This window comes from Callospermophilus lateralis, chromosome 10 (genome assembly GCF_048772815.1).
Source record: "Callospermophilus lateralis isolate mCalLat2 chromosome 10, mCalLat2.hap1, whole genome shotgun sequence".
Classification (NCBI taxonomy): domain Eukaryota; kingdom Metazoa; phylum Chordata; class Mammalia; order Rodentia; family Sciuridae; genus Callospermophilus; species Callospermophilus lateralis.
This window is the reverse complement of record NC_135314.1, coordinates 75,581,346-75,822,648: the sequence shown is the minus strand read 5'-3', so window position 1 is coordinate 75,822,648 and position 241,303 is coordinate 75,581,346. Positions and strand designations below refer to the sequence as shown.

General features: G+C 34.7%; 5 protein-coding genes across 8 annotated transcripts; 2 read left to right on the top strand and 3 right to left on the bottom strand.

The window, feature by feature from the left end:
• Positions 1-4,464: 4,464 nt before the first annotated feature.
• Senp7 (SUMO specific peptidase 7) lies at positions 4,465-143,367 on the bottom strand. 4 transcript variants are annotated; one of them, XM_076868115.2, is made up of 24 exons: positions 143,236-143,367; positions 135,291-135,343; positions 129,121-129,219; positions 109,908-110,005; positions 89,628-89,825; positions 79,791-79,985; positions 49,361-49,479; positions 45,494-45,675; positions 43,872-44,211; positions 42,546-42,703; positions 32,539-32,685; positions 27,576-27,609; positions 24,281-24,460; positions 22,765-23,024; positions 20,554-20,687; positions 19,192-19,308; positions 16,219-16,341; positions 13,047-13,139; positions 12,121-12,245; positions 10,967-11,019; positions 10,208-10,251; positions 10,028-10,096; positions 9,211-9,361; positions 4,465-6,296 (listed from the first exon to the last, which is right to left on the bottom strand). In XM_076868115.2, the coding sequence occupies exons 1-24, from the start codon at positions 143,273-143,275 to the stop codon at positions 6,159-6,161; spliced, it is 3,150 nt and encodes a 1,049-aa protein (XP_076724230.1). In that variant the 5' UTR covers positions 143,276-143,367; the 3' UTR covers positions 4,465-6,158. The 4 variants fall into 4 exon arrangements, with proteins under 4 accessions (XP_076724230.1, XP_076724232.1, XP_076724231.1 ...); XM_076868117.2 differs by lacking the exon at positions 89,628-89,825; XM_076868116.2 differs by lacking the exon at positions 129,121-129,219.
• A 13,070-nt stretch (positions 143,368-156,437) lies between these two features.
• Trmt10c (tRNA methyltransferase 10C, mitochondrial RNase P subunit) lies at positions 156,438-160,702 on the top strand. Its single transcript, XM_076868805.1, has 2 exons — positions 156,438-156,601; positions 159,210-160,702. Exon 2 carries the CDS (start codon positions 159,222-159,224, stop codon positions 160,482-160,484), a length of 1,263 nt encoding a protein of 420 aa, XP_076724920.1. The 5' UTR covers positions 156,438-156,601; positions 159,210-159,221; the 3' UTR covers positions 160,485-160,702.
• Positions 160,703-165,248: 4,546 nt separating this feature from the next.
• Pcnp (PEST proteolytic signal containing nuclear protein) lies at positions 165,249-185,711 on the top strand. The gene is made up of 5 exons (XM_076868804.1): positions 165,249-165,381; positions 172,083-172,297; positions 174,016-174,090; positions 183,365-183,420; positions 185,487-185,711. The coding sequence occupies exons 1-5, from the start codon at positions 165,255-165,257 to the stop codon at positions 185,611-185,613; spliced, it is 600 nt and encodes a 199-aa protein (XP_076724919.1). The 5' UTR covers positions 165,249-165,254; the 3' UTR covers positions 185,614-185,711.
• A 9,301-nt stretch (positions 185,712-195,012) lies between these two features.
• Positions 195,013-221,005, bottom strand: Zbtb11 (zinc finger and BTB domain containing 11). Its single transcript, XM_076868796.2, has 11 exons — positions 220,473-221,005; positions 212,356-212,591; positions 211,262-211,493; positions 206,445-207,289; positions 206,014-206,190; positions 202,863-203,108; positions 200,580-200,724; positions 199,837-199,954; positions 198,104-198,262; positions 197,818-197,993; positions 195,013-197,119 (listed from the first exon to the last, which is right to left on the bottom strand). Exons 1-11 carry the CDS (start codon positions 220,780-220,782, stop codon positions 196,602-196,604), a joined length of 3,162 nt encoding a protein of 1,053 aa, XP_076724911.1. The 5' UTR covers positions 220,783-221,005; the 3' UTR covers positions 195,013-196,601.
• Positions 221,006-224,045: 3,040 nt separating this feature from the next.
• Rpl24 (ribosomal protein L24) lies at positions 224,046-228,992 on the bottom strand. The gene is made up of 6 exons (XM_076868797.1): positions 228,884-228,992; positions 228,694-228,769; positions 228,038-228,148; positions 225,989-226,125; positions 225,006-225,069; positions 224,046-224,446 (listed from the first exon to the last, which is right to left on the bottom strand). Exons 1-6 carry the CDS (start codon positions 228,886-228,888, stop codon positions 224,366-224,368), a joined length of 474 nt encoding a protein of 157 aa, XP_076724912.1. The 5' UTR covers positions 228,889-228,992; the 3' UTR covers positions 224,046-224,365.
• Between the last annotated feature and the right edge of the window lie 12,311 nt (positions 228,993-241,303).

Here is a 241,303-nt window from a genome sequence, read left to right as displayed (position 1 = left end):
AGGTAGCTAAGCTCTTTACTAACACTCTCCTTGCTTTTAACAAGTGGTTCATTTACAAACAATTCATGTATAATTCACTGACTTTTCCAACTTTTCTGAATCCACCAGTCAAATTTGATAGATCCATACATTCTGAGTTCTCCTAGGATTTAGGATGTGTAAGCATAAAAATGCCCAGACTATCTATACCTACCTGCTTCAATAATATACATAACTATATAAAAAACAATCATTAGTTTTTGTCAGAAAGCTATTATCTTGTAAATTTGCCTTTTTAATATAAAATCTGGAAATCATTCACTGTAACCACAGTCTTCTTCCTTATGCATAAGATGGAATAGTAACAGTAAAGCAAACTACTGGTAGAGCTGCTGTGATGGATTAAACTAATTAACTAATTTAATCCTCACAACATTGCTTAGAATAGTGCCCAACACACAGTAATCACTTAACATAAATGAGAGCTGTGAAGATATCTTTGTTTAATTTGCTATTGAATGTGAGGCCCAGGGTTTTTATCTACATGAAGAACTCTTAACCAAGAAAGGATATCCTCTACTAGGAAGGAATCAGATAAAATGTATTAGAACAGTTGTTTTTATCATATAAATCTAGTAGAAGTCAATTAAGTTTGTTGAAATTCCTGTGGAAGCTAAGATTTAATATCAAATAACAATTTACATTTTACTTTATGTATCTCTGGGAGTTCTCTGGGGAAAAACATGTTTGTAATGATATAGAGAACATTTCTCTTAAAAATCTTTTACTAGCTAAGTCATCTTCAATGTTATTTTATGCATTAGGAAAATAGACTAGTTAATATTTCAGTATTTCAAGCATGTTTTTTCAAGATAGTCTCAAACCATATTTTCTTCTTTTATAAAGTTTAAAAAATATAAATAACCATTGAACACATGTGCATCATTGACCCTATAAAATATCAGTAAATTTATAAGAAATTTATTTGCCAAACTGTGTGAGGAGGAATAAAAAGCTGAAAATTACATTAACTCAGCACAATTTTAAAGTCTTAAGGAATATTTTATGTTGACAATTCAGAACAAGAGAAACATTCAGATAACAAGTATTATTAATGGGAAATTATTATTTTTGATGGCCTACTCCAAAAAGCTAAAAAAAAAAAATCTTGAGAATCACAACAATTTGGAAACATTTCTGTGCTTATGTTCAGAAAACCTGGGCTCAAACCCTGGATTTACCACTTAATATTTGATTTTGTCAATCACCTAAGATATTTGAGCTGGTTTTTCCACCCAAAAAATTAGGTATGATGATCTTTGCCTGTGTCATGGGGTTGCTGGTTAAGAATTAAGAAATATGAAAATTCTTTGGGAACTAATGCATGGTATATTCATTGTATTACAAGTGTTCATAAAGTCTAAAGATTTCAAGCTTTGCAGTTCTCCTTTGTTTAAGCTCCAGGACAGAAAAGAAAAAAAAATTTTCCCCTAAATTATATTCCAAGTAGAGAATTTTAGAACTTAAAAAGATCTGTTATATTATCTGCTACAAAACATAATTTATAGTTTCAAAACCTATACCTTTTAAAAAAATAAAAGTATTAAAAATTCTGTAGCCTGTTCATTTGTTTCTAAATAAATTCATCATTTTATAAATTCCATTTAACTTAACATTTGCTGTAATTATAACTTTTAATCATAGCATTCTTAGAATAACTGTATCTATGAGACAGAGTAGTAGGTGGTGACTGCCATAAATTTACACATGAGATTGCCAAAAGTTAAGATTAACTCCAATTGGGAAAAGTAGAGGGAATTTATCAGAAAAGATAATGTTTAAGCTGGGGCTTGAATAGACTAGTTGGTATTTCAGTGAGAAGATATGGTTGTGGTTAGTATTAAGAATTGAGTTAGGAAAGAAATTCTTGGTCATGATCAATAGGTGGAAAAGTGTACTGTTAATACAAAAAAATTAAGATACTTGCTGCAGCAGGATAGGAACATATGGCAAACAGATTGAGAATGAAGCTAACTGTGGTAGCTTAAAAGCTTTACCAAGAATTTTGGATTTTCACCTAAAGATGAAACAGATTTTCTCTCCAGTATTTAAATGCTCAGAAAAAAAAATATTTATTGCATTTACATTTAAGGAAATTCTTTATAGGAAATATTTCAAAATCTCATATGAAAGTCTTTAAATCTTGTTATGCATCAAGAAATGTCCCAAGCACACACCTATAATTCCAATGAAGCAGGAAAATTGCCAAGTTCAGAGTCAGACTCAGCAACTTTTGCTGGCCCTGTCTCAAAGTAAAAATGGGGCTGGGAATGTGGCTCAGTGGTTAAGTGCCTCTGGGTTCAATCTCAGTACCAAAGGGTGAGGGAGTCCCCAAATCACCAACATACTGGAAACTGAGCACCAGAGAGGAGTTCCAAATTGCTTCATCCATACCTAATTCCAAATCTGTTGAGGATCATTTATTGAGTGCTTACTTAATTTTCTAAATAAAGAAAATCAAAATGTTTCCAGTCTTTAAGGAGGTTATAGAACACAAAGACTAACGTGTATAAATAGTGTAATAAAAGAGATGTAATACATATACAAATTACTATGAGGATGCAGGAGAGAATGAATTATTCTGCTTGAACAGATGTGGGAGTGGTGACATTAGAAGGTTTTTTGTTTTTGTTTTTTTTGATACTGGGATTAAACTCGGGGGCACTCAGCCACTGAGTCATATCCCCAGCCCTATTTTGTATTTTATTTAGAGACAGGGTTTCACTGAGTTGCTTAGCACCTCGTTGTTGCTAAGGCTGGCTTTGAACTCACAATCCTCCTGTCTCAGCCTCCCTAGCCTCTAGGATTACAGGCTCCACCATGCCCAGCTATAGTGAGTTTTTGAAGGAAACAAAAACAAACAAAAAAAAAGTTCACAAGAAGTAGTGAAAGGGTGTACTAGGAAAAGGAAATAGCATATGCAAGGCCTGCAGGCATAAATACAATGTCACAATACCAATTCCAGAGGACCATCTATGGTTTGGGCTTTAAAATTCACAGTCATGGAACAACAGTCCATAATCCCACTTCATTTTCATTTTGTAGAAGAACACAAAACACTGTCTTTATAGAAGTATTGACTGATTTCTCCAATCCCCAGAAGGGTTGTACTCAGTTTTAACAGAAGAGACCACCCAGACCACAGCAGCAGAAGCCTAATACACATAGAACCATGTCTTAACAGCCCATGGGAAAACCTCTCAAACTTCCTCAAGAATAAACTCAATGGACTGGGGCTGTAGCTCAGTGGCAGAGCACCTGCCTAGCACATGTGAGGCACTGGGTTCGATCCTTAGCTCCACATAAGTAAAATAAAGGCATTCTATCCATCTACAACTACAAAAAGAATTTCTTAAAAAAGAATAAGTTATAGAGAGAAGTACTTAGAGCATGAATAAATAATTCTGCATAACTAAAAGTAGAAGACAATGGAAAGATCAGGATAGAATACAGGCTGGAACAAAATAGGATGGGCTCTATATGATGAGCATAGAACTTTTTTTTCTTGACATAAGAAGAAAAAAAGCTAATTTTAAGAGGTATTAAGCTTTTACAAAGTCCTATTCCAGTGATTAGATATGACTTTAAAAAAGGCCTTTTTGTTTAATCCCAATCTTTGTAAATTAATAGTATAATATTTACAAATGATTTCTCTGGTCACTAACAACCCTTTTCACTACTTCTTTATCTCCCCTCATTCACATTCACCCACACACACGAATCCATATATATACACACACACTATAAACTGAACAACTCCTCCCCAATCCCCACCAAGTTCCCAAAGACACTCCATTGTTCTTACCAGAGAATATTTAAATTATTTGTATGTCCATAAATTACTCAGGAATAAGAGCATTTCTTTTTCAAAGAATTTAAAAAGTTTATTTTTTGTGCTTAGCAAAATGTTGGCTAATAGTAGTTACAGGTTGAATATCCCTATTTGAAATGTCTGGGAGCAGAAGTACTTTGAATTTTGGATTTTGGAACATTTGTAGACCCTTGATATATCTTGGGGATGAGACACAAGTCTAAACATAAAATTTATTTTTATTTCATACACATATATGCTGAGGTAATTTCACACAATATTTTTAGTGTACCTGTGTTTTGACTGTGAACCATCCATCACATGAGGTCACGTGTGGAATTTTCCATTTGTAGCATTACATTGGTACTTGAAAAACTTTAGATTCTGGAACAACTGGATTTTAAATTTTTGGAACATTTTTCCTATCTGATTAGGGATGCTCAACCTGTACTAAAAAATTTCCCTGAACTGACATTCAAATTAAGTATATACTTATTAATGTTGGGAGAAAAATTAATGTAAGCAGCAGTTACATGGTATGCTCAGGACATCATGCATTTAGAAATTTATTTATAACAATGGCTTGTGCTTCTTTAGAAAAAATTACAACTCAATTTAATTAATTGGAAATGTTTAATATAAAATACTGATATCCTCAAAGCATTATTTGCACATGAATTTAGGAAAATTAATTTTAATTTCCAAAACATAATAAAGGACAGTGGTATATTTTAAAAACATACAAACAAAAAGTTAAGAAATCACAAGATGTCTTGTATACTTGCGTCCCCAAAATTAGATGTACAAAACAATTAATAGTCACCTAAAAAAGTCTCTCCCCCACAACACACACATAAATTGGGAATGGAATATGCAATTATAACCATCTTTATATGCAATCTCCAAAAGACATATATCTTTAACAATATAAAGATGGTGACAAGATAACAAAAGCTAAGGACACTGAAAAATAACTGACAACTTCAATTCACATGATTTTGAAATATTTGGATTTTTTAACTTTATCTTAAATTGTTTTTGTTTAATTGATTTACAGTTACAATGTAAGTCCAAGAGATGCTTAAAACAAGATTAAAATAATATTCTTTAAAAAAGTATTCTTATCTGAGAAAATACAATACGATCATGTCTCTTTCAAAATATTCCTGATAACATTAGAAGGTTCTAAGGTGTTTAATCATATATAATACCACCATCATCACATGAATTCAATAGAACTGTTACCTGAATATTTAATAAACTATTAAGCGCCATAGGTTTAAGATCCATATCGGATCACAGGGCTCTAAAAACTACAATTTAAAAATATAAAAGCAATGAGAGCAATCTGGCTTTGCAGATGAATACTGGGTAAACTAAGCTATAAAATTATATTTTTGGTTCTAAATAATAAATAGAACTTTGAGGGTATTTTTGTTAAAGATATGAAGACACCGATTTTATCTTCTATACTTACAGAAATTGTGTATATACAGTCTGTGATAATGTGTAAGTGGATATTTATATAGCTACACCTCAAATAAACTAAGTTTGGATACATATATGATTTTTTAAAACTCAGTTAATTTTTTGTTCCCAATTTTACCCCAAACAAATGAACTAAATCCTCAAATTCCCCACATGAGACATCAAAAGTAATGGGAAAAAAAAATAGAGCAGAGCAATTGTGTTTAGCAGTTGACAACAATAAGCTGCACTTTGAAAGAGGAGTTTTCATCATCTTCCTAACATGAATTTTTTTTTTTACATTATACAGAAGGGATGCCGTAAATGGCATTTTCTGAAGCCTTGATACTAAATTCTTTAAAAAAAAAATACACAGTATTCATACTGCATGCTTGAGCTGCAAAGAACAGAAATACAATACAATATGACTTGTCAACAAATTTGACAAGCACTGGGGCTGGCACCAGGGAGGACCTGACTCCCATCAACACCCAGTCATGTGGAAGTACAGATCACATAGTTTTATTATTTACAAAAACATTCCCACATTACATATGCTATTGTATAATCCAAGCATATTTATCAGAAAAATATCAAATACTTATGAAATTTTAATTTCTATCTAATAAGTTTTATGTATATCACCCTCATTCCCACTCCATCTATGAGAGTCCAGCAAGTCTAATAATATATCTTCTATATTTTAAATAATAATGTTTGTTCAATGACTTATAAAACTACTGAAAGTTATTTTCTTCTCTGTGAGCTGGCTAACACAAATGCTGGTAAGCGGCTTTCCAGTAATCTTAGAGAACATATGTGTCATGTTTGTACAGATTAACTAGCTACTGCTGCCCTTGCGCTGCTGCAAATGAAGTTTCAAAATGAGCTCTCGAATATCTTCCCGTTTGGTCTTTATTACATGACGAGGAAACCATTTCTCCAAATGAATTGGAAGTTCAAAGTTAACAATAGGATCCTAATGAGAAAAAGAAAGAAAGCAATCACTTTAGCAGCATAATTTTAAATGTGTCTTAATTTCATTTTTATAGGAAATGAAAAATTGCTAACTTTTTAAAATAACACTTTATTGAGGTATAATTCACATGTTATACAATTCACCTGAAAATATAATTTATTTATTTATTTTTGAGTTGCAGAGGAACATGTACCTTTATTTATTTTTATGTGGTCCTGAGGATTGAACCCAGTGCCTCACATATGCTAGGCAAGTGCTCTACCACTAAGCCACAACCCCAACCCTACAACTGGTTTTTGTTTATTCAGGGTCGTATAACTTTCACCACAATCAAATTTAAAACATTTTCATTAAATTCCTAACTTTTGATCACTGAAATTAAATACAATCTATTCTGCTACAATGAGTGTTTAAGTGAAGTATAACAAGCAGAACTGCTAAACAGATTGAGCATAACTCAGAAATCAACCTGGTTGCACAGCACAAAGATGCATAACTGTAATTCTAGCTACGTGGGAGGCTGAGGCATGAGGATCACAAGTTCGAGGCCAGCCTGAGCAACTTAGTGAGACCCTGTCTTAAAATTAAAAATAAATAAATAAAAAGAGTTGCAGATGTAGCTCAGTGGTAGAGTACCTCTAGGTTCAATCCCCATTACCATGGCGGGAAAAAAGGAATGATTTGAACACAATTTTTTCTCAGCATGTTAATATTTTTAAACTATGAAAACAAATAGAACTGGGAGTGGTGGTGTACACCTGTAATCCCAGCAACTCAAAAGACTAAGACAAGAGTATCACAAGTTCAAAGCCAGCTTGAGTAACTCAGTGAGACCCTGTTTCAAAGTAAAAAGTAAATGAGCTGGGGATGTTCAGCTCAGTGGTAGAATACTTGGGTTCAATTTTCAGTATCACCAAAAAGAAAAAGAAAAAAATTGATAAAGTCTTAGTGAAAAATAATCTCAGATAAAAAATAGAGAATTCTACAAAAAGGCCCTCTTTTATTCTAAGAAATAACTGATTCAATTGCTTAAGAACCACTACATTTTCCATTATGTTAAACTTAAGTGAGAAATTACAAACTGCAACTGCAAAGGTATTCTTCTGTGCTTGAATTTTTCAAAAATTGCTAAATAAGGCGACCCTTAGATTATTTTTACTAATTTGATATTACTAGAAGCCAGATGTTAGGACTTCCATCTCAAAGAAAGAATTAATAGCTCCAGGATATAAGGCTGAAATGATGGACTGATTTCTTCCGGCAAATGCTAGAAGCAAATGCTAGTGGAGATTTATTGTCTAGTACTTTTATTAGAATTAATTTTATTTTTGTTAGGGTATAGTTACAAAGATTCTATGGACTGAAGCTATATAAAGTATAGCTATATAAAGTATTATATGGACTGAAGCTATATAAAGTATAGTATCAGAATGTATTAGTAATAAGGCACAGGAGTACTCTAAACAAAGTCAAATCTATTTATAAAGAGTATTAAGAGAACCAGAATTATTACCAGTTGAGGTTCCAGTGTGGAATTAAAAAGGGGGGTATTATGGTTTAGATATTAGGTGTTCCCCTAAAGCTCACATGTGAAACAATGCAAGGCTTAAAGGAGAAATGATTGGGTTAGGAGAGCCTTAACCCAACCAGGGAATCCTCTGATGGATTCACTTGAGTGCTAACTAAAGGCAGGCAGGGTGTGGCTGGAGGATTGGGTCTTTAGCAGCATGCCTTTGAGGTACATATTTTGTATCTAGCAAGTGGTGTCTGTCTGTCTCTCTCTCTCTCTCTCTCTCCCTCCGTCCTGATCATCATATGTGCCACTCTCTTCATGATATTCTGCCTCACCTTGAGCACTGAGGAATGGAGTTGACTATCTAAGGACTGAGACCTCTGAAACTGTGAGCCCTCAAATAAACTTTTCCTTGTCTAAAAATTGTTCATGTCAGGTTTTTTTGTCACAGCGGTGGAAAAGCTGACTGAATAGGGGTAAATAACCGATAGACATTACTATTCTCCATAACATGTAATATCTTTTACTATATGTTATTCTTCCTCTCCAATATTAAAAACATCAAAAAGTTCTAACTGCATACTATAACCCTTATGCTTTGAAAGCACCTTTAAGCATTCTCTAAGCAGACTCCTGGTCAAAAATGCCTTGCTCCTTTACCCATCTTCATAAATGATATTGCTAATGGCTGAACCAATGAGCTGATCATTCAAAAAGCAAAGAATGATTCTTTGCCACTAAAAATCTTTACTATTGTTACAGTTGTATAGAATCTCTGTGAACTAGAAAATAACAGTCATATTTGTCATTATATTTCCACAGCTATGAATAAACAGGTCTTTCACTTTGGGAAATTCTCTTTAAATATCATATCAGCACTGTTCTTTCTTTCATTCTCTCCAATTCTCCAAGACTCCAAATACATGTAAACTACAAATTTTAACTGTTTTCACCCTTGCCTCTTACACTGTTTTCTTTACATTCTTTTCTCTCCCCAAGCTTTCACTGGATACTTTCTATAGTCCTTTCTTTAAATACACTAATCCTAACTTCTGCAGTATCTAGTCTGTTACTAAAACCACTAAATAAATTCTTAATTTCAGATATACTATTCCACATTTTCAGCTCTAGAATGTCCATGTGATTTTTTAAATTTCATTTTTTCATTAATTTTGCTCATATTTGGCTTATTTTTTCTAACATAGTAATTAAATCATTTTAAAGTTCTTGTCTGCTATCTCTAGTATATGGGTCATTTGTGGTTCTATTTTTTTTTTCCTTCTTCTTCTTTTTTTTTTTTTTTTGACTACTTATAACATTTTCTTGTTCTTTGCTTACCCAGAAATTTGTGGTTATATGCTAATAACTGTGAATAAAAATCTTCTTTAAATCTTCACATACCTTGAAGAAGCTTTCCACATATTGTAGTAAATACACTCCACAATCACTGCTATTATCCTGTTTAGGAACTTTAGGGCATAGGTCAACCATGCTTGTTTTGCTGAATTCACGATGAGTTTTTCGTTTAACTTCCCATTCTACCTCTAAATACCTGAAATGATCAGTAAGTAAAGTGATTTTAGTAGGAATTGATCCATACGAATATTTTTATGAAGAAAAGCATCTGCTGCCAGATATGTTGTATCAAACTAATTTCCAAAGGCTGAACTTTAACAACGCAAACCATATTTAGTGAGCCTTCACAAGTGCCACTTTAAAGAAAATAACATGATTTTCAGACTAAAAGCTAGTTTTTATTGAACAATTCAACTTCCCAACTCAAATACAAAAAGACGTATTTATATTATAAAGTAAAGTAACAAATAACTAGTTTCATTCACATTCCTGAATTTTCCAGGTCTTACAGTAAATCACAAAAATATTACACACACATATACACACACACTGATGTTAATTTGTGAGTTACCCTCACCCCCAGGTAATATTTTGAGAATCAATAATATTTGCAATGCTCTTTATAAAATTATAAAATTTGTTCTATTATGAATACAAATTCTGAGTTACCTTTCAGGTAGTCTTCAGAAATATTAACACATAAAACAAGATTTTATTGATTTGATTAGATTTGCAGGCTTTGTTTAAATGCATATTAAAATATAACTCCTCATAAGAGTGTTTTCAGTAATTTTTAAGGTAGTTTCAAAATTACTGAGGCTTTTCAGGGAACAAATTGAATGGTAACATTGTTATTACTTACTCTCGTAAATTCTGAACGGTGTTTTGTATAGAAGCAGCTTTCAAGGAGTCTAGTATGAGAATACATGGCCTAGTTAAAGCAAAGGAAGAATTAAGATGGAAATACTTTTATAAGAACTATACCTAAATACATTTACAAAACTGTATTATTATTATCATTATTATTATAGCACATACTTACCTTTTACACATTTTCTTTGGTACTGACATACTCATTTCGGTACTCTGAAATAACATGAATTTTTATGACTTTACAATTAAAACCAGTTTGAATACATTAATATTCAGTTACTCCTCAAAATGTGTCAAACAACTTGGAAATTAAAATTTCATATATGAGTTCTTTTCATCATCTGAAGTAACTAATTTCATTTTCCAAAAATGCAGTGATTTATTTTCCTATACTGGTAAGAATAATACTTTTGGAGGTTTAATTTGGTCTAAAAAACAATCTGGAACTTGAATTCTATTAACTTTTCATTATAAATAGGAAAATTTGCCTTTACATACATTCTGTAACCCAATTTATGATGAAAGCAGAGATACTTTTTTTCCCTCTGAAACAAAAGAAGCAGAGTATAAATCTGCATTAAGGAAGAAGAAATGGGGAATTGTGTTTTTTGTTGATGTCTGGTTTTGGTTATATATCTGAGAAACAAGAGGTCAAATTTAAATAAATTTCTTTAATGGGGGCACTCTCGGTATCTTTATTTTTCTAATTATGAAAATTATGATGGACAGCTAAAGCAAGCTAAACAGATAGAAGAAGAATGACAACTTCTCTTGTTCTCGTTCCCCAAGATTGTCAAAGAATCTTAAAGCAGCACAATTTAACTATGAGCCACTAATACCAATTCCTGTCCATTTAGTTATATCCTATTTTATAGTCAACATTATATTCACGAGTTTTCCTTCCTTCACTTATGTACAGTACACTTACTTGAGAATCCTCGGCACTCAAGGAGAGTGTTGAAGTAGCATGTAAGTCATTTTCTAATAAGAGATAATGAGGCAATTTTGAGTCTTCATTGTATGTCTGGTACAGATAATTTAGATAAGCTTAAACTGTAATTTATATGCAAAGAAGTAAATGAAAAATATCTGGGATCTGTTTTTTTTTCATGGTTAATGTTATAAATAAAATTCAGTCAATGAAAATAATTGATGATGGTTTTAGGCAATACATAAACCCCAGGGCCAAACCTGAAATACCAGTTAGTCAAGCCAATTTCCTATAAAAAGACAGTCTTCAAAGACAGCTCATTAATCAAAACGTCTCCTGTTTTAATGTAATAGGTAGTTAATTGCTGAGTAACAGTTCTTCTAGGACCAAAGAGTTTTGCATAAATATACTTTTGAAGCTCAAAAGGATCAGAGAAAATTTAAAATAATCAGTTGTTTTATCAGGTTTTCTTCCTCCCCACAATATATGAATATAATTAATGGTAGAATGGCTATTGTCAGTTATGCTTATAATTTAGGCTATAGTTATAAATCACATAATTTTGACTTTTTTCTCAAAGAAAGTAGATTTGTTTACTTAATGAAGATTATAGGTTATAATAAGAAAAATCATGGAAGAATTATAAGAAATCCTGTATTACTCTCTGAAATACTAGTCTATTAAAAAGTATTAAATTATATTAATAAATGAGAGATTTCAAGCTATGCCAGAAGATTTGTCATGAATTCTTGGTCATATTAGAAAAGTTTTTCTTTAAAAATGCTACAGTAAAACTTGGCATCGACAAATATAACTTAAGAATTACATTTCTTCTACGGGCTGGGATTGTGGCTCAGCAGTAGAGTGCTCGCCTACCATGTGTGAGGCCCTGGGTTCGATCCTCAGCACCACATAAAAATAAATAAATAAAATAAAGAAATTGTGTCCATCTACAACAAAAAAATATTTTTAAAAAAGAATTATATTTTGTCTATATAGAGGACTGGATATCTGGCATAAAATTTTCAAATTTTTTAACTCTTCCTTCTAGTAATTTAATAATAAATAGACTACTTTTAACTTCATCTTGCTCCCTGTAACCATTTTACTATTGTCATCATTAAAAATACCATCTACATTAATGTTGTCACCTATTGTTTTGTTGTCAGGTTGAGATTGATGAGTCTGGGATTGCTGGGGTACAGTTTGTGGAAAATCTTCATACACAGCTTCTTCTAACCATGGAAAACAAATGACTGCAAGATACCAGTGAGACCTGTTGAAAAAGAACTACAATCTTAATAACATGAAAAACTCTAAGCAGTATAGAAGAATATATTCTCAAATTACATTCTGAGAAAGTGGGTATGACAAACTTCACATTAATTTTGAAGCTATCCATTGTAATATCTGATGTAATGTAGAACACACATTCCAAAACTAATTAAATAATCAAAGTTATCAAAGCCACAATTAAAACTACTTAGGGCAAAAATCTAAAAAATTCAAACTTTGTTTGCTTTCATAGAGTCAATGTTTTCTTTTGAGGATTTGCTTTAATGAACAGACTCAGATTTACTTGTTTTGAATCAGTAAAAAAGACAACAAACTCTTTTTTTTTTTTTAAGGTGTAGATGGACGCAATACAATGCCTTTATTTTTATGTGATGCTGAGGATCGAACCCGGGTCCCGCTTGTGCTAGGCAAGCGCTCTACCACTGAGCCACAATCCCAGCCCCAAGTTTGTTGTCTTAATAATTTGAGATTCACCTTGTATCTTTTGATTTTTATTTAGAAGATCTTTCCTTGAATCAAAAAATGTAAAGTCTCGATCATTACAGTCTTGTAGCCATTTTCCTTTTATTTTTCTCCCCCATATTTACAATATACATATTATCAAACCAAAATTCAGAGTAAGAAATTCATTGTTTTGGCTATATTCAGAACAAAAAGTTAAAAATAATACCTGGGATTTATGTACTCATGTTTTTTTTACTGATTATTAGTCTCAAAAATACCACAAATATTTTTTTCTGAACAATCTCTAATTTGTTTCTTAATAATCAGAAATACTCACGACTCATTCACAGGTACAAAGATGTAATCTTTATTAAAAATATTTATGTGACGAGTCCATGTTCTTACTCTCTTATGTCTTCTTTGAGCCATTCTGGGAATATAAAACATGGATAATTTGATTTGTTAAAAAAAATAAATAAAATTTAAGATGAAGACTTCAAGTGCCATTTTTATATGCTGAAAATGCTAACTTTATTTAAGCATTTTCTTCCAAATGTATAATTTAACACACTAGAAATAAATTCTCTTGTATTAACTCCTGGTTGTTCTTAAATTTGATCACTATGAACGATGGTTAAATGTGCCAAATAAAGACAAAAATTTATTAAATGCTTTGTAGGTTCCAAAGTGGCTTAGCACTTAAGAATATCTAAGCCTATTTATTCTTCTTGGCGCCATCTGAGTATGTTGCAAATTATTTACCCTTAAAAAAAAAACTGTCCAAATGTTTTGTTTTTTTTAATTTCTTTTTAGTTGTAGGTGGACACAATATCTTTGTTTTATTTATTTTATGTAGTGCAAGGATTGAACCCAGAGCCTCATGCAAGCTCAACCACTAAGCTATAACCTCAGCCCCTGTTCAAATGTTGTATCTGTGATGAAGGAGGTGTTAAAACTTAATGGAGGAGAAAATGAGACCTCTTTTCTTAGATATTAAAACATGAAACTTTTCTCCCTTTATTTCAGAAATAATAGGACAAGGCTAAGTGTATCTACCACTCATCCATCTTTCTTTTATTTCTTCAACAAATATTTACTAGGTTTCTAAGAACAAATAATGAAAATAATCTATAACTGCACTAAAATAATTTATAATGAAAGAAGAAAAAACTAGACAAGTAACTAAAATATAAGCAGTATAAGGGTAGAAAGAAATTCTAATAAAATAGCTACCTCCAAAAGGGTTAGTGTGCACACACAATAGTTTTTTTTTTTTTTTTTCCCTCCTCCTTTTTTTTTTTTTTTCCACACTTAAACCAAGTTTGGATGTCACAAAAAGGTTTTAGGATTATAAAAGCATTTAACATGGGCATAAAGAAGGTGACATGTGACTTCTGACTCTGTGCATTGGAATTCTTTTTATGCAGGGAAAAAAAGAAACTCTTATATAACAAGTAATACAGTAAACAGAAATTTTTGCAACATATTCAGATAAACAGTAGTTAGATAATTCTAACTAAATAGTTAGATAATTCTAACTAAAACAGCTGGCATAAATATTTGGAGTATATAGAATCCAGAATGAGCTAAAAAAAGATGCAATAGGAATTAGCTACCATGTGAGAGATTAACTACTATACATGAAGTAATCAGTAATCATATGTCTACTGAATTTTCTTATTTAAGAATGACTCCATCATAAAATTATAAAAATTACTTTCAGCTAGCATTTGAACTATTAACTTGTTTTTCATTTGAGAATCTTCAAAACAAGCACCTAATTTTATTTGTTTCCTTATATTACTGTTGGTAAGCTTCCTGTTGATGCTAATCTTATTTAAGAATATATTAGACATAAAGCAAGGCAAGGAAAATAGGAGAGAATATAAGGGCCACAACATGATATCTTTTTCTCAGTTCTTAACTATGTAGAAAATAATCAATTAAATATCTAAGAGTTCTCTTTGTATTTAGTAATAGGCATTGTTATCTTCTTGTATTTTGAGTCCCTAGTATATTTCAAACACTTAGATATTTAACTGAGTATTTTCTATACAGTTAAGAATTGAAAAAAGAGATCAGGGATAGGGTGGAAATAAGAGAGACAATGTCCTTGACCTCACAGAGACCTTAGGTTGAGAAACAGAAAACAAATAAGTGAGCAACTAACATGATTATAGAGATCATATTGTGAAACAAAAAAGCACCAGGAGAAGAAATTTTAGGCAGTAAATGGAAAAGAACTGAACATATTTTAAAACTGAAACAGGTAGGGTGAACTGAAATATGGTAAATGAGAGAAGGGATAGGTTGTGAAATGAGTTTAAGGAGATGGAAAGAAGCCAAATCTCATAGGATCTCATATACCATGATAATGAGTATATTTACCATTTACTCTGCAGTTTCTTAAGATTAGTAGTTTGAGCCTTTTGTAGTAGATTTATTATTGGCCATTAAAGTTTGTTTCTCTTGCTGATTTGCAATTGTCTTATCTTACACACACACACACATGCACACACACCTGATTTATAGGGATTCTTTTTGTGAATATTAATGATTGCTTTGAGATGTGTGTGCTTATGTGTGTACACACATTCATACACACTCGTATCGGACCAAGCATTAGTTGGGGATGAAAATTTGTACAGAAATTTAACCAAACTGCAAACAAATATGGCATTTACTATCATATTCCATCAGTTTAATTAAATAGTTGCAGGTCAGCAAGGATATAATGAGGAAAACAAAAATAATCATTATCTTTTAATTATGTAATATAGGGAACTGGCTACAGAAGTAAAAGAAAGTAAAAAGCAAAAAAGAAAAAGTGGGGGCAGTGTTGGGGGAGCAGTGAGGCAACAAAATATAAGCATTTTTAGAAACTGCTAAGCCCAGAGGGTTCAGGGCAAAGGGAAGCAGCAGTCTCACCAGAAACTGGAGATCTAGCAGATCTGTCCAGTAAGAGTCTAATAAAGCCCAAAATCACAGCCCAAGGCAAATAGGATAGAGAGAAAACAGCCTGACTTCTTTATTCCTGGCCCTCTAATTTCTAGAACCCCTATAAAACATGCAATTAGAAATGTAGCCTGCAGAGTTAGCCCCCCTGTCATAGGAAGCAGAATAATATAAGGCTAAAAAGTGATTCTTAAGCAAACAGACCTAGGACTTGGACAAGAGGTAATATTGCCCACTCTAAGAAATACAATAAAGAAACCGCTTCACCAAGATTATCAAAATAGTGTGTGTGTGTGTGTGTGTGTGTGTGTGTGTGTGTATAAATCTACTCAGTTTCATTTTATTTATTTATTTTAATTAGGTGTGTAGGGCAGCAGAATTCATTTGCTTCATTGTACATAACTGCAGCATAATTTTTCATTTCTCTGTACACAATGTAGCATCGCATCATATTTGCAGTCATACATGTACCCAGGGTAAAAATGTCTATCACATTCTACCATCTTTCCTATCCCCATACCCCTTCCCCTCCCCTCCTCAGAGGATTGACTTACGAAAGATCAGGATTATCTTCTGTTAAATTATTTTCCTTTCTTGTCAAGCATTTATAGAAAAAGCTACTAAAAATGTGACTTCGTTCAACAAGTTCATCTGATGCCTTCTCCAATATAAGATACCTGTAAAATAGCCATCCACAAAATTATTTTTAGATTTTACCTTGTTTTTTCCAACTATCTTCTATGTTCTAGAAATCACAATAAATTATATCCAATTAAATTCAAAGTATAAAAAAGACTCAAAGTGAATTTCTAAGAATCATTGATGATTTGAGCTTTCCATTTGTTCTTTAGTTATCAAGACCATTTGACACTGAAATTGCCCAATTTATTCATTCATTTAATTAACAAATATCTATCCAATTCTTAACACGGATCAAACACCACATTTAAAAGAGACACATGAAAAGGGGATATAAAAGTACCTGTCCCCAGAAAACTCAACAGTTCAAAGAAGATAGAAAAAATTATTAGTCAAATAATCATATGAACAAATAAGACTGAAACTATGACACTTCTAAATAAATCTAGAAAACTTTAACAACTAAAATGTGACTACTATCTGAATTCTTAGTCTAATTCTATCCTAAAACAATTCTTCAATATAATTTTATAATTCAATCTCTTAAGTGACTAAACTCTTCATAATTAGGAAATTCTGCAATTTCTAACAATTTATGCAGGTTGAGTAGCCAGAGTTAGCTACAATACTACAAAGGAAAAACTGTGTAGACAGGAAACTCCAAATAGTTAGAGTGACCACTTGATGTGTGTGAGAAAAATACCCAAGCATGGGAAATAACTACCCAAAATGATCAGAAGAAATGATACTCAGAATTCACGCAGACCAAGAATGGTGCCCATTCCTACTAGTCAGTCAGGAAAACCTCATAATTCATGAGACAATGGATGGAGTATTCATGAGTGGTGGGAATTAATTTGTTGGTCTCATTTATCAAATCTTAAAAACAAGACACATGAAAGCTATTTTCAATTAATTTAACTGCATCCCAGAACAAAGTTCAACCATATTTACAGGAATTCAAAAATTTCTAGCATTCAAAAAAAAATTACCAGACATGGAAAGAGGCCAAAAAAACTAAAACAAACAAAAACTATGACTCATCATAAAGAGAAAAATTAAGTGACTCTAATAGAGAATTAATACAGCTGAAAAGGACATTAAAATAGTCATTAAAACTGTATTCCAAGCTGGGTGTGGTGGCACACACCTGTAATCCCAGAGGCTTGGGAGGCTGAGACAGGAGAATTGCGAGTTCAGAGCCAGCCTCAGCAATTGTGGGGCCCCTAAGCAACTAAGACCTTGTCTCTAAATAAACTACAAAATATGGTTGGGATGTGACAGTGGTCGAGTGCTCTTGAGTTCAATCCCTGGTACAGGGGGAAAAAAAAAAAAACCCTGTATTCCAGGGCTAGGGTTATGGCTCAGTGGCAGAGTGCTTGCCTCTCACATGTGAGGCACTGGGTTCGATCTTTAGCAACACAATAAATAAATAAACAAAGTATTGTGTCTACATATAACTAAAAATTTTTTTTTAAATTTTATCCCATATGTTCAAAAAGTGTCATGGATGGTATAAAAAAAGACCCAAAGTGAATTTCTAATAGATTAAATCTATGTTTGTAAATATTAATAATAATGGGAGATTTTGAGCTTTTATGGCTGGAGTAAAAACATTTAATAAGATGACAAAAATTTTGGTTTGTAAGGGATTTGTGAAATAATTCGGCATTCTCTCAACTTGGGATACAGTACAAAATGAAAGCTAGAAATAAATTTTCTTTGTATGAAAGTTTTATTTTTTTTTTTAAACAGCAAAGAGGTGTTTATTGCGAGCTAGCTCGGTCCTCCACGCACACAACAACTGGTGACGCCCAGGGTTTGCAGCAGTTTTATACATTCTTTGGAGGAGGCAGGAATCCCCATATACATCATAGCATCTCTTAGCAAATCATCACACACGGTGGGAAAATCAAATAACAACTCTAAAACATGATTAGCACATTCACTGGCGGGAACAAGTTGGGTAGGGGTGATTGGTTAGTACAAAAGGGGGATTCATTTGAACTGATTGATTTAAGCCAAGAGGGGTGTTCCTGCTGAACTACAAGGTTTCCCAAGTTATCAACCACCATAAACTACTGGGAGGGTCATCTGGCATCCCAGGTATTTCCCTGTCTCATGCTGATTGGTGGCTGCTAGGGGGTTACTATGGGTCTCCACCTAGCCTGACTGAGTCAGGGACACCTGGCGCAGCAGATCTCTCCTTTATTTGTAGATAAACCACTTAGGGTGAGAATGTGCCTAGGAGTGCTCTGTGGGTCTTTCCAAGGACAAAGGTCATGTCCCTTCCTTGGACAGGCTTTGCTCTGAGATAGAGGCTGGCTTTTCAATCCCACCGTTTTTTTGGGCTCTCTCAATTGTCCAGGCTGGCCTTAAATTTAAGATCCTCCTGCCTCAGGCTCCCAGGTTGCTGGGATTATTTTTTTTTTTTTTAATGAAAGTTTTAAAAGCTTTCATATATATTCCTTCACCTTTTCTTAGGCAACAAGTTGAAAAACTGGAAGTGATATGGACTTTTTAATAAATGACAGTTAACTTTCATGATGCTTAAAGATACAATAAACAACTGAATAAAATTGTTTCTTTTCAGTCTCCAAAATGCTTCATAATTATGTAAATATTTAACATATAATACAGTGCTCAAAGAAGTATATATCACAAATCAGCATAAAACTAAAATTAAAAAAGGTATTAGCTCCTCTTAAGGATATAGTATCTATGGAAATAAAGAAATAAAACTGAGTTAGTAATCCAAAAATTTCCCAAATATGAAATCTTGGCAGGTTATTTTTAACTGGAGTTAAAATAACTTAGATAAAGACATTTATAATACGTACCATGGTAAAACCTATTTAAAAAATAAGATTATTTATTATTTTACTTACTTAAGGTAAAAATCAATGATTACATCATTAAGAAATTCTCCTTCTTCTAAACATTCTAGGTCTTCATTAGTTACTCCTAATCCTCCCTTAGTAGGTGGTGGAGGATATACAATCAATCTCAAAAAAAAAAAAAAAGAAAAAAAAAGAAAGAACATTAAAATATATTGGTATTAAAAATTCTAGTACCTAAGAGATTTCCTACATGAAACAAAACTGGGTAATAGGATCAACAGACTAACATCTCAATACCAGTTTCAACAATTGTCTAATCAATAGGTTTTATCTATCAGTTTCAATACCAAGGATGTTTCTCTTCTGCATAGTTTATAATTTTTAACAACTAATGTAATAAAACAAATTTTCCTATAATCTACTTTCTAATCTTAAATTTTAATCCCCAAGAACAATTCCTTTCCATTCAGAAAACCAGCATTCAAAAATTGTGCTCTCCTCCTGGTGACTAGCAGTTATGCAATAAAGAAATAAGAAGGAAGCTTGGAAGCTTTCAAATTTCTTATAAGAACATAAAGGAAACAAATAATTACATCACAACCAGAAAGTGGCAGAGAACAGATGGCAGCTAAGAGGCATCCTTCTGGGACTCTTCCCTAAAGACCAGTTTTGAATCCCAGGCTATATAATCTTGGAATAATAAGGGGAATACTTGAATACAATACTAATAAAGGTATAACATGTATCAGAAAACTTCAAAAGCTAATTAATGTACTCTTGGTACCATGACACCTAGATTCAATAAGAAAGTTGAAAAATTTGAATGCTAATTTGATAATTTGTCTTTTTGGCTACTTTCCTATTCTGTGCTCTCTCAATAGTTTTCAAAAAATAACCAGAGAAAATGAATCACATGAAGATATGAAAATAATCTCAAATGCACACTCTTTTGATTTACTACCATGAGGTGTGTAAAAACTGAAATATGAACAAAGAAGCAGCTTCTAAAAGAGACTTTGTAATAAATTCCAAAGTACCTAAACTGAGATACATTTTAGTAAGCAACTTCACCTTTCCTATATATTCAGATATGGAATACACATAATCTTCAAAACCATATATTGCTACTCAAATATTTTCAATAAACACTTTAATCTTACCAAATAAGACATTTGGACAGTCATTTCTATCTTACTGACATTAAACTAAATGAAATGGCCCCTACTATAGTCTTAATAGGTTTAAGGTTCTCATAAATTTCAAAAATAACATTTTTATTGCTAATTACCAGCATAAAAGTAAAACTCAAAATACTTCAAAAGGTAATCAATCTACTTAAAAGCAGCAGTGCAAATGAAAATTACTAATATGCCCACCTATTACAAACAGAGAATATGTCATGGTACATACTTCTGCACAGGTCCGGTATGCCTGACTTCCCGCCATTCTTCATCTGGATTTGATGTAATAGAAAGTGAGTAGCAACCACTGCTTTGCTTCTGCAGAAAGGTGTATGTAGGCTTAGCTGCATCTGTATTTGAGGGCTGAAAGAAAATGACAAGGCAAAGTTTCCTTATCAATACATAAATAAAAACACAATAACTTCGAAAAGAACAAAGGTAAAACCTAAATTTGTAACTGAAACTATGACTAAATCCACATCAATGAACTATATACTAAAATTTCTTTTAAAGATATAACCAAACCAAAAAAAAAATACTTGTGATCAAAAGATAGTATATATTTTAAACTTAAGTGTTTAAGATATGGGGCTCTAAAATTAAAGAAGAATTTTACGACTGAAGCTCAAGATAATCCAAACATATGATAAATAACAGAAAAAGATTTAAAAATTTTTTTAAATTTTTTTTTAGTTGTAGATGAACACAATACCTTTATCTTTTTATGTGGTGCTGAAGATCAAACCCAGAGCCTCACACATGCTAGGCAAGAACTATACCACTAAACCACAACCCCCGCCCCCCAAGATTTAAAAGAGGTTGAGTTTATAATATATCATAAATTGATATCCATAATTGGAAAACACAAATTTGATTACATAATATAAGAAGCAAAATTTTCTAACATTATCTAGAAGGATGGCAAAGTCTTAAGCATCTTCTTAAATTAATGTGGCTTTCTAAAGGCCTTCTGAATAAAAGATGAGCCTCAGACCATATCCATGTATGTGTTTGGTGGGCATGTGCACATCTGTGTATGTATAGCTACTTAACAAAAATTTTTCTTTCTATAAGTATTTTGCAGATATATAAGATACATGTAAATAATCAACATCCTATAAAAATAAAAATAGCATTTTTAATTTCCTATTATTTCAAGTTCATTTTAGACTTACAGACCTTTCCAAAAAAATAAATAAATAAAATACAGATGCAGCTAAGGTTCACCTAAAATCTTTTTTTTTTTAAATATTTTTTTCAGTTGTAGATGGACATAATACTTTTATATATTTGTTTATGCTTGTTTGTATGTGGTGCTGAGGATTAAAACCAGTGCCTCACACATGTGAAGCAAGCACTCTGCCACTAACCACAATCCCAGCCCAGATTCACCTAACCTTAATATCCCATACAACCACAGTATAATTATCAAAAGCAAGAAATTGGGGCTGGGGCTGTGGCTTAGCAGTAGAGCGATCACCTAGCACAGGTGAGGCCCTGGGTTCAATCCCCAGCACCACATAAAAATAAATAAATAAAGATATTGTGTCCTACTACAACTGGAAAATAAATATTTTTTAAAAAATCAAGAAATTATCACTGATAAAATACTATTAACTAGATTACCAGATTTTACTCTGACTTCACTAGTTTTTCCCTTAATATCATTTTTCTATTTAGGATCCTACGATTCCTTAGTCTTTTCTTGTCTTTCATGATCTTAATACTTCAGAAGAGTACTGATCAGTTATTTTATGATTGGGTTTGTATGGTTTATTTTCATGATTTAGATTAGGGTGAGGCATTGCTGAAAAGAGCAACACAGAAGAAGTTATGTACTCTTCTTAGTGTATTATATCAGGGGGTACATTATATCAATATCTTATTGATGGTGATGTTAATTTTGCTCACTTGGTTAAGGTGAGGTCTGCCAGGTTTCTGCACTGCAAATTTACTAGGTTTCTTTTTGTAATTACTAAATATTCTAGGCAAGAGACTTTTATATTCACATATCCTATTTCTCCTTAAATTTTCACCCATCAAATTTAGCATCCATCAATAGACCTTGCCTGCAACAATCAAAAATATAGTGTTTTAGTGGTGGTTTTACATTTTCCTTTTCCATTTATTAACTAGATACTTTTCTAAGAAAAAAGCACCCTTACACACCATTTATTATTTAATTTTTATTCATTCATCAACTGTTATCTATTTATATCAGTATATATTTAAACATATTTATATTACTCTTTGGTGATAAACCCACGCTGTCATTATTGATTCTGTGAAACAAACTTTCCAACTTTAGTATTAGAGTACTTTCAGATTGATTCCTGTGCCCTTTTGACAAAATATTGTGTTTTGAAATCAGCCTAATATTGGTGAAAGAATTTTTACCTCTTTACTTACCCACTGTCAATCATATTAATTGTATGCTAACCTGAGATACTGATTTCATCTTCATTTCTTCAGTAGTGGCAGGGAAAGAACAAGTTGAAGCACAATAATAATGAATAAAAGAACTTTCTTTTGAAGACAGGTTCTGAAACAGCGGAAATGCCTGAACCCAAGACAATGGATAAGAAAGTTCTAATTCTCCATGGGTAGTACTTATTTCCATCATAATATCTTTCAATTTCAATTCTTCTCTTTGTGAAATGGGATTGTTTAGCTCAAGGAAAATGAATTCATTAGATTTTGCTACAAAAAAAAAAGAAATCAATTTTTACCACAAGTATTATTTTTCAAGGGAATTATAATTAAGATAATTTAATTATGAAAAATAGAAAGTTTGATATAAAACCCAACAAAGTATTTTGTATGTTAATGATAAATGATGCAAATTAAAACCTGAAAATACACCATCAGTAATCTAGAACCAAAATTCACAATTTTTGAACTCCTGTTCTACCACATTAGAATGGAAATTCTGCAATGGTATTGACTGTTGTATCTTCAGTGCCTACCATTTACTAAGTGCTAGTAAACATTTATCAATGAATGATAATTAAATAATTACTCATTTTTCTCTAGTCTTCCATAGATCAAATTTAACAACTAACAAAGTATTATAATTAAACACTTCCTTTATTTTCTTTCCTCAATCATTTTAACAATGGTCTCCAAATCACTGCCTTCCTCCACAATGATTATAAATGGCTCTTTACATTTATCCCAACTTCTTGCTATTTAGTTATTAATTTTCCCAGTGGAAGTAATTAGAACAGGGAAATAACAGGTTTTAAAGGTATAAAATTAAGCTCACTATTTGACATCTTTAATGTGCAACAAAGTAGGGGAAGGAAAGTAAAGAGATAAAAAGATATAAGAAAAAGACTAACTTGAGGTACCTAATTTTAAACCAAACTCTATTAGGAGTTAGAAACTAAGCAAAGTTGAGAAATATCTCAAGATGCACATTATGTAGATATGTGTTATTGATACCTACAGAAAACCATTCAATCCAACCTTAGAGGCATGGCATATAAGCAAGCTGAATTTTATTTTTCAGAAACTAAAGAAAATACCAAAAAGTAAAGGAATCTATATTTTGTTTAGTCTTGCCACTAATTAACTGTCATAATTTATTATGAAACAGTAGCAAGAAACTCACAGAAAAGGTAGCCAAGGGAAACAACTAGAAGATATTTCTTTTATATTTTTTTAGAGCATAGTAACTTTTTAGTTTCAAGGTATATACCATTAAGATTATTTGAGGTATTCTTTTTATTTTAGAATGTAATTTCACTAAGTTGAATAAAATTACCATGAAAAATCATGGTAATAGGTAAAATAATTTATCTTATATAACATTAAGGGAAAAGATTATTTTTAATTCAATAAGATTAATTTCAGTTCAATGAAATAATTGGTTTATTAAATTATTTAAAAGAAAATTACTTTATTTATAGGACTTTTCAGGTTATCCTGAAATTTTAAAGTTATTTTATACTCACATTGTTGGCTAAATACAGAGTGTTCTAATTGGGCCTGAATCTCTTGAAGGTAATTTGAAGAGACCCAGAGGAAAAGGATAGCATGACTCCTTTTACTGTGATCATCACCCTTATTCTTCCATAATCCAAACCTCTTTAAATGCGTGGTATCCACTAACAACGAAACCTCATTCAGGGACACTGAAACAAAGAAAAGACAAAAACCTAAAAGTCAACCTATTAGGAATACAGGATTTATGCACTATGTGACACTTCCTAATACATTATATTTTTTTGAAAGAACTACATGCCAAGTTTTTCAGAAACATAGTTCCAGTACACTGCATTAAACTTCGCTGAAATACCTGAAGCAGTATTAGTAGAGTAAAAATATCACATTAAAAATTAGGAAGAGCTAAAGAATTACTAAATGATAATTAAATACAGAGGTTACTCTCACACAATATGATTTCAATTATATCCAAAAAAGAAAAATTTGAGGCTAAATTTCTGCAGCATAAAAATTTTATGTAATGAGAGTTCTCACTATGAATTCTAATATCTTTAGATAAAAAAGTCTACTGCAGAAAACTAAGTATAGCATAACTTAAAAAATTCTCAGTTTCTACCTTTCTTATCTTGGTCAATACTATAATCAAAGACCAATTTCTGCCCATATTTCTTTTCCTAAAATATCTGCATTTCACCATATAGACAAGCTAGATTATCAGGAGGTTTTGAATGGTCGAATATATTTCTTTTAAAGTTCTTCCAGGTTTTACTTCTCAAAACTTCTAAGTAATAACTCTAAATTATTAGGTTTTCTTTCTCTTTTTTTTAATATTTATTTTTTAGTATTTGGCGGACACAACATCTTTGTATGTGGTGCTGAGGATCGAACTGGGCCGCATGCATGCCAGGCGAGCACGCTACCACTTGAGCCACATCTCCAGCCCCCAGGTTTTCTTTCTCTTAACTAAAAAAAAACTCCTCTGGAATTTCTTTTTGTAACTCAAATAACCATAGAAAACTGGTTTAAAGAAGTCCTGAAAGTCATCTAGTCCAACTTTAAGAAAGCAAGCAGCTAAACCAGGAAAACAACTATCATTTAAATATAAAATTAAGATGAGTGCCTATTTGAAATAGTATTCCCTATTAGGACTCCCCTCTGTCTTATTTTATGACACCTTGCTACTCAGAGAGTGGTCTTCAGCCTATGACACTGCCATTACCTGGAAGTTTGTTAGAAATATTGGATATTAGATCCCACTCCAGATCTCAGTTTAATAGCTTTGCATCAGGTGATTAATTATGAACATTAAAGTGTAAAAATAATTTTATAAGAATCATTCAAATACTTGATTAACCAGTCATCTTTATGTTCCTAAGTCCACCATTCAATTCTTCATATCATAACTCCCCATTATGAAAATAAAGTACTAGCAATGACAAACATTTGATTAAAAGAGGGGAGAGAACCCTCAAAACACTGCTCTTCATTTCTTCCTCGCATAGTCCACAACGCTATACCCACTTTTCCATTCCTTCTAAGTAACAGAATCCTAACTTTATTAAGGGAAGCAAGATACTCACCTTTGAATAACCTAATTCCTAGTTTTCTTTACAAATACGTGTATGACCATAAAATTAAGTCAGCTAGTAAAATGTAAGCAGAAGGGTGGCGTATTCTTCCAAGTAGGATCCTTAGGAGGGAAACAGTATGTGTTCTTATTATCATTTTCCCCTTTCACCTGACTTCTGCCTGAAACACTAACATGATGGTGGAGTATGAGCAGTAATACTGGCCATAAAACAAACATGGGAATGAAAGTCATGCATCAAGGATGAGAATAGAAAAATAAGACTCTAGGCCACTGAGCACCATGGAAACACAAGACCAGTGCAGCCTACCTCTAGATTTTTTCGTGTCAAGGAAAATTAAACTACTTTCTCTAAGCCACTGTTACTTACAGCCAAATAGAATTAATAGCAAATATAAATATGGATAAATTTTTCCCTCAAATCATGAAAAAAAAGGAAACATTTAGATGCCTAGATTCCCATCAAAAAGACTGTTTTATATGCAAGTCTTGTTTAAAAAAAATTGGATATGGGAAAATAGCCACAGGCAGCATTTTAGAAAAAAGACTAATATTTTCCTCTTCCATTATAAAGTTGAAAGACTTATTGTCATTGAAAGAAGTATTTTTCCACAATTTGTAAATAAAATTGTACTTTAAACACCATATGGAACTCTATTATGTGTAACTATAATACACTAATAAAACCATTTTTAAAACATTATGGGACAGAAAAATATACAATAACAATATTTGAAACAAAGTGTAAATATGAACTATGAAAATCTAAAATATCGCTTTTTGATACTTGTATCATAAAACTTGGGAAGTAGCTCTCTTCACTACCTGGGTCTTTATAGATTGTAGCACTACTACTTTTTCTAAAAGTTACATGTCTTTATTTCTTCTGAACAGTAAATACTATATTATTCCTAATAATTTATTAGTATTTCTTAATAAGGATTATAAATGTATTATTTTGTGCCTTATATATTACTACTTAAGTGATAATATAATTATTAGATTCATTATCACAACATAAGTTTTAGATTCTGAACATGGGGTATCTGAAGAATTCAACTAAGGTTATTTTGATCACATCTTCAGTCTCAAACAGAAGCTTCTTCTTTAGTTCATATCTGAAGTGCTACTTGTGTGTGGATTTTTCTTCCTTGTTCTTATCATTCTTTCTCTAAAGAAAGAATTGTTTATTCTTGTCATTATCTATTCTAAAAGATTTTCAATTGGGGAGTGAATGAGAAAACAGTTTGAATCTCTTTAAGTTGCAGGTACATTTTTCCACCCTACTCTGCTTTACTCACACAATAAATGGTATAAAAATCTCTTAGCATCTACGCAAAAACAATACATGTCTATGTGCTTCCTTCCCTGTAGTTCCTATTTTCATTCATTTTTGTGAATGCCAAAAATAGTCTTGCTATTTTCCAAAATTTTATTTCCGCTAATACTAAGAAGTCACCATAAATACTTTAATATTGTTTTGATTTATAGTCATTAAAACAATAATCACTATTTTCAGTGTGTAAAACATTTTAATTCTCTTGTGGAGCTGCTAAAAAATGTTAAAGTATAACATTATTAAACTACCTTAGTTTTATTTACATTCTATACTGAAAAAATCATGAAAAACTGTTTGAAAAAGGATTTCAGAATTTTTGCTAACCAAAATTTTATGCTCAAAATTACAGTGAAAAGGAAAGAGAATGATAGCTTACCTTGAAATGGGATTTTAATATACTTTGTTGTGAACTAAAGAAAAATAAAAGCAAAAAATGAGTTACTACCCAAAATGTGTTAAGTTTAAAAAAATTTTAATACCACAATTACACATTCAAAGTTTACATGAAAAGTGCTCAAGCCCATCTATCAGTAAACCAAGAAAATGCTTTACTCTAGAGATTTAGTTTTAGGGATGTTTAAGAACCTTGTGCAAATAATTCAATTCTCAATATGCTCATTTATAAAAACTGTCAAGACTTTAATAAATATATGTTTCGAAGATGTCCTCTAAAAATTTAAGGAAGATATAAGACAAAGTCCAGAATAAACTACCAAGAGACCATACAAGGTAGCTGATTCAAAAGCTGATGATGATTCTCTTAGGGATGAAATTATAGCAATCAAACTCATAAGAGACATGTGAACAAACCAAAGTACCAATGTACTATATTATTTGTAATGAGACATTAACATGTACCACCTGCAATGAACATTTTGTTTTGTAGAACAAAAGACTGCTTTTAGCACATGAAAACAACTGGAAAAAAACAGTTGTTTAGTATCGAATGGCTACAAAAATCTAATAAATCCAACTTGTGATGCACTTGTCAATATGACAACATAAATTAAGTACAAAAGACAGAACCTTACTCTCTCCCTTGGATAGTCTTTAGGTGAGCACTGCCAATTCTTTTGTCCCTAACATTTTCACCTTTCGGTTACACATTACAAATTCCCTTCTGACTGAAGTTCTTGTTCTTTCTGCTCCTTCTTTCCCAAGAAACTTATTTTTTCTAGGTATCTTTTATATATATCTGATTATCCTAAATGTTGCTTTTATAAGCTAATACTATATTATCCCTTAATAATTTAAAACCATTTCCTAATAAGGATTATCAGTGTATTATTTTGTGCATTATATATTCCTACTACTTAAATGATAATATAATTATTAGATTCATTATCACAACATAAGTTTTAGATTCTGAACATGAGGTATCTGAAGAATCCAACTAAGGTTATTTTGATCACATCTTCAATCTCAAACAGAAGCTTCCTTCTTTAGTTCATATCTGAAGTACTACTTGTATGTAGATTTTTCTTCCTTGTTATTATCATTCTTTCTCCAAAGAAAGAATTTTTTTATTATTTTCTTGTCATTATCTATTTAAAAGATTTTCAGTTGGAGAGTGAATGAGAAAACAGTTTGAATCTCTTTAAGTTGCAGGTACATTTTTCCACTCTACTCTGCTTTACTCACACAAGAAATGGTATAAAAATCTCTTAGCATTTGTACAAAAACAATACATGTTTATGTGCTTCCTTCCCTGTAGTTCCTATTTTCATTCAAATTCCTATTTTCTCAAGGCCAAATCTTACAAATGTACCATCTAAAACAAAAGATATTTGTGTTTTGAAGTTTGGTTTTTCCATTAATACCAAAGGAATGTGCCTGTTTACTTATTCTTTGGTTAAGTTTCTCTTTTGATCAATACGTATATAAAACTGTTGATCATATCAGGGTTAGTCTGTAAGCACAAGACAGAAAGCCAAGATGATCTTGGTATTTGAATTTTATATAAGTTAGCAAACAACGTTCATTGAAACCACAGGTTTGACTCCATTTATTTTTTCAATTTAAAAATTATTTCATATGCATTTTCACAAATATAAAAGACATCTAATATAGGGTAAGTCAGCCATTGAAGCAAAATAATGCAACAGGACATACTAGTTTAAAGCTGAGTTTGGAGTTCAAATCCTGTCTGTATTGTCTCCATCATTAACATAAATAATAACTAGGTAAACAGGCAACACATTGAAATTCTCTCAGCTTTAGCATGACTCTTAAGCCAGGGGAGTCTCTATCATTAGACTCTAGCATCTGATTAACAATGAGTTATCTAATTTAATACAAACAAATACATCTTATTATTCTCTTACTTTCACATAATTGCTACATATATTTACCCTTTGCAAATCATTCTGGTATGTCTCACTGGGTCTTTAATCTCATAAAATATTCCTAGTAAAAGTAACTAACTAGTTCTACAAATTGAATATAAGAGTTGCTTGCTTTTCAGTTTATATACCTATTATTACAAAATACTGCATCTGTATGATCCTTACTACACTTTCTCTCTCCCCCTCTTTCCACGTCATCAAGAACCCTTGTCCTATCAAGCCAGTCTACTTGGCAAGTATCTGACAATGATCTATATCTCTGAATGACAACTATGGCTAATGTTATTTCTCCCAGAGATAAAACCCCATTTATAGTAAAATAATTAATCCCCAGTTAAGAAAGTGAGAAAAATGTTTTTGTGACATTAAGGTAAATCCAGTTTTCTGAAGTTACTAAACTGGTTTAAACTCTAAAGATGAGCCTAAGAGTTATTTCATAATTTCTTATGACATCTAGAACCAGTCTCTGAACATAATTTATACCTAATAAACATTTTCCTATCATAAAAAAAATATAAGATTTAAAGAAATAAAAGGTTTCCAATTATTGCAACATTTTTTACACTTAAAAAAAACCTAACTCAAATGCCCAACTAGAGGAAAATGGCTTTAATGTGTATAATTTTCCACCATTGATATTTTTCTAATTCAGCTAAAGTATAAGTCTCATGAGACTGAAAACACTATCTCCAGTATCTATAGCAAAGTCTAACATACAACAGGTACTCAGTCAATGTTTAGAGACTAAATGAATTTAATTTCTAAATACTCACCAAAAATACAAAATAAGTTCTTTAATTCTGTTAGAGAGAATCATGAACTGTGTCTGAAAGAATATATGTAAAATGTCTTTTGAAAAACCTAAAATTTTTAAGACTTTTACTCTTTGCTCTTTTTGGTTATTCAATATACTTTTTAATTTTTAAAACTGCCTTCACTTTCTACATTATAACTGAACTTTTGCAGAATTCCTTTTAGTCATTGTTCATACACATGTATTTACTTTGATTTACTAAGCTACTTTCCTATAATCACACACTCAAATTTTAATTTTAAGAAATGTTCCAACAAATATAAGACAAATTTTTAAGACCTACATTATTTGCAGTCCCCTATATATAATAAAACATTGGAACAACAGAAATGACCAACAAATTGGAAGAAATTAAACTAATTTAATAAAATTGTGGTAAGTTGCAAAGAAGCATGTATAATGCAGTATCCTTTTATTTTAATGTATCTATGGATATGGAATGATATACACTAAAAAACTGGCAGTTGTCTCTGGATAAGCACGATGATAAATTATTTTTATACTGTTCGTTAACTCATTTGTAGTTTTTTTTAAATTTAATTTTGGTTTTTGCTCATAAAAAATTCCATCTGTGTAATTTCATAATTAATACACTAATTAATGAAAATTTCATTAATGAATACACTGGATTTTTCTCCCTTGGATAAACAATTATTGTCATATATTTAGGTTATCTAGTTTGTTTCCCATTACAAAGAGCTCTACAGAAATAACTGTTAAAATCTGAATTTATAATTAAAAAAAGCAAAGCAGGGGAGAAAATCCTGAAAAATGAACAAAATTCTTTTTTAAAAAAATTATAACATCTCCTCAGGCATACCAAAATCATTAATATTTGTAAAACAGTGGCCAGGGAATATTAATTTTAAATCAAATATTTCTTAAGCTTTCAAAAGATGTACAAATGAGATGCTACAATAGTACATAGCAAAAAGAAAAATTAATCAGCTGAGAAGAGAGGATCAGGGAGTTTCCTGGAAGAGGTAGTATTTCAGATAAGCCTTAAAAGATGATTAGGATTTTAACAGGCACAAATAGTAAGAAAATAAATCTGACTGAAATCTAGTCTGTTATTCATATATAGTCTGTGAAAAGAAATGTCTTTTTAGTGAGAAAACAGATTATAATCAATTCCTGGACATCCTTAAATAACAAGATTAGGAATCTGGAGAAATCTTTTTATAACAGTTTAAACCAAAAAAAAAAAAAAAAAAAAAAAAAAATTAGATTTCTTCTTTCTGCTCCAAACTATAACCTGAAAAAATTTTACTTTACTTACAAATAACTTTTAGAGCCCAAAGAATATCAACTATTATACGTGATTTTTTTTCATACATTATTTTCATTAGAATAGCTGTAACTGAAAGAAAAACCCAAATAAACTCTCCATGTTTAATTGCTTTTAATAGGCTTTAAAAATCAATAATTTTGGAGGTCACACAGCTGCATGATGTCTCCCACTTGCTCAGCTACAGAAGACACCTCTGACTAAAGCCATTTAACAGGTTAAAATGCCTTTTGCCATCTCCTAGTTTTGCCAAAATTACCTATTCCTGGGAAAATAACTAAGACACAAATCATAAAACTTACTAATGAGTAACTTTTCTCTAGAATTCACAAAACCAAGAACATATGAGGGTCTCTAGATAACACCAGAGTATAAACCAAGAGTTTACTAATCTTGTCCTTTAATTAGAGTGAAATAATATCTAATGAATTATAGGGACTGACCTAGGAAATGATAGTTGATTGTTATCTTAAGGATATTCTGGTAGAAAAGAAAAAAAAATCAATCCTGATAATGAAGGACGGCTCAGCACATAATCTTCCTACTAATTGGCCCCTTGGCTCCTCCTGCCCCCACCATAAAGATCTTTGTGCCCCTAAAAATTGCCTAAGATGGTCTTTGTGAGTGAGAGCCTCCCATCTTTGGTTTGCTGACTTTCCAAATAAATCTTTTTCTTCGCCCCAACAATTCTCCTTTGAATCAGTGGCAAGTAAAAAAAGAGAATTTTAGGAGAGGAAATTAAAAAAACATTTCAAAGTCTGATGACTTTCAACATATCCCAAGTGCCCCATATAAAATTAATCTCAATTCTGTTTTTATTTGTACAAACATACAAATCTGAAAATGCCTTGTCCAAAATCCAAAAAGAAAAAAATAAAGAAAAAATACTTACTGTAATACAACCTTTAGAAGTTCCTTTTATTTTACCAATATACACAGAAGTAAATATAAAATCCAGTTTTAGATCTGTCTCATTATTAGGAATAACACAGGAAATGTTTTCCATGACTGGATTATATGGGCATAATTCAGATGATTCCTAATGAATAATAAATAATGAAATGCATACAATATAAGTATTATATAAATGCTAAAAATAATCAAAGTCAATTTTTAAAAATTACTACTAATGAATTTGTGAAGAATTTTACATTGTTTTTTTAAAATATGTTTTAATTGAAGGTGGACACAATACCTTTATTTTTACTTATTTATTTTTATGTAGTGTGGAGGATCTAACCCAGTACCTCAACCATGCTAGGCGAGTGCTGTACCACTGAGCCACAACATCAGCCCCTTACATTGTTCTTATAATGTGAAGAAATAGTTACACATTTTTTTTTTCTGAAGAGGTATATGGTTTGCCTTGAGAAAATTAAAGTCAAATCCAAAATTAATTCCATAGGCCTAACCACCAGAAATATATTCTTATCTGCATCAAAGCCACGGCTTCCTATTCTGAATTCCCTGACTGGCTTTATACATTTTTAACTCAACAGATAAATTTAGATTCATGTAGTACTTTAATTTAAATGAGTTTTAATTTAATGTCTTTTAAACTCTACAACCATCTTACAGGTAGATTTTCTTTTCCCATTTCTTAAAGTTAGTAAATGTTTGGATTGGTTAGGTAACTTGCCTAAGGTTATAAGTAAGTCAGTGACAATCAAGTTTCTGTCTCTAGGACAAGTACCAAAGCACACAAAATTGCTTCCATTAACCACACTTTTGTGAGAAGGGACCGGGGAACACTGGAGATTGAACACAGAGTGCTCTACCACTGAGCTACACATACAACCCTTTTCATTGTATTTTGAAGCAGGGTTTGGCGAAAATGCCCAAGTTGGGCTTGAACTTCTAATCTTCTGCCTCAGCCTCCAAGTCCATGAGATTACAGATGTGTACCATTGCACCCAGTTGCTATTACTCTTTCAATGAGCAATGAAAGAAGTAAGCACTCAAGAACCATCTGTTACATCAAATCTATTATAATTTATTATAGATTCTGTTTAAACACAGCCAACCAGAAATGGCTCATAGTTACCAAAAGCCTCAAAACTCATATCACCTACTCTTAAGTAACTGCTTTTAAATGATACACAATCAGATTATGTCAAAATGAACGACATTATTACATATAACTATAATGAACCAATAAATATAAAAATAATAATATACAACTAGATAAAATCAGTAACTATGCCCCACAATCTCTTCTGAATTTTACAACTTTCAGATGACTTTTCAACTCCACATATATCCAGCCTCTGCAACATCATAAATGACCTAATAAATTATTACCGTAGCAATTATTATGTATATGTACTCACTCCCCTTATAACAAATGTGATTAATCCTCATCTACAACATACATAGTATTCATTAACCCAATTCACAATGCTTTGTCATTTTCTTCTTTTATTGCTATGTTTTATTCCCTAAATAAAAAGGAGAATCAGATCAACCGCAAATGACTTCAATCAGGCAGAACAATAACTATGACTTTATTTTAGTGATAAAATGAAAAGCTAGCCAGGCACAGTGGTGCATGCCTGTAACATCAACAGCTTCGAAGGCTGAATCAGGCAGATCAAAAATTCAAAGCCAGCCTCAGCAAAAGTGAAGCTTTAAGCAACTTATTAAGGCCCTGTCTGTAAATAAAATACGAAACAGCTGGAATGTGGCTCAGTGGTTGAGTGTCCCCGAGTTCAAACCCCACCACCACCACCAAACAATCGCAAAAAAGGGTGGGGAGCGGGAGAGAGAAGCTGATTAAAAAATAATTTAATGTGGCTTGTGCTTTGTAAAGAGTGTCTCCAAAAATAACCAGAAACAAGGCAGGGCACAGAGATATGGCAATTGCCTTATATCTACTGATTGGTCCCTACAGAATTTACTGCTTGGTTATAACCATGAATTCTGTAAATTCTGTGAGAGGTTTTTTTTTTTTTTTTTGTAATATGATCATTTCATACTGTATTGATAATTTATATACTGCCAATGCAACCATAATTTATCTACAAGTTTAAACTCACTAGTAATGACATTTTGCAGTGGGAGGGGGGCAGTTACCAGGGATTGAACCTAGGGGCACTTAAGCACTGAATCACGTCCCCAGGTCTTTTTTTTTTTTTTGGAGACAGGGTCTCACTAAGTTGCTAAGGCTGGATTTTGAACTTGCGATCCTCCCCACCTTGTCTGGAGCTGCCAGGCAGGAGCTGAGCGGCCCCTAACTTTGAGTGATGGAAATGTGGAGACTGGCTTCCCTGACCAGGAAGCAGGTGGATCCCCATCTCCACTCAGCAGGGGAGCAAAGCTTTGGGAGTGGCCCTTACCCAATAGGAGTGGGCTGGCCTATTGGGTAGTAATAGTGGGCTGTAACATTACCCTTTTTGCCTTATAAGGATGGAATTTTCTTTCAAACAATCTCTCCTAATAAAATCAGGGTTCCAGGAGCACTCCCTCTCTTTCTTGCCTGCCTTGTCCCCTTTGTGGGAGATGGGTCAGAGGAGCCTGCACAGAACCCAAAGAAAAAGGTATTTTCTCTGTCTTTGTGTGATTATTTCATGCCAGCCCAGTTCACCTAGAGTGACCCTGACTGATTTATCTGTGTGTCATAACAAATGGCGCCCAAACAGGGACTCCAGCATGAATTTTAGAAATTTAGTGGGTTTGGATCTTTCCAGAAGCTAAGCGTGCTAAGGATTTCAGAATATTGTGGGTTGAATTGTCAAAAGTAAGGGAATTAGAAGAAAAATGTGTGATGTTAAACTCATATAACATCTGGGAATTTTTGGCTTTAGAAAGAGAAAAAAATATTTTTTGCAATTCTAGGGACCCTAATTAGATATAGAAAATAAAAAATTAGAAAATTGGAGGTCCCACTGAGATTAGTAAGGTGATTGATGAACTATGGTGATTGATGAACTATGTCATTAAGTTCAGTCCTCTCCCATTTGGATTCTTTTTTGTGGAATTTTTGTATTTTGAAATACTAGGTAAAGATTTGGGGGTTTATATGCTAGGAATTAATGTCTGGAGAATGAGAGGAAAAGAGAAAGTTTTTGTGGTGGAACTTGGTACGGGGTATTTTCTACTTCTGGAGAGGCTAATTTTGTTTTTCTGCTGTTTTTTAAAGGTGCTCAAACAATTTATATTGAGGGATCAGACGTAGCTGTAATTCAGCTGCTGCTATGGGACAGATACAAGGCTTTGACAGCTGTTCTCTATGGGACTCTATAACTAGACGCACTGCTAACAATATTCTGCCCTTTAAAAAACCTAATTTGACAAAATGCAGGCTGCTTCAGAGGCAAATGCAGCATCTGCTTCTGAAGCCCGATGGGGAGTTTGAGGATTTTTCTTTTTCTTTTCTTTTCTTTTCTTTTTTTTTTTTTTTTTTTTTTTAATGACTGCATGTTTCAGAAGGGAGCTGCGGGAGACATGAACAGCAATCCACAGAGGAAAGGGCAAATGGCTGAATGCCCATACTAAGCGCGAGGCAGCTGCAGCTCCGGAGCAGGGAGTGACAGGACGTGTGTGTGGCCATCTAAACGCAGACCCACCCATCAGCACCAGCGTAAACCTTTTAAAGCACCCACGGAACGCTTGCGCTAAGAGGGGTACAGAAGCATGACATCTCCACGCCCGCTGCTCCAAAAGTGCTGGCCATAACTGGCATAGACACAGGCCAAGCCGGCCGTCGCTCCCGCCCACAGGGACAGAAGCACAGTATGGCTGCCGAGCCTCCATGCCCGGAGCTCAAGGAACGGGAAGCAACAAAGCCCTGAATGGCGGCCTGCTGCGACGCAAGCAGGACCGCCGCCCACCTTTGGATCCGGGATTCTGACGGGACATCCTCAGGAGCTCCCGCCCGGGGCAGCCGCTGGACAGCGGATGGCGCTGTGGCTCGCTGCAACTGCCCGGAGCCCGGCTTCCCGCTTCGCCTCGCGCCAGCTGGCCCGTCAGCCAAGGGAACATAGGGCCACCCTGCCGACCTCCACGACCCCGGGGGACTAGTGAAATGCCCACGCTTTTTTTTTTTTTTTTTTTAAATCATGATAACCACTTACAAAGCGCAGGCTGGACCGCCAAGACACCGGCACAAGTCGCTGGGCGTAAGACCCGCCCCAGCGTGACGAGATGGGGGTGGGGGAGGATGACCGAACACCAAACAGCCTGGCACCAAGGATTTTCGCCTGGGAGCCTAGGGCAAGTGCTAGCGTACCTTCTCCCCCAAGCGGCCCACCCCGGCGGGGAGAACATGGGATCAAAACGCCAAACCAGCCCGAGCTGCGAATGGCAGCGGCAGCGGTAGCGGCTAGTCGCAACAGCCATGCCTGCTAGCTCCACGCTGTTACAACCGCTGGCGAAAACACAAAGCCGCAAACGCATCACTGGGCACAACAAGGGTTCAACCAGAACTGCTAGTAATCGGACATGCGAAATGCACACGACCTCAAGAAAATTTTGGGTTACACGTTGGGTCCATGCTTTAGCACGAAGAAATCCTTCAGCCTAGTGGCTGCCCGACAAAATGGCAGAAAAGTCCCGCCTCCCGCGTTTCCACAGGCTTTCCTTTGGTCCCTCCCACCGTCAATCAAGCAGCTCTGCCTCCCATTACTAATATACTTCTTTCTCTCTCAGGCTTTTGACAACCAGAATTACAAGACCTGCGACCAGCTGTTAAAAAAATTCCTTCATGATTTTAATATATTCCCACTAATGAAAGATATTTATTTTTCAGGTAAAATTTGATTTGGCAAACTCCTCCATTAAGTAACCTGATTTTTTTTCTCTATAGCTTTATTATTAAAAAAAATTGCAATAATGTCACAGGAATAAGAGAGATTTTGCATACCCTTTTTCATAACTTAACCTTCTTTTTAGGAACCATATTTGGATGGATTTGACCACTGTGAAAACAAGCTGGCACCAAAAATGTTTACACAGTGTTTTCATGATGGCCAAGAAATCCTTCTTCCTTTCATTTCTAACTATGTAATTACAATAAATAAAATATACATAAGGATCTTATTTTAGCTACATCATGTGACGTTACATAAAAGTGCACTCCTAGTTGAAAATAAGTGATATTTTAAGAACCACATGGTTTCATAAAATTTACATAATTATAAGCTATTTGTACATTTATTATATAAATTTATATATTTATTTTTAATGCATATTTTTCCAGTTATTTAAATAATCTTACTCTTTAATTCATAACATAATTAAAATATACGTGTCTATTTGCTTCTAATTGTTTTCCCTCAACAGGAAGCATTTAATTTGTACTTTTACTTATGCATTTTTCTAATGCTCTGCCTTTTATAGTTAAAAATATTTAAGATAAATGTAATTTGCTGTAAAATACTTACTTCAAGAGATACTACATTGTAAAGTTTAAAATATAACCATCAAATGATTTCTAATTCCTAAATCATTATTTAGGTTTTTGTAAAGAGACATATAATTCTATGAAGCAAAGATGTCCAGAAAAATTCTCACTAAAAAATAACAATTATTTAAATTCTAAGACTTACAGGAATTATTCCAAATATAACCATGGAAGAATTCTAGAAGGAGGGGCTGGGGATGTGGCTCAGTGGCAGAGTCCTTGCCTTGCACATGTGAGGCACTGGGACTGGGTTCGAGTCTCAGCACCACATAAAAACAAATAAATAAAATAAAGGTTAAAAAAAAAAAAGAATTCTAGAAAGATAAAAGGATGCTTCTCCAGAGAAAAAGCACACATTGAAGAGTCATAAGAGGAAGAAAGAAATCATCTTTGGGTAAAAAAAAAAAAAAAAAAAATCTTTATATATTCTAAGATTTTAATGAAAAAAGGATTTTCCTGAATAGGGAAATCTTTGTATAATTGTCTAGATAGACAGTGATATAGAAAGTTGAGACAGTTTGAAAACAGATATATATATATGGCTGGATTGACTATATGGACTGATCAATTCTAGGACATTTCAGGCTATTCCCCTGATACTAATATACTGACATAAGCTAAGATTTTTGTCCATATTCTGACATAACAGAGCTTATTAAACATTAAGCTTATATTTAGTAATTTTGCTGTTTAAACAAGGATTAAATTTTTAGTAAATAAATTCACATCCTTGATTAAACAATGTCTTCGAATACTACCTAGAGTTCTAATTTTGAAACTTCTCCTAAAAAATTAAAATCAGTAATTATGATTATTACTTCAAATTCTTACATATTAATTCTGTTTTATTAGATACTTATGGGATTTAAGAGAGCATTTTATGCTTATTAAACACATATTTTCTATTCTGGAAAGATGTCTATATTTCTCATGCCCTTAGTAAAGGCTACAGCTCCTAAATTAAAAACTCTGCCTCTCGATTCTTTCCAAATTAAGATGTATCATTTAAATTAATCTAGAGCTAATTTCAAGGTACAAATTTTTATATACAGTTTATTATATTCTTCATTTTTGGTAATTCTGTTAAAATCAAAATCAAGTCATACATTTAGTAAAGGCAAAGTTTCTATTTAACATGGTCCCTTTCCAATTCATTAATGTTGAACTTAACATAATAGATGACCTTTGTCAAGTTTTATGACCAGCTAGAGATAATAAATCCCTTCTCATTATTCAAATACTTGCACTATTGTCAATAAATTAAAACCAATGATATTATGACTTATGCCTGCATTTTATTCAATTTTAATAAATAAAAAAGGCAGCAAACAGGACCCCATATGCACACACTAGATCTTACAAAATATTTCAAAAATTTTTCTTAATTGTGATACTGAGAATGTTACTGCTGCTGAACATAATTTAGTAAGAAATCAAATTTCAAAAGATAGAGTTTAAACTGGTCACTGTAGAATGGCTGAAAAATCTGACACAGGAAGGTAAATTTCCAGCTGCAGAGTTTGCAGCAATGCAGGCTTTTCAAGCTTGACAAATAAGTAAAACTTATGAAGACTTCTATGGACCCATTTCTTAGGTACACTTTTAATGTGCTTTGCAATGTGGACTGGAAATCCACTCATGTAACTGCATTAATTATATTGACTATAATGGTCAGCTATCTAAATTGATCCTATGATACATGCTGGCTGTCTAAGAATAACTTTTGAGAAAAAGACAGCATATGAGAAACCTAAATCAGCCAAACATGCTGGTCCTTTGAAAGTAAGACTATATTTATATATCTGGAAAACTGTCAAAATAGAAAGATTGTTAAAATAGAATTTCCCTATACAGGCTAGTTATTTACAGACTGATCTCCTAGAATTGACAAAAATAATTACATGAGGATGCCATAACTCCTAGAAGCTTTAACCCTCAGAGAGATGGTGCCCAAAAGGATGTGTGATGCTAACGTTTGCCTCCAGAATTCTGCATTACTGACAGGCCTAAAGTGTGAGGATTAAAAGAGAAAGGATGATAAATATCCTGTAACCTGTAAAAAAAAAAATGCAACTTGCTTAATTGTATCACTAGTTATAACAGAGGAAAAGGACACTGATTCTTCATCAACGTTCCATTGTCCTATTGTCAGCTAGCATTTCGGAACTATGGCATTCTGAAATTAACATTCAGGCTTTGAAACAGCTGCACGCCAATCAATTAGACCTCATGAGCCTTAAAGTGATTACTTAAAACGTTACTCATTGTTTCTATAATTACAGCCTTTGTGGCTATGTCTCAAAACTTACAACATATGAATTTTCTTAATAATTTGACTGCAATTACTTCCAAGATCTCCAATAGTCAGATGAATACTGATGTAAGGATTGGAATGAAGTTGAACACTCTAGAAGCCACTGTAATGAATAATACAAATGAGCTCTATGCTCTATGGTTTGAGGAAAGACTTAAATGCCATGTCTGTGTTACTATGGCCAAACACAATGTTTCCCAATAAAATTGAGAAAGGATTAAAAATCTTCTGATGAGTATTTGGCAGAGTAATAATAATAACCTGGATCTTTCAGAGATAATTAAATGACTTTAATCCTAAAAATATGTTAAAACATTCTATATGGTATGTTATTGAAATGATATGTTTTCTAATTCTTTTTGTGTCTCAACAGTAGGTCATGATGACCTTGGACCAAGAATCCAGTGACTGAAAGACAGAATTCCTTAATTGCCTTTATATACTAAGAAAGGGGAAATATGTCAAGAGCTGCCACACAGGAGCTGAGTGCCCCCTAGCTTTGAGTGATGGAAATGTGGAGACTGGCTTCCCTAACCAGGAAGCAGGTGGATCCCCATCTTCACTCAGCAGGGAAGCAAAGCTTTGGGATATGGATGGAATGTTCTTTCAAACAGTCTCCCCCAATAAAACCAGGGTTTGAGGCACGCTCCTCTCTTTCTTTCTTGCCTGCCTTGCCCCTTTGTGGGTCAGAGGAGCTGTCACAGAACCCAAAGGAAAAGGTATTTTCTCCTTGTGTGATTATTTCATGCCAGCCCAGTTCACCTGTTGTGACCCTGCCTGATTTATCTGTGTGTCGAGACACTCTCTTAGCCTCCAAAGCCACTGGGATTACAGGCATGCACCACCAGTAATGACACTTTTAATCATAAATATACCTAAGCCATTAAGTAGGCTATTGACCCAATTTGGCAAGAATTTTAGGGAAAACCCAGACCACACCCAGATATCTGTGTAGAGTTTCAACTGCAAAAGAAATACCTATGAAACAATAACCTAACTGCCAAACTGTTTTTATATATCTGACCAAACTTTGTCACACTGCAAATTAATAGCCTCTAAAATTATCCAAAAACAAGCCACTAGGGTATGGTGGCCCAGGCCTGTAATCCTAGGGACTCTGGAGGCTAAGGCAGGAAGAATGCAAATTCAAGGGGAGCCTTACCAACTTAGTGAGACCATGTCGCAAATTAAAAATGAAATAACTCTGCACTGGTGGTCACTGATAATCATTTCTTTAAAATAGGATAATCAGAGGCTAATAATGACATGAAAGAGGACTAAAAATAAATGAAGAAGGACCTACCTACATACTCTCTTCAAAGGATTATATAAAAAAATTGATTGCCATTAAACTAATACATTTCATTTTATTAATTTCTATAAGAAGGAAAAGATGTCAACTTTAATAGGTTTCTGAATCTGTTATAAATGTTTCATGTTATTTAATAATGTGATCATATGAGGTAGGTACTATTATCCTTGTTTAAAATGTAAGGAAACTCAGGCTTAAAGAAGTTAAGTGATTTGGGCTGGGCACGGAGGCACATGCCTTTAATCCCAGTGGTTCGAGAGGCTGAGGGAGGAAGATTGTGAGTTCAAAGCCAGCCTAAGCAAAAGCAAGGTACTAACCAACTCAGTGAGACCCTGTCTCAAAATAAAATAAAAAATAGGGCTGGAGATATGGTTCAATGCTGAGTTTAATCCCCGGGACCTCCCAAAAAAGAAGTTAAATGATTTGCCCAGATGGCAGAGCCAGGATTTGAACACACACCTGTATATCTGCACCAAGGCATATCATTCCTTTATCTCATATTGCCTTAATAGTATGTGAGGAAAAGGATTTTCTAGTAGCTACAGTACTCCAAAACCAAATGAATATTATACACTATTCTAAAAAATGTTTTGATAAAAATTATGCATATGAGAATTTTTAAAAAGTACTTAAGTCAAAGAATATTTAGACAAAATATATATAAATGATTAGAAAAGTGACATATTCCTTTCATTTCAAAAAACCAAATATTTCACTCAAACTAATACAAAAGTTTTCTCAAAATACAAACTAATAAAATTTACAATTTGTATTACATTATTCTGCTTATTAAAAGAAATAATGATTATCCAACTGATTATCCAACAAGTATATTTTTCATTATTAATCTAAGAGAAGGCAGAAATAAATTACCTGTCCAGATTCACAGGAAACTAGTGGTAGTTCTGACAATGGTGATTCAGAAGTACTCTCTTTTTCATTAGTAATCTCATAGTCTTTCTTAGATTGTAATTTAAGAATTCCTGAACTTTGATGGTCAATGGGTCCTTCTTCATCACTGGAAACAACAACTAAAAAGGAAACATGTATTTTGAATATGTCACAATAATCACCTATCAAATAAAATACTTTCTAATTAGTGCAATATCTTGAAAAATCTCATTAAATTTAATCATCTAAATTTATTCAATTTAGAAGTAGACTAATATTCATTATCATATTTGACCTAGTTCTATATAATATCTCCATATCTGTACTGTTATTCAGTTATTGATCTGCAACCTTACCTTCTATAGGATAAGCAACTTTAAAAATGTTTAAATTGATAAGGAAAACTGCTCTAGTTTGGGTATTAAGTGTTCCTTAAGGGTTTGTGTTAAAGATTTGGAACTCAAAGTGGCATTCTTGGGAGGTGAGGGTATCTCTGAGATGCAGGGCCTAATGGGAGGTCCTTAGGTCACTGGGATGTGGCCCTAAAGAGGATCTGGGGCCCCATCTGTCCAGTCATTCCCTTTGTTCCGCATCTCATAATATGAGTGTTTTGCTCCACTATGTGTTCCCTGTCACCAGAGGTTCATGCAATCTTGTACTGGAATCTACAAAACTGTGAGTCAAAATAAACATTTTCTCTTAGTAAGTTAGTTATTTCAGGTATTTTGTTACAGTGATGGAAAGCTAATAATACAAGACCTTAGGAACAACTTCTAGTTCTAATGGCACAATGTAGTGTGCCATTACACTAAATTGCACTTGAAGCCCAACTATATTCATTGCTTCTGGAAGTAATAAATACATAGCTAAGGGATGATTTGAGAGAATATTTACTGTATATTCTTTAGAACCTCATGAATTTTTTGGAGCATGTGAATACATCAACAATTCCAACGTTAATTAAATAAAAATTAATGATAATAGTTAAATAGCACTTAAACTTGGCTGCATTAACCAAATGATAATAATTAATGGTCCTTAGAGAATCTTTTTTAAAAGTACTGAATTGAATCACAGTGATTAGTTTAAAAAAGATACTCTGTTTCCAAGTGCTCCATTCACTTGCCTAAATTGATATTTTAAGATTTATAAAGGAAACCTCCAAATCCCAGGACATTTTTATAACGTTGATACATTTTGCAGTCATGTCATAACAGTTTATTGCCTTAGCAAAATCTGTTTGAGAAGAAAACACTCCTGAGTAAATCAAAGAAAATTAAGTGCCTTTACAATTCTCCTGTCACTTACTTGGCTCAGCCGAGATCAACGATTGGTTCCCTTCACTGTGTCCAGTTAGAAGAGGCTTTTCTACTGTATTCAACTCATTCTTATCCTTTTCAATCACAGAAGAAATCTCCACTGTATTACTGGAAATAGAGCTCTCAAAATTTTCAGTGGTTGAATAGTCAGTGGCACTTTTGGAAGAAGCACTCATATCCAACTCCTGACTACCACATGAGGACAGTTCAGTAAAATCACTTTCTACAGGTTCAAGTGTAATGTCTTCAAGCAGTGTTGAGGTCTGATGATAGTCTTTACCTGACTTTTCAAACTCTTTAGAGATTGCTGAGTCATTTTCTTGTCCTTTCTGAACATAAATGTATAGAAAAATTAACATTTTTATAATTTGGCTTCTTTAAAACCCTTTTTTAAACCTTAAATTCCTGAAGAATAACATAAAAATATCACATCATTTTTATAACTACATGAATAGAAAAATACACAATTATACTACATTATACTTGGCAGTGTCTCCTAGGTACAAAGATATAGGGTTTGGTCTGTCCAATCTGATGCCTAAACAATTTTTTGAAGGGTGAGAGGGGATGCCCATCTTTACAAATGGTTCAGATGGTCTCCCATGATCTACATCAACTTTACAACGAGAGGATTTCTTTTCAAAAGTAATAAGGCCACATATAACTAACTGCTTTGGTAATAAAAACAGAAAATTAACAGGATAACAACATTAAAAATTATGAAAACCAATGCCTTCAACCTCTCCATGACTATATAAATCTAAATCATGTTCATATTTATAACTAAAGGCACTACAAAGTCCTTAAATGGTTTGTGAATCAAAGGAATCAAAAAGCTGTCTTATTGTATAAGAAGTCTTCGAAAATAGGAACATTATGTATTAGATATGGCAATTACTTATAATAAATTCCCTAAACACTAAATAAATATGAGCTTCAACAATCTGGTAAGTAAAATGCTACTGAAAAATAAATCTAATAGCAGTTTTACAGAGCAAGGGACTGGACAGTATGATTAGTATCTGGTTAAAAAAAACAAGTATGAAGGATTTATTTATATAAGTCTTATAACTACATGAATATACACCAAACTACAAGTGCACCAAATTACTTAGGAGAGAATGGTATCAGAGAAAAAGGAACTTTAGTTTTTTTTATTATTTTCTAATATGTGGAATTTTCTCCAATAATTGTACTACTGAGAAAAGTTACATAATAAAATATTTTTAAATAAATAAAGATAGGCCAGGTGTGGTGGTGTACTACTGAAATCCCAGCTGCTTGAGAGGCTAAGGCAGGAGGATCACAGTTCAGAGTAGCTGAACAACTTTGTGGAACCCTGTTCTCAAAAATAAAAAGCACTGGAGTTGTAGAGCTCAGTGATAGAGCACTTGCCTAGTATGCATGGGGCTCGGTTCAATACACAATACGGCAAAAAACAAACAAACAAATAAATAAAATAATAATAATAATAAATAAATAAAACAAAGCTAGAAAAGAACCAAAAAAGAATTAAAGAAAGCTGATGAAAGAAGAAAGTTGGGAGAACATTATTTGACTATAGTCAACTCATTTTTATCACTGCACAAAATTATAAATACTTCTACTTACTCTTTTTTCTGTTGGCTTATCCAAAGAAGTAGAATTATGAGATTCAGATAAATTATATTTGAGTCGTCTTCTTGCCTTCCTGGAGATCAGAGTGGGTTCCATTTTTGAATCAGAATATGTAACATCCTTGCTTCTACTCTCATCTTCAAGATAGTCACAACCTCTACTTCCACTGTTAAGACCTTAAAAAAAAATAGAAAAGGCATATATATGGCCAAAACATTTTTAAAAATCCCTTTTAGAAGAGTTCAAAAAAATATCATGAAAACTGGGCTCAGTGGCAGAGGACTTGCCTCACATGTGTGAAGCGCTGGGTTCGATCCTCAGTACCATATGGAAATAAATAAATAAATAAATGAGGTATTGTGTACATCTACAACTAAAAAACTATTTTTTTTAAAAAAAACTGCTATACTACTTCCAAACCTCATGAAAACAGAGATCCACTGTTAAATCACCATGTTGACATTGGATGAATAAAAAAGCATATCTTTTTATTAACCTATTTACACAAAGTAAATGTATATTATTATGTAATGGATATGATATGAGATGAGGAAAATATGGAGAGGGAATATCCTTTGGGGGAGCAATCAAATTGAAGCAATGAAAACATGTTTTTCCATTTTCTGTGAATGCATTTGGTGGTAACATGACAAAAAAAAATAAAATTTAGAAAATTCATGTCTTAAAAATATTTTGATAATTCACTGTGGCTTTATAAATTAGTTGTCTTTTTAAAGCATCATTCTGAAACCCACGCCAATAATCACTAAAAATGCTTAGTATTTCAGTTATCAAATAGACGTACTAAACAAAAATACTTTCTAAAAATTTCCTCCTAAATAACTGAAAGCTATCCTGAGTTATTTTGTTTTCTAATCTACATGAGTACCAACTCAAAGTTTACACACAGCAAGTCAAAAGCAGTCTATGTTAATTCATAATTTACATCTATCTAATACTAACTACTCTTTTACATTCATTCAACATGACACACCTTCTCTTTATTCTTGTTCTTATTCTATGTTCACCAACTCTTAATAACTAATATCCATGATAATATATCTATATCATTCTATAAAAGGAATACACTGGGACAGAATTGAGGACAAAAACTCTAAAAAGACAAATGCCATTCAATTTCCAAAGAAAATACTCTATTCCCTCTCCCAGGGAAACAAACTTTCTCCAACTCATCAACACAATACTTTAAAAAGCATATTCAATTTTTTTGCAATATTTTAAATTATAAAAATAGTCTAATATCTAAAAAGTTATATTGTTTTATAACATAAATATAAATACTATTATAAAAGACCAGTGAAAGAAAAGGAGCTTAAGAAAACTTTTATAGTTTCCTTTAAACAATTTACTATTTTCACTTCAGTTAAGCTTTTCTCAGGGAAAACAGGAATAATTATTGCATAGAGCTACACATTATAAAAAAAGATTCTGTAATATAAAATATACAATTTAATGTGAATATTCTTAGAATATAAAATTAAATAGATGACAAAAATATTTTAAACAAAAGAAAATTATCCAGGCACAGTAGTGCACGCTTATAATCCCTGAAACTCGGGCAGTTGAGATAGAAGGATCAAAAGTTTGAGCCCAGCCTCAGAAATTTAGCAAGGTCCTAAGCAATTTACTAAGATCTTTTTTTTTTTTTTTTTAAGAGAGAATGAGAGAGGGAGAGAGAGAGAGAGAATTTTAATATTTATTTTTTAGTTATCGGCGGACACAACATCTTTGTTTGTATGTGGTGCTGAGGATCGAACCCGGGCTGCACGCATGCCAGGCGAGCGCACTACTGCTTGAGCCACATCCCCAGCCCCTTAGTAAGATCTTATCTTAAAATTTTATAAAAAAAATTTTAAGAAGTACTGGAGATGTAGGTCAGTGGTAAGTACCCCTGGGGTCAATCCCAGTATAAAAGAGAAGAAAGAGGTAGAGAGGGAGGGAGAGAAAAAGAATAGTAAATATTTCCAGTGTATGATTATGGTAAAAGTAAATTCCAAAGACAAACCATGTGCTACAAAAAAAAAAAAAAAAATGGAACACCTGGGATTTAATTCAGAATTTCCATTATTTTATGGTTTTCATTAAAAAAATAAGTATTAGTTATCCATAGGAGAGCAAACATCCTGAGTTTAAATAAAGATTCAATGGCTGATTTCCTTAAGAACACTTCACCTACCATTTTACCTTTAAGGATTCAAAACACTATAAAGTGCTTCTTTTACTGTGAACTTTTCCCTAATGCAATTATAAAATTCTCCTGTGACACTGAGATAATTACAGCCAGTCCCTCATAGTCTTGGGTTCCACATCTATGCATTTAATCAACAATTGATGGTGTACTGTGTGATTAGGCCTCCAATGTTTACATCTGTACTGAATATGTACAGACTTCTTTTTTCTTGTCATTATTCACTAAGCAATACAATGCAACAACTATTTACACAGCACTTACACTATGTTATCTATTACAAGTAATCTCGAGATTAAAGTATATAGGAGGATATGCATAGTTTATATGAAAATACTACATCATTTCATATATAGGACTTGAGCCTACACAGATACTGGTATCTGCAGAAGGAAGGAGGGAGGAAGAATGTATTGGAACCAATCCTCTATGGATATAGATGGACAACTATACCTAAGGAAACAAATAGGAACACTTGCTATTCAAATATTCCTACCCTCTGCAGTAGATGTAGAGGCTAAAAATTATCTTGAGAGTATCTATTTCTAGGAAAAGCATAGTTCATATGAAAATAAACACCTTTCAGTGTCCTGATACTACTTAATGACTGAGTTTCTTTCTCCAAAGATTGCCCTCATAAGAGTTTAGTTGGCTTCTTGTATAACATAAAATTTATTACTCTAGTTTCCTTTTGACTTTTTTCCCTTCGGTGAAAAAGGTTACTAAAAAATAATTTAAATAGCTGTATTTCAAATGAATCGCATAAGTATTTCATAGTGATTAAAGGAACTTTTTCTTGTGTAAATAACTTACAAATCCCTCAGAAAATAAAATAACCTGAACTTGTTTTAAGCTATGAATAATCCAAGAGACCTCTGAAGGTGTTCAATAATCCAAGAGACCTTTGGAAGTATTTTACAAATGGCTAATACAGCAAGTTGTTTTTATACAAATTTTGGTAAAATATTTTTAAATCTTCAAAAAGGAGATAAAAGGAGAAAAAGTCATCAAATCATTAATCCTATTTGTGAGGAGGCCTACAAAGAATTTTCAGAAGTCTGGGGTATATTTACCTTCAAATTTGCTAACGGTGGATTTTTTGGCATCCTTCTAGAGTTGAAAGAAATTCTAATGAATAAAGAATGTATTTCACAGCAGAATAGACAGTGAGAAGCTAATAATAAAAATTCAGTTAGCAATAATATCAACATCCATGAAAACACTTACAATAGCTAAATTAACATTATAAATTTATAGCTACATCTTTTTTTAATATTTTAAAGTTGTTGATGGACCTTTATTTTATTTATTTGTATGTGGTGCTGAGAATCGAACCCAGTGCCTCATGCATGACAGGCAAGCACGCTACCACTGAGCCACAACCTCAGCCTCTATAGCTACATCTTTAGCCTCCATAAAAAACAAAAAGAAACAATACTCAAATTTAATTTGGAGATTGGACAAACAAATCAAGAAATATGTACTAAAGTACATAAATAGTAGACTTTGCAATTTTCTTTGTGTTTCTAAATAACCTACCTTTGCATTTGTATCCTTCCCATGTAAGATGAAATATTTATTTATAACTTAAAATTTCTATAAATGCAGTATGCAAAAATTCAAATTCCAACAGTTTTCTAAGGTTCACAAACCTTTAGGCTGAGTGTCAGACACTATAAGAGAAAGGCCATCATCATCTCTTTGCTTTTCTTTAGTGTTTACAGCCTGCTTTGCAGAAATGTTATCCACTGTCTTACTTGATTGTGAATCCCTGCAAAACAGAATTGTATTATATGCAATTCTAATAAATTCCAAATGAATTTAGAATCCAATTGGCATATATTCAAAGTAAAAATCCAACAGGTTACATATACCTTCTACATGGAAGACTAAATAACCTGGGCAAAGATAAAATAATCAACTCCGATTTGAGAAGTTCTCATCCCTGTTGTACCTCTAAATTCCACATGTCTTTGGGAAAAACGGATATATATATTATAGGATTATGTACATGTAAAATGAGCAAAGGAATAACGTTATATAAATATTAAATAAGTCAAAGTGGTTTAAGAAGGAGAATTCTAGAACACAAATTTCCTGATAATCAAACCTATGTATAATAGAAAAAATTACAAGCCAAAGCTAATTATTAATAAATTTCAAGCATGGTTCACGTATCAAAAGGTAAATACAAATAAAGTTAAGAATATAGTAACAAATTTATCCTATAGGAAATAGTTTAAAATCTAAGGTGTTGTTTAATATTTCAATATAGGCTAAGTGCAAAATGAGTTTGGGCATGATGAACATAATATTATTACTAATAAAATTTGTCAATACAAAATATACTACCATATGTAATACACACACATGAAATCAAATTTAAAATCTGGACAAAAAGGATTCAAACTATTTGGATCACAGATAACTATGAAGAGAAAATAAGAGCCTCAGGAAATACAATATAAAGGAGGTCTTAACTTTCTAAACTATTTCTTTTAAAAATAAAGACAAATTTGATGTAAATAAGGAAAATACTATTTAAATATGAATAATACATAATATGATATTTTTCTTGGTACTTACATATTTAAAATAACGTAATTTTTTAAATGTAAGGTATTCACAACTAAGATAACTGTAAGAAGTGATAAAAAGGGACTTTAAAGACAAGTAACACATATGCTTCTTTATTTTGAGAGTAATGATTGGGACTATGAAAAATTGGTTGTAAGTTTAAAATCAACAGTATTCAACAGATACTATACTACATTGGTAGTGCAGTATCATGGTAAAAGGAACAGTTATTACTGTTATTACATTGCTTATCCTTTTCATATTTACTTTGGTATAATTTTCTTTACTTTTACTATGCAAATTAAATGCCAAATATTCAAAAACATAAGGCTCAGCCACTTTCACCTACAAAAAAATTTCAACTAAGTCAAATCATTTCAGCCCTCAATCCCCAAGAATCAATCTTGAAGGACAAGAATCTAAACAGACTACCACAAACTTTAGTTTATTGAAGAAGAAGAAGAAAGCCTCAAGAAAGGTCAATTCACACCACTCTCTCAGCAAAATGACCACCACAGGCACTATAAATAAAGGTAGATTGTGATCTAACTAATGAAAAGATTAAATGCTCAGATACTCATGTTTCTCCTGAGCTAAGAAACAAAAAGTGTAATAATCCTTGTTTTCTAGCAAAACACACATTGGAAAAAAATTTAAATTTTAACTGTAAACTATACTAAGAAGTGTATTGTTATGGAAGAAAGATGTTATATAGTAGGAGATTTTCTTGATCAAATACAAACATTAAATGGTCACAGGAAAACACAATAAAAATAAATAATCAATTATTTTCAAAAGATAATATTGTTTAATTCAAAAAGCACATACAATGAGGCCAAAATAACTATACTATCTCAACAAAAATATCAACAAGTTGGGAAAACAGTAGAATGAATTGGACATAACTTTCCTATGTTCTTTTTTTTTTTTAAGTTTTCTCTCTCTCTTTTTTTTTTGTTGTTGTTGATGGACCTTTATTTTATTTATATGTGATGTTGAGAATCAAACCCAGTACCTCACACGTGTTAGGCAAGCGCTCTAATACTGAGCTACAGCCCCAGCCTCAACTTTTCATATGTTCTCATACGAATACATGACCAGTGTAACTCCACATCATGTACAACTACAAAATTGGGAAGTCATTCTCCATGTAGGTACGATATGTCAAAATACAGTCTACTGTCATGTATAACTAAAAGAACAAATAAAAAAGAAATATCAACAAGTTGTTTTGTAGAATTTGACAATCCCATTCTGAAATGTACATGGTGTAAATCATATACATTCAAAGACAGTTCTTGGTATACATTTTTAGATAGCAATTTTGAAACATTCCATCCTGTTGTGACAAAAGAAAGTGAATGAGAAATACTACAAATATGCACATTACTCAAGTTAACAAATAGATAATGAAGGATATGGACAATAGGCTCCAGGGAACTTCCCTTACTATTTTCTTGCCTGTCCTCCTACCATCAAAACTCCCATTACCTGGCCCTGCTTAACCCTATAAAATCCAAAGCCTTGTTGCAGCCGCCACCACTTTCCCCTCAAAAATGTGCCCCTCCATTGTTTAATAAAGCATCACTGGTCCATTGAGGTCAGCTTCCATTTTCCTTTTCTTTTTGTATTCTCTTTCATGTGCTTTTATTTGGTACCAAAACCCAGGATGGGGAGTTCAGGGCTCTTTACCATTCCCTGTCCTAAAGAACCTTTACCATTTCTTCATATTTCCCTTCTATTTCTCTTGCTCTCTTTTTAATCAAAGAAATGAGGCCCTTCACGCTCTCCATTTCCACTATAAGCTCAATGGTGGCTGGTACGCAACCCGAAATTGACCCCAGTCCTGGGCTAGATTTTTGCTGCCTTACTGCCACATGGATGGAGCAAGGACCTATATCAGGTCCTTTATTGTTATGAGAGATATCCTCCTTCAAACTCTATTCACTCCAATTCCTTCCTTATGTATTAAGACCTCTGGATCAGAAGCAACACTGGCCTTCTCATTCTTCAGAGAGATAAGATCCTTTCCACTCTCTCACAGTACATCTTGAGTTACTGCTGCTTGTGGTAAAGACTTCACAATAACACTCATAGGTATTTTACTATCTTTGTTCTACACCTGTCAGCTATATATCTTAAGTTCCTTGAGAATGGTCATTAGTCACATAGGCCAAGAATTCAAACCCACTGATGTTGTAATGGTTAAGAAATTATTTCAAATTTCCTGTAAAAGCCTCATGTAACTTCAGTTGGGGGCCCAGAATTTCAGAGCACAAGATCATCTGAATTCCCAAGCATAAATAAACCTGAATTCTAAGTGGTGCTTGGTCTCTTGCTGAGCATGATTTCAACAACAATACAATGGATTTCATTAAAATTAAAAACTTCTGTGCATCAAAGGATACTATCAGGAGAGTAAAAAGACAAACCACAGAAAATATCTGAATATCATATTATATCACAAGGGATTAATATCAAGAATACACAGTGTAAAGAACTCTTACAACTCACTCTCCCCAAAAATACCCAATTTAAAAATTAGCAAATTACTTATAATAGACATTTCTCCAAAGATACAAAAATGAACAACAGCATGAAAAGATATACATCACTAATCAATAAGGAAATGCAAACCACATCAACAGTGATATACTATTTCACACAGATTAGAATGGTTACTTTTTTAAAAACACAGAAATTAACAAATGTTGGCAAAAATGTGGAAAAACTGGAACCCTTATACACTCTTGATGGGAATATAAACAGCACAGTCATTACGAAAGTTTGATGGTTTCCAAAAAAGCTAGTCCCAAAATTATATTACAAAACTAAACATATAATTACCAGGTCATTCAAGCAATTCTATTCCTAGATAAATGCCTAAAGGAATTCAAAGCAGGGACATGAACAGATTCTAGTACTCCACTTTTCATTGAAGCGCTACTCATCATAGTCAAAAGGTGAAAACAGCTCAAGTGTTCATTAACATATTAACAGAAAAACCAAATGTAGTATATACATACAGTGTAATACTATTGGGTTTTAAGAAGGAATTAACTTCTTATAAAATATTTATAACATGAATGAACTCTGAAGAGATTATGCTAAAAACTCAGACACAAAAGGACAAGTATTATCTGATTTCCTTTATAGGAGGTAACTGAAATAGACACATTCATAGAGACAGAAAATAGATTAGAAGTTACTAGGGGCTTAGGAAAGAAAATGGGGAGTTATTTTTTTAATGGTAAGAGAGTTTCTATATTTAACATATGTTGTGAAGGTTGCCCAACTATGCAGACACTGAGGAGAACCGTGCTATGAAAAAATAAACCACTGACTAAAAGATAAATATTGTTATTCCACTTATATGAAGTACTTAGAATAGTCAAATTCATAGAAAAAGAAAGTAAAATGAGGGCTACCAAGGACAGAAGGGAGAAGTTTGGAATTATTTGTTTAATGGGTAGAAAGTTTCAGGCTGGAAAGATTAAAAAAAAAAAAAGTTCTACAAAAGAATGGTATTCGTAGCTGTACAAAAATGTACATACACACACATTGTGTGTGTATACAGTCAGTCTCAGTCAGTGTCTCTCTCTCTCTCTCTCTCTCTCTCTCTCTCTCTCTCTCTCTCTGTTATGGTTTGGGTTTGGTATATCCTCCAAAAGCTCAAGTGTTGAAGGCAATGCAATAATGTCCAGAGGAGATACAACTAGATCATGAAATCTCTGACCTCATCAAGGGATTCATCCATTTGAAGGATTAATAGTTTGAATTACTGAGAGGTGGTAACTGTAGGTAGGTAGGGCATTGTCAGAGGAAGTAGGTCACAGGAGATATGGCCTTGGTGACTATATCTATCCCTAGCCCCTTCTTCTGTCTCTCTCTGGTTCCTGGCTGCAATGAGCTGAGCAGATTTCCTCTGCTGTGCTCTTCTGCCTTGATGTTTCTTCCTTGGAACCAGCCAACCACAAATTGAATCTTGGAAACCAGGAGTCAAAGTAAACCTTTTCTTCTCTAAATTGTTCTTGTCAGATATTTTAGTCAAGTGACAAAAAGCTGAATAACACACATACTATACTGGTGGACATCTTAATCCATTTTGGTTTGCTGTCACAAAATACCTGGAGCTAGACATATTACAAAGAAAACAAGTTGATTTAGTTCACAATTTTGTAGGATGAAAGCCCAAGATCAGGTGGCTCCATATATTAGGCCCTTGGGGAAAGCCCCCACTGACTGTCTTATAACAGGAGAGAGAAGCAGAAAGGAAAAAAGCTACATGTATAAGAGGTCATGTGAGACAGGAAGCCAGAAATGGATGCAGGGGCCAAGTTTGTGCTTTTATAACAACTTTCTCTCTCTCAGAAACACAGATCACACAGCAATTACAGTAATCCCTTCTGGTGGCAATACCCATAATGACTCAATCACCTTCCTTTAGGCTTCACTTCTTAAAGGTTCCAGCACCTCTCAACATTGACATACTGAGGAGTCTCTAGCACATGAAACATTGGGGGACACATTCAAACCACATCCAAACCACAGCAGTGGGTATGTCATTATACATTTGGACAAATCCACAGAATGCATAAAACCAACACTGAGCCTTGACTTGGGTGATAATAATGTGTCAGTGTTGGCTCACAAATTGTAACCAATGTACCTCATTGTTATGCAATGTTAATAATGAAACAGGCTGTTAACATGTGGGGATAACCCTATCCTAGGAAATCTCTGTACCTTTCATTCAACTTTACAATGAAACTGAAAGTGTTCTAAAAACATAAAAGCCATTTAAAAAAAATCAATAGATGAGAGAAACTGGCTAAAAAACATTTTAATATGTATAATAAATGGATGACTTATTCTAGTTTAAAGAATCATAATGTAAATTGGGAAAGGACGGAATGGCAAATCTTACAAGAGGAAAAAAAGCAGCAAAATACTAGATTCAGCTTTGAGAGTACTCAAGAAATATTAAAACAATAGATGGAATCCTTTTACCTTTATAAAAATAGTATCTTAGGTCATTCAGGTTGCTTTCACAAAATACCATAAACTTAGTAGCTTACAAACAACAGAAGTTTATTTCTTACAGTTCTGGAGGCTGTAAAGCCAAAGATCAAGATGTCTGCAGATTCAATGGAGAGCGCCCACTTATAGTTAGACAGCTCACCCTCCACTCTAACTCACGTGGCATTGGGTACAAGGGATCACTTTGGGGCCTCTTTTATAAGGCCACTAATGAATCCCATTCATGAAGACTAATTCTTGAGGACTTTATTACTTCCAAAGGCTTCTCCACCACCTCTTGATACCATCACTATGGAGTATTTCAATACATTCATCTTGGGGAGACACAAAAATTCAGAACATGGCAAATGGCAAATAAAAGTCATGACAATATCAAATGTTGTTATGTTAAATTCATATAAATCATTGGAATTTGGTACTTAGAATAATGACAGAATGATTTAAATACTTATACTCAAATAATCTCATCCTTGAAACTGTTTTGAAAGAAATAATTCATCATGATAATATTTAAGTTACTAAAAATTTTTAAATAAAATTTAAAAAATTATTAAATTACAGCATTTCATTATAACAGAGCAGGTTATAAAGAATTACCACATTTCCAAAACTATTTTAAAACATGGACATTTCTAAAATATCATTTTTCAAAAGCATTTAAAAATAAAAAGTCAAGGATTTGTACACAGTGAACTATATAATACATTATAGACCAAGCACCATCAAGGAAGATGGTAAAGTAGGAAATATCACAATCCCACATCAAAACAACTACTACACTACCAAATCTGTCTAATGTGACTCTTTTGGAACCCTGGGGTCTATTAAAGTCTTGCAAAAGAAGGCTTGGACAGTATGTCACTGTTAATTTGGTTAATTTCAGTTTTTAAAGTAGCAGCATATTCCTATCCTCTAGCCACAGAGAGGCAGTAATAAACATACATATTCCTATAACCGTCTGCATGAGGACTATAGAAGCCAGGTTAGTTAATAAGCCTGTTGACTTCCAAATATTGGGGATTTTTTTTTTTTGAGATAGTATCTCACCATGTTGCCCAAGTTAGTTTTCAACTTGTGATCTCAAGCAAATCTCCAACTTCATTCTCCTGAGTAACAGAGACTACAGGTGTATAGCACAATGCCTGGCTCAGATATCCATACTCTCATCATTAATTACAATAAACAGAAGTATAGACATAGGAAGGCAGACACAGTTGCAACTGCTACCTATGCTGTTGCAACACTACCCACCTACCCAAAGGGACTTCAAGAGGATTTAAAGAACTATAACCTGACTTCCTCATCCCCCCTTTTTTTAATATTTATTTTTTAGTTGTATATAATACCTTTATCTGTTTATTTATTTTTATGTGATGCTGAGGATCAAACCCAGGGCCTAGCATGTGCTAGGCGAGCGCTCTACCTCTGAGCCACAACCCCAGCTCCACCCACCTTTTATTTTTCCTTTTTTCTCCTTTGAGAGTCAAACACTTAAGGACTGTGACATTGAAAAGCAACCACACATATGCAGGAGTTTAGAAAAACATCCCATATACCCAAGGAAAGGCACAAGCTCAGAAAAAGAGAAGACCTTATTTAATCTATACCTCAGGTGAAATCCTGGCATAAAGATCATACAAAATGGAAGGAACAAAGTAATGAAGGAAACAAGAAAGGACAGAAAAATAAGTAACAAATCCCAACAAATCTAAGGAGAGAAAATAATCTGATTCTGACATTAACCACATTATGGATTCAAATGTTCAATTTACTTCTTTTCTCTCTATTTCTCATATTTTTTATTAGTGCATTACAGTAAATGTTCGATTTTCAACAACAAAAGATCACAGGCATATAAAAATTAGAAAAATATGGTCAAATGGAAAATAATAAATCAAGAGAAATAACCCCTGAGAAAAACCATATGGCATAATTATGAGACTAAGACTTTAAAACCACTTGTCCTAAATACTCTCACAGAGGCTATATAATTACAAAAGGTGTGGACAAAATGGAAATATCAAAAGAGACAGGTACAAAAGAAACAAAAGGAAATAATGGAGCTAAAAGGAACAAAAATTATAACAATTCAATACAAAATTTAAATACATATTTGTACAGGCAAAAGAAAAAAATCAGCAAATTTTTAAGATAGGACATTTGAAATGGTCAAGTCTGAGGAACACAAAGAAAAAAAATTAAAGAAAAGTGAACAGTGCATTGGACCTATATGAAACCATCAAGCAGACTAACACACTCATTATACTCATTATGGGGGTTCCAGAAAAAAAGAAATGGGCAGAAATGACATGAGAAAATAATGGTCCCAAATATCCAAACTATACAAGAAACTCAACAAGCTCTAAATAAAATGAACTCTCCAAACAAAGACACATTATAATTAAACTTTCAAAGGCAAAGAGAATCTTGCAGGCAGCAAAAGAGAAGCAATTCATCACATACAAGAGATTCCCAATAAAGTAAGCAGTTATCAGAAACCATGAAGGCAGTGAGATAGAACATTAAAAGTGCAGTAAGAAAAAAATGGTCAGCTGAGAATCTTATATTCCACAAAAATATCTTTCAAAAATAAGGAAGAAATTAAGCCATTCCCAGGTAAATAAAAACTAAAGGAGTTTTTAACATTATTTCTGTCCTTCAATAAATGCTAAAATTGAGTCCATCAGGTTAAAATGACAGGGCACTCAGAAGTAATTGCAAGACAGACAAATAAAGATCATGGCAAAAGGCAAATACAAGGAAAATTATAAAAACAAGTATTCTTATAACTGTGGTTATGGGGTTTTATTCATCCAAGGATTTTTTTTTATTTCTTCGTTTTAGTTATACAGGACAGTAGAGTCTACTTTGACATATTTATGCAAACATGGAGTATATCTAATTAGGAACCCAGTCTTGTGGGTGCATACAATGTTGAGATTCACTATGGTGTATTCACATATGTACATAGGAAAGTTATGTCAGATTCATTCCACTATCTTTCCAATTTTTATCACCCCTCCCTTCCCTTTATTCCCCTTTGTCTAATCCACTGAACTTCTATTCTTGCCCTTCCCACCCCTTTCTATAGGTTAGCACCCACATATCAAAGACAATATTTGACTTTTTGTTTTGGGGAATTGTCTTATTTCACTTAACATGATAGTCACCAGATCCTTCCATTTACCAGCAAATGTCATAAAGTCATTCTTCTTTATGGCTGACAAATATTCCACTGTGTACATATATACCACAATTTCTGTATCCATTCATCTGTTGAAGGGCATCTAGGTTGGTTCCATAGCTTAGCTATTGTGAATTATGCTGCTATAAACATTGATGTGCCTGTGTCACTGTAGTATCCTAATTTTAACTCCTTTAGATATATACTAAGGAGTGGTTAAATGATATAAATATCATTTATATACTAAGAACTGGTTAAATGGTGGTTTCATTCCTAGTTTTGAGAAACCTTTGTACTGATTTCTATAGTGGCTGAACAATTTGTAGTCCCCCAAGCAATTTATAAGTGAACCCTTTCCCCCACATCCTTGCCAACATTTATTGTTGCTTGTATTCGTTTTTTTCTCCCTTTGGCCAGGACCACTCTTTTTATTTGTTCTTATTAGTTATGCATGACCACTCTTTTTATTTGTTCTTATTAGTTATACATGATATAGAATGTATTTTGACATATATACATATATGGAGTATAACTTCCCATTCTTCTGATTGTGATGAGAATTACATTGGTTGTATATTCATATATGCTCATAGGAAAGTAACATATGATTCACTATACTGTCTTTCCCATTCCCATTCCCTCTCACTTTCCTTAATTCACCTTTGTCTAATCCAAAGCACTTTTATTCTTCTCTACCCACCCCACTAGTTGTGAGTTAGCATCCACATATCAGAGAGAACATTTGGAAAAGATTTCTACCTTTCTGTAGGTTGTCTCTCCGTGTTCTTGTTTCCTTTGCTGTTTGGCCATTGGTCTCTTGGGATTGGCTTATTTCACTTTGCATGATATTACCAGAAAATGCCATAATTTTACTTCTCTTTAATGACAAAGTAGTATTCCATTGTGTGTGTATGTATGTGTGTGTGTATATATATATGCACACACACACAGACATTTTCTTTATCCATTCATCTGTTGAAAGGCACCTAGACTGGTTCCATAGTTTAGCTATTGTGAACTGAGCTGCTGATTTTAGGTCTTTGGGGTATAAACCAAGGAGTAGGATAACTGGGTCAAATGGTGGTTCCACTCCAAGTTTTCTGAGGCATCTCCATACTCCTTTCCACAGTGGTTGCACCAGTTTGCAGTCCTACCAGCAATGTCTGAGTGTACCTTCTGCCCCACATACTCGCTAATATTTATTGTTACTTATATTCTTGATTGCCATTCTGGTTGGAGTGAAGTGAAATCTCAGTGTAATTTTAATTTAAATTTCTCTAATTACCAGAGATGTTGAACATTTTCTCATATACTTGGTGACTGTTCATATTTCTTCTTTTGAGAAGTGGCTGTTTAATTCCTTTGCCTATTTATTGATTGGGGTGTGTGTGTGTGTGTGTGTGTGTGTGTGTAGCTGTTTGAGTTATTTGGATATTCTGGAAATTAACAACTTACCCAGGGTGCAGGCAGCAAAGATTTTCTACCTTTCTATAGGTTCTCTCTCCATGTTCTTGTTTCCTTGGCTGTGAAGCTTTCAGGTTTGATACCATCCCAATTATTGATTAAAAAAATTGTTTTTTAGATATACATGACAATAGAGTGAGTGTATTCTGACATTATACATACATATAGTACATCTTATTCTAATAAGGATCCCATTCTTGAGGTTGTAAATGATGAGGAGTTTCACTGGTCCTGTATTCATACATGTACATAGGAAAGTTCTGTCCAATTAATTCTACTGTCTCTACTATTCGTATCCCCCTCCCTTCCCTTCCTTCCCCTTTGTCTACTCCAGTGAACTTCTATTCTTTCCTCACCCATCCCCTTATTGTATGTCAGCATCCATGTATCAGAGAAAAAAATCAGCCTTTGGTTTTTGAGGATTGGCTTATTTCACTTAGCATGAGAGTCTCCATTTCCATCCATTTACCAGCAAATGCCATAATTTCATTCTTCTTTATGGCTAAGTAATACTCCATTGTGTACATGTACAACATTTCTTAATCCATTCATCTGTTGTAGGGCATCTAAGCTGGTTCAATAGCTTAGCTATTCTGAACTGAGATGCTATAAACATTTATGTGGCTGTGTCATTGTAACATGCTGATTTTGAATCCACTGTGTATATGCTGAGGGGTGGGATAACTGGGTCAAATGGTGGTTCCATTCAAGTTTCCTGAGGAATACCCATACTGTTTTCCATAGTGGTTGCACAATTTTACATTCCCAGCAGCAATGTATGAGTGAACCTTTTCCCCCACATCCTCACCAACATTTATTGTTACTTGTATTCTTGAAAATTGCCATTCTGACTAAAGTCAGTTGGAATCTCAATATAGATTTAATTTGTATTTCTCTAGTTGCTAGAGATATTGAACATTTTTCATATATTTGTTGACTTCATATTTCTTCTGTCTGTTCAGTTCTTTAGCCATTTATTGATTGGGTTGATTCTTTTTATGGTCTTGAGCTTTTTGAGTGCTTTGTATATCTTGGAGACTAATGTTCTATCTGAGGTATAGGTGGTAAATATTTTCTCCCATTCTGTAGCTTCTCTCATCATATTCTTGATTGCTTCCTTTGTGGGAAGAAGCTTTTTATTTTGATACCATCCCATTTATTAGTTCTTTTTTTTTTGTTTTTGATATCATACATTTTTGTTTAATACGTCAATCTTTTGTACAATACAACTGTTCATCAATACTACTAGCAGGGCTAAAGGTATTTTGTCCAACTACAACTAAAAAAAATTTAATACTACTATGCATAGCTGAAAATGCAGTTTTTTTGAACATGGCACATATTTTTATTCTTAACTGTCTATAATGTTCTGTGTAACAGCATCCATACAGCCATGCAAACAAGAGAGTTTACATTCAAGAGCTTATCTAATTTCAAGTATATTCTCAGATAAGAACCCTATTTCATAACTTTCAGTAAGCTCTGAGTCTAAGTTTGGCACTACTATTGGTTTTTTTATTTACTGATTCTTGATTTTTCTTCTTGTGCTTTAGGACTCTTGTTGAGGAAGTTGGTTCCTAAGCCAACATGTTGGAGTTTTGGGCCTACATTTTCTTCTAGTAGATGCAGGGTTGGTCTAATAATCAGGTCTTTGATCCACTTTGAGTTTTGTGCAAGGTGAGAGATGGGGTTAAATTTCATTCTACTACATATGTATTTCCAGTTTTTCCACCACCATATTTTGAAGAAACTATCTTTTCTCCAATGTATGTTTTTGGTACCCTTGTCTAGTATGAAATAACTGTATATATGTGGGTTTGATTCTGTGTCTTCTATTCTGTTTGATTAGTTTGCATGTCTGTTTTAGTGCCAATACCATGCTGTTTTTGTTACTATAACTCTGTAGTATAAGTTAAAGTCTGGCATTGTGATGCTTCCTGCTTTGCTTTTCTCACTAAAGATTGCATTAGCTATTCTGGGCCTCCTGTTTTTCCAAATTAATTTCGTGACTGCTAGTTCTATTTCTATAACAAACATCATTGGAATTTTAATAAGAAGTACTTTAAACATGTATAGCATCTTTGGTAGTATGGCCATTTTGACAATATAAATTATGCCTATCCAAGAACATAGGCTGCCTTTCCATGTTTAAGGTCTTCTTCAATTTCCTTCTTTAATATTCTGAAGTTTTCATTATACAAGCCTTTTGCCTCTTTTGTTTCAATTCCCAGGTTTGTTTTATTTTGTTTTTAGGCTACTGTGAATGGGATAGCTTTCCTAATTTCTCTTTCAGCTGATTCATAATCAGTATTTAGGAATGCAATTGATTTATGGGGTTAATTTTTATCCTGCTATTTTGTGCCTTCATTTATGAGTTATAGAAGCTTTCTGGTGGAGTTTTTGGGTCTTCTAAATAGAGGATCATGTCATAGGCAAACAGTTTGAACACTACTTTTCCTACTGCTAACACTTTAATTCCTTTCTTTTGCCTAATTGCTCTGGCTAGAGTTTCAAGGACTAGGTTGAATAGAAGTGGTGAAAGAGGACATCCCTGTCTTTTTCCAGTTTTTAGAGGGAATGCTTCCAATATTTTGGCATTTAGAATAATGTTGGCCTTGGGTTTAATGTATATAGCATTTACAATGTTGAGGTATGTTCCTACTATCCCTAGTTTTTCTAGTACTCTAAACATGAAATTTTACTTTGTATTTGTCTGAGTTGAGAAATCAGCTGAAATTCACATTGGTTCTCTCTAATTATAACTAGTTTTTTTTTTCTTTAACATATTTCAAAATTCTATCATTATTATATATGTGAGGCATTTTCATAATAATGTGCCTTGGAGTGGGTCTGTTGTAATTTTATATATTTGGAGTCTTGTTTGCCTCTTAGGTTTGATTTTCCATTTCATTCTTAAGGTCTGGGAAATTTTCTGATATTATTTCATTGAAAAGATTGCATATTCCTTTAGTTTGTACTTCAGAGCTTTTATCTATCCAATGAATCTCAAATTTGGCCTCTTACTGTTATCCCAGGTTTCTCGAACATCTGTTCCTGGTCTCTAATGGCTTTTCTCTATGGTCAACTTTATTTTCAAGATTTTATATTTGTCTTCATTTCCTAAAACACTATCTTTAGTGGTCTAATCTATTGGTGATACTTTTCATTGAACTTTTAATTTTGTTTTATTGATTCCTTCTATCCTATAGAGGATTTTTGTTTGATTCTTTTTCAGAATCCCTATCTCTCTATTAAAGTGCTCTTTTACTTCTTACTTTCTCTGATTTCAGTCCTCACATTTTCTTTTACCTCACAGACCAGTTTGACTGTGGACTTTCTAAATTCCTTCGCTGACATTTCCTCCACTGTGATGTCAATGGATTCTTTATTGAGGTAATTTGTTTTTTGGGGGGGATGGTTTGTTCCCTTGCTTTTTCATATTGTTTGTGTGCTACCATTTATCAGTATGAATCTGAGGCATCAAAGTTTCTACCCTATAAATTTACAGTGTCCCTGAAGGTTACTAGTAGTACCTCATAGTTTAGGGGGAGGTAAATAATAACAACCACCAATGCAAACAATATACATCATTATACTTAGTACTTAGCTCCTACTATGACATCTACAATATTAATTGGTACAATAAACAGAAATGGTATGATAAGCAATTGCCAACAATAAAATTAGTCAATTTGCAAAAGGATTTGCTGTTTTAATAGGTAAACAGGTAGAATACAGAAGTGAGGTAGGATGTGATAATTATGATGGAAAAGAGAAAGAAGAAGTAAAAAAAAATAAAGAAGAGTGAAGAGAGAGTGATAGAATTCGACTATTAGCAAAAGAAAAGAAAGAAATCATAAGAAATAGGTGAAAAACAAAACATACTAATCAAAACCCTTAGCCCCCAAAACACAGAGTCATGAAAAATAACTATCTTCAAAATATGATAGAAATGAGTAAAGTAAGACAAATTGCATATGTATAAATGCCAAAAAACCATGCAGCACAAAATCAAACAAAAAGAGAAAGAAAGAAGGAGGGGAAAAGTTCTTGATGAAAAATTAAGGAATTGTTTCATTGCAGTGATTAAAATTGTTACTGATAATATATGTTGTTTGTATGTTCCCAAGTGTTTTTCTATTTCTTCTTCAGGTATATACACAAGAGTAGTAGCCGCAGTCTGTCAAGACCTTCCTCTTTTTATGTTGTTCATCATACTGCCAGTGTGAGTTCAAAAATTCTTGGCTTCTCTTCTGGGCAGTATGAGGTGGAGCAAGTTGGAGACTATTATCTCCTCCATTCTAGGATGGGGTTGCTGTAGAGTTCTGTGAGAGGAATTCCAAAGGTTCTGAAGGTGGGGGTTTAGGTCTAGTTGGGACCCTGGTGCTTTGTTGAATGGCGAATGGTCTAAAGATTTAAAATCAGCGCACATCCAGGGCCGGGTAGCTGCCAATCCATGCTTGGAGTCTGCAACCCAGGAGACTCGGCTGGGTTAGGAGCCAAAATCCTTTGCTCTCTGCCACCTGTAGATCCCACCCTTCCTGGCAACCTGACCTCAGACCCAAGTATATATTCACTCCCACCTGCCTGATTGAATTCCTGTCCCACTCAAGCTGGTCCTGTGATTCACCTGACTCAAAGGGTGAGAGGACCCAGGATCTCTTGGGTATGACTGTTCTATACTCCCCTGAGTAAAACACTGTCTGCACCTGAATTTATCCTGGTTTTCTAGTCAGACTCTTGTGTTGCATGGTAGGTCTCTGCCCTGTCTTATTTTCTACTTTTTTCTTTTTAGCAAGCTTCAACAGGTGTCTTTTATTGAAAAGACAACTTTTCTGTATGACCATCAATCCTCTCTAAGCTCACAGGGAAGGCTATAGCACCTGGTTTTTCCTTAGGCTCCTTTCACTTCTACAGTGCTTTAAGTCATAAAATCTTGTGTTTCATTCACATAATTGGACAGTTAGAAGGTGAGATTCCAAACCTGGCTCAGCAGCCCTCTACCACACAGACAGCAGGCTCACCATAAGAATCTCCCTCCATACTTCTGTTTTCTATGTGATATTACTCTAGAGTATTTTTAAAATAATTGTTATATTACTTTTGAGTATACAGTGAATAAAAATGTAATACTGTGACATCAATAACTGAAAGATGTATAGGAGAAGAGTCTTTGATGTTATTAAAGTTAAACTGGTAAAAATTCAAATTCAAATGTTATAAATTTAGAATGTTAAATGAAATTGCAATGGTATTCACAAAAGAAAATACACAAGAGGAAATAAGGATCCTTATTAAAATGTTTCACTCAAAAAAAAAAAACTAAACATAATGGAATGCAGTAAGAAATAAGGGTCAGAAAAAAGCCACCATTTGCTATTCACATAGTGTCCCTGCAATCAGATTTGATTAACAATAATTCAACTGTGTTTCTGGGAGCAATGAGAATACTACTGACTACTATCATTATCGTCCAGTTAGCCTGTATATCTACTTGTAAGGGCCATTACAAACTTCATTTGAAACTGTTTCAAAGAGGCTTTCAAATTAAACCAGGTGAAACCAATAGAGATATTAAGAACACTCTGTGAAAAACTGCACACAAAAGGAGAGATCCAAGAGATATACAAAACCAAAACAAATTTATAGGAGAAAATAGTAACACAGCAGTCAAACAGAGCTGGAAAGTAACGTGAGCATCATGAAAAAACAAGGAAAAAAAGAATTATAAACAATGCAGGACAGCTTAAATTTATAGGAGAACCTAGAAGCATCAGAAAAATGGTAAGATAAAGAACTCAAGGCATAACTCAGATGGAATGGAATCTTAAAGAGGTCATTAGACAGCAAATGCAAACAATGAAAGAACACTTCGACAACGAATTACATAAACAAATTCAAGAAGCAAAAGAACAACTCTATCGGGAGATAGAGGTTATAAAAACAATCAAACAGTAATCCTAGAAATGAAGGAAACTATAAACCAAATTAAAAACTCAAATGAGAGTATGACCAGTAGAGTAGATCAAGGAGAAATCAGAATATCAAACAATGAAGACAAAATATATCATCTCGAAAAGAGTCTAGTCAACTCAGAAAGGCTGGTAAGAAACCACGAGCAAAACATCCAAGAGATATGGGATATCATAAAAAAAAAAAAAAAAAAAAAACTTAAGAGTCATTGGGATAGAGAAAAGTATAGAGGTCCAAACCAAAGGAATGAGCAATCTGTTGAATGAAATAATTTTAGAAAACTTTCCAGACATGAAAAATTAAATGGATGTCCAAATCCTAGAAGCCTATAGGATGCCGAACATACAAAACCACAATAGATCAACTCCAAGACACATTATTATAAAGATATCCAACATACAGAACAAAGAGACAATATTTAAAGCTACAAGAGAAAGGAGGCAGATTACATTCAGGGGTAAACCAATTAGGTTAACGGATGATTTTTCATCACAGACACTGAAAGCGAGAAGATCCTGGAAAAATGTATTTCAAACGCTGAAAGATAATGGATGCCAACCAAGAATACTGTATCCAGCAAAATTAAGCTTCAGGTTTGACAACGAAATAAAAATCTTTCACGATAAAAAAAAGTTAAAAGAATTTGCAGCCAGAAAACCAGCACTGCAAAGCTTTTTGGGCAAAACAATCCACGAAGAGGAAATTAAAAAAAAAAAAAAAAACAAAACCAACGGTGGGAAGTACCCCAGTAAAGTGGGGCAAAATAATCAAATAGGGAAAAACAAACCAAATTAAAAATAAATAAATAAACAAACATGACTGGAAGTACAAACCAGCATCATTCTAAATGGAGAAAAACTGAAGGCATTCCCTCTAAAATCTGGAACAAGACAGGGATGCCCTCTCTCACCACTTCCATTCAACATAGTTCTTGAAACACTGGCCAGAACAATTAGACGAAAGAAATTAAAGGCATAAAGATAGGAAAAGAAGAACTTGAATTAGCACTATTTGCGGTTGACATGATCCTATACCTAGCAGACCCAAAAGGTTCTACCAAGAAACTTCTAGAGCTAGTAAATGAATTCAGCAAAGTGGCAGGATATAAAATCAACACGCATAAATCAAAGGCATTTCTGTATATCAGTGACAAATCCTCTGAAATGGAAATGAGAACAACCACCCCATTCACAATATCCTCAAGAAAAATAAAATACTTGGGAATCAACCTAACAAAAGAGGTGAAAGACTTATACAATGAAAACTACAGAACCCTAAAGAGAGAAATAAAAAAAGACCTTAGAAGATGGAAAGATATACCTTGTTCATGGATAGGCAGAACTAACATCATTAAAATGGCAATATTACCAAAAGTACTCTATAGGTTTAATGCAATGCCAATCAAAATCCCAACAGCATTACTCACATAATAGAAAAAGCAACCATGAAATTCATCTGGAAAAATAAAAGACCCAGAATAGCAAAATCAATTCTAAGCAGGAAGAGTGAAACAGGCGGTATAGTGATACCAGATTTTAAACTACACTACAGAGCAATAGTAATAAACACAGCATGGTACTGGTACCAAAACAGGCGGGTAAACCAATGGTATAGAATAAAGGACACAGAGACCAGTCCACAAAATTACAACTACCTTATATTAGACAAAGGTGCTAAAAGCATGCAATGGAAAAAAGATAGCATATCCAACAAATGGTGCTGGGAGAACTGGAAATCCATATGCAACAAAATGAAACTGAATTCCTTTCTCTCACCATGCACAAAAGTTAACTCAAAATGGATCAAGGAAAACAACCTCATCCTTTTTCCCTCACCTCACAAAACCTCTTCAATCACTAGTTTGTGGTTATTGTGTGCAACAGAAGAAAAAGTTGGCTCTAATCTCCATCTCGTGGGGTCGGGCTCCAAATTCCTTAATAGGACACCTATAGCACAAGAGTTAAAATCAACAATCAACAAATGGGACGTACTCAAACGAAAAAGTTTTTTCTCAGCAAGAGAAACAATAAGAGAGGTAAATAGGGAGCCTACATCCTGGGAACAAACTTTTACCCCTCACACTTCAGATAGAGCCCTAATCTCCAGAGTATACAAAGAACTCAAAAAATTAAACAATAAGAAAACAAATAACCCAATCAACAAATGGGCCAAGGATCTGAACAGACACTTTTCAGAGAAGGATATACAATCAATCAACAAATACACGAAAAAATGTTCACCATCTCTAGCAATTAGAGAAATGCAAATTAAAACCACTCTAAGATACCATCTCACTCCAGTAAGAATGGCAGCCATTATGAAGTCAAACAACAACAAGTGCTGGCTAGGATGCGGGGAAAAGGGTACACTTGTACATTGCTGGTGGGACTGCAAATTGTATGGCCAATTTGGAAAGCAGTATGGAGATTCCTTAGAAAGCTGGGAATGGAACCACCATTCAACCCAGCTATTCCCCTTCTCGGACTATTCCCAAAAGACCTAAAAAAGAGCATACTACAGGGATACAGCTACATCAATGTTCATAACAGCACAATCCACAATAGCTAGACTGTGGAACCAACCCAGATGCCCTTCAATACATGAATGGATTAAAAAAAATGTGGCATTTATACACAATGGAATATTACTCAGCACTAAAAAATAACAAAATCATGGCATTTGCAGGGAAATGGATGACATTAGAGCAGATTATGTTAAGTGAAGTTAGTCAATCCCTAAAAAACAAATGCCAAATGTCTTCTTTGATATAAGGGGGACGACTCAAAACAGAGCAGGGAGGAAAAGCATGAGAAGAAGATTACCATTAAACAGGGACGAGAGGTGGGAGGGAATGGGAGAGAGAAGGGGAATTGCATGGAAGATGGAAGGAGACCTTCATTGTTATACAAAATTACATATAAGAGGATGTGAAGGGGAAGGGAAAAAAAGAGAGAAATGAGTTACAGTAGATGAGGTAGAGAGAGATAATGGGAGGGCAGGGGAGGAGAGGGGGGATAGGACAGGGATAGGAAGGGCAACAGAATACAACAGACACTAGTATGGGAGTATGTATAAACATGGCTGTATAGCCAATGTGATCCTGCAATCTGAACACGAGGGAAAAATAAGAATTCATACCCCATTTGAATCAAATGTATGATATATGTCAAGATCATTGTAATGTTTTGAGCAACCAATAAAAAAACAACTGCACACAATAACCACAAACTAGTAATTGAAGAGGTTTTGTGAGGTGAGGGAAAAAGGATGAGGTTGTTTTTAGCAAAATGGTGACTGATGAAGGCCTCCTGAGTTTTTACCTGCAAATTTCTCTCCATTTCTCAGAGCAAAGGCCTATCTTTACTTAACACAATTGCAGGTACTTGAAACTTCCACAAAAAAATGGGAAGAGACAGGGTTGGTCCTTATTTAAAATTTTGATAATTTGCTCATGGTGGATTTTTGCACTAATTTTTATTTCTTAAAATACAGCATTAAGCCAGGCACAGTGGCACACACCTGTAATTCCATCAGCTTGGAGGCTGAAGCAGGAGGATTACAAATTCAAAGCCAGCCTCAGTAATTTAGCGAGGCCCTAAGCAACTCAGCGAGTTGATGTCTCTATGGAAATGTGGCTCAGTAGTAGTTTAATCGATGTACAGAAAAAAATAAAAAACCTGCATTAACTCATGTGTATATATATCATCAGACAGAATCAATTATAAAATCAAAAAGTCTATAAAAGAAAAAGGACACTGTATATTAAAACAGGTTCAATACTGTAAAAATACACAGTATTATGAACACATACCTAATAACAGACCAAACTGTATGTAGTAAACACTAACTGAAGGCCGGGCATAGTGGTACACACTGTAAACCCAGCAGCTCAGGAGGATCACAAGTTCAAAGCCAGCCTCAGCAGAAGTGAGATGCTAAGCAACTCACAACCTTGCTTTAAATAAAAATACAAAATAGGGCTGGGGATGTGGCTTAGTGTTTAAGTGCCCCTGCGTTCAATCCCTGATTATCCCTGCCCCCCCTCAAAAAAGACTGAATTATAGAAGAAAAAAAACACTTCTATAATAATTGGACACTTTGATACACCTGTCTCCATAAGAAACAGCACACAAGACAGAAGACAAGTAAAGAAATAAGGAACTTAACATAAGCCAACTATCTCTAATAGATATATACAGGACATTTTACGCAACAACTAGGTATACACTATCTTCAAGTGCACATGGGATTCTCCAAGGTAGATGACATGTTAGGCTACAAACTGCATCTCAATAGATTTAAAAACAGACACATACAAATTATTTTCTCTAACCATAAGGAGATGAAGTTAAAAGTAAATAACAAAAGAAAAAATGGAAAAGTAACAAATTTCTGGAAATTAAATAACATTTTAAAAGAACCAATGGGGTCAAGGAAGAAATCACAAAAGCTATTAGAAAATGTTTATGGATAAATGAAAATTAAAATACAACATACCAAGACAGATGGGACACAGCAAAATAAGGATAAAAAGGAAATTTATAAATATATAAATAATAATAATAAATATATAAATATATAATAATAAATTTATAAATATATAAATAATTTATAAATATATAAATTTATAATGTATTTCAAACTAACTCTACAGTAATCTAAGGAAGTAAAAAAAAAAAAGGAGGAAGAAGAAGAAGACTACACTAAGCCCAGAGCTAGCAGAAGGAAGGGAAACAATAAAGATTATAGTAGAAAGAAATAAAATTCAGAATAGAAAAAACAAGAGAATCAATAAAACCAAGAGTTAATTCTTCAAAAAAGTCAGCAAAATTGGCAGATCTTCAGCTATGGGGACTAAAGAAAAAAAAAAGACCAAAAACTAAAATCAGAAATGAAAATGGAGACAACATGGATGTAAAAATACTTGCAATAAAATACTGATAAACTCAATTCAACAGTATATAATATATAACGTTCAAGAGAAACTTATTCCTGGAATATAAAGAGATTCAATAAATAAGTAATTATCAATGTAATACACTGAAGTAACAGAATGGAAAAAAGACATATGAGCACATCAAGTAATAATTTAAAAAAACTGACAAAATTCAACACCCTTTAATGATTTAAGAAACATTCAATGCTAGGGATGTAACTCAGTGGTACAGCTTGTACTTAGCATATATAATGCACTGGCTTCAATCCTCAAGATCACATAACCCCCCCAACCCACACACACACACACAAGAAACAACAACTATGCATAAAAGAAATATACAGTATTTTACCTTATCCAAGGTTTTTCCTTTCCATGGTTTCAGTTATTCTCAGTAAACCACAGACCAAAAATATTAAATGGAAAATTCCAGAATAAACAATTCCTAAGTTTTAAATTGTGTGCTGTCCAATTACTGTGATGAAGTCCATTTCACTCATGATATTAATTATCCCTTTGCCCAACCCTCCTATTAGTCACAGAGTAACTGGATAGAAAAAAAATAGTATATACAGAGTTCAGTAATATCTGTGTTTTCAGCATCCAGTGGGTGTTCTGAAACACTCACTGTAGAAAAGTGGGGACTACTGAACCTTTCATATATACCTTTATATAATAAAAGCTATATGTGAAATACCCAAAGCTAATTAGTCAGTGGTGAAATTATACAGATTTTCCTCTAAGATCAGGAACAAGAAAAGCTGCTTTTTTTTTGCTGCTTTCCTCACTTCTATTCAATATGATACTATAAGTTGTAGCCAACAATTATGCAAGAAAAAAAAGTATTCAATGAAAAGCAATAAAAGAAGCTATTTAGAGATTACATGATCTTATAAATAGAAAATCTTAAATATTCCATGCAAAAACATTATAGATCTAATAAATAGAAAAGGAAATTAAGAAAGTTCCATTTGTGCCAGGCACAGTGGCACATGACTGTAATTCCAGCCCCTTGGAAGGCTGAGGATGGAGGATCACAACTTCAAAGCCGGCCCCAGCAACTTAGTGAGACCCTAAGCAACTTAGCAAAACCCTGTCTCAAATAAAAAACAAAAGAGGGCTGGGGATGTGGCTTAGTGCTTAAACACCTGTGGATTCAATCACCAGCACCAAAAGAAAAAGATAGTTCCACTTACAGTAACTTCAAAGAGAATAAAATAATCATGAATTAACTTAGCCAAAATGTCAAAAGACTTGCACGCTTAAAACTATAAAACATTGCTGAAAGAAGTTAAAGAAGGCATAAATACATAGACAAACAGCCTTTGTTCAAGGATTAGAAGATTCAATATTGTTAAGATTTCAGTACTACTCACTACTCTAAGGAAGGGAAAGGGGGATTACTGGGGAAAGAAACTGACCAAATTATATCATTATAGTGTGTGCATGTACAAATATAACAACAAATTCCACAATTATGTGTAGTAATAATATATTAATAAAAAATAAAATTAAAAAAACAAATGGATAAACAAAATACAGTATGTATATAGAATGAAATATTACTTAGCTTTAAAAATGGAGGGAATGTGGCATGAGCTACAACATGAATAAACTCTGAAGACACTATGCTAAGAGAAACCAGTCACAAAAAGACTGATTCCACACATACATGGTACTTAGAGTAATCAAATTCTTAGAAACAAAAAGTAGAATAGCAATTGCCATGCTTCTGGGATAGAGAAATATTTTTTAATCAGCACAAAGTTTCAGTTTGATAAAAGGGATAATGTTCTGGAGATGAATAGTGGTGATGGCTAACACAAAAATGTGAAAGTACTTAAAGTAGATTAAGATTCTAATATTGTCCAAAAAGAATATAATACTAACATTAACCTTTTTGATTTTATAATATATTTGATTGACCTAAAAAGGTCAATTTCTACAAAATTACTAGGATTTATAATTTCTAGAAAACTATTATAATTTCTAGAAAACTACTTGAGTATAAAATTAAGAGTCTAAATATCCTAAAACAGAAGGGCTAAAAATAAAATACAAGACAATTAATTTTAAAAATACAAGAAAGGAGAAAAAAGTTCAAGTAGGATAAACAGAAAGTATAAATAAAATGTTAATAAGTCACAATAAGTGTCAATGAATTGTGCCTTTACAGACAAAAATAAATGCAATCTAAATCTTAAAAAAATATAATAAATGACTACATCAAAAAAGAAAGAGAAGCTGAGGATGTAGTTCAACGGTAGAGCACGTGCCTAACAGGCACAAACCCTGGGTTCTATCCCAAACATCACCTCCCCGCCCCCACAAAAAATCTCTAAGTAAACAAACTGAGTATTTTACCTTAAGGAAAGAGAAAAGAAAGAACAATGCAAACAGAAGGAATAAATAATACATATTCTACCAGAAATAAATGAAATGGAGACTTTGGAAAGAGTAATGAAAATAAAGAGTTGGTTGTTTGAAAATGTAATATAGACAACAAAACTAAAAAAAAAAAATGGGAGAAGATTTAAATAAAATTGGAAATGAAGAGGAGATATTACAAGATACCGCAGAAATGCAAAAATCCACAAGACTATTATAAATAATTACCCCCCAAATTGGGAAACTCAGAAGAAATGATGAATTCCTACACATATATAACCACCAAGACTGAATCATGAAGAAACAGAATATCTAAACAGATCAATAAAGAAAGAAAAATGAATCAGTAATAAAAAGTCTTCTATCTGGGCTGGGGATATAACTCAGTTGGGGATATAACTCACATGCACAAGGCTCTGGGTTCAATCCCCAGCATTAAAAAAAAGAACAACAACAACAAAAAAATAGTGTTCCATCAAAGAAAAGCCCAGAACCTAATGGTTTCACTATTGAATTCTACCAAACATTTAAAGAAGAATGCCACTCTTTGAAATATTCTTCCAAAAAAATGCAAGAGTAGGAAATACTTCCAAAACTCTTTGTATTAGGCAAACATTGTCCTGATATCAGAGAAACAAGGACATCACAAGAAAGAAAAACTACAAGCCAATATACTTGAAGAATTGCAAAAATCCTCAATACAAGCAAGCTAAATCCAACAGCACACAAAAAAGAATATTCAATTCTTTTAAATCCCAATTAGCTGGGATTTATTCCACATGTGCAAGGGTGTTTCAACATGTGCAAATCAATAAATGAAATAAATCATATGAACAGAAGACAAAAAACACGATCATTTCCATAGATGCAGAAAAAGCATTTGACAAATCTTTCATGATAAAGGCTCACAACAAAATAGGTAAGAGGGATGTATGTCAACAAAATAAAGGTCATATATTACGTACCCATTGCTAACATCATACCCAATGGGAAAATTTGAAGGCTTTTCCTTGTAAGATCCAAAACAAAATAAGGATTTCTATTCTCACTACTTTTATTCAACATAATAATAGAAGTTCTTGCCAGAGTAATTAGACAAAAGAAAAATAAAAAGCATTCAAAGAGGAAAAGGAAAAAACAGAACTGTCACTATAGACTGATGACATAATCTTATATATACAGAAAACCAAGGATTCCATCAAAACGCTGTTAGAATTAATAAACTAATTTGGTAAAGCTGCAGAATACAAAATAAACACAAATCAGTAGTATTTCTATATATAACAACAAATACTACTACAAAAGAACAATGCCATTTAAAATAGTTACAATTAATATAAAATACTTTAGAATAGATTTAACAAAGGAGGTAAAACACCTATACACTGAAAAATAAATAAACAAATTGAAGACGACACAAATGGAATGATATTCCACATTCATGGGTAAAAATAATTTTGTTAAAATGTGCATTCTATCAAGGTTACCTTGAAATTCAATGCAATCTCTATCAAATTTCCAATGTCACTTTGCATAGAAACAGAAAAAAAATTCTAAAATTCATAGGAAACCACAAAAAAATATGAAAAAGAAGCAATCATGAACAAAAAGAACAACCAGAAACATCACTCCACCAGATTTCAAACTATACTACAGAGCAACAGTAATTAAAACAAAGGGTCTAGGAATGTTGCTCAGTGGTAAAGTACCTTCCCAGTATGCATGAGACCCTGGATTTGATTCTTACCACCACAAAAACAAATAAATAATAAATCATCATAATAATGGCATGACAACAAATGACTATACAAACAGAATAGAGATCACCAAAATGCACCCATGCATATACAATTAATCAATTTTAGCAAAAGGTATCAAGAATACATATTGTGAAAAGGAGAGTCTTTTCAATAATTAGAGTGAGAAACTGAATATTCATTCAGAGAAGAAAGAAACTGGACCCTTATCTTATACCATTTACAAAACTCAAATCAAACTGGATTAAAAAGACTTAATCAAAAGATTTAAAACTAAATTTACTAGAAGAAAACAGAGGTAAAATCATACAACCTTGATCTGAGTGATCATTTTTTCAGACATGACTTCAAAAATATAGGAAGAAGCCAGGTGAGGTGGTGCATGCCTGTAATCCCAGTGGCTCAGGAGGCTGAGGCAGGAGGATTGCGAGTTCAAAGCCAGCCTCAGCAACAGTGAGGCACTAAGCAACTCAGTAAGACCCTGTCTCTAAATAAAATAAAAAATAGGGATGTGGCTCAATAGTTGAGTGCCCCTGAGTTTAATCCCTAGTACCAAAGGCAGGGGGGAAAAAGTACAGGAAATAAAAGCAAAAAATAGGCAAATGGTATTACATTAAAATAAAAAGCTTCTATATGAGAAAGGAAACAATGAACATAGTGAAGAGACAACCTAAGAACTAAGAGAAAATACATGCAAGCCATACACATTTGATAAGAGATTAATATCCAATATACATAAGGAACTCAAGCAACTCTATAGGAAGAACACAATTCAATTTAAAAAATAAACACGGGACCTAAAAAGACATTTCTCAAAAGAAGACATGCAAATGGCCTAGAGACCTCTTAAAAAGCTCCATATCCCTAATCATAGGAGAAATAGAAAATAAAATCATGTGAGATATTGCCTCACATCCATGAGAATGGCTTTTGTCAAAACAGAAGATAACAAGTGTTGAAGAGGATGTGGAGAAATGGGAACCCTTATATACTGTTGGTGAAAATGTAAATTAGTGAAGACATGGAAAACTTCATGGAGGTTCTTCAAAAAACTAAAATTAGAAATATTTTTTGATCCAGCAATCCCACTTCTAAGTATTTACCCAGAAGATTTAAAATTAGTATGCCTAAGAGATATATGCATGTCTATGTTCCCTGCAGCACTATTCACAATAGCTAAGTTATTTGTACACCAGCAACAGATAAATGAACAACGTAGTCTGTAGACATAATGGAACTCTGTGGTCTATATGCCCAATAGCACACTACCCAACATGGAAAAAGAAAGAAATTTTGTCGTTTGTGACAACATGGATTGGAGAACACTATACTCAGTGAAATAAACTAGGCACAGAAAAACAAATACTACATGCTCTCATACATACATGTGTGGACTCTAAAACAAGGGAACTCGAAGAAGCTGAGAGTGGAATGGAGGTTAGCAAAGGAGAGGTGATGGTTAAGAATACAAAACATCCAGGCTGGGATTGTGGCTCAGTGGTAGAGCGCTCACCTAGCACGTGGAAGGCCCTGGGTTCCACCCTCAGCACCATATTATTCAACTCACAAAATCTATAAGTTTCTAACTTGACATTGCATCTTCCTAAAGAGGTGTTTACTACTTTTTCTATAACAGCAGAACAATTATTCAAAGTATCATGTCTCCTAGGAATATCTAAATAATTTATAAATACTTATCCTGATTTTAGCCAGAGAAGCTGGGAGGAGGTGGGTTATAAAAGGACTACCATTCTGAACCTACTCTATTTATCATGTATTTCAGTTGTACTGGAGCATACCTACCAAAGTGTGGTATAGCTATATTTGTAATGTATTTCCATGGGATACACAGGATTCTTCTTAAAACAAAGACAAAGGGAAGAGAGAACTAAAGCTTAATTTAAGGAGCTCGATACTCCTCCTTGAACTAAGTGATGATGCTAATAAGACTTTGACAATTGTCTTATCAGCACTGCTAATGCAACAGCAGTCTTAGTATCAAACACTGACATCCTCTGGATAAACTTCGTTAGCATCAACTCCAGCAATCGTCTTTAATGTCATTTTTTGTATTCGCAGCAATAAGAGAGAACAAAAATAATGACTATCAGTTATCAATTACCAGCCATTTATTACTTATTATTTATCCTTAAATCTGTACACTAATTCAAACATGTATTATTACCCCTGTTTTTAAAATAGGATAAGTAACTTGCCAAGCTAAGTCAGTGTGTTAGTAGTATAGATAAGAACTGAACCCATTTGTCTGGCTCCAAAGTTAATGCTTATTCCAAATGGAAGAATGCCACCAAAAGAATGAATTTTCAGAAGGCAGGGCAAAAACAACTGGAACCTGGTATGGTGGCACACACCTGTAATCCTAGTGACTTGGGAGGCTGAGGCAAGAGGATCACAATTCAAGGCCAGCCTCAGCAACTTAGCGAGACCCTGTCTGAAAATCTCAATATAAAACACAAAAAAGGCTGGGGATGTGGTTCAGTGGTTAAGCATGCCTGGGTTCAATCCCCAGTATCAAAAAACAAAACTGGAAATTTCACAACTATTTAGAAGAACTTGAGGACAGCTAGACTTCCGAATAAATAAATTCTGAAACCAACCAGAAATTTTATACCTATTATTATTATATTTTTATATTTATACATATTATTATTATGACTTTTTAGCCCCAGATAGCAATAAAGCCTATAAACTACAAATTACAATTGAATAGTTTCAAAGAATCCGCACAACAGAGCTGGGACTGTAGCTCAGTGGCAGAGCACTTGCCTAGCATGTGTGAGGCACTGGGTTTGATCCTTAGCACTATATAAAAATAAAGAAAAAAAATAAAGGCATTTTGTCCATCCACAACTATAAAAAAAAAAATTTAAAAACAATCCTCTCAACAGTGCTGTTTTCCTAGCAGTATGATTGTGCACTGATGTCACTTGAATTCCAAGGAAAACATGGAATTCAACATCATAATAAAAATCATCATAAGGGGCTAGAGGTGTAGCTCAGTGGTGGAGCATTTGCCTAGCATGTGTGAGGCACTAGGTTTGATCCTCAGTACCACATAAAAATAAATAAAATAAAGGTATTATGTCCATCTACAACTAAAAAATATTTAAAAACCCATCATAATAATGGAATTCAACATTATAAAAATTTTTCTCCAAAAAATGTTTTTCTACAAAACATCTTCAATAACACTTTCATTTGTATAATGTTTTATGTGCACAAAGAATTCTAACATGTAAGAATTATAAGAGAGAATACAACAATTTTTAAGAGCATAGAGGACATTAAAAATTATATCTCGGGCTGGGATTGTGGCTCAGTGGTAGAGCTCATGCCTGTATGTGTGAGGCACTGGTTCGATCCTCAGCATCACATAAAAATAAATAAATAAAATAAAGGTATTGTGTCCATCTATAAATAAAAGTATTTTTAAAAATTACTTCTCTTTTTACATCTCAGGAAACTGAGGCTTAAAATTAAATGCCACAAGGATTAACCTAAGTGCACAAAATTCAGTGTGTACTGAACTAAGCATTGGGTATAAATGTAAATAAGACATTATGCCTTTTCTTTAGGGGTTTATGTCTAGTAGAGAAGCCAGAAACAAAACACCAATCATAATGTAATAAGCACACTTATAACATCTCCAACTATACATTAAAATTAGTAACTAGATAATTCCAATGAAATTCTCATTTTGAAGGGAGGCAAATTTAGAGAGGTCTATTAAAGTATAAAATTAAAATTATACAGATAATTGAGTAGCACTTCTGTGAAACTACAAGATATTTTCTAAAAGGAGAAAAATTCAGAAGTTCATAATAAATAGTTTTAAAAGACAATATTTGTTAGAAGAGTAAGAATTTTGTTTATAAGCCTTTAAAAAGGCAGCTATCAATATTTAATGTATTAGGCTTATAATGAAAATACAAACCAGAAGTTACCTTTAGATAGATCACAGGGTGGTAGAAATTAAGACCAAATCTATTTTTCACTGAGATAAAAATGGTTTATTCTATAGTTTGAAAACAGAAAAAAAAAAAAGAAGAACTTCAGGAGTTCATGGCAAATGAAAGTTTAAAAATCTAACAGAGGAACTGGGGATATAGCTCAGTTTGTAGAGTGCCTACCTCGCAGGCAGATGGCTCTGGGTTCAATTCCCAGCACAACCACACACACACAAAAAAAAAAAAAAAATTGTAGAATTTACTAAATGACATTCCCTTTTCCACAGATTTTTTTTTTCTCATTTCCAGTCCACATAGGTTCTTCTAGTGCTTAAAATAAAGGCAACTTCAGATTTACATTTCTCTTTTTAACACAGCCACATTTGTTAGTGGAATTCAGCTATCCCAGACCATTTTCATGAGGAATGCATTCAGTCATTCATTCAACAAAATATTTACTGAGCACTAAGTGACAGAGTTCTAGAACCTGAATATAACATATTGAAAAAGGCCAGATGAATGAACAGACATATGGACAGATAGACCAGAGAACAAGGGAGGAACAGAGTGATGTCAGGGAAATGGATTTCAATTATACCAGACAAATGAATTGAGATACTGAAATAGGTGACTAATTTCATTCACTGGCTGTGTCCACTTTTCCAAATTACAAGAATGGTAACCAGAGCACAATTTACCTCACATTTATAAATAATATATCTTGGGGAGGGGGGGAACAGGGATGGTTCATAAAAATAAATATCTTATTTTGAGTAAAATTATCACTAAACATACCTTTCAGATAAAAAACAGCTCTTGTGAGGATTTAGATTTGGACAAGATTTTAGGTTGCCATCAGATGATGAAGAGAGTTGCTCTGATTGCAAGTTGTCTGTATCACTCAAACTGGCCTCAGTTACAGGTGGGGTCTTTATGTATTTTCTTCCTAACTCCGTTCCCAGGACATTCGTCAGTATAACTCTGGGTATCCTGTCACACAGAATAACAAACACCATACTGTACTGGAGTTTTCAATTAAAAAAAAATATACATACATATATGTATATATATACATATATATATATTCTAAAAAGTTGAATTTTCATATCATCTTAGTACAAGTAAGCTATTAGAACTACATCACCCTAGAAATTGACATATGAATACTCAAAATTTTGTATCTTTTATTTCTAGAAGTACTTGCTTCTTACAAATGATGGCATAAATCACAGTATGCCACAATAATGTCTTTAAGTATACTAGTAGATGCTATTATAGTGCTTAAAATATTAATCCATTTTTCTCAAAAAATACTTTTTCTTTTCCGTTATTTATTAAAAACACAGATTACTAAAAGCCAATTCATCAAATCTCCTTAATTGTTATCCATATGCCACTAACAGTACTTTACTGACACTCTGTGAGAAACAATATACTTAGAAAAAAAACAGAGAAAGGGCCTTGATAAGAAACTATGTATTTATAATCGACAAATGACAAGTACCACATCCAACAAGAAAGACATCAAACATATTGCATCTATGGTAATAACAGATTCCATAAATAAAACAGCATGTATACTGGGGTTAATACTGTTATAATATTATGCTAATATTATAACAGCATCAGGGAGAGAGTCAATAAATTAAATATTTAGAAAAGCGAAGTGTATTTTTAAAGCTACAAACTTTCTAAAATTGCGGCATCTATATCTATACCAAATGGACTGTATAACTCTGAAGAGGGTTGTGTGATATTTGTTTGGTTAGCCAAAGTTGCTATTATAAACAAGATGTACTTTGCCACACTACAACAATGTCCTCAAGACTATTATTTGCTTAGTATGTACAAGGCCCTGGATTCCAGCACCAACTTGGCAGATGTAAAGGTGGAGAAAGGGAGACTACTATTTGACTCTGAACAGACAAACCCAAGACAAATTATTGTGATTTTTTTTTAAGATCTTGTTACTGAAGGGGATTAGCAAGGCTGGTGGAATGTGATGGTCATCATTATACAAAGTATATGTATGAAGACTTGAATTGGGTGTCAACATATCTTATATATAAACAGAGATATGAAAAATTGTGGTATATATGTGTAATAAGGATTTAATGCATTCCACTGTTGTCATGTATTAAAAAAATAAAATCAATTAAAAAAAGATCTTGTTACTGTATTTTTTTTATTTTGTCTTGTTTTGTTATCATGGTGCTAGGGATGGAACCCAGGGTCCCAGGCAAGAACCCTACCACTGAGCTACATTCCCAGCCGTTTATCCTGCTTTTTGTTTGTTTGTTTTTGTAATTGTTGTTTAAGAGACAAGGTCTCACTGTTGCCTAAGCTAGTCCCAAACAATTGGACTCAATGGATCCTCCTACCTCAGTCTCTCAAGTACCTAGGACTACAGATGCCTGCTTGCTATTTTTAAGGTTTTTCCTGCCTCTTCATTAAATTTCTCCTTAATTGTTATTAATATGCCACTAATAGTACTTTACTGACACTCTGTGAGAAACAATATACTTAAAAAGAACCAGAGTACTTTTGTTTAAGTGAAAATGTCAATCTTCACTGAACTTTGTTACATTTGTTATAGTACTCACAGGTACCCTGCTTATTCTCCCTATATAAAAACATTGTGTTCTTTTTACTATGTCCCAGACAGAATAAAATTTCAAAACCTTAGAAGAACTTTAGATTAGTTCTCTATTCTAAACATGAAGAATCAAAAGCTCAGAAAAGTTAACTATTTGTCCAAGTATAAGTAACACTTCATAGTGGAAGAAATTGGGCCTATTTTTTTTTGAGACTTTTGTTTATTCTATTCCAAAACACTGAATCCTCAATACTAACTTGAAAAGAATTCCAAATAACTGAGCTTTTCTAAAGATACTTCAAGAAACCCTTGGAAATATTCATTTCTAGCAACATTAAAGGAAATGCTTCAATGATTATATAATCTAAAAACAAGTGCTCATAGTAAATACAACTCCCTGAATTTAAGAGTTTGTGAAGGAAAAAAGGAAAGGAAGTCTGTCATATAGTGTACCCTCTAATCGTGAGTAAGTGAGGCAGAGACAACTTCCTCCTGACATAATTTAGATTTCTAAGGATCCTATTTACTATTATCTGCTTTGTATACTTGATGCCTAATAGACTTGACATAACTCTACCTAAAAATACTAAATTTGAAGTAGAAATGGGGGTCAATGTAAAGCCAGTAGAATATCTCAAGATTCCTTTTATCTGATTTTATACTATGTACTGTTACAAAGTGTATCACTAAAAGGAAATTCAAATGTGATTCTCAATGCTTTAGAAAAAATAGAAAAATTAGCAGAGAGACTTGTTATTCAAGCTAGATTCATTTTTTCCAAATAAATATTTCAGCATAAATAAAATTTTATTTACTTTTAAGAGATCAAAAATCTGATGCTGTAAAATAACAAAAGAATTGATAAGTGTTAGGCAGGAAATGTAGCTCAGGGGTAGAATAGTGAGGTCTAGTTTTGATCCCAGCACCACCAAAATAAATAAATAAAAAATGATAATTCTTTTATGGTCCTGAATTCTAAATGTTGCTCATTATGTATAAAAAAAATACTACAAAAACTTAAATATTTAATAATGAGAAAAATTAGGGCATATAAAGAGACACATCAAAGAAATGTCAACTATCCTCTATTATCTCTTTTTAAATACTTGGCTATAGCATAATTTAAGTATGTTTTAAAATGTTGAGTTCCTAAAATAAGCTGTTTCTCTAAAAGAGAGGACTTAGAATCAACAGAAGATTAGGCCTAAACAAAGTGTTGAAAATAATTGATCAGTTGAGATTAAACCAGCAAGGAAAGGGAACATTTGGAATTCTTTTCTGAATAATAAACAATCATCCAATTATTGTATGGTTTGTTTTACTACTAAATTTGAAACAAGAAAAAGAAAAAAGAACCAGAGACGTTCCAAGTTAAACAAAGAGTTAAAAGTTTCTTCCTAGAGGAGAAAAAAAATTTCAAAATTCAACCAAAAATCATTTGAAAAGATTATATTCCGAGCTGCAGTAGAAGGTACATCCATAAATGTCCTGCGAGGACGCTGAAATTATCAGAAGTTTCAAGACACTATCTCAGCATGTCCATGAAAACACTCTTACTTTGTAAAAAGATGTCAAAGGAAAAACTTAAATAATAAGTTGAATATTTAAAGGTTAATGAATTAAGTAACACATAAAATATGTAGTAAAGTGTAATTCTTTTTGTTAATGAGAAATAGTAAAGTTCAGCCAGATTAAGTGGTACAATGCCTGTAATCCCAGAAGCTCAGGAAGCTGAGGCAGAAGGATCATGAGCTCAAAGCCAGCTTCAGCAACTTAGTGAGGCTCTAAGCAATTCAGCAAGACTCTATCTATAAATAAAATATTTTTTAAAAGGTCTGGAAATGTGGCTCAGTGATAAACTGCCCCTGAGTTCAGCCCCAGTACCAAAAAAAGAAAAAGAAAAAGAAAAAGTTAAAAATGTAGAACAGTAAAAAATGTAAAGAGAAGCAGTATGGCACAAAATTAAGAGCAAGGACTTTGGAGTCAGAGAAGCACTGGTGCAAATTCTGATTTGGTAAAATAACTATTTTACCACCTAAGTAAGTTTCTTAGCATAATTGCTGCCTCCTAGCATAGATCACTTCATCCCTAAAATGGGAAAAATAACATCTACTTTGCACAGTTGAGATTAAATAGCAGGTTTAAAACAATTAGCACAACTCCTGGCACATATTAGACAGTAACAAATGGAAACACTAATTTTCATATTATTGAAGTCTTACTCAACCTTTTAAAAACAACCCTTTCAAATAGTAATTAACTGTTGCAATTTATTATGTTCTACAATATTTATCAAAATATGTTTTTAAAAAGTGTACAATTAGCTGGGGGCAGTGGCACACACCTGTAATCCCAGTGACTCCGGAAGTTAAGGCAGGAAGATCTAAGCTGAAGGCCAAACTCAGCAATTTAGCAAAGCCCTAAGCAACCTAGCAAGATTTTATCTCAAAATAAAAAATAAAAAGGGCTGGGAATGTAGTACACTAGTAAAGAAAGTGTCTCTGGATTAAATCTCCAGTACCTGCCCCCCAGAAGTATAGAAATGAACAATGACTATAATATACTCAGTTCTTCATAACACACAACCATAGCCCAAATACCTTATATCGCCTATTGACAACATATCTAATATAGGTACCTCAAAGGAACAAAGAGTGACAACCTTAGAGAATACAAATCTATAAAGTGATAATTTTACTCATAGTTCCAAAACTGTCTTTTGGAATACAACTATGTAAATTAGCATTGCCAAGGATATTCTAGGGCTGGCTAGCATGTCAAAAATTCCAAATTTTCCCAAGAAATTGAAGTAAATAAATGTATATACTTCACCTCTCATATTATTTCAATCTGAAAATTTTTCCTCAGGATGTAAACAGTGTCAGTAAGTAATATAAAATACAATTTGTTTAACTCTATTTACTAATATGATGAAACAACACTTCAAAATATTTTAAATATACTAAACCAAAGAAGAAAGAAATTTTGAAATGCAGTTAGAAATAGCTGAAATGATGCTGGCCTGAAAATAATTCCATTTTCTAATTGTGCCTCTTTATGCTTTTTCTCTCAAACTGTACCCTGCTTAAGTAGCAAGCTAACCATGATTTAGGTAATTTAATAAATGGAGGAAACTTTGAAAAACTAGTAAGAGCTATTAATATGCAACTTCATTCCAAGAGTAGTTTTTTAAAGAAATTAAGTCCTTGTTGAAAGATAATAATTATATCTGCTAATAAAGCTGTAATATAATAAAAAATTATAAGAGCTGGAGATGTAGCTCAATGGTAGAGCACTAGCTTAGCATGCATGAGGCACTGAGTTCAATCTCCAGTACCACAAAAAAAAATATGATATTAATTTAGTTTCATTTTGCTATAATTATACATAGATGATTTTCTAAAATTGTGACTTATGGCATTTTAATAGGGTTCCCATAAATGTATTCTTACTTCAAAATATACCTTCTAAATCAAAACATTAAGGTACGTAGGGAAAAGATTTAATTTCTGGATAATTTTTTAAAAGATATTCACAGATTTTCTAAAATAGCTTATTTTCCTTGTACCAACTAAATCTTAAATGAACAGATTAGCACTCACCTAGAATATTACTGGCTTAAGAAATATCATAAGGGAATAGGAATATCATACTATTAAAAAAGTTTTCTATTTTAGAATATGGTTTGGGGTTTTTAAATTGTGGGGGAGGGGGAGTTTTGGTTTTGTTGGAATTTTGTTTTTAACCAGAGATTGAATCCAGGGTTGCTTACTTACTGAGCCACATCCCCAGTCCTTTTAATTTTTTATTTTGAGACAAGGTCTCGCAAAGTTGCTCAGGGCCTTACTAAACTTCTGAGGCTGACCTCAAACTTAATCCTTCTGCCTCAGCCTCCCAGTTCTGCTGGAATTACAGGCCTGTGCCACAACACCCAGCTGGAATATATAATTTTGTAAGCATATGTAAATTTCACACACATTTAGAAAAATTACAAATAGCAGGAACTAACTCTTTTAATGATATTTAAATACATTGCATATGAATATAATATGTTCATATTTCTCTAACAATCTCTGGTGCCAACTGATGAAAGCAGAAGAAACACAGTTTACTTCTTTAGAAGCCTTGTATATTATGTCCCTAATGGGATATAGATTTTAAAATGTCTGGAAATTTTATTCCAGGAAAATAGATGAAGACAAGACCTATAGTTAAATGTATTAAAGCTTCCTTTAGCTGGACACAGTGGTATACACGGGTAATCTCAGCAACTTGGGAGGCTGAAGCAGGAGAATTACAAATTTGAGGCCAGCCTCAGAAACTTGGATAGAAGAGAATAAAAATAATGTTTTCAATGTAAAACAAGTTGAGTTTAGGATATCTGGACCATAGTTAAGATGTCTAAACTAGTTGAGGCCCTAAATAACAGTCAAATTCTTCTCAAAAATAAAACACAAAAAGACCTGGAAATGTAACTCAATAGTAAAGCACCCCTGGGTTCAATCCCTAATACCAAATAAAACAAAAACTTCCTGTATTGAGTATTTAGTATGAGCCTACTATTATATTAGGAACAAAGAAAAATAAAAAATAAAATATAGTCCTTACCCTTATGAAGTTCATTGTTAGAGAAACTAAGTATCACAATATAGTGTGATGAATGCTGATATATGAAGAGGGTTTTTAGCAAGACAAAGAGATCAAATATAAATTATGGAAGACAGACTCAAGGGGGGCTCTCAAGAGAGTGAACATGTGAGTTCAATGTTCAAAACCAAGAGAAACCAGTAAAAAGGAAAAGGAGATTATTTCTAAAAGAAAAACAGAATGCATAAAATAGCATTATATGTTCAATGAACGACCAATAGTTCCCTAAGTCTGAAGTACTCTGTAAACGTAGAAGAGTGGAAAGACACAAAGCTAGATAGAGATAGGCAAAGGGGAATCATCACAAGGACCTGTGCACCAAGCTAACGAGTTTGAACTTTATCTTGAAGGTTACATGGAATCACAGAAAAATGTTAAACCATTGAGTCACGAGTAAGACCTGATTTTTAGAATGAATACTTAGACAAAGACAAAAAGGAATATGCCAAGAAGAAAAAGTATGCACAGGAAGCCTCATCTATTTAATGTTATAGTAACAACAGCATAAAGTTATTAGGACTTGAGCTAAGGTACTGGCAGTAAAGATGAAGAAATTATTTCAAGATGAATTTAGAAGAAAAAAACAACCCGAGGTAAATAACTAGATATAAGGGTAAGAAAAAAATTTAAAAAGGACAATTCCCAAGTTCTAATTTGCAGAACTGGGTATACAAGCAAGGCATTCACTCAAATAGTAAGGGGATAGAAGAGAATAAAAATAATGTTTTCAATGTAAAACAAGCTAAGTTTAGGATATCTGGTCTGTAGTTAAGATATCTGTACTAACTGAATGCTAGTAACAGGAAAAAAATTAAAATCTCATTAGGGCTCTTTACTTCATGTAATATGTAAATTTCACAAACACATAATTTACAGGCTAACAATTCCTTATGGAAAAAACTATTCTTCAGAGAGAATGGAACACCACATTCTTTTAATTGAAAAAAGAACAGTAATGGGATAAAAGAATTGAAAAATGTGTAGTCATTTGCAGAAGAATTAAAGCTTCCTTTCAAAAGAGTTAAAGGTATGATCATTCTTTTAACTAGCTCCTTTATTACATCTGTCAGCACAGTTTGAGATTAGTTCTCCTGTACAAAGTGGGTAAACTGCTAAAATCCAGTAGAATGAGAGCAAGATGCTTCAAACTTACTTATATTAAACTATCTTTAAGGTTCACAGTATTTTAGAAAGCTACCTCTACATTAGGAAAGATCTAGTAAGGGAAGTCTTATTAAACTTTTTTTGGTTTTACCCTTATTAAGCAAGTTTAGAAGTTTTGATAAAAGTGCTACTTTTATTTAAAATAACTGTTCAAAATTAACAATCTTTTCCACTTAAAACATTTATATACTGTCATCCAGATTAAAGTTCATATATTACTAAGCACTGTCTAGTCAATAGCAGGTTCTTCTAATTGAAAATAAAGTGCCTCCCCCCAAAAATATTTATTTTAGAGCTAAAAACAAATGGAGATACATAGTTTTTGTTGGGTTTTTTGTTTGTTTGTTTGTTTGGCATTAGAGATTGAACTCAGGCACACCTGACCACAGAGCCACATTCCCCAGCCCCATTTTTGTATTTTATTTAGAGACAGGGTCTCACTAAGTTGTTTAGCATCTCACTTTTGCTGTTGTTGACTCTGAACTCACGATCCTCCCAGCCTCCCAAGTCACTGGGATTTACAGGCATGTGCCACCACGCCTAGCAAGATATATTAAAAATATTATTTTACAGATCACAAATTCTTAGAGTTACTTCCTTGTGTTTAGCTCAAAATTCCACATACAATCTTTTTAGAAAACCACAAGCAAAACTGGTCTTCTTAGTTTTCAAAATTAAACTGAATATTTACTACTAAAGCCTGGAAGTGGTATTTTTAAATCATATCCATTTTTTAAATGCATGTAAAATACAAGAAAGTTCAAAAAATCAAAGGTAGTGAGGATTCAGATAAAATAACATTTAAAGGTATGTTAAAGATGCAGAAAACAGGCAGGTGTGGCAGGTGCTGTCATTAATCCCAGACCATTAAAGAGCTGCTGGGGCTGAATGGTCATGGGGAAGCCAAGTAGATCCAATCTTTTGATGCACAGACACAGCAGCTGCTGAAGACAGCACTCAAAGGTGAACAACATGCCCATGATGGCCCTAATAAACCCCATCTATGATTGTCTTTTCCAGCTGGCCCAGCCTGCAGTCTAAGCAAGGAGGAGAAGGTAGACTGCTTGGTGCTGCAGCTGTACTGGGCTGGGAAGCAGCTGGAGAAGATGAACGGGCAGTGAGTGCATGAATGAGCTCTTTGTCCTGATCTGGGATGGGTTCCTGCTTCCAAAAGGCCTTAGCTCCCTGGCCCAGCTACTGCTGCTAAAGATCATTGAGTTCTGGGAGGCTGGCTGGAAGACCATGCCAGCTGCCCACAAATATTACTACAGTGAGGTTTCTGACTAGGTCTGGGTCAGTGCTTTCTCACTGCAGCAACGGTCTTTACTACACCCTCCTCCAAAGATGGCAAGACAGCTGCCTCTTCCTTTCCCTTTCTAGACTTCCACATCTCCCCACTTATGTCATGGTCCTCCCATTCCCTTCACTCACTCAGAGGTTGGTGGGGGCACCAAACAGATCTGTTCTGTCCCGCTCAAGATTGACCCCCTTTCCCCACAGCTCAATAAGCCTTTTCCCCACCACCTTCCACCTGGCCAGTCAGAGAAGAGCAACTCCTAACTAGTGCACCCTACAATAATTGGTGCAACATTACCTCAGTGCCTCAGTTTTCCCCTCTGTGAAACAGTTAATCACAGCCATCAGTAAGATACTTTGGGAAGCTGAGGAGCGCAGAAAGAGTACAGCTCACTTCAGAAACTGCTTTTTATACTTTTGTAAAAAAAAAAAAATGGTGGAAACAAGCCTATATCCTCCAATAAGTTTTAATAAATGGTAGTTCTTATATAATGTGTTACACTAGTTCAGATTAAAGATTTTCTAAAAACTCATTTCTGACAAAAAAAAGATATATTTGAAAACAAGAAATAGATATATACACATTGTGTGTATATATCTTATATGTAAACAAATGTATGTGTGTATGTATCTTCGTTTTATATTGTAATATACTAAAACAATATATACATGAATTAAATTATTATAAATAAGTTAAATGTACTAAGGATATTCATTTTTAAATATAACTCCATGTCAATTGATTTAGTGAAGTACAGAACCAACATCTAAATGAAGATTCAAAGTTTCAAGATTTGCTTTAGACCAGGGCATACCTGTATATGCAGATCTTCTTCCATATTATTTCCAACAATCATATTTTTAAGAGTATTGGATTTTTATTATTTCAAATGTGGTAAGTTGAACAAAATCAATACTGAACAACATACCTTTCAGATAAATTAAGGCTTTGATGAAGAGGTTCTAATTTGTGACATGTCTCTATGCTGTCAACAGATGTCGAAGGCAATGAATCTGATTGTACCTTGTTGGCATCATATAAATTAGCATCGTTTCTAGGTAGGGTCTTTGTGAATTTTCGTCCTAAATCCGTCCATAGAACATTCGTCAACATAACTTTGAGTTGCCTGTTACACACATAAATAATTAATACATTCCACACTAAACATTGTATAATACATGAATTTATCACAAATTATTAATATATTAATCTTTGGAAATCTAAATCTCAGATTTTTAAGCAATTAATTATAGTAGCAAATAGTGTTAAGTTAAAAAAAAAACCCTAACCATTCTCAAATACATATTAAAAAGTATGGCTATTTCATTTAAATTGGGATTTTCACCAGAATTCTGACAGGCAAACTATAATTGTGGTCACACATGTGTAAGCTGTTGAATTCCTGACAACCCATCCATACTTATTCACACTGCTAGTAAAACAATATACATCTGTAAATCTCAACACAAATGCAACCACTTTCTGGCTACAAATTTGTTTTTATTTTAGCAGAAAACATTATAAAAACTAGGGGTAAATAATACATCATCTACAGCCGACTTAGTCTTAAGATATAGATTTCATTTTACCTTTTTTCTAAAATGAGTAATTTTTTAAAAATTTTTATTATTAGTTGTTCAAAACATTACATAGTTCTTGACATATCATATTTCATACATTTGATTCAAGTGGATTATAAACTCCCATTTTTACTCCGTATACAGATTGCAGAATCACATTGGTTACACATCCACTTTTTTACGTACTGCCATACCAGTGTCTATTGTGTTCTGTTGCCTATCCTATCCTCTACTATCCCCCCTCCCCTCCCCTCCCCTCCCATCTTCTCTCTCTACCCATCTACTGTAATTCATTTCTCCTCCTTGTTTTTTTTTCCCCTTTCCCCTCACTTCCTCTTATATGTAATGTTGTATAACAATAAGGGTCTCCTTCCATTTCCATGCAATTTCCCTTCTCCCTCCCTTTCCCTCCCACCTCTCGTCCCTGTTTGATGTTAATCTTCTTCTCATGCTCTTCCTCCCTGTTCTGTTCTTAGTTGTTCTCCTTATATCAAAGAAGACATTTGGCATTAGTTTTTTAGGGACTGGCTAGCTTCACTTAGCCTAATCTGCTCTAATGCCATCAAAAATGGGTAAATTTAAAACCTTTATTATGCCAATCTCAAAAGGAAGCCTGATGAATACAAGCCATTTCAGGGATCTGCCTTATCACATATGCAATATGATATGATACAATATGTCTTTGGGGTGACAGTATTTGAAAAAGTATGCTCAGTTCTGGAACCATGAAATATAGTTTCTGAGTGATGTAAACAGGCTAATAGTGGACTTTAAACAATGTCAAATAAGAAACAACTGAAATAACCAGACATTTAATCAGAAATTTTATTCCCTAGTAAGCAGTTTTAGGCACTTTTTGCTTGTTTATTTAACAAACACAAGAATATTAAGAAACAGCAAGCAAAATTCTCATGTATTTTCAAGATAAAACAGGAAATCTTAAAAAACAAATCATCTGTTCACAACATGTACTTGAGATTATATTCCCAAATCATCTAGGAAGAGAGGGGAATAAATTCTAAGGAGAACTTCTACAGAATGCATTGAAACTTCAAACATGTAGAATTAAGGGGGGGGGGAAGGCTAAGCTATAAGGAATAAAGAGATGAGTAACACCTCTATGAATTAATAATACTTCATGCAACAAATATTTATTGAACATCTTCAAGCAAAACAATTGTGCTAGTAAGACCTAGAATCAGCAATAAACAAGATAGCATTCTCGATTTTATGGAGCTTACATTCCAGAGAATAACTCAATTCATATTTAATTATAACTGTGATAAGTGATATGAAGGAGAAGTTCAAATGCTACACCTCTTCAAATCAGGAAAGGTTTTACTTAGAACATGGCCCTAAAGCTAATGTGTTAAAGAAGGCTAAGCACTCTCCAAAGGAAACAGGTGGAAAATGGAAAAAAGGCCAAAAAAACGGGACAAAACACAAATGTTCTGAGTAAAGCTTTTAGGAAAATTAAAACAATTTACCCAGCTCAAGGGCTTAGAGTGAAAAGAAAATGTGTATGAGATAAGAATGACAATTAGGCAGGGCACAGTGGACCATATTAAGTATTTGAGACTTTATATGAACAATAATAGAAATTCACTAGTTTTTAGAAGTAAGATCAGAACTGCATTTTTAAAAGTCCATTTTGATCTTTTACAGACAATGAAATGAAAGCACTAAGGAGAAACGGGAATAAAAATGAATTCAAAGCGAGAATTGCTTACTTCATCAGAGGCACTTTAATGGAACTGTAGAAACAAAACCAGAAGACAGTGGGATAAGTAAATGAGAAAGGCAGTGAGGGATACAGCAAATGTAGATATTAAGAAATATGGCTGTGAAATAGTGAGATAGGACAAGAGCTGAAGATGTGGTATACAGGAAAGGGATTTTAGCTTGTTACTGGTTGGTTAGTTGGTTAATTTGAAATAGGAAAGATCTACATAAGTTTAATCATTTATGGGAAGAGGTTAATGAAGTAGGAAAAGTTGAAGATATAGGAGACAGAATAATTCCCACAATAAGATTCTTAAGAAACAGTATAAAAACAGTTAATATTCACTGACCATGCTAATATATATCTAGCACTTTGCTAAGCATTTTACACTGACTGATTCATTTACTACTACTCTCTGAGATAATTCTTTCACAGTTGAGGTGACTGGGTAGACAACAGAAAAAGAAATGGTGAAAATAAAATCCACAACCACTCCCAACTCCACTGCCAGTATACTTCACTGCTCTTCTATAGTGGTTTATGAGAGAAGGGGCACTCCTTTCCATCTTCTAGGAAGTAGAAGCAACACAGACCATTTCCTAAAAGTGATATGAAAGGTAATAGAATATAGGTTTGAGAAGAGAAACTGTTTCAAATAATCATTGTGAAGATGGGGAATACAAGTTTACTAGAGAGGCACAAAAGACTGTCTTATAGTTAAGGAATTCCACTGAGATTAATAATCAAGAATTAATAATGCTACAAATATACTGTTTCTTTTGTTTTGCCAGCAGTACCCAGTCACTTTGATGTCAGCACAATGCAAATAATGCACTGAGTTTATAGATGATTACTCATTGCTAAGGAAATGGCACTAATGATGGGGAGATCATCTTAACCAAGTGATCAAACACAGAACCATCAACACTGAGACAGTCATACACTATATGTCCCCTGATATGCACAATAAGAAGTACAACAGGGGATGGGGTTGTGGCTCAGCGGTAGAGCACTCACCTAGCACATGCTTAGCATCACTTAAAAATAAAATAAAGGTATTATGTCCAACTACAACTAAAACAAGGTATTTTTAAAAAGAAGAAGTATATCAACTATGAAGTATCCTTGCCAAAAAAATATAAAAGAATCACAAAAATATTGAAAATACAGAAAGTAAGACATTCTATAAGAAAACTGACTTGAACTCTTCAAAACTCAATGACATGGGATTAGGGGACATAGCTCAGAGGCAGAATGCTTACCTGGCACGTGTGAGACCCTGGGTTTATTCCCCAGCTAAAGCAAAAAAAAAAAAAACCCTCCATATCAGAGTCAAAAGTGGCAATGGGGGTGCAAAGAAATAGGCAGGAGTTGTTCCAAACTGACACTAATGGGGCATCATAACAAAATACAATGCATGAATCTCAATTTGATCCTAGATACAATAAAAGACATTTTGAGGACATTTAGGGAGTTCCGACTGTGGACTTCATAGTAGATGATGATATGAAATTATTGTTAATTTCCTTGATAGTGTATTATGGTTGTTATGTAAGAATGTCCTTGTTTTTCAGAAATGTAAGTTCAAGTATGCAGAAGTAAAATGCTTGATGAAGTTGCATGATGTCTGCAACTTACTTTCAAATGATTCCCCCCAAAATGTATATGTATGTTTATGCATATGTACATGTATGCATGTATGTATGTGATACCAATTTATACATATGTGTAAAAGATTCAGAGATGCCTAATATGGCAACATGTTAACAAATGGAGAAACTAGATGAGAGATACATGTGTTCAGTGAACTCTTGATTAAACAATTCTATGTCTGGAGTCCTAAATGAAGGCAAATATGAAATACAGGAGTAAAAACTTATGCATAAAACACTCATCACAGTATTATTTATCAGAGAAGTAAACAAAACTGGGATGTAGCTCAGTGATCAACACTTGCTTATCACGTACAAGGACTTGGGTTGGGTCCCCAAACAGTGAAAAGAAAAGGAAAAAAAAAAACAAAAACTAAACACAACCTTAAATGCCTATCAACAAAAGAATGGCTCAGTAAATCACGATAAATTCACTTAACAGAACGTTACTTGGTATCTAAAAGTCTCCAATCTTAAATTTTAAGGGTTGCTAGTTGTGTTCTACTTTTTTTTAATTTCTGTTTTCTATATTAAGCAAATACTATATATATAAAGCAAAATATTTTTTAAGGATTAGTAAATAGTTCGTGCTAACCTAGAATACACTATCGATTGACTAGTGGAATTAGTAGATATTTTATACAGGTAAAATTAGACTATATTAAGTTTTATGAATGCACAAATTAAAATTCTAAATAACCAAATAAAAATATATGTAAAACTTTAAGAGCATATAAAGGTACTTTTAGTCTAATGGAAAAAATGAAATAAAAAAAAAGAAAAATGAAATGACCTAATTACCCAATTATTATGGAAATTATTATTCAAATAGTAAACTTTTTAATAATTTTAAATATGAAAATACTCAATTGGAAAAAACATTCTTTATTCATTCATCCAAATAAAAATTTACATTAGAAAATGACAAATCGGAAAGAGCTGGGGTTGTGGCTCAGTCATAGAGTACTCCCCTAGTATGCACGGGGCCCTGGGTTCGATCATTAGCACCACATAAAAATAAATAAATAAAACAAAGGTATTGTGTCCAACTACAACTAAAAAATAAATATTAAAAAAAAAAGAAAATGACACATCATTGGTAATTTCACTGATTATTCTAATAGTGAAACTCTAAGTGAGAAGGGCAATTTAGCATCTTTGGGGAAATATTTTATTTCATGTTCTAAATAATATCTATTTCATGTTTGAAATACTATTATTTGGTTAACAAAATATTGTACAGCAGAAGTTAGTCTTTTTTCCTCAAATAATTAAGGTTAAAAAATTTTTAATTTTTACAACATCTACAAAATTTCATTGAATATTACAATAGAAACTTAAGATTTTATTCTTAAGAACAGCATTCATTCCAGGCAAAATATAATCTAAACTTAGCATTTAAGATTACACATTTTGGGAGGCCCAACTCCAGGAACCAGGAAATGGAACTATTAACATTCAGGGATATAGCCATTGATTTTACTGAAGAGGAGTGGGAATTCCTTCAGCCTGCTCAGAAAAACTTATACAGAGATGTGATGTTAGAGAACTATAGAAACATGGCCTTCCTGGTATAAATTTAGGGATTTTTAAACACTGTGCCACATTCCTATGTCCTCTCCCATTTTTCAAATTTTGAGATTGGTCTTGCCAAGTTGCTTGAAACCACACCAAGTTGCTGAGGCTGAATTTAAACTTCTGAAACTACTCAGCTTCCCAATTTGCTTGGATTACAAGCATGGACCATCATGCCCAGTTTACAGTGCATTTTTACCTATTTATGTATGCAATATGTCTTTGTAACTGAATATTTGTGTATATGTTAACACTCATGTATTGCATTGTTTCATTAACTGACAAATATCACAGTGTTAAAAAAATATTACACATTTTGGTGGCAATACTATCAAAAAGTACTTAGAGATACATACTTAGTAAGCAGTACTATTCAGAAAAATAAAAGTAACTACTTGCTTGAAAGTGGAAGTTTCCAATTAAGGCTATTCCTTGCAGGCAGTGTGACTACAAAGGTACATAAGAACTTCTGGGGTAGTTTTCTAATTGGTACCTGAAAAATGGTTAAATGAATATACATGCCTTATAAAAATATATTAAAGATAATGAGTAATTCATTTAACTGCTTACCTTTATTCATTTTTTTTTGGTAAATTATATATTTGTCAGTAAAAAGGTAAAGGACACATAAACAGACTCAACAACATGTGTACCATTCCCATTATTTGTCCCTGGCTTTCTTAGGATCATCTAATTGGCCATTTATTAAAAGGTCCCTCTGTAAACTCTCTAAATCATTTCATCTCATTTAATTGCATTTATAAGGAAAATGATCCATTTATTCAGATTCTTCCAAATAAACATTCTTAGAAAATAAGAAATGTACTATATCTCCTCCTTAGCACTATTTTATATATGTGAAAATCTATAATTGCAGGAAAATTCAGTATAACTACATTAGAAAAAATCAGGTTTCAGGGGCTGGGGTTGTGGCTCAGTGGTATAGTGCTTGCCTAGCATGTGTGAAGCACTGGGTTCAATTCTCAGCACCACATATAACAATAAATAAATAAATAGTACATCAATAAGTCACAAAAATATTTTTTAAAAAATCAGGTTTCTTTTTGCCTCTGAATAAAACGAACATGAATTATTTTTCTACAAAAGTTCAAATTTTGTTAAGTTTTTCAAAGTAATTTATATTTATATTCAATGTATGTATAATTATGACTTAATTACATTACTTGGCTATCTGAGTTCATAAATCAGATAAAAACTTTTTTGAGACCTGGAGACCTATTTTTTTACTCTGGAAACACAGTTGGGATTAAAGCATTGTTTTCATTTCTTTTTTTCATAATTTTGCTTGAAGTACTTTTTTATCTTCAAAAATGGGCAATAAAAATTGGCTACTTTCAGAAAAGACTTATGAAAGGACAATATGCATACACAAAAAAAATGTTATTAATCTTATTTTTCTGTTATTCAAAATAAAGTGTTCTGTTTTATTCTGTTCTTAAAGGGAGGATGCCAGTAATCCCAGCAACTCGGGAGGCTGAGACAGGATGGTTGCAAGTTCAAAGCCAGGCTTAAAAATTAAGTGAGGCCCTGAGCAACCTAGTGAGACCCTGTTTCAAAATAAAAAGAGTTGATGATGTGGTTTGGTGGTTAAGCACCCCTAGATTCAATTCTTGGCATTAAAAAAAAAAAAAAGAGAGAGAAAAAAAGAGTCTACACTTTTGAGACAAGAAATAGGCCAATATATGAGAAGATACTCAATATCAATCATTAGGCAAATGCAATTAAAACCACAATGAAATATACTACTACCAAGAAAGAATGAAGATAAAAGAGACCAACAAGGTATGTGTGGGCAGAGGTGTAGAGTAACTGAAACTCTCTTACATTGTTTGTGTGAATGTAATACAACACAATCACTTTGGAAGACAACTTGTCAGTTTCTTACAAAGTTAAAAATGTACTTACCATATGACCCAGCGATCCAACTCCTAGATATCCAAAAGTGTCCACAAAAGCACTTGTATATAAACAGGTACAGAAAGTTTTATTCTTAAAATCTCAAAACTGGAAACAACCCAGTGTCCATAAAAAAATGTAAATGGATAAAATATAATGTTTTCATACAATGAAATATTAATCAGTAATAAAAAATGAACTACTTATACATACAACAACAACATGGACAAACCTCCAAAATATTATGCGTAAAGAAAGATGCCAAACACAAAGATTAAACATACTATATGTTTCCATATATTTGCCACTCAGAAAAGATAAACCTAATCTACAGTGACATATAGTAACCAGTGACTGCATGGGACTGTGGTGAAGGGGATGTCTTGGGGGAACAAATGGGAGGGAGAACATGAAAAGTCTTTCAGGCCTTAGTTATGTTCCACAGACTGTAGTGGTGGTGGTGTTACCACAGAGTACACATCTATTAAAACTCATCAGAATGTACAAGTAAAATGCATGTTTTGGGATTCATGATGGCTGAACAGAGACACCAGAATACACCTCTTCCTCCACAAAGAAGAACCAAAGTAACAAGTACAGAACTGCATTTTGAGGTGAGTGAATGTGAGAAAACACTGGAACCCTGTAAGAGTTAAAGTCCAGTGAAGATATCATAGAAAGGAAAAAAAAAAAAAAAACACTGCTACCTGCCACCCCAACTCCACAGACAACTCTTCATAAAGGTAAGGATGAAAGGGAGAGTCCCGGCAAACTCTATTAGTGTGGATGCTGGGTATCCTAGCTACTGAAAAGTTCCACAGTCCTCAAAAGCTTACGGTCCACCTAGACAAGTAAAATAAAATGTGTATAGCAGCTTGCTTTGTAAAAGAATCTCACATCATATTACAGTGGACCCCTAAGCTGCTGCAGCCAGGAGCCATACTGAGAAATGAGTTACTATATTAATTCATGCTGCACTAGGGGTTCAGAAACCACTGCATATTCCTTTCTCTGGGACTCCACAGATATTCCACTATACTGACTTGGAGGATAGCTACCTGGGACCAAACTTAACCTAGCAGAGTGAGTGACTCAAGACCTCTGGGGACAGGCATGGTGGGATACGCCTGTAATCCCAGCAGCTCAGGAGGCTGAGGCAGGAGGATTGTGAGTTCAAAGGCAGCCTCAGCAACAGCGAAGCACTAAGCATCTCAGTGAGACCCTGTCTCTAAATAAAATACAAAACAGGGCTTGGGATGTGGCTCAGCAGTTGAGTGCCCCTGAGTTCAATCCCCAGTACCAAAAAGGAAAAAAAAGACCTCTGGGACCTATGCTGTAAGAAACAGGTAGTTGTGACAGATGAGAAGAGAAGGTGCAGCTCTCAAGAACCAGGAGATCAGGGTGCTTTCTTGCCTTCTGAGAAAAAGGGCATGGCCAGCCATGTGTACCAACAGCTGGGTATAGACTTGCACCAGTGCCAGGATTGGATGCAGACATGCAGGCACACACACAGTTCCTGCCAGCCCTCCTGACTCTGCCATTCTTAGATGCCTGTTGCTGACATGGCAGGAGGAAACACTGTTTGTTCCTGCTGCTTCATCCACAGGGATGTATGCAGAAAGCTCTGAGCTGTTCTGCAGCTCTGAAATCATCAGGCACTAGGAACATGAGGCCAAAGCAAACCAATAGGAACTGTGCCATGCCTCCAGTCACAGCCCCATTCTAAGTTCTATACGGCAACTGAAGGGGTGTAAGCTAAAAATGCACAGTTCCAGTCATCATCTCACTCCCAAGCGTGCATTGCCACATACAAGGCTGAGAGAAAAACCAGTAGTGGCAGTCACCAACCAGGCCCCAAGCATACACTGCCACCAAAGCAACAAGGACAAACACCAAGTTCCCACTACCACCACATCTATTTGTTTCACACCCTCAACCTGTCCCAGCACCTCATCTGACTACTCTTTGATGTCAGGGCTAGGTGTGAATTCCACAGAGGAGGAGATGCTCCAATTCCCATCATCACATCTGCTCATGAAGTATCTTGACCTGCACCACTGACTGGCTAGAAGAAAAGTGCTTTAGGACCCTCACCATAAATGGAGCTGCCTGTGCCAGAGAACCTTTCCAGTAGAAGAGTTACTGTCAACAATGCCTCAGGAAACCTCTATCACCCAGGTGTAGGAATAGCCACATGGTAACCACCCCACACCCTCTGTTGTCTGTACCACACCTGCCTGAGATGCTGTAGTTTCCTCACTCTTGAATGGCCCACAGAGACAGCGGATCTTTCCAACTAACCACAGAACATACCATGCCCAAAGTCATTCATCATAGTCAAAGAAGCTATGGGGAAACAACACTATGGCATTCAACTGGAAACAAAGTCAACACTATAAAACAAATGAATACCCCAAGATACCTCTTCAGAAGAAAGTCACTTACTAAAAAAGCTATCACCATCCCCCGGCGACAAAAGGCTATCCCATAAAAGTGACAGAGATAACTGATATACCAAATGTCAATGTAGGAACATAAAAAATATCAAAAAAAAAAAAAGATACTGTGACTCCCCCAAAAGAGAATAAATCCCTAGAAACAGATCCCCAAATTAATCAATAGAGACAAAATATTTTATAAAAAATTTTTTTTAATGATTAAAGAAGGGCTGGGGTTGTGGCTCAGCGGTAGAGCACGCACCTAGCATGTACGAAGCACTGGGTTCGATCCTCAGCACCATAAAAAATAAATAAACAAATAAAAATAAAGGTATTGTGTCTAACTACAAGTAAAATGTATGTGTGTGTGTGCGTGCATGTGTGTGTGTGTGTGTGTGTACACACACCTTTTAAAAATGATTAAAGAAAAGCTCAATGAGATCCAAAAGAAAATGTATAAATAATTTAAAAAATAATTCATTAAAAAATAATTCAGGATATAAATGACCTTTATATCCTGAATTATATAACATTAAACAAGGAATATCTGCCCTTTGGGGACTACCCAAAAGAGAAAAAAAAAGGTAAGGCCATAGAAAACAGAAAAGTTCCCTAATAATTTCAGAAAAGATATAGACATCCAAATATAGTAGGCTTACAGTAAGAACTGGTCTCAAAATTTAAGAATCAAAATTTTAAAAACTTAAAAGGGGCTGGAATGCGTAGCTGGCATTTGCAAGTGCCAAGACCCAGAACAACAACAACCAAAAAAGTATAATTGTTTCTTTTCAGTAACTACTTTAAAAGACAATGGATTAAACTCATCAATATAAAGACAGTTTAGCAGACTGGACAAAAACATGATCCAATTACATGATGTCTATAAGGCTCTCATTTTTTTAAAATTTGTGTATGATACATTTTTACAATATATGTAGAACCTGGAAGGGCAATGTAAAGACTAGTTAAAGTCACAGATTAATCAAACAGATAATAAGATTTTTTTTTTATAATGCAAGGAAAGGGCTGGTACACAGTGGTGGAGCACTTGCCTCACACATGTGAGATACTGGATTCGATCCTCAACACCACATAAAAAGTAAATAAATAAAATAAAGGTTTTGTATCCATCTAAAACTAAAAATACTTTTCAAAAAATGCAAGGAAAAAGAGTTCATAGAGAGACCTATGGAACAAAAAACAATCTAATGGAATAACAAAAATTTAACGTGGATTAAATAAATTATTGATGATAATGATAATTATTCATGCTTCTTATTATTGAGCACTTATGTTATACCAGGCAATGTACTAAGTAAGCACTTACCTGGGGACTGAAATCAGGGATGCTCTACCACTGAACTACATTCCCAACTCTTTTTTTCTTTCTTTTTCTTTTTTTTTTTATTTTAACACAGGATCTGTCTAAATTGCCAAGACTGGCCTCAAACTTGTGATCCTACTGCCTCAGTCTCCAGAGGTTACTGGGATTATAGGCATGTGCCACCATTCCCAGCTCTTATTTTTTTTAATTAAGTATCAATCGAATTAAAAAGATGAAGATCATATAATGTTTATCTTGGACACAATGGGATGAAGTTACAAATCAGTAACAGGAGAAAAATTGTAAAATCCACAAATCTATGTAAATTAAACAACACAGTGTTAACCAATGTATCAAAGTTGTAATTACAAGGGAAATTAGAAAATATTTAGAGACTAATGAAAACAAAAATATAACATACCAACACACGGGACACAGCAAAGAGTGTTAAGGTAAAATTTATTATCATACATACATACATACATTCTTTTCTTTTGGGGAACAGGTACCAGGGATTGAACTCAGGGACACTCAACCACTGAGCCACATCCCTAGACCTATTTTGTATTTTATTTAGAAACAGGATCTCACTGAGTTACATACATTCTTATTTCTTAAAATATAAGAAAGAGGCCAGGTGCAATGGTGCACGCCTGTAATCCCAGCAACTCAGGAGGCTGAGGCAGGAGGATTCCAAGTTCAAAGTCGGCCTCAGCAACTTAGCAAGGCCCTAAGCAACTTAGTGAGACCTGTCTCTAAATAAAATATTAAAAAGAGCTGGGGATGTGGCTCAGTGATTAAGTGTCCCAGGGTTCAATTCCTAGAACCAAAAGGAAAAAGAGAAAGAGACTGGGTGTAGGTAAGTAGTAGAGTACATACTTACCATATCTCTAAGTCCCTAGGTTCAAACCCTAACACACAAAAAAAGGAAAACAATAAAAGAGGGAGGGAGGAAAGAATGTAAGGTGGAAGGGAAGGACGGAGAACCTATCATCAAACTCAAATTGACAACGTAACTCTACAACTTAATGAACCAAGTAAAGAGAAATGAACTAATCCCAAAAGTAGCAAAAAGCAGGAAATATAGGGGCTGGGGTTGTGGCTCAGAGGTAGAGTGCTCCCGTACCAAGCATGAGGCACCAAGTTCGATCCTCAGCACCACATAAAAATAAAACATATTGTGTCCACCTATAATAAAAAAATAAATATTAAAAAAGAAGGAAATATAAAGATTTGAGCAAAATTAAATGAGAGAAAATAAATAAAACCAACTGTTGGTTCTTTGAAAAGGTCAACAAGGTGACAAAAATAATTGGGCTAGGTTGTGCACACCTATAATCCCAGCAGCTCTGGAAGCTGAGACAGGAGGATCAAGAGTTCAAAGACAGCCTCAGCAACAGCAAGGTACTAAGCAACTCAGAGAGACCCTAGCTGTGGTAGAATGCCCCTGAGCTCAATTCCAGGTACAAAAAAAAAAAAAAAAAATACCAAAAGTTCAGCTAGATAGGGTAAGAAATAAGAAATAAAGAGAAAATATTCCAATAATTTTTTTTAAAAAAAGAGTGAGAACATTACTACTGATGCTACAGAAATTTAGAAGATTTAAAAAGAGAACTATGACAACAAACTGGATAAGCAAGAAGAAACAGAACTGCACAGAAACACAAAACCTACCAAGACTGAATCACAAAAAAATTAAAACTGTGAACAGTCTATAATTAGCAAAGCAACTGAATCAGTAACCAAAAGTCTCCTGACAAAAGTTCTGAACCTAATGGCTTCGTTGGTGAATTATACCAAACAATAAAGACAAATTAATGCCTGTCTTTCTCAAACTTATTCAAAAAATCAAAATGAAATAAAATTCTTTCTATGAGGTCAACATGGCCCTGATAACAAAGCCAGCTAAATACACTAAAAGAAAATTTTTTAAAAAAACAATATCACTTCTGAACACTAAGGCAAAAATCCTCAACACAATACTAGCAAACCACAATTTGTTATATATTTTATAAAAAAGTAAAAGAGGAGTTCAAAAGTTTGCAAAACAAACAAAATGATAAATATTTAAGGAGACAATACTATCTAAGCTGACTTGATCATTACACATTGTATACATGTATTGAATTATCACATTGTACCCTATTTTGTCAAGAATTAAAGCCAATGTTCCTCATACTATTTCATAAAGCAAAAGGGAAAGGAACTCTTCCAAACTCATTCTACCAAACCAGTATTACTCTGCTACCAAAACTGGACAAAGACACACACACAAAAAGAAAACTATAGACCCATATCAATGACAAACATAGATGCAAAAATCCTCAATAAAAATAAAATATTTGCAAAGTGAATTAAAGATCACATTAAAAAAAGACCATACACCATGATCAGGTTGGTTTCATTCCAGAGGTGCAGAATGACTCAATATAGACAAGTCAATAAATATAATATATCGCATAAATAGAATCAAGGACAAAAAAACACATGATCATTTCAAAAGATGCCAAAAAAGCCCTTGATAAATTCTACATTCCATCATAATAAAATTCTTGAACAAATTAGGTATAGAAAGATCATACTTCAACATATAAGGGATACACACACACACACACACACACACACACACACACACACACACACACACACACATATATGCCGCAGTCTCTGGCTGGGCACAAATCACGAGTCTCCACACAGCTTGTAGATTCAAACAGCAATTCTTTATTCCCGAACTCACACCGGCCGTCTACAAACACGTTCTGGGGGAATCCACGTTCTCTGCCCAAATCCACTTCTGCCCAAATCCACTACTCTGCCCAAATCCACACCGCATGGGCTTCTGTCTCCCAAAATATACTGTCTGACCCTAAGAACTCAAGAGGAACTCAGCAGCAGGATATGCCCTATTCTAAAGGGGAACACCCTAATCTCCTATTATGCTAAACTGCCCTATTCTAAAGGGGAAACACCCTAATCTCCTATTATGCTAAACCGCCCTGGTCCTTGAGCAAGGTTACCTTTCAGAAGTCCTTCCACTAGACAGCATGGGAGTAAGCTGGCAAGGAGATTGTTATACCTACTTGGCTGATGGCTCCTAGCACATATATATATTTATATGATAAACACATAACCCATATCATACTGAATAGGGGAAAACTGAAAGCATTTTCTCTAAAATCAGAAAAAAAAAAAGGCAAGGGTTCCACTCTCAACACTCTTATTCAACATAGTACTTGAAGCTATAGGTAGAGCAACTGGGAAATAAAAGGTATGCAAACAGGAAAAGAAAAAGTAGAATTACCCCTGTTTGCAGATAATATGATTCTATACTTAGAAAGCCTTAAAGACTCCATACCAAAGACTGTTAAAACTGATAAGAAAAATACAGCAAAGTATCAGGACATAAAACCAACACACACACACACACACACACACACAATAGCTTTTCTATAGATCAATAATGAATTCACTAAGAAAGAAATCAGGAAAGCAGTCCTAATAAAAACAGCATCAAAATATATATATATATATATATATATATATATATATATATATATATATATATATATATAAAATAAAATAACTAAGAATAAACCTAACCAAGGAGTGAAATTTTTAAAACACTGAAGAAAGAATTGAAAAAGATGGAAAGACTTCTCATGTTCCTGGATAGGCAAAATTACTACTAATATTAGTACCCAAAGCAATCTACAGGTTCACTGCAATCTCCATTAAAATAGCAATGACATTTTTACAGAACTAGAAAATATAATCCTAAAATTCAGATGGAAGCACAAAAGACCCGAAATAGCCAAAGCAATCCTGAGCAAAAAGAACAATGCTGAAGACATTACAATACCTGAGTTCAAAACATACTCTGGAGCCATAATAACAAAAAACATGGTACTTGCTTAAACACAGATATGTATACCAACAGAACAGAAAAGAATACTCAGAAATAACCTACTCTACAGCCAACTGATCTTCCAGAAGGTACTAAAAAACACACAATAGAGAAAAGACAGCTTCTTCAACAAATGGTGCTAAGAAAACAAAACAGTCACAGAAGACTGAAACTTGAACCCTGTCTCTCGCCCTGTACAAAAATCAACTCAAAATGGATCAAAGACTTTGTTTTCTTTGATATAAGGAGACTGATTCATAGTGGGATAGGGAGGGGGAGGATGGGAGGAACAGATAAACTCTAGACAGGGCAGAGAGGTTGGACAACATAGGGGAAAGACTTCAAGATATTGGCACAGGATATGATTCCTTTCAGACTGCAATAGCTCAAGAAATACCCAAACTGATAAATGGGATCAGATTATAATAAAAGGCTTGGGCACAGCAAAGTAATTAATCAACGCAGTAAAGAGACAATCCACAAATGGGAGAAAAATATGTGCCAGGTATTCATCTGACAGAGGATTAACACCCAAAATATATAAAGAATCCAAAAAATTTAACAGAACAAATAATCAAATCAACATACTGACAAATTATTTGAATAGAAACTTCTCAAAAGAAATATAAATGGGGCTGGGGTTGTGGCTCAGCAGTAAAGCACTTTCCTAGCACGTGTGAGGCACTGGGTTCAATCCTCAGAACCACATAAAAATAAATAAAATAAAGGGCCATCAACAACTAAAAAATATTTTTTAAAAAATAAAAAATAAAATAAATAAAGGTGTTGTATCCAACTACAACTAAATATATATTTAAAAAGAAGTACAAATAGCTAATAAATATATGAAAGATGTTCAGTATCTATAGGCATCAGGAAAATACAAAACTACATTGAGAATCCACTTCACACCCCCACTCCCATCATAATGGCAATTATTTAAAAAATTAACAAATGCTAGCAAGGATGTGGAGAAAAAAGGAACACTAATACATTGTTGGTGGAAATATACATTAGTGCAGCCACTATGGAAAGCAAAATGGGAATGGAACCACCATTTGACCCAGCTATCCCTCTCCTTGGTCTATACCCAAAGGACTTAAAAACAGCATACTACAGGGACACACAGCCACATCAATGCTTATAGCACCACAAGTCACAATAGCTAAATTGTGCAACCAACCTAGATGCCCTTCAATAGATGGATTAAAAAATGTGGCATATATACACAATGAAATATTACTCAGCAATAAAATAGAATAAAATCATGGAATTTGCAAGTAAATAGATTGAGTTAGAGAAAATAATGCTAATTGAAGTTAGCCAATCCCAAAAAAACAAATGCCAAATGTTTTCTTTGATATAAGGAGACTGATTCATAGTGGGATAGGGAAGGGGAACATGGGAACTCTAGACAGGGCAAAGAGGTTGGAGGAGAAAGGAAGGGGCATGGGGTTATTAATTATAGACCTTTATTAATTAAGGTCTATTGACAACAACAAAAATTTTTTTTTTTTAAAGTAGAAACAGGACTGGGGTTGTGGCTCAGTGGTAGAGTGTTCACCTAGCATGCATGAGGCACTGGGTTCGATGCTCAGCACCACATAAATGTAAAATAAAGATTTTGTGTCCACCTAAAACTAAAAAATAAATATACATATTAAAACAATTTTTTAAAAAAAGTGGAAACAACCCAAATGTCCAAGATCTGGTGAAGGGATAAAACACAATGTGGTTTAACCATGCAATGGTATACTGTTTGACAATGAAAGGAAACAAAGTACTGATATATGTTACAGCATGGATAACCTCAAAAACATAATCAATGAAAACCAGACACAAAAGAACATATATATTTATGATTCTGTTTATATGAAATCTCCAAAAACTCAAGTCCCAAGAGGACACAAAGTAAACTAGTGGTTGCCTACGACCACTAAGATTCAAGATGACTATAAATGGTTTATTCTGGGGCATGATGGAAATGTTCTCTGACCTTTGCTAGATTGTTGTGATGGTGAAACAATTTAGTAAATACACCAAAAAAAATTAACTATACAATTTAAATGAGAGAATTTTATTAACACAAATCTGTAAACAAAAAACACTACTGAAAGGAATTATAATCTTTAAAATGAGATGAAACTCGAAAAGATAGTGTTAGAAATTCCAAAGTAATGCAAACACGAAGGATTTAATCCCCTTTCCAGATGTACTTTTGTTATTTTTGCTTCCCTGCACACAGTAGCAATTTATAAAATATTTCAGACAGCTTAGCAGAACTCAGTAACAGTGTGACTAAAACCAAAAAAAAATTAAGTCTCCAATATTAAAATAGGTTTTCTAAAGACAAACTAACAATATTCCTCACATTATAATGAATTAGAGTCCTAAATTTCTTCAACTAAGAAATAATTCCAAAGCTATTTACACCTCTCAGACATGTGAAAATCTAATGACACAATTTAGGCTTAGCCTGATGCCTGATATATATTGTAAGTATTCAATAGGTGTTTGCTGCCATAATTATAAATAGAAAGTATTCAGTTTCATCCTGATGAAACTGCTCATGTTTTCTATGATTGATATGACAAAAGCCCTCAAAGGAATAACTACTAGAGTAGAAAAAAATATATAATTTCATAAGTATATCATATTACAATAGAACTAAGTCTATAGGTCCAAATTCTGTAAACTCATTAGTAATAAAAATGAGATCAATAGATGAAGCAAACCAAACTGAAGTCTTCTAAAAACACTCAATCTGCCCAAAATAACTTTACACAGATATGAACACATGCCACTGTGCTATGAAGCAAATACATGAAAATTTCCCATCCCTATTCATTGTTTTTTTTTTTTTAAGGGAGAGTGAGAGAGGAGAGAGAGAGAGAGAGAGAGAGAGAGAGAGAGAATTTTTTGATATTTATTTTTTAGTTATCGGCGGACACAACATCTTTGTACGTGGTGCTGAGAATCGAACCCGGGCCGCACGCATGCCAGGCGAGCGCGCTACCGCATGAGCCACATCCCCAGCCCCCCTATTCATTGTTTTATTTAACAAAGTTACTTCCTACCTCTGTCCAAAAATTTAATTCTCATAACCTAGTTTCACACAAACATCTCACCATGTTCTCAGTTTCTAGATATTCAAAACATTCTATCTATCTGAGCCTAACAGGTAGAAAATTTAGAAAAAAGTTAAGAATGAAAAGTTCTAGAATCTTCAGTAAAGGTTAAAATATAGAAAGAATGTCCTTTGCTGGCTTAAGATATTTATATTCTACATCAGAGATTTTTCAAAAACAAAAAATAATTCTTCTTTTAAATATTCAAGCATATGTCCTTACAAATGCCATGGAGAAATACTTTATGAACATTTAAACTTTGTGAATTTAAACTAATATAATATATATACTGTTAATAAAGGCTTCAGGCACAAATTCTAAAATAATACAAAGCACTCTAAATTCTAAACATCTGTCAAAAATCACATTCCAGGGCTGGGGTTGTAGCTCAGTGTTAGAGCACTTGCCTCACACACATGAGGCACAGAACCACATAAAAATATTGGGTCCATCTACAACTAAAAAAATATTTTTTTTTAAAAAAAAATCACATTCCATTTCTCCAAAACTGGCCAGCTGAGTAAAGTATAAATCTGATAAACTATTGCCTATTGGCTATATCACTTTTACCAGTTTTAAAAAATCCATTTTCCTGTCAGGACCATCTTAAGATACTGTTATTTATATGTATTAAAAACATGTATTAAAGTCATTATTATACTTCTATCACAATACCTACTGCTACTGAATTTTAAAATCTTTTTAATCTTCTCTGTCATTAGGTATATATTAATAGGACCTTATAGTGCTAACTCTGATAACATACCTGAAAATCATTACCTCAGGAATAGTAGTCAGATGTCGTAAATTCTATAAGGAATGCCAAAAATTGCAGTTTTATTTTAGCTGATAATTTAGGAGAAAACAAACTGAAAGATATTAGATAAAATACCAGGGGAGAAAAGCAATATTAAAGTAATAATATGTTATGATGGTTATTGACTTGATATCCTCAAAGAACCTGTCCTCACAACTTTATAGTCATCCTTATGAAAAGATAAGACTTCAATAAATTTTGAGCCATGCAAGGTTTTCAGGATTTCTTTCCCATAAAAATTAAACAACTTTGTATAGACAAACTTTTCAGAAAATGTGGCTTAACTTTTTAATGAAAATATAGGATCCATGAAATAAAATTTTTGATATGATCTTAATAATCTTTGGAGAAACCAAGTCTATAAACAACTGAGTTTGTTCATATTTTAAGGATCAAGTCATCATTATTAAACCTACAGATGTAATGATATTTTCATCTTGACAATTCATCCACCGTATAGTAGTGGGTCAAGAGGTTTATAGAAATGATATGGAGTCACCGATATATTTTTGTATTTTCTACAGACAATTTACTTGAAAGGGCATGTGAACTCAATAGCTTATAGAAGTACTCTGGAATAAATTCAGGGACTCCATTTAGTCTTCTAAATTTGTGTGATCTTTCAATAATTATAGTTTTTTACTTTGCTACATTTTTTCACTCACTATGCTAAAAAGAGAAAATTCAATACCCTTTTTTAAAATAACAACTTTCTACTTATTTATTGATGTCCAATCCAAAAAAGCTCTGAATTCCTTCTGAAAATAACTATAATGTGTGTCCTCCTGATACTTAATTCTAATATTAAATAGTTCACTAACACTGTGACTACAGGATCATAATTTCTAAATACAGTATCTTTTTCATTACTGATCAGAGATAAATCAAGAATTTTTATTATTCTACATATACCTTTTGTTTTATCAGCTAAGCTTATCAAGAAGTTCCAAATGCAGGAAAACAAGGAGTTAGGATGACTCACAACCATAGAAAGTTAGAAGTTAGAAGGAACCTCATTGAGTTCAAACCTTCTGTTTTAAATATTGTGGTGAATGAATCCCATAAAGCTTCAGCGAGTCACTCCTGGTCATGCTATCTGTGGTACAAGCCATCTTATATCACACTCATTCACACATAGGTATCTTACCTTTCCGATGATGACTTAGAAGTGACAGGATGCCCACGAACACTTTTTTTATTTTTATGGTCTAGAGAGATGACTTTATTTCTTAGGCTTCTTTTCCACTAGGAAAAAAAAAAATATGTCCAATTTTAATAATAAATACAATAATAATATGATAAGAGGCACTTAAAGTGTTGTCTTAATTTAGAAACTAAGATAAACAGCCAAAAGCTTAGTAGTAAACAGAGGGGGAAAAAAGTGCAATCTACAGAATACAGAATCTTAGAATACAGACTTTTTTTTAATTCCAGTGCTAGGAATCAAACCTGAGGCTTCACACGTCACAGGCAAGTGCTCTACATGTCCAGCCCATACCTGCATCTTTTGCTAGTATTGAAATACAAATGCCCAGAAAATTAATTTTAAAATGTATGTATATATGAACCATTAAAAATTGTACAGATGTGTTTAGTCCAGAAATCAATATTCTGAGACTCCCAAGTTTAAAGAACTATAAAAATTTGAAATGTTTAAAGAAGTAATAACATGCTAGAAACATAGCTCAGTGGTACAGCACTTATCTACCATGGACAAGGCTCTGTTTTCTATTTCAGCAACTCAAACAAACTAAAATACACACACACATAATTTTATGACTACTTATTTGTTACATGCGAAGTTAAATGGGGCCTATGATCCTCAAGTAAATGCATGTCAAACAACTAGAAGGGATTAAAATCTGTTCCCTGTGAACCCAGGAAATGGGAGAAAAACAGATATCTTACTAATAGGTTTAGATCTGATATGACAAAGAAAAGGGATTAAAACTCTATTTATTTGTATGTAAGTAGTGTAAGATATTTGTATACATATCAATATCTTAACCTAAACACATCTGTACAATTTCTAATGGTTCATATATACATATATTTATATTGTTTTTTCTGGTACTGGAGACTGAACCCTGGGCCTCAGGCTCACCAGGCAAGAATTCTACCGCATTCCCAGTCCCAGTTATTTATATTCTCTATGTCTTTGTTTCCTTATTTGAAAACTGATGTAATCATGCTTCACAAACATATACAATCATTACACATATAATTAAGTTTTAAAAACTGTCTTCATCTAAGAGGTATTTGTACATCTGCTATTCGTAACAACATCATTTAAAATAGCCAAAAGGTGGAAGCATCTCAATGTGCATAAACAGAAGGGTAAACAAAAAGCTATCTGTATATATGTGTGTGTGTGAAATATTACTCAGCCCTAAAGAGGAAGGAAATTTTGAAACATGAATATGAATGAATTCTGACAGTATACTACATGAAACGAGCCATCAATGAAAGGACAAACACTGATGTTCCACTCATATCAAGTACCTAGACTAGTTAAATTTATAGAGCTAGAAAGCAGTAGTGACTTCTAGGGACTGGGAGGAAGGCACAATGGGAGTTTTTTTTTGTTTTGGGTGCTGGGGAGCAAAGGTTAATGGGGAGTTTTTTTTAATGGACACAGTTCAGTTTTACAAGATAAAAAGACTACTGGAGATGGATGGTGGTGATGGTTTCACAATAATGTGAAAAGTATTGTCACTGAACCATATCCTTAAAATGGTTAACAGTGAATTTTATGTCATGTGTATTTCACCACAGTATAAAATAGTTTTTTTAATAAGATGGGGGAAAATTACTCTCTTAAATGTGTCAATAAATATTGTCCTATAAATGCTTCAGGTATTTTATTATCACCACAACCCAACATAGTATAAAACTTATCACTCCAAAAAAAAAAAAAAAAAAAAAAAAAAGTGAAGCTCAGAGAATAAACCTGCCCAATTGAACCTGTGTCTGTCTAACATAAATCCTGTGTTCCCTCTAATACTCTAAATCAGAATTAAATAAATTCTCAGAAATCCTTTCTATCAATATCTTAACCTAAACACATCTGTACAATTTTTTTTTTGAGAGAGAGAGGAGAGAGAGAATTTTTTTAATATTTATTTTTCAGTTTTCGGTGGACACACATCTTTTATTTTATTTTTATGTGGTGCTGAGTATCAAACCCAGCGCCTGCGCATGCCCAGCAAGCGTGTTACCGCTTGAGCCACATCCCCAGCCCACACATCTGTACAATTTTTAATAGTTCAAAATCGATCACCATTCTAGCAATATATCTATGCAAACTCCGGACGCTTCCCTCATTCCCCTTTCTATAAAAACCTCCCAAGTCATTATCAGCCCCTCCATAATGACGAGGCAAAAGACATGGGTCACTTTATCTTCCCAGTATAGCTACAATGATTAAAAGTCCTTTCATGATTAAAAAGAAAAAGAAAAGAAAAAAGTGTCATATGACACGGTTGAAATTATCAGGTTATCAAGGGAAAAAAAAATTTTAATCCATGCTCTGAGAAGAAAGGTTAAACTCCATTATAAAAAAAGGAAAAGGGGAAAATCTCAACAGGGAAGAGATACCAAAAGGCAATTTTTGAACTAAAAAATGAAAATGAAAGTAAAAACTGTATTGGATAGACTAAAGTGCAAAAGAGATAGCAAGGTAAGAATTTATAGAAATATCACCAAATTATTCAAACTGAGAAAATAGAAAGTAAGCAATTAAAAATGACTCAGAAACTCACAAACCTGTGGTACAACACTAAAATTTGCAAAATTCATGTTGCTGCAGTCTTAGGAGAGAAAAAAAAAGAATGTATAAAGAAAAAAGTATCTGACAGCTAAAGACTTCCATAATTTGATAAAAGACATGAACTTGCAGATTCAAAAAGTGTCACAAAATGTCATAAATCATGATAAATGTACTGAAAACTACTGAAACAATTTTTGGAAGCAAATTTATAGAAAACAGTAGTGACAAAGAAAAATGACACATTAAAATGAGAGAAATGAAACACATAAAATGATAAAAATTATTCCAGCAACAATGGTTTTGATAAAATTCAAAAGCTTTTGATAAAATTCCATAGGAATGAAGGCAAAGTTAAGACATTCTCAGATTAAGGTAAACTAAAAAACTCATAGCTTGCAAACCTGTTCTAAATGAAATATGAAAGGAAACAAATCAGGCATAAGGATAGTAACATCAAAGGAAAAATGAAACTTCAGGAATGAAATAAGAGCATTAGAACTAATAAATGTGAGTAAATACAATATTTTTAAACCTTAAACTCTTTAAAATGTATATGAAAACCCAAAAATCATAACATTGTCTAGAGATATTCAATATATGCTGATTTAACATAGGTGACCATTACATCCGAAGAAATGAAGGGTAAAGGGACCTTGTTTTAGACTATTTTCTGTTGCTATAACAGAATGCCTGAAACTGGGTAATTTATAAAGCAAGAGGTTTATTTAGCTCACATTTATGGAAACTAGAAAGTCCAACTGTATGGTGCTAGCAACTACTTGATTTCTAGTGAGGGCCCATTGGTGGATGGGCAAACAAGCAGGTGCAAAAGAGAGGAATAACATCAGGAAATAAAAACTTGCCCTCATAGTAACTAATAAAGTCCACAAGAATGAGAACATACTTCCAGGAAAAAGCATCAATCCCCCTTAAAGACCTAATCTCCTCTTAAAAGCCCCACCAACTCTCAACATTGTTACACTGAAGACCAAAACCCCAACAAGAGTTTAAGAGGGACAAATCATATTTAAACCACAGCAGTCCAATAGGGTGGTAGTTTCTCCACACTAATATTAATTCTTAGTAGACTGTAACGTATATATTGTTATCCATAGAATTTACAAACATGTACATGTGATAATAACTCAAGAGATACATTAAAATGAAATACTAATATGAAAATAGAATGCTAGGTATTTAAACATCAAATAATGAAAAAAAAGAGTGGGAAAATTGCAAAAAGCAAAAAGAAATAAAAATAGGAAACAAATAATAAAATTACTCAAACATAGCCAAAGAACACAGTAGATTCCTTGACCATTAACAGAATACATTTAAACATTGGGTGAAATGTAGTAGGGACAGTAGTATTGGGTGAAATGTAGTAGGGACAGTAGTAATTAATTCTAGTGAATTAAACTAACAACTAATAGTGGAAAGTAAAAGAAAAATCCTTAAACACATGGAAACAAAAAACACAATTGTAACAACATATTTCAAAATTTTCCATAAGTTAAAGTCTTAAGAGAATCAGAAAATACATTGAACAAAAATGAAAATACATAAAATTTTGTAATGTTCTAAGCAGTGTTTAAATTTTACATTTTCAAAATTATATATTTTGTCTTCATTACCTGAAACTCTGTCTCCCAAATGGCCTAGTCTGCTGGTGATACTTTCCACTGGAATTTTAATTTGGTTTATTGATTTCTCCATTTCAAGGATTTCTGCCTAACTTTTTTTTTCCAGAATCTCTCTTTATTGAAGTGACCTTTCACTTCCTATATTTTCTGTGATTTTACTCCTTACATTTTCCTTTACATATCAGTTTTACTATGTACATTCTAAGTGCCTTCTGACATATCTTCCATAAAGTTTACATTAATGGTTGCATTTGAAAAAAAAAGTCTCAAAGCAGAAATCTATGATTAAATCTAAAGACATTAGGAACAGAAGAACAAAACACATGTGAAATGAGCAGAAATTATAATATAAAAGAAGAAATCAATGAAATTGAAAATTGAAAAATTATAGAGAAAAATCAAAATATGGTTCTCTAAAAAGATCAATAAAACACCAAACTACATGGTAAAAATACAAGAAATAAATTATCAATAACAGGAAGAAAGAGAGATCTCACTACATACAAACACATATTAAAAGGATAATAAGGGAACAGTACAAAGAGTTCTACACACATAAATTGGTCCTTTTAGAAAGAAGAAAGAACAATTCTCAAAAAGAACAATTCTCAAAAATGACAAATTTACCAAAACATAAATAAGTAATTAGAATAACATTTTTCTATTAAATAATTTGAAATCATATTTTAAAACCCTTTTAACATTTTTAGTTATATATGGACACAATATATTTATTTTGTTTAGTCATTTTTTAAATTTTTTTTTTAGTTGTAGTTGGACACAATACCTTTATTTTTGTATTTATTTTTATGTGGTGCTGAGGATCATACCCAGAGCCTCAAATGTGTGAGGCAAGCGCTCTGCCACTGAGCCACAACCTGGGCCCTAAAACCCTTTAATAAAAAAAGAAATCTACACACACAGATAGTTTTGTGGTTAAAGGGGTTGGCTGGTTGTTTTAGAAAACAAATTTTTATGACAAAGATACTATATCAGAATATCCAAACTTGCTTTGTGTCGCAGTGAACACATAGCTCTCTATTAGCAAAAATTAAAATGGCCCTCCGATAGAAATTGACTGAAAATAAAATTTCACAAGTAGTAAGCTTTAGCTCAATACCCAATAACTGTATAGACAGTTCTAATTTTCAATATATTCTTTAAAAAACAAGCACAGAGCATTGAGACAAGACATAGATATTTCTATATCCTATATGAGGCAAATTTAAAAGTACTTAAGTTCTGAAAGAAATTCTACAGCTTAGATATCACCCCTAAATAGCTTAGGAATTCTAGGCCCACTCACCTACTTCAGTAGCTACTGGTCAAAGCTCCTTTCCTTAGAGATGTAAGCAATTTTTTTTAACTTGTTTATTACACTTTCCAAATGACCACACTTTATTACATGTTTTAATAGTGCAGTTATCATCCTGTCCATAAGTAAAGGTACAAGAAGCACCTACCTCCCAAAAAAACTATACACCTTTAATGAGGCCAAAATATAAACTTTACAGCCAGTAGTAGCCATCATCCCAGCACCTTGGGTGGCTGAGGCAGGAGAATCCCAAATTCAAAGCCAGCCTTGGCAACCCAAGACCCTATCTCAAAAAAAAAAAAAAACTAAAAAGGACTGAGAATGTAGCTAATTAGTAAAGCACTCCTGGGTTCAATCCCCAATACAGAAAAATAACAATAAAATATAGATTCTAATTATATTACATGTGATTTATTTCCTCAGTAATTTCATTTTGCTTCTCAAAGACCTATCATTCTGGCAAGCTATGTTATAGAGCTAAAAAAATTTTAAATCAATTCCATTTACTTTTCTTCTGTCTTACTATGCTCAGGTAAAACTACACCCATTTCACTTAAATCCTATTATATTTTTAGACAACAATATTTACCACTCTTAGGTACTATCTTGACAGGCTTGGCAGCAGAATAATTCATATATGTATGTATGAATTTTTAAATATATATATATATATATATATATATATATATATATATATATATATATATATATATAATGAAATAGAGGAACTATTTCAACATTGTACAAGTCTCTTAAAAATGAGAGCCAGGAAAGTCTCTATAACTCTCCACTGCATTTTCCAAGACATCTTGTCTTCCCATATTTGATAAGCTTTCTTAGCTCTAACTTGTAACTTTTCTACTACTCACTTTTAGCTTTTATGTTGAGATAATAGTAGGTTCTCAGAGTTGTAAGAAATAAAAAAAGAGAGAGACAGAGACAGAGACAAACTTTAGAAATCCTTTATGTAGTCTCCTAGGGTATTACTATTTTAATATTTCCTAATTACATCAGGAAATAAACCTTGACACAATCTATGACATTATTAAGATTCGCCTGTTTTATATGTAGTCATTTGTGTGTGCACACGTGTGGGTATTTGCAATTTGATCATATATGTATATTTGTTGACTACATCCACAGTCAAGATATAGGACAGTTTTATCACAAAGTTCCTTTAGACTACCCTTTATAACCACAGCTATCTCCCTATATTACTCTATACCCCAGTCCTTGAATGCTCTAAGTTTTCTTAGAAATACATAAAAAAAGAATTTTAAACAATTTCTTCCATCTAACCAGAAGAGAAGGGAACAATTCCCACTTCATTCTGCAAAGCTAGTATTATCTTGATACCAATCCATACAACAGGACAAACAGAGAAAACTAAACAGGAATATTCCTAAATATGGACATAAAAATACTCAACAAAAAAAGCAGATCAAATCCAGTAATACATAAAAGTAATAACACAATTAGATCAACAAGGATTTATTCTAGGAAACCAATGTAGTTCAACAGACAAAAATCCATCCATGTCAGAAAAAAAGCAAGATAGCCCCCTCACAATTCCTTTTCAACCTTGTGCTGGAAATCTTAGTTAGAACAATAGAACAAGAAAGGGAAGTAAATGTTACAATGTTGGGGAAATAAATTTCATTCCCAGATGATATAACTGTCTATGTAGAAAATCCAAGAGAGTCAAACAAACAAAAAAATCTTCTGAAATTAATAAGCAATTAAAGCACAGTTACTGCAATAAACAACTGGAATTTGAAATTATAAACACAATACAACTTTCATTAGCTTACATAAAAGTGAAAAATTCAGGTATAATTCTAACAAAGAACTAAATTATAAAACTATGATGAAAGATATCAAAGAACTCAGTAAAAGGAAATATATAACATGTTCATGGATAGAAAAAATCACTATTGTTAATGTCACTTCTTGACAAATTGATGTTTAGATTCAATACAATCCCAACCAAAATTCCAGCAATGTATTTAATAGATAGCAAAAACATGATTACCCAGTTTATATGAAAAGGCAAAAGAAGGAAAAGAGCAAAGTTGAAAGACTAGCACTATCTGTGACTTTAAGACTTACTATAAAAGCTATAGTAATCAAGACTGTGGAATTGGTGACAGAAAAGATATAGAGATCAACAGAATAGAATAAGGAGAGGGAGGAGGGATCCACAAAAATACAGCCAAGGGCTAGGATTGTGGCTGGGTGGCAGAGCACTTGCCTCAAACGTATGAGGAACTGGGTTCAATCCTCAGCACCACATAAAAATAAAGAAAGAAAAATAAAGGTACTGTGTCCATATACAACTAAAAAATATTTTAAAAGAAAAAAAGTACCATCAACTGGTCTTTGATAAAGGAACAAAGGATATATAATGGGAAAATGTTTTCTCATAATTAATTCCAAATAGGACATGGTCAGCATGAAAATAACATTAATCTGATGGGCTACCTCAATTGGAAGTCTTGGCTAAATAATTATATTGTAAACAAGTAGTAGTATTTTGAAAGCAATCTTTTCAGCTGAGCAGTAGTTCTCAACAGTGGGCTTAAAATACTCAATTAAACTATGTTGTAAACTGGTGCCAATTGTAATCACAGAAAATTAAATCCCAAACACCATAATCCAAAATGTTAAATTCTGAAAAAACCCAAATTCCTAAAGTCTAACATCCTGAAAATCATAATATTAAAAGATGAACATCCTATGCTGATCCACAGTGGGGGTGGGGGGGAATGGAGGAACTTTAGATAGGGCAAAGGGGAGGGAAGGGAAAGGAAGGGAAGGGGAATGGGGGTAGGAAAGATGGTGGAATGAGATGGATATCATTCCCTTACATGTATGAAGTACATGCATGAAGACACAAATGGTATGACTCTACTTTGTGTACAACCAGAAATATGAAAATCTGCGGTCTATATATGTACTATGAATTGAAATGCATTCTGCTGTCATGTATAACAAATTAGAATGCTAAATGAAGTTAGCCAATCCCTAAAAAACAAAGGCTGAATGTCTTCTCTGATATAAGGGGAGTGACCCAAAATGGGATAGGGAGAAAGAGCATGAGAAGAAGATTACCACTAAATAGGGAAGAGAGGTGGGAGGGAAAAGGAGGAAGAAGGGGAATTGTGCAGAAGAAGGAAAGAGATCCTCATCCTTATACAGATTACATGCATGATGATGTGAAGGGGAAAAAAAAAGAAGTGTGTCACATTAGATTGGGTAGAGAGAAGTGATGGGAGGGGAGGGGCGGGGAAGAGGGGATAGGAAGGACAGCAAAATAAAATAGACACTAGTATTGCTGTATGTATATATGTGACTGTATAAACAATGTGATTCTGCAACCTGTGCACTCAGAATAATGAGAAGTTATACCCATTTAATTCAAATGTATGATATGTCAAGATCATTGTTCTGTCATGTGTAACTAATTAAAACAAATTTTAAAAAAGATGTAATACAGCAAACACATAAGTAGAGTCATAAGTAAAGTCACAATAAAAAAAAAAAGAATAAGTACATAAGGGCTGGGGATATATATAGCTCAGTTGGTAGAGTGCTTGCCTCACATGCACAAGGCCCTGGGTTTGATCCCCAGCACCAAAACAAAAACATAAATTTTTAAAAAGATGAACATCCTACATATTAAAATCCTGAAAGCTAGAATCCTAAAAACCACAATTTCCATGGGGGAAAAAGTCTACATAAAAAAGAAAGAAAGCCAAATTATGTGGACAGGATTGACTATACAATATGAAAACTTCAGTTTAAAAATGTACCATTTAGACCAGGAAGAGTGCTATAATCCCAGCAGCTCAGAAGGCTGAGGCAGAAGAATCATGAGTTCAAAGCTAGCCTCAGCAATGGCGAGATGCTAAGCAATTCTGTGAAACCCTATCTCTAAATAAAATACAAAATAGGGCTGGGGATGTGGCTCAGTGGTTGAGTGCCTCTGAGTTCAATCCCCAGTACAAAAAAATATATATATTTATCTGTATTGACACTGTTTCTGGGTGATAAAATTCCAGCAATGTTTTTTAATGTTTTTATTAGTGAATTACAGTTATAATAATATTGGAGTTCATTTTGACATAATGGTACAGCATAGAATATAATTTGCTCCAACGGTTCAGTTCCCAGTACTTCTCCTTTCTTTCCCCTCCTCTTTCCAACTTCTATCTTTCCTGCACCAGTCTTTCTCCTATTTTTTCCTAATATTTTAAATTAGTATGTTATAGATACACATAAGGTGAAATCCAGCAATTTTAATAGATTAAATCCAAATTTACCCAAAGAAGCCATTAAATTTACTTGAGTGGCTGAAAATAAAAATAATATGCACATCAGGATAAGAAGAAATGCAACTATGTTGCTGTTTGATGACTAGTATTATTCTGTCAATTTATTATCTGTACATGAGTATATGAAGAACATATTTACACATATTCAAACAACATAGAAATATGATACAGAAGATGGGAAAATTTAATAGAAAATGTTATGTTAGCATATATCAAATGACAGGATGATTTCAAAAAGAGCATCATCTCATGGAAAGTGAATGTGAATGTATTCACTGAAAAGAACTATGTCCAGAAAGCAAAAAGGGAACAATTCACTGTAATGCAAAACTTCAAAATATAGCTAATGGTTGTGAAAATAGGCCAGGTTTTATGGACAACCTCCATGCAATTGCCCATTATCAAATCAATTTTTTATCTTTTTTTAGGGGGATAGTTTTTTTTAAGAGATTATTTCTTTTTATATATATATATATATACCTTTATTTTATTTACTTATTTTTATGTGGTGCTGAGGCTCGAACCCAGGGCCTCATGTGTGCTAAGCGAGCACTCTACCACTGAGCCTCAACCCCAGCCCCTAGGGGGGTAGTTTTATTTTATTTACTTATTTTTATGTGGTGCTGAGGCTCGAACCCAGGGCCTCATGTGTGCTAAGCGAGCACTCTACCACTGAGCCTCAACCCCAGCCCCTAGGGGGGTAGTTTTTGTTGTTCATATTTTTTCTATCCATTTTAAATTCTCAACATAATTTTTTAAAATTTGTTACACTCTGTATTTCATCTTCACATCTTTTCCATTACTATGCTATAAACTGTGTAAAGACTTTTTTAAAGGGTTCTGTTTGTAAATTTGACTACATTAAAGTACATTATCACAACATTGATTTTGTGTGCAAGAATTGTGCATTTACATAAAACCACTGAAAGGTCCCCAATAAATTAAGAGACATCCTTTCTGTATATCTGCACCTGTTAAAGTTCCCAAGTTCTAGGATCTTTGGGTCACTGTACATACATTGGTGACCCACCAGGTTTTGATCAAAAGGTTGTCTGACATGATATTTCAAATGACTGCAGGTACAAAACTGGTTGAACACAATTACCAACCATAGTGATATACATTTCTACATTTAATTTCTTGACCTATTTACGCATACATTTGTCTGTTCACAACTCATGCCTGTGAAACTGTCATTAGGATACTTAAGTATTTATGTTTGCAGAAATGTTTTCATCTCACCACTAAAAAAATGTAAATGTTTTATCATCTATTTTATTGTGTAAAGTGGCCTACAAAGTGCTCTCTCATATTTTTGGTTCCTAAATAAATCCCCTTTTAAAAATGAAAATAAATGTCTTTTAAGGAATTTTTATTATCCTCTCCAGAATTATATTTTTGGGATTTTAGACTTAAAGAGATTTTGATCTTTTGAGATTTCAACATTCAGAATTTGGTATTTGGGATTATGTTTCTAGGGATTGTGGCCTAAACCACAGTAAACAAAAGTGCAATCATTCAGGCTTTGCCATTCCATTTCTGGAGCAGAGGATGAATTGATTCAGTATAAACATTAAGGGCCATAGGATTTTTGGAATGGTAAATGAGTATTGGCTTCAAATGCAAGTAACAGTGGACTTAGATCCTATCAAAAAAGGGTCAGCCTGCCCTTTGAAGATATGAAGCCACACACTGACTTCTCTTCACTAGCTATGAAGGTCCTAGATGGCATCTTCTTCCAATAGAAGATTATTTCTTCTACAAAAAATATTTGTCTTTTAGTGTTTAAACAAAAAAATATTGTTGTTTTCTTTGAACTTTATGAACCAACCTCTGCTCACTTCAAACTTTTCCTCACTTCTCCCAGGCTTTCACAGAATTGGAAAGGTTAAGGCCTTGCTCTGGATTAGGTTATAGCTTAGAGGAATGCTATAGCTGGTTTGATCTTTTCTTCAGAACAGTAAAAGTTTCTCCATATCAGCAACAAGATAGCTGTTTTACTTTCTTATTTCTGTGTGTTCACTGGAATAGCACTTTAAATTTCCTTTAAGAACATCTCCTTTGTATTCCCAATTTGCCTGAATCTTTGGCACATGAGGCCTAGTTTTCATCCTATTTCAGACTTTTCTATGCCTTCCCTCATTTCTAGCTTTAGTTTTTCTTTTTAGCAATGCTGGAGATCAAATCTAGGCCCTTAATCATACTACACAAGTACTCTACAAAGTGCCCACAACTTATCTATACCCCCAGCCTATCTTTTGATTTAAACTTTGAAACGTATAACTCTTCTATTCACCTGATCATTGAGGGGTTTTACTTGGTCTAATTTCAATACTGTGATATCAGGGAATAGAGAGGTCTGAGGAGAAGGAAAGAGATAGAAGAATGATTTGTTGGTAAAAGCAGTTAGGATATACTCAACATTTATCAGTTAAGTTCACCATTTTACATAGGAGTAGTTGGGGGAGTCCCAAAACAATGACAAGAGTAACATCAAAAATAATTGCCAGGTGAGAAGAAGATTATCATTAAACAGGGATGAGAGGTGGGAGGGAAAGGGAGGGAGAAGGGAAATTGCATGGAAATGGAAGGAGACCCTCATTGTTATACAAAATTACATATAAAAGGAAGTGAGAGGAAAGGGAAAAAAAACAAGAGAGAGAAATGAATTACAGCAGATGGGGTAGAGAGAGAAGATGGGAGGGGAGGAAAGGGGAGGGGGGATAGTAGAGGACAGGAAGGGCAGCAGAATACAACAGACACTAGTATGGCAGTATGTAAAAACGTGGATGTGTACCCGATATGATTCTGCAATCTGTATACGGGGTAAAAATGGGAGTTCATAATCCACTTGAATCAAATGTATGAAATATGGTATGTCAAGAGCTTTGTAATGTTTTGAACAACTAATAATAATTTAAAAAAAAAGAAAAAAAAAAGAACTGCCAGGGGTTAGGGATGTAGCTTGGTGGTGGAGACTTGCCTAATATGCACAAGGTCCTTCAAATCCCAACACCACCAAAAAAAATAAATAAGACTAACTGCAGATTACCACAACAGATAAAATAAAGTAGTCTGAAATACTGTGAGAATTCAAAAATAAGACACGGAAACATTAAGTGAACACACACTGTTGGGAAAAATGGTAACAACAAACTTGCCCAACTTAGGGTTACCACAAACTTTCAATTTGTAAAAAATGCTGCATCTGAAAAGTGCAAAAGCCAAAGTATGCCTGTGTTAGCTCATAAATTATAACAAATGTAGCATACTAACGCTAGATGTTAACAGTAAGAGAGCTGGTCATGGTAGCCCATGCCTAAAATTGTAGCAACTCAGGAGGCAAGAGGATAGAGAGTTCAAACCCAGTCTCAGCTACTTAGCGAGGCCCTAAGCAACTCAACAAGACCCTGTCTCTAAGAAAATATATTTTTAAAAATGGCTAGGGACGGCTGGGATTGTGGCTCAGTGGCACATGTGAGGCGCTAAGTTCGTTCCTCAGCAGCACCACATAAACAAACAACAAAATAAATATACATATTTAAAAGGGGGGGTGTCTAGAGATGTGGCTCAATGGTTAAGTGCCCCTGGGTTCAATCCCTGGTACAAAAAAAAAAAAAATTAAGAAAAACCAGGGTAGTGGGGGAAAGGTACATGGGAACTCTCTGTACTTGCCCCTCAATTTTTCTATAAGCCTAAAATTGCTCTATAAAACAAAGTCTAGGGAACATACCTAAGTGATAGAGTATTTGCCTAGGCTGCATGAGGCCTAGAGTTCAATCCCCAGCACCACAAAAACAAAAAAATAAACCCTAATACTTTAAAAAAATAAATTGGCACAACCAAGTAAGATAGAGCATGAAGAACTTTTCACGCATTGCTGCTAGAAATGTAAAAATGACACAAACATTCCGGAAAAGTTTGGCAATTAAATATACATGTAGGGGCTGGGGTTGTAGCTCAGTGGTAGAGCACTGCCTAGCACATGTGAGGCTCTGGATTCAATTCTCAGCACTGCATATAAATGAATAAAATAAAGATCCACCAACAACTAAAAAAACTTTTTTAAAAACACAAAAAAATATACTTACCATATAATCCAGAAATACTCCTAGGAATTTACTTTAGAGAAATTAAAATTTATGCTTACACAAAAACCTGCATGCAACTATTTACAGAAGCTTTATTCATAATCATCAAAAAATGAAAATGATCCAATGTCCTTCATACACATAAACATGAATGAATCTCAAAGACATTATGTTGAATGAAACAAGACACTCTGAAAACATTATATATTATTTGGTTACATTTAAGTAATATTTTAGAAAACATAGATTAGAAAACAACAGTGTTGCCAGGGGTTGGGGGAGAGAAAGAAATTAACTGAAAAGTGAAGAGAAGAGCACAACAGAATTTTTTGAAGTTATGGAACATTTCAATATCTTATCTGTAATAATTATGACTAACTCAAATGGAACTGTGAGAACAGTCACACACAAAAAGTGTAAATCAATACAAACTCACACATATCTTTGTTACTGTGGTAGTTACAAAATGTACATGTCTAGACTCTTGACAAAAAAAGATACATAATTGCTAATCAACATATGAAAATGTTTTAACATCATTATTCACTAAAGAAATGCAAATTAAAACAAAGCCCAAAGTCCATCAACAGAAAATTAGATAAACAGTTGTGATATATTCATATAAGGGAATATTACATAGAAATAAAAAGGAACAAATCAATGATAGACAAAAATATTGATAAATCTCAAACAACATTATACTGAGTGAAAAGAAGCCAAATATGTACATACTGATTGACTCCATTTTATGAAGTTCAAATAAAGGCAAAACTACATCACGGAAATAGAAATGAGAAGACTGGTGGCCAGGAGCAGTGTGGGTGTATGAGCAGTGAGAGAAAGACATAATGAAAATGGACACAGAGAAATTTCTAGGGTCATGACAATGCTCTATCTCATGACTATCTATCTCATGTTGGCTGTATGTTATTCTGGGCAAAATTTATCCAATTATACACTTAAAATATGTATAGATTATTTAATGAAATTATATCTCAACAAAAATCACAAATAAATGAGTGAAAATTCTACTAAAGACTATGAAAAGGGTCATTTATTCCTCTCTCTTCCTCTGAAAGTCTCTAAAAACAACAATAAAAAAAGCAGGCAGGGACAACACACCAAGATATCAGTATAGCCAGCCTTAAACTCTATAAACCATGAAGTCCACCTAGCATCTATAAACCATGAAGTCCACCTAGCAGCCTTAAACTCTATAAACCATGAAGTCCACCAGGCAGGGACAACACACCAAGATATCAGTATAGCCAGCCTTAAACTCTATAAACCATGAAGTCCACATAGCATGTTAATACTGACATGCACCACTTCCTATCTCAACCAGAATGCAGATATCCCGAAAATTAAGTAACATTACTCTAAGGAATAAGGTAGTAAACTAGTGACAGGAAAAAAATAGTCCTTGAAGGGGCCATGTTCTACTCAGTGGGTTAAAGGGAACTAAAGGAGAAAATTGGCCACTATCTTCTCAGGAAAAGGAGACTGATGAAGAGGAGTTGAAGAAAAAGAAAAGACAATAGACATGAAGAATCCATACTTTTGTCAAAAACTAAGGAAAGTCATGCACATCTCAAGGATAAAAGAAAAAAAACAGAGATACTGCTAAAAAAAAGGAAGGATCTATCCCAAGAGACAGTAAGTACATGTGTAAAAAAATTTATCCAACAATAAATTCTAGATCTTGAAAAATAAAATAAAAATATGTATGCAAAGAGATAAAAACAATTCACATCATTTTAATGAGACTTTTGTCTTTGCTGTTGTTGTTGTTGTTCCTATCATATTGGCAACCATTTTACTGTGTGGTATATACAGTTGTTATGTTTATAAAGAAATGGAACACCACACTGGTAGCAAAACAAATTGCTCCAGATTTTCCATAAGACAATTTTGCAGTATTAATTAAAATTTAAAATATAAGCCACACATAGTGGCACTCACCTACAATCCCAGCAAATTGGGAGGGTGAGGCAGAAGGACTGCAAGTTCAAAGCCAGCCTCAGTAACTTAGTGAGATCATGTCTCAAAATAAAAATTACCAAAAAGGTCTGGGGATGTATTTCAGTAATAGAGCACTCCTGGGTTCAATCCCCACTACAAAATATATATATGTATGTATAAAAAAAATTTACATGCAAATTCCCTTAGGCCCTAGTAATCCCACTCAAAAGAAAGGTTCCCCATATATGAAAAATGATGTTCCACATAATGAAATTATTAATGTGTGTGTGTGTGTGTGTGTGTGTGTGTGTAAGCTAAAAAGTTGATCTTCAAGAAGTAGACAATAGAATAGAGGTGACTAGATCCTGGAAAGGTACAGGAGAGGGAGTGATGAAGTGAGGATGAATTTAAATTAATCCAAATTAAAGTGAGGATGATTAATAGGCACAATGAGGCAAATGGATAAGAAAAATTATGTCTAATGTTCAATAATACAGTAGGATAACTATGATTGACAACAATTAACTAAAGAGTTCAGAAGAGTAGAGGGAACTTTGAATGTTCCCAACACAAAGAGATGATACATGTCTCAGGTGACAGATATGCTAATCACCCTGATCTGGTCTTTACACATCATATACATGCATTGAAATGTAACACTGAACCCCATAAAGATGTACAACCACTGTGTCAACTAAAAATAAAAATACATCTGTGCACAGTGGCACACACCTGTAATTCCTGAGACTCAAGAGACTGAGGCAGGATGATCTCAAGTATGAGGCCAATCTAAGCAATTCACTAAGGCCCCAATTCATGAGGCCCTCAGCAACTTAGCAAGACCCTTGTCTCAAAAAAGAAAAAGGACTGGGGAATATAGCTCAGTGGGAAAGGGTTCCTAGGTTCAATCCCAAGTACCAAAAAAATAAAAAAATAAAATAAATAAATGATGTAGTTTTATATGCGTTAAAATAGGGGGGAAATGGCCAGTTGTGGTGGCTTACACGTGTAATCCCAGCTACTTCTGAGGCTGAAGCTGGAGAGTTCCAAGTTTGAGCCCAGCCTAGGCACCTTGGCAAGACTGTCTCAAAATAAAAAACAAAAAGGCCTGGATATAGATTACTGGTAAAGCACCCCTGGGTTAAATCCCCAGTAATGTAAAGGAAAAAAATTCAGATATTATATTAAGTGAAAACAATGAAGTGCAGAACAAGTAAGTAAAATCACTGTTTTCTGTAAAGATTAAAAAATAATTCATATGGCATATGCATTTTTTTTCTTAAGTGAAAAAAAAAACAATTAATAGTGGTTGCCTCTAGGGAAAAAAAAAGAGAATTCTTTATTCACTTTACTTGTGCCTTTCTATACAGCACAAATTTTCTAACTTTATGAAAATGGTTTTTATTTTTTATGTCAACAGATAACATAAATATCATATGGTTTCATTTTTTCACTATTTTGTCCTTCTTTGTATACAAAATAAACTTAACAAATATATTATTTAAAAATAAAACTTTTATGGGTGGGGATGTGGCTCAGTGGTAAAGTGTTTACCTAGCATGCATGAGCCCCTGGGTTCAATCTCCAGCACCACAAAAAAATAAAAAATAATAAGTGTTCTCTCACACTTTAATTTTAAAACAATTTATACTGATGACAAACTCTTTCTCTAAGTTTTTTTTATAATTTTTAAATATTTTGTTTAGTTGTAAATGGATGCAATACCTTAATTTTTTTTATTTATTTCTATGTGGTGCTGAGGATCGAACCCAGTGCCTCACAAGTGTGAGGCAAGTGCCCTACCACTGAGCCACAACCCCAGGCCTCCTCTAAGTTTTAAAAGTGGTTATTTTTTTTCCTGTCTGTAACATAAAAATCCAAGAATCCATAGTGGCTTAAAATTTGTTATCCTAAAATGAGACACTTCTGGATTGAACTGTATCCCTACAAAATTCTTACGCTGAAGCCCTAACGTTCAATGTGACTATATGTGGACACAAGGATTTTTAAAAAGTTAATTAAAATTAAATTGAGGTCATATGGGTGGGCCCCTAATCTAATAAGACTGGTATCCTCATAAATAGAAAAAGTTACACCAGACATGCAAGCATGCACACAGAGAAAAGCCAAGGGAGGGAGGACACAGCAAGAAAAGAGACATCTGCAAATCAAGGAGAAAGGCCCAGGAGAAACCAATCCTGCCCTCACTTTTATTTTGGACTTCCAGATTTCTGAACCATGAGAAAATTAATTTCTGGGCTGGGGTTGTGGCTCAGTGGTAGAGCACTTGCCTTGCATGCATGAGGCACCGGGTTCGATCCTCAGCACAACATAAAAATAAATGAATAAAATAAAGATATTGTGTCCATCTAGAACTAAAAAAAAAAAATTTAAAGAAAATTAATTTCTGTTGTTGAAGCCATTCGCTCTGTGGTATTTTGTTATGGCAGCTCTAGTAAACTAATATAGCTATAAATTGGTAAATGGAAAATCTGAGAAAAATTCAATTTTCTAAAAATTGACTAGGAATCGCTTTAGTCAAGAGAAAATAATAAAGTGCCATATTGAAAAAAGAAAAAGTACTATAGTAAGTCAGTCTTACTGACTAGAATAAGAGACCTAGAATAATATCTAAAAAATTAATGTTAAAGTCCAGATTTATAATCAGAATATATTTTAAAATATTGCTGTAGCATCCATTAAGAGACACTTTCTCAAAGTTAAAAAATGGGTAAAGAACAACAGAACAACCAGGCATGGTGGCACACACCTATAATCTTGGGAGGCTGAGGCAAGAGGATCACAAGTTCAAGGCTAGCTTCACCATCTTAGCAAGACCCTCAATAACTCAGTGAGAACCTGCCTCAAGATAAAAAAATAAAAACGACTGGGGATGTAACTCAGTGGTAAAGCACCTCTGAGTTCAATCTCCAGTACCAAAAAAGAAAAAAGGAACAAATGATTCTACTAAGCTTAAGATCTTAGTAACCTTAATATATACAATATTACAATGAGATTTAAATTTCTTAAAGAAATCAACCAAGCATAAGGTACACTTAGATTTAAACTGAAGATGACACTAACCTCAAAGGTTCATTTTAACATGTCAGAAATAAATTAATTTAAAATCTAAATTTAAATATCAGAAAAATAAAAGATAATAAGAAAATAAAATTTCAGTTTTGCTAAAATATTTTAAACATACTAAATAAAACTATATGCTTAAAACAAATTAGTTTTATTTACCCCCTGCAAAGGGAGATCCCAGCGTACTGAGCTTCTGACTTTGGACAGTGGTGACTGAACATGAACATCCTCTGGTTTTACATTTAACATTTTTCTTATCTGAAAGTAGGATGAGAAAATAATCAGTTTAATTGAAATATATTTATATATGTATATATATAAAAGAATTGAATCAACTAGCAGAACCATTCTACTACCCTGCATTAATATTTTTCTAAGAGTTTTAAAGTTTTAAATCCGAAGCTTAATTTATAAGCAATTAAACATAATATTATAAAAAATTCTCATTGAGCATAAAGGTAGAGAACTGAAGAATCACAACAGTTTCCTAATTACTATTTTCTTGCCTACAGTCTCTTCTCCTAATTTTTCAAATGCAAGCTACAGAGTTCTCTAATACATAATTCTAATTATGGCTGCAATGCTTACAAACAACAGTGGCATCCATTTTTTATAAATAAAACTCGACATTTTCAGCTCTTTTTCACATCATCCACACCAAAAAAATTCGATAGCACAACATTTTGGAGTTATTAAACCCTCTTCAGATGTCATATTTTATCTCTAGATGTTTATATATACTGTTCCCTCAGTCTGTAAGGCCTTTCCTTCTATTTCTCCCTTGTGAAATATCTCAGACCCTTTTCAAAAGTATTCTCTTACCCACACAAGCATAACCCTCACACAAAAGCATTCCTTTCTCGGGGTATAAATATTTGTTTGATACATTTACATTATAATATTCATATTACACTGATCATTTTGTAGTAATTTGTCAATATATCTGCCTTCTTCTCCAGACTGTAAAGCTCCTTAAGGTCAAGGTCCTAATTTACTTTTGCATCTCCAAAGTATGTGGCTCTTGCTAAGCTGAATAAGCAAATAAATGCATGAATTGTAACAAATTTGAAAACTTAAATATGTTTTTCTTTTTTTTTTTGGTACTGCAGATTGAACTCAGGGGCACTCGACCACTGAGCCACATCCCCAGTCATATTTATTTTGTATTTTATTTAGAGACAGGGTCTCACTGAATTGCTTAGCACCTCACCTTTGCTGAGGCTAGCTTTGAACTTGCAATCCTCCTGCCTCAGCCTCCCAAGCTGCTGGGATTACAGGTGTGCACCACCATGCCTGGCTTGAAAACTTAAAATATCTAACTTTCATATTAAAATAAATGATTATTAAACTTTAAGTTCTACCTACAAAATATAATAGGCCAGCAGTATAGCTCAGTTGTTTAAAATATGCTCAAAATATGCAATACCATGGGTTTGATCCCCACAACCCGCCCCCACCAAAGCATTATATTAAATACAATTAGTAACCAGTAAGAATCCATAAATATTTCTAAGAAAAGAAAGCCTAAGTTAAGAAGATACAATAAATATGAAGAAAATACATCTCAACTCTTATTTTACTAGCTTCTCAGAAAAAGTTCATCTTCCTGGGTACAAGTAACTTTTATTGCTATTCTGTATTAAAAGGCATCTCTTTGTAATTCTTCATCTGTAAAAGACAATATCTATCTAAAACAATCATCGGTCTTATATTCTTAATTAGAAAACAACAGCTGCTTTCTCCAGGGTGAGGCAAGGGATTCAGGCTGTTCAAACCCATGGATGCTTTGTAAGCAGGTTATCTAGTATAATGTTATTGTCTGAATCTGGAATTTCCCCCAACAGCTCACGTGTTGAAGGCTTGATCCACAGCTTGTTTGTGCACATTTGTGCTTAATCACTCACTACCCCCTCCCATCTCTCTCTCCTCTCATTGAGCCAAAATAAATCTTTTCTCTTTAAGATGATTTCCTCAGGTATTTTGACACAGCAAGGCAAAGCTGATAAACACAGCTTACACTGAATTCTGTGGCATACGGTCTTTTCCAAAGGTGGCCATACCAATATTCCCTACCCCACATTCTTTTCTCACAACATGACCAGGCAGTCTTCCAACATTAAAACTATGTTCTGTCCCCCTTGAATCTGGGCAGACTTGTCATTTCCAAGGCTAGTCATAAGAGGAAACTTAGCTTCAGCATGGTTCAGACGTGCTTATGTGCTTCCCTCCCTCCCTCTGCCTCTCAGTATACACACCTTGGGAGACCTAAGCCATAGGTAAGAAATTTGGATACCCTGAAGCCACTAAGCTGGAAAGATCATATGGAGAGGCTACAAAGGGATACAGATTCACCAAGATGTTTGTGTCTTCCTATAGATTCCAAACAAGTGAGTGAACAAATCTTCAAGATGACTCCAGATCCTATGACTGGTTTAAAAAAAAAATTAAGGTGGTATATACATATAATACAATATTACTGAGTCTTTAAAAAGAAGAAAATCCTACCATTTGTGACTACGTGAATGAACCTGGAGAACAGACAAACACTATATGATATCACTTATATGAGAAATCTAAAATAGTCAAACTCAAAGAAGCAGTAAGAATAGTAGCTGCCAGAAGTTGCAGGGAGAAAGAAACAGAGAGGTATTACTCAAAGGGTACAAAGTTTCAATTATGTAAGATAAATAAGTGTTAGAGAAATACTGTACAGCATAATACTTATAGTTTACCATAGTGTATTACATACTAAAAACTTTACTAAAGGGGATAGATTTTATGTTACGTTGAATCAACTAGCAGATCAGCACTGGAACTATTAATTGCAAAAGAAAGAAGAAACTTTTGGAGGGGATGTTAATAGCACAGAATGTAATGATGGTTTCCATGGGTGTATACTTATCTCCAAATTCATCAAGTGGTATCGTATATACGATTTTTGTATGTTAATCATACCTTAATAAATTTATTTTTAAAAGAAATGTACTTTGGATAATGATGTCCATCACATTCCACCATCATTGCTAAACCCCTGCCCTCTCCCTTCCCCGCCCACATCTCTGCCCTATCTCGAGTTCTTCACTTTTTCTTAATGATTAACTGATCTAAATTAAGTTGTATGCATTTAAAAATATGTAATAAAAAATTCTAATTATAACATCCAATTTTTTAAAAAGCAAATTCCTACCCCCCCCAAAAAAAACCCAAATACTTATGAGTCTTTTGCAACAATATGATCTCTTCTTAGACATTTTATTTTACTTGTTTTTATATCCCATTGCATTTATTTCATTTGAGGTGTTAGGGATTGAACCCTGGGCCTTGTGCTAAGCACAGATTCTACCACTGATCTACATCCCTGGTCCTTAGACACATTCCAGTCATGGTTTCAACTATAATACAATCAACAAAGATTTTAAGCTGTCAATGATCCTACAAAACTTAAAATTCCAATACAACAATTAGCACAGCTTATAATTCAAAACACTAAAAATAGCTCAAAAACAATGAAAGGATTCATTGAGATTTGCATATAATGAAATATGATGTAGTCATTTAAAATGTTTACCACTATTTGGGTGTGGAGGTGCAGGCCTATAATCTTAGCAGCTCTGAGGCTGAGGCAGTATTCTAAATTCAAAACCATCTCAGCAACTTAGCAAGGACCTAAGCAACTTAGTGAGAACTGTTTCAAGATTAAAAGTATCAAAACAGGGCTGGAGATGTGCCTGAGTGGCTAAGCACCCCAGTACCCAGTACCCAGTACCCAAAAAAAAACAAAAACAAAAAACAAAAAATGTTTACCACTATTTCCCTAGTACTGAGCACAATTTATCCAATACATTTTAACTACCCAATAAATACTAAGCAATATTTTAAGTAAGTTTGATTTTAGAAAAATTATGCCCTTGATGCAGTTAAATAGAAAAAGTAGATTAACTGCAGTATTGGGTGGTGTTCTAATTTTAATATTTATTTACTATAGACAGATAGACAGATGAACTAGAATACCAAGGTATTAATTCTAGATGTATCTGAGTAGTCTTTTTGTTAAATTGAATTTTCTAATAAAATCTATTAAAAAAAGTATTGACTAATAAAAAAGAAAAAACAAGTTTTGTCTTAAAAATAATTTTAAATTCTTAAAAACTCAAAATGTATCAGTGTCTTATCTCTGTATCCATGAAAGTTCTTATCCTTTCAGTAAGTTATTTCTACTAATGGTCTTAGGAGGTAATATAAACTACTACCAAGAATTTACTATGCAAGTTTATAAGGAATTCTAAATTTTTTACATGTACTGGTATGACATTATAGGTATACTATGGTTGAACAAATGAAATCTTTTATTCTTCAATAAAAACAACCAAGGCTCCTTGGGAAATCTGCTAATTCCAAGGCTGGGTAGGGAAAATACAAGATAAGCTTGTAGTGCCAAAAAGTAAGGAAAGGTACCACCCCTGCTACCCCTAGGAGCTTGTCAAAAGGGCATAGGAACCAACATGAAATTCAATATTTTTTTTTATTATTTTTAAGACATAAGGTGTCTATGTGTAGGCTCAAGCAATCTCCCAGCAGCTGGGACTACAGGTGCACACTACTGCACCTGGCTTCAATATTATGAAATGTTAACAGTAGAACTTCAAGTGTATTGCATGAATGACATAATACCCTAAAGCAGAGCACTTCATTGCAAATATTAAAAATAGCATGAAATGGACATCATTACCTTAGGTACATATATGATTGCATGAATGGTGTGACCCTACTTTATGTACAATCAGAGAAATGAAAAAGTGTGCTCTATTGTGTACAATGAATCAAAGAGCAATCTGCTGTAATGTATAACTGATTAGATTAAATAAATTTAAATTTTTTGTTTAAATAGCAGTGGTCAACACAGAGGTATTTTAAAACTGGGTGCTATAGCCTACATGTGATTTGTCCCCACCAAAATTCAAGTTGAAATTGGATTACCAATATAAAGGTGTTAGGAAGCAGGACCTTTAAGTGCTAATTAGGTCATGGGACCTTTACCCTTATGAAAAGATTAATCTCTTTATCAAAAGACTGTTAGTTAAGGCTGATTGGTTTTCAAGAAAGCAGGTTGTTATAAAGTAAGACTGGTACTTCCCCTGAGTCTTTCATATACATGCCTCTTTTTAGTCCACTTACTCTGCTTTCTGCTGTGAGCTATTATACAAGGCCCTCACCAGAAGTTCAGCAGGTACCAATGACTTCCCAGCTTCCAGAACCATGAATCAAAATACATAGTATTTTTAAATAAATAAAGCCAGTCTTATGTATTATTTTACAGTATCAGAAAACAAAATGAGATACTGGATATGACAATAGTTTTCACAGCAATGTAAAATTTTCTTTTCTACTTTCCTCATTCACTGTACTTGAGCTAAATCCAAAATTTTAAATGGAGAAACCACCATGGGGCTGGGGTTGTGGTTCAGTGGTAGAGCACTTGCCTCACATGTGCGAGACCCTGGGTTTGATCCTCAGCACCACATAAAAATAAATAAGTGAAATAAAGGTATTGTGTCCCACTACAACTAAAAAATAAATATTTTTAAAAAATAATAAATAAATAAAAATAAATGGAGAAACCACACCCTGCAAATCTTAAGCCAAAGAAGAAAGACTAGCAAAGATATTCTATGTGGTCTACTAAGGTCCTCTTAATTCCCTCTCATTAACCCATGATACTCCTTTATGATTTCTACAATCGTTGTTAAATGTACAACTGTAAAAACATAAAAATGTTCCAAATTAAAGATCTCCATACATAAGTGCTTCTGAGAAAAGCATCTAATAAATCATTATAATGTACATCAGGTATCACTGCATTTAAGCACAAAATTCTAGAGAAAAAGATTATCATTCTTTATAGGGATGCATTTTTAAAAAAAAAAAACACTCAACATAAGCAGAAACTTCATTTTGCTTATTTTGTAAGAAGAAATGAATAGAAAAAAAAGAGGTTTAAAAGAACAGATTCCAAAAGATAATTTTCAGCATATGCCATGAACACAACTCTTCTACATCTACATTATTAATGAATGAACACAAAGCATGCTAATATATTCAGTCATCAATGAAATGCTGAGTTATGTTTTATATAAAATTCAAAATATAAACCAAAATGTATACCAGTCATCTTGTAATGGATTTTTAAAAGCTGCTCAGTTATTCAGAACATCATTTTCCTCAAAATACTGCTCAAAGTTTTACCATATTTAAAAATTTTATTTTTTAAAAAAATTGCAAAACACTTTCAATTTCAGCAACTATTGGTTACAAGCAAAACTAATGCATACCTCATGTAAATCAGAAGATGTAGACTTTTTTCTTTTTCCTTCTGTGACAATCTCTACAAAAAATAAAAAACATGGTAGAAATTATTATTTTTTTTTAATTTTTTTTTAATTTTAATTTTTAGTTGTATTTTGGACACAATACCTTGATTTTTTAAAATTTATTTTTATGTGGTGCTGAGAATCAAACCCAGGGCCTTGCACGCTCTATCATTGAGCCACAACCCCATTCCTGAAATTATTATTTGATATGAAAAATATTTTTAAAAATAGTGGAAGAGATCCTTTTACATCTATTCCTTATTCCAAATTAACTTCTCATTAGGTTCAGAATTTATACTGATACATTTTACTGACGCTGAAGGGTTAGTCATAAAGACTAAAAAAATTACAAGTTTTAAAAGAGTAGCAGTTTCTCAAAAAAAATTCCTCCAGTAAACAATATATGTATGGTGACAAAAGAAATTGACATTAAAAAGAATTAAACAGGAATTTCCTGGCAAAAGACTTCATGAATAGAATTATCTAACTAATTTTTATGAAGGGGGTGGATATTTAGAAGCTGGCAATATTCTACAAAAACAATTTCAATTCTACTATATATCTAAACATGCTGTGTAACTCGGAACACTTTTTAATTCTTTATTTAAAAATATTTCTCAGACTTCCTATGGATTTCTCTCTTAAAAATTCTTTCATTCAATCAGCAAATATTTACTGAATGTCAATCACATGTCATTGGACTAGGTAGTGAGTATAGTGTAGCGAGCCAATTAAACACAATCCAAGATTTCTTAGAAATTACAGTCTACTGGAATGTATCATATTTCAAAACTAAAATAAATGGCAGAGATCCACATCTAAGTAGTCATCTTACTGCAATTAGTTCATCTTACTGCAATTCAGTAGGAAAGGAACAATTTTTTTTCAATAAATGATTCTGAAACAATTCAGTAACCAAATGAGGGGGACAACTTTGACACCTATCTGACATCTATCTAAAAATTAACGTGAAGTGGATCACACATTTAAATATAAAACATAAAATAATGCTTCTAGTATTAAAAAATAAAGTATCTTCATAACCTTGGGGGTATACAAAGATTTCTCAAACAGGACACAAGCATTACTAACCATAATGAAAAAATAAATAAACTAAGAGTTTCATTAAAATTAAGAATTTATGTTCATCAAACTTCATCATTAAGAGAGTGAAAGGCTGGGGTTGTGGCTAAGTGGTAGAGCACTTGCCTAGCATGTGTAAGGCACTAGGTTCAATTCCCAGCACCACCTCAGTTTCTCATCTGCAAAACATGATATTCATCTTTCGACTTGTTAAATGATAGTCTATATTAAAGTATTTTGCATTTTACCTAAATTAGTACAAAATTAGTGGTATCTATTACTAAAATAGTTTACATTAAAATTGCTCTCAGGGGGCTGGGAATGTGGCTCAAGCAGTAGCGCGCTCGCTTGGCATGCGTGCAGCCCAGGTTCCATCCTCAGCACCACATACAAACAAAGATGTTGTGTCCGCAGAAAACTAAAAAATAAATATTAAAAAATTCTCTCTCTCTCTCTCTCTCTCTCTCTCCCTCCCTCCCTCTCTCTTTAAAAAAATAAAAAATAAAAAAAATAAACTTTGTAATTTAAAAAAAATATAATAAAATAAAATAAAATTGCTCTCAGTATATTAGCATTAGCACCCAAGAAAGTCTAATTATTTTTATTCTAAATTAAAAGCATGACTTTTCCCAAGTAGACTGTGTAATCATTCATTCACTTGTTTATTCCATAAAAATTTCTTTGAAATAATAGTAATTATCATTGCCAGATAATATGCTAAGTGCTTTATACAAATTATTTAATCCTTACAAAAGTAGTATGAGATCTGTAATGGTATTATCTCTATTTTAGAAATTAAGAAATTTAGGTTTGAAGAATTAAGGTCACCATGATGTTCACCACTGGTCTGATTCCAAAGGTGGTACTCTTAGCCAGTACACTCTGGGCATACCAGATACTATGGAGATATAAGTTAAAGCAGACAGACCCTCTGACTCAGTTAATAGTTATATCAGCATAGATTAGACAAATTAGCAAACGTGAATAAATGATGAAATCTGACAAACATCCTATAAAAAGTGCAAAGACCCATGAAATTTCAGAAATAGGTATACTTTTTTTCAAGTTTGAGTTAATTGGGAAATAGCTTTTGGAAAGGTCAAAGGAACTGAGCTTTGAAGAATAAAAAAAAAAATCCTAGGCAGAATCAGGTGAAAGGATATTCCAGGGCCAAGTGCAACCCAGGAGACAGTTGTGACTATAAGCACCCACAAAGCAGGATGATGCAACCCACATCTGCCAGACTACTAAACTATGGAAGACCCAGATTAGAATAAACCATCAGGGATTTAAGACAACATTATAACAAAGTTTCAGATAAGATCTTTGGGCTTTATTCAGTTTTATTTATAATCCATCCCGTCAATGTTCCTCTAATCTACTTTTAAATCTTCTATCTTCCAACATCAAGCCTGGGAATCACGTTCACCACTCTCCAATTACCTTGCTATCCTCTCACTTACGTAACCCAACTCTATCCTCTTGTTATGATTTGGATCTAAGGGGTCACCCAAAAGCTCATGTGTGAGATAATGCAAGGTTTGGAGGAGAAATTATTGGGTTATAGCCTTAACCTAAACAGTGTGTTAATCCCTGGTGGGATTAACTGGGTGGTGACTGGAGGGAGGTGGGGTGTGGCTGGAGAAAATGATACATTTGAGGAATGGCTACAAGGTATATATTTTGTATCTGGAGCATGGTGTCTCTCTCTGCTTCCTCATCAACATGTGAGCTGCTTCCCTCTGCCACTCTTCCGCCATGCTATTCTGCCTTACCTTGAGCCAGGAGGAATAAAGCTGGCCTTCTATGGACTAAGACCCCTGAAACCGTGAGCCCTCAAAAAAAACTTTTCTTCCTCTACAGTTGTTCTTGTCACATCTTTTAGCCAAAGCAGCAAAGAAGATAAAATACCTCTGATCTACATTTGCTTCCATCTCTTAGTCCACTAAAATCCTTTGCAAAATCAATACAACTCCTTAGATTTTGAATGTTTCCCTTGGACACTTCCTCCATCTTAAGTTAACTCAATCCAATTTTTTTTTATCAACCCACACAACTTTTTATAAACCCAGGAATAGAAATAAACAATATCCTTCCCCCACTACCACTACTTCCAATTAACATTCTAATTTTATTACAATAACTCTTTCATGGGACTAGGGATATAGCTCAGATGGTAGAGTGCTTGCCTTGCATGTACAATACCCAGCACCACAAAATAAAAAATAAAAATAAATAATAATAATAATTCTTCCTTTTAAATGCCCATAAATTTATCCATGCATGTATAATATGTCAAAATACACTCTACTGTCATGTATATCTAAAATGACTACATTTTTAAAAAGAAAAAAATTCCCATAAATTTGAAAGGCAGGGAAGAGGGGGAATGGGAAGTTCAATAAGAGGGCCCAAATCACAGAGCAGAGGGATTAGTTCTGGTTTTTCTATAGCACAGTGGGATAACTATTGATTACAACAATCTATATTCCAAAATGACTAGAAGAGTATGATTTACCTATCACAAAAAAATATTCAAGTTTGAATAGATAGAAATGCTGATTTGATAATTACATATCATATACAGGTACTAAATTACCATAATGTGCCCCATAAAGATGTATAAATGTCTCCAAAAATTAAAATAAATAAAATCCCCATAAACTGGATATATTCCCTCACCCATACTGTGACTGACTGACATTTGCAAACTCAAGATCTTCACTAATGTTCCTAGAATACTAAAATATATGATTCATAGTTTTCCACTTTGTCATTAAAATCTACTGTCATCCTCAAATACTAACATATCCCTGAATGAAACAATGGACTCATCTCTATTTACTCCAATAAATTCTATATATCCCCATTCCATGATTATACATTCACGAGTAGATTTAAGGAAAACAGAATCTCAGATGTGAACCTCTCATTATACAACATTCTATCCTTTGGTCCATGAATTCCTGACTCTCACTGAACCCATTCTTTGCACCCACATCCTGTCATAACTTTTAACCTTAAGTAAAATTAAACTTCATTCCCCCCGCAAATTCTTGCTCCTGTACTGCTTAGCATTATTGAAGTCACATAGTTGTAGCAACTATAAACTCAAACTTAAAGACTTCAAAATGATTTGATAATTCTTTTATTCATCCCAACTGACCTCCTATTCTGAGTTTCTAAAGCTATTTTAAAAGTTATTCTTTCTCAAAAGATATCTTGTAGATGCCATGACTGCAATATCCTTAACGTCTCAAACTGTATCTATCTTTATGAATCCTAGCTCCTTTTACTATATCTCACCAACCTGTTATTTTACTATTCTATTTCTTCTAGACCCTCACTGCATCAATTATCTCCTACCTGATGTATCTTTAATCTTTCCCTCACCAGTTACCTCTTTCCCACTCCCTATCAACATAATTAAAATCTATAATATTCTTCAAAAAAGAATCTTTCACCTAATTTCTATTCAAGCTTGTTCTAGAAGTCTTTCCTTCCCACCTACTTACTGCTTTGGTATGCTGCAGTTATCAGTTACATGAATTAGAAGTACTTATTTTGTGTTTAGCCTAAACCAGCTGGAATTTGGTTTCTGCTACTACTTGGAACTGAAAGAGTTCTAAGCAATACACTAGATGAACCTAAGAGTTCTTCCTTTTTTAGGAGAAACAAGTTCAGCCAAGCCTATTACAATCTTATAGACAAAACTTCAAAATTTGTGTCTTCTTTTATCTCTACTGCCATGCTTCTACCTACTCTTCCTATGTTATTTATCAAATATCTCTTTCTTAGCTGGGCAGGGTGACCCACATCTGGAATGTCAGCTACTCAAGCAGGCAAGGCAGGAGGATCACAAGTTAAAAGCCAGCCTGGGCAATTTAAGGAGACCTACCTCAAAATACATAAAACAAAAAGGGTTGGGGTTGTAGCTCAGTGGTAGAGCACTGGCCTCACATGTGCAAAACCTTGAGTTCAATCCATATTGCAGCAACAAAAAAATTAAAATTAAGGGGCTGGGGTTATAGCTCAGTGGTAGAACACTTGCTTTTCACATGTGAGGCACTGGGTTCAATCTTTAGCACCACATAAAAATATATAAAATAAAGAAAGATATTGTGTCCATCTTTTTAAAAAATCTTTTAAAAATTAAAATTAAGAACTCCTCTTTCTGTGAATTTATGAATTGTGATGACCAGAAAACATCACTTTATTTCCGTTCCAGTTAGCAATAAATCCTCATGAAGCAGCAGCTACATATATATAACCATTACACAGAATCTCTTTCAACCAACTGAGCACATTTTATTCCTGAGAATTTATATGGGAAAATTAAAACACATCATTAGGAAAAACAGCAGTGTTCTTTAAAATTAATGTTCACATTGTAAACTAGATACATGCAGGAGAACAGTTAGGTAACATTAGATTCGGAAACGGTTCCTATACAATACTTTTCAGAAAGAAGAGCTGCAAAATAGAAATCGTTAAAAAAAAAAAAAAACTCTAGAGGTATAACATAAATATCAATGTATTTTACAAAGATTAGCAGTTTAATTCTCAAAGTTGATTTCCCACAACTACTTTCATCAAAATAGCTATAATATATCAATCTAAGTATAATCAGGTAAAGAGGAACAGAATTTGATGGACAACAAAGCTACTATTTTGCTCTACCTCACAAATGTAATAAACCAAGATGAAATGCATTTACTAAAAAAAAAGCTTTAAACTAAGTATGACTATACCTAAAGTTCTATTAAGAAACACAAAATGACACCAAATAAACACTTCATTTTTCTAATGTGTTGGTTTTACTTGATGATTTCAGGGGGTGAGATATTAAAAAATATTGATCTATTGGAGGCATATATGCAATGTAAACCTACAGTTACATCAGACATATACTTTCAAAGGTAAAGATTAATATCCCTAAAATACACAAAAAGTGGTAAACATTAACTGTATATGAAAAGAGATCTCAGAGTTTTAACAGTCTAAGCAAAGTCTTCTAAGATTCTCATTCACTCTCCTTTGCAGCCAAAAGAGTTTGAAATGCTCAGACACAAGGTTCTCCTACATAAATTTGTAATGGTTAACGTCAGATCTACAAAACTAAATGGTACAATAATAAACTTTAAAATGAAGTAATTGGGTCATAAGATGTTAGTTTATGTACTAGACTGTGTGCTACTATACTACTCTCCTAAATCTACAGGACTTAACACAAGGATTTGAGGTACCCTTAATGGATGACATGTTTGACAAAAATGTGTGTTGACTGAAGCTCTACTTCACATCTTAAAAATGATTATGTATTATCACAATTTAAAAAAAAAAAAACTTAAAATAGTTATTTAAACCTTAAAGCAATTTCAAAATCAAAAATACTGTAAGTGGGGCTGAGTTTGTGGCTCGGGGGTAGAGCACTCGCCTAGCAAGTAGGAGACACTGGGTTTGATCCTCAGCACTACATAAAAATAACTAAATAAAGATATTGTGTTCATCTACAACTTAAAAAAATACAGTGAGATGAAAACACTATGATAGACCCAACCTGATCTTTTCTTAAAATTGGGCATCTCGCCACATAACCATGAAAAGATAATTTCACTTTACTATAAATTACTGCAAATTCTGAACCTGCTTGGAATGCCTGCCCATGCCTTGAACTCACCCATGCCTGGCTCTCTGACCAGATAGCAGCCCTCTCTGAAACTTAGTGACACCTTATAAATATTGGCCTTCCCTGGCCAGACAACGACCCTCTCAGAGGCTCTAATGGTCCTCATAAATTCTGATGTTGGGGCCAGCAAAAAATGTAAACTACCATTAGTAATGCTTGTCAGAGTTCTGTTATCTGTAACCCCCCTTTGTGTAACTTTCTGGGCTATAAAGCTGGGCTGCAGGAAAGCTGGCGTGCTATCTTGTTCCCACAGTTTTGGGAGGGAGAGGCAGCCCGGCTGGTGGAAATAATAAGCTTGCTTTAATTTGATTTTAATTGGAGTCAGTGGTCTTTTCTTGTGTCCTGGTCTAACAACTAATGCCAGTGAGGCACTGCATGCTTGTGATTCCAGCTATTCCGGAGGCTGAGGCAGGAGGATCCCAAGCTCAAAGCCAGGCTCAGAAACTTCTGGAGACCCAGTCTCAAAATAAAGAGTAGCCGGGGATGTAGCTGATTGGTACAGGCACCCCAGGTTCAATCCCAGTACACACACACACACACACACACACACACACACGCACACACACAGCTGGGCTTCAGATCTTTTGTTTGATCACTTTTGGGAAAAGCAGGAGGCTGAAAAAGAAAAAGGCTATTAAGCAAACCTATTCAGAAGAATCAGATACAATAAGGCATTTATTTGAGGATCGAAGTGGCAATTATCAAGCCCCGCCTTTCCTTCTGTGCCAGCAGGGAGAAGGGAGTAGAGGTAAAAAAGCAAGAATCAAAGGAATTGAGCAAAGTGGTGCTGAGAAGCTGGAAATGAAACTGGCACATTGGTGGAATTACTAGGAAGGCGTGGCAGGGGAGCAGCAAGCCAACTGGGGAGATCCGTGGGCCGTGAGACTCCAGGAGAGTGTTCGCAGGAGAAGGGGAAAAAAAATCAAAGGGTGTTGCAGCGAAGAGCGGCCACTGCTGGGATGACAGCTCGGACTGAGTGTCTGACTGTAGGGGCGGGAGCCACTCCGGAGCCTTCCATTGTGCGCGCCCCCGCCTCGCCCTCCCTCTCACCTCAAAGCTCGGGGCCGCAACACAACACCCGTCACCTCCTAGGTAGGAGACAGTATATTCAACCCTTTTCCAGCCCTTTCTCACCAGATGAAGATCGCCGTCGCCCGAGCTTCCTCTTGTCCATCTTCTCTTCCTACTGGAGTCGCAGTTGCAAGCGCTGTCACCTCAAGACCCCTCCGGCTTGGGGGAGGGGCAGTGGAGACAGAAAGCCCTGAAAGTGAGGACCGCGCTTGCGCAAGAGCCCTCACCAGTCCTCCAACCGGAAATTGGCCGCCCCTCCCACCTCAGCCCGGAAATCGCTTCCTGGGTCTTGTTTTCTTTGCGGGCTTCCCTGTCTAATTGTTATTTACTGATGCATATTTCATAATATCAACACCTAAGTGAAAGTAAGTCGGGCTGCGCAGTTTTAGCCTGGGGTCTTCAAAAGGCTTTGTTAACTTTGAAAATTAAGTGGACAGATGTTAAAGGGGAAAACGTGAGGAATTCCTCCTAACTTTACTGGATCTTGTGAGATGGTCCCAGAAATATGAAACTGAACCTTCGCCCTTGGCTGTATTATTTTCATTCCAATCATAGCTTTGTCTTCAAGGAGCATTCTGAAATTCAGAAACAAAACGATGTTAAGACTGTCAAGCATGGTGGTGGCGCATTCCTGTAATCCCAGCCCTCTGGGAGGCAGAGACAGGAGGATGAAAAGTTTGAAGCCAGTGAGACTAAGGCCAACTTAGTGAGACCCCATCTCAGAATAAAATTAAACAAGAAAGCAGGGGCACTGGGGATGTATCTCGGAGGTACAGTGCCCCTGGTTTTAATCCCCAGTACCACAAAAAAGAAAGGGAGGTGGCAAAACCACTGTTCAACAACATAGTTAATAATTGGCATTGGAGTGAAAATACGCAGAATAGGTTAGCAGTAATAGATATAGTAATTGATATTTGTATTAAAATTCTTTTTTAAAGGCCCAAGAAACAAGAGCTAGATCTCAACTTTTTTTAAACAAAATACTGAGATGACAACAAGGTTGGGGGGTATTATCTGGAATGCTCTCTACAAATACTTATTATGGCATTTAAGGGCCCTGTCCTCAAGGAACCCAACCTCTGGTAGTTTCAGCCTGCAACTTTTGAAATCCTTTGGAAATAACTTGTCAGTGTAAAAATTTGTCCTATACTATTAACCATAGTGTACATACTTGAATAATTTTAAAATAAATGTGTAAGCTTTAGTGATGGTTTATGAGGTTTATGATTTAATCACATTAACAAAATTCAGCCAAGTGCTCTAATTAGGCAAAATGATTATGGAATGTCCCAAGCCAGAAGAGACTCGGGAAATACTTGAGTTTAACCCTCATCCTCCATCTTTACCAAAGTCAGTAAAGAGGGTAGCTCAAAAAGCATTAGGAATGAGGTCTAGGTAAGCCCCTCAGGTGCCTTGAGGTTTTGGGCTTTGGTGCCATGAGTGACTGAAGGCAGGTATATTTCTGGGCTTAATGAGAATGAAATTCATTATAAGGATTTCATTTAGACCCTGGTTTATTTCTGTATAACAAAAACATTGCTTATGTGATTGGGAGTATAGTTCAGTGATAGAGAGCTTGCCTAACTTGCCTGGGTTCTATCCCTGACTGGAGGGAGGGCACGTTTGCTGTAAACTAACTGAATTTTAAGTTTTCTCAAACTGCCTTAATTCATCAGCCAAAATTATGGGAAATAACTGAATTGCAAAAGATAGAACTAGAGCTAAGAAATGAAAATAATAAAAGTAGGAGTAATTCATTTCTGTCAAGCTAATAGGTTCCATAAAGTGATTCTACAGTTTCAGCAGTAAGAAGTTGATTTAAGAGAAATGAATTTATAAGAAGTTAATCAAATTATTCAGATTTCAATTACACACACCATTGCACTGTATATAGCATTTCAGTTTGATGAGAGTGAACCAGTTATTTCTAATTGTAGTTTATTTTGTATAATTTTTTTCTGGTACTAGGGATTTAACCTAGAGGCACTTTACTAGTGAACTACATCCCCCAGCCTTGTTTTGTTTTTTTGTTTGTTTTGGGACAGATTTTTGCTACATTGCTTAGGACCTTTCTAAGTTGCTGAGGCTGGTCTGGAACTTGCAATCCACCTACCTCTGCCTCTCCAGTCACTGGGATTACAGACATGCACCACCATGCCTTACAACTCTATGTTTTTTTAATAGAGTAGAATATACAAAAGAGCCTTTTTCTTAAATATAGCAATGGATTATAACTACTACCGAATGGTATCACTGTATAACAGGATTGGTCCTTAACTTCTCAGGTTATAAGATTATTTTTCAGACTTTCTAATGATCTGTGAAAATATAAAATATTGTTAAATATAAATATTTTATCATCCTAAAGAGGAAAGGTATTTCTTGAAAATAAAAATGGGCTAATTATTTGTATCTTTGATTCTAGTGCATCACTCACCCTCTTCTTAAAGATAATTACACGTAATCTTGAATAGTCAAATTCAGAGACAGAGTACATTGGTGGTTGCCACTGTACTAAACATAGACTTTTTTCTAGACAGTAATCCTAAAACAATCAGTATGAACTATTTATACCAATTTACATTGTATTAGATAAAAATAAGTAATTTAAAGTATAAGGGAAAGAGCCAGGCACAGTGGCACCCACCTGTAATCCCAGCAGCTCCAGAGGCAGAGGCAGGAGGATCATGAGTTCAAAGCCAACCTTAGCAATTTAGCAAAGCCCTAAGCAATTCAGTGAAACCCTGTCTCTAAATAAAATATAAAAAGAGGGCTGGGGACATGGCTCACACACAAAGAAGCAGTAAATTGCTGGGTACATTGGCACATGCCTGTAATCCCCCGCAGCTTGGGAGGCTGAGGCAGGAGGATCGAAAGTTCAAAGCCAGCCTAAGCAAGTTAGCAAAACTGTCTCAGAAAAAGAGGGAGAGGGGGCTGGGCATGTGGCTCAGTGGTTGAGTTCCCTAGGGTTCAATCCCCAGTACCAAAGAAAAAAAAAGAAAAGAAAGAAAGAAAAGACAAAAAGAAAAGCAGTAGATGAAGGAAAACCTCTTTCTCTTCTCTCTCTTTTCTGTCAAGAGGACATATATTCTCCTTTATTCCAGTCAACTCTAGATTCCTATCAGCCAGAGGAAATCTACAAACAAACCTACTGCCTTAATTTCTTCCCAAATATATATGGGGGGGGGGGGACTGGGGACAACTCAGGGGCACTTGACCACTGAGCCACATCCCCAGCCCTGTTTTGTATTTTATTTATAAATAGAGTCTCACTGAGTTGCTTAGCACCTCACTATTGGTGAGGCTGGCTTTGAACTCATGATCCTCCAACCTCAGCCTCCTGAACTGCTGGTATTACAGGTGTGCACCACCATGCCTAGCAACTTTATATTCCCATATTTTTTCCACCTTTGGAAACTTAAAATCCTCTCTTTTATCCTTTCATTTCTTCACAAATATGTTGTTCTTTGTAGATGATACTTACAAGCCAGAGTTCTAAGCCATTATTTTGAATTATTTTTGTAGGGTCTTCTCCCATGTGGTGTATGCTTCAAGCATTAATTAATTTGTTTGTTTTTATTTTATTCCTCTTTCTTGTTACAGAGGTCCATCGCAACAAAGAACTTACATTATAAAGGCAAAAAATATTTTTCTCCCTTACATTACCATATTCAAACATATTCTTTAGGAAACTAAGCATAAAAACAGTTTCTCTGCCTCCTGTCTTAATAAGCTATCTTGATTTGCTTGAGCAAGATGGACTTTTTCTTTTTTCTTTTTCTTTTTTTTGCAATGCTGGAGATTGATCCCAGAACCATATCCATGCTAAGCATGCACTCTACTGGAGCTATACCTCCAGTTACTAGAGATGGATAATTTTGATTCATAAAAGAAAAAGATATATACAGATAGATGTTGACAAGACCATAAAAAATCTCCAAAGATTAATGAATGTATTTGGAAATAACATTGCAATTGGAATACCTGTGCCATAGTAAACTATTTGCATATTCAAGAAAGTTGGGGCAAAGGGAACTTTTTAAAGACAAAATGAGAAGGAGTAGATAAGTTATTTTGAAATAATAATCAGTAGTTACAAGGATCAGTAACAACAGTGGCATCCATCCAAAGTTGGACAGACATCCTTACAAAAGTATTTTCTTTGTAAGGTTGTGGTGGCCTTTGTGTAAGATAGTGGTTCTAGCTGGCTTTTGTGATAGTTCTTGTTTTAGGCACATGTACATGAAAAGTCCTCCTTCATAAACTCCCAGATTTGTTTTTTTTTTGTTGTTGTTGTTGTTGTTAGTCTGACTAAAATGACTCCATTTTGATTCTGACAACTTTCACAATATGTAGGATATTTTGTAAGATTAATTATTTGACACTTATTAACTTTAGGATTATAGAGGAAGCTTCTAAACTTATCAAAAGAGTCATGTGCATCATTCATGTATATAGCTAAATAACTTTTGAAGTGCTCTTCACTTTCTCACATCCTTGAAAAAATCCTTACAATTCTAATAATATTTAAGTGCCTACTATGTGCCAAGTACTATGCCAAGAACTAGAAATACAGTAGTGAATTAAATAAAGTCCCTATCCCTGCTGTAATGGAACTTACATTCTAATAGGAGGACGTAGACAATACACAAATATATGTTATTGTAGTTAGTACTAAAACAATAAATGAAGGAAGAAAGGAAAGGATTGACCTTTTTCTCCTTCACTTTTGTTAATCTTCAGCTCTTTTTTAACCCATTGGTGTATTGTAGTTGTACATAATGGTGGAATTTGTTGTTAACTATTCCTACATGCACACAATACTACAATATGATTTGGCTAATATCTTTCACCATATTTCCTCTTTCCTTCCCTTCCTCCTTCCCTGTGTTTCCTTTCCTCCAGTCTATGATCTCCTTTTGATTTTCATGAAACACCTGCCCACCCCCACATTTGTTTTCCTTTTTTATCTCAAGCTTCCACATATGAGTGAAAACATACAACCTTCTGAGCTTGGCTAATTTTGCTAAACATAAGGGTCTCTAGTTCCACCCATTTTCCAGCAAATGACAAAATTTCATTCTTATTTATGGCTGAATAAAAACTCCATTGTGTATATATACCCATATTTACTTTATCTATTCATTCATTCATGGACACTTAGGCTGGTTCCATAGTTTGGCTGTTATGAATAGTGCTGCTATAAACATGTGTATGCATCCATCACTATATTATAACTATAAATTTTTTAAGATAAATACCAAGGAGTGGTAGAGCTGGGTCATATGGTGGTTCCATGCTTGGTCTTTTGAGGAACCTCCAATACTGTTTTACATAGTGGTTGTACTAAAAGTGTTCCTTTTTATCCATGTACTCTCAAACATTTATTATTATTTGTATTCTTGATGACTGCCATTCTGACTGATGTGAGATAAAATCTCAGTGTAGTTTTGATTTGCTTTTCCCTAATTGCTAATGATGTTGAAATCTATTCATATGTTTTTTTGGCCATTGAATTTTTCTTTGAGAAGTGTCTGTTTAATTCATTTACCACTTATTAATTGGGTTATTTGGTTTTTTAGTGTTAAGTTTTTTGAGTTCTATATAGATTCTAAATATTAATGCTCTGTTGGAAGAGTATCTGGCAAAGATTTTCTAATTCTGTACATTCTCTCTTCACATTGTTAAATGATTCCTTTGCTGTGCAGAAACTTTTTAATTTGATGCTATCCCATTACTCTTGGCATTCTTTTCTGAACTTTAGGGGTTCTCCTGAGAATATCTCTGTGCCTACATGTTGGAGTGTTGACCCTATGTTTTCTTCTAGGAGTTGCATAGTTTCTGGTCTAATTCCTAGGACTTTGATTCATTTTGAATTGGGTTTTGTGCAGAATGAGAGACAGGGTCTAGTCTCTTCTTCTACATATGGATAACCAGTTTTCCCAGAACTATTTGTCAAAGCCTATCTTTTCTCCAATGTATGTTTTTGGTACCTTTGTCAAGGACCAGATTATGGTAGATGTGTGAGTTTGTTTTTTTCTGTGTCTTCTATTGTATCATCAGTCTGTGCGTCTGTTTCTATGCCAGTACCATATATTCTTTGTTATTATAACTCTGTAGTATAATTTGAAGTCAGGTGTTGTGGTGCTTCCAGCATTGCTTTTTTTTTTTTTTTTTTTTGCATAAAATTGCTTTGGCTAGTCTGGGTCTTCTATTTTTCCAAATGAATTTTAGGACTGTTTTTTCTAGGTCTGTGAAAAATGTCATTGGCATTTTTAAATTCTTTTGTGTGTGTGTGTGTGTGTGTGTGTATGTGTGTATGCATACACACACATAATTTTTTTTAGTTGTCGATAAATCTTTATTTTATTATTTTTTTTTCTTTTTGATGGTGCTGGGATTGAACCCAGGGCCTTGTGCATTCGAGGAAAGTATGCTACCAACTGAGTTGCAACCCCAGGCCTAGATCTTTGTTTTATTTATTCCTTTGCAGTACTGAGAATTGAACCCAGTGCCTCACACATGCCTGGCAAGTACACTACCACTGAGCCCCAGCCCCATGATTGGCATTTTGATGGGGATATTACCTAAGACTTCTTTGGCCCTCTACAACTTTGCTACTATAGATGCAAGAAGGAAAAGAACAATACCAGCTCATACACAATATTATGTTCTGCCTTGAGTTTTGATCATTTACCTTTTTTAAAATGTGAACATGAGCACTTTATAGTATTGATGAACCAGGAAGTCAGTTCCATTAGTAATATTTTATAGTATTAGTAAGTGTGAAGATCTTTGTTCTGAAAAGCAATTGTTTTGTGCTGTATGTATATACATGACAGCATGACCAATGTGATTCTGCAATCTGTACACTCAGAAAAATGAAAAATTATACCCCATCTGATTCAAATGTATGATATGTCAATATCATTGTACTGTCATGTGTAATGACCAATGTGATTCTGCAACGTGTACACTCAGAAAAATGAGAAATTATACCCCATCTGATTCAAATGTATGTCAGTATCATTGTACTGTCATGTGTAAATAATTAAAACAAATTTAAAAAAGAAATCTTTAAAAAAAGAAAAGCAATTGTTTTGTATAATGACATATCAAAGCTTAAGTTGATAAAAATTAAATTTTAAGTCACTCTTTGATTTCTATAATGTTATTAATACCATAATAAAGTTACAAGTTAAAATAAAAATACTATCATAAGCAAACTACATTCCTTGTAAGTTTATTTTATTTTGTTTGAATTTGTTGGTTGTGTATGTATGTTCACTCATAACTTCTACTTATATTTGAGTGCCTACTATGGGCTAATCAATTTTAAGTGTTGGGGACACAATAACAAAAAAGGCCAATATTGCTTTTATCCTTATAGAAGTCACAATGAACAAGAAATTACAAGTGCAAAGAGTATTAAAAAGTAACAGGGGCCAGGGCTGAAGGTGTAGCTCAGTGGTAGAACACAGGCTTAACATGCACAAGGTCCTAGATTCAATCCCCAGCACCAAAAAAGGAGTGGGGATGCCACAGAATATCTAACATGATATTATAAGCTAAATAATAATTCGGTATTCAGGGAGTATTTTCCTGAGAAAATGAGGCTAAGTTTGAGGGCAAATGATAGTTAGCTAGGCGACTATATTAATCTGTTTTTGATTGCTAATAACTGAGTACCACAGACTGGGTAAGTGGCAAAGAAAAGAGATTTGTGTTGCGGTTGTGGCTTATTGGTAGTGAACTTGCCTAGCATGTATGAGGCACTGGATTTGGTCCTCAGCACCACAAAAAAAAAATAAATAAAGGTTAAAAAAATGGTTTATTTTGGCTCATTTGTTAGGATCAGTCCAAGGATCTGATCACCCTGACCTGTCTTCAGAAATACTTCTGTTAGGTTTATTTAGTCAGAATTCTCCTTACCCAATGTTTCCTCTTTTTTTAAAAAAATAATTAACTAATTAGTTGATTGTACTAAGGATTATTAGATTCAGGGGCTTCCAGGGCATTAACCATATCCTCAGCCCCTTTTTTGTTTGTTTTAAATATTTTTTCTAGTTGGTAGATGGGCACAATATCTTTATTTTTTTGTTTTGTTTTTGTTTTTATGTGGTGCTAAGGATCGAACCAAGTGTCTCACACATGCGAGGCAGGTACTCTACCACTGATCTGCAACCCCAGCCCCCTTTTTGTTTTTATTCACTGTTTTTTAAAATTATGAGGTAGGGTCTTGCCAAATTGCTGAAGGCTTCACTAAATTGCAGGGGCTGGCCTTGAACTTGTAATCCTCAGCCTCCTGAATGACTGGGATTACTGGTTTTGCTCTGAGGTAGAGGCTGGTTTCTCATCAGAGGTCTCAATCTATAGATAGCCAACTCGGGTTGCTTGCTCTGAGCCAGAGGTGAGGCAGAATGACAGCCATTAGCAACCATTATGATAACCATAGGTTGCTAAAGTTTAATCTCCAAGACTGTGCTCCTGGGCACTCTTTAGTTGCTAACAATTAACCTCCTGTCTCTTGCTCCTTTCTTGTGGCTAGTCTAGTTGCACATTCAGGGAAGAAAGAGGAGACAATAATGAATTGGGGGGGGGGGGTTCAGGGTCTATAAGAAAGCAAGTCATACCCCTCCCAAGAGCTTTCAGCACAGAGGCCCCCTTCAGAGAAGTCTTTCTCTATCACTTTCTTAAATAAAACTTGCTCTCTCCCTTGCCTCAGCATCTCTCCAATGTTTAATTTTCAACACCAGGGAACAAGAACCTGTTCTGGATCTGTACTGGACTGGTATCACTCACTTTTCAATGTTTCTTCAAAAGCAATGGTTCTCTAACTTTAGAGTTGAGAAACCAGCCTCTACCTCAGAGCAAAGACTGTACAAGGAAGCGGGCATGACCCTTGTCCTTGGAAAGACCCACAGAGCACTCCTAGGCACGTACCCAGCCTGCTGAGTTGTTTATCTACAAATAACAGGAGAGATCTGCAGAGTCAGGTGACCCTGACTCAGTTAGGTTAGGTGAAGATCCCTAGCAACCCCCTAGCAACTACCAATCAGCATGAGACAGGGAAAATACCTGGGATGCCCTTCCAGTAGTTTATGGTGGTTGATAACATGTTGGGAAACCATGTAGTTCAGCATGTACTCCCCTCGTGGCTTAAACCAATCAGTTCAAACAAATCCCCCTCTTGTACTAACCAATCACCCCTACCCAACTTGTTCCTGCCAGTGAATGTGCTAATCATGTTTTAGAGTTGTTTTATGATTTCCCCGCAATGTGTGATGATTGGCTAAGAGATGCTATGATGTATGTGAAGTCCCTGCCTTCCCCAAAGAGTGTATAAAACTGCTGCAAACCCTGGGCTCAGGGCCTCTCAGCATTACCAGTTGCTGTGTGAGCACAGAGGACTGAGCTAGCTCGCAATAAACACCTCTTTGCTGCTTACATGGATCTTGGTCTCTGGTGGTCTTTTGGGGGTCCCAAATTCGAATATAACAAAGTGCATCAGGATAACCTGTAGCTCTTAAGACAAAGACTGCTGCTGCCCACTGCTAGAGTTTCTAACTCAGTAGGATCAAACTATAAACAATAAGTTCCCAAATGACCTTTCTATTGTTAAATCCAATACTTCTCATTCTACATTGAAAAATTTTTAGGCAGCATTTGAACATATTATCTCTCTTCCTTGAGACATGTCCCATAGTTTCTATGTCATATTCTAATTGTTTTTCTCCCACTTACCTGGTAGATTATTTTCAGTCTCTATGGCCCAAGCCCTAGAAGTTCTCTTTCACTCATTTAGTTTCATAGACTCTATGTCAACAATTCTCAAATCTATACCCTTCCTTCTAAACTCTAGACCACACAGCTGTCAAATATCCTAAACATCATTTGGCTGTCTTGAAGGAAGCTCATAAGCCACGTTTAAACTGTACTTATCTTTTTTATTGCCCCGTGTAATCCTTTTCCCCATTCCCTGCACTACCAATTGAAGCAAGTGCTAATGCCAGACTATTGAGTTCTTCCGCAGAATGATCATCAAATTCTATAAATTCCACCTCACAGATATTATTCAAACTTGCCTCTTTTCTTTGCCTCTGATCCTACCATTCTAGTCCAAGCCATTAACATCACTTACTTGATGCAGTATTCATTCATCAGCAAATAATTACTGAGTTACCACTACATGCTAGCCACAATTACAGGTATTATCAGAAGGGGAGAGAACCAGAGGTCTCTGATCTTTTTTTTTTTTTTTTTTTAAATTGGGGATTGAACTCAGAGCCACTCTACCACATCCCCAGACATTTTCTTTTTAAAGTTTGAAACAGGTTCTAAGTTTGCTTAAGGCCTCACTACATTTCTGAGGTTGGCCTCAAACTTGCAATCTTCCTGTCTCAGACTCCTCCTTTAGGAGACCAATTCTGCCACCTTCCTCTGAATACCACCACTGGGCCTGGAAAAAGGTTTCTTTTTTAAAGAAACAAGTAGATTTCTGAATGCGTATTTCTAAGCTTTCGAAGAGACATTGGTATAGAAAATAGTTTTCTATCATGTAATAAATACTACATATGAGATATGTGACCAATGACATATGTGCCAGTATAGAAAACAAAACATGGTGGAATTAGCTTTGGATAACTGGAGGGCAGGTGCCATAGTACAGAGATTCTATTTAGATCTACCATGTGCTTCAAAGCAGAAATGTGGGCCAAGGGATGTCAGACCTTCTAGTTTTTCAATCTAATTTTTTATGCAAAATTGACTACGAGTTTTTGTTTGCTTGCTTTTAAAAGTTATTTCTTATTATACTTTTATGTCCCATATAAACCATTCTTGATATGCCCAAAACATATATCTTTAAAAATCACTGTGATTTTTAAAAAAATTTTTTAGTTGTAATGAATATAATACCTTTATTTTTCAATTTATTTTTATGTGGTGCTGAGGATAGAACCCAGTGCTTCACACGTTAGGCAACTGCACTACCACTGAGTTACAACTGCAGCCCACTGTCTTTTTTTTTTTTTTTTTTTTGAAGGTCAGATATTTAAACCCTGGAATTAGGTCAGAACCCAAACATATGGAATTAATAATGTTCTGCTATATTTTTAGAAGTGATACTTCCAAAAATTTGTTACATAAAGGAACAAAATAAGAGAATGAATCTTCCTTTATTTTGTAAAGATTATATACCTGAAGACTTCAGAACATAATTATACCGAAAGAGACAACCTTGTCTACTATTGTCATTTTTTTTTCTTTTTTTTAACTACTGGAAAATTTTTATTTTTTATTTTTCTTCCTATTCTTAGGAGAAAACTTGCAATTATTTTGTTGTTCCTGTCTTTGTAACATGTACCATGTTTCCAAATGATATCCTTGATAGTGTTTTAAAATTTAGGTTTTCAATTCTGTGATAGTACTAAATCTTTCCTAGTTACAAAGACAGAAATCAAAATAACTGCATCTTCCTAATGTGATTGTAGCCTTCTTTTATTTTTCTGAGGTACTGGGAATTGAACCCAGGGCCTTGTGCATGGTAGGCAATTGCTCCATCACTAAGCTATGCTCCTAGCCATTTAAAAATTCTTATTTTGAAATGGTCTAAATTGCCCAGTCTGGCCTTGAACTTGGGATCTCCTATACTTGGGATTATAGATATGTGTCATCACACTTTTTTCTTTCCAGAGCTGGGAATGGAATCCAGAGTCTAAGATATGCTAGTCAAACTGTCACTGAGCTACATCCTAAGCCCTACTTGCCAATTTTTTAAACAAGATGTCTTTTTGGAAATTATTTGAAAACAACTCTGTCATGATCATCACTATTTACCACTCTTTTATATCCTTCTTTATTAAGATAAAATATAAATATAAGGCTGGGTGTATAGCTCAGTGGTAAAGCACTTGTCTCTCATGTGTAAGACCCTGGATTCTATATCCAACATTGACACGTGTAATGAAATTCTCCATTTTAATAATTTTCAAGTATTCAAGGCATTAAGTATACACACATTGTTGGGCAATCATTAATATTATTCATCTCCAGAACTACCATACCCATTCAGCAGTAATTATTCATGGCTCCTCCCATCCTTTGACCCCTGATAACCACTTCTCTATTTCCTATCTCTATGATTGCATTATTACAGATATCTCATATAGGAGGAATCATTACACTATCTGACCTTATGTCTAGCTTATTCCACTCCATATAATGTCTCAAAGTTCATTCATGGGCTAGGGTTGTATGTAGTTCATTGGTAGAGTGCTTGCCTAGCATGTGTGAGGCACTGGGTTCCATCCTCAGCACCACATATAAATAAATAAATTACATAAAGGTATTGTGTCCATCTACAACTAAAACAAAATTTTAAAGTTCATGTTTCAGCATATATCAGAACTTCATTGTTTGCATTTACAGTATTTTGGTATCCATCTGTTCGTGAACATTTGGATTGCTTCCATCTTGTAATTAATGTCAATAATATTGCAATGAACATTTGAGTACAAGTATACCTGTTTTCAATTCTTTGGGTATACAATGAATAGAAATGCTATATAATATTAATTATATGTTCTGACTTTTGAAGGACTGCACCATTTTACAACTAAACAACTCCACACTGGGACCAACATCATCTCTAATTACTACAGTTATCATACCTACAAGTCAACAATAGTTATTGCTCACTATAAACTGGAGCCATGCTCTTAGCTTCTTCTCTCTGCAAAAAATAAATAAGTGTGAAAAAACTAAAACGTCAACTAAGTCAAAATATCTGAAAACAATGTGTTGCCTAAACAAATTAAGTGCAGGCTGGATTTTGGCTCAAAGGCCTGTTTTATCTTCACATTAAATTTTACTAGAATTAGGTGAGGCGTATTTGCTGTGAACAACCACGTTCCAAACATTATACTCAACACTAGTGATAAACTGGTAAATAAGGTTTAGAGTTAAATTCCTAGAGTCAGAGATTTAAAGCAGAGTCATAAGGTTTGTGAAAGACCACTCTATTTTAGGAAATGCATACTTATAAATTACTTGGTAACTTGACTTTATTCATTGTATACTCAAGGAGAGAGTAGGTTAAGAGAAGGGGATTCGAGTTTTTAAATGCGGGCTGATGTAGGAAACAGAAAGGCTCGCGTCATTCGAAAGCGTTGTCTTTACAGCCAGACACTCCCACCAGCGCTAGGATTCCAGCCCGGAACGCTGTCTCCCGGGCGTGACGTCAGAAGGCAGCGCCGGGAGGAAGACGGCGGTATTTCCGGCAGCGTCGCCGGGGTGCTACCTGGGGCTGGTATCGCCGTGTGGACAGATCAGTGAGCTCCTGCCGTTCTGGTCCGTGTTTCACCGCAGAAGTCAACTCCTGGAGTCTCCTGCGCTCCGCATCGGCGGCAGCCTATCCTCCGCACTCCTGGTATGCGTGTGGTGTGGGAAAATGTGGGCGACGTTTAAGGTGCACACAGTGGCATGTGCGCGAAGGCCCACAGATAGGAGGAAGCCCAGTGATTTAATACACTGAGAAGCGATTTAATAAGTAATACAGCACTTGAAAGAAGTACCATGTTTCCAAATGATATCCTTGATAGTGTTTTGAAATTTAGGTTTTCATTTCTGTGATATTCTAAGTTTTTACTAGTTATAAAGACAGAACTCAAACGACTTTGTGCTAATCAGATTGGGGCCTGACGACCCCAGGTTAAATTTGGGGGGAATCTGAAGTGAATTTCTTTTTCTTTAAAGGAAGTCTGGGGCTGGGGATGTGGCTCAAGCGGTAGCGCGCTTGCCTGGCATGCGTGCGGCCCGGGTTTGATCCTCAGCACCACATACAGACAAAGATGTTGTGTCCGCCAAAAACTGAAAAATAAATATTAAAATTCTCTCTCTCTCTCCCTCTTTCTCACTCTCTCTTTAAAAAAAAAAAAAATAAAGGAAGTCCGAACATTGTTTAAATGTGGGAAGACTTCACCCAGGCTATTTACTCGAAAAATATTTTGAGTGATTATCCTGAGCAAAATAATGCTTAACATTGGCTTCAGTGTTAATGTAGACATAGATCTTGTCCTAATGGAACAGAGATAGTTTTACCATGTAGGCAAATAGGTCACCAATTAAAATACATGTTTACAAATACTATCATATGCACAGGGTGCCATGATAAATATTGATCTCAAATATAAGAATCGGTAGAGATGCAACTAAAAAGTAAGCAAAGGATGATATCATGAAAAACTACATCAATAAGTTTAATGGGCTTTAATGTAGCATCAATAGACTTATATATACACATTGGGGACTGTGCTGTGTAGACCCGTTCAGTGAGCTACTGGGCAGCTGCAGTTGTAGGCCACATTTCATAGTGGAGTTTCTGCACTACATTGGTGGCAGCCACTACTGCACATTCCTGGTATGCCATTGCACTGACTCCAGTGATTTAGAAGTGGAGGTGAGTAAATCTGAGCGCTAGAAAATGCAGTTAAGAAAATGGTGTTGAAGAGAAGTAAATGGATTAAAAAAGTGTTTAGAAGTAAAATGAATATAACAAATAAATTAGGAATGTAGAGTGAATGTGACTGGACAGTAATGAAATGATTCCTGATTTCTAGCTCGAGCATCTGGTTGGATAGCAGTATCCCTCCCTGAAACAGTTTTAGGAGGAGGAGCAGTCTGGGAAGGAAGGGAGAGAGATTATTTCAGTTGGTTGTGTTTGAGATATCTTTCTGAAGCTTAGTTATTGAAACTACAGAAGTCGATCAGATTTCATGGAGGAAATAAATTTTAAAAAGAGATAAGGACAGAAAAGTTACATCTACCTTTAAAAGAGGGCATCAGTGCATAGGCCAGGGAGTTGAGAGTCTTAGGCTGGGTCATTAGATGAAGTTAAGGGAAGAGGGATATTTTTTCAAGTGTTTTAGTTGTATTTTATAAAAATTTGAATTTTTTTCACCTTGAACTTGATACTGGTATCACATCTTATAAGCATCTTTATCATCTTGTGGCACCTAGTTCTTTGTTTTCTTTTAATTTTTTGTTAAGTTGTTGATGGATCTTTGTTTTGTTTATATGAAGTGCTAAGAATCAAACCCAGTGCCTCACACATGCTAGGCAAGTGCTCTTCCACAGAGCCACAACCCCAGCCCTGGCATCTAGTTCTTTAGAATACAATTGTGGAGCCTTATTTATGTTTGTCCCAGTTTGGGACATTTTGTTTGATAATAGCATTATTTCCTGTAAAGTCAAGTCTGAACTGGAAAAGAGATTTTTGGTGGTGGTTGTTCAATAGTTCTCTGTATTGGTCTGTCTTTGAAAACATAAGGGCATTGGTATAGCAGTTCTTAAGTTCTTTTTACTATTTGCAACCTTCTGTAACCTTTCTGTCCTTTGTCTTCATATATTGCCTTTGTAAAGGATATTGAGTTTAGGTACCTATTGGGAGGAGACTACATCATGATCTCAGCTTTGTCGTTGATGTAGTTACATTTATCTTCTAGGTCCCTATATTTAAATTTTAAAAGAATCTTTAAGTTATCCTTTGGCCTAATGAAATTAATGTCTAAAATAAGAACCCAAATAAGTTTTAAACTTTGCTTAGTGAGTGATCACAAGCTCAAAACTGCAAGAGTCTAGGAAAATTTATGATGGAGCATATAAGTTGTAGAAAATTTTCATTTTGCAGCCTGAAGTTATAGCTCAATGGTAGAGTTTAGCTTGCACAAGGCCCTTGATTCAATCCCAAGTACTGGGGTGGGATGGGGGCGGACTGGAGGCCAAAGGAGGGAGGCTGAAACAGGAGGATCACAAGACTCTGTCTCAAAATACAAAATAAAAAGGGCTGGGAATGTGACTCATGGGTTTAGTGCCCTTGGATTAAATCCCCAGTGCCACTCCCCCGACCCCCCAAAAAAAGGAAAAAAAAAAATCACTGTGTTTCAGAAATTGATTGCATTTGGGTATTATGATTATACAGTTTATTAGAGGTTTTAAAACTTATTTCTAACTTTTAATTTCATTTGTTTCTTTTACAGTGGTTTTCTTACATGGCTATTTTCCTCAAAATGAGTGTTAGTGTCACTTTCCTAAGACCTTTCACCAGATTTTTGGTGCCATTTACCCTTCATAGGAAAAGAAACTTATATTCAACAGTTCTGCAGAGGTGCATGTCTTCCAAAATACCAGCTGTGTCCTATCCTGATAAGGAAAGTATATCCCCTCCTGAACAGCTAGAATTGGATGGGTGGAAAACCACAATGAAGTCTAGTGTGCAAGAAGAAGGTGTTCCCCCAGTTTCAAGCAACAAGGATGAAGATACTCAAGCTGCCACCAGAGAATTAATTGAGATGTGGAGATTGCTTGGCAAAGAAGTACCAGAAAACATCACTGAAGAACAGCTCAAAGCCATTATGGAATGTGCTTCTAAATCATCAAAAAAGAAATACTTAAAATTTTTGTATATTAAGGAAAAACTGAAAAAAGCAAAGCAAATCAAAAAGGAAAGGAAAGCAGCAGCAAAGGAAGAAGCAAAACAAGCTATGCTGCTAGAAACCACTGAGGAAGATAAACAGCAAAACTTTCCTTTTCTTCGAGTTTGGGACAGACGTATAAACACTGCAATGAACTGGAAGGGTGCCCAGGCGATGCAGTTTGGACAACCTTTGGTTTTTGATATGGATTTTGATAATTATATGAAACCAAAAGAACTGCAGAATGCTGTTTCCCAACTTTTAGAAAGTGAAGGATGGAACAGAAGAAATGTTGATCCTTTCCATATTTACTTCTGTAATCTTAAAATAGATGGCGCTTATCAGAGAGAGTTAGTTAAACGTTATGGAGAAAAATGGGACAAGTTGCTTTTAACAGCAACAGAAAAGTCTCATGTCGATTTATTTCCAAAGGACAATATTATATATTTAACTGCAGATTCTCCCAATGTTATGACTACTTTCAAGCATGACAGAATTTATGTAATTGGATCATTTGTTGACAAAAGTATGCAACCAGGTATATCCCTAGCTAAGGCAAAACGGCTAAAATTGGCAACAGAATGCCTTCCATTAGATAAATATTTACAATGGGACATTGGTACCAAAAATCTCACCTTAGATCAAATGATGCGTATTTTGTTGTGTCTGAAAAATACTGGTAGTTGGGAAGAGGCTCTGAAATTTGTTCCTAAGAGAAAACATACTGGTTATTTGGAAATTTCTCAGCATTCTCAAGCATTTGTCAACAGATTGAAAAAGACAAAGAGTTTTAATTCTTTTCCAAAAGGTTCATATGTGCACACAGAAAAGGTAGCTTGAATAAGAAAATTTATTAGCTTAATAAGGGAATTCCTTTCCCTTTCTTTAAAAGGCAGTTTTTTCAAACTAACTGCAAGGTTTCATCTATTCCTAGTTACTTAAAATCTGCAAAATCTTGAAAATATATTTCATATTACCATAAAAAGAAAATCAGAGAAGGTTGTTTGGGTGTGTTAAACAGAATCTTGAAGTGAACCCAATAAAACAGTTGTACTGTTGGTGTGACTTTTTAATGGATCGAGCCTCATATTCTCTTTTACTTGGTAAATATTCCATGTCAGCAACCATTCTTTCATGAAAAACAGGTTTTAGAAAAGGTTTCAAAACTTCAGGTGGGGGTTCACTTACTAAATTCAAGATTGGCACAATGCTAGGCATGCCATAGGCACTAAGATATAGTGCTTAACTGAATCTTAACAAAGGCTGAGACATCCTTGGGCATGCCCTTTTTTTTATTTATATTTGGTGCTACTGAAAATTGAACCCAGTGCCTCACACATGCTAGGCAAGCACTCTACTGAGCTACAACCCCAGTCCCCTGGGTGTGTCTTGTGATTTGACTCCTCTTTGAAAAATTAGTTTGTGGAGATAAAACTAATTTCTTGTCCTATAAGGAATAAGAGGTTTTATTTGTTTAATGTTGCATATAGTAATTTGTCTGCTGTAGTGTTGATGGCTTTTCTTTTCTAGGAAATATCGTTTCTCCAGCTACATGGTTTGAATGGAAATCGCCATATTTTACAGACATGGCTCCTCTGGTCACTGCAGTTATTCCCAAAGAGACACCTCATTCAAGCTGGGCTTTCCATAGTATTCAACCTACCTTGGGCAACATCAGTCTAGGGATGAGCATCTGACTTTCAAGATAGGCCAGTCATAACTTTTCCAGGATTTCTGGATTTGAGGTGGTAGAGTTTGATAGACAGGAAGCTCTGGAATTGCTGGTAACCATACCTTTTATTATGGCATAAGCCAATCTATAGTGATTATGTACAGAAACAAGACCAATTTCTGGAGCCGTTCAAATCCCTAGTTCCAGCTGTTTCTCATGTCCAGTTATAATTTGCTCCTTGTTGTTTAAACCTCAAGGAATACCATGGCATGCTTTTAATAAATTGCACTTTTTTTTTTTTTTTTTTTGCCTAAGCCAACGTGAGTTGGATTTGTACTCCTTGCTACCAAATAAGTCCTAATATACTTGGGGAAAATATATACTTATTTCCTAAGAAATTAACTTTAGGAAGGATATTCACTGTAGGTTACCTGCACCATTAAAAATTCTGAAAAATGGGTAATGGAAATAATATTAAGGCTAAATGAAACTATTTCTCCCTAGTTTCTGAGTTCAAAATTAGCATGAGATAATTATGTTGAATACATTTCCAAAATAGGATCTAATCTTCAAAGTAGTATACTACCAGCTTAATGCCAAACAGCTTAGTATGCCATTTGCATGAATTATTTAAACAACTAAGTTGTACATACTATCATTAACACATTTTTTACAAATAATAAAAATAATTTAGCTTTCAAATGTAGACTCATTTGTCTAACTTTAGAGTCCCACCTTTAAATTTATTATATAACCCACATTGTGGGATCAAGAAAGGCCTTGAGAAAGTAATATGCAAACTCAGACCTAACAACGAGAAGTTTGCTAAGAATTCCAACTGTTAGTCCCTACTAAAAGGCAAGTTATTGCCAAGCGCAGGGCCAGAGGCTGAGGCAGGAGGATCTCGGGTTCAAAAGCCAACCTCAGCAAAAGTGAAACTCTAAGAAACTCAATGAGACTCTGTCTTTAAATAAAAGACAAAACAGGGCTGGGGATGTGGCTCAGTGGTTGAATGCCCTCGAATCTAAACACCAAAATGCTTACTTTTAAGAAACACACTGAAGGAAGTATTAAAAAATAAGTAAATAAATAAAAGGCAAGTTCCTGAACTGCCTGAGATAACATTCAAGAAAAAAAAAAAAATAGTACTGTAGGGGTTAAAAATAAGGGATTAAAACTGCCTGGCAGCATTGGGGCTAGAATGAAGTTGCATTTTGTTGTAGTTCTTTGCCTGAATTGTACATTTCGCGCCACTTTTTTTTGGGGGGGGGGTGAGGTGGGGGGCATTCCACCACTAAGCCACATCTCCAGCCCTATTTTGTATTTTTTTTTAGAGACAGGGTCTTACTGAATTGTTTAGTGCCTCGCTTTTGCTGAGATTGGCTTTGAACTCCTGTCTCAGCCTCTGGAGCTGCTGGGTTTACAGGCATGTGCACCCATGCCCGGCTTAGCTCCACTTCTTAACTAGCTTTTTCCATATCCCAGTTTCCTTGTCCATAAATGATAGTAAGCACGAATTAGGATTGTAATCATTTAATGTACGTAGTTTCATATTAAATACCTACATACAGTAAATATGAATAAATGTATAGCTGTAACCTTATAAATTACACATCTAAGTTAAAATAATAATTGTTCATATTATCTGCAATTTCCAGCTTTTAAAACCATTATGATTCTTTAGAGGTTATAAACAAGCTACCATTAAGCAAGCCCCACCCTGACTGGCAGCATGTTGTTAATTTTACTTCCATTATCTCACATTATACTCAGTAATCCTAGAAGCAATTTTTTATAGTTAAAATATATTTAGAAACATTATCAATCAAACCTAAACAATTAGCTAATGGCAGAATCAGAACTTAAATCCATTTTTGTGTGATGCAAAACTACTGTCTTTGCTTTGCACTAAACTACTATTTTATTCCTTAACCCATTTGAGGTGAATTACTGAAACCTGCTTTTTTTTTTTTTTTTTCCAGTTAGTATTTATCAACAGTGATATGTTTCCTGGGGGAAACTGTGTTGAGCAAGATAGGCATAATTTGACCTCTTGGGAATGATGGATGAATGGATTACAATTCTTCATCCTCCTATAGTGAGAGTATAAATGATTACCTTGCAAAGATCACATGTATGAAAGATGAAACAAAACACAAGTACTCTAAGTTTTCTGATCTAAAGATAAATAGTAGACCAGGGACTTAAATTTTGATTATAAAGTCACTGCACTATCCTATTTTTTTTTTCTTTTGTACTGGGGATTTAATCCAGGAGTGCTTTACCATGAGTCACATCCCCAGTCCCGCTTTCTTTTTTGAGACAGGGTCTCACTAAATTGCTAAATCTAGCCTTGAAACTGTAATCCTGCCTCAGCCTCCCACCTAGCTGGGATTGCAGACCTCTGCCACTGCAAACTGCTCTATTTCTGTTTCCCCATCCCCAGACTTGAAGCCTAAAGTCATCCATCCACAATACTGAGCACCTCTTATACATGAAATGTCTTGTACAAAGTTGTGAAAAAAGTTTTTTTTGATGGTTATCTGTTGTCAATGAATTCCTTTTTTCTTCATGCTGGGGCTGGACCTCTGGTTCTTGGTCATGTGTGTGCTAAGGTCACACACTACCACTGAAACAAAATGTCGGACCTAAGGAATTTTTGAACCATTTAAAGACAATGCTTGCTTTTTTTTTTTTTTTTTAATGGTGCTGGGGATCGAACCCAGGGCCTTATTATGAGAAGTAAGCACTCTAGCAACTGAGCTATATCCCCAGCCCCAACGCTTTTAAGAAACACACTGAGGGAAGTTTAAAGTGAACAAAGAATGGCATATATAAATTATCTAATTTGATCCCCATAATCACCCTTTGAAGAAGCACTATTATTGTATTTTATGGAAAAACAAAGGCAAGTCTGTGGACAATAAGCAACTCTCAAAGTTACCTAACCGGAGAAGGGCAGATCAGATTTTAGACATTGTTTTTCCTTGACGCTGTGCCTCATGGCTGTAATCCCAGCGACAGGGGAAGTGGAGGCACAGAACAAGTTCGAGGCCAGCCTCGGGAATTTGGCTACACCTGGTACACCAAATAAAAAGGACCAAGGATGTGCTCAGTGGTAAAGGTCAATCCTCGGTACAAAAACAAGACAAAACAACAACAAAAACCCTTTGTTCTGTAACACTGACTACATATATTGTAAGGTAAACTCTGAAACTCCAGTTTCCTACCTAAACAAGTAATCGACCCCATTTGGCTAAAGGACAGGATAAATTAGAGAAAACGGGACGAGGAGGCCACGTGTAACTTATGCGCTTCATTCTACAGAATTTAAAACTCCACTAAAGGTTTCTAAGTAATGCAGAAATTACGGTAATCTTAATTTGATGGAGAAACTGCAGCCTTTGAAAAAAAATTTTTTTTTATCACTTGGGTACACGACCTTGACAAATTATTCTCAGCTTTAACTCAGAAAATTAAGATAATTCCGCATTGGATTATAGTGAGGACTAAACCATAGTGTATGTCTAACACTAGAGGGTGCTCGATAAATGTTGGTTTTCCCTTAGGGAAAATACAGCATTCTTTGCCTCCCCACCCTGCCTCCATCTTTCCTGGGCACATGTGACCAGGAAAGCCAGAAAGACCCGACCAGCTTCAACTGCAAGCACATCTGCAAAAGCAGAAACCTTCTAAGGCTCCGCCAACGTCTCCAGGGTTATGTTCTCACATCCCATCACTTCTCCGAATCTGCCACTGACGTGCCTCTCCCTACCCAGTCCGATGCATAGAACGCCAATCCCAGCGCTCCTCTTTCCTCTCCCTTTCTTCAGAGGCAGTCATTCGATGACGTCACATCCGCTTGTCTTGGGCGGTCCCTCTTTTCACTCATCTGGGCCTCTCTAGTCAGCGACCTCTCCAGATGGCTCTAAAGCTCAATGGTTGCTGGGCGGGGCCGTGACGTCCTTGGCGTAGCTGCAGGGGAGGCCGCGGCGGGGAAAATGGCGGACGGGAAGGCGGGAGAGGAGAAGCCTGAAAAGCCGCAGCGAGTTGGAGCCGCCGGAGGTGAACACAACCCCAGCGTCGCGGGATGTGTGGGATGCTCTGGGCCTTTCGTTGAGCTCCCCGGGGTGGGGGGAATGGGGTGGAGAAATATTGGGCGAATCTGGCGCTCACTCGGTTAGGTGCTGGGCCCAGGCGAGCCCCGGGCACGCCCGGTGCGGCCCGCTGGGATCCAGACCCATATCGCTTCCTTGCCGGGAGAGAGCTGGCCACTGTCCCTCACCTCATGGCCTCTGCGGAGGCCCTCCTTCTGAGAAGGAAGATGGGCACCAGAAAGGGAGACTGAAGTTGGGGTGGGACCCGGAGCGGCGGAGCAGGAGCCGCTACCTCCACAGCGGAGACACAAATCACACAAAACACACCACCACCCACTCTCACTCTCCACACACAAACACACACAGTGTGAGCCACCGAGCAGTGGCCGCGGAAACTGGCCCAAGGCCGAGTTTCCAAAGGTGCAGATCTCTCAGTTACACACGTAGGAGTTAATTACGCTTGCTGTTCCCTTTTCACTGAGGAGGTGGACAACCCCGGCCTGCTCTTTCCTTTATTTTCAGGCATAATAGTGACCCTGTTATGAGATGGACAGAGGGGATGGAGGAAAAGAACAATCACCCACTGATTTAAGCTGTGGGTTTCTAGCGTTATGGTTTGATCGCCTTTCTCGGAAGTATGCCTTTCCAAATTAGGCTACTACCAGTTTATCGCAAGCAAGCCAGATAAATTTAAGTGGCTTAGTAGTCTAGTGTGACTCTTACTGTGTATTGATACAGTATTGAACTCAGGTTTCAGATCTTCTTTTCTGGCCCCGCTACCCTCATAAATTCCAGGTCTTTTGCATTAAGGAGAAGAAACAATCTCCCCAGGGCACCCCCCTTCCCCCCAACCCCCGTCATAGCAAGACAAGTGATTTTAACGTGGGAGCTGATTATATTGTCTTGTTTAAAACGCTTTTTAAATGTTATTTTCTATTCTGACTCCGTTAAGTCTTATCCCTGAAAGTATTTAATATGAGAAAATACAGAAGATTAATAGCACATGAAAGCAAATAATATGACCTACTAACATGTTTAATGTGAATTGTAGTGGGATCAAAAAAATATCGAAAAAGTGTAATGTTCAGAATTTCTTTTTAAAAAATATGGAGAGTTGTTACTGGCGGAAATGAAGCCCCCCACCCCTATTTATTAAAAGCAGTAAAATAGCTTATGAAACAGTGTAAAACATCTAGCACTTGTCTGGAATATTTTTTTTTCTGACCAAAAAAAATTACCTGAGAAGCTGTCAGGTAAAATTATGTAAAAATTTAGAAGTAATTTGAGGAAAAGCAAAAATACAGAGCCTAAAGAATCTTCTGTATTCCTGACTTTAAAGAGTGGAGGAGATGTGTTTAATGTGCTGCCAGAATATACTTTAAATGTTAGCATAGACACTGTAATCTTTCTGCCACCTTTCAGTTGAGAGTAGTTAACTTTGTATTATGAATATTCATGTTTCCATTTTAGGGTGTTTGGGGATTATAAAATTACTTTGCTTGCAGAGCAATTGGTGGGTACACCTGTAATACCAGCAGATCAGGAGGCTGAGGCAGGAGGATGGGGAGTTCAAAACCAGCCTCAGCAAAAAGCAAGGCGCTAAGCAACTCAGTGAGACCCTGTCTCAAAATAAAATACAGAATAGGGCTGGGGATGTGGCTCAGTGGTCTAGTGCCCCTGAGTACAAAAAAAAGAAAGAAAAAAAAAACAGGAAAAATTACCTTGCTTTAGTATCAGAAAAATTATTATTGTTTTTGTTGGTAACTTAGAATAACTACTGTCCCTGAATTTCTACATCATTAGCCTCATTTCCTTTACAAAAAAGTAGTGCTGTTGCATCTAAGCTATATTTGGAATATCTTTTTTTTTAATATGTATTTTTTCATTTCGGGTGGACACAGTGTCTTTATTTTACTTTATGTGGTGCTGAGGATTGAACCCAGTGCCCCACGCATGCTGTGGGAGCACTCTACCTGTGAGCCACAACCCCAGCTCTGGAATGTCACATGTTTTTAATGCAGTTGTGCTAAGTAATCATAGTTAAAACATTTCATACTTTGGATATTTCTAAATTGATAATTTTGTTGCAAGTAGTCACTTTTTAAAGAACACTGTCATGTTTGTCCTATGGACAAACCAAGAGAGTATTCAGAATTTTTATTCCTATTGAGTAATCCATTACATTGGAAATATAAACACTTCATTTTTTTTTTTTTTTATCTTTTGTTAGTGCAAGGGATTGAACCCAGAGCCTCACCATGCTAAGCATGTGCTTTACTAGTGAGCTACATTCCTAGCCCCAGAAGTATGGGTTTTTATGAGCAGATTACTTCTGTAGTTAATGTGTGTCTGAGAGAGAAGCTACTTACTTGAACTACCTGTTTTCACTTTAAAGAGGAGTTACACTTTGGATAGATTTTTTTTCCTCCTCTTTTTGGTTAAATTTTTATAGCTTTTTAAGATAAATACAATTTTAAAGAAGAGCTATATTTACATAATCTTAGCCATCTCAGTCTTTCAAAGATTATGCTAAGAGCTTGGGTGGTAGCTTAGTGTGGTATAGCACTTACCTAGCAAGTGTGAGGCACTGGGTTCAATCCTTTGGACCAATTAAAAATAAATAAATAAAATAAAGGTATTTTGTCTATCTACAAGTAAAAATATTTTTAAAAGATTATGCTAAGAACTTCTTCAGTGAAATTGACATTTACTGTGCCAAACACTTGAATACATTCTCATATAAATGGCACACCAGTCCTATCACAGAATAACTGTGTGCCCTTTTTTGGATAAGGAAGCTGACAGAATGCAAATGGGTCTTGAGGGGTACCATTATAGACTCACTTTCTTATTGGGTAATTTTTTCAAAACAAAGTACCCTTGTGCTCTAAGGCATACCCCACCTATTCAGTGAAAAAGGAAAAAGAAAAAACTATTAGCATAATGTGCAATTTGATCTCACATTAATTAATCTATGCATCTTGTTTGCTCAAAATTAATATAAATTAAACAATCCCTTTTATTAAAATGTTCTTTAATAAAGAAATAGTTTGTATTTTATCCATGTTTATGTTATAAATTGATATATGATTTCTTATTTTAAAAATATTGATTATGTGTTCATTTTTAAATTACAATTCACTTTACTAAAAATCTTCACATTTAGTAATTATTGGTTGTCTAAACTTTTGTTTCCCACAGACCCAAAATACAGGATGTCTCATTTTAAATAATGGTAACGGATTTGGCTCTCATGTTTTCCCATCTTAGTCCATTGTTTATTCCTTTTGCTTTATTTTCTAAGTGCTTTGTGTGGTTTGCCACATAATTGTTAAGAGCATTATATAAAGATAAAATAGAAACTCAATCCATGTGACACATTGAGCCCTTAGAAGCTAAGAAATGAAGCTGAGTACAGTGGTGTGATCCTGTAATCTCAGGCATTGGGGAGGCTGAGGCAGGAAGATTACAGGTCAAGGCCAGCCTTAGCAACTTGGGGAGACCCTGTTCGAAATAAAAATAAGAAAGGCTGTGGGTGTAGCTCATTGGTAGAGTGCATGGGTTAAATCCCCAGTACCACAAAAAATAAGTAAATAAAAATAAAGGTAGGGGCTGGGTTGTGGCTCAAACGATAGCGTGCTCACCTGTCATGCATGTGGCCCGGGTTTGATCCTCAGCACCACATACAAAGAAAGATGTTGTTTCCGCCGAATATTAAAAAATAAATATGAAAAATATTCAAAAAATAAATAAATAAAGGTAGGAGGGGCTGGGATTGTAGCTCAGCGGTAGAGCACTTGCCTCACTATGTGAGGCACTGGGTTCAATACACAGCATCACATAAAAGTAAATAAATAGAGGTGTTGTGTCCATCTACAACTAAAAATAAAAAAGGAGAGCTGATCGTGTACCCTCTTTCCTTCATTTCTTTCTCCCCTCATCTAGTCATCTTCTGATCTGAAGATGTTCATATAGTTTTTACAGTGGCTTTAAAAACAAAATCAAAAACACTTTTTGAGTTTGGGAAGGCCAATTTATTTATTATGTACAGAAATAAAGTGCTTGATCTGGACTCAGTCACATGTAGGAAAAAACCTAGTAAACATAGTGTGGGATGGAGGTGTAGTTCAGTGGTAGAGTGCTTGCCTATCATATTTGAAACACCACAAAAATAAACAAGAAGGGGGTGCAGTGGCCATGCCTATAACTTTAGTGGCTTGGGCACCACAAATTCAAGACCAGCCTCAGCAATTTAGCAAGGCCCTAAGCAGTTTAGTGAGACCCTGTCTCAAAATGAAAAATTAAAAGGGTTAGGGATGTAGCTCAGTGGTAAAGCACCCCTGGTTTCAATCCCTGTACCAAAAACACATAACAGTATGTGTTTGATCTTTTGTGTGGACCTGTGATTTGGATGGTCTAGTGTGCCTCTTCAGATGAGAAGAAGAGATGTGAATGGGATTAAGTTGTTACCAGTTGATTATGAAATGAATAGTAAAATAGTTCTCCATGCTACCTTTTTCTGAAGCAATCTCCATGGAAATCTCTAGAAAGATTTCTTCTAATGGGATTGGAAGTATTGTAGTCCATTTATTACACATCCAATTTCAGCTAGCTGACACATTTAACATTATAATAAGAATCTTTTCCCTTTTTCTTATTTATACTTTAAATCCTCCAAGTTGCCTGTTCTAAGATTATTTTTAGAAAAGGAAACTAAAAGAAAAGATAGGCTCTAAAAGAATTGGAAATCTTAACTAATTATGGCCTTTGGGTCATGATTCAAAAAGAAGAGTTACACTACAATCAAGTCTAAAGCGTTCTTTATGCTCTTTATTTTAATGTTTTCCAATTTTGTTTGCACACAATTTGTGCCTTTATAGACTGTAATATGTAAAGCCAATGGGTTTTCTGTTTAAATATGTATAGCCAAATTTCCAATTTTAACTGTGCATCATCACAGTTTTGCTTGAGTTTTATTATGAAATATCAAACTTAAAACTAACGTAGGATAAATTAGTATAAATGCTTTTAGTTGTAAACATAGAATGAAAAACTTAATATTTACATCATATTATTTTTTAAAGAGATTCTATATTTATTAAAAAGTTCTACTTCTCAGCTATTGAATAACAGTCTTTAATTCTTTAGATGCTTTTATAATTTAACATATAAATAAGTGAATGGCACTTAAAGCAATGTTCCAACACTATATTTCCTTTTAGATAAATCCCAAGCTTAATCCTGCTTAACTACTCCTCCCTACATTGTCACTACAACTTTCACCCTTTGTCCAAAGAGAATAAATTTCCTTTTATTTTTTGTCTAAATAAAATCAAATTTTCTATTCAAAGTGCTATCATTTCAGAACTATACAGATCTAGATCTATAACCTCAATTCTTTCTATCTTGTTCATCGGTCTATTAATGTTTGGTTCCCCCACCTCCTGCCTACCCCATTCTAACTTTTTGTCCCATTTTCTTTAGACTGTACCCCAAAGCATCTTCTCTTTACTCACAAGTGAACTCTTTATCCAATGTAACAATACATTCTATGGGGTGAATTGGCATATTAGAGAGAGAATATAAAATTTTTGATGGTGATGATGAATTGATGAATGATGTCTTACATCCCTGTTTGGTTTGGGTTGTTGTTTTTGTACCAGCGATTGAATCACACATCCCCAGCCCTTTTTACTTTTTATTTTGAGACAGTTGTGGAGTTGCTTCAGGCTTCACTAAGTTGCTGAGGCTGACTTTGAACTTGTGGTCCTCCTGCTTCATTCTCCCACCTGCTGGGCTTACAGGCATGCGCCACCATGCCCTGCATCATAATTAGTCTTCTTATGTAAGAGATCTAAGATATTCTAGATGCAAACTCACAATTGACTGAATACAAATATAAGCAAAATTACTAAAAGACAACATACTTCCAAACCTATATATGTATGCTTTCTACTGTTTGAAGTTATAAGCTCATCTTTGATGAGAAAATGTAAACCAAGACTTGTATTAGTGCTTACAGGTAGCTTAAAACAGGTGATAACCATGCTTTCAGAGGAGAATTAAATTATTCAAGAGGAGTTGACTAGACTTTTTGAAGTTCTTTTTCAACTCCTAAGATTGTGTGAGATGTACATGAAGAACACATCACTCAAAAATATAACTAGGCTGTGTTAATACTGAAGTTTGGATAATAATGGTCCTTTATATGACAAGATACTTTGTGTGACTCATACACATTATTGAGAATGTTAGAATTTATTAGCCAAATGTATTATCTTGCCACATGACTGATTCCTCACAGATTAGTTTGCAAAAAATAATTTATAGATCTTGATTTCTAAAAAGCAGAATTCCACAAATAACTATATTATTGTATGATGTCTGTGGTAGTGTTTAGTTGAAGGGTCTTTACTTTTTTGTGAACTCTGTGTTTATAATTTTAAATTGCTCTGTATTTTATGCTAGTTAATTCATGGGAGCCTCTTCTACTGCCACACAATCTCAGTTCCTGCTATATACTCTAACAAACAGTGGAAGAGACTGTTGGGTCAGTAGGTGACAACTGCAGAGGTATCTTCCTTATAACGATGCTTTTTGAGGTTGCTGCTCCCATCAATCTGCTCAGTAAAAATAGCTCATCTTGGTAAGTTGTTTCGACTTCACCAGGACCTGAAGAAGAAGCAGAAAAACCTGTGAAAACTAAGACTGTTTCTTCCAGTAATGGAGGGGAAAGTTCCAGTCGCAGCGCTGAGAAGCGATCAGCTGAAGAAGAAGCTGCAGACCTCCCAACAAAGCCTACAAAGATCTCCAAGTTTGGATTTGCCATAGGTAGTCAGACAACAAAGAAAGCATCAGCCATATCCATCAAACTTGGATCAAGTGTAAGTTACTTTATGTATGATATTTGTAACGGGTATTAAGGATTTGTTTTGGAAACCTGCTTTTACTAGGTTATGGTAAATTAAGTATAAAAAGTTGCATTTCTCCGGGCTGGGATTGTGGCTCAGTGATGGAGTGCTCACCTAGCACATGTGAGTCACTGGGTTGGATCCTCAGTACCACATAAAGATAAGTAAATAAAGGTATTGTGTTCATCTACAACTAAAAGAAGTTTTTTTAAAGATGCATTTCTTAGTCTTTCATGTATTAACTTATATATATTTAAGAAGTGATTAGCACTCTTAGGAAAGATCAAGATGAATTATCTCAATAAAATCAGTTTTTAATAAAGATGTAGAATTTTAGAGGGAACAATATTATAGAAAATGCATGATTTATAAAGTAGTGAGTTTGTATGAGTTAAGCAAGACCTCTGAAAGATATTTTGAGAAAGAATTTCAGTTTTGTTTTTTTTTTTAATCTTTCAGTTTCAGTAACAATATCTATGGACTAGGGCATAGCCCAGTGGTATAGCATGTGGTTAGCATTTGGAAGGCTTTTGCTTTGATCCTTAGTACAACACAAAAAAGTAATATCTCCAGAAATCAGTTATTTGTATCTTAAAAGATTAATTTTAGTAAGAAATTGCTTGATAAGAAAAGCTTTCTGATTATCTTTGAAACTAAAACTAGACCTTGAGTACTATGTACTTTAAAGCAGTAATCTTTTTTTTTTTTTTTTTAAGAGAGAGTGGAGAGAGAAAGAGAGAGAGAGAGAGAGAGAGAGAGAATTTTTTAATATTTTTTTTTTAGTTTTTCGGCAAAGCAGTAATCTTTTAAAGATCAATGTTTGATCCCTTGTTTTAAGATATAAACCTCAAATTAATATTTTTTTAACCATGGAACCTATGGAAAATGAATGAAACTATGGAAATGAATGAAATTGACCTGGGAAATACAAAGAATGAAACGTTGCTACCAGTAGTAGAATCCTAGGTATCTGTATTGTTAAGTGAGGAGCAGCAGGGAAGGGGGAGAGAAAACAATAGGTCAGAGAATTAGCAGACTAACCAATTTAAAAAAAAAAAAAATTATTCCAGAAGACAAGGGAGAGATATTTTCAAAAAGAAGCTGGTGATTAGAATCAAATGCAGCACACCAGTTATTGGTGACCTCATAAAGAATAATTCTAGGGCGATGGTAAATGGTTAGGGTGGGAGCTAGATTGTAGTAGGGTAAAGACTAAATGGGTGGTGAGAGAATGGAGATAGAATAGTTTATTTTGTTAAAAATTTAGGTCATATAGAAATGATGACTTGTCTGAAGCCCAAAGGGTAAAAAGGATAGATGTAGAGTTTTAGTAAAAAGGGTAGAGGAAGATGAGTCATGATGCCTTGTATGTTCTCAAGGCACTTTTATACTGATTGTTACTATGGGGACGTATTAATTTATCATTTTGTATCAAATACCCTTTGGTTAAGTACTATTAAATTATAGATCCTAGCTGGATAATTATTTTTTCTAATAGGTAAACAAATGGATATAATAAATAACAAAGTTAAACCTACCCACAGATAACCTACATTTTCAGACATAGTGCAAATACTAGGTTCCTTACTATAGAAATTTATGAAAACAAAGTTGAATTTTTCAAGATTTATATCAAACAGTTCTCTACAAATGTGACTCATCTAGTGTTCTTTTTAACGTTTCTTCTTCAGAAGCCTAAAGAAACTGTTCCAACTCTTGCTCCAAAAACCCTTTCAGTAGCAGCAGCTTTTAATGAAGATGAAGATGTAAGTTAATATCTCTTTTATTTTACTTTAACCAGTTCTTTTAGGAGAGTATTAATGACAAATTTTAGGTTATATTAATGGTGTTACTAAATTGTAGCACCTACAAAAACTGGATATTTCTATTTTGTATTTATTTTGTTTGGTTGTAGGATTATTTAAAAATGTTGTTAAGTTTGGGGGCAAGAAACCTAAGAACCAAAACAATAAATGCTTATTATGAATATATGTGCTAGGAAATATGTAGGATATAGTTGGGGTCTTCAGTGATGATGTATTGTGCTTTCATGTTATAGAAGGCAGCTGTAATAACATGCTTTCCATAGGAGATGGAAATAGTACAGGTGATTCTGCCAGCACTTCTCAGTAGGCACAGAGTGAGCTTGAGATGCTTATTAGATTGATCAGTTCCAGTTCTCTCATGCCTGTCTTACCATGCTTATGGATAACCAGTGGAATTTTCAAACACAATTTGATTATGATCTATATTAGGCTGTGACTTGAAAATCTAATCCCCATATAAGATGAGAACCCTGTATATGTAACAATCAAGTATTATACAATATGTAAGTAATTGTTCCCGAAAGCTGTAAATTATATTATTCAAGCTGAATATGGGAGCATACACTTGTAACCCCAGCTACTCAAGAGGTGATGCAGGAAGATCTCAACATAAAATAAAAAGGGATAGGATATATCTTAGTGGTAGAGTGCTTGTCTGATATTTTCAAGGCTCTGGTTTCAATCCCCAGCACCTGGGCAGGTAGGGGTAGGGATTATACATTCAGAGGGGCCCAAACACTGGGAATAGAGTGATTTCAGAAGAATATATATAAAAGAAGTAATACAAATTTTATACTAAAACATTAGTCAGGGTTTCAGTAATCAAGGAAGACTTATAAACTGAGACATCAGTTTTCAAGTCACAGGTAGCAAATAGCACCATTTGGAGAGTTGTTATTTTGTTTTTGTTTTTAATATTTTTTAGTTGTCATACCTTTATTTTTTATTTATTTATATGTGTTGCTGAGGATCGAACCCAGTGCCTCAGTGGCAAGTGTTCTGCCACTGAGCCACAACCCCAGCCCCTGGAGAGTTTTTTAGAGGAGTATTGGACAAGGATAAATGTGGAACCATTGGAGCCTGAGTCAATAGGGAAAGAATCACTGTGGTTATTACTGTGTTCTCCTTTACTCATTTACACATTTGATTGCTTTGTATGTACTAGGCACTATGATATTACAAGACATCAGACAATGTTCCTCTAGGAACTAGTCTAGTAGAAGGAGACTTATATGTAAATTAGTGAGATAAAAATGAAAAATACCCGAAGAGGTGAAGTACTGTGGACATTCAGAAAAGAAATAAACAAGTACTGGATGTAGCAGCATAGAAAGACACCTGGACTAGCAATTGAAAGACCTGAATTGTAACCATGTCTTGACTAGTTATTAACCAGTAGAAACCTGAATAAATCATTTTTATTTTTCTGAGCCTTAGTTTTCTCAACTATAAAACAAAGACTGTAACTTGCCAGGCAAGGTAGTGTATACCTGTAATCCCAGAGGCTCAGGAGGCTGAGGCAGGAGGATCGCAAGTTCCAAGCCAGCCTCAGCAACTTAGCAAGTCCCTAAGCAATTCAGTTAGACCCTATCTTTAAGTAAAAAATAAAAAAGGGCTGGGGAAATGGCTCAGGGGGTTCAATCCCCAGTACCAAACAAACAAAACAAAAAGAAAGGCTGCATATACATTCTAGGGAAGAACCTGGGGTCCTGCCCATGCTAAGTACATCTTCTAACACTAAGCTATACTCCTAGCAGACTGTTTTGGTGGGGAGAGTTTGGTTTTTTGAGATAGTGTCTCACTATGTTGCCCAGGTTGATATCAAACTCTTTCCTTGTTTCTCCTGAGTTTTGAGATTCCAGGGATGCTTGGTCTCAATTTAGTTGGTAGATTTTTTAAAACATTATTTTTAGTTGTTGATAGAACTTTATTTTTATTTTTTTATGTGCAATCCTGAGAGTCGAACCCAGTGCCTTACATATGCTAAGCAAGTGCTCTACCACTGAGCCACAACCCCAGCCCCTAGTTCCTAAATTTTTAAAAACTACTCAGAGTTCTTGGATCCTATGGCAGTTATAGTGGTATGGGAAGCTGATGTTTAACAAGCAGGACTCTGGTGTTTTGCCCTTATTTCACTTATAAGTTGTACCTCTATCTGATATTTGGAAACCCAAGTAATTTATGGAGGGAAAAAAAAAGTATTCTGTTGCCCAGAAGAAAAAAAAATTAAAAACAAAAGCGCTAATCTAAATAATATCTGTAACATTCTTAAAGAGAGTAGGTAGCAGATTATAGCATGGAATATGATATAGGAAGAAGGAAAAATGTGTAGAAGTACATAGGCTGGAAGCACGTGCATTATATAATAAAACCTTACCTTGAATGCCTAACTATTTGATTATCTTTTCACATTATTTTACATTCTATATGTCCCTGTGGATTGTACATGTATTCATATTTTACAAATGGAGAAATTAACCATGCATGATTATATGGTAATTCATACACATTTTGAACCTTAGGTTTTCTGGTTTCTTGTCCTATAGTCTTTGCATCATACTTTAATGTCTTTCATTCATATATATATATATATATATATTTTGGGCGGGGGGTGATATTGGGGATTGAACCCAGGGCCTTGTGCATGTGAGGCAAGCACTGTACCAGTTCCCAGCCCATGTTTTCCCTATTTTAAAAAAGTTTTAGAGAGATTGAAACAATATTCTTTCTGCTACAATACTATAATGGTAGTAAACAATAGAGGAGTGGGGTTGTAGCTCAGTGGTAGAACATTTACCTAGTATGGCACTGGGTTCAATTCTCAGCACTTCACATATAAATAAATAAAATAAAGGTCCATGAACAATTAAAAAATGTGTTTTTAAAAATTGTCTCATGTATCTAAAATCTTTATCTACTTAATTTTTTAAAAAATATTTATTTTTTAGTTGTAGTTGGACACAATACCTTTATTATTTTTATGTGGTGCTGAGGTCAAACCCAGGGCCTCTCACATGGTAGGCGAGCACTCTACCACTGAGCCACAACCCCAGCCCTATTCACTTAATTTTTTATTCAAGAACATAATTAAATAACAAAATATATTGTTCAAATATATTGACCTAAGTAGATAACAGTTAATTTTGGCTTTGGGAGCAAGTTGTTGCTTGGATTGAAATCAGTACCTCACATTCTACCACTGAATTATTTCCCAACCCCAGAGTTTTGACATTTCAAAAAAAATTTTTTTTTTCAATTGTCTCCTTTAATTTGGATAATTTCCTCAATCTTTCTGTGTATTTCATGACAGTAACATTTTTGAAGAATACTGGACAGTTATTTTCTACAGTGTCTCTCATTTTCCATTTGTCTGGTGTTTTTTTCATGCTTAGATTCTCATTTCTTTTGGCAGGAATACCACAGAAGTTGTGCCAAGTTCTCAATGCATCATACTAGGGAGCACATGCTGTCAATATGCCCATTCCTGCAGTGTTAACTTTGATCATTTAGTTAAAATGGTGCCTGCCAGATTTCTCCACTGTCAAATTTTTGTAAAGCTAAATTAAAATTTATCTTATATGCTTTGAGAATATGTAAAAATATATAATTTCTCAAAACTTCACTCACTAATGTTAACATCCATTAGTGATTCTTATCAGGATTAGTTATGATAATGTATTCCAAATGGTGATATAATATATGCCACCATGCCTTGTGTATTTATTAACTGTCTCTTACTAAATGAAAGAGCTGTTTTTAATATCTGTGTATGTTTTTACAAATATATTCTTATGTATGCTTATTCATTCATATATATGTGTATATATACACACACACACACACATACCCACCCCCCATTGGTAATCAAAATCATAAATTTTCATATATATTCAGTTACATATTTATAACCTATGTGTAAATCAAATTGTGAACATCCATTTCAACACCAAACTCAACTACAGACAAATTGAGATAATAAATATTTTAGTATATATTTTACATATATATCCACATTGTGTTTATATACATGGACATAAACATTCAAACCCTAACTCTAATCTTAATCCTTTTTCACAAATAATCCTGTCTCTACCACTACGGCTCAATAGAAACCTCTAGACATATAGACCAGATTACTTTACATGAATGTACCCCTATATTTGGGAATATAAATTTTAAAAGTCACATAAAAATCCATAAATATTTTACCTATATATCCATTTCCATAGGCAAACCCAGATTTAACACTTGCTTAAAAATACTATGTAACTTTAAAATAGCCATAGATGAAAGTATATATATTTATAAAATTTTGTATGTAATTTTAATTCTATATTAATATGTATTTACATAAATATTGATATGTATTCCAGTGGTAAACCCTCATCCTCAACCTAACTCAGAACTAAACCTAATCCTTCCCATAATCATTAGTCTTCTATACAAAAATCATAATTATGACTTTGAATACCCATATATATTTTTACATATATATTCCTTCATATGTTTATAAATATATATTTATGTACCCTAATGCTAAACAAAATCCTACCCATAAATTTTCATATATATTCAGTTACATATTCATAAAATACATCTAAACAACAATGTAAATATTCATCTGAAAATTAACTATATACAAATCCCTGTATATTTAGTATTTTCAGGTACGTTTTTACATAAATATTTATATTATATTCATATATTTGGATAATAATGTTCAAAACCTAAAATAATGCTATGCCTCACCGAACCCTCTATACATATAACCATAACAATTTACATGAATGTACCTATATACTGTGGAATATAGATTCATAAATATTGTTACATATAAACAGTGACACTTCATGAATATTTCTGTATTTTGTGAAGTATGTATTTATATATTCACATAAATCCATATATATTTTCATATATGTTCATTTCTGCAGGCTTTCCCTATCTTTAACACAAAACCTAACAATTCCCCTTACCATAACCTAATTAAAGATAAAAACACATATATTTCATGTGATTTTACTTATGTATTTATATTCAGATATATTTACATACATTTTTAATCCATAACCCTAACCATAATGCTAGTTTGTAACTCTGAATTAAAACTGTGTGTGTGTGTGTGTGTGTATGTGTATATATATAACAATTACTTGGAATATCCACATATATTTTTACATACGTATTTATATACATCATTATAAACATTTGTATGTACATATGTGACTAATGTTAACCATAATCCTATTGCTACAAGAAACCCAAATCTTCTAAACCAGACTGTAACACAAATGAAAACACTAAACATACTCCTGTATATTTATAAATTTATTACTTATGAAAGAGCTATTCTTATCACTTTTAAATTTTAAAATTTTATCATATAAGTGTAACTCATATATTTTTATCTTATTCAGTAAAGTATAATTCTCAAATATACCAGATTTGATCAGTGAAAGCCCCCTTAAGTTTTGTGTGTGTGTGTGTGTGTGTGTGTGTGAGTGTTTTGTCATTGGATGGGTTGTTTTTGTTTTTAAAGGCAGTGTCTGTCTAAGTTGCTGAGGCTGGCCTCCAACTTGCTGTGTTCCTGCCTTAACCTCTCCAGTTGCTGGAATTATAGGCAGGCACCTCTGTGCCCAGCTTAAGCTAAGTCTTGCAGATAGCATTTTTAAAAATAATATTTAGGGCTGGGGTTGTGGCTCAGTGCACTTACCTAGCGTGTGCGAGGCCCTGGGTTCGATCCTCAGCGCCACATAAAAAAATAAACAAAAATAAAGATATTGTGCCTAACAGCAACTAAAAAATAAATATTAAAAATAAAAATGGAAGCCGTGGCTGCACAGGGCAAGGCAAAGAAGTAAAGGAAAGATCGCAGACTACTGTACCAAGGAAGACCCTGCCCGTCCATTCCTTTGCACCTCTCTCGTGCATCACCATACTAACCACATCTGTGGGCATTTTAAATTGTAGCTGCAGATGGGGGCCAATAGCTCCCACTTTAATTTTAGCATTTTGTCTCCTGCACCCACTCCCTTTGTAGATTGTAATCAGAATAGAAACTCTGGGGCACAGGTTCTCAATCTAAGCCCAGGGAAGGCTCCTTATATCCAAAAGAGTTGAGGTAGTAGTTGTTGGTTTTTTCATGAGAAGGGTAGGGAGGAATTGTGCCAAAGCATGACCAATGAGAAGAAGCCAGAGAGCCTGTTTGTGTTTCTAAGAGCCAGTTCTGTACTCTTCTGTGTTCAGGTCACTGGGAAGATGGGTAGCAGGGGGCTCTAGTCATTCCAGTGGAATACAAAAATAACGTGCATGGTGATTTAAGAAAGACAACTCCCTGACTCCAGAGGAGCTGGCTCCAGAATGTTGGGGTCAACCCTAACTTTTGTTACATTTACTTTCACTAAAGAAAAAAAAAATGTGTGTGTGTGTGTGTGTGTGTGTGTGTGTGTGTGTGTGTGTATATATATAAATACTAAACAAAACCCTTCTGGGTTTTTTCTAGTAGTGGTTAGTCCCACATGTGGTCACCAGAAACTAAGCCATTCCTCACACCAATATGGGATAAGCTCCTTGGCCTGTAAGGTGCAGGAGTGTAACTTGCTTTGTATCTTAGAATCTCTCCTCTGCCTTGTTTTGTGGCAGTGTAATGCCTCTTGATCATGACCAACCGTGTCTTTTACTGTATCTGATTTCTGAGTCTTGTTCCAGTTGCTTGACCCTGTCCCAGAGGCCCAGTACTCATTTAGCATAACTGTAATAAATCTTTTTTCCAGATCAGTATAATAAAGGAGTGATGTGCAATTAAAAAAAAAAAGATATTGTGTCTAACAGCAACTAAAAAATAAATATTAAAAATAAAAATAATAATAATATTTAGGCATGCCTGGTGGCACACATCTGTAATCCAGCTACTCAGGAGGCTGAGGCAAGAGAGTAGCTAGTTCAAAGCCACTCTTGGTAGGGCTAGGGTTGTGGCTCAGTGGTAGAACATTGCCCAGCACGTGTGACACACTGGGTTCAATCCTCAGCACCACGTGAAAATAAAACAAAGGTATTGTGTCCATCTACAACTAAAAAAGTCCGTCTTGGCAATTTATTGAGACCCTGTCTTAAAATAAGAAAGGATAAGAATGTATCTCAGTAGTGGAGCACTTGGACTAGCATGTGCTAACTCCTATTTCAATCCCCAGTAGCACAAAAAGAAATATTATTACTAAGCTAAGCAGTAGTATTTATACATAAAACCATAAGTCTGAAAAGAACTCAATCTCACAATTTTCAGTAGCTGAAAGTATAGAAAGTAATAAGGACTGAGTTTTCAAAATGTCCTTAGAATAAAAGAGGTACTTTTGAGAAAGAACAGTACAGTAAAGGGGTTAAGGATCTTTGGCTTTGGCATCAGACTAGTTTGCTAATCATTAACTTTGTGATCTTGGGCAAGTAACCTTGTCATTTAACCTATAAAATGCAAATGATTATAATCATACTGCACATGGGACTGTATTGTTAGAATTTTAAATTAAGATAGTGTAGATAAAAGCATTAAACACATAGTGTAAGTACATAAATCATTAATGATTTTATTTCTATCATATGGGCTTTTTAAGTTTAATTCTTGAATTTACAACAATTGTACATATTTATATGGTACAATGTACATATTTATAGGGTACAATGTAGCATTTCAGTACATGTATACAGTGTAATGATCAGATTAGGTTGATATGGCTTATCCATTATCCCAGACATTTGTCTTTTGTGTGTGTGTGGTGCTGGTGATTGAACCCAGGTCCTCTGCATGAGAGGCATGCACTAAGTTACTTATCTGAGTCCAGAAGCACAAACCTGTAATCTAAGCAACTTGGAAGCCTGAGGCAGGAAGATTGCAAATTAAGCAAGACCAGAAGCAACTTAACAACTGTGTCAAAATCAAAAGGTTTGGGATTCTAGCTCATTGGTTAAGCCCCTCTGGGTTCAATCCCTGGTACCAAAAAAAAAAAAAAAGATGGACTGGGGTTGTGGTTCAGTGGTAGAGCGCTCGCCTAGCACTTGCGAGACCCTGGGTTCAATCCTCAGCACCACATAAAAATAAATAAACAAAATTTGTTGTGTACAACTAAAAAATAAATATTAAAAAAAAAAAGTTATTCATCCTACAAACCTGTCAAACCAAACCCCTATACTGTTATCATCCCTCTCCTTTCCTGACCTCTGGTAACTACTGTTGTACTGTATATCTCTGTGGCATCAGCTTCCTCACCATCTACATATGGGTGAGAACATGCTGTATATGTCCTTCTCTGCATGATTTATTTCACTTAATGTCCACCACCCTGATCCATTTTGCTGCAAATAACAGTATTTCAGTCTTTTATTTATTTTGGTTTAACAATATTCATTGTGAATTATGTGCCATTTTCTAACCATTCGTCAGTGGACATTTAGGTTAACTTCATATTAGTCATAGCTATTATGAATAGTGCAGCAATAAACATGGGAATATAGATATCTCTTTTGTCATACTGATTTTCTTTAGATATATACTTACTAGTGGAAGTGTTTGACCATATGGTAGTTTTATTTTTAGTTTTTAGGTTTTGTTTTTGGTTTGTTTTGTAATTGGGATTGATCCCAGGGACACTCTACCACTGAGCTGTAGCCCCAGACCTTTTTACCTTTTATTTTGAGAAAGGATCTCATAAAGTTGCCAAAGCAGGCCTTGAACTTGTAGTATTCCTGCCTCAGCCTCTTGAGTAGCTGACATTACAGGCTCCTGCCAGGGTACCTGGTTATTTTTAGTTTTGGGGGGAACCTGTATTCCATAATGATTATTGTAATTTACATTTTCACCAATATAGGAGACTTCCCCTTTCTATGTCTTTGTCAACATTTTTAAAATCTTTTTGATAAAAGCCATAAAATGATATTTTGAAACTATGATTAAAGAAATTTTAATTCACATAATTGAACATAAGAGCACAGATTGGTGTTTCATTTCATGTATACAATGTGTTGAATGAGATTTTTACCACATTTTTTTCTTTACTCAAAATCAGCACTCTGGAAAGTGCCTTTCTATTAAAACTGTGGTTAAGACAAATAATTAACTAATTTTCTTCTTTTACAGAAATTTGTAGCATTTGAAATGTTTTAAAAGATTTAGATGTAAAATTTAGCATGATATTTGTCTCAGTTTACTCATTTTTTTCTTCAGAGTGAACCAGAGGAAATGCCTCCAGAAGCAAAGATGAGGATGAAGAATATTGGAAGGTAGTATAGTTTTTTGTAACTATTACAGAAATAGAGGGATGATGGGGATGGAGTTGTGGCTCAGTGGCAGAGCACTCACCTAGCATGTGTGAGGCCCTGGGTTCGTTCCTCAGCACCACATAAAAATAAATAAATAGGGCTATTTAAAAGAAAAGAAAATTAGAGGGTTGAGTTAAGAGTAAGAATAAATTGCATATAATATTTTTAGTGTTAAGGCTTTTCTTGTGCATATGAACAAAACAATTTTCTATATTTTCTCTCTACTGGAGTTTAAAGATAAGTAAGAATTAGACTTATCACAAAGAAGAAGGGTGATCTTATTTTCTGTTCTTTTTGGAGAAACACTTAACGATAATTTAAAGCTAATTCTTTTTATTTTTCCCTCACTACTGGGAACTGAATACAGGGGTACTTTACCCCACTGAGCTATATCCTCAGCCCTATTTATTTATTTAATTCTAATTAGTTATACATGACAGTAGAATGCATTTTGCTACATTGTACACAAATGGAATGCAACTTCTTCCTCTGGCTGTACGTGGTGCAGAGTCACACCAGTAGTGTAATCATACATGTATATAGGGTAATAATGTCTGTCTGATTCAACTGTCCTTCTCATGCTCACACTCATGAGACAGACATTATTACCCTATATACACAATCCAAAGTGCCTTCATTCTTACCTACCTCCCACCCCTATAATCAGTATCCGCTTATCAGAGAAAAAATTCAACCTTTGGTTTTTTGGTTTGGCTTATTTAACTTAACATGATATTCTCCAGCTCCATCCATTTACTTGCAAATGCCATAATTTCATTCTTTAAGGTTGAGTAATAGTCCATTGTGTATATGTAGCACATTTTCTTTATATATTTTTCTGTTGAAGGGCATCTATGTTGGTTCCATACTTTAGCTATTGTGAATTGAGCTGCTATAAACGTTGATGTGTCTGCATCACTGTAATATGCAGATTTTAAGTCCTTTGGGTATATACTGAAAAGTGGGATAACTGGGTCAAATGGTGGTTCCATTCCAAGTTTTCTGAGGAAACTCCATATTGCTTTCCGTAGTGGTTACACCAATTAGCAGTCCCATCAGCAATGTCTGAGTATACTCTTCCCTGTATACTCTCCAACAGCCCTTTTCATTTTTGGAGACAGGTTTCCCTAAGTTGCCTAAGCTGGTTTTAAACTCAGGATCCTCCTGCCTCAGTCTCCCAGATAGCTGAAATTACAGATGCCCAGATTAGGATATTTCTTTTCAGTTACTTGTAACCTATATTTTTTCAAATAAGAAAAAGCTATGAAGATGTTTCTGATTTTAAATTTCAATTTTTTTCTAGTGTAATAGACAAGTGGCTTTTACTCACTACACTCATAATGATACAGTGATATTCTTACCACTTAATCTTGATCTTATGTGTCCTTTTCCTTTGGAAAATATTTTTAGTATCAGGGATGCATCATGCCCTATGTTGGAAAACAGGATTGGGGGAAAGCAGTTTTGCCTTCCTACCCCATCTCAGGCCTACCGAATTTAAAGTCTTTGAACTGGCTGGTGTGGTGGTGCACACCTGTAATCCCAGCAGCTTGTGAGTCTGAGACAAGGAGGATTGTGAGTTCAAAGCCAGTCTCAACAACTCAGTGAGGCCCTAAGCAATGCAGTGAGACCCTATCACTAAATAAAATATAAAAAGGAGCTGGAAATTGGCTCAGTGGTTAAGCACCCCTGCATTAAATCCCTAGTATCCCTCCTACCCCCCAAAAAAGTCTTTGAACTATCTTTGGAAATAATATTTTCAAAAAATCTCTGTAGAAGTTTTTGGGGTAGGGATACTAGTAATTGAACCCAGGGGACACTTTGCTATTGATCTCCAGGGACACTTTACCATTGAGGTACATCTTCAGCCCTTTTATTTACTTTGAGACAGGGTCTTGCTAAGTTGCTCAGGGCCTTGCTCTATAGAGTCTTTTTTGATGTTCAGCTTGTGTTTATAATAGATACTAAGTAAATGTGTATTAAAATATCTATAGAATTTTAAATAAATTTATTTTCTTTTAATGCAGGGATACACCAACATCAGCTGGACCAAACTCTTTCAATAAAGGAAAGCATGGGTTTTCTGATAACCAGAAGCTATGGGAACGAAATATAAAATCTCATCTTGGAAATGTTCATGACCAAGACAATTAAATGATGTGTTTTGAAATTGGGGTATGGGGTGGGTGTAAAGTTAAAAGGAACAGTTTCCTTTTTTAAAGAATGGTATAAGACTATCTTTGGAGCCGCTTTTTTTTCTTTTTCGTTTTTGTTTTTGTTTTGTTTTGTTTTTTAAGATTGAGTGGTACACTAATAAATGAGAGTTTGAAATTAGAGGTAACTTATGTTTTATATACAGATTTCAAGACATTTGCTAATTTTGTAGTTTCATGTGATTAGTTTCCAAAGGTTACAGATAATAAAGAAATCAGAAATGGTACCTTTTTAAGAATTGCATATTTTTTTAGGCACAACTATTAGCACATTAAGAGGGAAACAAAAAGTTACTATCTTTTTAAAACTGCAAGCAGTTACTCTCCTAACTTAACCTCCCTCATTACCTAAACTGTCTGGCTCCCAGGAACAGCCTTATAGAGAGAAGGGAGTATTGTACTGAGAGGAAAATGTTACTGGACTATTGACTGATAATAAATTTAGATAAAATTAAAATACAGCTTTTTTTCCTTATGGGCATTTGTTTTGTTTCAAGTCATCATATACTAGGTATTGGCATTGCTGTCAGTGGATACAAACGCTTAGCTCTTAAAAATGTTTTTATTTCTTTTTTAATTTTTATGTGAAGTATCGAGTATTTGAAATAGCCCACACACCTTAATGGGTCTTGTCTACCTTCATTAATCTTCAAAGAACAACTATTTGCTACCAAAGTAAATCAGTATTCTGAATGTGCTTCTCTTGGTTTTTATTCATAGCTAGTTCCTGTAGGCATTTCCACCAGAACTTGAGGCAAATCATAAGGAAGCTGTTTCTTTTAAAATACAAACCACCACCAAAAATTTAAATGTATATAATACTTAAGCATTTGGCTAGTTTTTAATTTTTAAAATGTATAAACACCAAAAAAAAAAAAAAAGAGAGAGAGAGATAGAGAAATTTAACATTGTATGAAGACAACATGAGAAGATGCACTTTCTGTAACCTTGTCTAATCATTTAAGTTACTAACTTGTTAAACCCAATTTAAATTGAACTCACTGCAGGATTTCTTATTAGTATAATTCTATGGTTTATTTGAAATATATATATTTACTGACCAGTGTCTTCTCAAAAGCACATTTTAGGTACTAAAAATAGAAGGAAAGAAAATGCATCTTCAATTACATTTTATGAAATCTCCCACCACATATACTATTAAGATTTGTGTATCATAAGGTGTTTGTTTTGTATTTTTGTATTGTATATGGACATTATTTTTTAATGTGACAAACACATCTTTAAAAGCATAGTCACAGACAACAAAAATATGGTAATATGATTTCCTTGAAAACTCCTACAATGTTAAATTTGGAGGCAGCTTCAAACTATTTTATTGGTGGTAATTAACTCACTGAGCTCTTTTAATTGGTAATAATTCCAGAGAAGCAGCCTGTATATATTCCTAACTCTTATTCACTTGCATTTAAGTTTAGAAAGAGCCCCAAGTAAAACAATGGAAATGTATATACAACTATTAGTTCTTAATATGATTTAATTATATCAAGAAACATGAATTTAACTTACTTTTATGTAGGCAAACTATCCATTTTGTCCATTTTACTGTTTGTTAAAATAACATCCCTCTCCTACATATTCTTTTCTTGACCCAAATGAAATATTAACCTAAGGTCAAGATGAGGAGAGAGAAACGACTGAGATGAATGTCTTTACTAAAATACCAATAAATTTTGTCAAACTCAATATAGTGTTCTTATTTTCTATTCCACTGAATTACTTTTTTTTTTTTTAATGTATGTTTGTTTTTGTTTAACTGAGAAGTTAAGACAAAGTTACAAGTGTTTTTCTTGTCCAGGTTGTTGGCCAAAGTTAACAGCATTAAAAGTCTCTTAGTTATTAGGGCCTACGTAACTCTACAGAGTTCTATAGCCTAACTATCTCAGGTTGGAAAGACCTTATTCAAATCCTTTTCCCCCTACCATAGGGTGTCCCTGTGCTTTGGAAAATCCTGCCAAGGAATAATCATGGAGAAATCACTGAATGTTCAGATTCTTTTACTAGTGTCTTCCATTCATTAACCCTGAATATAGATTTCAGACCATACAAGAAAAAACCCAATCCTCTACTTAGTGGGTTTCTTCAAATATTGAAGTGTTTTTTCTACCTTCCCTAAAACACCCCCACCAAAGTAGTAAATATCCCCACACTTGTTCTGATCTTTTTTTTTTTTTTTTAGTATTTTTAAACACAATTTGACATTTTGTATACTGCATATTTTCCACACATTGTTCGTTTCTGTATCAGGAATTCTAAATATCACCTGGGTATTTTATCCTTATTTTTTGTCACTTCTTGATTCATTCACTTCCATGTGTTTAGAGCAGCCTTTTCCTCTAAAACTGAGCTATATCCCCAACCCTGTACATAAAATTAATTTTGAATATGGTGCTATCTGGTATACATCAGATTTCTCCACAAACTATTGAGATTTTCCCCTTTACCAAATGATTTTGTTTCCATCATTTCCTGCTTTTATTATTTGAAATTCTACTGAGAGGAAGAGTTTTTGTCCCCCATTATGATTGATACTAGATCCACATTTTTATATTATTTGATGATATATTCATTTACTATCATTTATTGCTCAAATTCTCACATATTTGGCCACATGAGCCCCTTTCTGTTCTTTTCACATGTCCCTGTCCTTTTAATACTTTTTTAAATTCTGGAAGCACAAAATGTAGGAGGCTCATATTGTGTCTACTGTAGCCTTGGAATCTGATTTCTTTCTTCAAGCATCTGCTTTGAAAATACATTAAAAAAAAAAAAAAAAGTGGCACTGTGTGTACTCATTGATACAAGGTTGTTGTTTTTAACCTGTTTTACAGAGCTAGGAAATATACATCTATATCTATTTCTATGTATATATTTTTAATACCAGTTCACACCACAGAGTTCACTTTAGTCCTCCTTATTTGTACTTCTTTTGTTCAATAGTGAGACATCTGGCTTTACACATAATATGTTTGCTTATTTGCCTAATTCTAGAATATACATAAAGTAGTTTCAGAATTGCTCTTTTTTTTTTTTTTTTGGCCTTAAGAGAAACAAACTAACTAGTTATAATTTTTTTTTTTTTTTTGGTCTTACAGCACATAACCAAAATACTGTTTTACAAAGTTACATAGTTCTTTTCTCTGCTTCCTGTTTCAGCATAGTTCTATTGTTTGTAATCAGTTAATTTGGTTTTGATAAGTCTACAGTTGAGAGTGTAGCTCATTGGTAGAGGGTAAGCCTACATGCACAAGGTCCTGGGTTCATTCCCCAGCACCAGAAAAAGAAAGAAAACACACACATAAGGGGTACCTGCCCAACCTTGTTAACTTTTTACATATGTGAAATATTAGCATAGGTAAAGAATTACAGAAAAAGCTTCAGTTGTCCATATACTTTCTTTTCTACTTCTCCTGTTCTTTTCTGTTTGCACCTACCCCCAGAGGTAACCTATCTCCAGTTTCTGATTTATCCTTCCCTTGTTTCTTTTTCCATGCATTATTTATTGAGGCCAGTCTGGGCAATTTAGCAAACAAGGCCCTGTCTCAAAAAATAAAAAGGAATTGATTAGAACTAATACATAATTTTTTAAAAATCCTACATAAATCCTTGTACGTATGTATGTGAGTATGTTAAACTTGTCTTCAAAAAAGGAAAAAAAAAAGGACTGAAGGTGTAGTGGTAGGGTAGTACTCCTGAGTTAATCCCCAGTACAAAAAAAAAAACTATCCTTCCCAGCCCCCGCCCCCAAACAGCTACATACCACTAAATTCTGTGAATATTCCATAGTTTTTTATTTTTTCCTGTCTACCAATTGAGCTATATTCCCATCTCAGCCTCCATAGTTTCTTTTTTCTGCTATTCTATATGTGAACATTTAGGTCATTTCCAATATTTTCCCATTACAACGCTGTAATTGAATTGCCATGTGTATATGAATTTTCATAAAACTGGTATGTATATTCAGGTAAATTTTCAGAATTAGGATTGCTGGGTCAAGATATAAGTACTTTTGGTAGATATTGCCAAAACAAATGCAGTTTGTTTTCCCATCAGGAATATGTAAATGCCTGTTTTTCCATAGTCTTACCAGTAGAATGTGTTTGCCAAGCTTTATGTTTGTCAACCTGATAGGTGAAAAAAGGCACTTCATTGTAGTTTTAATTTGTATCTCTCTACCTATGAAGGAGATTGAATATCTTCATCTGATTAAGGGCTACTTTAATCTCATTTCCTATTGTTTATGGTCCTTTCTTAATGTTAAGAATTCTTTACATATTATCTATCTGTGAATATATTTTCTCCCAATTATTTATCTTTGGCTCTGATTATGGTGTGTTTTGCAATAGAAAAGTCATTTTTCCTGTGGTTAACTGTGTTAATCTTTTATTGTCTTTTGATTTTAATAATTAGAATTTACATATGCTGAGTTTAAAGATGAACTCACCCATGTTTTCCTAGTGCTTATATTGTTTCATATCCAAAATTTACAGGGAATCCCTGATCCATTTTGAGGTAGTGAATACTATCTCAAAATTAGAACACTACCTCAAACTATATACATACATATATTTATATGTATATATTTTATACATATACATATTTTATACATATATGTATATGTATATATTTATATAGTTTGAGGTAGTGTTCTAATTTTAGTTAACTGATATCTTTATATTAATTCTTAGTAATGAAGAACAGTCTGCCTTTGTGTCTTTGGGGAGCATTTTAAAATTTTTATTACATACAAATTTTACACATTTCTTGTTGAGTTTATCCCAAAGTATTTAGTCTTTGTTGCTACTGAAATGGGGTTTTCTCTACCATTATGTGCTGGTATTGTTTGTAGATCTAAAGACGATTAATTTCTATATTTTGTGTATATTGCTATCAATTATTTTTGCTCTGTTATCATTTATAAATACTTACTTTGTTTTATGTGCTTTAGACTTACAAACCTTTAAGATAGATACTGTTATCATTATCACCATATTAAAGATGAGGAAATTATTAGAGAAGTAACTTTCCCTATGGCATATTGCTATGATTAAGTGAGGAAATCAGAATTTGAATCCAGGTGTTATAGTTTGTTTTAGAGTGGTGCTGTCCAAAAAAAAGTCATCTGCAATTTTACCTTTCAATACCCACATAAAGAAGAAAAAGTAACACAATATATCTAAACACTCAACTAATTTTTTTTTTTGAGTATTTTGTTTTAGTTGTTGTTGGGCACAATATTTTATTTTTATGTGGTGCTAAGGATGGAACCCAGCGCCCCACACGTGCTAGATGAGCATTCTACCATTGAGCCACAACCCCAGCCCCCTGAATTTTTTTTAATCACTGATTCTGTAGGATTTCAGATGCGCCCTCAAACCTACAAACCAAGACGGTTTAATTTCTTACCAATTGTGCCTATAATTAATTTTTCTTCTGTTTATATTATTTAATATCTAGTACAGTACTAAATAATAGTAGACAGAGTTTCATTGCCTTAGTCTTGCTGTGAATTGAAGCTTCCCTTGTGTTTTACTACTAAATAAAAGGACCAAAATAAACATTGTATAAAATGTTTCAATTACCAATTCCTGTTAAGGGCTTTTGTCAGGAACTGGATGTTGAATTTTGTCAAAGGCTTCCTCAACATTGTTTTAGCAAGGGCAAATGTGAGGTATTAACTTTAGGGAGAAGCTGGTATACTCTTAAGAGTACTAAGTACTCTTACCTCTTAGGTGTAAGAGTACTGAGGGCTGAAGAACTAAGTGAATAAGAGAAATACTTAAAATCTTAGAAAAGAGGGCTGGGATTGTTGTTCAGTGGTAGAGAGCTCATCTAGAATGTGTTGGGCCCTGGGTTAGATCCTCAGCACCATGTAAAGATAAATAAAGGTATTATTAAGTCCATCTACAACTAAAAATTTACATATTAAAAAAAAATCTTAGGAGAGGCCCAGAGGCTGAAATTCAAAAATTTGAGAAGGTGTGGCTGCTGCAGGAAATAAGAGCACTCCAAGCTGTCCACCACCACAATGAAGACATTTTGGAAAACCCAATTCAATCAATGTATGAAAAATCCTCGGTGCTATGTAGCCCTCCACTTGCTTGGGAGTCCACTGTTGATAATTATTTTTTATATTTTACTTCTTTGCATTTCCCTATATATCACAGTTTTTCTACATAGATCCCACATTTCAGAAATGAGTGGAAAGTAGAGGCATCTCTCAACAAGGCAAATTAAGCTGGCTATCATGTTAGGGTTTAACATGTTTGAAACCTTCTCTGACCAAAGACCTCAAGGCACTATAGATAACCACCTAATTATTGTTCATGGACACAGAACATTTATTCATATTTGTGCACTTTCCTTATGTAATGTAACACAAATGAACTGTTATCCTAAATCTTTTTCCCCCGCAAGAGGACTCTTTGGGGGCATCTTATTTGGAATATCCACTAAACTACCATTATTCCAAATTTAGAAAAAAATACAAGTTTGCAAGTTCAAGGTCAGTGTCAGCAACATAGAGACCTTGTCTCAAAATAAAAAGAACTGAGGTGTGACTCAGTGATAGAAGTTCTCTGGGTTCAATCCCTGTACCACCAACAAAACAAAACAAAAATGTGCAAAAAATGTAAAACTTGAGTATGTTTTTTTTTTAAATATTTTTTAGTTGTAGTTGGACACAATATATGTGGTGCTGAGGATTGAACCCAGGGCCTCCCATGTGCTAGGCGAGCACTTTAGCACTGAGCTACAACCCTAACCTGGAGTATGTTTTTCTATTTATATATATACCAAAACAAACTGAAAAGTAAAAAAGGCAGTACCATTCACAGTTGCACAAAAATATGAAGTAACAAAAATCTGACAAAATATTTACAGACTATGAGATATTAAGAGAGGAACTGACGGTGACTTAAATAAGTGGAGAAATATGCCATGCACAATGTTATAGATAAAAATGCTCCCCATATTTATAGAGCCCATGGAATCTCAATCAAAATCCAAACCTATTTTTATTATGAAAATTGACAGACTAATTCTAAAATTTACATGGAAAGAATAGCCTAGACAAAATGGGAGGACTCTTATCAGACATCAAAATTATAAAACTTCCTGGTGCAAGGACACAGAAAAAACAAAGAGGCAGAATAAGAAGTCCAAAATCAAGCCCACAGATGTATGTACCCATGATTTATGACAAAGATGGCAGCCTGAACTTCTTTGGAAAAGTCAGCATATTTAGAAGAATATTAGAGAGACTCTGACTTAAAAAGGGCTGGAGATATATAGCTCAGTGGTGGAGTGTGTGCCTAGCATGTTTAATCCTCAGTACTAGGTATTACAAAAAAAGAAAAAAAGAAATATAATTTTGGAAAAGTCAAAAGACAAGTGAGAACAGTTAAAAAAAAATTTTAAAAATTCTCTCAAGTTGGGATGGTGGCACACACTTATAAATCCCAGTAAATTGGGAGGCTGAGGCAGGAGGATCTCAAGTTTAAGGTCAGCCTATGCAACTTAGCAAGACCCTGTCTCAAAAGAAAAAAATAAGAGCTAACACTACTACTTGACAGTTTCCATCCAGCATTTAGCAGACTAAAATACTCAAAAATCTGTTTGGCAATAACAACATCCTTTGAAAGTCATGCTATTATGTTTGTTAAAGAAGGTTGTAGAGGCCTCTAACAGAGGAAACCCAGTTAAAATTGTGGTAGATGAGACTTACTAGTCTTAAAGGGACTGGCATTTGACATTCAAACTGGTGACAAGAAGATTTAGGTCCACAAAAACTGGAACTGAGAACTCCACACAATGCTGACATCAATGAAGAGTTAGATCTTCAGTGAAAGTACAAACCAGAAAAACTCCATTCACCAGCCAAGATAAGGATATTTAACTCTCAGGCTGAGCTCCAGGTGGACCAAAAGCCTCCACTGAAGATTAAGAACAAAGGATTTGTCCTTACTTGGGTCTAGAGTTCAAATTACATTTCCTTACCTTGGAAGACACAGGCTGTTAATACCACTCTATATAAGTCACAAACATTTATTTTCTCAATTTTGGAGGCAGGAATTCCAAGATCAAAGCACCTTCATACTTGGTGTTTGGTGAACACTGTCCTTCTGCAGCCGAGATGACACCTGTCGTTGCATCCTTGCATGGCAAAAAGCAGAAGAGCAAAAGAGGCAAAAAGAACCTAGCTGGTTTTTGCCAGTGCTTTAAAAAAGCACCAATATATTAGTGAGGGTAGGGTGCAGCCCTTATGACCTAATGACTGTCAATGGGGACAAAGTTTCAACATAAATTCTGGAGGGAACAAAAACTTTTCAACATAGTAAAGCCCTTTTGGAGATATACTCTAAAATTTGTAAAACTCCCTGAGGAAAATTCTTGACAGTAGTATTAAACATCAAAACTTCAAATAATAGACTATAAAGTAAGCATGGTATATTCAAAAGGGTTAAAGAAATGAATTATGTATCTTGTTTTACACACAAAAAAAAAACTGATGAATTTTTAGCATCAACAGAGGGAAAGGTTTTGACTTTTCCTGTATATGTGCAAATCATTAGATTTAAAATCCATTAGAAGATTACAGGTTTGAAAGAATCATAAGTATGATGCATTATGCACAGGGTTTATACCAATGCTATAAAAACACTACAGAAACAGAAACAAAAACAAACCAACCCTAAAAGTTTGAATTAGCTCCAAATCCAGTACTTTAAGTAACATTTTGAAATTTTCTAGCCATTGGTTTTTAATAAAAATGAACAGAAAAAAACTCAGGTTAAAGGATTACCTAATTTCTGATAATAAGTGCATTGTAGTGATTAACAGTAGTGATTCAAATTATTTAGCAGCAATAGCTGTAACAAGTAGATAAAAAAGAGTTTCTTAAAACACTAATCTGATCAGGAGCCATCCAGTTTCTTTTAAGTCATCTGATCACAACAAAGCAGTATGAGTTTCTATGGAGAAAGAATTTCCTGCATGGTGACATTAAAACTGTTGAATTTTTGGAAACTTCATATATTTTTTCACTTGAACTAATTCTACAAAATTAAATTATCCAAAGTTGACAGTTACTTGCCTTACATTTACTTTTCTGGTAAGATTATATTTAAGAGTAACAAGTATTATATGTTCCTAGTTATTTTTTAATGTATTCGATTCTCTTACTCTTTAACTTATTAAATGACACTATGATTTATAGATTAGAAATAGTGACAAGCTCAAGTTCAAACCTTATGCTGTTAAGCAAGAGTCAACATCTTTTATTTACATATTTATGACATACATTAATTATCTTATACAATTAACTAAATCTAATTAACAATAGTGAAAATGGAACATAAAAGACACAATTCCAAATTTTAATCGATTGAAATATTTTTTCACGAACTGAAAGATACAATAAACAAGCAGCCATTGTAACGTATGGACTGTATGTTGATTTACTTCTTAAAACTCAGCCACACAGCTATCAAAACAATGAAAAATTTGCAAATGCAAATATTACATATCTAAGTATAATGCATGCACAGCTGTCACACTTATTCTTTATCCTTAAAGCCATTTTAAAAGTAAACTGAAATAAGCATCTTAATAATATATGTACATCAAGGCACATTCTTTTCTTGTGCTATAGGAATGATTTACATATAATTTGCTTATCTTAATTTTATACCTTATAACACCTTCTAATACCTAAAAGCTTAATTTTAACAATTATAGCTTGAATGGTAGTTTCCTAGAGAGAAATGTGGCATTTCCCCTATGGTCATTTTGAAAATCATAAAGTTGGATAGCTTAGAGAGGTGGGAATTCAAAAATCAAACACATGAATTAATTTAGTGTTGAGGTAACTTTTCAAAATATTTTCAACAATTTGGAAGGACCATAATCCATTAATTTTTTCAAGTAGTATACTATGAAGAGGGCAACATTAAAGAATTTTCAATATTTGAAAATTACTTGACAATTATGAGATATCCACAGGACCACTGTAGATGTCTATATTGCTGTCTTACTTCTCAACTTCAGTTTTTCAACAAAATGAAACAAACATGATGCAAAAGTTAAAAACATATGAAATGTAACGTTCATTCTTCAACAAAAGAATGAGGGTTTTTTTTTTTTTTTTTGGTCTTTATTTATGTTCCTACATTATCAAGGAGAAATTGCCCATCAACAATTTTTGACAGTACTCTTTTCACATTGTCAATTACCTGCCTTGAAGAGATAGTATAGTAGTATAGTAAGGCTTTAAAAGGCATCTCATGCATTTTAATGGCATATTAAAATTAGCTATTCATTTATGGGTTTCCCATATCTTTAAATATATTGTGCAAACTTGATTACAACATGTAACTCATTAAGTGCTTTAAAACAGAATAAAGAACCCCTGACATGGGGTTAAAATAAATAGCAAGAATCACAGATCTTAAAGCATTTTAAAACTGTAATACACCTAAGCATCCTACTGAAATGCTTTATATTAGAATTGGCTTTTTAATTCACAAACAGGGCAACTGAAATCACAGAACCTCTATATTTTCAGAATAAAACAGAAGAAAAGCCAACTGGTGCAGCCTTTTATAAACTCAAAATATATAATAATGTCAAAATACAAATGATACTGTACAGCTTTAAATTTAGTACAGTTGTTTATAAACATTAATTCATAAAGGGCATACCATGATAAACTACTACCATCATATAGATTTGTTTTCAATTTCTTTACAGTAAATGGACTTCTATGAACTCATTGGCCAAAGAGTTTAGAAATGTCACCAATAGCCCAGAGCCTTGACATATATAAACTCTTAAGTGGATAGTCACATGAAATTGTAAACAAATGTTCTGTGAGTTCAGTATAAATATGCTCTTTTTTTGTCACTACTATATTCATTCTGCTTCTGATATATGTGCCACCTCTACTTCAACAGTTTGAATAGCTTCTGCAACTTCAGATAGCTTCTGTCCTTGCTGTTGTGCTAACACATAATTAACCACTTGCATAATACTTTGGTCAGAAAGCGTAGATACTGATGGACACTCTTCAGTAGCTGCAACAGCTTCAAGAACTTCCATGGTTTCTCCTGTTACCACCACAGTCTCAAGTTCTTGAGGACCACTACTTTCTTGTTCCTGCATGTCTGCAGTTAAAATGCTAACTGCATGTTCCACTTGAGTTCCTTGGTTATGAAACTGAAGGGTGTCTTTTTCCAGCATAATTTTGCAAGGCACATAGTCTCTGTGGAATTTAGTCATATGTTTACGAAGTGTTCTAGCATCTATGTAGGCTTCGCTACACACAGGACAGACATAAGGCCTTTCACCAGTATGTGTTCGGACGTGGCGTTTCAGAGATCGGGCATCGGCCCAAGCTACTCCACATGTTAAGCATTCAAATGGCTTAACTCCTAGTAACAAACAAACAAAAAAGTTATGTTTGGTGAGGAGCAAGTACCATAAGAAAATTGCCTGGAAAATAATTTTTTTTAAGTTCAGTAATCAGTAAGCCTTTTGATCTTGAACCACCACTGAGTTACATCTTAAGTATTTTTCCTTCCTTCCTTTTTCTTTTAATTTTGAGATAGGGGTCTCCCTAAATTACTGAGGGTGGCTTCAAATTTATAATCCTTCTCCCTCAACATCCCAAGTAGATGGAATTACAGGCATCTATGGCAATCTTTTTTTTTAAATATATTTTTTGTTGTTATTTTATTTATTTGTATGTGGTGCTGAGAATCAAACCTAGTGCCTCATACATGATAGGCAAGCGCTCTTACCACTGAAACATAATCCCAGCCCTGTACGGCAATCTTTTATTTAGCACCTGATGGTTTTCCTTAGAATAAGCAAGATTCTGCACTATAATCTCACTAAAAATATTTCCATGGATAGAAGTTACTAGAAAAAACCTGAGTTTCTGTGTAAAATCTCATTTTTTCTTTTGCAGCAATCCTATAATCCTACAATAAGGAAGCAGCTTTCAAGTAATTATATTCTCAGGTGCAGGATCACCTCTGTCACTTGAATAAATCTTCAAAGATAGAAAGAATCACTACTGGATTGGCTTTTATTCTATTTAGATGTTTATGGTATCACATATAGTTACCTTCATGGTTGTTCATGTGTCTCCTATACTCTCTCAGCTGAGTGAATTTTCTTCCACATTGTTCACATATTCGTTCCAGATTTTGCTTTGCTCTCCCTTTTTTCCCATGGGTGGCTTTCTTTACATGTCTTCTGAATAAAGCTTTTTCATAAAATTCTTTGCCACATATATTACACCTAAAATAAAGGAAAAGACCTAAATTGCTTTTTCCAAAGCACCGGAAGCCCTAAGAATCAAAATACATGTATTTCTTGATTAATTTCAGTTTCTTTTCAAATTTACCCACCTGTAAGGCTCAGTGACAGAATGAGACTTCACATGGGAATACCAATCTTTCTTCCAACTATAACATTTATCACAAAATTGGCACTGGAATGGCTTTACACCAAGATGTTTGTTCATATGCTGGCGAAGATCTCTTGCTTCAAAGAAACTTTTCTCACATCTGCAATAAAGTTTAATTACCCAATTGGATCACCTTAATCCTTTAAAAGAAGTTTCTACAAATTCAGTATATTCCTAAGTTTCCAAGAATTCCACAAAATAATTTCAATTTAACATAAAAGAATTCCCCAATTTTACAATTTTGTATCATGAATGCATAAGTTTAAATTCTTTTATTTCTAGAGCACTACATATTTTGAGAAAGAATCACATAGAGTTCCCAAAAGTTATTAAAGAAGGAATTTGTCTGTCTCTCCTCCTCCCACTTCTGTTCCCTGCTTTTACCCCTTTTATTCTCTGTCCATGTGTTGAAGGTAGGTTTCACCCCTAACCCTAGGGATGGAATAATCAGGCCTATGTAAACCAGAGAATAGCATTCCCTTGGCCATAGTGATTTCTCAGTGACTTAATTTGATCTAATAACAGTGAACTTCAAGAATTTTGTAGAAACTACCAAGAAAAGGACCCTGACAATGTAGAAGTTGAGGATGTGAAGCTCAAACCACTGTCTCTGCTTTATCCATTTGCAGCCTGAGAGACATCAAGTACAAATCAATCTGAAACCAGTTTACATTAAATCTGAGACTTCTAGATTTTACCCTTCACTCAACCAGTTTTGGTTATTTTTTTCCCACTTGTAATGAAAAATGTATTGTTTTAAAATAAGACTAATTAAGGTGCAATCAATAATCAGAATCAGCTTTACTGGGATCTTTAGAAACCCATCAAAAGTAGCAGGGCATGATGGTATAAACCTATGATGTCAACTACTTGGGAAGTTTTGGCAGGAGCATTGCTAATTCTGGTAAGGAAGAACATTTTTGTTGAAATAAACAAATTGAAAGCATAGAAATGAGATGTTTTGAGGAATATGAACTCTGAAACAATCTCTCATCTCTTCTGGGTATCTAGAAGTCCATATGCTTACTTAGGTTGAGCCCATGCTCAGAAAAGACCTGAAAAGACCTTTGGGCTAAACTTGGGGATCTGTACAAACAGGAAGCGAAAGCTAAGGCAGAGTTGTAAACTATTTGGCTAAATATTGGAGGAATTCTGGAATTTAGTGGTGATATTTGCACAACATTGTAATGTATTAAACTCTCCCTAGTTTAAAGTGGGTAATTTCATATGAATTTAACTTCAATTATTAAAAGAGAGAGAGAGAGAAAGAGAGAGAGAGAGAGAGAGAGAGAGAGAGAGAGAGAGAGAGAGAAATTTCAGCAAGCTTTGGAAAATGAAAAGGGAGAAGAAAAAAGAATGGGAAGGAAGGAGAAACTAGCAGGATGCTCAGCATTTCAGAGGAACTGCCTAGAAAGTAACTCTGGTTGGCTATGAACTTTTGTTTCCTATGTCTCACCCCCAGGTAGTTCATATAAAAATAATCTCTAAAATGAGTGGTCTGTATGATATATGATTCATACATCAGTGAAACATTTAGACTGATTAAAATCTAGAGTAAACCAAAATTATAGTTTAATAATATCTTTGAATATTTTCTTTTGAAAACAACTTTCAAACAAACCAAATAACAAAGAAAATAAAATTAATTGAATGCTTCATATATTAAATACTTACTGAGTACAATGATAGCCTCGAACCTCAGGCTTTGGTTGGTGTTTCTTTAGGTGCTTGCTGAGTCCAGAGCCCCTGTGAAAAGACTTTCCACAAACTGAGCAAAAGTACTTGGACTCTCCTGTTTAAAAAAAAAAAAAAAATCATGCCACATATACAACAATCAGGTCTTCCTTCAACACAAGTCTATATATGTCATATTTCAGAAGTTGTTTTATTAAGGGGGGGCATGAAACCATGCCCCCCCTTAAGGTAAGGATTTTATAAAAAGTTTGTCAAAACCTCTACTACCTCTCAAATCTATAGAACCGTCATGAGGTTCTATAGTACATTTGGTAAGGATTTTATAAAAAGTTTGTCAAAACCTCTACTACCTCTCAAATCTATAGAACCGTCATGAGGTTCTATAGTACATGTAGACTAAGAATTCTAATAAAATTATAAGCCATCTATCATATTGACATTTACATCTGTCTAACACTTAGGTTTTTAAAAGCATGACCATTTCATTGACATTAAATACACATTTTTCTACACCAAAACAATGATCATTTTAACACACATAAGATAGCTTTGTAACTAGACTGAAGAAAATCTTTTTAACTTTATTGTCCAAATTTTAAAAAATTGCACACATACAACCATCAGTATCTCAATGTAATTCCTGGTACAATTAAGGCATAATCAATATAATAGCAAATTAAAGCATATATAATGTAACAATGTTAATATAAATTTCTCATTACCTGTGTGAATACTCATATGTTCTTGAAGACTCCGTTTGGTAACAAATGACTTAACACATAGTTCACACTGGAATTGCTTTTGTGATTGATGGAGACTCTGATGTAATTTCAGACCATGTTTATAGATAAAAGTCTTTCCACAGACCTAATATAGGAGTGTTCATGTCAGTAAAACAAAAAAAGAGATAGGTGCTGTTTCTAAAGAATAACAGAGAAACTAATACAATGTGTCAAATCTTAATTTAATTAAAAATATAAGCAAAATGACAAAGTGAAAGTTGAAATTCAAATGCCAAAGACATTAGCTCATACAGCCCTTTTCTGATTCAGTATTTAATAAATATTGATGTTATCTTTCTTAAATCTCCAGTGTGACCACTAGAGAACTTAAAAAAGTATAAAAAAACTTTGTGCTATCCTTGTGAGATTGGTAAACAGTATACATTAAATTTAAGAAACATGGAAGTCTAATTAAGAACAATACATTCGGGGCTGGAGTTTGTAGCTCAGAGGTGGAGCACTTTGCCTAGCATATGTGAGGCTCTGGATTCAATCCTCAGCACCACATAAAATAATAAAGAAAGAAAGAAAGAAAGAAAGAAAGGTATTGTGTCCATTTCTATCTTAAAAAAAAAAAAAAAGAACAATACATTCACTGGGGGCATAGTGGCATACACCTGTAACCCCAGCAACTCGGGAGGCTGAGGCAGGAGGATAGCGTGTTCGAAGCTATTCTCAGCAACTTAGCAGGGCTCTAAAGCAATTTAGCGAGACCCAGTCTCTAAATGAAAAAAAAAAAAATAAAAAGGACTGGGAATGTGGCTCAGTGGTTAAGTGCTGCTGGCTTCAATTCCCAGTACAAAAAAATTAAACAAACAACAATAACAACAAAAACATAATACTTTCATTTCCTCCTATACCAAACAAAATAATGCCTTTTTTTTTTTTTTTTTTGTGATGAAGAACCAATATTTTTTCTTTCCTCAATCCACTTGGGAGGCATTTTTGTTAAAATATTACAAAAATGTCAAAACAATGTCAAATATCTACACATTTCTATACTCTTTACTCTCTAATTCTGTACCTTTCTTCCGTGGTCACACATTTTGAGTAGTGTTACAATGGAAGACAAGAGGCCCAACTAATACTTGATATTTAAATTTGTAAATGATTCTTAGCACTTGGATTCAAAGTAACTGGGGTAGCAGGGAGAAGAACAGTGAGTGACAGTATGAATAAAACAGACTTGACCATGAGCTGATAATAAAGTATGATGATGGGTACATGAGGATTCACCTCATTTTCTTTTTATTTTATTTTACTGGTACCATGCATATCGATGCCGGGTGCTTTACACTGAGCTACACCCATCCCAAGTCCTTTTTTCTTTTAATTTTTATTTTGAGACAGGGTCTCGCCAAATTTCTCAGGCTGGTTTGAACTTTTGATCCTACTGACTCAGCCTCGAGAGTTGCTGGGATTACAGGAATGTATACCATCCCTAGCTGTTCATTTCATTTTCTTGTACTCTGCTTTCATATAATAAAAAGCTTAAGAAAAAAGAAATAATGAAAATTTTAATGGTTCAAAAATCATTCAATAATAAAAAATAAGGGTCATGCTTACATGCAAAACAGTAAATGTTACTAGAAACTTTTCACTGTTCCAAATGGCACAAAGCTGACTAACCATGGGATTCTTTTATCTAGGAGTCATATTTTGGTATTTAGATACCCTCAATCCTCAGCAACAGGGAAGAATTAATATCTTGGGCAGAACTTTTTCTAACCAAGGAGATTTGTTTAAGCCATCAGTTTTACTGATTGATTGATTGTAGGTGAACAGCATGCCTTTATTGTATTGTTTTTATTTCTTTATGTGGTGCTAAGGATAGAATCCAGTGCCTCACATGTGCTAGGCTAGCACTTTGCCACTTAGCTACAGCCCCAGCCCCATGTCATCAGCTCCTTTTTAGTCGAGGTTGGTCCTATAGGACTAAGGGATGATTAGGGTGATGAATCGGCTAATCTCACCTAGCAGATCCTCCAGATCCCAATAAATTTCACAAACATCTTAAATGAATTTCTTTCAAATGACAACTTTAAAGAATAAATTAAAGAATACAATATGGAATCACCCTTAATCTTGGCAACTTAGGAAAATATACATCTTTCCTGACATTTTACAAGAGTAAAATGACTCTAGAATACACATTGACCAGACTCATCACCATAGTTCATTTTCAGCATTCTTTAAATAACAAAATAAATGTTATGACTTTACCTGACATGCATGTGGCTTTACACCCGTGTGCTTTAACATATGTATTCGGAGAGAATATAGTTTAGGTAATGTCCTTCCACATATGGAACAAATAAATTCTCGTTTGGTTCTGCCCTTCTCAGATGATGTTCCTGAAGCTTCATTAGATGTGGAATTGGATGATGACGATGCTGGTGCATCTTTTCTGGTATGTCGAATAAGGTGTGCTCGCAATGAGGCACTGTACTGGAACTGTTTTTTACATAACTTAAAGAAAAAGTAAAAAAATTCTGTCTAAATATATTTCCATTAAAAAATATCAAACAAAACAACTTATTTCAACCTTCTATTTCTGATTACAATCATTCAATTATAAACAAATATTGGGCAAAAGACAATATGCTAGGTACCAGATTATAATGATGAAAGATCCACATATAACTAAGGACCTACTTTGGGGAAGTTTAAAATCTAACTATAGCACAAAATATGTATCTTTAAAAATTCAGAATTTAAGATAAAGGAATAATCAGAGCAAATGAGGAAAGACTGGGCTTAAGTTAGGTCTTAAAGAAATAGCAGAATACAGACAGATGGAATATCATCACTATATGAATGAACAGTAATAGAGAAGAAATAGAGGTTGAAAAAAGTAGAAAGATTAAGACAGTGATGGTCCTTGAATTTTATCTTGCAGTTGATGGGGAGTCATGAAAATTTTTGTTTTTGTCAAAATCAAAGTTATATAGCCTTATCACCTATGAAACTTTTTCTTTTATTGGAAGCACGGGGGATTAAATCCAGGGGCACTTTATCACAAAGTTATATCCCCAGGCCTTTTTATTTTGAGATAGGTCTCATCAAGTTGCTGAGCCTAGCCTCAAACTTGCAATCCTACTCCTTCAGTCTCTTAAGTATCTGGGATCATAAAATTGTTTTAGCGAGGGTGGGAATGGAAACAGAACCCAGGTCTTGCACAGCCTAGGCAAGCACTCTACCACTGAAAAACACTCCCAGTCCAAAACTTGTTTTTTTTTTTTTTTTTTTTTAACTAGGGATGGAATCCAGAGGTACTTCACCATTGAGCTACATCACCAGCCCTTTTTATGTTTTGACACAAGGTCTTCTTGCCAAGTTGCTGAGGTTGGTCTGGAACTTGCAAGCCTACTGCCTCAACTTCCTAAATTGCTGGGATTATAGGCATGCCCCACCATGCCCGGCTCAAAACTTATGTATCTATCTATCTATCTATTTATTTATGTATGTATTTTGGTGCTGGGAACTGAACCTAGGGGCGCTAAACCACTGACAGCAAACCCAGCCTTCTTTATTTAGAAACAGGGTCTTTCTGAGTTGCTTAGTGCCTCACTTCTGCTGAGGCTGTCTTTGAACTCGCAATCCATCTGCCTCAGACTCCCGAACAGCTAGGATTACAGGCTTGCGCCACCATGCCCCGCTAAAACTTTTCTTTCTTAAAAAAATAAATAAGGGGGCTGAGGTTGTGGCTCAGTGGTAGACTGCCTGCCTAGCATGTGCAAGGCACTGAGTTCTATCCTTATCACCACATATAAAAATAAGTAAATAAAAATAAAGGTGTCCAACTACAACTTAAATAAATAAATAAGTAAGTAAGTAAATAAATAAATAAATAAATAAGGGCTGGGGCTACAGTTCAGTTGGTAGAGTGCTTGCTTTGAATGAATAAGGCCCTGGGTTCAATTCCCAGCACCACAAAAACAAAGAGATAAATAAATAAATATAAAAAACTGGTCTCCTGGCCCATGATCTCCATCATATTTTACTTCTAGAGTTAACTTTTCCCCTCATTTTCTCTTAATGCTTATTTTGCAGCTTAAGTAACACACATAATTAAAACTGATTTTTCTCCTTCATTTCTCTATGTATGTGATTATATCCATTTCCCTACATTCAACAATATAGTCATATCACATTAAATCTATTATATCTAATGAGTTTATAATTATATCTAATGAGTTTGTTTTATTAGGAGGCAAATGTTATTAAAGTTGGGCTACCTGATATTCTATGATCCTTTCTTCCTTTTTTTTTTTTTTCTTACCCCTGTACTGGAGATTGAACCAAGGGCCTCCTGCAGGCTAGGCAAGCACTCCAACACAAAGTTACAACCCAGCCCTTATCATCACCAAACTCTTCTTCCAATTATCTACTGGCAGGAAATTTAAAACACATTATCAGCCAGGGATGGTGGCGCATACTTGCAGTCTCAGCAGCTTGGGAGACTAAGGCAAGAGGATTGAAGTTCAGCCAACCTCAGCAACCAAGCAAGACCCCAAGCAACTTAGTGAGACTCATTCTCAAAAATAAAAAATAAAAAGGGCTGGGGATGTGGCCCAGTGGTAAAGTACCTCTGGGTTTAATTCCCAGTACCAAAAAAAAAAAAAAAAAAAAAAATTTTCACCATAGAACACATCATCACTTACTAGAAATCTGTCAAAGCATTATGCTCTATTTCAATCTGCTCTGGCTGTTCCCTATTGCTTGGTACATAGCTCCATCTGGGATTTTCTTTCACTATTGTCTTGATGAATCCCTTATACTGTGGAATCAAAGGTGAATCACTGAATATTTTTTTTGTGGGGGCGTGTAAATGAAATGTATGAATCAGAAGACGATCCTTACAGCAATGTAAGAGAAGACAGCACCAGGCACGGTAGTGTACATCTGTAATCCCAGCGGCTCAGGAGGCTGAGGCAAGAGGATCACAAGTTCAAAGCCAGCCTCCAGCAAAAGCAAGGTGCTAAGAAACTCAGTGAGACCCTGTCTTTAAATAAAATACAAATTAGGGGACTGGGGTTGTGGCTCAGCGGCAGAGCACTCGCCTAGCACATGCGAGGCCATGGATTCAATCTTCGGCACCACATAGAAATAAATAAAATCAAAATATTGTGTCCAACTACAACCAAAAATTTAAAAATTAAAAAAAAATATACAAAATAGGGCTGGGGATGTGGCTCAGGGATCAAGTACCCCTGAATTCAATCCCCAGTACCCCCCCAAAAAAATAAATAAATAAATAAGAGATAAATATATAGAGTACCAGTGTAGAAATAATAACCAAGCATTAAGTAAGGTAAGGAGGATTCTATTCATGAGTTTAGAGCCATCTTTGGTTAGCTTTTCAGATACTTACTGGACATTTGTACTCTCTAGCTCTTTCATGTTTCAGTGTGTGCATTATAAAGGCATACCGTCTCTGAAAAACCATTCCACATTCCCCGCATTTATGGGACACTTCTTCAGCATTCTCTTTAGAGTCCCTTTTTGGCTGTTTCATCTTTTTCCCTCTTTGAACCAATTTCTGGGCTACCTGGTTAAGGAATAGAAACCAATCTAAGTAAATATACATGTTTTGGTTTCTGAAGTCAAGATTCATGTTATAAATTTCTGATCAAAACACTTCAAATTCATATTATCTCATTAATATTGTTTTTTCAAACATTAAGTTGCTGTCTTGTACTTATCTCCCTTGCAAGTTATTTTTATGATAGATTTAAGTTCATCATTAGAACACTTTCATCTTAAAGGTAACACTACAAAGGACAACCCCTCTTTACATCATACCTGTTGAACTGCTGACTTGGGAATGGCTTTACGTTTCTGTAGTTTTTTCTCAATGCCTTTGTGAAGTCGGACATACCCTCCTTCATTAACAGAACGCTGCCGAAGCCTGCTTCTGTAAGTATCATCATCAGGTCCAGAGTCTGTCTTTTCTGTTGGTGTAACTAGATTTTCCTCATCTTTTAAAGGTTGACCAAAGTTCTGCCTCTGTTTCAAAATGTCATCAACACAGATTTCTTCAATTGATGAGTCATTTCCCATATCATTGTCCTCTTGAGAGCTACTGATTACATTCTCTTTTGAAAGTTTAGGATGAAAATTAGAAACCATGCCATCTTCTCTGATTTCTGAAGTTTCTAGTTCTGACTGGTTGTTTTTAGTTACTAAGTCAACAGACTCCATTTTAGGATGGGAATCAGTTATACATTCTACAGATGACAGAGCAGATTCAGGTGCAGAAGAAACTTGGGGCTCAGGCTGTCGTACTAGCCCTCCATTCTGCTCAGCTTCTGGCAAGTCTCCATTTACCAGTAGTACAATTTCACAATCCCCAAGTTCATTAGATAAAGTAGTTGTGGTTCCTTCATTGCTAGCCACTAGAGGTGCTGTACCTCCACCTTGTTCTGATAAGTCCTGGGTAGATGCAACTGTCTGTACTTCACCCTTCTTGTATACTGTTAACTGCTTCTCTTCCATTAGTTTATGTACACTTTCACAAATTTCTAAAACTTCTGACATGAAAAGATGACGAGCTAAAATGGCCACATCAGCCATGCTACAGAAGTCAAAACTTAGTACAGAAGTATAGGCAAATTCCAGCAAAGGAAGGAAGCTTGCCTTACAAAAACCTATATGAGACAAGAAAGGTAGGGGACAAAAAAGTCAATCATAACTACACGACTGTATAAAAATAATATAGAATTATGACAATACAAAATATAATAAAAGGTAATTATGGCCATTTGTTCTGAAATTACCCCTGGACTCACTATCTATTCTGGCTGCTTATTAAGCTAAGTCATTGACTAAGTCACTTCTATGAGCTGAGTCTCTTAATACCTAATGCAGAAAATAGTAGACTTACTACCTCAAGAGATGCTGTAAGGCAGTCATTTTCAAACTGTACTCCTTAGAACCATGGGGTTTCTTAAATTTCATTCAAGAAACAGCTGCTGGAGAATGGAGGGTTAAAAAAAAGTGGGGGGGAGAGGTAGGCAAGTAGGTAGGGTTCAACCAACCTGTTCCCTAACCTCGAGTAAGTACAGCTGTATGTTAATAATAGTAGCCCATATAGAAAATTTTTTTTGAGAATTTTAATATTTATTTTTTAGTTTTCAGCAGACACAACATCTTTGTTTTTGTATGTGGTGCTGAGGATTGAACCCGGGCTGCACGCATGCCAGGCGAGCGCGCTACCGCTTGAGCCACATCCCCAGCCCCTAGAAACTTTTGAAGTTGGGCATGGTAGCATATACCTTGTGATTCCATTTGAGGGAGGCTGAGGTAGAAAGATCATAAATTCAAGGTCAGCCTGGGGAACTTAGTAAGACCCTGTCTCCAAATAATAAATAAAAAGCACTGAAGATGTGGTAAAGCACCCCTGGGTTCAATCTCCAGTACAAAAAAAATAATGAAATGTTCCCACAACTAAAAATAAAAAGCAAGATCTAAGGCAGAAGTCAGCAAAAAATGTTCTGAAAAGAATCAAATAATAAATATTGTAGGTCATAAAGTGTCAAAGTGTCTGTTACAAATGCTCAGCCCTGATGTCATAGCTGGAAAATCATATGTATACAATGGGTATGGCTGTGTTTTAATACCACTTTCTTTATGAAGAGGGAAAAGGATTTTGGCCTATGGGCTATAGGTTGCTTATAATGGTTCTAAGGAATGAAATAATAATGATATAAATGAAGCATATACGATAATATGCTTAAGGATTTACTTTCAAAAGTCATTTTAAATTCTTAACAATCATGATTTATAAACTAGATAAACTGGTGGGCTAGGGTTGTGGCTCAGGGGTAGAGCACTTGCCTAGCATGTGTGAAGCACAGGGTTCAATTCTTAGCACCAAATATAAATGAATAAAAAATAAAGTCCATCAACAACTAAAAAATTATTTAAAAAAACAAAACAAATTAGATAAGGTAGGCTTAATGGCACACGCCTGTAATCCCAGGTGCTCAGGAGGATGAGGCTTAAGGATCATAAGTTTAAAGCCAGCCTCAGCAACTTAGCACGGTCCTAAGCAACTCAGCGAGACCCTGTCTCTAAATCAAATATTAAAAAAAGGCTGAGGGGCTAGGATTGTGGATCAGTGGTAGAGTGCTTGCCTAGCATGCGTCAGGCACCGGGTTTGATCCCTGGCACCACTAAAAAAATAAACAAATAAAATAAAGGTATTTAAAAAAAAAAAAAAAAAAAAAAGGCTGAGGCTGTAGCTCAGTGGTAATGTGCCCCTAGCTTAGGTCCCTGATACCAAAAAGAAAAATAAAAGAAAAGAAATTAACAAAGTTGACCTAATTCACAATATATTGAATACTGCATTGAACTAAAAAAAAAAAAAAATTGCACACTTTTCAAGCAAAATTGAACCATATATAAAACTGCTATATTCAAAAATAAATTGGAAATTATACAGTTTAAAGAAAACATCAAAATAGAACCAAAAGGTATAAAATACTTTGGAATAAATCTAAGAAAAGATATATAGCACCTGTATGGATAAATTTCTAAAACTTTACTGATTCTATATATCCCCATAAAAATACACTCATTCTTTTCTTTTTGCTGGAAATCAACAAGCTGATTTTACAGTTTATGTGAAATACCAAAGGGTTATGAATTGCTAAGATCCACCTGAACAAAACAGATGGGAAGCAAAGCACTGTGGTGCATGCCTGTAATCTCAGCAACTTGGGAGACTGAGGTGACAGGATCACAAATTGAAGGCCAGCCTCAGCAACTTGGTGAGACTCTGTCTCAAAATTAAAAATAAAAAGGGCTGGGGACATGGTTCAGTGGTAAAGTGCATCTGGATTCAATCCCCAGTACCAAAAAAAAGGGGAGACTTTTCTTACTACTACATATCTAAAATAATTAAGACCAAATAACAGTGCAGGACGAGAAAACCAAAGAACAAAACAGAGGATTTAGAATTATTCCCAAACATAAAAAAGTTTTATAGTACAATGTGCATGACTAATGAATGGTAGAGGAATAAGTTTTCACTAAATGGTTCACAGACAAGTGATTTATACAGCAAAAATGAATTCACTTATCTCAAACAAAAGTGAATTCCAAATAGATTAGATGTTAAAAAGTGAAAGAAAAACTATAAAACTTTTAAAGAGACAATATGTGAAAATATCTTTATGGTCTTGAGTGGGAGAGAACATAAAACAGTGACAAATTCAAATACATTAACTAGCTTTAACTATATTAAAAAACAGATAGCTGGGAATGGTGGTGCACGCTTGTGATCCTGGTGTTCTGGGAGGCTGAGACAAGAGGATCTTGAGTTCAAAGCCATCTTCAGCAAAAGTGAAGTGCCACGCAACTCAGTGAAGCCCTGTCTTTGAGTGCCCCTGAGTTCAATCCCTGGTACCAAAACAACAACAACCCAAAAAAACCCACAAACAGATAAAATTATACTGTACACATTATATAGTCTATATATATTTTATCTTTATTAAGTAGATAATATATTTTTAAATAGTATCTAATTCACCTGCTACAGACTTATATTACATTTGCTGAACAAAACATAAAAAGAAAACTAAATTATTAAGATAGTTCAGCAAAGGGCATATTTTCTCCTTTGAGTCACCAAACCCTGGGAGCAGGGAGGACACCAAATCTAGAATATAATCTTGAGTTTAGGCTAATTGCTTGCACAGAATAAATGCTTAACCGAAAACTTCTGCTTTATGCAATCATAAAGCTACTGCTAAGAAAAAAATGTTTGTATTTGTCTTCCTAGGAGAGATTTAAAAAATGTAAGGCAAAAATAGTGAAACCAATAATATAAAAACTGTAACAAGTTTATATTATGATGAAATGTGCAAATGAGGTTACCTGTTTTAATTCTTCCCAAAGATTCATCTGTTGATTCATAAGCTAATATATATATTCTATCAAGGCCAAAAGAAAGGAGAACTATTCACTTACAATAACCAAAAAAACCTTATCTGGCATTTTTATTTTTATTTGACAATTTAACCTAATGATTCTGATGATTAATCTTTTGGGGACTGAATCCAGGAATATTCTACCACTGAATTACATCTCCGGCCCTTTTTTATTTTTCAACAGTGTTTCCTTAAGTTGCTGAGGCTGGCCATGAACTTGAGATCCTCCTATCTCAGCTTCCATGTGACTAGGATTATATGCATGCACTACTGTGCCTGGCCTAGTGATTAATCTTAAAAAGCAAAAACTAGACTTACAGAAATACTCTATGTATAGTCACATGTCCCACAAAATATATATAAACAGGCAACATATTCAATTAATGTAATAATATTGATACAGTTGTAGATTTCCCCCCAAACTATTTTCAACAGTTGAAATCCAAGAAATAATAATTCTGGTACAACTGTCAGAACTAAGAAGCAGTGATAATACAAGCTTTTCTCCTAATTCTATCTTAAAACCCTTGCTAAAAAGAAGGAATTTTTCAGTTGATTAGGGTCTGCTTTTATAAATAGGCCTTTACTTTAGTATAAATCCTGTTTTTGGAAGACACACAGATAAACACACAACCCTCTTCTGGAATGTACTAATTAATAAAAATCAAGGAATTACAAAATTCTTACCAGAAAGATCCACCACAGCTTCATGACTTGAAACAGCGCCTTTCTCAATAAAAAGATCTCGAAAATATTCGCTATTAGCAGACAAAACAGATTTATGAGCTTTGTACTCTTCTCCTTCAATTAACAAAGTAACATCACAGAACTGATTGGATAGTCTCTGTTCATTCAGTTGTTTTAAGACAGCTTGGCAATGTTTTGGAGAAGATCGTTTTACCACTCCTTTGGTATCAACCTGTCAAAATAAGATGATGTCAAGAGGTGTATTACGAAAATATAGCTCAGTGGTAGCGTGGTTGCCTAATGTGTAGAAGGCCCTGGGTTAGCCACCCAGCACCGGAGCAGGATGGGGGTAGTATTTTATTCATATTATACACACAAACACACACAACACTATATATATATATGTGTCTACACACACACACACACACACACGCTATGACATATACATATATGTATATGGGAATCATCTGTACTTTTACTGTTTTAACAGTTAAGAAAAAAATAAGCTGATATTTTTTCTCTGTTACCTATATATTTAAACAAAAAGGTGTCACTATGTTCTACTATGTTTATGCTACTTAACCTAAGAAAAATGTATATCTCACTTCTTGCTACCTCTTCTTACTTTTCAGAAATTTGGTGATTTATAACACTCATGAGGCAAAAAACAAACAAAAACCCAGAAAACTACTACCCAAAACTGAGCTAGGTAATTTTTACCTTGCTGCATGTCCCAGAGATTGCTCCCAAAAAGTATTCTGTCTACCTGTGCCAATATTATCATAACAAAGGAAGTGAAGTGGAGGGATTTACAACAAATCAACAAGATACTAAATTCATTCTGGAGAATAACAAGAATATTTATAATGAATAAAAAGACTATACTAATATACTTGTAGCTTATAAAACAACATACTATATAACCCATTTTGTCTTATTCAATTAGCTCTACCTCAGACATAAAGACCTGTTAAATCTTCAACATCAATGCCAAGTAAAGCAGTGTCGGTGGTTTAAAAAATAAAACTCACCAAGACTGCAAACAGTAATATATCAGTTAAAAATGTTAAAGCTGAATGGAAAGTACCACTTACAAATACAAGTTCATGTTTGGAAACTGGCTTCTTTTTTGAAGACCTAGAGGCTGTAGATGGAGGTGAAGTAAAGTTGCTCAGGTCATCTTCTGATTCATTACTTTCTTCTCCAGATTCAAGGTCTAACCCCAATTCTTCCAACATTTCTGAAGCATCTGATATTGGCCTGGAGCGATCTAGTTTCTCCTGGCATTTGCTACACTGTTTAATGTAATCTTTGACTTGCTTTAATATACCTACAATAAAAATAAAAATTAATAAGTCAAATTTAATGCTTTTTTTTTGAAAATTGAAGAATATATCATTATTTGTGTATACTATGTATGTTCAACTGCATGTATAAACACGCTCATGTCCATAAAGAATGTGGAATTCTTTAGATACTTTTTTCAAAAGTAAATAGATATAAATGATAGTGACTTCCATGAGGTTTGTTTTTTATTCCTATTCACTTCCTCCACCATAAGATAATTATATCACCATACTCAACTCTATATGCATTACAATGCATCCATGTAACAAAACTACAGTCATAAACTGCATAAAGATGTTTCAGAGGTGGGTTTGTGGTGGTGCATGCCTATAATTCCAGTGACTTGGGAGGCTGATACAGGAAGACCACAAGTTCAAGGCCAGCCTCATCAACTTAGCAAGGTCCCAGGCAACTTAACAAGACCAGGTCCCAAAATAAAAAACAGAGTTGGGGTTGTAGCTCAGTAGTTAAACACTGCTGGGTTCAATCCCTACTACCAAATTTTATAAAAAGGTTTCAATCAACTTTGATCCACATAAGATTATAATATGGCCTAGGTATGCCATAGGATATACCATCTAGATTCATAAGTACATTCTGTGATGTTCATACAACCAAGAAATTGCCTAACAATGAATTCCTCAATTCTCAAGAATTTATCCCTGTTGTAAATCAATACATGACTATATGTGAAATATTCAACTGTTTTTGACCTACAGAAACAATTTCATGCAGCTCAAGTATAATACTTCTCCATCCCACTGACTTCAGATTTGACCACGCATTGGTTTTTAGCCAGTGGAATATGAAGTGATATAATGTGTGCCATATCTGAACAGAAGCTTTACGAAGACTGAGTATTTCTCATCACTTCCCTGATCTTTGTCCCCTTTCTCAAAAACTAGGATGATGTCCTAGCAGGATGCTGTTCCTTAACCTATGTCACAGAGAGACAAAGGGGGGGGGGAGTCGATCTGTAGCCTGGAACAGGACTACAATCAAAATGTAATAAGGACTCGGGCTGTGGCTCAGTGGCAGAGCACTTTCCTGGGAGGCACTGGATTCAATCCTTAGCACCTCATAAAAATAAATAAATAAAATAAAAGGTACTGTGTCCATCTACAACTTAAAAAAAAAAAAAACTTATATAGTGAGAATGTAAAAGGAATCTTTTAAAAATTTTTTAAAATCTTTATTTAGTTAATTTATTTTTTTATGTGGTGCTGAGGATTGAACCCAGTGCCTTACGTGTCCTAGGCAAGTGCTCTACCACTGAGCTACAACTTCAGCTCACAAAAGAAATCTTTAGTTTTGAAAGTTATGAGATTTTAGGGGTATATGAAATAACAGCAGCATAAGTAACAAAAGTTGATTGTATACAAGTGACTGACAAAAGCCTGTTCTGAATTTCAACTTTCAACTCAAAAGGCTAGGGTAGAGTGATTGGGCAAGCAGGAAAGACTTTATATACATTCACAGACACAAACCCAATGTCCTTATAGGGCAGGAACAACTGATAACCATTCTACTGAAGAGAAGAACGAAGCCTTAACAGGTATGTAACTAATCCCAAGTCATACTAAGTAAATGGCAGAGCTAGTAGTTATGCTACTTACATAGGAACATGTTTGTACAATCTTGTGGCAGAAACCTATCCCTCTCATACCCAAATAAATCAAATAAAAGTTTATTTTCCAGTAATAATGATACAGAGGTGTATAGCATATTCCTGAAAAGTTTTAAGATGTCCAATTATGCCAAATTCCTTATACTTTCAGTCTTTGGATAGTATTCAAACAGTATTTCCTAACTTATATTGTATCCCACTCTTAAAAAAGTATTCAATTACTGAACACTGGGTGTGATGGTTCGTCTGTTATCCCAGCTACTCAGGAGGCTTAGGCAGGAGAATCAAAGTTGGAGGCTAGGGCTGGGGCTCAGGGGTAGAGAACTTGCCTAGCATGTGTAAGGCACTGGGTTCGATCTTCAGCACCACGTAAAAATAAAACAAAGGTATTGTACCCACTCACAACTAAAAAATAAATGTTTTTTTTTTTTTTTTTTAAGTTGGAGGCCAGCCTGAGCAACTTAGAGACCCTGTCTCCAAAAAAAAAAAAAAAAAAAAAAAAAGCCAGACCCAGGGGCATATGCCTATAATCCCAGCAACTTGGGAAGCTGAGGCAACAGAATCCAAAGTTTTGAGGCCAGCCTCATCGATTTAGTGAGACCCTTAGCAACTCAGTGAAACCCTATCACAAAATAAAAAATAAAAGGACTGGGTATGTAGCTCAGAGATATGGTAGAGCACCTCTGGATTCAATTAAAAATAAAAAGCGCTTGGGAACTTAGCCCAGTGGTAGAGGGCTTACTTAGCAAACTTAAGACCTGGGTTTAATACACACACACACACACACACACACACACACACACTCTCTCTCTCTCTCTCTCTCTCTCACTGAGCCAGGTGTGGTGGCTCACGCCTGTAATCTCAGTGACTCGGGAGGTTGAGGCAGGAGGATCACAAGTTCAAAGCCCTAAGGAACTCAGTGACTGATGTCTCTAAATAAAATATCAAAAAGGACTAGGGATGTAGTTAAGCGCCCCTGGGTTCAATCCCTGGTACCTTCCCCCAAAAAAGTATTCACTGAACTAATAAATTCAGAAAAGTATATTCTCATTTTAAAGACACATAACTTGACATTGTGTTAGAAATACTAACTTCTATAAAAAGAAATCTATTCAGCCTAGGAAACTGTCAAATTTATTGGTTCACAGAAGACTTTCTTCCCCCTGAATGTGTTGACCAAAATTCATGTGGTGAAAATATAATCCTCAATTAATTTTTTAAAAGGGATAATCTTTAAGAAATGACAAGATCCTCAGCAAGGTTCATTATGGTGACAACGGGTCTGATATATAAAAGGCATAGCTCTAGAGACCAACAGAAGTTGTATTTTTGTGTTTAAGAACAAATCAATTTGAATAAAAGGTATAATAGCAAGCCCATGTGTGAGGCACTGGGTTTGATCCTCAGTACCACATAAAGGTAAATGAACAAAATAAAGATAAGTTTAAAAAAAAAAAAAAAGTAAATGGGTTAGTTAAATAAGACTAAATGAGTTAGGATAATGAAAGATTCTGGAGATAAACAGTGGTGATTATTGCACAACAATGTGAATGTATTTAATGCCAGTGAACTATATACTTACAATGATATATTTTCTGTTATTTGTACTTTATCACAATGAAAAACAATGGGTATACGAAAGAGAGAGAAATATGTAAGTGAAAACATAGCCTTAGAGAATAAGAAGTACTGCTATGGAAATTTCCATATCCTAGCTGGGCATGGTGGCCCAGGCCTGTAATCCTAGCAGCTTTGGAGGCTGAGAAAGGAGGATTGAGATTTTAAAGCCAGCTTCAGCAATAGCAAGGCACTAAGCAACTCAGTGAGACCCTGTCTCTAAATAAAATATAAAACAGGGCTAGGGATGTGGCTCAGTGGTTGAGTGCCCCTGAGTTCAATCCCTGGTACCAAAAAAAAAAAAAAAAAAAAAAAGAAAGAAAGAAAGAAAGAAATTTCCATATCCTAAATTTTAAAAGAAGTTTTTTCTAATTAATCTTGGATATATTTCTAAACATTTTACAATTCTTCACATTTAAGTATGTTTTACATAATCTCCATAATCAGAGGTCTGATTAAATTATTAACTGGCTGAGTTCAGACTGTATTGGAGAAAATACACAGAAGTCACTAGAATAAGGATGAAAAGTAACAAATAGGAAAACCTACGGACATATGGCCATATCCACTGCAAGGAAGCCTGGGAAATGTAATAACTTCAGCCTTAGGATCAACTACTAAGAAAAGAAAGGGCAGCAGGCCCTGGTGGCAAATGCCTATGTCAGCTGAGGTAGCAGGATCACAAGTTCAAGGCCAGCTTCAACAACTGAGTGAGGCCCTTAGCAACTTAGTGACACCTGGTCTCAAAATAAAAAATAAAAAGGGCTGGGAATGTGGCTCAGTGGTAATACACCTCTGGGTTCAATCTCGGTACTAAAAATTAAAACAAAAATAAAAAATTAGAAAGAGGGCCTGGGTTGTGGTTCAGTGGTAGAGCCCTTGCCTAGTATGTTTGAGGTACTGGGTTTGATCCCCAGCATCACATAAAAATAAACAAATAAAATAAAGGTATTGTGTCCATCTACAACTAAAAAAATATTTTAAAAAAATTAGAAAGAAAGAGCAGACAGGTAGATGGTAGTGAACAAATAGCTCCACCACTGGGCAATAGGGAGGCCCAATAGTAAAATCTGCTTAAATATGTTCACCTACTGTTTTCCAAACTTGGTTCAGTATAGGATCACCTTAAGATTTAGGGCTGGGGTTGTGGCTCCGTGGTAAAGCACTTACTTGCCTCACATGTGTGAGGCCCTGGGTTCGATCCTCAGCACCAAATAAAAAATAAATAAAGGTATTATGTCCATCTACAACTAAGAATATTTAAAAACAAACAAAAAAAACATTATTTAAAAAATGCTAACCTAGGGCAAAATTTTTACTCCGTTTCTCCTAAATAACTTCCTTACTCAATGAGAAATGTTTTAATGATTTAAGAATATAAAGATGAGGTTGTATTTATATCTAGATTATGTTTACTGACTTTAAGTCCTTTTGCTATTTTTAGAAAACTAACAATTACAATTCAAGTTTCTATATTTTCCCAAGATGGTCCCTGTGATACCTCTTTGGATGTCAAGCTACTAATAAAAGGTTATTTATTTACTGAGTAATGAGATATAAATTAGGTCAAGCATCCCTAACCTGAAAATCCAAAATTGAAACTTTTTGAGTGCCTGGAAGTGGAAAATACTACACCTGATTTCCTGTAATAGGCCACGTTCATCTAAGATGCACCAAAAATACTGTATAAAATTACAAGGTATGTGTATCAGGTGCATATAAAAAATAAGTTCTGCATTTAGACTTGGGTTCTATCCTAGATATGTCTCATTATGTATATGCAAATATTTCAAAATTTTAAAAATATCTGAAATAAGAAACACTTCTGGTCCAAAGCACCTTGGATAAGAGATACAACCTGTACTTTAATGGATCATCAGCCTGAGGAACAGTTTCTCACTCAGATTTTCCAATCTCAGAAGTACAGATGCTCAACTTACAACAGGTTATATGTTCCAATAAACCCGTCTTAACTTGAAAATGTCTAAGTAGAAAATGCTTTTAATACACATAACTTATTGAACATCACCGCTTACCAACACAGCACACTTTAGAGTTTTGGTCGTTTAACATAATGATCATTATGGCTGAATGGGATCTTCTACTTACCACAGCTGCCCAGCAATGACAAGAGTATATCATATAGATATTGCTGGCCTGGAAAAGGCCCAATTCAAAGTATAGTTCCCCATGATTGGTTCCCAAGTTTCCAGACAAAGGGGGGAATGAAAAATCAGCCTCTACCTCAGAGCAAAGCCTGTCCAAGGAAGGGACAGGACCTTTGTCCTTGGAAAGACCCACAGAGCAGTCCTAGGCACATTCCCACCCTGCTAAGTTGTTTATCTACAAATAAGAGGAGAGATCTGCTGCACCAGGTGTCCCTGACTCAGTCAGGCTAGGTGGGGACCCATAGCAACCCCCTAGCAGCCACCAAACAGCATGAGACAGGGAAATACCTGGGATGCCAGATGACCCTCCCAGTAGTTTATAGTGTTGGGAAACCATGTAGTTCATTAACAAATGTTAGTTAGAAATGCTTATTTTATCAATTATCAGTTCTAGATCATTGCCAATACCTGTTGTAAATGCCACCTTTAGATCTAGAATCAAACTTAAGCTTTCTTCTTTGTTACTCAGAAACACGCTATGTAAGTTGCTTAAGATTTAACAAATTTTGAAACCACATAGGAAGAAATTGACTAGTGAAAAATATATCCATTCCTCTGTAGTTTTGTTAATCTAATAAGACTATGATAAGGAAACAATATTATAAACAAGCGAAATGTTAACACACGTCAAAAATAATAGCTAATAATTGAGGGTACACTGCTCTTATGCTTACTAGCAATTCTGATTTTAAATGATGAAATATTAAAACAAAATAGCATGATGATCAATAATGTAATAAACCCATTATACATCGACACAGTAGCATTTTTATGAAAAACACTTCTAAAAAAGGTTGAGAAGAGTGGCACTCCTACATTTTTTGCAAAATCTTTTAAATGTGTGGCTTAACAAAAGACTATTATGGGTGTGTCTGTCTTCAATCTGGTGTGATATAACATCTATCATGTAACCTGTGGAAAACTCCACTGTATGTCTGGGAGAGAATGCATTAAAAAAAAAATGCTTCATTAGTATAATAAAATAATTTTAACCTGGCAGATTTTAACCTTCTTTTCCTCCAGGGTTTCCTATACTTTGAGAATAGCTAGCTGCTCAAAGTTTTCAGGGATTTTGAAATTCCACATAACTACAAATATAACTCTTTCATTTTAAAATTAAGCTAACAGAAACAGTCTCAGGGTCCTCCCCCCACCCCGTCTTTTAAGACAAGGCATACTAAAACCAAAAAACAAAAACTGGATTAGATATCACCAAGATAATCAATTAAGAATTTAAAAAATTCTGAATGAACCTAACGGTGGCTTGCATTCACCCTACATTTACTCTTCAGAGTAATTTAATTCAGATATTCGTTTAAGATAGAAAAGGGAAAGCCTTTGAGAATATAGATCCAAACTGTTTTGAAAACGAAAAAGAATTCTCTAAAAAACAAAAGTTTGTAAATGAATAGTTTTTATGCACAAAGCTCATAAAAAAACAATAAAACTTTAGAAACTAGGACCATAGCCTAATTTCTTTATTTAAAGAAAAAAAAAAATAACAAGGACATGATTTAATTTCTCCAGAGTCCTACAGAAAGTAGAAGAATCCTTCCTTTTTGACAAAGCGTCTTCAAACATGAGCCTATAAACTAATTCTGAGTGGTTTAGTATTTTCCAACTTGTGGAAAGGGAAGGTGGTTAAGAACCCAAGGGCACCGTGCGGCTCTCCTCTACTAAACTGGTTTCCAAGGAGTTAAGAAACTTTAGAGATTAAATTCTGACAATTAAGTAAAAACAATTACAGTATCCTCATCTTTTCTGTGTATACAAAGTGCCGCCAAGTTCCCAGAATCAGGGGGAAGAACACTAAAACATTCGGAATTAAAAGTACCTGATGGTCTTTTAACTTGAGATTCAAAATGACTGTTCAACGATTACTCTTTTTCAGTCTACACACAAATTGATTATTCCTTATGTACGCCATAGAGGGAGAATCTTAATAAGGCCAGTAGATCCAGCAAAATTCAAACCCATTCCCCAAAACGCGCGCAGACTGCACTGGAAATAGCAGCCAGGTTTGGGCTCCAGCCGTCCCCGACCAAAATCATCTGCAGACTTTAAAAGGCAAAAGCCGCAGCATCCCGGGCCAATCACCACAGCCACCTCTCGAGGGACCGCGCCACCGCCTCCGGGGCTGCCTAGAGAGGCGGGCCGGGTCGGCCCGGCACGGGCGTCCCGCCCTCCCTGCCGCTGGCCCGGCCCCCGGGGAAGCCCCCTTGGCCCCACCCCGGGCGAGGGTCCGCCCCCAGCTTCCCGGCCTTCTTCCTGTGGGAAGTGCGGCTCCTTTCGCGTCCCCCACCCTCTCGACTCTGCCTGGCAGCCGCTCCGATACCAAGCGCGGGATGGCCCGGCAAGAGGCGTCCGAGACCCTCCAGCTCGTGATGGGCCAACAGGCCGCGCTAGCAGGCCTTGCCGCCGTCTCGCACCCTCGCCGCGGGTCAGGTCTAACCTCGCCACCAGTACGTCTTGGACAAGTCGTGCCAGGTCTGATGCCGGGTGTGGTGAGTGCCGCCAGGGCCCAGGTGTGCCGCCTCGATGAGGCCCCGGCGCCGCTCCGGTTGCAGCACTACCTCTAGCTCCGCAAAGGTCTTGCGGTGCCGCTGCCGCCGCTGGTAGTACAAAGTCCCGCCGCGCACCACGTAACAGGCAGCAGCCTTGCGGATTTTACGCTTGACATTGCCCTCGGTGCCCGGCGCGTAGGGCTCGCGCTCGTTCGTCAGGTAGCGCAGGATGGCCCGGTAGCTTTCCTCGCTTGACATCGCGGACGACGGCTCCCTGAGGGCGCCTGTCAGTGGTGGTGGAGGAAGACAGCGCACTAGCCCCGGGTAGATGCAACAGCAGTGGCCGCACTCTGCGGAGGGACGGCTCCGCCTTTGGTGAGCGCTCTTAGACAGCGCCGGGAGTGTGAAGGGAGAACGGACGAGTTGGTAACCAGGGGGAACTGCACTTCTCCAGCGCGCGGGATCCGCTCGCGACTGACAAAATGGCTGCTGCACCATCGGAAGTGACGCAAACCAAGGGCGTGGACTGAGCCGGGATTGGAGTGTTCTCGCTTTCTGGCTTGAGGGAGCGGATCAAATGACGTCAGCACTGCGGGCAGACATTTTGGAAGCGGGTAGGACTTTCCTAGGAAATAGAAGGGGTTTTGAGCGGCCATCTTAAGTCCTGGCAGTTTCCCTTTTTATTTTTCCCTTTCCCGTGTTCCGAAGAGCCACTTGTAGGAGCTGGTGGGCAGTTCTTATCCCTCCCGAGACACCCCAAAGGGTAAATGAATTCGTTTTTGTCTACCTTGAGATACTTGACATAAAAGCATCAGATATTCAGGCTTTAGCAAATGTCACTGGACACATTCACATGAAAATGCAGGCATAACAAAGATTATAATACCTAAGGCATTCAATGTTATAAGTTTTCTTTTCTGTCTATAAAACCCTGCCCCCCACCCCCCACCCCCGCCTCCGCAATTACCCAAGGAATAAGCAGGATTTTTCTGGAAGGATCCGCATGTATGATGATGAGCCAATCGTGTTGGAAAGAAATGGGAAGGGGTAGTTAGTGCCATTTAGCTTTATTTGCATATATTTTTACATAAATTTAGGGGGGAAGGTCTCTGTTTTACACTTAATGTATTATAAGGGCGCAAGAGGCTAAACAGACTTCAACTGCATTTCCCAGTGTGCGCTAAGGATCCTAACAAAGTTTTTTTTTTGTTTGTTTGTTTGTTTTTTAAAGCTGGTAGTACAGTGTGGTCTTGGGTACCCTTTCCTGGGGTAGATCTGCTGTGCTTACAAAAGCCTACATTCCCTATCGAATTGGATACCTGCATTACCTTGTAGAAGCCGATAAAAATTCCAGGCTTCCCAGGGAGTTGGCTGCAGACACTGCCAACCTCTTTTCCCACGTGTTCTGGGATCTCTTTTTTAAGACTGATCCTTGTAAGGGTCACATAGTAGCTTAGTTGCAGGGGACAAACAGCAAGACTGTTAGGGCTGGGTTCTATTTAGAATTACTTGCAGACTTCTTGATAGTAACTGGGAGATATTAGAAGATGGTAATGCACCCCTGGAGTGGAACAGTGAAAAGGGATATCAAACTCTATCCTCAGAGGAGCTGGCTTGTTTATGTGGTGAGCCTGCCTCAGCACTCTTGTGATGTCAACTCCCTTTAAAACTAAATATGAAAAGTTAATAGATTAACCCACACCCATGGTCCCAGCTCCTAGGGAGGCTGAGAAAGGAGAATCCCAAGTTTGGATAATGCCTAGAAAATTTATCCAGACCCACTCAAAAACTATGGCTGGGAGGAGGTGGAGTTGGGGTTGTGGCCCTGGAGTAGAGTGCTTGCCTGGCATGTGTGAGGTACTGGGTCCAGATTCTCAGCACTGCACATAAATAAATGAAGGCACTCAACAACTTTAAAAACAAAATTGACTTTCATATCAATTAAATAGTTCTCTACAAGCAAGGAAGCTAAGGTGTTTTTTATTGTTGTTTTCAGAAAAGCATGGTGGAGCGAGCTGGCAATCCCAGCCATTAGAGCATCTAAGGTAGGTGGATCACAAAATCAAAGTCAGCCTTAGCAACTTAGCAAGGTGTTGAGCAACTTGGAGAGATCCTGTCTAAAAAAAGAAAAATACAAATGGGAAGTGGCAAATACTATTTAAGAAAACCCAAGTTATAAAAACATCCTTCCACCAAGTTCAGTTTTTGCAAAACACAATGTGGTGTTGTTACACATTGAGAAGTCCATTGATTCTCCAAATTCTCCTTTGGGACAAGAAACAAGTGTTTTAACAAAAGTGGTTTCCTGTGGTCAAGAGTGTCTTCCTGAGGGAGCAAAGCTAAAATTTGTACTGAGAATTGGCAATCAAGTGTTTATTTCTAGCTAATTCTGAGCTCCTGGGACTCCAGAGCAATTACAACTGGTAGATCCATCTGACAAGGGAAATGACATTTTACAAGGGGAGATTTTGTGTCCAAAAATCAACAGCTCAGCATTCGTTTGGATATTTTGGCTTTTAACTTTCCTTTTTTAGCTAGTGACCTTATTTTCCGTCAATATTCACTAATATTGTCACTAACACCAAAAGGCTTTTTTCCCAAGAAAAACCTTAATCTTCTAATTTATGTTTATCAGTATATCTTATTCATTGCATAATATTGGTTACACATAAAATTATTTTTCAGGTTCTCTGCAAACCTATTTATTATACCCAACAATTAGAATAATGCCTGAGGGCCGGGGAAGTGGCTCAAGCGGTAGCGCTCTCGCCCGGCATGCCTGTGGTCCGGGTTCAATCCTCAGCACCACATACAAAAACAAAGATGTTGTGTCCCCCAAAAATTAAGAAATAAATATTAAAATTCTCTCTCTCTTAAAAAAAAAGTTTGGGCTGCATTAAAAAAAAAAATAATGCCGAAATTGAACATTAACCAGGGGAAGAAAATTTGTAACACATTATAGGGGATAAATGGTGATGAAGGAAATGTTGACATGGACCATAATTTCACCTTCGGAAAGCTTGTTTAAGACATGACTTATGCATTTTTGTATCCTTGCAACTCAGCACAGGTGGGCAGTTAATAAAGTCATCTATAGAGTACAAGCCTGTTCACAAATTATAGTATTTTCCTTATCACATTACACATCTCTTGATCATCAGGCTATTGAGCAATTTTATTTGGCACAGCTCAACAAATTACTCTGGGAATAGTACAATATACTCTTATTCGGTGACCCTGGGTTCAGAGACAGAATAATATAGCCAGAATAGAAAGGGGGATGCTATTTTCTGGGAGCAAGAGATTAATACAGATGATAATTTTTGGAACCATCAAATCAGCTAATAGCTAATGGTGGGAGAAGGGGGGGGGTTTCCAGATGTATAAGGCAAACCCAATAAAAAACAAATGTGTCTGTCATGGATAGAAAAATGACAGGAAAAGAGCATTTGAATAGTCAACTTGGGCTAAATCTATGCAACACTGCAGTACGTTCAGTCCTAAACACATTGAAGCAAAGCTAGCATTCAACCATACATCTTTATTGCCTTATTCTAACATTTCTCCAATTAAAAGGGTTACATCAGAAGGCATTATTCCTGAGAAATGAACTTTCATTATTTTGGCACAGGAAATCAAACCCAGAGCACATGTATGCTAAGCAAATAGTCTACAATTTTGATCAATACCCCCAGCCCCAAGAAATGAACTTGAAATTGTCTTAAATTCTCAACTTTACTGTACACCTATTACCATGTGGACCCAACATGCCTGTTTAGGAGCAAAAATTCAACACCATCTAAGTTATAGACATCTTTATTTTAAAATCTCATCTGCCAATTTAGCGTTTTCCACCAACTCGGGGAGCAGAAACCTTCACAGGTTTCACAATCTTTTGCTTAGGTGCTGCCTTTGTTGGAGCCTGTAAAAAGATAATATGACATTACTTAACAAAACTTTTATCACCCCATAAATATATATTGTGTATACACTACATTGCCTTAATAATTTGACTGCATTCCTTTTATCAAAATTTTATGTAACTCCCCATGTTAAAAATTCATTTCCATCTTTATAATGAAAGACAAAGATACTGTACAGATTGGAGAATAAGGAGACATAATTGGGATTATGAACTGTATCCAAATAGAAAAATCATGCTACTTTTATTAGTAGTATAGAACCAATGTTAATTTCTAGTTTAAAGTTTTCACCATGGCAACAAAAAAGCTGTGTAACTCTACACTGTTACCAAAACTTTTCTAAGAAATAAAGTTTAAAAACCAAAAGCCACATTTATTTTCCCCATTCCCAATACGTAATATTAAAAAGACGCACTGACTCCTAGAAAGACAACTTCAGAGACCTGAACCAATCACCCAGAAATCCAATAAAGTCTGGGTATCTACTTGCACTTACTTCTCTGGCTTAAAACAAAAACTTGGTTATATTAAGAAATTCAAGAAAACCCCCACAATTACCTTAGCAGCAGCCATTGCCGTCTTTTTAGATGCCTGCTTAGCCTTTTTTGCTTCCTTGGCAGCCCTGTGCAGTTAAAGATAAATTTAGACAAAGTACTTAACTCTTGAAGAGTACCACTAATTAAGACGGAGCTACAGTTTTAGAACTATCAAATTGCTTTCTTCCCCCCATTTCTATTCTTCATTTCTAGGCTAAGTCCCAAATCCAAGGGGATTAATCTCATCACCAAGTCACTTCTGTTAACATGTATTACAGAGTACAGTAAATTTTACTGCATATGCCATTTTATTTTGTTGTACTGGGAACTGGCTTTACCACTGAGCTATATCCCTAGACCTTTCAACTTTTGAGACAAGGTCTAAGTTGCTGAGGCTAGCCTCAAACTTGCAATCCTCCTGTCTCAACTTCCCAAGTTGTTGCAATAGGATTTTTACTTATTTTTTTTTTTTTAGTTGTAGTCGGACACAATGCCTTTATTTTATTTGTTTTATGTGGTGCTGAGAATCGAACCCAGGGCCTTGCACAGGCTAGGTGAGCACACTACTGCTGAGCCACACCCCCAGCACCTCCACATAGGATTTTTTCCCCATTTTAAAAAAAATTTTTAATTTGTTATAGGACAGTAGAATGCATTACAATTCATATGGCACATAAAGAGCATAATTTTTCATCTCTTTGGTTTGCACATAGAATTTCAACACAACAGAAATTAAAACCTGGCATGGTGTCAATGGCCTATAAGTAATCCCAACTACTCTGGAGGCTGAGGCAGGAAGATCCCAAGTTTAAGGATAGGCTTCAGGAACCTAGGGAAACCTTGTCTCTTAATTAAAAATCAAATGGGCCAGGGATGTAGCTCAGCAGCAAAGCTCATCTGGGTTCAATCCCCAGTACCAAAAAAATAAAACAAATTAGACTATATTTTAAATAAAACATAAAGTTTATCCCCAAGACTTGAAATGTTCAGTGAACCATTTCTTACCTAATAGCTTGCTCTCGTTGAGCCTTTCTAACTTCAGGTTTCTGATTCCTCTTGGCCATGATATCAGCAAGGGATGCACCAGTGATGGCCCTCTGAAATTTGACTGCACGCCGGGTTCTCTTCTTTTGAATTTCTTCCTACAAAACAAAAACATGGGAGCACACTTATTAACCTAAGTCTTTTAATAAGACTTAGAGATTTTTAAGAAAGGGCTAGTGGGGGGAATTGAATTTATCAATATTCTTAAGACACTAAAAACAAAACTGAGTTATAAAACAAAAATTAATGAAGTCTTTTAAGACTCATACTCAACAACAACAAAAATAATGCCAATTATTTGAAATGAAATAAAACGTTTAAGCTTTCTACTTATGAACTATTTGAATCATCTATTTTGAACTTTTTTAAGCACCTCAAACTCAGCAAACACTAATCAATATCTCCCCATTCTTTCTCCCTATTAACCAGCCTACTCTGGATAACTTATAAAAGTGGAAGCATATTGTATTTCCACTTGGCCTATCTTCAAGGTTCATAAGAAGTCAACTGGTTATTAGTCTTTTTTTAAGCCTGTATGTAACAGGCTGAGCATCTGCAACCACAAAATCCAAACTGCTCTAAAATCCAAAATTTCTTGAGCAACCACACTGGAAAGGTTGTTAAAATATCAAATTACCTTCAGATTATAAGAACTGTAATGAATTAGATTTAGGTCCCTCAACAAAATATTTCATTATAAATATCCAGCTAATCCAAGTTCCTGAAACATTCCATTCCAGAGATACTTAACTGCTTCAAGCATTTGGAATCACAGCTGTTCAACTGTGCATTTTGTTATCCATTGATCTTCTGATGGACATTCATTTTTACCTTTTGGCTATTGTGAACAATGGTGTTAACATCAGTATACAAGTTAAGGGAGTACCTATTTTCAATTCTTTGGGGTATAAACTTAAAGAGTTGAAATGCCAGATCATGGGCTGGGTTTGTGGCTCAGTGGTAATGCGCTCACCTAGTATGCATGAGGCACTGGGTTCGATCCTCCGCATCACATAAAAGTGAAATAAAGATATATATATATATAAAAAAGAAATGCCAGATCATGATGATTTTCATAATGAATTAAATGATTGTTTCCACAGTGGCTGCACCATTTTATATCCAGCAATTAACAAGGGTTCCAGCTTCTCCATGTCCGCACTAACACCAATAATATCCCATTTCTTTTTTTTTTTGACAATAGTCATCCAATCCATTTTTAAAATGGAAGTAGAAATAATCCCCCCTCACCCCCATAATGAGGATTGAACCCAGGGCCTCCAACAAGCTAGGCAAGTACTCTACCACTGAGCTACATCACCAGCCTGTTTAAATTTTCTTTTGAAACAGGTTCTGGCTGAATTGTCCAGGCTGGCCTCAACTTTCGGTCTGCCTCCCTCAGACTCCTAAGCAGCTGGGATTATAGGTGTGTACCACCATGCAGGCAGCAGGCACTTTCCCTCCTCTTCCACACAGGAAATGCTCACTAAATAAGCATAAATATCCCAAAGTCATCTGAATAACATAGGTAGTTCTACCACCACAATCAAACTTTTTTCCTCACAAATCTCGTCATCTAGCTAAATGGACACCGACCCCCAAAAAAGCAAGGCCCCCAAAATTTTATTTTAGGTTTCAGGATGAACCAGTACTACAAGTGATCTACATTAATCTACCTTAGTGCTAATCCTATGGGGACTATATTAAAAACCAAGTTATAAGAAGACTCAATCACGCACTGGAACTGCATTAACATCTCCATCATGCTCTATAACCCAAATGTAACTAATGTAATTTGTACAAAGGGATTTTTTCAGATTTTAGCTTCATACTACTAAGTCTAAAATGTACATCATCTCATCTCTTTTCACTTCACTGATGCTTTACACATTTTACAAGCACATTTCAATAACTCTCATTTAGTCAAAAAATTACATGACAGAAACCAATGCTCAGGAAGCTAAATTTCTTTAGAGATTGCCCCACAACACTAAAGGGTATTCCACTCACCGACTGGCCCTTTTTGTGCTTTCTTCTGTAGAGGACAGTCCAGTTTATCTGCCGAGGATTCCTCTTGGATAGGAAAGCCGACTCGCATTTTGCATTAAGAAATTGGAAAACCTGTTGTCACAAATCCAAAGTCATTACCTACCTAGCTATACAAATAAAGGACGCTGAGCTTAAAAACCCTTCAAAATATTTTAGAGCTATTTTATGAAATTGGGGCTCACAGAGACCAGAAAACTTAGGTCATATAACTGTTAGTAACTGAGTTAATAACCCCAAGGTCGCTACGTTTGGTCGGTACTCCCAAGGAGGCCAAGCTATGCTTTAAGCAAAGGTGAGGTATCAAATTCCGATAATTCTGCTCATGTCCCTCCCGAGATTCCAAAAGGACCTGTGGCCGTCTAACAAGCAGATATCCGGTACCCTAGTTACTTCGCTTATGCTACGTCATTAATTACACAAACCGCTCGTTTCCCACTTGGCTCACACTACATTAAGCCTCAATGGTTCACTTACAAATTCCTGATTCCAACCATCACTCCACACAAGGCTCCCGAACCCTTTCAGAAGCCAACAGACTGGTAAGAAATTAAGCCATTTACACTTAAGTAGGTCGGTTTTTCCTTTTCAGAGGAAAAAAAGCTAATGCGGCCCTTTACCTTTCCGTCGGTCCTGGCGTAGCGCCTCCCGTGTCCGGGGTATATCTTGTACCCGCTAAAACTGCACAGCTCGACCCTATAACGAAAAGTGAAAACCCATTAAGGGGGCTGTTTACAAGTAATAGCCATGCCCAGGACGCCGCAGAGAGGTTCAGCGCGAGGATGGAAGCGGATTGGAATTCAAGCTTACTTCATGGCGGCGGCTGCTGGGATAAAGGGAGGACAGCGAAGAGAAGGAGAGAATCATGGGAAAAGACCTTATAAGGTCGTGGGGGAGAATCCCCACCCCTAATCCTTTTCGCTCACTTGGGTGCTTGGTGATGACGTCACGTGGCGGCGCAGAATCGGGCGTCCTTGGCTACGGAGGGCCTGGGGAGAAATTCCACTAGACTGCGGAACGCTTTGTGGAGAGGGGAAGGAGGTGGTCCGGTGGGCCAACTGGCTGTCGATTCTAGGTCATTCCTCCAGCGGCCAAGTGTTCTAGAGCCAGCAGTTCTACCGCAAAGAATGTGAACGAAAGAGAAGGGTGTCCTGTGTCCTCGCCCTTCTTCCTTTTGTACAGACCCACAGGCTTATACCCCGCAGGTTAAACGCAAGTCACATTTTGCCTTCCGCATTAGCCCATTTCCAAAACTAAAGTTAAATTTTACGGGCCAGGATGTAGCTGTGTGATAGAAAACGTGTTGCTCGAAGCCATGGGTTTAATCCCCACCACCAGGAGGAGGAAGTGGGGAGCTTTACTATTAACGTTAAAAAACGGAGAAGGGGGCTTGGGTTATAGCTCAGCAGCAGAGCGCTTGCCTCGCACATCTGGGGCACTGGGTTCGATCCTCAGCACCACATAAAAATAAAGATATTGTGTCCATATAAAAAAAAATCTTTAAAAAAAACAGGGAGGGAGGGGGAAGTGCTGGGGAATGATATTGGGCAAACTGTATTGTTACATCGTGTGCATGTACGAATATGTAATAGCAAATCCCATCAATATGTACAACTGTAATGCACTAATAAAAATGTAAAAAATAAAACAATGACATCCAGAACTGTCTTCCATAGTGTTGGCACCTTGCGTTAATTATAATTAACATTCGTTGAGACCTTTCTTCGTGCTAGGATTTGTGCTATAGAGTTTACATACTTTAGCTGATTCATTTTACAAAGTTCCTATTGAGTATGTGAGGAAACTGCAAAATTACATTAGCAGATCTGAGAGGAGTTCCTTTGTGGTGAATGGTTGCTTAGGGAAGCTGAAGGACCTGATGGAGAGTGAAGCTCTTTCCAGGCCTGTCGGAGGACCCAGGCCTCAATTTCTTGAGGTTTTTTTTTTGTGTGTGTTTTTTTTTTTTTTTTTGTAATTCTAGATAATTATCTAGTATGTGAAGGGGGACAGTCAAGAAGCAATCCTTATTACAACTATCTTATATTTGATAAAGGGGCTAAAAGCATGCAATGGAGGAAGGATAGCATCTTCAACAAATGGTGCTGGGAAAACTGGAAATCCATATGCAACAAAATGAAATTGAATCCCTTTCTCTTGCCATGCACAAAAGTTAACTTAAAATGGATCAAGGAGCTTGATATCAAATCAGAGACACGGCATCTGATAGAAGTAAAAGTTGGCTATGATCTACATACTGTGGGATCAGGCTCCAAATTCCTCAATAGGACACCCATAGCACAAGAGTTAATAACAAGAATAAACAAATGGGACTTACTCAAACTAAAAAGTTTTTTCTCAGCAAAAGAAACAATAATTGAGAGGTAAATAGGGAGCCTACATCCTGGGAACAAATCTTTACTCCTCACACTTCAGATAGAGCCCTAATATCCAGAGTATACAAAGAACTCAAAAAATTAAACAATAAGAAAACAAATAACCCAATCAACAAATGGGCCAAGGACCTGAACAGACACTTCTCAGAGGAGGACATACAATCAATCAACAAGTACATGGAAAAATGCTCACCATCTTTAGCAGTCAGAGAAATGCAACTCAAAACCACCCTAAGATACCATCTCACTCCAGTAAGATTGGCAGCCATTATGAAGTCAAACAACAACAAGTGCTGGCGAGGATGTGGGGAAAAGGGTATACTTGTACATTGCTGGTGGGACTGCAAATTGGTGCGGCCAATTTGGAAAGCAGTATGGAGATTTCTTGGAAAGCTGGGAATGGAACCACCATTTGACCCAGCTATTCCCCTTCTCGGTCTATTCCCTAAAGACCTAAAAAGAGCATACTACAGGGACACTGCTACATCCATGTTCATAGCAGTACAATTCACAATAGCAAGACTGTGGAACCAACCTAGATGCCCTTCAATAGACGAATGGATAAAAAAAAATGTGGCATTTATACACAATGGAGTATTACTCTGCATTAAAAAATGACAAAATCATAGAATTTGCAGGGAAATGGATGGCATTAGAGCAGATTATGCTAAGTGAAGCTAGCCAATCCCTTAAAAACAAATGCCAAATGTCTTCTTTGATATAAGGAGAGTAACTAAGAACAGAGTAGGGAGGAAGAGCATGAGAAGAAGATGAACATTAAACAGGGATGAGAGGTGGGAGGGAAAGGGGGAGAGAAGGGAAATTGCATGGAAATGGAAGGAGACCCTCAGGGATATACAAAATTACATACAAGAGGAAGTGAGGGGAAAGGGAAAAAAAGGGGGGGAGAAATGAATTACAGTAGATGGGGTAGAGAGAGAAGAGGGGAGGAGAGGGGAGGGGAGGGGGGATAGTAGAGGATAGGAAAGGCAGCAGAATACAACAGACACTAGTATGGCAATATGTAAATCAGTGGATGTGTAACCGATGTGATTCTGCAATCTGTATACGGGGTAAAAATGGGAGTTCATAACCCACTTGAATCAAAATGTGAAATATGATATATCAAGAACTATGTAATGTTTTGAACAACCAACAATAAAAATTAAAAAAAAAGAAGCAATCCTTGAATTCTTGAATGGGAGACTGTCATGCATAATACATGAATAGGAAACCAATGAAATGATTTAAATTGTACTTTCTAACAACAACTCGCCCAAAAATGTTTTGTAAGGTAGATGATATGAAGAGATTTGGAATGTTCAGTTAGATGACTGATGTCAAGAAAGTATAGAATTATGTTGAACCAGTGAAGAATGAGTTAAAAGAGATTTGTGTGGAATCAAAAGGCAGAGCAAAGAATTTTTGCTGGACCAACTCTGACCAGCTGTTGAAAATGCCTAGTATACTTGGAAGCTGTTTGCTTCCTTAGGCTTCTGTAGCTTGATGAACTTAGCCATGGGATTTTTATCCAACTCTATTCTAAATCATAGCTAATTTTAAAATGATTTGTGGGGGTGGGGTTATGGGGGGTGTTAATCTGGCATTGAACCCAGGGGTGCTTAACCACTGAGCCACATCCCCAGTCTTTTTTATGTTTTAATTTGAGACAGGGTCTTGCTAAGCTGCTTAGGGTCTCACTAAGTTGCTGAGGCTGGCTTTGAACTCATGATCCTCCTCCCTCAGCCTCAGGAGTAGCTGGGATTACAGGCCTGTGTCACCATGACTGGCAAATGTTTGATCTTTTAAAGAAAAAAATCTGGAATAGTCCTGACTTCTACAAGTTGCAAGTCTCAGCTGGATGTGAATAGGGGTTGAGTCAAGATCTACCTGCAGGATTATAGTCCCATCTGTTTGACAGAATCTCAGAATTTATATCCCTGTCCAGCATTTTAGAAAGATGTTGGGTGGTTTTGATCTTTGAAATTCATTTTGGCCTGACTAGTTTTATGAAGGAAAAGCAGGAAAGTGGATCTTCAGAGTTTGAGCTGCACATTTTGCCCTTTCCTGAAGAGCATTCTTGAACTGGTATTTCAAGGGTTCTTTGTAACAGGCTACTGGTATCACAATTTAAATTGTGATCAAAACACTTTTATAGTAGGAAGAAATTATACAGAAACCCCTAAGAGAATTTGTCTTACTGTTAATAAGCGCAACTTCCAATACCATCCATAATTTTTTTGCTCATTTTATCTTTGCTTTCTCTTATCAGAGGCAAAAGGCTTAGCTGCATTCAGCTCTCTTTTATTTACTTTTGGAGTACTTATGAACCAAACTTGGTGCTGCTCTTTTCAGCCTCTATAACTTCTTTAGCAGTTTTAAACTGCTAAAGGCTGACATGGTGGCATGTTCCTGTAGTACTAGCTATTCGGTAGGCTGAGGGAGCCAGGCTGGGCAACATAGGGTAACCGCATCACAAAAACAAACACTCTCTCTCTCTCTCATATATATATATATATATATATATATATATATATATATATATATATAGATAATTATAATTCAGGGTGTTAAGAAAAATATGATGATGGGAGCTAGGTGAATGGTGGTATCACTGTTAAGGGAGAAGAGATAAAGAAGCAGGTTTCTTCGGGAGAAAAGTTTTTGAAAGACTAGTTTAGGATGCTCATAATACAGGAAAATAGCTGTGTGGTGGGAAGTTCAGATGAGTATTTAGGATATATTTTAGGAGTAATGAACCTATTTATGGTGACAGTAGGCTATGTAGGATACCCATCACCTAGTATCAAAGCTGGGGATGGGGATGTTGCTCAGTGGTTAAGCATCCCTCAGTTCAATCCCCTGTACCAACAACAACAACAACAACAACATCAAAAAGAATTCAAGGGAGAATGAGAGAGAGACTCTCTTGTCTGGGATTCTGGGCTTTTTTTTTTTTTTTTTTTAGTTATACATGCACACAATATCTTTATTTTATTTATTTTTATGTGGTGCTGAGGATTGAACCCAGCGCCTCACATGTATGAGGCATGCACTCTGCCACTGAGCCAAAACCCCAGCTCCCCCAGGGATTTTTTTTTTTTTTTTTTAAGAACACTTCATCAGTCTGAAATCACAAGATGTTTATGGTGGTTTGATCGTTTTCAGGATCCTTAGGGTAAAGTGCTCTCCACTGTTTGATCTGAAATAGAGAACATTAAGAAGTACCCTACAGTACAGATTTCTTAAAATATTGTCTCTTTTTTTGCTTAGTCTGTTTACTAAATGGACTACTAAACAGTACACAAGGTAATTTTGATAAGTGAGTGAATTTACAATAACTAAGATTTGAAGGTTTCCCAGAAATTTGGGAATGACAGGCCTGGGAAGAAAGGTATGCAAAGCATTAGCATAAGGCAAAATACTTTTAAATTCAAATTATATTTTCTAGCTAGGTGTGATGACACAAGTCTGTAATCCCAGTGACTTGAGAGGAATACAGGTTCTAATCTGAGGCCAACCTGGGCAATTTAGCAAGACCCTGTCTCAAAAATTTAAAAAAGGACTGGGGGATTGGGGTTGTAGCTCAGTGGATGAATGCTTGCCTCAAACATGTAAGACACTGGGTTCGATCTGCAGCACCACATAAAAAAATAAAATAAAATACTGTGTCCATCAACAACTTACAAAAATGGACTGACATATAGTTTAGTAACTTAGTGATAGTGCCCCTTGGGGTTTGATCCCCATTACTACCCCCCCTCCAAAAAAAAAAAAAACCACCTCTAAAATTATATATATATATATATTTTTTTTCTTTCTTTCTTTCTACCTGCTTTTTTTTTTTTTTTTTTTTTTTTTTTAACCTCAGGGCAATTATTGCCAACCAGAATGTCTTGTGTTAGGCCAAATAGCCAAGTGTCATTTTACCTCCACCTTGCTCAGTCACAAGCTGTGAGCTGCCTCTTGAAGGTCAAGAGAAAGTGAGGAGAGATAGAGAGAGAGAGAGAAGAAGAAGGAGAAGGAGAAGAGGAAGAGGAAGAAGAGGAGGAGGAGGAGAAGAAAGAGGAGAGAGAGAGAAAGCGAGAAATGACACACGTTTGTCAGAACTGACAAATAAAAGCCATCTCTCTGTAGGAGAGAGAGGCAAAACAGGCTTGAGTTCTGGGACTTTTATGAGGGAGGCTCAGGAATCAGAGCAGGGTGAGTCCTAATTTGGGCGTTAAGGGTTGGGTTGGTATGAGGGAATGGGTGACCCTTTCTCAGAAATGCCCTTGGGCAGGAAAGCAAAACTTTTTCCTTAAAATGGCAGCTTTCACTTAAGATGGCCCTCCAGATGTTAAGCAAGGACCTTGTATTAGGCAGCAAGCCCTTGATTGAAGGGGGATCTGGAGAGTGCTTCTGTGTGTCCCACCCAAAGAAAAAGTGAGTCAGCAAAAAAAATTAATCTGGAAATATCAGTTTTTAAGGGATAGGAGAAGAGCAAGAAGAATCAGCTGAAGGAGAGTGAGCAGATGAGGTCAAAGATTTTCAACAGTGCTAAAAACTATATAAAGTTTAAGTGAGACAGTAACAGGAATGTGTAAACATGAATGCCTTTGGAATGAATGACTCAAGTGTTACTTTTTGTGTTTCCGTCTAACAGTATTCTCTTAACCTGTGAAAAGAGTCTAGCATTTTTAGACTCTTAGCACTGAAGGATATGGACAGTAGGTCCCAAGGAGGGAACTGTTCCTCTACGGGTCCTCCTGCCCTGCCCTAAATTAACCCTGCCACCAAAACTCCTCCCTTGACCTGGCCATGCCCACCAAAATGGTCTGCCAAAAGTAACTAACTCCTCCCCAAAACTGGCTCTGGTAAAACCTTTTTTTTTTTTTTTGATTGATTGATTGATTTTATTTTTTTAAATACACGACAGTGGGATGCATTACAATTCTTATTACACATGTAGAGCACAATGTTTCATATCTTTGTATATAAAGTATGTTCATGCCAATTCATGTCTTTATACATGTACTTTTTTGCATTACAATTCTTATTACACATATATACCATTTTTCATACAATTTTTCATAATGGTAAAAACTTATAAAACACAGACCCTCATGGTGGCCTGCTGCCATCCATTCCAAACTCCAGATGTGCCACACCTGCTCTGGCCTGTTGAGGTTTGCACCATTTTTTTTTTTTTAATTTTTGTATTCTCTTTCATTTGCTTTCAAACACCATAGTTTCCTGCAGTTCACAATCCCAAGACCCTAAGGCATTGACTTTAGGGAATATTTTGAAAGGAATGCCTAGTAACTATATTAGAAAATAATTAGGTTAAACAAATAATACAGTACTTCTTGATAGAAGGGCACAATAGTACCTATGAAACATTCTTTAATAAAATCTAAATCTACTTAAGCTTTCATATCTATAAATCTTAGGAAATACAAGGGATGAAGGAACATGTGAATCAACTACAGAGATGTATTTGGCAATATTTAGTGTGTGAAAAACAGGATAAGAATTTTTTCAACAACATATAAACTGAAAAGAGATTAGAACCTATAAATAGGACCAGCACATAAATAATTTGCAGGGGAGAATGAAAGTGAGCTGGAAAAAGATGTTGCTAAAGTATTAAAATATGAATCTATTTAGTTTCTTCTGCTATATATCCATGAACTTTTATAGTATTTTCTTCACTTGCAATATAATGTTAGGCCCCTAGACCAGGATATATACTAGGCCAGTGCAGCCTTCCCTGGTGCCCAGGAACCCAACATGTTTGTTTACACTCAAATGGCCCACTAGCTCTCAGTCCTGGCTCCAACAGGCAATGTCTTAGTGGGGACCAGAAATCCTAGCCAGCCATATTCCGTTGCCTTCCTGGCCAAATGTACAGCAGACAGGCAACCTCTTCTCCCTACACCCAATTTGTTTTGTACCTGGATCTTGGATGAATCATCAAATCAAGTTGTTTGCCCACTTGGGGGACAAGGGATGCAGTCATGGCAGCAGGGAGCATCATGGAACTGCTGCATGTGAGCAGAGGCACCAAACCCAAGGTACTATTCTCTATTATCTCATTGTACTTCACTTACAAAACAAAATCAAAGATAAAGTTAAGACTTTCAAGGTAGCAGCTGCAGAGTATTATACTAAGGTATGGACCTCTCCTTAGTTTGGTGCCTTGTGCAACTATAGTGCTTGTGTTAATTGAAGCTGGTTCTGCCTGAAAAGAAATTTATGAGCCTTGTCACTAACTAATTGCAATGTATGGATTTTATTTAATCCCTGATTTGAACAAACAAGCTAGACAGATTACGGGGTAATTAGAATACTACTTGGATTCTTTTTTGAGGGGTACTAGGGATCGAACTCAGAGATACTCGACCACTGAGCCACATCCCCAGCCCTATTATTTGCATTTTATTTTTATTTATTTTTTTTTTAAAAGAGAGAGTGGGGAGAGAGGGAGAGAGAATTTTTTTTAATATTTATTTTTTAGTTCTCGGTGGACACAACATCTTTGTTTGTATGTGGTGCTGAGGATCGAACCCCAGCCACACGCACGCCAGGCAAGAGCGCTACCACTTGAGCCACATTCCCAGTCCCTATTTGCATTTTATTTAGAGAAAAGATCTCACTGAGTTGTTTATTTCCTTGCTTTTTGCTGAGGCTCCTTTGAACTTGTGATCCTCCTGTCTCAGCCTCCCTAGCCACTGGGATTAGAGGCCTGTACCACTGGACTGGGCCTGCTTGGATTTTTTTATGAAGATTTACTACCAAGGCTGAGGGTGTGGCTCAGTAGTGGAGCATTTGCCTAGCATGTGTGAGGCACTGGGTTTGGTTCTCAGCACCACATATAAATAAATAAAATAGGGGCTGGGATTTTGGGTCAGTGGTAGAACGCTTGCCTAGCACATACAAGGCCCTGGGTTCCATCCTCTAAAGGTATTGTGTCCAATTACAACTAAAAAAATAAATATTTAAAAAAATAAATAAGTAAAATAAAGATCAATTGACAACTAAAAATTCTTTTTTAAAAAAGATTTACTATTATTTTTTAGATGTTAAAACCATACTGTGTTATGTACTTTTTAAAAACTCTTATTTTTAGAGATATATACTAAATATTTAAAGATTATATAATGTGATAGCTGGAATTTGCCTTAAAATAATCTGAGGGAGGTGTTAGTAGAAAAGGGCATATCTGAAAAAATCGTTGTCCAGGCATGGGTAATGGTTAAAGTTGGTTGTTGGGTATCAAGACTCATCAAAATAGTCTCTATATTCTTATATACTCTTTTAAACACTTTCCATGATAATTTTCAATTATGATGTGCCTTGGGATTGAAAACTTGAAGTCCCACAGTCCTGAAAAATGGAATAAGCAACATTTGTATTATTTTTAATTTAAAAAAGCATATTAGGGCTGGGGTTGTGGCTCAGCAGTAGAGCGCTCGCCTAGTACGTGCGAGGCTCCTGGTTCTATCCTCAGCACCACATAAAGTAAAATAAAGACATTTTGTCCACCTATAACTAAAAAATAAATAAATATATATTTTTTTAAAAAAGCATTTTAGGGGCTGTGATTGTAGCTCTGTGGCCCAGCGCCTGCCTAGCACATGTGAGGCACTGGGTGAGATCTTCCGCACCACATAAAAATAAAACAAATAAAATAAATGCATATTGTCCATCTACAACTACAATAAATAAATAAATCATTTTAAGGGACTGAGAATATAGCTTAGTGACAGAGTGCTTAGCATTGTTAGGCCCTTGGCTCATCGCTAGCCCCACACACACAAAAAATTTTTTTGCTTATTTATGTATTTTCAGTGCTGGGGTTTGAACCCAGGACCTTGTACATGCTAGGTAAGCACTCTACCATTGAGCTACAGTTACTCTCCCCCAAATAGTTTAAAAGAACAACTTCATACAAGAATGTTTATAACATATTTATCCATAATAATAACATCCATAATATAACATTTTTATCCATAATACAGAAATATAGAAAACAGTCTAGGTGTCCATTACAGATAAATATGTAAACAAACTATAACATACCTTTATTTAATATACTCAGTAATGAATTATTGATTTATATATCAACACTGATGAGTATCAAACATTATGTTCATCAAAAGCCTTACATAAAAAAGTAAATACTGTGTACCTCTGTATATATATATCAAGTTCTACATTGTACAAAACTAACCTTTAGTGGGAGAAAAATCAGAGTGTGCTTGACTCTGACTGGGCAAGGAAAAGAGTAACTGGGAAGGAGGGAACTTACTATGTTAATGGTAATGTATATTTTCATGAATTAATTTCAGCTTGTCAAAAATCAGAATATTCAATATTTAAACACTTCATGGTATATGAACTTTATTGCAACAGAAGAAACTAGTAAAGAGGCATTTAGCACTAGTGTAATACATGCTTAAGTGTTTAAAGATAGGTATATTTACATTAAAAACATGGTGGATAAATGGATAGATATGTGACAAATATAATAAAATGTTGACAACAGGCTGAATGGTAGGTATAGTGTTCACTGTGAAATTCTTCCCAATTTTCCATTTGAAATTTTTCATATTTTGGGAAACTAAATAAAGGGAGCCCTCTTGTGGCAAAGTGTAGTATTTCTGATCGTTTGAAAAAAAACAAACCCAAGCAGGGCCTGATGGCATCTGCCTGTAATCCCAGTTGCTCAAGGGGATCAGGAGTTCAAAGCTAGCCTCGGCAATTTAGCAAGCCCCTGTATTTAAATAAAATATTTAAAAGGACTGGAGATGTTGCTCAGTGGTTAAGTAACCCTGGGTTCAATCCCTGGTACCAAAAACAAAACAAAACAAAAACTAACAAAGCATGTTTTTTATGTGATTTGATACATAATAATTGTTTACTATTTTTCACATACTCTATGAATTTGCAGGGATGGGTACTGGGGATTTATCCTAGGAGTATTTTACCACTGAGCTACATCCCCAGTCCTTTTTTTTTTTTTTCAATTTAGTTGCTAAGGCTGGATTTATAATCTTCTTGCCTCAGTTTCCCTGAGTTGCTGATATTTGAGGCATGTGTCACCATGTCTTGCTTACTCTATTGATTTTATTATGTGCTCAAGTTGTCTTTTTAACTGGAAAACTTTCTTCCTCCTCACTGATTAACGTCTTACTTAGATTTTACTTAGATTTTGCTAGAATAAAGGTTGGCAAGCTTTTCCAGTAAAGGAATAGAGAGCAAATATATTAGCTTTCATGGGCTAAAAGGCAGAATTGAAGATATAGCATAGGTACTTATAATACAAGAAAGAAAAATAATTTCCACAACACTTTAATTACAACTAAAAAATAAATATTGGTAAAATTAAACTTCTGTGAGGATAGAGATCTTGCTTTTTATTTTGTAGCAATGTATTTTTTGTGTGTGTGATTAAAAAGTATTATCAAATGATCAGAATTAACAAACTTCCAAGAATTAATTCCCATGTCACTCAGTGTTCCATAAAATGATTGAGAGAGTCTTCATTTAGAAAAATTTCAGTCTTGGCCTTGAGCTTTTTTTAAAAAAAATTATGATAAAACATCATTGCTGTAACAGGTTAAATCAGGATATTCTACTGCTATTTTGATAAAAATTCATGGGCTGACAAGTTATGTTCATGAGAGTGAATGAAATTTATTATTGATATTGCTCATTCAATAATACATAGTAGATTCAAATTCTTTCCAGTGTATCAATTAAAAATATAGAACTTAAATGCCCTCATTTTCATTAGGCATGAAAATCAGTGAAACCAAGCCTTTTAAAAATATTCTTGGGCTGGAGTTGTGGTTCAGTGGTAGAGCACTTGCCTAGCACAACTGAGGCACTGCATTCGATCCTCGGCATCAAATAAAAATAAATAAATAAATAAATATGTGGAAAAAATATATATTCTTGCCTATTTTATGTAGCTATTTGTGAATTAGCCTCCATAAGTCTGTTTCTTCAGTCCATTAAAACACTGACTCATTGAATAAACAGAAATAAATGAGCTTTGACAGTAATTCAAGACCACTCTCAGCAACTTAATGAGAACCTGTCTCAAAATAAAAATAAAAAGGACTAGAGATGTACTTAGTGTTAAAACACCCCTGAGTTCAATCCTCAGTAGCCAAAAAAAGTTTATAAAATAAACAGGAAGCTAAAGTTAATTTATTGGAGAACTTTTTTCTTTCTCTTTTCTTCTTTTTTTTCCAGGGGATTGAATCTAGGGGCACTGTACCACTGAGCTACATCCCCAGCCTTTTTATTTTTCATTTTTATTTTGAGATAGGTCTTGCTAAGTTGCCCATACTGGCTCAAATTTATGATCCTCCTGCCTCAAACTCTCAAGTTGATGGATTTAAAGATTTGCACCCAATGCCTAACCAAGAAAAAAAATTAAATTTATTGTAGCCTAAATTTAGTGTTTATAAGTCTATAATGATATACAATAATATCCTAAGACTTCATATTTGTTCACCACTCACTCACCCAGAGCAACTTCTAGTCTTACTAGTTCCATTCATGGTATGTGCTCTAAACAGATATACCTTTTTGTTTCCTTTTTTTTTTAATGTACCATTTTTACTGTATATTTCTATGTTTAGATACACAAATGCCATTGTGTTACAATTGCCTAAAGTATTCATGCTGTACTAGTTTATAGCCTAAAAGGAAAAGGCTATGCCATAAAACCTAGATGTGTAGTAGGTTGTACTATATGGGTTTATATAAATACACTCTATAATGTTTGTTAGCAACAGAATCACCTAACAATACATTTCTTGGAACACAGCCTTGTTGTTAA

Excerpts from the sequence above, each read along its gene's own strand:
- Senp7 (XM_076868115.2), bottom strand. The coding sequence starts at position 143,275 with ATGGACAAGAGGAAGCTCGGGCGACGGCGATCTTCATCTG. Across the intron at positions 135,344-143,235 it reads GCGACGGCGATCTTCATCTG|AGATTGTCACAGAAGGAAAA; the intron begins GTGAGAAAGGGC and ends TATTTTTTGTAG. Across the intron at positions 110,006-129,120 it reads GGGATCTCCCTTTGCAGGGG|TGGAAAAGAAGCCTAAGAAA; the intron begins GTAAATAAAACT and ends TTTTTTTCCTAG.
- Trmt10c (XM_076868805.1), top strand. The coding sequence starts at position 159,222 with ATGGCTATTTTCCTCAAAATGAGTGTTAGTGTCACTTTCCTAAGACCT.
- Pcnp (XM_076868804.1), top strand. The coding sequence starts at position 165,255 with ATGGTTGCTGGGCGGGGCCGTGACGTCCTTGGCGTAGCTGCAGGGGAG. Across the intron at positions 165,382-172,082 it reads GCGAGTTGGAGCCGCCGGAG|GACCTGAAGAAGAAGCAGAA; the intron begins GTGAACACAACC and ends CGACTTCACCAG. Across the intron at positions 183,421-185,486 it reads AGGATGAAGAATATTGGAAG|GGATACACCAACATCAGCTG; the intron begins GTAGTATAGTTT and ends CTTTTAATGCAG.
- Zbtb11 (XM_076868796.2), bottom strand. The coding sequence starts at position 220,782 with ATGTCAAGCGAGGAAAGCTACCGGGCCATCCTGCGCTACCTGACGAAC. Across the intron at positions 212,592-220,472 it reads CAAGACGTACTGGTGGCGAG|GTATATTAAAGCAAGTCAAA; the intron begins GTTAGACCTGAC and ends TTTTTATTGTAG. Across the intron at positions 203,109-206,013 it reads CTAGAGAGTACAAATGTCCA|TTATGTAAAAAACAGTTCCA; the intron begins GTAAGTATCTGA and ends TTTTTCTTTAAG.
- Rpl24 (XM_076868797.1), bottom strand. Across the intron at positions 226,126-228,037 it reads AGCACAAAAAGGGCCAGTCG|GAAGAAATTCAAAAGAAGAG; the intron begins GTGAGTGGAATA and ends TTTGTTTTGTAG. Across the intron at positions 224,447-225,005 it reads CGGCAATGGCTGCTGCTAAG|GCTCCAACAAAGGCAGCACC; the intron begins GTAATTGTGGGG and ends ATCTTTTTACAG.